Source organism: Prionailurus bengalensis, chromosome D1 (genome assembly GCF_016509475.1).
Source record: "Prionailurus bengalensis isolate Pbe53 chromosome D1, Fcat_Pben_1.1_paternal_pri, whole genome shotgun sequence".
In the NCBI taxonomy this organism is placed as follows: domain Eukaryota; kingdom Metazoa; phylum Chordata; class Mammalia; order Carnivora; family Felidae; genus Prionailurus; species Prionailurus bengalensis.
The window spans coordinates 96967408-97255021 of record NC_057346.1 but is presented as its reverse complement, the minus strand read 5'-3'; the positions used below and the strand labels follow the sequence as shown (position 1 = coordinate 97255021).

Here is a 287614-nt window from a genome sequence, read left to right as displayed (position 1 = left end):
TAGGGAGGGTAGAAGGCAGTACAGACTTCCTTCACATATTCCAGGGTTGCGATCTCAGCTCTGCCCTTCTTGACTGTATGTCCTTTGTCCAGGCTCCAGACCAATTCCCTGCCTCATTTGTCTTATCTGTAAAATGGAGACAATCATCATACCTTCCTCTGATTGCTCTGAGGATCATCCAGTCATTGAGACGAAAGATAAAATAATAAAATATTTACTGAGCACCTGCTCTGTGCCAAGCACTTCTCCAGGACCCGGGGTATGGACAAATATATAAGGTTCCTGCCGTCATAATGGGGGAGACAGACCGTAGACAGGTAAACAGAGAAATAGGCCAGATAATGACAGCCAGTGATGAGTGCTGTGAAGAATTAAAGAAGGTGAGGGACAGTGAGTCCCTGGGGAGAGTTAACCCGCACCAGGTGCCCCAGCAGACACAAATCTGGAACAAGCTGAGATTAGGGTCTGACTCATAATAGGTGCTCAAGAAATTGATTATTAGCACTATCGGTTAGATTCACCGGCCTGATCAGGAAGGGCTTCTGGGAGTTGACAGAAATTCACCCAAAAAAGCAGGTCTTGCTGCCCCATTTGGCAAGGGAGAGATGTCCGAGGAGCGGCCCAACTGGGCAAAGGCCTGACTTGTTCCAGCTGCTATGCTGTTTCTGGAAGCTTCTGTGCCATCTCCTCCCCCAGCCACCATCAGGCTTTCATTTCCTCAGGCGGAGGCTGAGCGCCAGGGCCTTGCTGCCAGCCTGGATGGCACATCAGAGGCCAGGACCATTTGCCGCTGGTTTCACAGGGTGTAAAGTGCTCAGCACCCATTAAAGCTAGAGGGCTTGCAGGCTGGGGGCCTGAAAGGCTCAGAAACACTTTGGAAAGAGCCAAAGGTTTCCAGCACTTTGGAAAAAGCCCTGATCCCTGGCTTTGCCCTGGAACTGTTTATCTCAGCTTTTAAATGCCGTGGGCCAGGCTGAGGTTCGTCAAAAGGAAAAACGAAGCCAGGATGAGCGAGGTGTCCCCCTGAGAGCTCCCCAGGATGGGCGATGCAGCTCTCACTAGTCCATCCATCCCCGGCAGCTAATAGGCACCATCTGTGTGCGGGCCCTGGGAGAGCAGGCGGTCCAGTCCAGAGCAGCGGGCACGCTGTCTGCTTGCCAACTACTTGGGGAAAGGGAGGAAAGAAAAAACGTTTATCAAGTGCCCATTATATATCACACCTTCTGTCATCACCTTCGGTCCTCACAGCAAGGCATCAAGGCCAGCATTACCATCCTCATGTTATCAGATAGGAAAACAGAGGCCCAGAGAGGTTAAGTAACTCACCTGAGGTTGACCAGTGAATAAGTGGCAGAGGCAGGATTCAAACCCTTGGTGAAAAACTGGTTCTTTTCCTCCACAGAGAAGGAGAAGTAAGGCAGCTTGCAAGAAGCCGACTCTCCCTTCTGGGGAGGGGTGTGAGGTAGAGGTAGGGGAGGAGGAACAGGACCCCTGCCCGACCAGCTGACCATGCTCAGAGATCCAGGAGCGGCAGGTATACAGCCGGGTCCCTTCCCATCCCAAACAATGAGGGTAGAGAGCTTACCTATGCCAATCGCTGCCCAGGAACTTTCTCGGATAATCTTCTCTCCCCCTCCCCAGGACCCACTTACTAAAATTATTGCCATTTTACAGATGAGAAAACTGAGGTCTCATGTCAGTGAGTGACACAGCCCCAACCACTCTGACTCCAGTGTCTGACCCACTCACTACCCACGTGCCTCTCCACCACTGGAACACTCACTGTGTTAAGTGCCACCCTCTGGGCCTGCGGTCCTCTGCAGCTCACAAGCATGTTTTCCGTTCATTACCTCCACTGGCCATTTGAACAAGCTTCAGGGATGCGGCACCCCTCCCCCCAAACCCAGACTCTGACCAGTGGCCCCAAGGAAGACAGGCAGGTGGGGCTGGGAGGTTCCGAGAAGGAGAGGCTGGTGGCAGGAGAGTCCCGGGGAGGCCCCACAGCCAAGGCGCGAGGAGGCTAAGCCTTAATCGGACCCTTTAGCCTTAACCTCCAGGAAGCGGCCGCCGCGTCCTTGAGAGTCTGGAGTAGCACCTCACCTTTCGTTTCTACCTGGAGGCGAAGGAAGGAACCAGGAGGCCTAACTGACCTCTCTTCTGACCTGTGTCCTGAGTGTAAGATGTTTGGAATACAGCAACTCGGAATGAAAAGGGGGCCATGAACTGGCTTCCATATGAGGTCAAACTATTCAGATCCCCTTTTAAAGCGGAAACGCATTAACCGCCCCCAAAACAGCTGCTTTCAGGGAGGTAGCTCAGATGTAGTGAAACGGAATTCTCCGACCAGTCTTACTTCACTTGCTCATCCGTTCATTCAGCATTTTTGCCTGAGTCCATTCCAGCCGGAGATTATGTTACAGGTGATAAGTGGATTGAATGAATACTCTTCAGGGGAGAGGCCCATAACTCCAGGAGAGAAAGGGTGTGGGAGAAAATTCCAGAAGAAGAGGCTTCTGTGCTAGGGAGAGGAGAGACGAGCATTTCAGACAGAACACATGGCATGGGCGAAGGAGACATTCCAGAAAACCCTCTGGGGACCCAAATGGGCAAGACCCAGCCAGGGCCTCCCCTGCCCCCCCCACCCCCCACCCCTGCTCTTCCTAGAGCTGAGGCCACTGGTACTTCCAGATAAGATGTCATGATTTCCCTCCTTCCTTTCCAAGTGTCAGCTCCCCAATTTGTGGGGGTTTCATTAAAATCACACAGTTAGTGGCTAGAAAAGAGGAGGCCTTCCTGCCTTCTCTCTCCCCACCCTGAGCCCCTACTCTGGCTGGAATGTTGCCATCAAAATAAACATTAAATACGAAATGCTAGAGCTGAGTTATAGCTTTTGAGGGTGCCGGGAGAAAAATTTATAGCAACATTACAGTGTTTTGTTAGAAATCTCTTAATGCACTAAAATGGGAAGGTGTGTGTGTTTTTTATTAAAATGTTACACTCTATAAATCCGATCTGCAGGAAGGACACAGGTGGCGACCCGGGGACTCAGCTGAGGGAGCTGTCACTTCTATCTTTGAGGCCGTCCTGTTCCCTAGCTCTGGGAACAGCCTCTCCCCAGCCTTGATTCCTCTCCACACTGCTCCCCTTCCCTGGGGGGGGGGGGTGGAGAAAAAGCTTGTTTCTTCCGTCACCACCCCAGGAGACGGAGTGTGAGGATCTTTGTGAGACTTCCCTCAGGGTCTGACTAAAAACTGCAATTTTCTTAAAGGGCCTCTCTGAGCAGGAGAGCTCCTACAGGGTCTTTATGAAGTTTGTCTGACAGGGCAAAATTTCCTGTTGGTCCATTTTCACAAATTTAGATTCTGGCTGATGCTGCATTTTTCAAGGGCTTCTTTGTAAAAAGGCAACCGATTTCTGTCTCTAGCCTTCTGTTCTGGAATGTCGTCCCTCAAAAGGGTAGATGATATCACGGGGACAGAATGGTGGGTCTGTTTCTTCCTTTTAACCATATGTGGGTGCTCCTTTCCTTAAGGAAAACTGTGGACACGGTGTGGTATCTTTGCTCTTTACCTTTCTAACAGTGACATCAAAGGATTCCTTTGTCACATTAAATCAGAGACTCCTAGCCTGAACCGTTTATGCTGAACATCCCTGAAGTTGGGTGTAAAATTGGATGTAGGCACCTGTGCTGGGCTAAATGACAGCCCCACAGAAGATCTCTCCAAGTCCTAATCCCTGGCACCTGGAAGTGTGACCATATTGGGGGGGGAGGACATTTGAGACAATCCTGGATTCTCCAGGTGGACCCTAATCCAACGACAAATGTCCTTAGAAGATACAGAAGAGGAGAAGACGCAGAGAAGAAGGTCATGTGAAGACAGAGGCAGAGGTGGGAGTAAGGAAGCCACAGGGAGCCTGGAGTCACCTGGAGCTGGAAAAGGCAAGGAAGGAGCCTCTCCCGGAACACGGCCCTCATGACTCGCTGACTTCAGACTTCTGGTGTCCAGAGCTGTGAGAGAATACATTTCTCTTCTTATAAGGCACCGAGTATGTGGTCACTTGTTACGGCAGCCCTGGAAAAACTAATGTAACATCTACCTGCATCTTTCTAGAAAGAGGGTCCTTTGCTTTCATCCGATTACCAAAGACACGGCTCCCCCAAGATGGTGAAAAGTCACTGATGTGAAATGTCTGTGTGAAACTATATATGCAGCATCCTCCTCCTGCAGGATGAGAATTGGACTTATACTTTGGATGAGCGGGACCATCAAACACCTTCTACTGAGTGCCCTGGCTCCAGAGCCCTGTCCCATAATCCCTCCCTTACACACACACACACACACACACACACACACACACACACACATTGGTTCCCCAGGTTCTGAAAAAGCACCTAGTCCCGCCACCGTGGCCCCCGAGTCCTCTGAGATCAACCATGCAAATCATTTGAGAAACTGAGCTCCTTTTAAAGGCATTGAAAAGGGCAGTTGTAAACGCACGGAGTCCTGGCATCTGGCTTGTCTGCCTACACACAACTCCATCCTGGGGACAGAGCTGAAAAAGGAAAATCGGTCCTCTTGAGGTGATGAAAATGTTTTGGAACAAGACAGAGGTGGTGGTTGTAAGACATTTCGAATGTACTAAATGCTGCTGAACGGTTCCCTTTATAAAGGCTAATTTTATGTTATGTGAATTTCACCTTAAAAAAAAAAAAAGGAAAATAGGCATCAATTCTACTGTGGGTGCAATAATTAGCAAATTTTTATTTTATTTTATTTTATTTATTTATTTATTTAAATTTATTTATTTATTTATTTAAATTTATTTATTTATTTATTTATTTATTTTTATTTTTATTTTTATTTTATTTTATTTTATCCCCCAGAAACTGAAACCATGTCAGTTAGCTCAGAAAGGGAAAGGGTGAGCCCGGCGAATTATTTTAAAGGAGACAAATGTTGAAAGGATTTGACTGGCCACACTTAGGGACCAGAAGAGCCATTGAAGGGCGAGTCCTGTGGCCCCAGGAGCAGGGCAGAATGAAGAACTCCAGGAACCCAGCGACCAGGTAACCTGAATGTGATGGCACACTAGGTCCTGACGAGTGCGAGAGCTGTGTGTTCCTCCAAGCCCCGCAAATCCTGCCACCGTCCGGATGCAAATGAGAACTGGGGTCAAGGAATCGCCTGCCCACGTGATCTCTTCCCTAGGAAACGGCAGTAACCACCGCCATTTCACAGATGAGGACACTGAGGCACAGAGAGAACTGACTTGCCCACGACTGCACATCCGCACCCAGATCAGGGATTAGCAACCAGTTCCAGAGAGCGCGCGCATTTTCAACTACCCCCTCGGACAAACTCAACTCCGACCTAGAAACGAATTCAATTTAGACAAAGTAGCTAGAAGCGGGAGCGCTCCTGAGGGCGGCAGAGCAGCTGGGGAAACAGGCTGAGAGGAAGCTTGCGTCCGAGGCCCCACAGCGCGTCACTCACTGCGCAGCCGCTTCGAGGACCGAGGGGCCAAAGCCTGTCCCAGGGCCCACTCTGCGGGGGTTTATTTCCCGTGTATTTCGGGCGGGTGGCTCCTCACCCTGGCCTTGCTCTGCCTTGTTCAGTCTCCAGCCCTCGGGGCTGTTCAGCCTCCAGCCCTCCGAGAGTGTGTTGCTCGGATGCACAGAGGAGTGCGGGACCTGAACAGGTACCCAAGAAACTGAGAGAAAGTGCCGCCACCTCGGGGCCTCGCCTGTGTCCCCTGGTGGCGGCCCAAACCCGGCGGGAGACTCTAGATGTGTTGTGTCTTTTATCTCAACTGCCTTGGAGTTTTCCAAGTCGACACACTCCAGGCCCGGGGCAACCGGGACCCCGCGCTGCCATAGGCTCCCCCTAGGGCTGGGTGTTCGGGAACCACCTAGCTGGAGCAATTCTGCCCTTACCTCGGCAGTCAAGGCCCCTTCTTCCCTTCCCCCCCCCCACCCCTTCAGCTCTGGGAGGAGAGGTTGACTGGAGGAGGTGTAATCCCAGTTTGCCCACAGATGTGCGCTCTGGGCCGGCTCCGGCCCCTGCCAGGGGAGTGCGGGGAGGCCAGCTGTGCTGTGCGCCCACAGGTCCCAGGGAAGGAAGAACAGCAGGCAGCATAGGAGAGAGAGAGAGGGTCCAGGTCAGACCACGGTCCTCAGATACAACCCTGCGGGATGGAGAGGGTAAGGAGGTTGGGAGGCAGCTGGTGAGAGCAGGAGGCAAGAGAAATAGAACCACCACCACCACTTACTAAGCACCTACTATGTACCAGGCACTGTGCCAAGCTCTGTAGCTATCTCTGCTTCTGCCTCCGGTTTCTAGGGTTGCTCAAATTTTTCTCTCCGGCATTCTCCCTCCCACCTTCCTTCCCCTCCTCCGCCTCCTCCCTGCCAATCACAAGCCTCCGGATTATGGGATCAGAATGTGCGCTCTGGCTGCCGCCTATGACAGGTGCTAGGGCCAGGATCCCTCCCTCTGGAGGCAGGCCTGAGACTGTCAGGGTGGGGGGTGGGGTGCAGGCCAGGGATGTAAATGCCAGACCCCCTCCCCCACCCCCACGGTGAGGCCCCAGCCTGCTATGGCTGCCGAGCCAAAAATACCAGGCCTGGGAGGGAGCCCACAGCTCCCAGTATGAGAGTCAACTTGACCTCTGTGGGCAATGTGACTCCGGGCAAGGGAGGGGTCACCTCTCTGGGCTTCCATTTCCCAGGCTATAGACGGGGATTCACACCCCACCTCACAGCACAGTGAGCTCACAGAGAGAATGGAGGGAGGTGAAGTGCCAGGTGGGGTGGAGCTGGGACAGTGGAGGGCAGCGCTCCCCTCCTCCCCTCAAGACTCCCCCCACACTCCTCCCCCCCACACACACACACAGCACACACCCTTCACCAACCACTGGCACCCGCTGCAGGAAGGGCAGGACCCTGGGAGCTACGAATTCCTTCGGCCTTTTCACTCCTGGTGCTTTGACAGGAACCTGACTGATCCACGGAAGAGCTATGGTCAGAGAGGAGGATGAATATGACCCATTTCCCCAAAGGTGGAAGGACAGAAACCCCACATGGTCATTTCCGGTTCTCTAAGGCTGGGCTATGATGTTTAAAATCACAGGGTCTCCAAAATGGAAAGGAGGTGATCACTGTTGTTACCGGAAAATGCTTAAGCCTGTGTGAGTATGATCTCACTTCATCCTTACAGCTATTCCATGAAGCAGGTACTATTGTTTATCCCCATTTTGCAGAAGAGCAAACTGAAGCTCATGAAAGCTGTCACTTAGCCCACACTACACGGCCCCAAAGTGGCAGAGCTGGGACTCAAACTTGCATCTAAAGCTGGTCTCCGGACCACTAACGGAATTGCTGTCAGGGCACCTTGCCGCCTCCTCCCTCCCCACCCACCCCGCCTTTTCCAGCCCCCTCCCCATTGCCAAGGACAGGCAGACCGCGATGTGAGGGAGGCCTCCAATCCCCCTAGCTGTCAACACTTCTCCATCCCTTGCCGATTCCTCTGTCTTCTGATCAGAGTAATGGGCACAAAGTTCCTAGAGCTTCCCTGGGTTGGCTGAGCAAGGGCAGATCCTCTCCTCCCAGCAAGCATCTCAAGAAACTGAGACCTCATTTCTGCCCTTGAGATGCCTGGGGACCCCTGTGTATATGAGGCGGTGTGCTTGGGCCTCCGTCTTCCCATGGCCGGTCTTTCCCAGCCACTTTTTGAAACCTTAAGGACTGCCTTTCAGGAGAGAAAGGACGGGGAGAAAAAATGCACAGGGAGCTTCAGTCCAAACACCTGGCTGGGGCTTCAGCGTTTGAGATTATCTGTAGATTTAAATTATCCGTGTCCTCCTGGGCTGTAACCAATATTCAGGGGGTGCCCTGGATCAGAATTCGGCTGAAGACTTCCGGTTCTAACAAGGTCCTCTCCGGCTCGGGGAGCGAAGGCAATCGCCCCCGGCAGAGTGCAGACCCCCTCTCGTGAGCTTTTTCCCACGTGTCTCCCCAGATGCCACCTGCGCTGGCCCTCAGAGCTCTCTCCCCGCCTGGCGCTCGCGAGGGGAGGGCAGGGAACCCGGCTGCGTGGCGGGGCCTGCGCCTTCGGACGGACCCGCAGCCCCGCGCGGGGAAGTGGAGACGCCCGGCGGCCCGAACGCGCGGGGGACAGACCCTGGAAGCGCGTCTGGATGGGCAAAGGTGTGCGGCCCGGCGGGCGCAGGCGGCGGGGTTGGTCCTTTGTAAAAACCTCCGTCCCTCCCGCTTTGTACTTCTTCGACGCCCCAGGCCGAATTGTGTGTGACAAGCACTCTAGAACGACTGGCTTCTCCGTCCGCGCCACTCGCGGATTAATGCAGAAAGCTATGCCCCTGGACGCAGGCTTCCTTTCGACCCCCTGGCTCCCGGGCCTTATTAAAAATAGTGCAGAAGGTGACAGGGAGGTGGTTGCCCTCGAAGGCACCTCCCCGCGCCGAATTCCGAATTCCCGAGCGTTCGCAGCCTGGGAGCGATGGGGGTCCGGGACATCGGGAAAGGCTAAGCACTGAAACGGGGTAACAAGTCCTGCCAAGCAGGAAGGGCAGGCGGGGACCTGGTCTCGCGCCCTCTGGCTGGATCCTCCCGCGGGTTCAACGCTCCTAAGAGACCCCGCGCCTTCCGCAGGGCAGCTGGGCGCACTTTGGCCCCCGCCTGCCGAGTCCTGCGCCCCCCTTCGCCGCGGCCTCGGAGGTTCTGGAGAACCTCGGAGGGACAGTGCCACCCTCCCTGCCTCCGCCCGATAGGGGGCGCGGCTGGCCCGAGGGCAGCGCCGCCTCGGGAGCGGAACGCGCAGGTGCCTCGGTGTCCGCATTCGGGGAGACTGGGGCGGGGTCTGGGAGGCTGGATGTCGGTGGGTCCGCGCGTGTGGCTGGGGCTGGCGATCGCGCCGAGACCCGGCCCGGCTCACTTCTGTCACGCCCGGCACCTTCGGCACCGGAGAAGTGAGAGCCGCTCGGTGCACCCTGCAGGCCAGGGGCTCGGGAACCAGTGGACCCGCCCGCCCCCAGAGATCTCTGAGAACCAGACTGGGTTACAGAGATCTCTGACAATGCAAAGCGATCTGAAGCACGGGTGCTGAGGTGAGATCCCTGAGTTAGAATCCCAAGTCCTCTGCCTTGCTGATGACGGGAACCAATTGCTTCACTTCTCTGTGCTTCGGTGGTGTAATGACTGTAAAATAAGAATAATAGTACCACCATGGGGCTATTGGGAGGACTGCAAAGATCTCAGTGTGCAAGAACTTACTTGTAACAGTTGTGCACCACATTGTTGCTAATATTGGTATTTCCAGAGCGTGAGGTTTGTGCACAGGGGTCTGCAGGGCAGGGAGGGCTCCTGTGCAAGATTTATAAGAGTCCTGTCCTCCCCAGTTTATAGCTTGACTCTTCCTGCCCATTCCGCAGGTGCCCAAAACGTCCTCTCGTCCGCCCCAAACTTCCAGTGTTTGTTGCCTCCTGCCACTTACGGAGGAGGGGCAACTTCCAGCCGAGCAGAGTACGCACTCGCTGAGGTGGGTATGGTCCCCATTTTGCTCACACTGGACGTTGAGGCTTGGGGCAGTCAGAAGTCACGTAGAAGATAAGCCAGTCTGCCAGCCAGGGCTAAAGTGCCCAGGCCCTGAGCTCCACGGTTTGTGTGTGGGGGAGAGCTCTGACCAAAGGAATGGCTCCAAATCCACCCTTCCCTCCGAAAGAAAGGCGTGTCTGCTGTGCCTTCTTCCCCCCCCCCCCCCCCCCCCCAGTCCGGGACCTTCCAACCAACTCATTCCTACATGCCTGATCTCAAGAGTTCCAACCTTGAACCAGCGGGACTGGGCAGCTACCCTCCAGTCCCGAAGCACACTCTCCTGCTATTCATTCCTTCATGCATCCATCCATTGGTTTATTCACTCCTTCAGCCATTCATTCAAAAGATATGACTGAGCGGTGCTATGTGCGAGGCACGGTACTCCCAACTGTGGGAGACAGTAGCCATGAACTCACGTTCCAGTAGGAAGACAAACAATAAACCAAGTAGATCAACGAATGTGGGGATAATATCAGCCCGGGATAGATACTATGGAAGAAGTAAACAGGCAAATGTGACCGAGCAGTAGCTGGGGTGGTGAAGGAAGGTCTCCCAGAGGAGGGGGCACTGGACACTCAGCCTTGACAAAGAAAGGCTTTTCTTCAGCATTTCCCTTCCCCCAGTTGTGTGCAGAGCCCTCAAAAGAGGGGAACTGCTTCCAGGAGGGCTGAGCGGGAGTTGCAAAAGGAAGGGAAAGGGGACGGGCGGCGGGGGATGTGCCTGCCAGGGGTGGGGGTGCAGGACTTAAAGCAGAGGGCCCTGCTGACCCCCATCATTCCCGGTATGCGGTGAGGTAACGGGAAGTACAGAGATATGGCCAAGCCAGGGTGTCAAGGGCAGCTGGGGCAACTTCAAGACAAACAGCAAGCCAGGGGGAGTGTGGGCTGCAGGAGAGAAAACTCACCGGGAGAGCAGAGGCTGGGCCAAAACCTGGCTTCAGATGGCTGGCAAGCCTAGTGGGGGAACTGAGTGGCTTGGCTTTTAGCAAAGGAAGGATGGATGGATGGATGGACGGACGATGGGCAGATGGGCGGGCTGGTGGGCGCACAAATGATTGAATGCACACAGACAGACAGAAACAACCAGCTACTCTTATTAGTGTTCTCTCCTGAAAGGTGTTTGTAGGGACTTGGGAGAGGGGGTCGGTGATGGTTTTCATGAGGGAAAACGTGCCCCGCCTATTGTCACCAGATCCCAGGCAAACCCACACACAGGCACTGGCTTCCTCGCTCCCAGCCAAGTGCTCACTCTTTCTGAGTCCATGCATACGATACAATGTAGAAAGGTAGAAGGCAGTCGTGCTGGTTCCAAGAAGGAGCTCCGTGCCTAGAAGGGGCTCCAGCTGAGGGCACCAAATGCTGTGTCCCGAGTGCTCAGGGTTTGCAATTTCCCAGGTAGCCGAGGAAAGGGCTGAGCGCCCACAGAAAGCTTCCCGGGACTCGGGTTTTCTGGCACTGAGAGCATGCCGTGGGGCAGAGGTTACCGGAGAATGTCGCGGTTACACCTGTGCCTGCCTTGCACCCATGCATTTCGATGCTCGTGCTCTCTTCTTCTTGCCTGGGCCTGGAATCTTGGGGGAGAAGTGGAAGAGGTTGCCGCCACCCTCTAGGTGTCCAGGCGGCTCCTGGGTACGTGGACGAGGGCAGCCTGCTCCTCGGGCACTCCTTGGCAAAGATTCGCCAGGACGCTGCTGGACCGCATGCCGTTTTCGATGGTCCATTCAACACGCATTTTATGAGGACCCACGATGTGTCAAGACCCGTAGCAAACAAAACAGGACGGGCCCCTGTTCTAAGTGAGCTCACTATTTTCGTGCAGCCTCAGAGAGGCAGGCTCTTAATTCTGTCGCTTCATTCCTGAGGAGGGGGAGGGAGAGCAACTGATTGCTTTTGGCTAAAGGAAACCAAAGACCCTTGAACTAGTAGGAGCTAGTATGGCAAAAACGGGCAGTGGATGGAACCCTGGGTCCACAGCTCGGGCTTCAGTATTTTATTTCACAAATATCTGTGCGGCACCAGGCGTGGCCGAGGCTGTCCTCTAGGAGCCTCTGACCGGTGAGGTCAAGATTCACACTGACCCAGGGGGCCTGTGTGGTTCAGTCTGTGGAGCATCCGACTTCGGCTCAGGTCATGATCTCACGGCTTTGGGTTCGTGGGTTCGAGCCCCACATCGGACTCGTGCTGACAGAGCCTGGAGCCTGCTTTGGATTCTGTGTCTCCCTCTTTCTCTGTCCCTCCCCCACTCACATTCCGTGCGTGTGTGTGTGTGTGTGTGTGTGTGTCAAAAATAAATAAACATGTTTAAAATTTTTTTAAAAAAGATTCACACTGACCTGATCAAACTAGACAACAAGGTCCAAGAAAGAGACTCAGCACGTGGGAGAACCAAATCCCATTGGGTGGCGTGGGAAGGCTTTCTGGAGGAAGGGACTCTAGCTGGACCCCAGATCATTAACGAGACAAAAGCACAGGCTCCAGATTGGGGAGTTCTAGGCAGAGGAAACCCCTAAACTGCTGTGCGCAGGCAGAACTTGGCAGTTTCTAAGAACTGAAAGAAATTGGACAGGAACATTTGGGACAATGGGAAGCTCATCCACTTTTACTATCTGAGGCTGGAAAATCAGATGGTTTCTCTGAATTTCAGTCTCCTCATCTGCAAAATGGGTAGGACAAGGTGAGCATTGCCACACACTGTTTGGGGGTGGGGGTGGGGGGTTGGGGCACGACCTGTGGATGGCTTCTGGCACAATAGGTGCTTAATAAATATAAGATGACTTATATCTGCATGGCTTACGTCTGCGGGCCAGAGCCGCTCAGGTCCCCATGGGCGGGGGGAGGGGTTCGGACCCGCGCACCCCTGGCCTAGGTTTTCGGAATATCTTTATTAACGAGCACTTCAAGGTAAGCCGCGATGGAAACCAGATGTGGGATTGAGCAGTCGGCGGGCCGGAGGCAGAGCAAGGAGCAGAGATACCAAGGGAGTGGGGTGGGGGTGAGGATTAGCCCGGATGAGGTTGGGAGTAGAGAAGGCAGTCCCCCCCCCCAGGTCTTTTTTCTTTGGGATGTGGTAGGTTCAGAAAATGGATTTCCGAACCACGTGCCTGGGTTCACGATGCTCAGGCCCTCTCTCGTTTTACTTTGCCCCTTTACTGCTCACCCCATCCCCAGCCTCCCTTGAGGGAAGTCCTCAATCCGCGGATTTTCCCTGCAGTTTGTCATAGGCTGCTCTGAGCGGTCTCCTTCAAACTGACTCATTCCCCAGTGGGAGACCCGTCTCCTCTGCGCTTGGCGTTTTCGCTGTCCCCGATGCCATCCCTGGACCGTGGAGGGACTAGCCACGGCATGGTGTCCAAGGCGGGCCTCAGCCAAGTGACCACACCTGTCTGAGCCTCGGTTTGTTCATCGAAAATTGGGGGCCCCAACTTCCCACCACTCACAGTTGTTGTGAGATACAATCGATGACTAACCCTGGGGAAAGGGCTGGACGCACCTTAAAAGTTCTTTTCCCTTGCTGTGACTGGTCCCAGTGTGCCCCGCGTCGTCGCCTAGGGAAACCACAACCCATCAAATCCAAGCCATCGGTCTCAGGTCGGAGACAGTGAGTGTAGAGAGAGAAGAAGCTGCCTCACCCTTACCCCAAGCCCCGAGCAGGTGACTGTGAAGACCAGGTGCAGCCAGCAGGTCTCCCAGCCCCTTGCTCTCAACCCCAGACCAAGACCGGAAAATCCCCTGGGTTGGGTGCAGTGCTGGGGAGAGAAGGGCTCTGTCCCAGGAGGGGAGGGAGGGGACCGAGCCGTAAGGCTTCCCCAACTTGGCCCATCGAGGGTCTCTCCGGTGCTTGAGTGAACACAGGCCCCTCTGCACCCAGACCCAACACCCTTCCAGGGGAGGGAAATAGTTAATAAGACGGGAAAGTGGCCCCACAGGGGACTAGTGCTTGGTGTGCATGTTAATTTCACGGAGGGACTGCAAATGGGGAAGAGGGGTTGGAAACAGAGGAAAGGGCACACCAGTGGGAAGGCCCAGAGCTGCACCCACAAATTTGGAGGCAAGTGTCCAAAGGACTCACCCATATCGGGAGGCTGGAGACCCTTCAGACTCCACGTGAAAACCTGTTGGGTGTTTTTGTTTCTTTTCTTTCTTTCTTTTAATCTGTCACTAAAGTTTTGCCTGCCCCCCTCCCCTAGGCCAAACCGTGGACCCACCAATTCTCTGCCTAGCCTCAGGAGTCCTGGGGGTCCCGTCACCTCTCCGGGCCTAGAATCCCTAGAATCCGAAAGGTCCTCGGGTGCCTCCAGGTTTAATCCCTAGCGAACCAGTTAGTAGCATCTCCTTAAGAAAGAGGAAGGGAGGAGCAGGGAGTGGAAGGAGAGTAGGGGTGGAGGGAGATGGAGAGAAGGAAGGAGAGAGTCTTGGGGGGTGGAATTCACTCTCCCCCCCCCCCTTCAAAACCTTAAGAGAGTTTGGGAGATCTGGTCAACTTTCCCAAACATCTGAATCTTTTTACAGCCCTCCGTTCTTTCCCTGGGCCAGCTGTGGGGAGGGAGAAGGAAGAGAGAGGAGGAGGGGGGGGGGAGAGAGAGAGGGAGAGAGAGGGAGACATAGAGAGAGGAAGAAAGAGAGAGAGAGAGAAAGAGAGAGAGAGAGAAGCGCAGGGGAGGAGGGAGAGCGAGCAGGCCGGCGCGGAGCGCAAGGCCACCGCCTCCTCGCCTCTCCAAACTCCCGGCCAAGGCGCGCGGTGGCGTCCTCGCGCTCTCGCTCGCGCCCCCGCCCGTCGCCCGCGCAGGCCAGGCATGAATGCTGAGACTTGTGTGTCTTACTGCGAGTCGCCGGCTGCTGCCATGGACGCCTACTACAGCCCGGTGTCGCAGAGCCGGGAGGGCTCCTCGCCTTTTAGGGCATACCCCGGCGGCGAGAAGTTCGGCACAACTTTCCTATCGGCCGCCGCCAAAGGACAGGGATTCGGAGACGCCAAGAGCCGGGCCCGCTACGGCGCGGGGCAGCAGGACCTGGCGGCACCCCTGGAGAGCGGCGCCGGGGCGCGGGGCTCCTTTAACAAGTTCCAGCCCCAGCCTCAGCCGCCGGCCCCGCAGCAGCCGCCGCCGCAGCCGCAGCCACAGCCACAGCCGCCCGCGCAGCAACCGCATCTCTACTTGCAGCGCGGCGCTTGCAAGACGCCCCCGGACGGCAGCCTCAAAATCCAGGAAGGCAGCGGCGGCCACAACGCGGCCTTGCAGGTCCCCTGCTACGGTGAGTGCACGTGCGGGGCGCTCAGGGCTGGGGACCCCGGGACCGAGGCTTCGGAGCCCTTGAAGCCCACTTGGCTTTCGCGAGGCCGGACTCGGCGGGCTGGGGAGGCGCGGGGCCGAGCAGTGGGGTGGCTCTGGGTCGGCAAATAGGAACCGACTGCTCCGAGGGGACCATGGGATCCGTCCTGCCACCTTCGTATCCTCCAGCCGAGGGCTCGGAGCGTTTGGGCTGTTAAAGACGACCTGGAGTTCGTTTCTCCCCGTCTTCGCCGAACCACTCGCTTTGCGCTGCTTTCGGGGCCGCCTCTGAAGCGGACGCTTCGCAGGGGCTCCGGGCGCGCCGAGGCCAACAGTCCCGGTGCAGCGCTCGCGCGCGGGGCTCCGGGGCTGCGGAGGCCTCGCTCCCCGCAGGCCTGGAGGGAGGCTCCTCGGGCGGCGCTGCAGGTGGGAGCGTCGCAGGTGCCGAGCCCTCTGGGAGCCCGGGGCGCAGTCGGCGAAGCCCGGGATGCCCTGGCACAGGGGGCCACACGGGTGCTGGGCTCCCGGCGCCCGGAGTCATCGAAGACCCCAGTTCGCCACCCCACAAACCCACACGCCCCGCAAGCGCGGCTCGCCGCGGAGAGACAGGCCGGCTCACGCTCCAAGCGTTTCTCCTGTGGCCAACCTGGGGGGCGACTGGCCTGGGAACAACGGTTTAGGACCGACCCGCAAGAAGTCAGGGAACTGCAGAGCCCGAGGCCGGGCGGTGCTGGGGGAAGAGGGAAGGTTCTGGGTCCTGATTTGGGCCCCCAGGGAACCCGAGGCCTAAATGACCTCCAAGCCCCCTTGAGCTCACAGGCAGGACGTCGTAGGCCTGGGCCCCCAGAGGGTGGAAGATCGGGCTGCCTGAGACCAGAGCAGCTCAGGAGCCTATAGGCCTTCCCTCCCACTGAATCCGGATTGATGAGCCCCAAGCCAGCAGAGAAGACAACCCAGAAGGGAGGGAAAAATTTTCCCTGGGCTAGGAACCCTGGGTACACACTCTCCCTGAGACCTTGGCCTTCAGGCAGGGCCCTGGAGATCAGCTGGTCCTGACAGAGCAATGACTTTGGTTGCACGGGCCCAGGCTGGATGGAGGGACCAAGGTTGGATGGAGAGACATAGGACATGGTGGAGGCCTCGGTGACTAGAACAGCCTCAGGAAAACAGCCCGTGGCACGCACTTTCCTACGTTCAAACTAGCTTTCCCAGAGGCTCTTCTGAACCAGTTCTTTAGGTGGTTATTGACACAAACATTTTTACACAATCATACACTTGAGTCTGCGCACACACACAACCTCTTCCTCGTGAGCCAACATGGTCACACACAAATACACTCACTCGTGTGGCCTCACACATAGTCACACACTCCCAAACCCCAAGGACAGGACTGAGAGCAGATTTAGAAAGTTCCGGTGGCCTTTCCCCACTTCCTCCACCTTTCCTCTCCACCTTCCTGTTGGAATGAGATCAGGCACTCAGATCACAGACACTCACAGCTCCACACAGGTACTCAGGCAGGCAGGGGCTGTCAGCCCTTGTCAGCAGGCACCCGCCTGCCAGCGCCTCGGCTCAGGCTCCCTCCTCCTGGCCTTGCCCAGGCCCCTCCTGGTCCCTGTCGCAGAGGACTATTAGGCGAGAGCAAATCACGGCCTGGGAGACCCGTGGAGGTTCACTGTGCAAAGCCAGGAGCCTGATGTGTTTTCTCTCCCACTGCACTGGATTTGCATGTTTTCAAAAATTCACCAGTGGGGCTTCTGAGGAGGAAGAAGCGTTACATAAGAAGAGGTCCCAAGCTGTCTCCAGCCTCTTCTTTGGAAGATGCCTTCAGGTCCAGGGGGGAGGCGGGGAGAGGGCTGGCCCCCTCTGGACACCGTCTTCGAGCCCTGCTGGGCCCCCACACACCAGCCTGGCCCTTCCTCTACTCGCCTTAGCCAGTAGAGCAAGTAATTCCTCTGAAGCCCTTTTCCTCATCTGCATCACAGGGAGAGAATGTTGATAACTTACATCCCTGGGTGGTAAGTGCCCCCCAACCCCGCAAGGGAGCAAGGGAGAGAGCAAGAGTGTAGTGTACCCTCCTCCAGGTTTCCATCCTCAGCCTCTGTGCTGTTGGGAACCTGTGAACACCCAAGTCTTTGCCCCTGCTGTGGGCAAAGCCATAGGCTGCAGGTTGGGACGAAAGGCAGGCCAGCATCAGCTACAGGACCCCCATGCCCCTGCTGCCTGAGATGGAGGGCAGAGCCACAAACAACACACAGCTCTGTGTATTCTTCCCTGGCCAGGAGGTTTCTGGCCCCTATAAAAAGGAGATTAGGCACATTAAGTCCGAGATGGGAAACCTAGACACCCAGAGGTGAGGCTCTGCCCTTTACAGAGGCTGCTAGGAGGAGGGCCTCTGGAGATGGCTCTGTGGGAGACCGAGGCACACCTTGGGGACAGTTCTCTCCCACGCTTGGAGGGTGTGGACTCAAAAGGGGGTAAATGAGGTTCAAAGAAAAAAGCCTGGGGATATTCCCAGGAGCTCCGGAAAGGCGGAAGTAGTCAAGGCCTCCTGCACTAGGCTCTACCGCGGTTGCTGTCGGGCTGACCGCGGGTAGCTTGGACTTGGAAACCTCCCTCCCCGCTCTGTTGGTCCCGCGGCTGGAAGCCGGGTTCTTGATCTGCATAACTGCAACTAGCCGGAGGCGAGGCTCGGGAGGCCTCCTCCGGGACGTCAGCCCCGGGAACCACTCCTCGCGTCTGAGCGCCCCTGGGCGAGTGAGGTGCGGGCCTTGGGGACTGCGCTAGGGCCATGCGGAGAGAGCGCGCGGCGGCGGGGAAGCCGCCTCCAGTCTCCGCCCGCCCGGTCTTCTTGGAGTTGCAGAAAGTGGAGGTGAGAATCCTCTCAAGCTGCAGGCCTGAGATGAACAAGATGACTCCGCAGTCCCCCCGGGTGCAGGGCACAATTTCGATTTTACGAACGCGCCTGCTGCAATTACGACCTCGCCGGGTGCGCACTTCGGCCTTCGAAGTCCTTGCTGGTCCCTGGCCCGTCCTTGGGCCCGTGGGCCCCAGCAGACACGCCAGGTTGGAGACCCTACGTTTCTCAGCGGCGCAAAGAACTTCCTCGTCGCGAGAGTGAGGTCCCCGGCGCCTCGCCCCCAAACCCCGGGCCGCCTCCCCGAGCCGCGAGCCCTAGCCGCGAGCCGCGGCCGGCGCGCCAGGCCTCGGCCACGCGCCCCGGGACGCTTCGGGGGAGCAGCCCTGCTCCCTCCTTCTCTTTCGCTTTCGATTCGGTGCACGAAGGTTTTCGTTGCTAGCCGCTACCTTGCCATCCACTCGGCCCTGGCCCCGGCCCCCGAGAGAAGCGCACGGAGCTCAGAGGTCGGGAGACGCGGGCCAGGCCCGAGACCCCTGGGGCGCGGCCGAACCGCTGCTCCGGATTGTCGAATTAGACGCAGCGTTTGAATACTAAGGGCATTTCTTTCCCCGCGCCGACACAGTCCACACACCACCGAATGTGTAAACTCCGCCCGGATCGTATTGGAAGTTAGTCAAAGGACCGGCGTGCGGTTTTGTATAAGAGAAGCCCAAAATCAGACAGCGAGAAATGGAAGAAGCAGTTAAGAGCCCTGGGTGATTGTAGAGTGATCGAGAAAAAACAGCAACCTGGGAGCTGTGTCGTTGCCGACCCCCGCGCCCTCGTCAATTTTGGAGGAGGAGGTTGAGAAGGAAAATGCTTTTAATGTTTTACATTGTTAATTTCTATAGCCACCAGCGTGCCTCAACAGTCGGCCTAAACACACATGAATTTAAAGAGAAAAACAGAAGACCTAGATTAAAGGGTTAGTAGTTTAAATCAATTGATGTGCACAGTTTTCTTTGTGGTAATTTATGTGCAGTGCAGAGGAAAGTTCGAAGAATTGTTCTGTCTGTCTACGCTGGTGTAACTACCATCTGAATCAAGATAGAGACATGCATATGGACACGAAAATTTGGGGGGTGGAAACTTTTGTGTGTGAGTTGTTTTAAGAAAATTTCAGAAGAGACTTCGGAGAGCTGGGCAGCTCCCCTCCCCATCCCCCCCGTTCACGACGGTTGTGTTTCTTGAGTAGGGTGACCTTGTACACCCGGGCATTTGCACCACCCGGACTGGAAAACTTACTGGCTGCACCAGAAACCTGAATGCAGCAGCGGGGCTATCCCGGGGTCGCCTAAGCCCCGGCCCCCGGCGGGCTGCGAAACAGAGCCGAGGTAGGGAAACAAGTTAAAATACCATTGATAAAATTTCGCCCAAGTCTCTAAGGACTTTCGTTTTGGAGAGCAGCTGGGCACACTTTTCCTGGGACCTACCTTTAGCTCGGCCTCGGCCGCTTTTTTCCTGCGGCTCTGTGCATGGCTTCGTTTTGATGGCAAATGGAAATATGAAATGGAAAATGGAAATAGGGAGACCTTTGCAGTTATGGGGGTGAGGGCGCCGCTCCTCTGGGTTCGGGCTTCTCCGCTGGCCCTTGGACCAGGGTGCCTGAAGCAGCATGCGGGGAAACCTGGCCAAGCGCCGAGGGAGGGTCCGGGGGCTTGGGTGGCAGAATGGGGAAGCCGTGCTTGGTGGTGAGTGTTTTGCTGCACAGAAACGGGAGAAGGGAAGACGGGCTGTGACCGAGTGCTTGGCTAGAGAGAGCTCCCTGTACCCGAAGCCCTCTGCCACGACCCTTCCCTCCCCCACCCCCTTCTAGACCCAGGCACTGTTTTGGGTGGGGCAGTGAGAGCTCGGTTCTGCGTCTGGGACGCGCCTGCCAGGCGCCATCTGGCCACGTGCTCCTGAAGCTACGGGGTTCCCCAGGCTTCGCTAAAGTGACAAAGCGGGTCACCAGATTAGGAAGACAGCTATGTGCTTACTGCTCCGTGAATTCATAGTTTAAGTCACCGGGTTCCCCTTGCTCGGGGGCTCCGGGCACCACGCGCCTTCCGCCGGGCTGGATTAGACAGAAGAGACCCTTCTTCCAAACAGTTCCCTTTTGCGGAAGAAAGAGGCACCCCTCTCCAGCCAGCAATCCCTCCCAGACCCCAGACCCCGGCTGGTGCTTCTCCGGGATCAGAGCTATTTGTGGCCACCAGGCACCTCCCCTTCTGAGGTGCAGCCCCCCCCCTCCTTCTTCTGTGGTCTACAAATGTGCAAATGGGCCACACCCCCACCTCCTTGCAAAAGATTCTCCTTAGGGTACAGGGGGTCAAGGTAACCTGGGTCAGCAAGTCCTCCCTTACCTGAGAGCCGGTTTCCCTATAAAGGCTGACTCAAGGGTTTCCTAGGAGCTTCCAGTGTGTCCAGAGAGGTGTTCTGGGGGCCCCAGACACTAGACCTGCCCACCCACCTCCCATGCCCAGCACATTATGTCACCTTAGCAGAGACTCTCTTCTCTACCCCCATCCCACCCGGAAGCCACCACCAGCACCAAGGAGGAGAGGGAGGGGTGGAAAGGGAGTTGAGGCTTGATTGAGGGGAGGTCTGGAGGAGCAAAAGGCTGGGGATCTGGGTGGCCATTCAGGGCAGCGGATAGTTTCAGGTTTTGGCTCCAGAGGCAGATAAGAGGGTCACCGCGGAGTTCCGTTGCACCCAGAGTGCCTTTTTGGAGAGGAGGGTTTCTGGGAAATACTAGTGTGTATGTGTGTGTGTGTGCGTGTGTGTGTGTGTGTGTGTGTCTGTCTGTCTGTCTGAGACAGAGAGTGTGCACGAGAGAGGCACCACCACCTGCCAAGTACCTGTCTTTCCCTGCCACTGCCGGGTGCCTCTGCTTGAGAACGCAGGCTCAGCTCAAAGATGCTGGGCGCGGGCGTGGCTGCATGTTCCAGAAAGAGGGAGAGCCGGTACGCAGTTCATTGGACTCTTAAAGCAGATTGCCTTAAAGCGGATTCTCCTTCCAAACTGGGGGCTGCAGAGCATGGGCATCAGCCCCAAGGCCCTTGCAGATGGACTGCTGGCAACCGGGGTCAGGGCAAAACAGCTGGTTCTCTGCGCCCCCCAAGGGCCCCGGTGAATATTGAGGGTTTGTGGAGGTTTGGGTGGGGACACTAAGGCCCAGAAGGGTACACATGCTGGGCAGGGTGATAGGGTATACCGGGGCAGGTCTCCACTGCTGTGTGCTCTACAACCTGCATGACTTTGGGAAAACCCTTACCCATCCCCTCCTGGGTCTGAATTTTTGAAATGCAGGAGTTTGGAAAGTTTCCAAAAGCCCTCTAGAGGTTTCTGTGATGGTCCCAGTCTGGACCCGCCTTCGCCCCATTTCCCTGCCCTCCCCTCCCTTACTTATGTTTTTGTGCAGGAGAAATTGGTTACAGTGGACACAAAAGACTTCACTGGAAGCACAAACGGGTCTTGAGGGTTCCCTGAAGTGAGCTAAGAGGTAGGGGACAAAGTGAGCAGCAGTTCCCAGGATAAGTGGGCTGGTGGTCCTGGAGGGCCCGGTCAGACGCAGGTTCTAGACTCCAGGTTGTGTTTAAATACGGAGAAGAACTAACTGCAGAGGGTCTTTGTATCCACAAGTGGCCAGGCTGAAACTGAGGCTCAGGGGTTCCTAGCTCCTCCAGTCTGCTCATGTCCTCTGTCTCCACTTACCTTCCTTCTCTCCACATTTACTGAGTACCAACTAGGTGCCAGCCTTTCTCCTAGGAGAGAACAGAGCGCTTGCCTGCTGTCTTATAGCTTAGATCCTTCCAGATGTAGATCTGTGGGCATAATAAATGTTTACCAGCTGGGAGGATGAACAGAGAACTGAGGTCTCATTACGAGTGTTTCTCAAGCAAGGATAAGCCACCTGTGAGCATATCCCAGTATCTTTGCCTGTGTGAGTGGAGGCCTGGGGGGGTTATGAGCACGTGCACAGTGTGAACTCGGGCTGGCGTGTTCCCCTGTATCGACTGGGTCTGAGTCCTGCTGTCCAAATGCGTTTCAGGAAGTGGCCTTGTGGACTAATTGTGTGCACTCCTGTGTGAGGGACGTGCATATACTTCCTCCCACACTCGCACCTGTTGTACCCGTGTAGGGGAGCTGCATGCGTGGTAGGGGGAGCCCGTGTGCCAGTCAGGGACACCCCTTAGGGCCTCTTGTGTCAGGCATAGCCTCTGCCGCCAGGGTCACTTGCTGGGAGACAGTTTCTAAGCGCCTGTGCATCAGCCACTGTTCTCAGCTTCCCAGGAAGGCTGACTCACTGGGTGGCAGGAGAGTCCCCATGTGGCCAGGAGACACAGAGCCCTAGAGTCTTCCTGGGGCCCTGGCAGGGTCCACCAGGAAGAGACCTCCTCCAACCCTTGAGTATGCTCTGTGTTCCGGGTGGCTCGCCGTGGAGGAGAAACCATCACGGGTGCCATTTTTATGCACGTTCCCATCCCATTTAGCAGATGAGCAAACAGAGACCCGGGGAGAAACGAAGCCCTGTAACCAGGTTGGTGGGAAGGCAGAATGCACCGCTGGGTTTTCTCCCTTCCCCTGCAGCTGTGCTGCTAGGGGCCGGGGAGGCAGGGGTTGAGGGAATGCCTGCTGGGCTCACCCACTCTCTTCCTCTGCTGTGACTCCTCCAGAAGTCACACACACTCTCTGTGTGCAGCAAATAGGGCAGATGCTACAGCCCCACTCTCCTGAGAAATGAGGTGGCCTCCACCCTGAGAGCCTGGGGAGTCAAGGCAACAGGAGAGCACTGGTGGAGGTCCCTTTGGGACTGCAGGGACTCATCTCATACCACCTGTGTCCTGGCTGAAACTCCTGATCTCTGCAAGTTTCGCAAAGCCAAGCTTTCTTCCCTAAGCGGGGGAAACCGTGTGGATTAGAGGGTTAGCTGAAGCCACATGGCCAACTTCCTCCTCTCTCGGATAGTCACCTGCCTGGCCCGGGGCATTGGTCATGTCCAGGAGCTTTGGTACTCCCCTGCCGGGCACAGTGGGTCGTGGTGCTGGGATGGGCATCCCACTCGGTGTTGGAAGAGACACCCACTGTCTGCTGGCCCAAATGTCCTCTTTCACAGACAAGGGGACGGAGATGCTGATTCCAGTTATTGGTTGCTCACCAAACTTTGCCTGTCACTGTGCCGGGCCTTGGCAGGATTCTGAGAAGTGCTGGACACAGCCCCACCTTCAGGTCTGGAGTGGGAGAAAGATCTATAACTTGGCAATTCTCATTCACTGGGGCTGGGGCTGGGGTGGGGGTGCCCCGACTCAGGCTATGGTGTGTGCATGGCAGGAAGGGCTGTCCACAGGGTTTGCAGCTCATTACAAGTCCCCAACCCCACTCCCAGGTGGGCCTAACCTTGCCTGGTAAGGGGAGGGCTCAGAGAAGCGTGGCGAAGTAGGAAGTTGCCACAGACTCCCTGGATCTTCTCTGGAAGCTGTAAAGCCCGAGGCTCCTTCTTCCCTCCCTTCTTCTCTCCCTCCAGCTCTTCTCCAGAGAACCTGGGTTCTAGTCTTGGCTTTGCCATGGAAATGTGCCTTTGGAACAGTACCCTTATCTCCAGGGTGCTACTCAACCTTCTCACTTGTAAATTGGGGCTCTTTGGGCCTATTCTGCCTGTGAGGGAGGAGAGTGTGGGGGCTGTGAGGGTGCAGAGCGATAGAGTGGCTGCAGGTACATCCCGTATGGCCAAGTTCTCTGCCTAGGACGAAGAGCCCCGCCCCCTCATGTTACCCAAGAGCTCCACCCCCTCATGTTATCCACCCTTGAGGGCACTAGGGTGTTGCAGATGGTGGTGAGAAGGTGGGGGGGCTCTGATCAGGTTTCAAAGCGGGGATGGAGACTTTGGGGTTCCTCCAGATGTACAACCCCCCTCCCCCACCCCAGTATCCAGGGATCTCCCTGGCCAGGTCTGTAGCCCAACCATCCGTCTGCGTGGCTTTGCATCTGCCCCAGCTCAGTGCTGGGACAACTCCACGCCCCCACTGCCAAGAAGGAGCAGAGAAGACAAGCATGCACACAGGTCCCCTGCACAGGTCCCCCATTCTGGGCCTTGGTCTCCTGTCTGTAACCCCCCTGCATGGCACCAGGTGATTTCTGCAGCCCTGGGGTTCTGTGCTATTCCAGACCCGGGATCGAGGTGCTGGGAGAGAGGCGGATGGCTCCTCCGGGATCCTCAGGAGGCCCCCGGGCCCCGCCACGCCGCCAGATCCATTGTACTGAGACAGGCCCCTCTGGGAGCAGAAAGCTAGTCCAACCCACCGAAGGGGAAGGTCCGGCATGCCTGGCCTCGCTCTCTGCCTTAGTTTTCCCATCTGCAGGACAGGGACAGTAATGAGGTGAGTCTGATGAGGGGTGAGGCAACAGGGGGTTTGAGTTGGCAGGGCAGAGCCTCTGTGCTGCTGATACCAGGGGACAGCCCGCTTTTCCTGAGCACTCCTGCCCATGCAGCGGGCAATGTGCCGAATCTTGTGTGCGATTTCATTGAATCCCGGTTGCAGCCCTACGAGCCAGATTCTACTGCCGTCCCTACTTCACCGATGAAGACAGACTCACAGAGGTTGACTAGCTGGCCAAAGGTGGGATTGCTAGGAAGACAGAGGGTAAGTTCTTGATGAGCAAAGGCCCTGAGAACCTGAAAGGTGTTCTTTTGTAGGATGATCCTAATTAGACTTGAGGCCACACTAATGCTGTGAGATTGGAAGACTGGGCTTTACAAACATGGCTTCCAAAGAGCTCTTCCCTTCTCCACATCTGGGGATCCAGTGGGGGGGGGGGTCCAGGGTGGCCTTGGTGTCTGGCAGGTCAGAGTTCTAGACCTTACTCTGTGACCTTGGGCATGGCTCCTTCACCTATTCAAGCATCCTGCTGAGCTGCGGGGAGAAGGGGGGGGGGGCGGCGTGCATGACACAGGTGCCTCAAAATGGTATGCGGGATTTCTCCTTGAGTTTCCAGAGGCCCAGGGAACATGCCCCAGAACGTCTGGTCAGGACAGGGTGGAGCTGAGGACCATGTGTGGGACCAGCGATGGGGAAATACTCTCGTCGTTTGTCCACATTGTTGCACGCTGTTTTCCTGAGAGCCTGAATCAGGGCTTGGTGTATGTCGTAGGTGCTCCATAAATGTTGACAGACAAGTGAATGAATGAATGAGTGAATGAATGAATGAATGAATGAATCATTGAATGAAATAGGATGTGAACATGCTAGGATCTCTAAAAATCTTTCTATTCTCTTTTCTTTCCTCCTTCCTTTGAATCCAGGCCTGGGATGAGAACCCCACGTCTAGTTCTCTTGCACCCTGGTGGAAAATAGTTTATTCCCCACAGAGATCCCTGTGGAGTATGGGGTGTGGGAGCAGAGAGGTCTTGGGTAGCCCTATTTTGTAGGAGCCTCGTGCCCTCTCGGACTCCATAGTTGGAAGAACACCCTTTTGCCCCCACTGTCCCCCCCCCGGCTCTCATCTCAGGGCCACAAGCCAGGGTCCAGCTGCTACACCCAGGCTGGCTCTAGCGAAATGGGTAACCTCCCTCCCTACCCTGCTCTTCTCCCCAGGTCTCCCCATTTCCTGCAGTGAGTGCTAGGTCCTTCCTATCTGCAGCCCCACCCCTGCCCGCTCCACTCTGGACCCCTTGTTCCTTCCTGCTGCCTGCCTGGCAGGGCCACCTGAGAGCTACTAATGTTCCTGCCTGGGTACCGCATCTACTCTGCCTTAGCTTCTTGGGGTTCTGACACCACACACACACACACACACACACACACACACACACGGGATGCAGCCCTCTGTTCTGGCAAGGATGCCATCCTGAGATCACAGCCCAGACAGGATGAAGCATTTAGACCTGAGCCTGGGATGTAGTTAGCACTGGGGCAGCAGCATGTGTCGGGCCCTGTGGGGGACGATGTGGACAGAGAGGCAGAGGGGACTCTGACGGAGTGCCCTGCCAGAGGCTTCTCGGCTCCACAAATCCTGCAGGTTTGTGCCCTGTGGCAGGAAGGTGTAGGGCATTTGGCAGTGAGCGAGTTGATCCGCAACCTCAGGGAGCTGGATGTGCAGAAGTGAGAGTCCCCAGGGAAAGTGCAAATGGACTGGGGCTTTGTGGGTATGGACTTTCGAGGTTGGACTTTGGAGGCTGAAGAGGAGCTCAGGCGGAAGGAGCCAGAAACGGCCCCCTTGACTCAGGAAACAGCGTTGCACAAAGGTTTGGGTCAGGAAGATACCGGCAGTGTTTGAAAAGAGCAAGCGTGCGGCGTGCAGGGGCACACTGGATACAGGCGAGATGGGGCCTGAGGAAGGGCAGAGGCAAAGCCAAAAACGATGTCCAAGCTCCGCTGAAGGGTCTGGACCCTGAGCAACGCGGTGAGAGGCCATGATCCCAAGCTGAGTGTTCTTTGTGCCTACTCAGGTGGCCTTTTTAAAAATTCAAACTCTCTGGGGCGCCTGGGTGGCTCAGTCGGTTGAGCGTCCGACTTCGGCTCAGGTCGTGATCTCACGGTCCGTGAGTTCGAGCCCCACGTCGGGCTCTGTGCTGACAGCTCAGAGCCTGGAGCCTGTTTCGGATTCTGTGTCTCCCTCTCTCTCTGAACCTCCCCCATTCATGCTCTCTCTCTGTGTCTCAAAAATCAATAAAGGTTAAAAAAAATTTTTTAAATAAAAATTCAAACTCTCTTTTTTAAATAGGGGTGATTTCTTACTGTGGTAATATAGAACATAAAATTTACCATTTTAACTAAGTGAACCATTCAGTGACAATTAGTACCTTCTTCATGGCGTGTCGCCATCACCACCGTTTATTTCCAGAACTCTTCATCCCAAACTGCTCCATTAAACACTCCCCTTCTCCCTCTCCACCGCATTGCCAGAAACCTCCGTTGTACTTTCTGTCTCTGTACATTTTCTTACTCTGGGTACCTCGTGGAAGTGAGGTCATACAGTATCTGTCCTTCTGTGTCTGGCCAGTTGAACACCTTCTTCGGAGAATCGTGTATTCACGTCTGTTGCCCATCTTTTGGATTGGGTTGCTTGTTTGTATGTTGTTGATTTGCAGGAGCTCTTTATATATTCTGGCTAATAATCCCTCATCCGATATATGATTTGTAGATATTTTTTCTCATTCTGTGGGTTGTCTCTCACTCTCTGGATAGTGTCCTTTTGGCGCACAGAAGATTTTAATTTGGATGAAATCCAATTTATCCATTTTTTTCTTTTGTTGCCTGTGCTTCCGATGTCACATCCAAAGAAGTCATCGCTAACTCACGTGTCATGAAGAATTTCCCCCTGTGTTTTCTTCTAAGAGCTTTATCGCTTTTGCTCTTAAGTTGAGGTGCATTTGGAGGAAGGATCCAGCTCTATTCTCTCGCACTTAGATATCCAGTTTTCCCAGCGCCATTTGTTGAAAAGACCGCCCTTTCTCTGTTGAATGGTCTTGTCGCCTTTGTTGAAAATCAATTGGCCGTATATTTAAGAGGTAATTTCTTGATTCTCTATTCTGTCCTATTGGTTTGTCTGTCTGTCCCCGGCGTGGCTTTCTGAGGTGAAGTTCAGAATCCCAGAATACAGGGAACTTCAAAAATCATCCTTCCATCCCCTTTCCTCCAAGCTGATGACTAACCAGCCAAAGAGATCCAGCTCAGGGACACATTTGTTTTCCAGGAACCAGAGCTGGTAAGAAGGGGCGGGGGGCAGAGCCATTGGCAAGGGTGCCAGAACTGTGCCCTTGGTCTCTGGCTAGGCCCCTGGCTATTTAGGAGCTCCAAGTATGTGATCTGACCCTCCTGTGGGGACACGGCCTTTGAGAAAATCCCCATGTGTGCTTAGGGTCCACACACCATTGGGGCCACTCCTGAGAGGCCCAAATCTGGGACCTCTTCATTCAGGAAGATGATCCCAGAGCCCCCTCCCCGTGGACCAGGTGGGAGCTCCAGGGGGGAAGCCCCCATCCACCCTAAACCAGCTTCACGCTGTTGGCCCTGTGTCTTGAATATTTTCTGCTTGATTCCCATGAGAGGGACTTGCCGCCCCCTGTCTGGTGAACACCACAGCCCGGGGTTGAGGCTCCAGGGCTAGAAGCGATTCTGCGCCCCCTACAGGTGACCAGAGAGGAGGGAGATGCAAAGCAATGGCGGTCACTGCTGGTGGAGGGGCTCCCTGGTGAGCCCAGTGCCTCCGACCTTACCTTGAAGTCCCCCAGCCCCAGTGATTAAACAGAGACCTGCTTGAGCCTGGTCTCCTCACCGGGTGCCTGAAGACGAGGGACAGGCACACTGTCTAGTATTCTGGGATCTTGTGCAAACTGTGTTCAGCCCACAACTGGGTTCACAGGCAGCCTGAAGCTTAAATGCCTTTGGTTTGGGGAGGCTTGGTATATCAAGACCTGGAAACAGATGTCACCCTGTACAGCCGAGGGACCTGGGACAAATTGATCGGCCTCTTTGTCCCAACATTCCTTCTCTGTAAAGTGAGGATAAGAATACTATCAACCTTTTGGGAATTCTGTGAGAATTAAATAAGATAATATGGGTAAAGAACAAGTTCTTGAAGCAGAATAAGTACTCAATCAATATGAGCTGTTATTATTGGCAGGATTTTTCTGGAACCCTGACTAGGTCAGGCTGGTCAGAAGCTTTGATGGGCGATTGTAGTTGACTTGGATACATCAAATTGGAAAGTGAATAAATTCCTACTGAATCTACACTGGGTGGTTGACACAGTCTTTTACAATATGGATGAGTGATAAAGGGGTGGAGGCTGCCCATCTGCCTTAGCAGTGGGACAGGGAGGGTCAAGGAGGGACAAGGAGGGCACCCCCAGGTCGCTCAGAACCTCCAGCCCGTGTCTCCCCAGGCTGCTGCATCGTGTACCCAGGCGTCATGAACTGGGACATAACTTTCTCTTTTCCCCTTCCAAAAGTCTGTTCTCTGAGTTCATGGGTCCTGAGGTCCCCAAGGGCGTTGTGCTCACTTCCGCATGAGCACAGGGCTGGGCAGGGAGAGTGTCGGGCTCGGGGCATGTCAGCGAGGCTCTGCACCCACTCTGGGCCCCAGCACACTTGTCTGCGATCAAGGGAGTAATTAATGGTGGGTGTCACTCACGGGCCAGACCCACGCTGGGATCTTTCACTGAAGCCTCTCAGGAAGTATTAATCCTCCTAAGTTACGGATGAAGCAGGTGAGACCCAGAGAGGGCAGGTGCCTAAGCGGCCCCGCTTGAATGAAGCCAAAGGGCCTTGTTCTTCTCCATTCCTCTGCCCTTAAAGCTAATATTTGTCGCTTGGTGACCTCTTGGCTGTGTATCTGTGAGACACCATCAAGCATGTGGGAGAGCTCAGTACATTGTGGAGTGGGGTGCACCTGGGGGGTTCAGGATACAGCACACCATCTTCCCCTCACCCCTGCGATGATGACCACACTCCCTGACTGCCCGGGCCTCATTTCCCTCCTGACAACCAGGCCAGCCCAGCCCGGGGTCCCCCGTGTGTTGGGTGCAGCTCCATGGGTGAGGAGGGAGGAGCCAACCAACCCCGCCCCCCCTGCAAACGCATGATAACTGACCACACGTGGGCCGGCCTCCTCGTTTGCTTAGCATCAGCATCTGGACCAGGGTTGAGGAGAAAAGTTTCCTGGGGCGCCTGGGTGGTTTAGTCGGTTAAACATCTGACTCTTGGTTTCGGCTCAGGTCATGATCTCAGGGTCCGTGGGTTCAAGCCCCGCATCGGGCTCCACACTGATAGCACAGAGATTCTCCGCTTGGGATTCTCTCTCTCTCTCCTCCTCCCCTCTGCTCCCTCCCTGCCATCCCTGCTTGCACTCGTGCATGTTGCCTCTCTCTCTCTCTCAAAAATAAATAAGTAAACTTTAGGGGGGAAAGTCTCCTGAGCCAAGGCAGGTGAATGGTCAGTGAGGGCCGGGCTTCCTTCCCGAAGGCGTTTTCCTGACCCTTGCTTTACCTAATGAGCCTTACAGGACTCAGCCTCTTGGAGAAGATCCGCAGAAGTCAGCTTTCTGCTACACAAAGTACATTCTCACTGTTTTATGGGATGCCTCCTCCTGAGAAGTAGTAGCAGGTGGAAAAGAGATGAGCTTCTCACACATCCTCTTCAGATGAAGGTTTTCTAGGTAGAAGGCACACACTATACATTTTAAAGCAGAGACTGATTTGAATTTTTTCTTTTTTTTTTTTTACTCCAGATGAGCAAACGTCAACAAAAGCACCATTTCCCCCCAACACGTAAATACTGGAATGTTGAGGATTATTTATACTTACATACCCATGGGGTGGGCAAAACACTTGGAACCCATCTGCTCTAAATCTCAGCCATTTAGATGGAAACTCTAACGAAGAGCTTAGATACCAGTATGGTCTAGAAATTTTGGAAATTTAGCCATTTGATAGTTATAAAGGTGGAATGTTTTTAAGGCTAAAATTGAATAGTCTTCTTCATCTTTATCAATCTCGAAAAATTGTAACTGGTAGCCTTCCAATTAATCCAGCCATTAGGGGCGCCTGGGTGGCTCAGTCGGTTAAGCATCTGACTTTGGCTCCGGTCATGATCTTGCTGTGAGTTCGAGCCCTGCGTCAGGCTCTGTGCTGACAGCCTGGAGCCTGCTTCAGATTCTGTGTTTCTCTCTCTCTCTCTCTCCCTCTTTCTCTTTTTAATACTGATGCCTGTGTCCCACCGGGTCACAGTGGATTGGGTCAGAGGGCAGCCTGGACGATGGAATTAAAAAGCCAGGTTGATTGCAATGTGGGGCCACACTTGAGGCTTGCTCCCACAGCCTCTTGTTGAACGACTAGAGAATGATCGGTACTAACAGGACTCCTCTCTCTCTCTCTCTTAAAAATAAATAAACCTTAAACAATTTTTTAAAAAAAATTCAGCTACTAGTTTTCTCTTCTCATCCCAGGGGAGAAAAATCTTGCTTTTTCAGCTTAGAAAAGATTCGTTAGGTTTGAATAAACACATTTGGAGAAAGAAAATGCTTGATTTGGGTGAAAGAAAGCAAATTTTCTCCAGGCCCACGTGGTCCTTCTGCAGGCTCAGACATTCAGTTATTTAACAAGATTAATTCAGTGCATCAGGTACTCAGTTGGGCTGCAGCTTGGGTAACAGAGCTCGGCAGGACCCCCCCCCCCCCTCCCGCCTGTGGTAAGGGGATTGTCCAATGGCCCGGGGCTACTGATCACAAGGCTTTGTGATGAGCGATTTAATCACTAGGGGCCCTTAAGGGAGCTCCGAGGAGGGTGTGGCAGGGAATCCACAGGCAGGAGCTGAGTGAGACCAGCCTGAGAAGGTGACCTGGGGTTCACGAGGTGGAAAGGGCCCCACCTGGCCCTGAATCAGCGGGGTTAGTTTATGACAGCAGCAGCGGCGCATTTCTGGAATGGCCTCTCTCGCCACTGCCCACCCCAGATGCCTTTCAGACGGTATGATGGGTGGAAGGCACTGGAGGTTCCCACTGCGAAATTCTTGAGCAGTTAAACTATTTAATGGAAGGGTCTTTTCTTTAAAACACACTAAAGTTTTAAGCAGCCATATAACAAAATAAGTGTAACGTCTCATTCTTACAGTGGTTTCAAGTGTTACGTATGTGGGAAACGGGGGGGACTGGATTGGAAGGGGGCGTTTGCAGGTTGAGTGACTTTGCTTTGCTCTTGCAGCTGCCTTGGCCTAGCCTGACCCCAAATAATAACCGTATTAGTTTATCCAGGGGGACTCCCACTGATGGAGGCACAAAGAACACTCAGCTTGGGATTGTGGGATATATGCATCCTTGCACGCTGTGTCCTTCAAAACTCACAGACATTCTGGGATGTGGACGTTCTCAGCCCCACTTTACAGATGAGGAAACCACAGCACATAGAAGCTAAGTCATACCCTTCAGTGACAGAGCCACTGGTGGCTTGGGAACCTCCTCAGTAATCTTCCTTAGACTCTCCATTTCTTTCATAGGGAAAACTGACATTTCCTCATCTTAGGTAAAGTGCTAGCTAAGCACAGCTTCAACACACCCCGCCAATCAGACTGTTGCCTCAGAGCCCCTCCTACAGAGAGATCTGGATTTGCTCCCTAAAAATACCACCCTCCACTTCGCTTGGCCTAGATGGCCCTGCTCTGTCCGGCAGTCTGCACCACAACCACTGCCTCCCTCATGAAGGTGGGCCTTTTGAAGAAAGGGGCCTTTGTTGGGCTTTGTATTTCCACCACCTGAAACTTTGCCTGCGCATAGCTGGTGCTCCAGAAATGTTGCTGAATGAATGAATGAATGAATGAACGAATCAAATAAGTGGCGGAATTGGAAACCAAGTCTGTCCCGCTCCAACGATTTCTCATTCATTCCATTTCACCTAGTGCAGGATTTAAGCTTCTCTGTCTTGTCTGCCTTGGGTCTGAAAGTGCTATTATAGTGCCTCCGTGGGGGAGACTGGGGATTTGGGCTTTCTCCCTGTTACAGAGGAGGAGTAGAGGCTCAGAGGACTCTGTGGGAGGTGTTTAGGGACAAGCCCAAGGCTGTATGCTTTGGTGGAGGCAGAATGGGGCAATGGACAGAAAAACCACTTGAAATCAGGAGACAGAGGTCTCCCACTGACAGGCTGTGTGATCGCTCGGGACCTCCGTATCCTTCCTGCAGGGGAGAGGGTGGCCTAGTGCGGTCTCTGAGTTCTGAGGCTTCTTGCCAGGGTGAGGGGTGGGTTTGGGAGGCTCCTTCTGCTTCTCCGGCAGCAGACCCGGCCCCAGCCGGCACCCCTTCCCCTGTCAGGTGTCAGAATCTCCTCCAGCCATGGGAGGCAGAGCTTGGAGATGAGACCTGGGCTGGGCCTGGAAGGTAGGAGCTGGGGAGCTTCCAGTCTGTCTCCTTGAGAAGCAGCTAACAGGGGGGTGTGAGTTCTGATAGAAGTCAAGACCCCCGCCCACCCTAGTAAATATCAGGAGGTGATGTCCAAGTGTTCCATTATAAGTGGGGCTTTTTAGGGTGATCCTAAAACTCGGTTTAGATTAGTCCTTTGAGGTGGGAATTACTCCTATGGCTTAGTTGTGTCTTTTGGTGACAAGATGAAGCCTGCCTTCAGTCCCTCCAAAAGCCTGTGTGTGTAAGAAAGATGACCCATCACTGCCTTCAGAGGCACCAGGCAGGACACTGGGCTTGGAGCTGGGCCATCTGGGTTCCAGTCCCAGCTCTACCCCCCCCCCCACCCCCAGCTGTGTGATCTTGAGCAAGTTGTTAAACATCTCAGGACCTCAGTTTCTTTATCTGTAAAATGGGAGTGACAACACCAAGCTCCTGGGAATTGGGAGAATCAAATGAGATAGTGGATGGGTCAGCACTGCTCAAAGGGATTCTGTGCCTGTTTTCCCTACTGTCACCAGCCCTGGTGGGAGGCCCTTGTCTAAGGCTCCTCCTTGGTAATTAGGACCTGCATGGTTGGGAGAGTTGGAGGCGTCCTGTTTTGCCATAAAGTCTTGCCAAGACTTCTTTGGTTTTCAGTAACTCTGTTCAAGCCCATGCCATCACCGAAGACTCCCCTGACTTTTTCAAGCAGAACTGACCACTCCTCATTGTGGACCCCGCTGTGCCCGGGACACAGTGCTCTTGCCCTTCAGGCCCTGGGACATTTGACCGCTGTTACTTGCCTGTCCCCTCCATGAGGCTGTGACCAAAGGGAAGTGCTTGATGAACGGACACCCGAGTGAACCAAGGAGCAAGGATGTGAGCAGATGCAAACCCAGACACAGCATCAGGAGAGGACACGGGAAAGAATTTGGGGGTGTAGGCTGGGAGGTGGAAGGGACCTAGCCCTGGAGAGAGCGGGCTGAAGCCAGGACAAGGGCCCCAAGGGACACTGGCTTGTGCACTTTCTTTCCTTTTCCCAATTCGTTTCATTGCGATAAAGCACGCATCACATGACATTTACCATCTTCACTTTTTTTAATTGAAGTACAGTGAACATCTATTTTTCAGTGCATAGTCCAGTGGTATTAAATACAGTAAAAGCTTGTACAACCATCACCACATCCATCTTTAGAGTTCTTCTCATCTTGGAAAACCGAAATTCTATACCCGTTAACTGCTAACTTCCCATCCCCCTGCCAGCCCCCGGCAACCACCAACGACTTTCTGTCTCTGTGAACTTGACCGCTCTAGGTACCTCATCTGAGTGGGGCCTTTTTGTGACTGGCTTTGTCAGCATGTCCTCAAGCCGTGCCCATATTGTAGCATAGGTCAGAATTTCCTTCCTTTTTAAGGCTGAGTAATACTCCGTTGTACGGATAGATCACGGTTTGCTCATCCATTCATCTGCCGTGGACAATGACTTGCTCCCATGTCTGGGCTATTGTCAGTGGTTTTCTTATAATTCCTTTTTTTTTTTTTTTTGATATAGGAAACTTCACTCACTCAAACTAATTGTAAGAAAGCTGACATTATAATGGCCTCAAAAAATAAGTACCTCTTAGAAATGCTGCTGGAAGCATCATGTGCTCCGATTGGGTCATCAGTCATTTCTGATGAGGGTTTTCAAAAGGCTGGGAAAGCAAGGTTCCGTTCCCAGGGCTGGCATCCGCCTTGTGATGTTTTAAATTATTATTTGAGAGAGAGAGCACACACAAGCAGAAGAGAGAATCTTAAGCAGGAGCCACACTCAGCCTGGAGCCCCATACAGGGCTAGATCCCCTGACCCTGGGGAACTAGGCTCGAACTCACGAACTGCGGGATCATGACCTGAGCCAAAATGAAGAGTTGGAGACTCAACTGACTGAGCCACCCAGGCGCCCCCGCCTTGTGATTTTGATATCGGCACGCAGGTGCATTTGTGAAGGCTGTGGAGGGCAGTGGCTGCTAACTACACTCCAGTACAGGCCCCTGTTCAAATTACTACTAACACCGGCTTCAGAGCAGGGATTCCTGCATAAAGCGGCTTCTTCCCATTCACACCCACATGCTTCTTTTTTTGAAATCCTAATCTTTTTTTTTTTATTTATTTAAAAAAATTGTAATTGAGGGGTGCCTGGGTGGCTCAGCCGGTTAAATGCCTGACTTCAGCTCAGGTCATGATCTTGCAGTTCGTGAGTTCGAGCCCCACGTCGGGCCCCGTGCTGATAGCTCAGAGCCTGGAGCCTGCTTCGGATCCTGTGTCTCCCTCTCTCTCTGCCCCTCCCCCGCGTGCACTCTGTCTCTGTCTCTCTCTCTCAAAAATAAATAAACATTACAAAAATTAAAAAGATTTTTTTAGTTGAGGTCTAATTAACATATAACGTATTAGTTTCAGGCGTACAATGTAATGATTTGATGTTCGGATATGTTGCAAAATGACCACTGCAATAAATCTAGTTAACATCCGTCACCTTCCATAGTTACAAAAAGTCTTTTTCTTGGGGTGAGAACTTTTGAGATCTACTCTCGGGTGACTTGCAAATATACAGTACAGCACTATTCACATACTTCTTTTTAAAACCTTTTTATTTGGACACAGTGTCAGACTTAGAGGCAAGTTACGAGCAGAGTACGAAGAATGCCCAGATTCCATTACCCGAGTCCCCGGTTCACCTTTTGCCGTATTTGCGCTCTTAATGTCTCTTGCAGGCTCTCGTGTGTACATGCACGTACTGGTTTATATGCAGGTGCACCTGTACGTGTTGTTTCCTTCTGCGCTGCGGATGTTCGATGGAGTTCTGTCAGGGCTGGCACCGAAGGCAGGACACCCAGGGGCCCGCTGCAGAGGCATCTGAGAGGGGCCACTTCCTGAGACTCCCAGCCTTGTTCCTTGCTCTTGACCCTGTCTCCCGGCTGCCCCATCCCAGCCCCTCACGGGACCTCTGCCTTAGGACGGTGCACGGAAAATGCCCTAGGCTGGGGTTCGAACCTTAGGCCTCCCACCTCTTGTACGTTCTCAGACAAGTCATTGGCTCCCGCCGCCTCGCTTTCTGGGGGTATTTCACACAGTTATTGCACAGCCGTGGAGGCGTGACGGACGTCCTGGTCCTGAGCAAAGCACAGAGCCCACAGTTGCTGGATTTCAGTGAGCGTGCTGCTAGTTTCTTTTCCTTCCTTGGCTCTGGGAAACTCCCTCCGTCCTCTGGCCCCGAAAAGGACCACCCCCACCCCATGTGGGAAGGACAGAGAGAGCTTCTGTCTAAGGGGGGGGGGGCGATAGTGGAGGGGCCGCAGCCCCTGCCTCTGCTGATGCCCCCTCCCCCCACGAAGAACCCACAGAGGGGTTGGCAACATAGCCAACTGGGAGAAAATACCGGAGGTCGTGGGGGGCGTTGGTCCGGCTCATTTGCAAGCAGCTGGAGAACCAGGGATTCCCCAGGGACTCCCCACAACTTTGGGGAATAAAAATATCTCAAGTCAGGCCTGCCACTCAGTTGCTGGTGACATTCAGTGCATTCTTTCTCTCTGAGCCTCAGTTTGCCCATCTGTAGAGTGAGGATGTTCAGGAGAGCCACCCTTGTGGGAGTTTTGAGGGGGTTGAAATCAATCAAGAATGTGGAAACCCCTAGAACTGGGGGAGGAACGAGCTCTGTGGGGAAGGGCAGAGACCCACCTCCCTCATCTCGGTGTCCCTTGCAGTTCTAGGACAGTGGCAGACACATAGTGGGACTGAATAACTGCTTGTTTGCAAACCCTCCCAGGTTGGACCTCGGCCTTCAAACAAACTTCTAGAAACCTCGTCAGGGCCTGGGGCCCTGGGGACCACCATCCGCCCTGAGGAACTTAATTGTGACTGCAGTGCCTCCTGGTGGCAAGATGGGCAACTGCAGCCTTGATCCTGGTCAGCTGGGAGTGGGGCTCTAGAACCTTTGGGCAGGCAGGGGCCAGGGGACCCGCCCTGTGGTTGAGCATCGTGTCCGGGGCTCTGTTGAGTCCTCAGTTGTGGTTTCCCATGGTAACCCCTTCCCCTGTCCCTGGCAGGGATCCGGGCTGTACTTGTCGAACCGAGGAAACAGAAGCCAGAATGTTTGTGCAGGGTCATAGCAGCAACAGGGCCACCTTTGGTCCTTCACGCCCTGCCTTGCGGCTACATGGACTTTTGGGCCCCCTCTCCCACTCCCGTGCCACAGCCACCCCATCCATACAGCAGTGTTTGCTGCAGGTGCCCTTGGCCACCCTTAGGAGGACAGACAGAGCCACCCAAGGCAGAAGGAGCCCATGCCCGGCTCAGACCCCAGCAGGGCATCAGGGAGGCCCTGCTCTGAACTACTCACACTCAACTGGGGGGGACACTCCCACACACAAGCATGTGAAAACAGAGAATTCAGTGTTCAAGGGGTAAGCCCAGCCCGGGGTTGGGGGGGAAGAAGGGGTCCCCCTTGCACCAAATCTTGGAAGTCCAGTAGACGCAATTCACAAAAGAAGGAATCTAACTAATAAAAGATTTAACTTCACTAGTAATAGAAAATGTCAGTTCAAAACAGATCTCACTTTCATTTATCACACTGGCAAAGATTTTTTTTTGAGTTTATTTTTTTGACAGAGAGAGAGAGAGAGCGAGCGTGCATGCCCGCACAAGCAGGGGAGGGGCAGAGAGAAGGAGAGACAGAATCCCAAGCAGGCTCCGTGCTCAGAGCCTGATGCCAGACTCGAACTCACTGAGCTACCCAGGAGCCCCCAAAACTGGCAAAGATTTTTAAAACACTATGACTGGCACTGGCCCTGAAGCAAGAGGCATTCTAGCTGCTGAGGAACCTGGCGTGTCTTTGGAAAGATGTTTGGCCATGTTTATCAGAGACCTTCAAATGTGAATGTGATCTAATTCAGTTTTTCTAGTTCTTAGAGCTTCTAACATAATCACCATAATGTAGGGAGGATTGAACAGCAAGGATGTTCATCACAGGCCTGTTGTAGTTTCAAACCATCAGAAGCCCGGGGGCCCAGCAGTAGGAGATTGACTAAGTAGAATTTGTCCCTGTGATGGGATAATATGTAGTCATTAAAAATGATGGTAGGGCGCCTGAGTGGCTCAGTTAACCATCCGACTTCAGCTCAGATCATGATCCCACAGTTTGTGAGTTCGAGCCCCACGGCAGGCTCTGTGCTGACAGCTTAGAACTTGGAGCCTGCTTTGGATTCTGTGTCTCCCTCTCTCTCTGCCCCTCTCCCACTCGCACTCTGTCTCTCTCAAAAAAAAAAAAAATTGTTTTTTTAAAATTTTTAAAATGATGTGGTAGGCGGGGCCTGGGTGGCTCAGTCAGTTAAGCATCTGACTCTTGATCTCGGCTCAGTTCATGATCTCACAGTTTCATGAGTTTGAGCCCCACATCGGGCTCTGTGCTGAGCGCGCAGAGCCTGCTTGGGATTCTCCCTCTCTCTCTCTCTCTGCCCCTCCCCTGCTCATGCTCCCTCTGTCTCTCTCAAAATAAATAAACTTCAAAAAAAATGATGTGGTAAAAGAATATGGGATAGCATGGAAAGATGTACAGAATATGGTGTTAGGTTAAAAACAGTTTGTGAAAAATTGTGTCCGTGTGTGTGTGTGTGTGTGTGGTTTTCTTCTCTTGGCTTATCTTCACTTAGCTTATTGATTCTTAACATTTTTCCATCTGGGACACAGATTATTCTGTGTGATGAGAAAAAAGCAGGTGCTAGCATGAGGGCTGATGTAGGGGGGGCAGGACGTACCAGGGAGCAGGAAGGGAGCAGACAGAAATGCGGAGACGCGAAGCCGCTCGTGTGTGTGTGTGTGTGTGTGTGTGTGTGTGCGCGCGCGCGCCCTGTGGGGGTGAAAGCGGGTCTGTGGGGCTGGAGGTGAGGTGGAGGGGGCGGGCGGGAAGATGTAAGTTTGTGAAGCAGGCAGGGATCAGTTCCGCCTGGGAATCCTGAAGGCCACGGTAAGCCTGATTTGTAGGGCTGGCAAATTTAGCAAAAAAAGAAAAAGAAAAAAAAGCTAACCATAAAACCAGGACGCTCAGTTACATTTGAATTTCGAATAAACAATGAATCAATTTTACTACAAGTATTTCCCATGCAATATTTCGGACATACTTATACTAAAAATTGTTTGTTGTTTCTGTGAAATTCAATTTAACTGAGCACCCTGTATTATTTTCCTTGGCAGTCCCAGCGTGAGCTCTGGGGACCGGTGAAAGCCTTTCGAGAGGGTCAACGTACAATCAGATGTGTGTGTGTTTTACACAGCCTGTCTGGTTGTATTTGAGGGTTGTGGGCCTGAAGGCAGAGAAAGCCATTAAGAGGTGAACTTAAGCCTGTGGCCTGAAAGCCTCCAGTATGTCAGAGTCATAGGGGCCCCCGTTTGTGAGGATAGGAGCCAATCCCCACCACAAAGGGGGCTGTTCTCTGAAGCATCCCTACCCTTCCTCCACCCCGCCCCACCCCTACACCCAATGCTCTTATCTCCCCAAATCTCACTGTAGAGTCCAGCACCCTAGCAAAGCAGGCATCATGCGAGATCTAATCGCCACTTTCAAGTAGCATTTTAAAATGATAAGAGCAATTCTTGTCTATGGTAGAACAAACAGAAAATCAATTCAGGGGCACCTGGGTGGCTGTCGGTTAAGCCTCCAACTCTTGATTTCGGCTCAGGTCATGTCCTCAGTTTGTGGGACTGAGCCCCGAGTTGGGCTCTGCGCTGACAGCGTGGAGGCTGCTTGGGACTCTGTCTCCCTCTCTCTCTGCCCCTCCCCCGCTCTCACGCACGTGCTTGCACGCGTGCTCTCTCAAAATAAATAAATAAGCTTAAAAAATTTTATTCAAACCAAAAATAAATAAATAAATAAATAATGAACAAAATCAACCCATATACCTGCATTCCCAGCTCTGGAAACTTCCAGAATTTTCTAAAGACAGATACTCCCCCCCCACCCTCCACTTTTTTTTAAAGATGAGATTTACTTACCACAACTCAAACATCTTTCTGGATACTAAAATGCTATTCTTTTATAATATCTGTTTCATTCATTTGCTCCTCAAATGTTTATTGAATACCTACTATATTCAAGCCACAGTAGTAGGCATTAGACAAGGGTAAACAAAGGAAACCTATTCAGATATACTCCCTGTTTTACCGGAAGGCAGAGAGAGACAATAAACAAAGAGAAAAATCCCAAATAGATACATAACAATGTGTGCTAAATGCCAAAAAAGAAACAGTTTGCCGAATAAAGACTATCAGGGAGGATCTTCTATTTATGGAAATATCATCCTTTATTTAACCAGTCTCCTATTACTGTCCAGTAATTGGTCATTTTGGTTTTTCTGTGTAATGATGCCATGATGAACTTTCTCCCTAGCTAATTCTTTGTGCCCATCCATAATCGTTTCTTTAGGATAAATTCCTGGGGAGTGAGATTTCTGGGGAAAGACATACAGACTTTTTATTAGTTTTTCTTTAGTATATGTAAATACAGTTTTGTATTTTCCCTATAGTTTACATATCTTTCATTTAAAAAATAATATGCTGGGGCACCTGGGTGGCACAGTCGGTTAAGCATCCGACTTCAGCCAGGTCATGATCTCGCGGTCTGTGAGTTCGAGCCCCGCGTCAGGCTCTGGGCTGATGGCTCAGAGCCTGGAGCCTGTTTCCGATTCTGTGTCTCCCTCTCTCTCTGACACTCCCCCGTTCATGCTCTGTCTCTCTCTGTCCCAAAAATAAATAAACGTTCAAAAAAAGAAAATTAAAAAAAAATGCTGCAAAATTTAAATTTGGGGCTGTATAGTTTTATGAATTTTAACACATTCCTGTGCGTGATCCACGTACTCACCACGACAACTGGGGTGCCGGATAAGTCCACACACCAGCCCTTTATGGTCAAGCCCTCCCCCTCCCCAGCCCCTAGCAACCGGTGATCTGTTCTCCATCCTGATCCCCGTTGTCTTTCCCAGAGTGTCATATGATAAATAAGTGGAGTCATACATATGTCAATTTTGAGTCTGGCTTCTTTTACCGACCCTTTACGCTGCTTTTGAGAGTCTTGCCTACAATTGCCTGTGTAATAGTTCATTCCCTTTATCTCTGAGTAGCATCCTATTGCGTGACTGTTCCAGTTTGCTTATCCAGTCACCTGTTGAAGGACATGTGGGTTGTTTCCAGTTTGGGGTGATTAGGACCCAAGCTGCTATAAACATTTGCCTGCAGGTTTGGTGTTTTTCCCCCAGAAAATAAGTCCTCATGTCTTGCGGGTCAGTGCCTCGCAGTGGAGTTGCTGGGTCACGTGGGGAGTGTGTGTTTGATTACGTAGCTGCTGCCCTGTTTTCCCGCCAGCGGGTCACGTGGGACACTTGCCGTTGCTCCACGTCCTCGTCATCACCCGGTGTCGCCAGGTTTTTCACTCGTATTGCAATAGGTGTGTAGCGATATCCCATTGTGGCTGCATTTTCATTTCCGTGGTGGGTAACACGTCAAGAGCGTTTTCTCCTGCTTTTTTGCTGCCTGTCTGTCTTCTTGGGTGAAGCGCGTACTTAGGTGTTTTGTCCACTTTTTTTTTTTTCTTTTTGCATCTCTGTCAACTAAACCCCGCGCTTTATTCAGATTTCACAAGTTTTTTTCCCAACGTCCTTTTACGGTTCCAGGACCCTATCCGGGACACCACATTTAGTCCTCAGGTCTCCTTAGCCTCCCGGGGTCTGTGTTAGTTTCTTGAACTTTCTTTGTTTCAAGAAGCATTTGGAGGGCTTGTGTTGGTGGACAGGGGTGCCCACGTCCCCTGCGGGTGGCTGGTTCAGGCGCCTGAACTTCCATCCCCACCCCCCGTCCTCTGCAGATGGGCAGCTCCTGGACACGTCTGCCTGTCCCGGGTGAGCACAGGTATCGGCTCTTTGCGCGTTCCCTGAAACGCCACCCCAGTTACTGCGGCCCCTTCGGCGTTATTTATCGAGCCTGGAACTAGACAAGGGACATCCAGGCTGAGCTCAAGACAGAGCCCAGTGGCAGATGAGGTGGACCGGGGATGTGATCAATGGCTAACCTTTAACCTTCGCCCCTACCCCCACACGACTGTTTGGACAGCGGTAGGTTTAGTCAGTGCCCTTTAAATAGCATGAAAGGGCCTCACGCTGGCCTGTTTTGTTTAAGGAGATTACATCGGCGCTGTGCACTCTGCCACAGGGTGTGCGAGGCCAGCTCACCCGAGAACAGAGAGAGCGGCGTGTCCCCCACGAAGCAGATGTTTGGAGGAAAAATAGATGTAATCAAAACCATGGAGGATAAAATTACTCAGGCCCCTTAGACATACGCTCCATATGCACGGGCCTGTGCACAGCTACACAAACCCCTCCCGTGTCCATACCCACCCACGTGTATCTGCCGAGTGACGGTCACTCACCCAAATCCCCGTGCACCACAGCACGCATCCTACTTGGGGGCCTGCACGCGACCCCACAAGCCTGCCCATCCATAGACCCGTCCGCAGGCAATGACACATATGTTCCCCACACCCATTCCCAGCGGCAGGCTTGTGCCACAGGCCCGAGGGGGCACGTCCCTGCACGCAGAAAGAATGCACGCAGAGAGGCCTCCGCACCCTCCCGCAAGTGGCTTCAGAAGTGCATTCTCTTGTGATCCTAGCCATGAAAGCAAAAAGCACAGTCACCTTTGGAAATCTCCCAAGGACTTTCATATCAAAAAAAGGTTAGACTAGGCTAGAGTGACGCCACTGGGTTGAACGGGGACAATGAGCAGAGGGTGAGGGAGTGAAGAGAGAATTTCTATTTCTTGCATTTCTTGGAGTTCAGGCAGAGGTTGGAGGGCCTTCTGTGGCTCCTGATTAAGACCCCCTTTGGGGGCGCCCGGGTGGCTCGGTTGGTTAAGCCATTGACTTCAGCTCAGGTCATGATCTCGTGGTTTGTGGGTTCAAGCCCTGCATCGGGCTCTGGTGGGGCGGAGCTTGCTTGGGGTTCTCTCTCGCTCTCTCCCTCTCTTTCTCTCTGCCCCTCTCCCACTTGTGCACACTTTCTCTCTCTCTCTCTCTCTCTCTCTCTCAAAATAAATAAATAAACTTAAAAAAAGAGTATATCCTTGAACCATATGCTTCTACTTCATGAGAAGTGGTTGCTGGAAATATTTACCTGGGATTGTTTGAAGGGATGCCTTGCCATCATGGCCGCCATCGCCATTGCATGCATACCCCCCGGTGGGGCAGGCACTGACTGCTGTTGATGTTTTATGTGTGCACATTACTTGATTCCGTTGGGTGGCCGGGGGCTTATATCCAGATCAAGACATTCCACTGGGAAGCTGCAGCTTGGGATTGTACTGTCTTGGGCCCCAGAGACTGGGACAAAACCGTCTTGAGGGCCCCTCCGCACTATGGGAGGGGCGTCTACATGGCGCCTGTCCCGAGTCCGTGTGGAAGGAAGGGCAGGGGCGAAGCCAGACCTGCAGGAGGGTGGCTTAGACCAAGGGGCGGGGGTTCTGTTGCTTCTCAGCCCCATGCAGTGCCAGTGCTGCGGCCTGAAGAAGGCTGGCCCAGAAGCAGGGCAAGCCGAGAGTCTCCCAGTGGCCTTTCCCCAGTGTGGCAACATGGTGGGTATGAAGCCGGCTCCCAGAAGATCTTGGACTGGGTTTCCTGGACGTTTAAATCCTAGAGCCCCTTCCATGAATCCCAACTCTTTGCTTCTCCTTCTGCTTCTCTGGCACCCCCTGTTTCCCTCTTGCCCCCACACAGAGACACCCTTCAACGTCTGCGTTGGTCTTCTCCCCTCTCCCCTTCCTCGACTCGTCTCCCCCCATTGTTGCAGCTGTCAGCTGTTCATGGAGACATTAGTGATTGCAAGCCTCTTCTTCACGTATCCTATCCACCTTTCTCCTCCTCGTCTAGCAGGAGGAATCGATCCATTTATTTGTTCAACAAATGCTTTCTGCATGTACCTATAGGGCACGTAGCTGCACACAGGAGGCACATGGAGGTAGCTGGACAGAGTGAGAGCTCCGTAGTATTTGGTTATTGGAATCCGTTCTTTATCCTTCAGCAACTTCTCACTGCATGTCTGCCATCTGCCCCACCCTGGGTTAAGCCCAAGGTCAATGACATGAGGTTCCAACCCTTGGGGAACTGATGTTCCACCAGAAGAAATGGATACTCGGGGCCTGATTGTATACTAGTCAGAAACACAAGCAGTAACTGGAGAGGCTGAGCAGAGGACAAAGGGGTCTGTATGGTTGTGGCAGTCTGGGAGGACTTCCTGGAGGAGCTGGTGCTTAACTGGATCTTGGAGGTCAGCTGGAAGGAAGGGCATTCCAGGCATTCCTACGATGGAGAGGAACAAGGAGCTAACCTTTAGTCAAGACTCATTCAGCATGAGCAGCGGGGTCCTCTGGTTTCAGGGACTGTCTTGTCGAGGGCACTGCAGGGCAAGCTTGTCTTGGGCCACCCAGCTGACTTGCCACCTAGCTCCTCAGGATCATCTAGTTGGAGAGCAATCTGCTGGCTTTGCCCCAGGGTCCAGCACCATCACCCAGCCCCTCCCTGGGGCCCACCTGTCTCAAACAGCCTTGTTAAACTTGGGCCACCTGAGGAATAGTGGTGGAAACCACAGTTGTTTAGCCAGGAGGGCAGAAGACTCTGGGAGGTGTGGCCGCTGTCTCTGGGAAGGGCCCTGGGTAGTTGGAGCCAGGACCAATAAGCCCTATGTCTAAGAGACCGACATTGGCCGGACCTCGGGATGAACAGCCCAGCTGTCCTGATGGCAGTGAGCTCCCTGCCACCATAGCCCGTCTGGGATCTGTGGACTGAGTGCCTGAAAGAGCCTTGGCTTGTCATTCTGACCAGCTGGATGGGCCACCAGACCTTGGCGAATTATTCTTTGTTATCTGAATTAGAGACCCAGCCTCCAATGTAAAGCAAAATGATCAACGGTGAAGACTGAGGTTAGACAGCTTGCTTCCCTCTTCTCTGAGAAGCCAGAACATCCGTTTGCCAGAATCCCGTCCATCTCTAGGCCTTTCCAGTTGGCCACAGTTTTCCTGGACACAGACAGGTTCCTCTTCCTTCTCCCCTCTTCTCAGATCCTGAGAGGGTCCCGATGGTGACTGAGGCAGGGGGGATACTCCACCGGGCTGAGGCAGTGACACACCCCTGCCTCCTCCCCCCACTCCAGACGGGGCACGGCTGCTCCCTTTTGCAGATGAGACTCTGAGACCTGAGAGATGTCATCTGTGGTCCGGGGCAGATGGTGGTAGAGCTGGAAATGAGACCCGATCTCCCAACTCTTGGCCCGGTGGTCTTTGTGCACACCGTGCTGTCTCATTTCACCCCGACTCGCTTGGGCTCAGTGGGTGGCTGGAGGTACCAGAAACTAGATCCTTACTTCTCGCCATAGAAGACTGGCTGTTCTCTGCTGCCTCCCCACTGGCTAAGCCTAGAACTAGGTCGACACGGAGGGCCTTCTCTCAGAGGCCACGTCTTTCCCTCCTCATCCTCAGAGGCCGGTCCTTCTGCCCCCCAGGATGAGCCAGCAGGACTCCTTGATGATGACAGCTCCCTGATCCCTCTGGCCCTCCCCCTCTCTCCCTGGGAAGAGGCCCTGAGCCCACAGGGTAGGAGGGTAGGAATAGAGGACTGACCCATGAGCTAGGGGCTCACTGATTAACACACATTCCCTGCCCTCTCTCTCCCTCCCTTTCTCTCTCCCTGCACTAGCCTCCTCCCCCAGTTAAAACTAGGAGTTTGGGCTGGTCCCTACAGCCCTCGGTTTCTGTGACATGTGCAGCCCGGCCCCTCTTGCTGTGCGGGGTGGTCCCAGTCCCAGGCTGGATGCCAGAGGGCACTCTTAGGGTCCGTGGGGTCATGGGATGGAGCCTGGAGATCAGTGCTGGGGCGGGAGGGGCAGGGTCTGCCCCCCCCCCCCGCCCCCAGTCTGGGCTCCAGGAAATTGCATAACGGAGATGTTTATTTTTGGTGAGGCTGGGTGGGATTTCTTCTCTAAAAAAAAAAAACCCAAAACATAAAACTTGTTTGTCTGCCAGGAAGATAAATATCTTTGCTGAAAGCTCTTGGCCCAGCTGCCCGTTGCAGTTTGCATAACATTGTCACCGAAGCCGTGGCAGTCTGCGTGTGCCCAGGCTCACATGGGTGTCATGCGTGATGCCCGTGGGCCGTCCCCCCACCGCGGCCTCGGCACTGTCAGTGGCCTCAGGAATGGCCTCCCGACACTGCTTCAGGTCCATTCTGGGCACTCACCTCCACCCCCTTCATCGGAGCTGTGGGGAGAGAGGTGGGGACGACAGGCAAATGTCCCTCTCGCCTTCCCAGCGGTGAGAGTCCTCAGGGCACACAGAAAGCCAGGGAGGAGAGCCGCCCTGACGCCTCAGCCCCCAGGATATGGATGGAGTCAGGAGACCTGAGCTAGAGGCAGTGTCCCGAGACGTCACGCCCACGGCTTGGACCTGTTCCCGAAAGAGGTGCCCACACCCACCAGGCGTGCTTGTGCCAGTCAGCTGGTACGTGGGAGGCCCTCTCGCGTGCTCCCTCTTATTAATCTGTACTTGCGTCCGGTGCCTCATCTCACCTGCCAGAGTCCCAGGCAGGGGAGTGTGGCTCAGAGGTGGGCTCACACGGGTCTCCAGACACCAGGCCAGCGCCTGCACACGCTCCTGCACTCAGACGCGCGGGGCGGGGGGCCTGCCTGCCGCGAGGGCTTCTCCGGGCTAAGAGTCCTCTGCCGCCCGGAAGACCATAGCGGAACCGGGAATAACAACCCGGGCAGAAACCTCCAGAAGCTGGGACTGTGCCGAGGGCTCTGCATGTCGGCCTCCTTAACCCCATACTACCCTGTGAGGAGGATCCCACAGATATGTTCATTCCCGTTTCACAGAGGGGGAAACTGAGGCACAAAGACGTTAAGTGAACTGTCGAAAGCACACAGCTGGAGAGAGGTACATGTGGGAGTCACTCCTTCCACTGGCTCCGGAGCCCCTGCTCTAAACTTGACTCTGAGTGTGTCCGCCCAGGGTGCTAACTGGGCCATCTGGACGTGGACAGGTTACTCCCCGCCCCACTGTCCCCTCTGGCCTCCGCCTCCTTATCCTTGACTTCCATAGGTCGACTGGTCCTTTTCAGCTCTGGGCGTCTAGGAATCCACCAGCAGAGCCCCATTCCGTCAGATGGCGATGGCTGTGGGCCCAGGCGGAGAGCTTCGTCTAAATCTACTGGGGCGCACACGGCAGCATCCTGGGGATGCAGGTGTCCTCCCAGTGTCCCCAGTACATGCAGCACTTGCCTGGAGCAGGCAGGACCCTGTGAGGACAATAGGTGAAACCTGCAGAGGGCAAGAGTATGATCCCCCCCACCCCAGGCTGGATTCTTGGTGGGAGGGGAGGGGTCTCCACAGCTCCTGTTGAGCCCAAACAGGACCAGGCCAGGAGAGGAGGGCCATTCCTGTCTGCCTCGACACTGCCCTCCTCTCTGCCCCTGCCCCGTTGGGCCAGACACGGCTGCTGCATGAGATTTCCCTGCCCTGGGAGTCTGAGGCACTGGGTCATCATCCTCGATGCCCAAAGCAGAGTTGTGGCAAAGGGGATCCTTCTAGAAGGGAGAGCCCAGGGCCAGTGGGGGACGGGGATTAAAGATCTGAGAGATCAGATTGGCTGACCAGAGTCATGTTACATCGGTGCCGAAAGGGGTCCATTCTGAGATGACGGCACAGAGGCTCGCTCAGAGAGGGAAAAGGACTTGCCCAAGGTCACACAGCACTTTGATGGCAAGCCAGGATTAGAACCCAGGCCTCCTGACCTCACCTCCAGTGTGATTCTGAGACGGGGCAGGTGGCAGGGGATGGCTCTTCCCGTCCCTCCCTCTCCTCTTGCTCGGCTCAGCCATTGGTTTCTGACTTTGTTCCCCTCCCCACCCCCCAGCCAAAGAGAGCTCGCTGGGTGAGCCAGAGTTACCGCCTGACTCTGACACCGTGGGGATGGACAGCAGCTACCTCAGTGTGAAGGAGGCTGGGGTGAAGGGGACCCAGGACCGGGCCAGTGCCGACCTCCCCAGCCCGCTGGATAAGGCCGACTCAGAGAGCAACAAGGGTAAGAAGAGGCGGAACCGAACCACCTTCACCAGCTACCAGCTGGAGGAGCTGGAAAAGGTCTTCCAGAAGACCCACTACCCCGACGTGTACGCACGGGAGCAGCTGGCCATGAGGACAGACCTCACCGAGGCCCGCGTGCAGGTCAGTGAGGGCCCCCCGGGGAGAGGGTGGGAGAGCAGGGCCCACCCTTGGGCTGGTGGCCCAAGCTGGGGCCGCCTGACTGTCCCTCAACCACACCAGGGTTTTCTTTATCTCAGTCCAAGGAGAACCTGCCCCTCACACCCCTGCTTCGACCGGAGCAAGGCTGCTTTTGTCCACCTGAATACCGGGCCTCTTGCCCTGGCGGGAGCAGGGGCAGAAGGAGAGACCCCAGTGGAGGCCAGGAAGCCTGTTAGCTGTGTTTCTGGGCCCCGTGTGGTGTGAGCATCCTGGCCTTTTCACAAAGGAGGTGACCCGTGTCTGCTCTCGAAGGCCTGTCTCTTAGGATGGGAACAGGGTAGACCTGAAGACAGCTACGGCATTCCAATGGGCAGACGCAGACAACAGCCTGGCTCTTCCTTCTGCCGGGGATGGCTGCCTCCTCATCCATCTTTCAGCTCCCAACTCAGTAACCTTCTCTGTGAAGTCTTCCTGATGGCCGTGGCTAAAGCCGTAGCCCTCTACCACCATCCAGCCGCCAAAACCCCCAACCCAAGCCAACCCAGCCCCACCCAGCAGAACCCAAACAGCCCAGCCAACCCAGCCCAGCCCAGCAGAACCCGACACGACTCAACACTACCCAACAGAACGCAACCTAACACCACATAACCCAAACCAACACTCGATGCAACACAACCCAACTCATCCCAAACCCACACAACACAAGCCGGGTCACCTTCTACCACATCATCCTGTTTTGTGAGAATTTACGAGCGGCTTAAATTATCTGTTTGTCTCCTCCCACTACACTGTGGGTTCCTGGGGGCAGGTACTCTCTGGTTGCTCATCCCTGCACCCCTACCAATTAGAGAAGGCTGAACTCACAGCAGCAAGGGCAAAAAAGAAATATTTGTGGATCGGTGGACCTCCTTTGTCCAGAGAGGTGTGTCTTCCCTCCTTGCATGAAGTTATAGCAAGAAAAGAACCGGAGAGGAAGCAAAAACCTCTGAGTACCCAAAACATGGCCGACAAAATCCCTGCACTGAAGCTCAGGCTTCAGCTTCACACAAATAAATGTCATGCTCGGTCAGCTTTTCCACCCCAGAGCCTGTTAGAAATGGCAAATAAGGTATTGTCAGACAGTTTTTCTCCCTCCAGTGGGCTGGGGAAGTCAACGGCCTGACAGCAAAGAGCAGTCTGGCTTTTTTTTTTTTTTTTTTTTTTTTAAGGCGGGACGGCTCAGCTGGGCTGGGCTCAGCTCAGAAGTGGGTTCAGTGCCAGGACAAAGAGCCTTCCCTCATCAGCAGGCCCCAAGGGCGCCCCCTGCTGCATCAGTTCCCCAAAGAACCTTCCCCAGAGTGTTTCCAAGGCATCAGTTAAAGGTTCATCGGTCTCAATCATGTTCTGTTTAATCAGGCAGAGGCATCCTTAACACAGTCCAGAAACGTTTTCATTGGAAATGGATATTATGAAAAAGGACCGGCAGTCACCATAAATAATGTAGCCATCCAGAAACTGCATGTACCCAAAGGGACTGAAAAGTCAGGTTTTGAGTCACAAGTTCCCCGGGTCTTTTAGTCCTGCCCAGTGCCTGGTGAATGGTTGGGGAAGGAAGACGGGGCAGTGGAGGCTTTACTGTGATTCTAGAAACCTTCACACCCCAACTATCTTATTTGAATCAAGAGAAGCCACCATGTGACCTCACATGCCTCAGAGTCTGGACGGGAACCCCAGAATCTGGCCTCAGCTCTGCCAGTGGATTGCAAGGAACTGAAGGAGCCAGTGGAGAAGGGAGAGGCCAGTGGTGGGGCATTCCTGTAGGCACCGTGTCAGTGAGGGATAGACCAGTTCGTCTTCCGTGTAGTATGTGTGTTCCTGACAAATGGCTGGGAGTGCCCAGGCGTAGAATCCACTCAGTATCGGAGGAAGGATGGTTCCTATAGTACGAAACATGGAAATGACACTGGGACACATAGGACATTTTTCAGGTACCATGATACAGCTAAAACAGAGCGTCCCCTCTGTACACGTGTGTGCGAGTACACACACACACACACACACACACACAATTTATGCCTACTTCTAAAAAGGAGTTGAGGCAGCTTACAATTCATGATTTATCATTTTCATCTTAGAACAAGAACAACGTCCATGAAATAGGAAGATAATTATGTCAAACACCTAGGCTAAGAATCCTAGTTGCCACCGAGCACAAATTTCAACCCTGAGCTTCCCGGCAGCCAAGGCAGAAAGGGAAACCCTGATGTGTTGCATATCTTACCATCTAAGAGGATGATCATAGGAATATAGAATATTAGTGCCGGGAAGGATCATCTGGTCCTCTCATTTGATAATAAGGAAGAGGAGGACCACCGGTGATCAGATGACTCAGGAACAGTGACTCAGTGGCAGAATCCAGGACTCCTGAGCTCCGGCCCACTGTTTCTTTTAGTTTAGCTTGCCGTGCCAGGACATGGGCCATATTGTTCTGAGACTTTTCTTTGTATAAAGGCAGCAGGGTGGGTGGGATCGTTATGTGCGTCAGACCTCTGGATCGAGCCTGGCAGTGCCCTGAGGTTTGGGGGGAGTGGTGAGGGAGCCCCCTGCCTGCCTCTGCTCAGTTTGTTCTGGGGCCCATCCTCAGCTGGTGGGAAGCCAGGTGCCTGGCGTGGAGTGGCGGTGGGGACAGGGAGGAGGTGGGGGGCTCCGAGATGGACCTTTCCCGGGAAGAAGCTCAGGGTTTGGCCTTGCTCCAGGGGGCTGCAGGGGCCTCTCTCTGCTGTCTGGGATTCCGATCTCCGCAGCTGGTGTCTGAAGACAATAAGACAGAGGCCTCCCCGCCCTGGGCCACCCCACCCTGGCCCCAGATGGGCTGCGGTTAGTGAGGCCCCCGCCAAGACGGTTGGTTCCTTGGGGAGAGGCCTGTGCTGAGCAGGCTCAGGCCGGGGTGGGCCGGGAGCGGGGTGGTCCTGGGGTGCGACACGCAGACTGGAAGGCTGGACCTCGTGGTCCCCTCTCCCCCTTAGGGTTGTCCTGTGGAGACAGGCTGGGGCCACCGAGCCCTGAGGCACAGAGCATCTGTGGGGAGTTCTCAGAGCGCCAGGCTCCAGGGCTCAGAAATGGAAGGACAGACGAACCTAATCTCCAGGCCCTCCAACGCGAGCTCCGAAGGGGCGCGAGGACGCCCTGCCACCACCCAGCTGATGCGCGGAGGAGCCGGCAGACCCGAGAGGCTGACTCAAGCCGGGCCTGGGCAGAAGAGCTCCAGCCTTGCTCAGGAGCAGGGCCCAGGGCTGCGGGCCGGGGAGGAGGGGTGGGGCAGTGCCGCTGCCCCACAGCCTGGCCTCCCCTCTCAGTCTTTAACCCTCCGGTAAATCCCTGGGCCTGGCCCTCTCTGCTGACTCCGTGGTGCTCCCCGCTCTCCCCCACCGCTCAGCTGTCCTTCCAGATAACCCCGGCACCCCCACCGTGCTCTCCACGCCCAGCTCCAGCCTCCACATTCCATCGCCCCCAACTCTGCTCCTCCTCCCGCTTCTTGGACCCAGCCACCCCTTTCCCAGTGCAGCACCCCCCCCCCCAGCCCATCCAGAGCCTGCATGACACCTTCACCTGCCGCTCCAACCCCGGGGCTCCAGGGAAACCCCCCTCACCCACCCCGCAGCATCAGCCACAGTTTCCCTCCCCTTCTCCCCTGCCCCCCCCCAAGAAAGAATGGAGCCATATATCTTGATGCCTGCAGTGGGCTTCTCCCCTCCCCCTGGCTTCCCCCACAGAAAACCCTGGGAGGCTAAGGAAGGAGCGGAAAGACTGAGCTAAGCCTGCAGGAAATTAAACATGAAATGAAAACAACTTCTCTGATTCATTCTCTCATCCTGCCCCCCAGTCCCCCATTCCAGGCCGCTGATAAAGGGGGATCCCGTTTCAGCGGCACAGAGTGGAGACCCGATCCGCCCTTGGCTCTCGGCGGGCGGCCTGGGCCCGGACCCCAGGAGCCCCTGGAGGAAAAGGGGCCCCGGGAGGCTGTGGGGCAGGGGCTGAGTGCTTCTCTTATACCAGAGTCGAGACAGGGAAGAAGGACTCTGAAAGCAATGCCAGCCAGTGTGTGTGTGAGAGAGAGAGACACTTGTGCACGCACACATATCCTTGGGACTAGGGAGGGACACTGAGGTGTAGCCCCGCACTCCCTCCCTGCCCCCACCCTCCTCACACTAACGTGAGACACACACACACACACACCAGCTTTTTTGTCCTCTTTCCTTTAGCAAAAGACAGCAAGAAAGGTCAGGAGCTATCAATAAACAAGTGTGAAGTATCTTAAAAACTAGGACATTTCTCATCTGTCTCACCTGTTGCTCTGTGAGGCCCAACCCCTGTGAGGACGTCAGTTCAGATATTGGCCCCATTTTCCAGATACAGAAACTGCGGCCGGTGGCAACGCCCAAATGGGCACCGTGTTGCCCAGCTACACCAGGAGCCAGAGCAGGCTGAGCAGACCCCGTGCCACCCTGGGAGCCCTCGGGCCCAGCTCCTCCCTCTTCGAGGGTGCCGGCTGCCAGTGACCTGCTGTTGATGTGTGCCCACCTGCACCTGTATCGACCGGCAGGTGAACTTCCAGCTGACAGGAACCTCTCCCTGGGGATCTCCGAGGTCTGCCTTTGACGCCTTGGCCCGAAGCCTCCTCACATCCTCTTCCCACCGGTCTCTGCCCCAGATCCCAAGTCACAGGCAGCAGCAGCAGGCCTCAAGTCCAGCTCTCGTCCGTGAACCTTGGGAAGGGTCTCAGCCTGCCAGGGACGTTCCCGCAAAGGAAAAGGACCCGACAGCCCCCACCCGCCCATCAAAGACCACAGCTCACACGCCTGGCTCAGAGACCACCCTCCCCACCAGGTCCCCGCTCAAGCCAACGTCCCACCCGCCCCTGCCCAGTGACGGGCGGGCCCTCGCTCCTCCCCAGAGTCGGGCCACCCTCTGCACGAGACCTTGCAGTGGCCACTTTTACTGACCACACCAAGAGCAAACCCCTCTACTAAGCAATGAGGTCCTCCACAATGTGACCTCTGCGTCCACGATTCTTTCTCTCCCACCGCCCCCCAGCTGGGCAGCATGGCCTCCTGGGGTTGAGGATGCCCTGCTGTTTCTACACTCAGGCCCTCCCCTCAGCCCTTCCCTCCATGAAGCCGCCCCTGACTGCCTCTGCTACCCAGCAGAACCCCTGTTCTCCATAGAAGCTTTAGCACAGAGGTCCTGAGTGGGGAGGTTTTCCAACAAGAAGGCTTCAGAGGGTATTCAGACAGGTAGGAATTCTGATGCTGGGCCAATAGGCCCCAGGGGACCATGGACGTTTTGGAAAATCATGGCAAGACTGTGTGCGTGAGTGGCCAGGGGACGAGTTTCTAGAGGAGCGGTCACAGCTTTTGTCGGGTTGCCCACAGGAGTCTGTGGCCTGCAGCAGGTTCGGCCACACGGCGCTGGGGTTGGTTAGATGACCTGGTAAGGTGGCCGGTATGTGACACTTGCCTGCTCTGGATTCTGAAGCTTGGAAAAATGAAGTCTGGCCCAAGATCACACTGTGGTTAGTTGGGGGTACGCTGCCTTCCTGACTCTCAGCACTGATCATTCTAGATTATAAGCCTTAAGGCCAAAGACTGAGGCAGACACTTCCCCGCAGCCCCGTGGCCCTGACCATGCACTGTGATGGGTGGGGGCTCGAGGGACCAGCTTGCACTGTGTGACCCCTTGTGGCAATTGCTTTGCCTTGTAGGTCTGGTTCCAGAACCGAAGGGCCAAGTGGAGGAAGAGAGAGCGTTTTGGACAGATGCAGCAGGTCCGAACCCACTTCTCCACCGCCTATGAGCTGCCCCTCCTCACCCGAGCTGAGAATTACGCCCAGGTAAGCCCCGGCCCCGAGCCGCCGGCTCCAGCCCCCCAGGCTCCTGGGGCTCTGGGAATGGGCACCTCAGAGGAGGGCTTGGGTCCCCTGAGATGGGACACATGAGGCCCGGTCCAGGTGTGTTCATACCTGAATGTGGGAGGCCCAAGGCCTTTTCTGCCCAATGTTAAGTGCTGGCCCAGGCTTGGCTGGACATGAGGGAGGGGCAGGGTGGGACAGAGAGGACGGCTTTCCCCTCTGCCACTTTTGCCGTTTTTGCTGTGGATGTCAGAGCCAGGGCAGGCTGCTGACCAGGGCCTCCGGGCCATCAGGAGCCACTCGGAGTGTTTTCTAGGGAAGCAAGCTCCTGAAACCTGGCGGGCGTGACACAAGGCTGTAGCGCGCATGGGAGTCTGAGTCCCGAGATGGGCTGTTTTCCGGCCCCAGACCTTTCTCAGTTCAGACAAGCCATGAGCTCTCTGAGCCTTGGTTCCTTCACCCAAAAACCGACATGATAAAAGGACCCTCCCCAACTCTTTCGTGAGGTTGTTGAAAGGCAGAGGTTAGACAACGCAGAAGTACTTGGGGGAATGAACAGCCCGATAAAGGTCACGCTACAGCCCTCAGCTCTCCCAGGCGACTGTGTCCCATCCTCCCCTCCGTCCCGTCCCGTCAGCCAGCCCCCATTCTAGTGACACTGGAGTCTTCAGTGGGAGGCAAAGGGACGAGAAGAGTGTGAGTAGTGGCCGGCACCCGGAGCTGAGATGTCCCTCTGGCTGAGTCCACTCCTCACACCCCTCAGTCTGTCTGGTGGAGGTGACCGTTCCCTCCCCTCGGGCCTCTTGATGCTGGTGGCAGCATGGCCTCTGCCTTCAGCTCCGGGCCTGGCCCCACCCGGCAGTAAGCCAGGCCTTCCTGTCTCCTTTAAGACTCTCCGTCAGGGCCCTGCTGTCCCACAGCCCCTGGGCACCCCTCCTGGACCAGCTCTGCCCTTCGGCCTCCCAGGATTAAGTGAGGGGGCAGGGGGCAGGGCTAGGTGAGGCTGAGGAATGTGGGGTCTCTCTCTCTCTCTCTCCTTCTCACACACACACCTCGTCCTCAGTTCCTGCTGCTTACTTTGATCTTTCCCCTCCCTCTGTCCCGGGAGGCTGGGCCTCCAGCCTGGCTCCTGGGCCAGCATCTCTGCTGCCTGAGCTCTCTCCTGGAAGGGGGGATGGGGGGCGGACAGCCCAGGGTGGCCTCATCCCTCCCACCTGCAGCACCGCATATCACACATCAGCCTTTTGACCGAGGGGAGGGGCGAGGCCCCTGATTCTTCGTCACCCCAACCAGGAGGAAGGCGGTCAGGCCCATCTGCCAACAGTTCTTGTTGCCATGGCAATGCCCCATGGAGATTCGGGGGCAGCCATCTTCCCTCACTTGGCTTTGGAATCCCTGCCCCGTGTGGACTGCAAACACTGGGTGGGGAGGGGAGCCGGCCAGCAGAAGCTGCCTGAGGGCCAGCAGGAATCCCCTGCACATGGCTGGGAGGTCACCATCTCCTCTGGTCCTGCTCACCCTGCCCCTCCACACCACAGGCCTGCCTCCAGTCTACCCCCACCTGCTGCCTGAGCACCCCCGCCTGTCTCACACACACACACACACACACCCTGGCACGTGGGCAACCAGCCTGGCTCCGTCCATCCCCTCATGTGCACTCCCAGCCTTCTGAGGTGGCCCCGTCCATCCTAAATTCTGAAGCCTCAAGGACACAGCCCTTGGACCCTTAACCACGGGTCATGGGGGAGATTTGCACCCCCTGCCTGGCCCTGCCCCCTGCACACCACAGCCCGCACGCCCAGAGCCCATGTTCCCAACGCCAGAGCTCTCTGGGTTTGGGTCAGCTCCCATTTCTCAGGTACCTGGGATGCCCCAGGCCTGACGAGGAACCACAGGCAAGTAAAACGCTGTTACTGACCTTACGGGGCTCATGGAGGGAGAGACAAAGTCTGCAACTACATCTAAAATTTGCACGTCAGCTGGCTGAGGCGGGGGCTGCCCTCAGCTGGTTAGCTGTGCCGGGAAGTTCCCTGTTACTGGACCTTTGATGAAGTTTGAAGTTCAGTCCCTAAAACAGAATTTCTCTCTGCTGGGAACAGAGGAGCCAAAGCATTAAACCCAAACCCTCCTAGGTCTGGATGGCCATAAAGGTTTTGAGAGACTCCCAGGTGAACACTCAAGAATGATCTCCTCGTAAGGATGGGCCCCTAGGCGGGGACAGGTCATCTGGGGGTAGGAGCAAGCCCCTTGCATACCCGCCACCCCCACCCCTGCTCCAGCCAAGCCTGTGACACCTCTCCCTTCCCTCTCCCCAGATTCAGAACCCATCCTGGATCGGCAACAATGGGGCCGCCTCACCGGTGCCAGCCTGCGTGGTCCCCTGCGACCCGGTGCCTGCCTGCATGTCCCCTCACACCCACCCGCCTGGCTCGGGGGCCAGTGGCGTCACCGACTTCCTGAGTGTCTCTGGGGCCGGCGGTCATGTGGGCCAGACACACATGGGTGGCCTGTTTGGAGCAGCAGGGCTCAGCCCGGGCCTCAATGGCTATGAGCTCAACGGGGAGCCGGACCGCAAGACCTCGAGCATCGCGGCCCTCCGCATGAAGGCCAAGGAGCACAGCGCGGCCATCTCCTGGGCCACATGACAGGGCCCCTCGCAGCCCATCCCCACGCCCTCCCCCACCTCGGGGCACTGGCCACGCCCATGCTTTCCAGGCCCCCAGCCTCCCATTCGACTTTCCTCTTAGGAACCTGGCCTGGGCCAGGGGCCTGGCCCTCAGCACTTTCAGCCGCCCCAAGTGTGAGGCCCCACGGACCGCTGGGAGGGAGGGGGCAGCAGGCCCCGCCCTCTCTGGCACTGAGGCCGAGACCCTTGCTCCTGGCCAGAGGCAGCGGAGGAAGCCAGGTGGCCGAGTTCTGCAGCTTTGCATCCATTATAAGCTGAAGACCCTTTCTCCCCACGCCTGCTCTTCTGCCCTGCCCGGTTTGAGGGTTGAGTCAAGGATAGATTCCCATCCAGACCGAGCAGTCATGTCCGTCCTTCCCTCTGCTGTGTGGTCCCCTGGTCACCAGGCCAGTGAAGAACAGGCCGCCCTACAGAGTTGGCTTCCTGCCCTCCCATCTCCTCTCCTCCCAAAGCCCACAGCATCCGACCTCCTGGGCCCAAGGCACCACCTCGCCTTCACCCACCCTGGCCGTCCCCTGTGCCGGACCCACCTGGGGGGATGGACAGAACAGGAAAGGAGCTGGAGCTGAAGAATCCTGCTGTCATCCAGCGATGCTGGCATCTAGGACAGTCCCTGAGGGGGCCTCATCGGGCTCCCTCACTCCCGGAGACCCCGGATCTGGGTGAACACCGCAGGGGAGCGGACACAGACCACCCACGACACCCACAGTGCTAGAAGAAGAAAAGCTTCTAGAGAGAGGAAGAGCTGCGGGCAGGGGTCCGGGAGGGGACAGGGGCTCGGGCACACACTTGCGCTCTCCTTGACGGTCCAACACCCTGCAGCCAGCAGGGTGCCTGTTACGGTGGGCAGGTCTGGGCAGCTCTGTTCTCCAGCTAGCCAGGCCCCTCCAGGAGGACCTGGGGACGCTTGTCCCCTCCCCCACCCATTCTGGTCTCTCGCCAGGGCTGCTGAGGAGTGCCCCGGCGTGGAAGGACTTATACCTCGGAACACACAAGCTAGGGCCTGGAGCCGTGTTGGCAGGGGGTCAAGAGCAGCGTGCGGAGTTTGCTAATGGATGTGTGCGCTCGACCTCTCGGCCCTTACGCTGCCTCAGGCTGCCTCAGGTGCCTGTCCCTGGAGCAGCACCAGACCTGCCCAGAGCCTTCTGCAGGGGCAGGGGGCGGGGGGTCCCAGTTCTTCCAGACAAAGGGAAGACCGAGCCTTCTCTTGTGCTTCTTCCCCAGGGTGTCAGAAATCTCAGCCCCTCTCTCCAGCCTCTAGAGGGGCTCATGGGCCAAGCCTCTCTGGGTCACTTGCTCTGCCCCAGATGTGGGAGACAGGATGTCCCCCGGAAGTGGGTTTCCCTGCCTGCGGAAGGGGCCTCCTTCTGTGGGGGATCTCTATCCACGTCTGCCTGACTGGAGACTTGCAGCTCGAGTTTCGGCACCAGGTCCCAGCCATCACCTAAGCCCGTGGTGCACAGCACCTGTCCTCTGAGGCCCCTCCAGAGGGGCGGCCCCTGGGGAGAAGGCCCCCACCTTCTCCGTCAGGGAGGAGGGCCAAGTCCAGCAGGCTCGGGGACCTGCCCACAGGACAGCCTCTTGGCTTCGGTGGAGGGTGACAGCCTCTGGAGGTTTAGAAGGAATCACAGTCCCCACCTCTGCCTTGTGTTCCCATCTGCCCCGGAAACAGGACTGGGGAAGGATCTGGCTTCGGCTCCCTTCGTTAAGAGTCAGACCTCTTTGCAAACCGTGGCTCTAACATTTGCTCTTCTACAAGTGAAGGTACAGGTGATGTTCTCAATGGCTCAGCTTTAAAGGTTTCTTATATCTGAGGATCTGGGAATGCCTCTTCCAGTTCTGAGGCTCACTGAAATAACTCAGGCTCCCCAAATCTAGGAAGGGAAAGAGGGAAGCACGCAAGGCTGGGAATAGTTCTCTGTCTTCCTTAACGGCTCTGGTGGCTGGGAAGGACATGGGAGGACCCCTTGCCGTAGGTATGTTCTCACCCAGGAGGGAATCAACAGAGAGAGGAGGAAAACCAGGAGAGTGCCAGAGGAGGAGGGGAGGGAGAGAGGGGGCTCTAGGTGGATCCTTCTGGAAGGGACCCCTGGTGCTCAGTTCCTCTATCTGACTGCTTTCCGGCTGGGTGACACCTCAGTCGGACAAATGTCAACCAAAAAGCTTGAGAAGAAAAAGCCTCTGGTAGAGGAAGAGGCTCTGTGGCTCTGGTTGTCCTTCCCACCAACAGGGCCAAGTATTTATGTGTCAAACGTCCGTGTGAAATGTGCCTGTGCATCTCCCCACAGGGAGGTCGCCCCACCTGCCCCAGGCCTATCTTCACCCTGCTCCCCAGGGCCGGCCCAACACCCTGAGCCCACATGTTGTGTGTGTGGGGGGGTGCCTCACACGGCATCTCCGCTCTCTGCTGGAGGTCCCCCCTCTCTCCTGAGCCTACCCTCTGGTTCCTTCCCAGTGGGTGGCTGGGCCCAGGCCTCCGAGGGCTGGAGGCGTCCCCGCAGCAGCTCCTGCGAGGGCTCAGCAAGCTTGGGTGACGCGCCGGGGCTGGCTGGCTTCCTCGGGAGCAAGGTCTCAGGAAGGCGGGCAGAGAGGAGAGCCAGCCTGCTCTGAGGGTCACCGCTAAGCGAATAAGCTGCAAGGGGTGAGGATTCCCTTTGGTTACTTGCCTAAGATCTCAGCAGACGTGGCAAATGCAGACCACTGGGCAGCCTCTTCAACACCCGAGAGCCTCCGATCCCTGCTGGGGACACGGCCAGGTGGCCAGGGCTTGACACGAAGGTGCCGCCACCACCCTCAGATGCCCTCACACTCCCGGGGCCCGGGAGGAGAGGGCACTGGCTTGTCCCCAGGTCTTCAACGGCTCTTGGAGGACACGGGCTTTGTAACTTTTCTTGAATCCTTTCGACTATACTTGATTCTCAGCTCTCACTACCGAGCCTCCAGCTCTGGGAAGCATGGTGGCCAGGTGAGTTCAAAGACACTGCTAGGGGACGGGGGCAGCAGTCGTGAGGTGGGTCCCAGCAACACACCGCAGTGGCCACACGGGGCCCAGCTCCAGAGCCCCGCCTGCCCTCTCTTTGGCTGGGTAGACAAGAGGAGTTTTTCCACGAAAGCGACCAGGTTATCTTGCTTACGCAGCCGTTGTCTCTCTGGGCCAGGTGGCGGGGAGATCATCTCGCGGGACACCCCGGGGCTTCTGGTCGGCTTCATGGCCCTGTCAGGTGCAAAGGCAAGTAAGACAAGCTGGGGGAGGACGGTTGGCAAAGCGGCCCCCCCAGGATAATAATCCATGGCCATAAAAGAGAAAGAGGAGAAGACAAGAACCCTACTGCCAGAGTTCCCAAACTCCACTTCACCTTCGCCAAGGATGCTGCAGGGAGAAGAGGCATTCTGGTGAACCAGACGTTACCTAAGCTTGCCCTCCCGCCTCCCCCTTCACGTACATACATAGAGCTAGGCCTTTATACTACTGATTTTGAAGGACAGTTTTCGATGCCTAATAGTCTGTGTGGATGTGCAGTGGTTGAAAAGCGCTGAGTGCTAGAAAGAGCGTGAACCTCAGCCAACACCGACTGTTCTCATTGTAAGATATTTTTAACCCTGTATAAACGCAACTTTTCCCTTTAGCTTAATGGCCTGGGGTGGGATATTAAAAATATATATTAAAAATACATTAAAAACTCAGAAAAAAAATGTATTAAAAAAAAAATGAGGTCAGTTCCGTAAAGTTTTACTGCCTAATACCACCATGTAACGACATTATAGCAAAATATTAAAAGAATCATTCTTGCCTTTTAAAGTAAGTTATTGCACTTACATCTTCTTTGGGAGGGGAGGAATATGTGATGAGAAGGGGACTTAGGGCCCAGGCACGGGGCCAAGTGGAGGGCGGAAGCAAATGGACGCTCCGGGGCACCCTACGCCGGGCACAGCCCAAACTGTCTGTTTGCTTGGTGTTTGCAATAAACTCCTTCTCCTTCCTCCTCTCAACTGGAACCTGTCTGTTTTGTTCCCGACTTGTGACAGATGAAATGTGATCAGAGGGGCCTCTGAAATCTCACATTAATTGAAGTCGGCAAAAAATACTAACAGTGCCCTTTTGAACTGCTGACACAGTACAGAATGGATTACCAGGGCTAGATTAACAACAGGTGGCCGGCCAGGGCTCCTGCAACAGAGAGGGGGTGCGTGGCCTGCGAGGGTCTGGGACGGCCCCCTTTCATCCCAGAGGACCTGCCCGCACAGCAGGCAAAAGAAGTCGGCGGGTCGGGGGACCAGAGTCTGCCTCTCAGGCAGCAGAAAGGGTCCCAGTGCATCTTGGGTACGCCCAGCATTGCCCAGGCGCGGAGGTCTTCAGAGAGGCACAGCCAGCCCATTGGTCACGGAGTGCCAGTCTGCGTTTGCAGGGGCTGTCCTGAAAGCAGAGAGAGCCGGGACACGGAGGGCCGGGGAAGGGCCGCGGGGCACAGAGCGTGAGACAGGCCTCCAGGAGAGGCAGGCCCCAGGCCTGGCTCTGCTCCTCGGTGGCTGAAGGAACTTGCAGGAGGCGTGACCAGATGGTCTTTAAAGCAAAGCTCTAAGAGCAACTTAGGAAGCAGGAAGGGCCCAGGTTCTGCTACGGAATAGGCACGTCCCTGCTTTCCGACGTGAAGGTGATTTGAGGACGGGCTGCCGTGTGGAGAGGGGACTCTGCTCTCACATCATCGTGGCTCATAAGCCTGTGCCTAGGGCGACTGGGTGACTCGGTCGAGCATCCGACTCTTGATTTCAGCTCAGGTCATGATCCCAGGGTGGTGGGATCGAGTCCCGCGTTGGGCTCTGCGTGGAGCCTACTTGAGATTCTCTCTCCCTCTGCCCCTCTCCCCGGCTCGCATGTGCTCTCCTCTCTAAAAAATAAAAATAAAAAATAAGTTTGTCCCGGACTAGTTTACCAACTTGGGGGAGGATGATACGGATAGTACCCATAGTATCCATGCACGGGCCTTTGTGAGCTGGTGTGACAATAGTGATCTAAAGGGCAATGCTTATCCCCCAAAGAAACACTTCTCCCTCTGGTTGCCAGCCGTGAGTCTCACAGGAATGTCCTTTTCAGCCTCTCTTTCCAACTATTTAAATGTTACTTTCTTGGAGCCACATCTCCGACTCGGTACCTGTGGTAAGTTCTTATTCAGTATAGACCCAGCCGGGTCTTAGGTTGGCCTGGGCTGGGAACTTGTTTTTTTTTAAAAAGACACCTGTCAGCTCTTGGGACTCAGGGTCATGGTAGCACTTGGAATGTCCATCCCAAATCACTGCCAAGTCCCAGGGCAGGAACCGAAGCAGAGAGAGGGAAAGGCCTCGTGCCCGCGATGCTGCCTGCCTCGTGCCCCTGCTCTGGTCTGTGGGAGCTGAGCAGCCCCAGCGTCCCGGAGTCCAGGTGAGTGGGACTGCCCGAGTGTGGGGCTGCTTCACGGCGTCGTTCAGGCCTCCCTGGTGACCCCGGTCACCCGTCCCTGGGACCTGTGCCTCTGAGTAGCACTCTGGGAGACAAGGCCAGCAAGGCTTCCTCCAATATCCGCTGTAGCTCAGCCCTTCCCTATCTGGCCGCCAGGACGGCTCACTGCTCTCCACACCATCTGGGGCCTTTCACTTGGCCACAGTAATGGACGTGCAATCCACTTAGGACGCCTGTCTGCCCCCTGCCAGCTGCCTGCACCAGGAGAACTGTCTGCTTCGTTTTCTAAGGCTTCCTCCGAATGGCAAGACCCTCTGTGAAGCTCTTCCTTAAGTCCAGGCCCCCACCCCTACCTCCACCCACAGTCAGCTGTTGGCCCCTGTGTGCACCCACAGAGCTGTTTGTAATACAATTTCAGCACATAATCCGCGTACGTTATTTATCTGCCTGACTGCCCCACAGGCCTAAAAGGCTCCAAGGAGAGACAGGCCAGTTCTGTTCACCGGATGTTTCAGGAAATACTCGGGTAGCTGAGGGAAGAGATGGGAAGATGGGAAGGAGGCAATGCTCTACTCAGTTCACGATGGGACCGGGAAGGTCAGAGAAGGGATTCAGGTAGAGAGAGCTGGAAGTGGGCTCAGGCCACTAGGGATCAGCCAGGAGTGAGCTCAGAGCCGCCACCTGGCCGCGGGCCTTGCCCACCCTGTTCCTCCAGGGCTCGTGTGCACTGAGCCAAAGCCAGGACGTGAAGCCTGGCTTCTCTGGTGCTCCTGGGGTTGAGCCAGCACGAGGCCGGCACCCCAAGACAGCCCGAGAGGTCTCATACCCCAGAGTGCTCATCTCAGGCCTTTTCTGCGGAGTCTTGGGCTCAAACCTGGAGTCATCCCCAAGAGTCCCAATGCCCCTAAGCCCTCTGCACCTCCACCTGCCTCGGGGCGGGCTCCACGGCCAACCCGGCAGAGGCTGCTCTCACCTCCGGTTCCTCACCAATCCCACTGCCCCAGGTCTTGCTACAGGAAACAGTGGTGCCCAGGCACCGAGCTGGCGTTTATCAGCAGAAACCCCGGTAGCTGCTGGGGGGCGGGGTGGCGCCTCGGTGGTGGTCTTCTCCCCGCACAGGCCCAGACTTGCACGCTCAGCTGCTGAGGAACAATAGGCCCTCCACAAACAGCCCGTTCCCCCAAAGAGGGCCATCGCACACTGTGCGCGCAGAAGGGAGGAGATGCGTGCCAGCTCCAGAGACAGTGGGGTGTGAGAGTTGACATTTTCCCAGGAATTCTGTGATTCCAAACAGACTTTTTTTTTTTTTTTTTTTTTAGCTGCACACAGACCAACAGGCTTGAGGAAGGCAAACTTCCGAAAGAAACTCCAGTGTATGGCCATGTGTGCACCATGTGTTAAGTAAGGTGTTGCCTTAAGTAGTTGGGAGCAAACCCACTGTGGGCCCTGGGTGACATCTCCCCGGAGCCCCGGTCGGAGCGCACTTCAGAGGCACAGAGGCGATGCTGTTCATGGCGCACCCCCTGGGGGCTCTCCTTTGGTGGCGTCACAGGCCCCCCACCCCCGCTGTCCCTTCTCTGTCCTCTACCCACAGTGGATCTCTGTGATGCCCAGGCTCCGTGAGAAAGACAGGACATTAAGGCCAAGCTGTACCGCGGAGACAGATGAAAAGAAATGAATGTGTATGTGTGTGTGTGTGTGTGTGGTCGGGTGGGGGGGGGGGGGGGGGAGGGAGGACAAGGGAAGAGAAGAGTCTGACGAAGGGTGAAGTCTCCTCTCAGAGGTAGCTTTGGATAGACAGTTCTGTTCAGACAAGAGCGTGGAAAAGGACGGGCCGGGAAGCCACGTGGTGAAGCGGAGGACAGGAGACCTGGGTTTAACAACTGATTTTACGACCTATCAGCTTCGTTATCTCAAGCAATCTCTGACTTTCAGTTTCTTCATCCGTAAAATGGACACAACCAGCTTATCTCACAAGGCAGTTATGAAGTCCGAGAGAATGAAAGCATTTGAAGCTAGTGAAGAGCTGTACAGGCAGGAGAGATCTCGCACGCTGGGGTCTGGGGAGGGCCATTGGGCTGGCCAAATGGCCAAGGGACAGACGCCAAAGCCTGGGGTACTGCTTCACAAAGTGGGCCACCAGCCTGGGAAGCACTGAGCACCCCTGATCTTATGCTTACGGGATTGAGGAGGGGGTGGTGAGCAGTGTAGAAGCCAGAGCAAGACGCCATCCACTGAGTGGCTTAAATAATGGTTATTGTCTCACAGCTCCGGAGGCTGTACGTCCATGATCAAGGTTCTGGCCGACTCAGTTTCTAGTGAGGCTTAGCGTCTGGCTTGTAGACGGTCACTTTCTCACTGTGTCCTCACACTGCCTTGGTCTCTGTGCTCGTGCCGAAAAGAGTTCTGGTGTCTCTTCCTTTTCTAAAAGGACACCAGTCCTATTGCATTAAGACCCCACCCTTAGGACCTCACTGAAACTTTATTACCTCTTTCTAGGCCAAAGCAGTCGCACTGAGGGGTCAGGGCTTCAGTGGGGTTTTGCAGGGGACACAATTCAGTGTGTAACAAGCAGCTGGTGTGTGATATACGAGTGAGGGGAAGGCACAGAAATAGACCAGCACTGCTCTTCCCCATCCTCCTTTCCCAGAGGGCCTCAGCAGGTGCCAGCAGTTCCCACACGTGCCCAGCAACCACGTGATTTGGTGCCTTGTCGCTTTCCACCTAGGCCACCGCTGAGTGGTCACGTGCCATTCCTAGTCCCCGCCCACTCTGCCCATCACCAACACCAACGCCAGATTGACTGCCAAAGACCAGCTCTGATCACATCCTTCACTAGAACAAACATCTGAAAAGTCTCTGAAGTATCTACTCACTGACATTTCAGCCCTTTTAATTAGGCCTAAACTCCTATCCAGTCTCATCTTTTCTTTTCTTTTCTTTTTGAGACAGGTCGGGGGAGGGGTCGAGAGAGACTCCCAAGCATGCTCCGTGCTGTCAGCACAGAGCCCAACGCGGGGCTCGATCTCATGAATCCTGATCTCATGACCTGAGCCGAAATCAAGTTGTATGCTTAACCGACTGAGTCATCCAGGCGCCCCTAGCCTCAAATTTTCTAACGCCCCAAACTGGATGCACTGTTCCTGCAAATCCAAGTCATCCATTACACTTTCCCATATTTTTAAAATCACTTTATTTTATTTCATCGTAAGTGTACTCTAATCCCCATCGCCTATCTCCCCCACCCTTCCACCCACCTCCCCTCCAGTAACCATCAGTGTGTTCTCTATAGTTAAGGGTCTGTTTCTTGGTTTGCCTCTTTATTTTCCCCTTTGCTCATTTGTTTGGTCTCTTAAATTCCACACATGACTGAAATCATAAGATATTTGTCTTTCTCTGACTTATTTTACTCAGCATTATACTCTCTAGCTCCATCCATGTCTTTGCAAATAGCAAGATTTCACTATTTTTATGGCTGAATAACATTGCATTATTTATGTAGACCACATCTTCTTTACCCATTCATCAGTCGATGGACACTTGGGCAGCTTCCATAGTTGGCTATTGTAGATAATGCTGCAATCAACATGGAGGTGCATGTATCCCTTTGAATTACTGCTTGTATTTTTTGGGTAAATACCCAGTGGTGCAATTCCTTGATCACAAGGCAGTTTTATTTTTAATTTTTTGAGGAAACCCTCAGATTGTTTTCCACAGTGGAAATCCACCAGTTTGCATTCCCACCAACAGTGCAGGAGCGTTTCTCTTTCTCTACATCCTCGCCAACACTTCTTTCTTGTGGTTTTTGATTTTAGCCATCCTGGCAGGTGTGAGGTGATGTCTCATTATGGGTTTGATTTGCATTTCCCTGACGATGACTGATGTTGAGCATCTTTTCACATGGTCTATTGGCCATCTGGATGTCTTCTTTGGAGAACTGTATGTTCATGTCTTCTGTCCATTTTTAAATTGGATTATTTTGCTTTTTTTGGTATTGGGTTCTGTAAGTTCTTCATATATTTTGGATACTAACCCTTGATCAGTTATTTGCAAATATCTCCCATTCCATAGCTTGCCTTTTAGTTTTGTTGTTTCCTTTGCTGTGCAGAAGCTTTTTATTTTGACGTAGTCCCAATTGTTTATTTTTGCTTTAATTTCCCTTGCCTCAGGTGACATATCTAGAAAACTGTTGCTCCGGGAGATGTGACAGAAATTACTGCCTGTGCTTTCTTCAAGGATTTTTATGGTTTCAGGTCTCGCATTTAGGTCCTCAATCCATTTTGAGTTTATTTTTTGTAGATGGTGAAAGTGGTCCAGTTTCATTCTTTAGCATGTGGCTATCCAGTTTTCTCAACATCATTTGTTAAAGAGACAGTCTTTTTCCCATTGGATATTCTTTCCTGCTTTGTCAAATATTAAGTGACCATATAATTGTGGATTTATTTCTGGGTGTTCCATTTTGTTTCGTTGATCTATGTGACTATTTTTGTGCCAGGACCATACTATTTCAAGTACTACATCTTTGTAATATAACTTGAAATCTGGAATTGTGATGCCTCTGTTTTTTTCACAATTGCTTTGGCTACAAAAGGTCTTTTGCAGTTCCATTCAAATTTTAGGATCATTTGTTTTAGTTCTGTGAATAGTGATGTTGGTATTTTGATAGGGGTTGCATTAAATCTGTTGATTTCTTTGGGTAGTATGGACATGTTAACAATACTAATTCTTCCAATCTATGAGAACAGAGTATCTTTCCATTTTTTGTACTTTCTTCAATTTCTTTCATTAATGTCTTGTAGTTTTCAGTATGGGGGTCTTTTACCTTCTTGGAAAAATGTATCCCTAGGCATTATTTTATGGTTTTTGGTGCAAGTGTAAATGACATTGTTTTAATTTTACTTTCTGTGGCTTCATTATTACTGTATAGGAGTGCAACCAATTTCTGTACATTGATTTTGTATCCCGCAGCTCTACTGAATTCATTGATCAGTTCTAGTAGTTTTGGGGAGGAATCTTTAGGGTTTTCTATATATACTATCATGTCATCTGCAAATAGTGAAATTTTTACTTCTTCCTTACCAGTTTGGAGGCCTTTTATTTCTTTGTTGTCTGATTGCTGTAGCTAGGACTTCTAGTACTATGTTGAAAAAAAGTGGTGAGAGTGGACATCCTTGTCTTGTTCCTGACCTTCAGGGAAAAGCTCTTAGTTTTTTATCGAGTATGATGTTTTGGCTGTGGGTTTTTCATACAAGGTCTTTCTTATGCTGAGATATGTTCCCTCTAGACCTATTTTGCAGAGGGGTTTTTGTCATGAGTGGTTGTTGTACTGTGTCAAATGCTTTTTCTGCACCTATTGAAATGATCATATGGTTTTTATCCATTCTTCTATTGATGTGGCATATCATATTGATTGTTTTGCGAATATTGAACCACCCTTGCATCCTGGGAATAAATCCTACTTGATGGTGGTGTATGATTTTTTAAAGATATTGTTGTACTTGGTTCACTAGTATTTTGTTGAGGATTTTTGCATCACATTTTCCCATCTTCTTGTTTCCTTTCACTGCCCTTAGGTCAAAGTGCCTGCCCCAACTTCTCAACACATCCCTATCCACCTAATGCCCATCTCTACCTATTAATTCTCTAAAGACCACCTCAAGTGCCACCTCTTTTCCCAAGTCAAACATGATCACACTCTCCTTCCATGACAGGGAATGTGTGCAATTCACCCTTAATCATGCACTGTCTTATATAGTAGATAGGATTATAAAGTGACTTATCTCCTCTATTCATTAATTCCATTAAAAGCTCCTTGAAGGTGGAAATGGTACCTTCCTCACCTATTTGTAGCATCTGGCAAAGTATCATAGCAAGCATTTACTGTTAGCTGGATGGCTGGCAAGTCTGCATTCCACATCAAGAACATACCAGAAAACACTAAATTGAAGCAATGGAACTGGAGGCAGCCTAGATCCTGAATCCTTAAGCAAACATCCAAGTTAAGAAGGGAAAGGAATACCAGTCCATAACAAAATTGAGGAGCTGTGAAAGATGACAGTGTTTAACCACCACTTAAAAAACAATCTTTATTGCGGTATAATTTACATCATCAATTTTAAGTATAATTAGAGGAGTTTGGGAAAATATGTATATATACACACAGCTAACCATCACCATATTCCCCAGACCCCAAAAAGTTCCCTGTGCCTCATCCCAGTCAATCCCCAACCTCAGGCATTGATCTACCCTATCACTCCAGATGAGTTTTACCTGTTGTAAAACTTCATAAAAGTGGAACGTATTTATATATATGAGAATATATATTGTGTGTATGTACAGTGTGCACTCATTTGTGTCTGGCTTCTGTTCACTTGTTTTGGAAAATCATCCATGTTGTGTGTCTCCATAGTTTGTTATTTTTACTGCTTAGTTGTATTCCATTGTATGGATATACCACAATTCATCTATCTAATCATCTGTTGAACATTTAAGTTGTTTCTAGTTTTTGGCTGCTGTGAATAAAGCTGCTATGAACATTTGCGTGGAAATATGTTTTCTATATGTATTTTTTAAAACATTATGTAAATTATACTTATTTATTCCTCTTCTATTTTTTGAGAAAAGTTTTTGTATAAGGTTGGTATTATTTCCTCCATAATTATTTGATAGAACTTGCCAGTAAAAACTATGGGTTTTTCTCTGTGGGAAGTTTTAAATTATGGATTTGATTGCTTTAACAGATACAGGACTATTCAGATTTTCTATTTCTTCGTGGGGCAATTTTATCTCTTTGTGCCTTTCAAGGATTGTTTCCATTTCACCTATGTTGCAGAATATATTGGTATGAAGTTGCTCATATGAATCCCCTTTTAATATTTTTAGAATCTGTCCTCATTTTGGCTCCTGATACTGGTAATTTATATCTTCATTTTTTTCCTTGAACAGTATAGGGCAGTTATTGATTTTCTTCAAAGAGCCAGTATTTGTTTCACTGATTTTTCTCCATTGTTTGTCCATTTTCCATTTATTTCCACCCCTTTCTTCTTCTACTTTGGACTTTATTCTTCTTTTTCAAGTTTCTTAAGGTAGTTTCTTAAGCTTAATTGATTTTAGTTCCTTTCTAACATAAGCACTTCAAGCTATAGATCTCCATCCCACACATTTAGATCTATTGTTTCATTTTCATTTAGCTCCAAATATTCTCTAATTTCCTTTGTGTCTTTGTGAACTCATATCAATTAGAAATATGTTAATTTTCACCTAATGGGGACTTCCACAGATATCTTTTATTAATTTAATTCCACTGTGAACAGAGAACATAGTTTTTATGTTTTCATTTCCTCAAAAATTACTGAGACTTATGCTGCAACCCATTTGTGGTGTATGCTGCATGTATGCTTGAGAAGAATGTGTATTCAGTTATTAGTGAATGAAGTGTTTTATAACTATGAATTAAGCCAAGACAGTTGATAGTATTATTCAAGTCATCTATATCTTTCTTACTTTTCTATCGACTTGTTCTATCAATTACTAACAGAGGAATGTTGAAATATCCAAATATAATTGTACATGTTCTTGTTCACATTCAGCTATTAGTATTTGCTTTATATATTTTGAAACATTGATATTCAGTGCCTAATTTAGTATTACCTGTTCTGTCTTCTTGATTGATTCCTTTATCATTATGAACTATTGCTCTTCCTTCCTAGCAATATTCTGTTTTTCTTTTTAAAGTTTATTTGAGAGAGAGAGTGTACATGTGAGTGGGGGAGGGGCAGAGACAGAGAATCCCAAGCAGGCTCCATGCTGTCAGTACAGAGCCCAATGCAGGACTTGAACTCACGAACTGTGAGATCATGACCCAAGCCAAAACCAAGAGTCGGACACTTAACTGACTGAACCACCTAGGCACCCTTCAATATTCTTGAAGTTAATTTTGTCCTTCGTTGATATAATCATTCCCACTTTTCTTATGATGCATGTTTATCTAGTATATCTCTTTCTACTCTAACTGTATTTTATAGTGTTTTCCTTGTAGATAGCATTTAATTGTTCTTGCTGTTTAACTCAGAATAATCTCTACCCTTTAATTAGAATGTTTAGGCCATTTACATTTAATGTAATTATTGATATATTTGGGTTTAAGTCGACTCTTTTTTTTTTTTTTTTTGGTCCCATCTCTTGTTTACTTTCTTCTTTTTCTGCCATCTTTTTGATTTTTCTGGTGTTCCATCTCCAATATTGGCCTATTAGCTATACCTCTTTTAAAAATGTTTTTGGTGGTTGCTCTAGGGTTTACAATGCACATCTTTAATTTATCACAGTCTATCTTTCAGATATCTTTCAAGCTTTCTTCCTAACTCACCAGCAACTCTTCTGTCTCCTTTTCTGGGTTTTCCTTTTTTTCCTCTATCTATAAAGGTTAGAGTGGGCCCAATAATCAGGTCCCAGTCCTTTTCTCTTCTCTACCTATGCTGACTCTCTGGGCAATCTTATCCAGTCTCATGGTTTTAAACCCCATCTATATATTCACTCTTAACTTTTCCCCTGAGCTCTAGATACCTAACTGCTTAAATGACACTACTACTTAGGTTTCCAAAAGGTAACTCAAAGAGCATGTCTGAAGTAAGGCCTTTGATTTTCACTCTCAACACTTCCCTCCCCTCACCCCTGCATAGTCAGCATATTTCAGCTAATGGTATCATTCTATTACTCAGGACAAAAACCTAGGAGTTGGCTGTGAATCCTCTATTGTTTTCCTTTCCTATATTCATCAGTAAGTCCAATAAGACTCTATTCCCAGCATAACTTCTTACTACCCCTGCTACTACCATCCAAGTCTAATGAAGCCACCATCTCTCACTTGGGCTCCCTAAAATAGCCTTCTAATTGATTTCCTTTCCTTCATTCTTGCTGCATGTAGCCTGAGCTCCACACATTAGTTGAAATTATCTTGAAAAAAAAATACCATTCAGGTATTACCACTTTGCTTAAAACCTTCCAGTGTTTTCCTGTCACACACAATAAAAATCTAGAATCCTTTTGGCCTACATGGTCCTAACACAATTTGGCTCTGACCTAGTTTTCTGGCATCATCTCTCCCATGCTCTCCACATTAAATACACAGGCATTCTTGCTGTTCTTAAAACAAGCTGAGCTTGGTCCTGCCTGAGGGCCTTTGTGCTAGCTCTTCCCATTGCCTGGTACCCTCATGGTTCACTCCTTCTCAACATGTATATCTGTGCTTAAACGTCACTTCTGACCAACCCATCTAAAATACTTCCTCACACCCAAGGCACTATCTCCCCTTACTCTGCTTTATTTTCTTCACAGCATTTACTGTCATTTGAAATTATATTCATTCACTTGTTTTGGTGGTCTTCCTTCTTAGAATGTAAACCTTTAGATAAAAGTGGGGGCATTTTGTTGTTCTGTTCAATGCAGCAGACTCACATGAAGAATAGTATCTGGTATAAAGCTCAACAAATATTTGTTGATTGAATGAATCCACCACATCTGGTTTATTTTCTCAAGGAAAATTATCTTTAGGAGTCAGTAGACTAAAAACACCAGAATGAAAATTTACTTTCTCCTGGTCCCTTCTCTGAAAGTGAATTAAATCTGGTTGTTAGGTGCAATTGTCTTCATTAACATATTTCAGGGTCAGGTTGTATCTGAAGATTTCAGGGTCAGGTTGTATCAAAAAGATTTCTCTACTGACTTATCAGGCCAATCCATCCAGAGTGAATGATGCTCTTCAGTCCAAGTTCTGACAGACAAAGTTTTGTCCTGCCCATAGTCTCACTGTGTACTTCTGATGTGTTGCTGAAGCCTGAAGAAGGTAGAAATCACTCCTTAGGAGGCCCTAACTCAGAACATTTCCTAGTTCAGATGTTTCCTTTCTATTCCAACACTGTCCTAGGTCATCCTTTCCAGTAAGATGGTGTAGCCATGGGACTAAAAGGAGCATCAATCTGATTTTAATGGATACTCATCCTTATTACTTCTGAAGAAAGGCTAAGATACAACTGGCAACTGGAAGATGCTATGAGAAGAGACAAAAAAAAAAAAAAATCCCTGCATCTCCCAAGAATTGAAGAAGATGGACTTAATGGAATCCTCATTTGGCCAAGTTGTCAATACATTGACCCAAACTGGTGACAAGAACAAGGCTGTCTGGAGAGAAATTATTGGGACTACATCCAGAAAACAAGGAACAGAGACTGGGCACAGGGTAGGCAGAAGGGAGGGGATGAAGGTAAGCCTCTCAGGATCTACTAAAGAAAGGCTATTGGAAATCCTATAGGAGCTGTGCCACCAATGCACAATTTTCGTTAATTACCTCAATTGTGGCTGTTATTCCCTTAATGAGAAACACAACTTCACTTCTAAGCAGACAGTGGGGCTGGCAGAAAGCTGAAACCTGAAAATCAGCAGATACAGGGCTACATACGGCCCTTACTATTGAAATTAAGCCACATCCAGAACACAGGGGATAGGACTCCAAATAGCTTCAGACAGCAGCCAGCCACACAGGGCCCTCACCAGGCACCGGATGGACGCTCTCTGGACCTGTCAAGAGGCCCAGATCCCAAGTGCTCATTTCAATAACATAAGAAAATAAACATGGGGCTTATTTATAGCTCAGGAAAGGGACTGGGGCAAAAGAACCACTCATTTGGTAATCCACCCTGACGGGGCCAGATAGGATCCAGACCCCCAAGCTCTCTGGTAACAGGGCGAACAGAAATAGGGGCCGGAAGAGGGCCGGCTGCCAGCATCACCAGGTACAATCTTGTAAAGGCCCTGAGAGAAGGGGAAAAGATCTAATACATCATCCCATCTCACCATCCTGGGTCGAAGTGATCTTGCTGCCTCCAGTTCCTAGTTGAGGAAACTGAGGCATGGGAGTGGACTCTCAAGACCAAGGAAGGCTAGGGTTCAACTCAAGGGGAAGGTGCGAAGAGAAGAGGGAAAAAACAAAACAAAACAAAACCCTTGCCTCCTCCAGACACCGGAGAAGATGGTGTTAACGGAGTCTTCATTTACAGTTGGGGCTAAAACGTAGGTATACAGAGTCCTTGGCCACTGATGGGCTCATGCCATCTTACACAGCTCAAGAGCTCCCAGTAGAGTTGGAGCGCCTTGAGCTCAGGACAGAGTCTTATTCAACTCTATTTCCTGGACCCAGCACAGAATCCAGCAAAAAGTGTATTTTGATGAATGATGAATGATTAGAAAAACTCAACGACCCAATAAATGTCCTCTTACCTCACCTGGATCAGTAACTAGTTGGTTGTGCTTCAGCTGTGATTACCAGAAAACCAGGCATTCCTTGAGTTTATTCTTGGGCACAGTTGCTAATGATGTAAGTTGGTGGCTATAAATAAAAGCCCAAATAGACATATTCTGAAGGGAAGGCTCTTATGGAGGCTTCCATAGGAAAGCACTCTAGATGGAGTGGCTGGTGGTTTGGGTCTAAGACATATGGACTCCAGTCCCTGCTCTGCTGGAACCTCTCAGCCCATGTGCCGCTCCTGAGAGGTTGCAGACAAGAGGGAGCTTTGCTGAGAAGCCCCCGGCAGACACAGCTGGCCTGGTACCTCTCGAGCGCCACACAGGCATCCTTCCCTTTCTTTGTCTTCTGCCTGACAGCTCTGTACCCTTCAGGGGACTGGGAAGAAATGCCACCAAGGGCCCAACCACTTGGGAACAGAAGAAAAGAAAAAGCTCTACCCTGAAAAGGTTGTACGATTGTGGAAATGAAATGCCAGACACAGATGCTGGTGACTCAACTGTTGTTTCTGGAAAATGAAAGAGGCCTGGAAGGCTGAGAGAAGGGGCCAAACTCTGCCCAGTCATGTTCCCTGTGATGCCAGCAACAGTGAGTCTGGAATTAAAAAGCCATGGCACCAAGTTCCCTCCTCCCTGAGAACCTGGAAGTCACAAAGCCTGAAGCTGAAACCTGACAGTCCATTTGACATTGACAAAGGTGGAAGAGAGGGTGTGGGTTGAGCTTAGAATGCTCCCACCCTAAAGAGAGGGGAAACCTTAAAATTGAGAGTACAGTGCTGTCTCACTTTCCTCCGCCAGGAGAAGGTCAATGAAGGCTGTTCGCAGATTGCCAGACCATGCTTGGTTGGCACAATGGGGCCACAAGCTATTCCTGATTTTAACTCAGAAACGGAAAACGGTGTCACTGAATATTCTGAAGGGAAGACTCTTAGGGAGGCGTGAAACAGAGCAGGGCTGAGGTGAGCAGACAGGCCCCCCAGTTTCACCTGCTGCAGGCCCTGCGGTGGGAAGCTCAAGCTGCTTCCAGAGTCTTCCTGGATGGCAGCTGCCTGCCAATATGGTGAGCACTCCTGCCAGAACGGCTCCTAGGAAGTGGCTGAAGAGGCCGGGGGCCACTGAGCACTCTGTCCCCGCCTCGCTGTGCCACGGCTCCCTGAGGAGCAGCTGCTGGGGCTTCTGCTGCTGCCACAGAAGGCAACCTGGGCCCCAAGAGATGGAGAAGGGAGCCTGCCCCAGGAGAAGCCACCGTCCCCAAAGCGAAGGAGACCCACCAGGCTCAGGATGCGTGGCCGGTGAGAGGCCTGCAAGTGCCCAAACCTCTCCCTCCCAGCCGGGCTCCCACGGGACCCTCTCTGACTGCCCCTCTCAGTGCCCAGCCACGAAGTCTCGCCAGAACTGAGCCACTTCCCAAGCGGCCGGCCTCTGCCTTCAGCTACTTAAGAATTCTACCGTCAAAGGGTCTTGAATTTTACCCCAGCAATCATATCTTTTGAGCCTGTGGCTAGAAACCTGCATCTTTTCAAACACTCCTGCCAGAGACGACCATTCCAGGCAGCCGCTGGGGTCACAGGGTTACTAGCAACTCCTTCAACAGAGGACAGCAAAAAAGCGGCTTGCCCCTTCTGGCTCCCAGTCCCGGTCGCACACCCCAGCGTCATGCTCACGGCCTCCCAAAGGCAGCAGAAAAACTGGCCCTAAAAGCCACAAGCTGGAAGCACAGTTGGAAGTACATCAGACTTTGGCAGAGCACCGGGATAGTCGGTTTTGAACTTCATGACACTGAGTAAGAAGAAGAGACAGTGGAGCATCATTTGCAGGAAAGAACCAGAGACTCTGAGAACAGAAGTTGTTGCTTTCCTCTTTAATTTTCCTAGAGAAGGAGGTTTTTGCCTAAACACGTGTGAGGGCTGGTAAAACACACGAGATAAGAATATTAAGAACTATCTAATGCTAACCAGCAAAAAAGTGTTTCCAATCTTGGCATTCCAAACTGGCTCATCCCAGTTGGGTCCCTGGGGGAAAAGGCGAGTGACTCAGTGCACACATTTGGGCCAGGGCCAGGGCCAGCTCAGGTTCATCTTCTGTACAGGCCAGCAGGATGCAATTTCTTAAAAAAGATTTCTTAATCTAAAACCAGCTGTTGTCTGCTGTAGGCCAGAACATGACATTTTAATTAGCATTATTGTTCCGCTTCTGAAACACGGCTCTATGGCATCCCAAGGGCAGATGATCCCAACCCAGGCTTATGGGTGAGGGTTGCTGGTGAGCAGCAAATAAATACACAGAGAAAGGGGTGGAGTCCCCAGACCCCTCGGAACCCATGAATCATGATCCCCTGCTACATTCTTGCCCCGAATTTCTCCCTGTGACCTGCACCACCTGTCTGTTCGTAGGATAGAACCTCCGAGGTTTGTTTCAAGTACCTAGGATATAATACTCATTCTGCGATAGATACTGTTTTATGCTATGTTGCCAGATCTAACCCACAATATTTCTGGGGGTAGTAAGGTGCCTTAAATGGAATTTTAATGCCCTGAGAAGTCCAGTGACTCCTAACAAGGTGATAAAGTTACACTAACAGAGCCCCCTGGGGCTCCCAATCATCTCAGATGGAAGTGGTCCTCTTCCAAAATCAAAGGGCTGACAAAGTTTTTAAAAAGAAAAGAAAGAAAATATTTACCCTCAGAGAGGGAGACCTGGATTGCAAGCCAGCCACTAAAACAGAGGATTCAGTGATGGGAAAAAGAGCAGAAAATCTGAGGTGACGATGCTGAGGGAAAAATACCGGGGGTGAAATACATGCACGTATACAACGTTCACCCGGTTCTTAGCTTCTGGCAGGGATTTAAATGTGAGGCCCAACCCTTCCACCCACCCTGAATCTTGGAAAAATGGCTAAGGAACCCCAGAAAGGTTAGCAGTACTCATCATCTGTGACAACAGAATTCCCCTTCTCTTGGTTTCTATCCTACCATCCCCAGGATTGTGAATATGAGACTAAGCGCCTTCCCATATCCCCTACTGACAGGAATAGAATTATTCAAATCAGAAGTATTTATTAGGCACCAGTGTTTGAATGCAACACGAGGAATAATCACAGGTTCCGTGTGTGCACCTGCAACGTGAACAGACAGCGGGGAGCGGGGAGGCATCTTGTCCCTTCTTGCCCATTCCACCAGCACCAGTCCCGGGCTCTTGCTCCTCAGTGTGAGAGAGTAAAACTCATGATTCCCGCTTTCAATTTTGTTACCTCCTGAAGTTTTCTCTGACCTCTCGAAGTCTATAGGAACACATTGGAAGTGACTCTTGTTAAAACTACATGTTTAAAACCGATAGCACAGTAACTATTCACCTTCATGTCACTCAAGAGAACAATGGGTGGCATATTAGTGACTTCAACTGGCACACAACTAGGTTTCAGTAATTATAACCATATTCCAAGCAAATTGTTCTGTATTTTGTGTTCTGGGGACATATGTTATGGCTAAAGCCCAAACTGTGGCTAATCTTAATATTAGAGCCAGATAAATCTGTTTCGAATCCATAACATCTAACATTTGCCAGAGTAGATTTGTTCATCAACAGGGCTTAAAGAGGTATAATTCACACATGTGCAGTATTACTAAATGCTGAAATTTAACGATTTAAATATACCGGCAACTATGGCAAAGCAGTTGTTATAGCAGTATTTAACATTAGCCAGAACCTCCCTGGCTAACGTTAAGTTTACACCGAAAGAAGGAGGGAAATTTTGGAATCCCCTTGGGGTGGGGATCACAACTGCCTCGACTTTTACAACACGGTACCAGCTACAGCAACTCAGGGTATGGTTATTACAGGCCCTCTGTTTTTCCCTAAGAATACCTATGAAAAACTGACTGGATCTGATCAAGAAGCAAACAGAGTCCTTAGGAGGTTTGGGGAGACATCTTGTCTTAGAATGTTTACAGCTTGGAGATCTTCTTCTGCTTGAGGCACATGGCACCAGATATTCCTCTTGGCTGTGTGTCCTCCTGGACGTGGTAGGAGGTTTGGAAATAGACTGGAGTTAAGGCCAGAAGATGGAGGCAAAATACACACAAAAAAGAAAGTTCCTTGGCTTACCAATAATCAGCATTTAAGACATATTGTAAAAAGGAATAAAAAATTATTTTAATCATATTAAAAAGCCAAACCAAAGAGGAATGGTTCATGGAATTTACAGGATCCCAATTCAGCACCTGGTGCTCCACCTACGCCTGGGTCCAGTGCCTCAGGTCCTAGGGCACGCGTCAAATCCCTCTAAGCTGCTGGGATTTTGTGCCAAATTCTTGGTTTGGCTTTTCGTCCTAAAAAGTCACTGATCTGAAATAGCTAAAGGTGAGATATGGGCACGATTTACATGATTCCCCAGATCGAACATGGTTGACAGTTCTGTCTGCTCTACAGTCTGAGGGTCAGTGAAGTTTCCTTTCAGACTGTTCCCTGCAAACAAAGGGAGCCTGGGCTGCATTTAAACCCAGAGCATGCCACAAAGGCTCCCATTTGGCATTTCCAGCAAGAACCCATCGGGGTCATAAGAAACACTAGAAGAGCGCACGCACCGCTCAAGGTGCTTAGACGCTCTCTTCAGGTTCCAGTTCTCGAGGAAGCAGGTTAGGTGTCACAGTCCAGTGTGTCAACTGAAGGTCCCCCACACCCTGATATCAGGGTGCCGGGAGGCTGTGCTCCCCTACTTTGTCCACGCGTCACATTCAGACCTCCGTCACTGATGGGTTTCACAAGCTGCCGATGTTGGGGAAGCTCTTCAGTTTCTCGGGAAAGTCATCTTTGTACAGGACAGGGTCAGCTCGGTGCTCCACCACCTTGAGCGGCATCGTCCCGAAGACTGAAGCAAACTTGTTGATGCACTCGGACCTGAAGGGTTTTGGGTGGGCGCGGGGGAGGCAGGTGAAGAGGGAAAGGGGTAAGGAGAAGAGAGAAAATGTTCAAGGGGCCGACACATGACAGCAACATACATACACTACTCAATATCAACAAAAGAAATCCAAGTATCGCAAGCCTGCTCCCAGGTTCTCAGAAAAGGTTGGGAGGGTGTGGACACAAGAAGTGATCTGGGGGTGCTGTGACTATTAGTTCAGGGGGAGAGAGTGAACAGAGGATGCTGGCGGGAGGTCACTGGCCTGTGCAGAGGTCAGTCTCTTTCCCCCTCCCCCTCAAATTCCAGTCATTCTTCCCCCGTCACTACAAGCAGGCCTCAAACCAAGGTGGATCGGCTGCGAACAATTCTTAACCCCGTCTCTGCCAGCTAAAGAGAGGCCAAAGGGTGGAGAGCGAAGGGGCGCCTGGATCCGAGCTTCAGCTCACTGGAGTTTAAAAAGCAGAAGAGAGGACCTTACACCAGCAGCAACGGAAGGCAGAAGGTAACAGGCAGTGAGGCTCACTTCCAAACAGTAAGCCCTTCACTCGCTCAACCAGTGTTTCTCGAGGGCGATGCCGGAACTGCTGGCCACCTTCCACGAGCTCCTCCCCGAGAGCGGGCCAGCCGCTCCCGTGTCAGAACCAGCAGCGACACAGGGCTTAGGGACAGGGCGGCCCAGCAGCGCTGCAGGAGGGGAGACGCCGGTGTCCTTGACTCCATACCGCCCCCTGAAGCCCATGAGCCATCTCCTCAGAGGTGAGCGGGTCAGGCACGCTGGCGGGGAAACGGCTCTGGTCAATCAGGCCAACTGAGTGTGACAGCCGGGTAATGAGGACGCTCCCGCATCCGGACCAGAGGGAAAACAAGCCCATAAACACCGCTTTTGAAGTCAGGGGGACCTCAAGGATGCATTTCAGAAAGGTCAGCGCTCTCTCCCCTCAAGTCGGGCCCACGGCACCCGACAGCTAGGGTAAGAACACACCAATCGGAGGCAGAACCATTTCCCCAAGAGGGGTGGAAGTCCAAGACCCCGACCAGAAGCCTCTCCTGTCCCGAGACACTGCGGGCTTTGTTTCAAATTATTTCAATCAGTAAGTTTTTGAGTTTTCTGAGCTTGGGGAAGAAGCCAATTAATAAAGAAGCCAGTTATCCTCAATTCCTTTCTCTTATTACGTTTCTAAGAGAACGTGTTACCACTTCATTCGGAGCTCTTGGAGCTAATAACATGCCTGTGTCCACCACCACGAACCAACAACTAACACTTATTATGGATTCCAGGCTGCCTTACAAGTGCCCTACATGTATTAGGAACCCACTCCAACCTCCCGACAACCCTAGGGGGTGGGTCCTATGATTATTCCAATTTTCTACTGGGAAGACTGAGAGAGAGAGAGGCTGAGTAATATGTCCAAAGGCCAAATAACAGTAAGAGGCAGCACCAAACCCAGGCAGTCTGGCTCCTGAGGCTAAAAAATCTTAATTATGAGATGATACAAATTTATTTATGAACACAATTCTAGAGTCCAAGTGGAGCGGTTGGAAATTAATGACTTTTGCGCTCCTATGATGTGCCAGATAATTTACAAACACGATTTCATCGATTCCTTAAAGTATCCCCCTTGACAAGCCCAACGGCTGGTTTACAGCAGCTTCCTGTTATGGGCCGACAAGTTAAAGCTGAGGCCTGAGCCCCAGAGCTGGAAAGTGCCGGAGCTGGGTGTGCAGCCCAGGCCTGCACTGGCAAGAGAGCCTCTGTACTTTCCCTCACCCTACCAAAACGCAGAGGCAATGACTTCGCCTCCTGCCACCACTCCTGTGAGACTCGGGAGGTGGAGGCTGAGGTTCCAAACTGAGAGGGGACCCGGGAAAAGACCGAGGCGTGCCCTCAAAGTGCTGCCGAGGAAGCACAACAGCCGCCCTCTCCTCGAGGTACAGGGTCAGGGCAGTGCAGACAAAGTTAGTCTCTCCGAGGTCTTACTTTGGGCAGCTGTTCTGCCTACAAACATGTACAGATTCTTCCAGTTTCCAGTCATTATGCCCGTAGACTCTGGCCAGCAAAGCCCAGCAGGGCCCAACACACAACACAGGTACCGGTGGGTACGTATTAAAGAAGAGCCATGGTTCTTGGCAGAGGATAGCGGCTCCCTGGCCCGCTGGAGAAGACTGAGCACAATGTCTCCTCTGTAAACAGATCTGCCAACAGGGCCGGGCCACAGGCAGGAGGCCACCGGGGCTCGGGCCAGCTGACTTGTTGACAGCTGCCCCTGGCTGACCCAGGCCTAGTGAGTGCTTCTTTCTCCCCATGCAGCCTGCACCGGAGAAGCCGCCGGCTACTCTGAGTGGTGAAGGTCCTTAACTCTCCGGCCAGGGACTGACAGTGTTGTCTACCTCCTTTTCACACAGGGCATCTGGGTTGGGGAACAGGTTGGGGTAGACGGTGAGTCTGGTGGTGGCTGGTAGGTGACTTGCGTTGTTCTGTCAGAGGTCCAGCCACCTTGTCAGTAAATGCTCCCCTGGGTTGGTTTTATAATCCAGTACAGACAGGCTGAGAACCACCAATGTCTACCTCTGAAGTGCTGGAAGTGTCTGTGGGAGAAAGGACTAATGGTTTTCTGTTTTCCTTGTAAACACATGCAATTACCTGAAGTAACCCGGAGCCTTTAGGACTAATGCTGGGGAAACTGGGAAGGAAATAATGTTGCCAGGCATCGTGCTACAGGCTTTCATATGTTATTACTTCATTCATCCCCAGCATATAACACGGTATTTGGTACAAAGAGGCTCAGTAGATATTTGTTGAACCCATGAATGGACACTGTAATGTGACAGTTACTAATACACCTATTTTAGGAGATAAGGAGATTGGAGTTTAGCCTAAAGTCAATCAGTTGTCTTAAGTCAGATAGCTACTAAGTGACAAATCCATAATTTGAACAAAGACTGGCCTGAATCAGAATAGTGTTCTTTTTCTTAAGATCAGCACCGTCTGCCACATTCCCTTACCTTGTTGAAGCTATTGGTCAAAATGAACAGTTACATAGTCTTCTGGTTTTCTGGCTCTTAAAGAATTAACAGACCATCCTGGAAATGGATGCTGGCAGTAAAAGCTACTTTCCTACACAACTGTGATTTCTGCTCCAAGACCCCAAATATAAGAATAAATAAGCTTATTAAACCACAAAACCCAACACAAGGTCATAACTTGCACAGTGGTTAACTTGCTTCACTGTTTTGTGCAAAATGTGAATTTTGCAAAGGGAACTATTAAGAAAAAACAACAAATGAACCATTCTACAACTGTAACTCCACTTCTGGATCTACCCACGATGCCTTAAATCATGCCTTCCTCCCTCCCGACCCAAGTGCCTTATATAATAATTTAGTGATTCAATCTTTAATCCAAATAGTTTTGCTCCCGGTTTCTGATTTCCAGATTGATTTCCTCTGTTCCCTATCAAATTTCTCAAAAGGGTATTCTACATACACTAACTCTACTTCCTCACCACAGACTCATACTCCACAACCCTTAAGCCCCACTGCTCCATGGCATTATTTTTTTTCAAAGTCACCAATGACCATTTAATTCAAAGCTCTCTTCCCAGTCTGCATGTTTCCTGCTCCTCCCTTGCTTCTGTGCACTATAGACCCTGGGTCTCTCCTGGCTTCTCCGGTGGCTGCTTCTCTGTTTTCTTGACTCTTTCTGTCTCCTAAATGTCAGAATTTCTCAAGATTCTGCCCTTGGCTTTTCTTCAGTCAGTGGCCATCTCTGGGAAGATGTCTTTCAGATATCTACCTTTGTTTTCATCTTCTTCCTGAAGGTTCCACATTTCCAACTGCTTGCTCCATATCTACATCTGCACATACAGAGGGAAAGACCCCCAAATCTTCACCAACCTGACTGTTCTCCAACTTTGCCCATGGTTAAAATCTCCTCCCGTCCTTGTTAATTACACTGTTGAAGGTGCAACCATCTGTGTTCCCTCCTCCCTTAGCTGGCCGTCTCCCCCTGACTGTATTATTCACACTGTTGATGGTACTACCACTCTTCCTGACTCGACATCTAAGCTCCCTCTGTCAATTCCTTCTCCATAACCTCAGGTTCTAGCATATCTTCCTTTGGGTGAAAAAGCATCTCTGAATATTTAATCCATCCCTTCCTTTCCACACTCAGCTTAGCTCAAGCTTCCCATTTCCACATGTACTTTCGTCAATTTCTTCGCCTTCATTCTACTCTGCACCACTTCCAAATTAATCTCAAAACAATACTTTGATCAAGCTCCGTTGTTCAAAAACTCTCGACGGCATGTCAGAGCCTGAAGAAGTTCGTTCAAGCTCCTTCACTGGGCAGTCCTTCAGGGTCTAGCACCAACAGGACAAAATTTTACACTCTAGCCACACCGGACCCCTAACTGCCTGCCAGATACACCTTCAACCTGATGACTGGAACCTTCAACCACCTGGTTTCCCCTGCCTGGGATCTCCTCTTCTTGTCCAGTGATCTTAGTGATCTTTGAAGGCTTATTTCAAGTGCGATTTTTTACAAAATTATTCTAGTAATCAACCTAGTGAGAAGCCACGTCTCTTTTCTCTGACCAATTGTAACATTCTGAGCCTCCCTTATGGTACTTACCACATATAGCTTTGGATTGTTACACACACAGGTGTGTGTGTGTGTGTGTGTGTGTGTGTGTGTGTGTGTTGCTGTTAATTATAAATTCTGACAGAATCTGATTTAAGCCTAACAACATCTGGGTAGTCACCTATTCTATTTTCAAAAGTCTGTTCCCGACAGGAAGCCCCCGCATCTCCCTTAGTTACTGTAGTCAGTGTTTAATAATGATTATATCTAACTTAAATCTCTCTCATCGTATTTTAAGTCTCTTTACATTGGTCATCTCAGTGGTGCTGGAGAAGAGTTGCTTAGCCTTAGCATGAACTTCAAGGCCATTATCAGGCCAACGTCGGTCCCTAAAATTCCTATCTTACACCATATAACCCCATCATTTTAACTCAGCCTACTCAACAACCAATTGCTTAATGCTATGAATTCTCCCAACACAAAGAATGGAGGTGGGTTTAATAATAATTTCGTGTACTCCAATAGAACTATAATTGGGGTCTCTTCCAAATGAGCTATGACAGTCATTGTGACTGCCCTTGACTGTGTAGTAACTATGATACCCGTGACAGATATTTCCCAAATCACAATAATATGTTATTTCACACTGACAATTAATAAAAGTCATGTCATTTGGGTAAAATATTTATATATGAAGGAGATAAAAGGATTATTTACAGGGTAGGAAAGAAGTAGGAATACGAAGGAGTAAAGCATTATAGAATCCAGGCCAAGTGCAACAACTTTCTGCACAAAAAGATCTTCCAGGCTTTAAGGATTTTAACACGGTGGATAGATTTCAGAAAGACTGCAAGCAGACCCACATGGGACCCGTGGACACCTGCGCTAGATATCTCATTCTCTAAGGGCCACTACAACCTTCCCTGGGTGCACTTTGGTCCCCTGACAGCACTGCTATGGGATGTCCGGGCTTGTTGTCTTATGTAAGGAGCTGCCTTTTGGAAGAATTCGGTTTGATTCAGGAGATGCCAAGCTTGGGGACCTTCAGGATACAAGTGAGAATGGTGAGGTCTAGGGAAAGATTATAACGATCCGAAGGGAAGATGTAGGTTTCCCACTCCTTTTACATCCGCCCCCCTACGAGGCTTAGTAGTATGTCTCACACAAAAGTATGCTTGTTGAGTGACTGACTGAACTGAAATAAAAGGAGGATTTCAGAGCTGACTTGCTCCTCTCACTCTGTCATGTAAAGAGCTGTGCTTTCCATTCTGTTCTTGGTAGGTGTTTGGTCAGAGAAGGTAACTTGTCTCTAGGTTTGGTTTCATTCCTTCTAATCAAACTTTTATTGTCACGTGGAGATACCCTGCAAAACAATGCCGCATTCTCTTGGAATTAACTAGCCTCCACCCAAATGACTGTGGATGGCTGACTGTTAGTCCACATGGAGAATGTGACTTCAGGAGCTTAAGGCCAGCTATATTTTTAAGACCCTTCCAGCCATTACAAATTGAGTGAGTAGCATTCCAAATTAATTCTGTGGGTGACCTGGGCTTGAACTAACCCAATTCCCACAGTGCAAAAGGAGGTGACTATGGCTACCAGCTGCTGTCCTTATATCTCCAACAAGTCCCATAAACAGGCCCAAGGCAGGAAATGGGGATCAGAGGCTAGGGCAGACTTTTGGTTAGAGGCTCGCTCACCTCTCCACCATGTGCGTCTGGTCTAGTGAAAGCCCGTCAATGGCTGTGCACTCAGGACACTTGAATTTCTTTCGCGGTGTTACCTGCCAGAGAAGTACAAAAATACACCTGGCCGTCAGTGCCAAGGACGATAAAATCACGCTCGTGACAACACTCTGCATGCTTCTGTTCTGTAAGCTGAGCTTCCTGCTCTCTCCACACGCACACACGCGCACGTGCGCGCACACACACACCCCTCGCCATTCCTCCATTCAGTTCTGTCTGGCTTGGCCAACGGCACAACTCACAAGGGCCCAATAAAAAAGGCTTGGAGGGCTTTTGCCTTCTGTAACTGGAAAGAAGTGGTGATGACAAGCTCCTTAATTCCTGTTTAATGACTGTTTTCTCACTGCCAAGGTCCTTGTATAAACACCATTTGTTCTTGCAGCCATAAGGGCGATGAAATACAGCTTCCCATAACTTTCACCGTAACCTCGGTTCCAACAGGCACTCTTTTTCCTTCTTCCAGCTAATGGCAAATGCTTTGAGCAGCACCATGCTCCTGAAGGTGCCAGCTTCTTTTGCAATTCCCCTCAATCAGGAAAAAAATCCCATGGTCTCTCGCCCTCTGAATTCTTTTCCCTGACTCTCCCTCCCGCTCTCCCGAACCTTAAACTCCTAACGATTTTCTTAGCAAACCCAGGGAGACTGTTATCCAAACCCAGTGAAGCTAAAGAAAGAGCAGAGAGAGGTTGGGCAGGGGGAGAATGCTAGATAACTAAGGCCAGGCTAAGAAGCACACAGATGCCAGAACGACTGTCCAGAGTGAGCCGGCACAGCTAAAATCTCTTGAAGCACATCAAAAAGCAACTCTGGAGATAAGAGGGGTTCCTTTAAAACTAATTTTGTGATTTACATATTGGACTTTTTCTTGCAGTGAGCTGTTGACTAAGTTAGAGGGCAGGGGGAGGACTGGGTCAAGTTTGCAGATTACAGATAGGGACTCTTCCTCTTTTTTAGTCACTTTGGTTTAATCTGACTTCTCCCCTCAATTAACAGCATGAACAATCAGTGGGGGCCACACCACGCTTCCAATGTACTTCCAGTACGGCAAGACTCCATTATAGGAATCTGTCCTTGAAGCACAGCCCATTTTTATATGGAATCCGAATGCGGAAGGAAAGAAGGTCAGGATGATTCCACTCATAAAAATAAGGAAACTCTCTCTTCGTATCTGGGGATCTGGGTTTGAGCAAAATCTACATTTCAGAAACAGACACCCATTACAGATACAGAGATCCCCATGTGATCCTTGTGTACTCTCAGCTTTTATTTATTTTTTTACTCTTAGCTTTTAATATGTTAAGGGAAAGATACTTTTAAAAACTGGTAACTGATATTTTAAAATGTTTAGAAAAACCACAGTTATCATTGTACAAAGTGTACTATCTTCTCTATGTCTATAAAAAATAAAAATCAGCTACTTTAAGAAAGATGTAAGTTGCATTCTTTAACTAACAGATCTAGATTCCCTATCAGCTTTGAGAATAAAGTTTTTTAAAAACATGATACGTAGATTGACCATTACAGCCTTTATCTCTCATACTGGAGATTAAAAACTGTAACTAAAGAAACCGTATTTAAAAAAAAGAAAATATGTTTAAATTATCAAAGCCTAGCTTCAGCGTTACAATGTGACTGCATCTTAAAGCTAAAAGAGAGCTTAAAGTCATCCAATCCAACACTTCATTTATAGTTATGAGAACTTCTCAGGCTCAGAGAAACAAAGACTTGCCCAAGATCACAAAGTTAGCAGCAGAGCTGGACCAGCATGCCTCCTACCTTGATGACAGCTTTTCCCGTGACGTTAGCTACCAGGAAGTTCATGGCAATGTCTTCACAGTTCATATGAGCATCCACCCAGTTCTTGATATCCCCAGGCATTTTGTAGGTATACAGGTAATTAAAATACTGTCAGGTAAGACAAAAAGAAGAAAGACGCAAATGGCAGCGGGCCACGGTTGATGGGGCCACTTAATGGTTGATGGTTAAGACAAAGAGTCACTTAATCATATTGCGGAGACAAGCTTTCTCTCATAGGATTAATCACAAGGCTGTAAAAAGTATTAGAATGCTTTTGGTCAGGTGATCAAGTATCTTTAATACTGTCATTCTTTTAAAATTCACCTATTGTTGGGGCACCTAGGTGACTCAGCCGGTGAAGCATCCGATTCTTGATTTCGGCTCAGGTCATGATCCCAGGATCCTGGGATGAAGCATCATGTCAGGGGAGCCTGCTTAAGATTCTCTCTCTTCTGGGTCGCCTGGGTGGCTCAGTCGGTTAAGTGTCCGACTTCAGCTCAGGTCATGATCTCACAGTTGTGAATTCAAGCCCGGCAATGGACTCTGTGCTGACAGTGTGGACCCTACTCGGGATTCCTTCTCTCCCTCTCTCTCTCTCTGCCCCTCCCTCGCTTGTGTTCTCCCTCTCAAAAATAAACTTAAAAAAAAAAAAGATTCTCTCCCTCTCTCCCCCACTTGTGTGCGCTCTCTCTGTCTCAAAACCCCAAATAAATAAATAACATAAAAAATAAAAATCACCTATTATAAGCAGCGTAGGTAGAGCGTGAAGCCCTTGAATGCAGATGCTTCAGACTCATGTTCCATGTATTTAGTAAGTAAAATATCATTCAGAGACACACTGTATATGGATCGCTACCAAATTCTTTCCCTTGAGTCACAATGCTCCATCCTCTTTGCTACATTGTCCCCGCAGATTGAAAATAGAGACAGACATAAATTAATGGTGGACTGACACTGCAAAGGTATGTGCTTTTTATTTTTTTTAAAGTTTATTTTTATTTATTTTTGAGAAAGATACAGAGAGTAAGTGGGGGGGGGGGAGAAGGAAAGGGGAGGGAGGGAAGGAGAGGAAGGGAGAGAGAGAGACAGAGAGAGAGAGAGAGAGAGACAGAATTCCAAGCAGACTCCACACTGTCAGCACAGAGCCTGATGCAGGGCTCAAACTCACAAACTATGAGATCATGACCTGAGCTGACATCAAGAGTCTGACGCTTAACCGACTGAGCCACCTGACACCCCAGTATGTGTTTTCTAAAGTAAAATACATATGAGGCAATTCTGCTACTTCCATCACTTACATGTATAAAATAGTGTGGACGTTCATGGAGAAAAAAGTGCACACACTGTACTACCATAAACTCCAAGAATTATAAACATTTATTTATTTATTGGTAAGAACAAAAACCCATTTCTAAATTCAGAGCCCTGAAAAATACACAGCAGTGCCGAGATACCAACAAGCAGTCACTACAATACAGCTCGTTAACTTAACTACACTGGGGTGGACAGACACACAGATGTCCTCCTGACATCAGTACCTTGTGCTACTGCTGACAACAGACAAGTTGTTAGAGTTCAATTAAACTATACACTCCCAGGGGCACTCAATCATCAAACCGAATATTCTAAAGTCCAATACGCACTCTTCAACCTCTCCCTAGTAAAAAAAGTCAAACACACGAGGTGACAATTCTCAGAAGAGAGGAAACACAAAAGACACAAAAGGAATTTCAACCACAATAATCAAATCAGAGTGAAAATAGTAAGATCCGTCTTCACTTATCAAAACAGCTCAGTTTGATTTTTCTCTTTTTACATATTTCATGCAAGGAGGGGTAATAGTAAGATAGTTCTATATTTTGCTGTGTGTGCAATTGGTGCAAACAATGCTGAAAACAACAGACAAATATGTACATCAAAACCTCCCCAAAATGTTCATTCCCTTTGATGTACTTCTAGAAATCTATCACAAGCACAATTATGAAAATGGATACTGATCACTATTTAAGCATTAGATATTAAGCTTATCTAAAATAGCAAAACAAACCAAAACAAAAAAACCAAAAGCAAAAAACACAAAGGGTGCCTGGATAGCTCAATCAGTTGAGCGCTCAACTCTTGATTTCGGCTCAGGTCGTGATGCTGGGGGTCATGGGACCGACACTGAGCTTGGATCCTGCTTAAGATTCTCTCTCTGCCTCTGCTCCTCTCTCCCACTCATATACTCTCTCTCTCTCAACAAAAAAAGTAACATAAATAAATACATAAAATAGCAAATAAAAAATTAGAGACAATCTAAACATCTAGTGATAGAAAAATAGTTACACACGATTTATGGAATATTAATACAATAGCATATTAGCAGTTATGTTACGAAGAAATGTTAATGTTAAAAAAACTCATAATACATGCAAAAAGCAGGCTAATGAGAATATTTACAACAGTCTGCGTACGTGAATAAGGAAATAAATAAAAGGCAAACCGCAAAAACATCTATACGGTAACAATGATTGTCTCTAGGTGATGGGCCTACAAGTGACTTTTCTTCTATGATAACATTTGTTCTGAATTTTCCATATTTGCTAATAGCAGTATATGCGTTATCTGTATAATAAGAAATATAACTAAAAAAAATCACACAACGTGGCCTTTCTTCCTTAACTAGTGTAGTTGACACACGACACGACATGGCCTTCGTAAGCCCTCTGACTAGAACATTTTTCCTAAACTCGGCAGAAATTCAACTGGGCCAAACAGAACAAACAGCATGCGCTCGGTTGGGTCACCTCAGACCCACCTGCCCCCGCCTGCTGCCCCCCTCTTACCTTGTGATAAAACGCTGCTCCCGTGAGCACCATGGATACCTCATTGGTCCACTCCGACTCATACTTCCACTTATTCATCTCATGGTCCCAGAGATGCAGACGACCTGGGTAACCCACCAGCCGGTCAGGAAATTCCCGCCACACCTAAGGCAAGAAATACATCAACGATCAATTCCCAGTTCAGACGGCGACGGAGCACAGTGCTAAGTTATACACATGGTCTGCAGACTCGCCAGGTTGAACTCGTCACCAGCTCAGATCAGAATGCGCCCCTGAAGATGTTCAATTAAACAGGTGCTAGCTATTCCGTCAATACTCAAAGACAGATGCGGATTCTAATTTCCTCCAAATCTTCCTGCGGTTGCTTGAAAATAGCTTACTGAGGGGCGCCTGGGTGGCTCAGTCGGTTGAGCGTCCGACTTCAGCTCAGGTCATGATCTCACGGTCTGTGAGTTCGAGCCCCGCCATCAGGCTCTGTGCTGACATCTCAGAGCCTGGAGTCTGCTTCAGATTCTGTGTCTCCCTCTCTCTCTGCCCCTCCCCTGCTCATGTTCTGTCTCTCTCTGTCTCAAAAATAAGTTAAAAAAGTTAAAAAAAAAAAAAAAAGAAAATAGCTTACTGAATTGGACTAAGGTAGGTAATCCCTTAACAAATGATTATGGAAATAGGTTCCATTTTTAATGAATGCACACATGAAGAATAAATGGAACCGTGCAACTCAACTGTCCTAGTTTATATTAAGTTTGGCAATTGTGAAACCTTAGAAAGTCTCTGTTTCTTAAAAAACAAAACAAAACAAAACAATTTCTCTGGAGCACACAGCCATTCCTATGGCCTTTTAGAAGCCTCATGTGTAGAGAATGTGCCTGATTCTATAATGTAACACACTGAAAACAAAAACTTGAATTCCACATTTGGAAAGGTTCTTAGATACGGTTTTGTGAAACAAAATTTGGTATACTGGGGGTGGGGTACCTCCAATGATCTTTCCCCGTGTATTTCTGTGTAAGTTAGTTTAACCTTTAAAAAAGAGGAAGTGCGTATCGTTAAGGAGTATTGACAATTTACCAGCTGTTCATGCTGCCACGTCTCAGCACCATGATTCCTCATCCTTTACCAGGCCTCTAAGGCTCCTGAGGGTCCAGTCCTGTGCCCTAGTCTTTAAACTCTCTAATTTCAACTAGTTTTCATCCCTTTAAATACCTTCTATAATCTACTGACCTCTAAATTTGTTTGGCCCAGAATGTTGCAGAGATAACCAACTACGTACTTAATATCTTCCACTGGATAAACAGGCATCTCAAACTTAACATGGCCAACACGTAACTCTTGATTCCATATCCCCAGATAAGCCGTTCTCTCAATCTTCTCATCTCAATAAATCGGCTACCTGACTGCCCCAGCCCAAAAGCTACGAGACAGCCTTTATTCCTCCCTTTCCTGCTTCCCCACACCCCATCCATCAGCAAGTCCTGCTGGCTCTACTTCTGACCACCTCTTGCCAATTCTCCCACCCCTCTCTCCAGCCCAAACCACCATCCTCTCTCACCTAGACTGTTGTTAACAGGGCTCTAACTCATCTCCTTGCTTCCACTCTCACCCTTTCAGACCATTATTTATAGAGTATCTCTAAGAGGACTATTCCTAAAAGAATATTAGAGTACAGATGGTATCCCTAACTTAGGATAGTTCCACTTACGGTTTTTTGACATTTGCAATGGTGCAAAAGCAATACGCATTCAGTAGAAACCGTATTTCGAATTTTTTGCATTTGGATCTTGTCCTGGGCTAGCAATCTGCAGTACGATCCTTTCTCATGAGGCTGGGCAGTGGCAGCAAGCTGCAGCTTCCAGTCACCATGCGACCACGGGGTCCACAATCTATACATCTAGAGCCATCCTGTACCCAGGCAACTATTCTGTTTTTCGCTTTCAGTACAGTATTCAATAAATTACACAAGGTGCTAGGCTCTGTGTTAGATGATTGTGCCCAACTGTAGGCTAATGTAAGTGTTCTGAGCACCTTTTAGGGTAGAATAGGCTAAGCTGGGATGTTTGGTAAATCAGGTTTATTAAATGCATTTTCAACTTACAATGGGCTTATCAGGTAACCCTATGGCAAGTTGAGAAAAATCTGTATTCTATACAGGGTAACTCAGCCAACAGGCTGTATCCCATTGTGTGTGTGTGTGTGTGTGTGTGTGTGTGTGTGTGTGTGTGTATACATACATATATATACATATGTATACATACACATATATACATATGTATATATATACATATATACATCTTAATATTATCTTCATCATATATGTCCCTGCATATATATGTCATATGGTCACACGCTGCAGCAAGCAGAGGCTTCCTCAATGCCTAGGTGTCACTGAGTCCAGGGAGGATGTGTCATTGCTTGCCCAGAGGCACAGCCAGTGGGCCAGCGCCCCCTGCCCCTTCGGTAGTTTGCTAGGGCTAGTGGAACAGACTCACCACACCAGGCAGCTTAAAGCAACAGAAATCTAGAAGTCTGAAGTCAAGGTGCTGGCAGGGCCATGCTCCCTTCTGACACCTATAGGGGAAGGATGCTTCCTTGCTGTTCAGCTTCATTTGGCTGTCCATCTTGGGTCTTTCTAGGCTTGTAGGTGCATCACTCCTAACCTCTGTCTTCATATGGCCTTCCTCCCTCTGTGTGTGTGTCTCTGGGCCCCAAATTTTCCTTTTTATAGGGATACCAGTCCAACTGGATTGGAGCCCACCCCAATGACCTCATTTTAACTTTATTACCCGAGAAGATCCTATTTCCAAATAAGGTTACTAAGGGTTAAGATTTCAACATATCTTTCTTAGAGGGACACACTTCAACCCAACACCCCCAAAATCTTTAAGAAATGCTATAGCTCTGAAACAAAACAAAGAATGGGTTCCCATGACCAGAATGACAGCCAAATTCCTTAGCATATTCTGAAGGGTGCACCCCACTCTCCAACCTCTTCTACCATGTTCTTCCACATTTCAGTGGCCTTTCTGGTCTTTAATCCTAACCTCTGTGTCTTTTTCTTCTGATGGGGATATTGTCCCAGCTCTTCAAAAAGCTGGTTCTTGCTCATCAGTGAGGTCTCTGCTTAAATGTCGCCTACTTTTAAGAGGCCCTTTCACGCTTTCCTAGACAAGGTGAACACCTCTCCCACCCGGCCATTCTCCATCACATCCCCTCACCCCATCTTTTTCTTCACCAAACTTTCATTTTCTGAAATTGCTTTGGTTATTTATTGTTTCCTTATTGTTTATCTCCATGAGGACAGAAGTTTAGTCTTCTTCCCCGTGGTTTCTCAAGCACAAAGAACGGCACCCGCGCATGGCTGTGTTCCACGTGCACTTTCTGAACGTACGGACACGGAGGCTCTCGCGAGCGAAAAAGCTGAGAATACAAGAAGGCACTGCAGATCACAGCCAGTGTCCTCCTTTATTCAGAAAGTCTGCAACGGTACCGCTCGACAGCTACCACGAGTAATACTGGGATATCCCTTGCGTGTGAGGATCACAGTAATAATTCACCATTACCAAAGCACATGTTTTAAACGGCTTCTCCAGAAGCAGATAAGGGATATTCGCTGAGTCATTACACTGTCTCACCCAGTCCTCCTGTGATCATCCACGTGCTTTTATGGGCTCTCTGACCTGGGTCTTGAGCGTGGCCTGGGGTTTCCTTTGTGTGAAACCTCTCAAACCCACAACCTTGGCCTCATTAACACCATGTTGTAACCAACAGAGTTAATCAGCCACAGCCATCGTCATAATAGCTGCAGACAAACGAAGTCGTGTCAAACATTTCCTCGGATGTGTAAGGCTGCTGCTGTGTTCCTACTCTGGGGCTTGTGTTTCAGCAGATTAAAATAATATGATACTCTTACAGTTTTATAGAGCGCAGAGCAACAACATAGTATGTGAGCCATAACTGCTGTTTGGTCTGTGGGCCCGAGCACCCTCCATGAAACGCACCGCCAGTTTCCTTCTGCCAACACCGGACACCTGCCTGTTCAAGTCACGCCGCTGCCGCAGTCACCTCAGCGGAATGAAAGAGCTTCTGAAAGGGCTCCAGGCACAAGTAAGTAAACTAAACACCAGGGGTGGGGAACAGCCCTGCCGGATGCAAGCTGCGTCTTCCCCGCATCTACTTGGAGTCAACAAAGCTTTGCAATCCCTGCGCTTTCCCACGGGTCCTTCTCTGCAAGCCCCCATTGGCAGCAACCATAACAACACTGGCTCAGTTTTAGGGTCAAACGCCGTCAGGATTTCGGTCTTCTTCCTGTTGGCTGAAGCCACTTATCAGACTTCCCTCCACAGGGACTTAATTCGGTGACACTGGGTCACAGAATGCTGAACTACGCTGTTCTAAAAGCATCAGAGGTGTCCTGAACTTCAGATTCCTTTGGAGCCGTTGGTGAGCGCTGTTCCTCAGGCGGGGCCTCTCTGCCCTTGACTTACTCCAGGCAGCTGGATACAATCAAGAGACCATCCTTGTCACTTCATCTATAACTCTGCAGCTGACTACGGGATCAAAACGGAGTGGGGCCGAGCAGGATGGGCCCTCTCTGATCGAGCCCCAGTGTAGTACGAAGTCGATTATGTAGACAGTAAAGCATCTTCCCAGCCAGAAGAGCGAGAACTCTAATTCCACCCCCTCTCCTCATGGCTACCCACCTCCCACTCTAATTCAGCTTTTTTCTTTTTACCTCAGGGAAATGCTCCGGGGTCAGCTTTCTGTCATTACTAACAGATGCCTTTATATATTGCAGTGCGGGCATCTGAAACTTCACACGATATCCCTGGAGTTCTAGTAACAGTGCTTCCACAGCTCTGCTCAGGTCACTAAGCCATTACTCGATGGTTTGCCTGCACTGCTGAAGTCCTCTGTATAGACTGTCTTCATCTATTTTTTTTAATGTTTATTTTTGAGAGAGAGTGAGAGAGTTAAGAGAGAGGTGGGGGGGAGAGAGAGGGAGGGAGGGGCAGAGAGAGAGGGAGACACAGAATCCTTACATTTAGGGGCCAATTCCACATCACTGTTTAAACAAGGTAATACCATGCTGTTTGCTTCCACTCAAAGGTTTACAAACTTGGTCCTGACCACCCCTTACCTGGATTATGGAAATGTGTTCTTCTCTGAACTCCCAGCTATGCTCACTGAGCTGTTTTCAGAGTTATCTATCTCCCCTCTCTGTCTTCCTCTCTCCCTTCCTCCCTCCCTCCCTCCAACTTCCTGAGGTCTTCTGTGGCTTCCCAATGCCAGCTGATCAAACTAAGACCGTCCATCTTTGTTTCAAAGGCACAGGAGGCAGCCTAGATCACCTGCTACAAAAAGTGCACCAAGAGGATCTGGCTAAAGCAGATCCAGGCCTCGCCCGGCCACTGAGGAGTTGTGCAAGCAAACTCTTCACGTTGTCCTGCTTTCGTTTTGCCATCTGCAAAAGAGGGGCTGGATTAAATGACCTCTAATGTCCTTTCAGGGCTAAAATCTTCTATCTTCTTCCTCACTGACATACTCCCAAAGAAACTAACCCAGCTGTGATCAGTTGCGAGTTGTAAGTCTCTAAAGTACACGGCCCGCATTATTTAACTTTGGTTTAAAGTACCGTTCACATATGGGTACCCAACAAATGTTCCTGAAAAGAGGCTAGCTAATGCACTATATTCCAAGCTAACTTGGAGAGTGCATTTTAAACCCAGGGTGTGTGCTAACCACAGATTCAGGAAACAGACCGGGGGGAGCAGGGGGAAGGTGTAACAACAGGTGGTACCCATCTGGGCTATGCAATTATGAAATCACGGGTCAGCTTTAGGAGAAAAGCAACTCTCTGAAGGGGCTGCTATAGTCATCACAGTTCAAAGACACAGTTCCACAGGGATATTGCTACTGGGTGAGAGGGATACCACATGTATCAGGAGTCAGGAGCCCAGACAGACGAAGAAGCAGTGAGGGAAATGCGGGAAATATGGATCCAAGGCACATCAAACCGGGCTGGGGTTTCACCTCTGTCCTTGTACACGGCCCCTGGGTTGTGTCCATCCCTAACCATCAGAGTGGAACAGAACCCCAGGAACCAGCCCAAACCCCGTGGTCACACGCCTGGGTCAGCGGAGGCAGAGGTGCCGGGATCCTGACTTTCGAACATCTTTGGATTAGTGGCCCTTCTTCCCTCGGGCTTGTCCTGCATGCTGCCCAGATGGGAGAGGGCTAGCTGGCTGCATGCCAATTCCTGGCTAGTTTCCACAGAAGGGCCAGTTATCAGATTCACTCTCAGCCCTCCAGGAACAAAGCTCACCTTTTATATTTGGAATTTCCTGAAAAGAAGTAGACTGGGGCTTGAGTTGATTGGCTTCATTTTCAGCTCATGCTTTTTTTTATTTTTTGTAATGTTTATTTATGTTTGAAAGAAAAAGAGCGTGGGCAGGGGAGGGGCAGAGAGAGAGGGAGACACAGAATCCGAAGCAGGCTCCAGGCTCCGAGCTGTGTGCACAGAGCCCGACGCGGGGCTCAAAGTCACAAACTGTGAGATCATGACCTGAGCCGAAGTCGGACGCTTAACTGACTGACCACCAGGCGCCCCTCAGCTCATGCGTTTTAGTCACACCGGTGGTTGGTAGTTTTCGTTGGTAGTTTTCTCTTTTTGCCAAAAAGCCAAAGAGCCTCCATCCACACTCGGGATGCAGTTAAATGCCAACGCTAGACATCTAGAGCGAGGGAGCCCTGAGCTGTCACCTGGAGTTCCCTGATGCCGGTTGGTTTTGACAAACACATGTACATGCTGTGTTAAGTATTAAGATTTACCTGTTGGATCGCTTCAGTCTGCCTGAGAGACCTTTCCAATCCGAGGCCAGGGTTTGCTTAAAATAAGCCAAGCAGCAAAGCCAGGATCATGGGGAGGCTTCTGGGATTTGGGCAGCCATTCTACTTGCCCCAGTCTGGCTGAAGGTCAGTGCCTTGGTGCTGGGAGACATGCTCTCCCGTTCCTTTCGAGTTCTCTCTTCGGACTCGGGGCCGTGACGAAGGCAAAGAGACAGGCTGGGGTTGGCCAGAGTTGAGAGAGCGTACCATTAAATCCCGCAATGGTAACCACAATTAAGAAGACCCTGCTGGAGGAGCTGGCTTTGAAACATTCTCCTCATCCTGATCTGTACCATCTCACCCGATGGCACAACCAGGGGTCTTCTGTGGATGGTAAGGAGAAGACTCACACTTTGGCAGTCTGAGCTGCTGGCCCCTGCCCAGGCCACTTCAGAGATCCGCAGCTGGAGACCATGTGGAAGGCAGAGCTCATTCTGTGCGGCTCCCTCGCCGTACAGATGAGAAAACAGCTGGAGAAGAAGAGGCCCTCCCAACGTTACATTGTCAGTTCGAGCCGAAGCTGGAGCCTAACTCCCAGCCTGGGCATCTGTTCATGAAGTCGCAGGATTTCCCACTCTTCCGAGGCTGAAAAGCGCCTCATGTCCCCACACTCAGCGCCCCACTTGGGAAACAAAGAAGTCAGGTGGTGCTGTCTGGAATGGCATTCGGGACCGGTGTTCTACACGAGTGCTAGTGCAGACACGGGAAGAGTCACGCACGCGTACTGACCAAGCTGAGGGTAGAACGGGTAGGGAGAGGAGGTGGGGAGACCCACAAAACCCTGTGCTCCCCCCTGGCATTCGTCTTCTAAAAGCTGAAGGCTCTTCATGAATGTGGTTCCCATTTAGCAAAGAAAGCCACATGCTCACACCATTAAAAGAAGGAAGTCCTGTCAGCTGTGCAGCAAACTAGTGAGACCCCACAGATGACATCCGTGGGTCTGCTGGATCCTGGTGATCAGTGAGGCTCGGGACAGAGAAGGAAATACAAGCAAAAAGCAGCTGAATGAAAGATTAAACTCCACTACTATCTTTCACGAGGCAACGAATCTCCTGAGAGAGGATAACAAAGAGAAGGAAAGACGTGAGTTTGAGGGGACGGGAGGGGTAAGGGATGGGTCAGGACTGGGTCGTGGGTTTTCCAATCTCACACTCCTCAGGACACACTAAACATGAAATCATTTTTATTTCCATGACCTCAGCTCGGGGTGGGGGGGACGGGGGATACTATTTCTACGTCTGGTCCCATGGGATTGTTTAATAAAGTTAAAAGAAGAAAAGTGATAAGTCAAATGGCTACTCTCTTTAAATCCTTTAAATCGAGTGGAAAACGGAAACTTTAGTTTTTATGAATAACTATTATTGAGGCTTCAGAATTTCCAGTTGATTTTGGTGAGGCTCAATTTAAAAGACGGGGGACCAAAGATACGAGCTCTGTCCAGGAAGGGGGAACTCTCCTTACTTCAGGTCACTGCCCTGGTGACTTCCATCGCCTAGCAATCGGGGACACTACTACAAAACTGGCCAATACTTTGTTTTCGTCTCACCGTGCAAAGGGAAGAAGTGGCACTGACCATAAACTCTGTAATCCTGGCTGAAGCATCGGTGTGGTTCCAAACTGATTATGCATGAATTAATTCAGCATAATGCCCTCCTGATACGTCTGCTTAAACCCCATAATGTCCTGGTGGGGAATCAAGCAGCTGAGGGACGCTTTCAAATTATTTATTTATTTATATCCCATGCATTTCCAAAAAATGCATTTCCTTACAATAAAAGGCAAAAACTAAAATAAAGTCCAAACTGTCAGGGCGCCTGGGTGGCTCCGGTTAAGCATCCGACTTTGGCTCAGGTCATGATCGCATGGTCTGTGGGTTCGAGCCCTACACCGGGCTCTTTGCTGACCGCTCAGAGCCTGGAGCCTACTTCAAATTCTGTGTCTCCCTCTCTCTCTGTCCCTCCCCTGCTTGCGCTCTTTGTCTCTCAATAATAAATAAAACATTTAAAAAAAAATTCTTTTTAAAGTCCAAACTGTCAAAACAAAGGATGTCCTCAACAGCATTTTTTTAAAAATTCAGACGCATTCCATCTTAACTCATCTAATGTTAAGAATATTAATCCTAATGTCAAGTTCTAGAAAGGCAATCAAGCAGCAAGCTAAAATCATAAAGTTTGGGGATAGAGAGATATGAGTATTCCTATTTGTCAATTAATTTATACATTCAATTCACAGATATTTACTGAGTCTCTACTATTTTTTTAATCAAATATTTTGATAATTGCAAATTCGAAAGCAGTTGTAAGAAATAATGAAGAGCCTGTGTACTGTTTACCCAGTTTCCCCCAATGGCAGCATCTCAAAACTATAGTGTGATATCACATGACACTGACACTGACACAGTTAAGATACAGAGCTTTCTCCGCCTGATCTTTTATAGACACCCTCCCCCTCAATCACTGGCAACCACTAATGGGTTCTCCATTTCTATGATTTTATAATTTCAAGAAGGTTATATAAATGGAATCACGTAGTATACAACCTTTTGGGATTGGCTTTTTTCACTCAGCATAATTTTTAGGGACTGTCTTACAATCCAAAGAATGTATACAGGGGTGAGAGGGTTGCTCAGTCGGTTAAGCGTCCGACTTCGGCTCGGGCCACGATCTCGCGGTCCGTGAGTTCGAGCCTCGGACAACAACAACAACAACAACAACAACAAAAAACAAAGAATGTATACAAAAATAAAGCATGTATCTTATTATTAAGGGCCTAATCGTTTAGAAAAGCTAGTGACATATGCACAAAAAGCTAGACATGAAAGAAAGCAAGGACACAGGAGAAAGCACAAAAGTGAGTTAAGAGGACAGTAAGATTACTTCTGGGTTGGGGGTGGGAGACCAGGGAATAAAGAAAAGGCTTCATGGATTTCATTTTAAGAGAACTCAAAGTGAGGGTTGAGATTCCCACTGCCCCCAACCAGGTAAGTAATTAGTACAAAATTACTCTTTGCTACGTGTTTATTAGCAGGCCAGCAAGTAGACAACCTCTACGTGGATTCTCTCACTGAATACAGAAGAGGGGATCATTTAACTTTGAACAACAACTAATTTTACTCTCAGAAACTGTATGTTACAGAAAATTCAATGTCCGAACACATTAAGTTCACTCATTCAGTCAATAAATATTTACTGAGCATCCACTATGTGTTAAGCACTAGGCACGGAGTCGTAAACAGGGCAGACACATTCCTGCCTGAATGGGCTACTCTGAATTAGGGGAGTTTTTCAATCTAGCCCCAGAGATCTAGGCCGTGGGTGTAATTAGGGGCCTAGCTGTAAGAAGGGAGCAGAGGGCCAACAGGACCTCTGCCCCAACCCTCACATCTTCAGTCCAACTCAAAGGCTGGTTGGGAAACTAGAAACTAAGGTTGCCCATGCCTGATCTAAACCCGTCAACAGAGAGTAGCAAACATACAGCAATCACGATTAATGCGAACCCTAGGCACCAACTTGCGAGCACCAAGAAATAAATCTGATCTAAGAGGGGAGACGTAAACATTACACTGACTAGTTCACCTTGCTTTCTAAAGACTCACTGTTCCTAGTCACGACCATTCTGAAGTCAGGGGACTACTCTGATCCTTTAAGCTTGCTTTCTTTTTATTCTTCCAAAATGTGGAATTGCTAGGTCTAATGCAGCAGCAGTCAACAACCACGGTCTCCAACTGATGATTTTGCAAGCGAGTTTATAACTGGCAGTGAAGGACGCAGGTTCACACTGGGGAACAACACAGAATTTTCTTTGGAAAGCTACAGACGCTGCCCCCCTCCCCCCCCCCGCCCAGCCCCCCAGATGCTGGGGACGCTCATGGCCTGGATGCTGCTATGGCTTTCGTTTCCCCTGGCCCTATGCCAAGGCCTGCCCACACACCTCCCTGAAGCAACTCTATCAAAATCAAGGCAGATAAGCAGCCCATGCAAGACGAATTCCCCATATCCCCAAATCATAAGCCAAATTCTGAAGCTCTGAATTCCTGGAGCAGCCAGAGCCTGTAATCAATCCCAACGAGACAACAGGCAGCTTTTGGAACAATAACCCTCAAACATATGGATCCTTTCAGGTTGGAATATCATTGCAGATATCTCCTTTTGAATGGGGGGGAGGGGAAGTATGCATTCTTTAAACCATCAAGTGTACCAACACCTCTTTAAAATAACTATCCCACATTATAAGCATTAGCTCTTTGAGGCACGGAGCCACAGAGCCAGGTGGGCCCGCTGGTGCCGCAGACAGGAGAGACGCGGAGGCTCGGTGGGGAGCACACAGGCCCGGGGGTGGAGAGGGCAGAAGAGCACCAGCACTGCCCCGCAAGAAATAAGCGCTTATGGAAAACATATTGAAACCGACTCACCTGCCTTATCTGGGGGGGAAGTCAGTGAGGAGGAGACACCTTGGTGGGAAGATGTGCCAGCAGGAAGCACACTCCCCCTCTTTGGGACAGGGAAGATAGGATGTTTCATTAATGGCTAGGTAAATAAATTCTGAGCTTGTCATTTTAATTTGCTCAGTGGGGAAGAAAAAAGTGTCACTCTATTGTAATTCCCAACTGGGCACTCTTTTAAAATGCTCAGATCTTACTCCAGTGTTCAGCATAGATATTCGATTTCCTTCCCTTAATATTTGTTTGACTTATTCTCCAGTGGGGACTGGGCGCTTTAGAAGAGCTCTGAGAGGTCAAACTTCACCGCAGCTCCTCTCAGCACCTCCGTGGGCTCCTGGCCGCGGCTTCGGGTCCTCTTTCAGCAGCCCCGGCGGCAGCAGCGGCCCACATGCACGGCTTCCCCGGCTCCCGGGAGCCCCGGGTGTAAATCAGTGCAAGCTGGAGATAGGACAGACCTAACAGATTCCTCGGGACTCTCCTCCAGGCTGAAAACGGAGCCCGCAGCGATGAGGGACACCCCAGGGACAGAACTCTCTATGAAAGAGCCACAGTCTTCCACATGTCTCCTCTGAGGGAGGCTCTGACTACACCTTCCAGGCAGGGACAGTCACCGAAATGAGCCATTTGGCCTAGTCCTCTTCTGAAGACAACGGTCTCTATAATGCCCACTCTTTGGGTACATAAGAAAGTGAACAACGCAAGGAAAGACGGACAGATATGTTTTTCAACATTCACCACTGTCCTGATATTACGGCCGGGCTCAGGAAATGTACTATCACTCACTCAGACATAATGCACAAGGTCCAAAGAGCTTACAGCCATCTACTTCTCCAGGTAATTGATGAGGAGGGCACACCACGAGTCCTAAGAAACGTATAATTCTAAAAAGCTCCACTTAGGCTCTAGCTACACTGTAAAGCTTTAGTGTCACACCCAGCACAAATGCTAATCCAGAACAGCTTTTGCAAGGTTTGACTTTGTGCGTGCCAGAAATGGGCCCAGCTCACAGTGAATCCTAGTGCCGGCGGCCATGAGGAGAGTCCATCCTTCAGAGAAGAGAAGGAAATACTGGAACCTCTCAGTCACCCACCAGGTCAGACGCTGTGAAAGCTCAAGGATCTGAGTCAGCCAAGAGGTCAAAGAATGGAAATGTACGGCACCGGTTCTTTCCGAAGGCTGAGACGCTTCCAGCAATTAGATTATCCGCCCACTGCAAGGATATCCCTTGCATTTTGGGCCCTCCTTTAGGGACGTTCCCTTTTTTATCTGTCTTGGCTGTGTAAGAACTGAGTTTCTTGGTGCCCTAGATGAACCCTAAGGGTAAGCTTGCCCTAGAGCCCACGGCAGGGTGAGTTCCATGTGCCATCAAGGAAAACTCTTCTGAAGTCAGCCTCCTGTATTCCCAACAAACCAGAGCACGTCGTAAGATTTAGGGCTCTGGCTTACATCTAGGGAGGAAAGCAGTTAACCTATCAGAAGGATCATAACCACAAGTCTGTGAGAAACAGTCTGTAGACCCAGCCCAACACTTGTTTTACATTTATTTGTTCCCCCGGCTCAGTATCTGTGGCACTTTCACTGGCAGAAAGCTTGGAGAGAAATGAAGAGGACAGAGATAGTCTCTCTCTCTCTCTCTCTCTCTCTCTCTTTAAATTATCTGCTACAGGTTACCGTGAAGGCTACTCTATGATAGGCTGTCTTCACCTCTCAGCTCCTCTAGCAAGGAGAGAAAAAGTGGGATAGTTTACTTAGGATCACAGATTACACCATCTGTCTGCTCTCCCTGGATGAATATAGAAGTATCTCCAAATTCTACAAATTCTGTTTCAAATGTAACTGTTACACAGGGCCTCAACTCTGGAATTCTTCAATTAGCCAAGCTCCCTCATCACAAATTAAATGCGAGCTATGGGGAAGCCTGTCTTCTTCTCTTTGGTTCCTTAATCCACTTGAACATTAAGTCTATAGACTTCCCACCTCTATCCACCTGGCCTTCGCCGTCTTTAGTGTCTGTTGTTTCGCATTCATCCTGTGATCTGACTGCTTTGGACCAGACACTCGTACAAACCTACAATCCTTCTTTTTACCACTTCTTAAGCTTTTCAGCTGGCCCTACGTTGTGTAACCAAGCTAGCTTCCGTTGTTAACCGAGGCACAACTTCCTCCCTCCTCGGGTCAATCTGCTTCTCGCCGACCACACACACCGAGCTCACTCTCCCCTTGGTGCCTTTCCTCTCGGTTCTTCCTATACCAGGAGAGCCACTCAGAGATGGTTGTATGTCGTCCGGAAAAAAAGTGGAGCATTCTAAGCTATCTTGCTGGCTTGCCACGATTCTTTCAAAGTATGTACTTGCCATTAACCCAGGGAGTTATGAACAAAATAATACAACTGAATTCTCAAAATTCATTAGCACCCAAGAGGTTCAACCAGCCTCTGCCACCTACGGATACCCAGCCAGTGAAAGGAAGGCATCAGCATTTTTGTGCGCCTAGCAACACACAGCCACGCTAAGCCAATTCCCATCCGCACATGAAGTACTGACTTTATAACCAGTATTATTAGCCAAGGGCGTTTCACATCTCTCAGGTGAAAAATGTTCAGCGCTTAAGTGCTACTAATAATTTTTATGGTTGGAAATGAGGATCAAAGTATGAAAGGAAAAATAAATTCACGGGTTCATACATTCGGCCAAGTCCGCCTGGCTCATTTTCTGCCACATGTTTGAAACTCTCTTAAAGGCGGGGGAGGGGAGGAGGAACAAGTTGCATTTTATTTCCCAGCTCTTTAGGTCTGGAATAAAAGCAGCCAGACTTAAGGGGGAAAAAAAATCACACTCAAGTAACACTATACGCTGCTACTGCTCCCCCAGGGCTTCCTTGCAAATGAGTATCAAGGACTCAATAGATACTTTCCTGGTAAAATACATAAACAGATAAATAAATTATCCCAGGCTGAAAAGAATTCCCACATCTGGTAGCTCACTAGAGCTTGTCAAACAAGTCAGAAACACGCAGGGCCAGAGAAGAGCATTCTTCAGCTCCTGATTTCAGGGCTGGAGAGGGAATGTAACATTTCCCAAACCCTCGGCTCTCCAACAGGGAGTATGACCCATATAAACAGGCAAGTGACCCCTGTGTTTTCTTCCAATTAAACAAATAATGATCCGCAGTATTAGGTCTCGAATCCAAACGTCTGTGGGCTCAAATCACTGCCACTGGAAGGAAAGAGGGCTCTCCAACACGGCCTGGCCTTCCGTGCCCAGGGCCTGCTGTGTTGCACCTGCAGGGGGATAGTCCACGCCCATGGCACATCTTAAAGAGGTCACCGCCCTCTCTGCACCTCTGTCTGCTCGGCAACAAAGCATCGGGTGACAGGATGATCCCTAAGGTCCCTTCACGTTCTGGCACCGTGTTTCTCTAAAACAGCCTTCCAGCCGGGGTGCTGTGAACGGTCACCGGGTGCACAGTGATCCCCACCCTCTCGGCCAGTCTACGTGCCTCGGGAGACAGGGCTAACATGACCTAGCTGTGCTCCGGTGAGCCGCCTTCTGGAAAAGGCTTCTAGATCCACTCTCTCTCACCTCTTACACTAGCCCCACCTTTCCCTCTCTCGCTTTGGGATGCATGCAGCCTGTGAGCTGCCCTTTGGTCTCTGCCCTAGTTCCTCAGGCACGCCCTGGAGCCCGCCACTCCAAAACGGTCTCTGCACATCGATGGTTCCAACCCTCTGACAGATGCGCTACCTTAAAATGCCCTCACGTCTGTGAAAACCGTGCTGGGACTGTGCCTGAGTAGGTGCTAGGCCTCAGAAGGGGCGTGGGCAGAACCGTGCCCACAGCAGGCCTGGGCTCCCCCTTCCGGTAACTGCCGTATTCTCCCCTCGGACTCCCGACACGTTGCTGTTGGCCACCGCCCCCCCGGATCCTCCCTCGTGCGAGCTTTCCACATTTCACAGGGAAGGGAAGGGGTTTGTCACTTTATATAAAGGCACAGAAGTTGGACGCTTTTCCACATGCAACCACACCGTACTGCTTTGCCTGTACTTTTTATCCCTCAGATTCGTTACACCCAAAGGGATTGCAGGAAGTCATCTGGTCTGTTCTTCAGTCTCCTGGCAGCACTAGTAAAACCACTCTAGAGGCTGGAAAGACTGCCGGCTTCCTCTTTCTGAAAAATTCCCAAATGGGGAGATGCCCCTGTCTCTCCAGATTTCGCAAAAAATTCTTCGGAGCCACAGTAAGAAAGGTCTGTTGCTGGTTTCTCTTTGGTTCTCACATATTAAATACTGTATTTAAACTTTTTTTTTTTTTCAATTTAAACGAGGGTAGTGAATTTACTACAGAAATGAGAAAGGCTTTGGGAGAAAAATAACAGAAGAATCGGAGATGCCTATTATAGAGAAGAACAAGCACAGGGATGATTGTATTAAAATTAAAAAGTCTCACCGTGGAGAATAAACTGATGGTTACTGGGGGGAGGTGGGTGGAAGGATGGGCTAAACAGGTGACGGCGATTAAGGAGTGCTGGGTGTTTTACAGAAGTGTGAAATGACTATACTGTATACCTGAAAATAATATTACACTGTGTGCTAACTGGAATTTAAATAAAAACAAAAAAATAAATTAAAAGCACCGAGATAACTGATCTTACCTAATTGGCCCCATAAGATCATTACATCTACAACTACAGAATATAAACTCATTTAAAATTTTAACGTTTTTTTTAGAATTTATTTTTGAGAGAGAAAGAGAGACAGAATGAGAGCAGAAGAGGGGCAGAGAGAGAGGGAGACACAGAATCTGAGGCAGGCTCCAGGCTCTCAGCTGTCAGCACAGAGCCTGATGCAGGGCTCGAACCCACAAACCGTGAGATCAGACCTGAGCCGAAGGCGGATGCTCAACCAACTGAGCCACCCAGGTGCCCCTACAGAATGTAAACTTATTTTAGGTGCACACAGAACATTTACCAAAATAGACCTTTCATTGGACCATCCAGTCGCAGTAAATTTCAAAAATAATGAAACCATATGTAGTATATGGCCATAGTAGAATCAAATGAGAAATCAATTAAGAAAAAGATAACTTTAAAAACTGGCAAAAGTAAGCACTATACTTTTATATAACTATGGGTCAAAGAAGATTCTACAATAGAAATATTTTAAACTTAAGGATAATAGAAATATGAAATCAAGACTTGGGAATAAACCTAAAGTAGTAATTACCAAGAAATTTACAGCTTTAAATGCATACATTATAAAAATAAATACTGAGATCTAAGCTATCAAAAGACTAGAAAAATAACAGCAACTTAAATTCATGAAAGTAAACAAAGAAACGAATCAAGAGAAGTTAAAGATAAAACAAATACACAATAAAGAAAAATCAACAAAATCAAAAGCTGACCCTTTGCAAAGATTATGACCCTGCTCTACCTGTAACAACACTGATCAAGAAAAAGAAAACAAAAACCACCAACACCAGGAGTGAAAAAGAAAACATCATTCCAGATCTCTAGACTTTAAACAACAAGATAAGACCCATGACGGCTTTATAGCAATACATTTTACAATACAAATGAAATGAAGAGATTTCCTGAAAAACATAATTTATCAAAAATGAACACAACAAGAAATAGGAAGTCTGAACAGTGCTGGAGTCATTAAAGAAACTGGGTGTGCAATTCATATGCTAGAGAGCTGGCTGAGAACAGAGGGAACATCAAATGGGTGGTGTAAGGAGAAAGTTATAAATATCAACTATGCTCTCACGACCAAGCTATTACAGGTACAGAGACCACTGTAGCTATGCAGATTTTCTCCTTTCCTTGTTTGTGTGTGTGTGTGTGTGTGTGTGTGTGTGTGTGTGTGTACCAATTTCTTTGTCTCCTTCTCCAATTACTATTTGACATAAGAATTTCTGCTACAACTTATTCAGTTTGTACAATGTACGTAAATTTATACACCTCTTTGGATGTCTGTGGCTTCTTCAGCTCTTGAACCTGTGAGTTTAATGTCCTCTGCCAAATTTTGGAAGTTTTCAGTCATTATTTCTTCGAATATTTCCTCTGCCCCACATTCTTTCTTTTCTCTTCTCCTTCTGGGACTCTGATGACCCAAATGTATCTTTTGTGATTGTCCCGTAAGTCCGTGAGGCTCTGTTCATTTCTTTTTTTCAGTCTACGTTCCCTCTGTTGTTCAGATTGGGTAATTCCTACTGATTTATCCTCAAGTTCACTAATTTTTTCCTGTTATCTTCATTCATCTACTGAGCCCATAGGTGAATTTTAAATTTTGGTTGCTGTAATTATCAGTTTTGAAATTCCCATATGGTTGTTCTTTATATCTGTTTCTTTGCTGCAACTTTCTATTTTTCCATTTGTTTCAAGAGTGCTCATAAGTGCTTATTAAATCATCTTTTATGATAGTGGTTTTAAAATCCTTGTCCAATAATTCCAATATTTGTATCATCTTGGTGTTGGCATCTGTTGACTGTCTTTTCTCATAAAAGTTGCAATTTTCCCAATTCTGGTATGATGAGTAATTTTGAATTGTACCCTGAACATTTTGAATATTACTATGAGACTCTGTTCCTTTTAAGTTTCCATATTTTATCAGGGAGTTTAGGTTCAGAATGTATGCCCTGACCCACCTTTGTGGGCTGTGGATCGAGTAACAATTCAGTCTTCAAAGACTTGATAGTGCTCTTCTGGTCTGCCCAACTTGGGTGTTACCCAGGCGCCAATTCTTGAAACCTGGTTGGTATTCTACACCACTGTTCATTTTTCAAAGCTTTTGCTGTGTTGATTCTAATTAGTTCCGTGCATGGGCTGCTTTGAAGGGAGAGGTGGGAGTGCCCCCAGGACTTTACACACAGATTTAGAGAATCCCTTTTCCAGCTTCCTCCTTTCCTTAATCTTCCCTCCACTCTCTGGCTGGGAAGGGATGAGGTGCTACTTCTTTGCTCTCTGAACTACCAGCAAAAGTCAGCCAGTGGCCCTTTGCGAAGGTCTAAGGCCCAGCACTGGGGGAGGGGGAAGGCTCTCTTCCCAGCATGTAGGTTCTAATGACCCCAACCACTTCCTTCCTTTCCTTTGTTCCTCATGTCCTACAGTTACCATCTCTTTATACGTCCAGGGTTCCCTTTTGCTCTCTCAAGCTCTCTAATACCTGTATCAGAAATTTTCATATATTAAATCCATTCTATTGAAACAACTAGTATGGATTTGTTTTCCTGACTGATATGGATTCTTGCTTGTGAATATTAGAATAACAAAGAAAACGTTCAGGTGTTTTTATCTTCCCCACAGGGAGATTTCAACAAATTGGTTTGAATGGTACACAGCCAAAAATAAGAACAGCTATATATATAATGATCATTATAATTCTATATACTGTAACTGGTTCTCTCTAAGCCCAGTTATATAATGAAATCTTTACAGGTGACATGGTATGGTGAAAATACCACTAAAATGAGTTTAAGCCCTATTACTGCCAATTACTAACTGGGTGACACCGGGTAAGTCACTTAAGGGCTTCATATATAGCTTACAGATGGGCCTTACCCATAACGTGAGGAAGCTAGATTATCTCTAATTTTCTTTATTCTTCACTTTCTAATTTTTTTTCCAACACCTTACATTCTTTTTTTTTTTTTTAATTTTTTTTTTCAACGTTTATTTATTTTTGGGACAGAGAGAGACAGAGCATGAGCGGGGGAGGGGCAGAGAGAGAGGGAGACACAGAATCGGAAACAGGCTCCAGGCTCTGAGCCATCAGCCCAGAGCCCGACGCGGGGCTCGAACTCACGGACCGCGAGATCGTGACCTGGCTGAAGTCGGACGCTTAACCGACTGCACCACCCAGGCGCCCCCCAACACCTTACATTCTTAAGAAATCACCAGTAAAACCATCTGGGCCTAGAGTTTTCTTTGCAGGAAGATTTTGATAACAACTTCAGTTTTTTTAATAGAGAATTATATATATACATATATTCTATTTAATTTTACATACACTGTAATTTCCAAAGAATTCTTACTTTCATAAAAATTTTAATAGTATTCTCTTAGTGTTCTTTTAATGTCTGTAGGATCTATAATGTCAATCCTTCTTTAATTCCTTTTCATTCCTGACAATGATAATTTGTGTTCTCTTTTTTTTTGAGTGTTCTGGCTAGGGGCTTACCAATTTTGTTCGTTCTTTCCAATGGTCAATTTCTGTATCTGTAAATTCTCTCTGTTGGTTTGTTTTCTACTTCATCATTAGCACTTCTTTTACTCTTTCCTTCCACTTGCTTTGGGTTTAACTTACTCTTCCTTTTCAAAGTCGTTAAAGGTGGAACAAACTTTAGGTGTTGCTTTTAGACGTTTCTTCCTTCCGAATACAAGCATTTAATGCTATAAATTTCCCCTAAGAGCCACTTTAGTTGCATCCCACAAATTTTTGTCAGCTTTGAAATGGAATTTACTTACAATAAAATCACCAAATTTAAGTGTGTTTTGACAAGCGTATATAGTCATAAAACCACCATCACAAAGTTTAGAACATTTCCATTGTCTGAAAAGTTCCTTTCTGTTCTTTTCTCGTCAGTCTCATCCACCACCCCTGGCAACATAGTTTTTTCCACTCTAGAACGTCATGTACATGGGCAACACGTATAGGAAGTACTCTTTGGTATCTGGCTTCGTTCACTTAGCATAATGATTCTGACACTTTTCCAGGTTGCTCCATATATCAGTAGTCCATTTCTTTTTCTTGCTGAGTGGCATTCCATTGCATAGATATTCCACAGTTTGCTCTTCCATTTGCCGGCTGACATCTACAGTTTGGGATCTTATGAATAAGGCTGTAAACATTGAGTACATGTCTTTGTGTAAAGACATATGTTTTTATTTCTTTTGGAAGCTGCATCATATGAAAAGTATACGTTTAACTTCATGAGAATCTGCAAAACTGTTTTCCAAATTAGTTGTACCAGTTCGCATATTTACCAGTAACATGTGAGAGTTCTAGTTGCTCCATGGCCTCATCAACACATGGCACTGTCATTCTTTTACATTTTTTTTAGTCATTCTAGTGAGTGTGTAGTGGTAACTCACTGTGCTTGTATTTTAGAATTGCCCTCATGACTATGATGTGGAGGACTTTTTCGTATGTTAGTTTATACCTACATATCTTATCTTCCTTTGTGAAGTAACTGCTCCAATCTTTTGCCCCGTTTCTTTTTTACTGACTTCTTTGTCTTCTTCTTCCTGAGTTGTGAGGGCTCTTTATATATTTTAGATACAAGTTCTTTACCACATGTATGTTCTGAAAATATTTTTCCCAATAGAGGACTTTCCTTTTTACTTTCTTAGAAGTGTCTTTTCAAGTGTTGTAATTTTGAGGAAGTCCAACCTATCCATTTTGGTTTCTTTTGTAAGTCATGCTACTTGTCTCGTATTTAACAATAATTGCTTAGCTTCAATGCGCTATGATTTTCTCCTCTGCTTTCTTTAAGAAGTTGTGTAATTTTAGTTCTTACATTGAGGACTAGTTAAATTTTTACATACACTGTGAGGTGAGGGTCATGATTTATTTTTCTTTGACATAAGGATATCACATTGTTCTAACACCACTTAGTGAAAAGACTCTCCCATCTCTATTGAATGGACTTGGGTCCTTTGTCAAAAATTAACGACATACATGTGTGCTCTACTTCTGGACTCTTTATTGTGTTTCGTTGATGTGTATGTCTAAGTTGACAACAATACCACAGTGTCTTGATTACTGTAGCTTTATAATAATTCTTAAAATGGGGTAGTCCTGAAACTTTGTTCTACTTCCCAAAATTGCTTTGGCTTTTTCAGGTCTACTCTGCTTCCATTTGAATTTTAGAACAAACAAGTCTGTCAATTTCAATTAAAAAAAAGAAAAAAGAAAAAGCCGTCTGGGATTCTGACTGGGATTGCTTTGAATCTACAGAACAATTTGGGGAGAAATTACACTTTTGAATGTATACATAGGATACAGCTTTCCATTTATGCAGTTGTACTTCAATTTCTCTCAGCAACATTTTGTAGTTTTTACTGAACATATCTGGCACACGTTACCTTCAATTTTTCAAGCATTTTTTACACATTTGCGTGAATATAATTTTTTACGGCTTTTTGGAAATAAGATTTGACATACGATAAACTAAATCTATTTGAAGTGTATAACTTGATATGCATAATTTAGTATGTGTACATCTATATACACAGTAAAATCATCATCCCAGTTAAGATAATGAACATATCCATAACCCCTAAAAGCTTTTTTGCCTCTTTGTTATTCTCCCTCTTGCCCTTCACAGCTTGACCCTCCCGACTCCTAAGTGTGGCAACCACTGATCTTTCAATCACTGAAAATGAGTTTGTATTTTCTAAAATTTTACGTAAAGGTAATCATAATATATGTTCTTTTTCATCTTGCTTCATTCACTCATCATAATTATTATTAAATACATCCATGGTATGTCTCCATAGCTCATTCATATTTATTACTGAGTAGTATTCTATTGTATGGATATACCACGATTATTCATTCAGATTGGACAGACATTCTGTGTTTTTCCTCTAGTTTCCAGCTTTTACAAGTAAAAACTGCTATGAATATTGGTGTACAAGTATTTGTGTATATGTGTGCTCCTATATCTCTAGGGTAAATCTCTATATGAAGAATGGTGGGTCACATGGTAGGTATATGGTTAGCATCTGAAATTCCAAATGGTTTTTCAAAATGGCTGGATCCAGACTGTGGATCACGGTGGATGGGCACGCACGCCGGAGTAACTTATTCCATAGCTTTCATGTGCATGCTGGTGATAAAGGTTTGTTTATTCATCAACTATTACTGAGTAACCACTGAATGGAATAAACCGGGTCAGGCATAGAGATAAAGCAATGAACAAGACAGCCATGATTCCTGCCCTTGTGGGGCTTACATTCTAGAAGAAAAGCAGACATTAAACAATATACTTCACAATTAATTATTTGCTTACAAAGAGGTAGAGTGCTCTGAACCTAACCTCCCTGAAAGCTTCTCTGAGATAGCAACAATTGAGCTGAGTCCTGATGGATGAGTAGCAATTAATAAGATAGATATAATCCAAATGCACTGTGCTCAGCACAAGAAAGTAGCTCTGGGTTCCAACGTAACTCCCCTTGGACATAAATTTTTGTTAACAGATTTATTAATTCACTTTATCAGTCAGGCTTGCTCCCAATTCCTGCATGAAATAATCCCAGGCTTTGGCCAAAAACAAACAAACAAACAAGCAAACAAACAAAAAACAGGATCAGGAGCCCCATCACCTTCTGTCTTTTGACTCAACACAAAAGTGGGTACCCTCTCTAGAACAGTAATGTCCCAAGAAGAATGGAAACCACAACCTTTCCCACGAACCACAGCGGAGTCATGAGTGGGATAATGGGAATAACCATAGTAGCCGCCATTATAGCAGCCAACACGGTGTCTTGTAAAGTGCAGAGGATACTGCCTACCACATAGAAGGAGCAGTCACTGAGCATTCTCTTTCCATGTGCTAGGTACTACGGAATTTTCTATGTACACAATAATCTAATGAAGTGGATATTGTTACTGCCATTTTATGCAAGAATAAAATAACATCCAGAGAGATTAAAAAACTTGTCCATGGTCATTAACTAGTCAGTGAAAGGGCAGGAATTCAGGTCCAGAGCTATCCTAACTTTGTCCATTATATTAACTACTATGCAAGAAATAACTTTTACAAAGTTACCCTAAAGCACCAATGGTAGGGATGCCTGAGAAACCTGTTTGTTTTCCTTAGCATCAGGATAACTCTGTGAGAGACAACTGATATGCTCGTGGCTCTTCGTACTACTTTTGCAAACCAGTAGTCTCTGACAGGGTAAAATCTTAGAGGACAGCATAGTGTAGACAAACTTGGACTGAAATTCCAACTCTTCCACTCATTAGCTGTGTGACTGTAGATAAGTTATCTAACCTTCTTAGTCTTAGTAAAGAATGAGAAAAGCAGTAACTGTCTTGCAGGTTTGAGAAAAGATCGTAAGTAATATAAGAACACCCAGAACATTCACTGGAATACAGAGAGTAGTTATGAAAGTTCGCCTTCCACGGCATCTAGAGAAGATTCAGATTAATGTAGAGGAGGCGTTTTCCTGCCTGCCACTCCTCCAATAGGCAGGTACTTCCTTCAAGGTGATGTGGAATCAAACACAGGTCATCAGAGGAAAAAGCGGAAGAGGCTTGAAACAAACTCAAGGTTGAAAGAAATCCCAGGGTTCAATATACATAACATCTTAAGATTTCAACTCAAGGTCAAAAGGAATACGTTTAGTCCACCTTTCTTTCTTTTTTTTAGAGAGAGAGCATGAGCGGAGACAGGGAAAGGGAGAGAGAGAGACTCTTAAGCAGGCTCCACTCCACAACAGTGAGATCATGACCTGAGCCAAAATCAAGAGCAGAACGCTCAACCGAATGAGTCAGCCAGGTGCCTCAAGTCTACCTTTCTTTCACTAGACTTCATTTAGCCCAACTGAAAATACTAAGGAGGGAGCACTCTATCCATCTTGGCTATATCATTCCAAATGTTCCCTTTTATCCACCTCCTTTCACCACACAAAAAAAAAAACCACCCATAAATATAGTCTGAAGCCACTATATGCAACGAAGAGAGAAAACACTGGCCAAAAAAAAAGGTCTTTTTGCCATGAGTTGGCTAGAGAAACAAGTAGGTAATTCGCTTTTTTTAAAAATGGGAATGATAGTGTGCTACAAATCATCTAATATCCTAGATGTGATAATGTAAAAGACATCTCTGTGAATGAGAATAAACCCAAAAAGATGACACACATGTTTGATTAGCCACTCTCACGCCTTTCACCGGCCAGTAACTATACTGACTGTATCACACACCAGCCTAATTCACAACAATTTCTGTTACACTCAAACTTAAAAAAACAAACAAACAAAGAACTTGAGCTTTTAATTTTTGGTGGTGGTGACAGGGGGATTCCTATTTCTTCCCCTGAAAATCCACTTCTAGCTTAAGGGTTAGAAAATGAACTTCTATAATAAATACACAATATAGAATATATATTCATTTAATAAAATCTGAGTGCCAAATATGGCCTCATATAATAACATTTCGTGATTTCTTAGAACCTCAACTTCAGCAAACCCCGAGTCAACTACAAAGACGGCTGCCTCTCTCACGGGCAGGACGCGTGTAGGGGACAGACCGCACCACTTTCCCTGTGTCGGCCGTGGCTAATTGACGTATACTCTCTGTTTTGCTCAGGTCCGATGCCGCCGTCACATCCCCGCACCGCAGGCCTCCTCCTGCCGCCGTCACGCCATGCATCTCACGCACATCCTCCCTGACAGAGCTCATCAATTCCTATTGCTTTTCACCAGGCCTCGGCTCTGGCACTTTCCCCTGGGGAGACCTTTACTGGTCTCCATACTTAACCCTTGAACCCAGCCTAATCCATCAGCCGCACTGAATGAACGGTGATAGAGCATGTTTCTCCCTAAAGACAGGCAGCCAACCTCTCCACTTAAACCTCAGAAAGAAAGCCATCAACAGGGTCTGCTTTCTGTTTGTCAGCGTCTCCAGCGTCTCTGCTCATTGGCGTTTTTATTGTTGCCGCGCCCAGCTGCTTGAGTCAGGGGAAGTGCCATTCGAGGAGACATCAATTAAGTGCTCGTTAAATGCTATAGACGCTCTTTTGAAAATATCCCCTGGGACTCTCCCTGGGAGTTCCCAAAAGTAGTGGAGGCCCCAGCTGTCACTCTAGGATAGGGTTTCCCCAAAGTCTGGGAGAACAGCTTCATAACCCACGCTCTTATGCACTATCGACTAGGGAGTAGAAACTGTGGCTTTAGAAGATGAAATCTAATCCTCTTCATTAGGAAAGACAAGCAACGCTAGGCAAGAAACAGTCAATATGTAAACAGACTGTCTGAAACCTCCTTACCTCATAACCAAACTGCAGCTCATCAGAGGTCAGCATGATGATATCATCGTCGATAGCCAGGACAGCCTCTGTCTCAATTTCGTCATAAGGGAAGAATCGGTTACTCAATTTGTTTTCAGCAGTCCTCACAACTTTCAATGGAACCCGGATTTTGGGCCAGAGAGAGTCTGGGGGGGGGAAGAAACGAGGCATGCATTACTCTTCTAACCTCTGTGAGGAGATAAAGCAGTGAATGCACCATGCCACAGATGTGATGGAACTTACTTCCACGGCTCCCACTCAACCCACACGTACAACTGTGCACGGAGGAGCTCTTACAGATGCCTGGTTATAAAATTCGGTAAGTACTTCTGTCCTCTCTAGGTCCTCACAACACTACTCAACCTCAAGGCTGTCTTAGCCAGAGTGCACAGATGGCTTCCGCTCACAACTGAGACACAGAGAAGCAGAGAGACCTAAGATCACAACAAGAGGAGGGGTCAAGTCCACACTGTCTCATTCTCAGGCCCAGGGTTTGCTACCAGAATTCCACCGGCTCCCCTGAATACCTCCGGCCAGGCACACCCCAGCTCAAAGCATGCCTCCGCTCTGCCAGCAAAGACAAAGCACGCGCTCGAGGTGTCTGCCCCGATGTGCCAGCCTCCACAATGCAATCGCAAACAGAGATCAATGCCGCTAAAATCCAGCCCTCAAAACGGGTCTCACTGAACAACGTGGGTTTCTTAACTTAGCACTTTATCCCCTCAACCACCCCTTCGCTCTGATTCACTAGGTTTGGTTTCTCATCATGACCAATTTACAGAATAAATATCAAATTTCTAGGTCCAATTATGCGGGATTTTCTAGTATACTGAAGAAACACCAACCCATGACCTGCCTTACATTTTTTGCCATTCTACTCTGAAATGATTGAAGCAATTCAACCACAGGTTCCTCATTTTAAAATGGCGCATTTAGCATAGCACCCCTGTCCATAGACCTCGGGGTTCTTTACAGAGGGTAGTGTGTTCTTCACACAGCATTTGTCAAATGACAAGAGGAAAGCTAGGTATCATACTGGTTCCCAAAACTCCATTGTGTAATTGTGGAAAGATGCAGTCTGCGTGGGTCTTGAAGTTCCAAATGCCTGTGGCCGCTCCCAGGTCCCCATACTAAAGAGAAGTGTGGTGAGGGGAGAGTCAGAAGGGAAAAGGCTGTCTTTACTGCCTTCAGATGAAATATCTCACTAAGGTACATTTTATAGTGTATCCATTGTAACACATTGTTCGGACAGAGTCCTGGAAGAAGCCGGCACAATGGAGGCCCTGTAATTAAGGAAGGCATTCAGCCTTAAATAAGCACAGAGCCTGAAAAAGCAGTCAACTCCAAGAAAAGACTGAACTGAACACCAAAGAAATGATCCTATGGGTCACTGCCTTTTAATCAATAACAGTAGTTAATTATCGTTTCCTTCTTGGCACAGAAGCACATAATAAATAACTTTGGAATAAATGGACGGACACAGGACTTGAGAGACTGAAGACCTGAGTCCTGTATTACCTATGGGGTCTCAGGCAACTCCTTCTCGTTCTCCTCTAAGAATAAGCAGGGGTGGGGGGAGGGCACCTTTACTAAGCAACTAGTATATACCACACGCTTTGTAGATGCAATGTCATCCAATCCTCCTGACAACCCCGTGGGGCAGAAATTACTTACAAAGTAGTAGCAGTAGTTACAAGGCTCACACAGATTAAGTAATTTGGCAGGAGTTACAGAGCTAATAAATGAGAAGGCCTGTGACTGAATCTAAGTCTGTTTAGCATCAAAAACCAAACAGAACATGTACGATCTATTGCAGCTTGAACACCTCATGCTTATCTAGATCTGGGACAAAACAATGAAGCTCAATGTTTTCTCCAGCAGTCATCCTTATTCTCATTTGCTCCCCACTCCCTCTTCCAGGTAAATAAAACCCCTGGCATAAATCTACTGTCTAAATCCTTATAAAACATGAATCATAACGCCTAAAATATAAGAGGTTATAGCCCCACCTACTAGACCACTGAGTCTCAAACTTTCTGGTGTCAGGATTCCTATAGGCTCTTAAAAATTGTTGAGAACCCTGGGGTGGGTGTGGGGGAGAGGGGGATATGGGTGATGGGCATTGAGGAGGGCACATTGTTGGGATGAACAGTGGGTGTTGTATGTAAGCGATGAATCATGGGAATCTGCTCCTGAAGCCCAGAGCACAGTGTATACAATGTATGTTAGCTAACTTGACAATACTTTATATTATAAATAAATATATATATCGTTGAGAACCCCAAAGAAGCTTTCCTTATATGGGATACACACACACACACACACACACACACACACACACACACACACAATTTGTATGAGAAATGAAAACTGAGGAAATTTTAAAACACAAGAATACACAAGCACACATTCCACTAGCCACTAGATTGATGTTATCCCATGTTACGTAGCCTCTGAAAAACTCCTCTCTCACCTTGTGAAAGAATAAAGAGTGGGAAATGGAGGTGACTTAGTATTATTATGAACATAATTTCAACCTCCCAGACCCCTGCAAGATTCTCATGGATGTCCAGGTCCCTGGACCACACTTTGAGAGCTTTTGTGTTCAGATTTGGGTGTCAAAATACGGAGAAAGTTCCAACAACCTGGAAAACAGTCTGGGAGGAGTGACAGGGGCAGTGCAGGCACATGAATCCAGGATTTCTATGGAATGTTTAAAGAAACCAACTGTGCCAGCTGTCAGCATACTGCCCCTCAGCTCCAATGCCACCCTTCATTGCCCTGTTTCTCATACTGGAACTAGATCCCGTATACATTTCCCTTTTGCCAACTAGCTCAATTCTAGGCTTTGTCTGTGGAGGGTGCTGGAGGGACCCTTGGGAGGGAAGGGGGCTTTTCTTCTAGTTTCAGTGTGCCTCTTTAACTTCTTGCTCCTTCGGTCCTTGGCCAGAAGACAGACAGGCAGCTGCACTTCTCCCCACCAAGTGTAAGTGGCACCTCTAAGGGGCCCCTTCACAACAGGTTCTGCAGAGACCCCCAAGAGCAATGCAGCTGAGGGTCCCTCGCCATGGGTGGTTCCACGGGAGCTCACTGAAGCCCTCAACAGTTTCCTAGTAAGTTCAAGAACACGCTCTGGGTAGCTTCCTATTGAATTCCGTGGGTACTGAAGGGGAGCAGTAGGCTTCCCGGTCACCAGACTGAGCCTGCAACCCCCGCACACTTCACTATGCAGTGGGCTACGTATTGTCACACGCTCTCCAACAAGGTCTGAATCTCACATCTAGCTGGGGAAGGGGCTCCTGTTATCTTTACAGTTTTTACTTCTTAGTCACCAATCACCTGTTACTGGTTAATGATTCTTTATATTAAACTTTTCCTGTTCAGGTTACTGGTGGTTTCGGTCTTCTATGTTGGCCTTGACTGATACATTAGGCTATCAGGAGGGTTATCAGATGAAAGGGGAATTGTTCTCCGTGGCCTCTAAAGTTAGAACCACGACCGGTAGCTGGGTGAAAGTTGCAGGGAAACTGATTTAGATTCAAAATAGGTAGGAATCTTCTGATGGCAGAAACTGTTTTAGATACAGTGAAATGCCTTCAGCAGTTCAATGCACGCTTTTACTGGAAATGTACTAATTTAGGTCAGATTTCTACTCGACATCATATGAGAAACCAAACAAGGTGTCTCTAAGGTCCGGGATCACATAAGACAATAATATATCATAGAAAGAACAGTCTCTGGGGGTGCCTGGGTGACTCAGTCAGTTAAGCATCTAACTCTTGATTTCGGCTCCGGTCATGATGCCAGCCAGGGTCATGGGAACAAACCCTGCATTCACTTGGAGGCTGCCTGGGATTCTCTCTCTCTCTCTGTGGCTCCCCCACTCACATTCACTTTCTCTCTAAATAAGAAAGAAAGAAAGAAAGAAAGAAAGAAAGAAAGAAAGAAAGAAAGAAAGAAAGAAAGAAAGAAAGAAAAAGAAAAAGAGAAAGAAAGAAAGAAAGAAAGAAAGAAAGAAAGAAAGAAAGAAAGAAAGAAAGAAAGAAAGAGAAAAAACGAACAGTCTTCGGGAAGAGCTTCAAATCCCAGGTGTACTCCTTACTAGTCATGTGATCCTAAACAAATCAATCGCGTTTAACCTGTGTCTTCAACTACGAAGACAGAATAATAACACTATCTTCCCATCACTGACTGTGAGAATGAACATGAAAGCACTTAGCAGCACAGCACCTGGCACATGGCAGATATCCAGTAAATGTTAGCTGTGCCTTCCTTTGAACATATGTGTCTATTTACAGAACCAAAGGACTTCTTTTGAACCTTAGGGGTGGCAAAGTGGTATATGTTAGATCTGATACATTACTCTGAAAATCCAGTGGCATCACCCAGCTTGTACCTTCCATATCCACTTTTATGTATGTATGTATGTATGTATGTATGTATGTGTGTGTGTATTTACTGAGAGAGAGAGAGAGAAAGACAGAGACAGAGACAGAGACAGCGTGAGCCAGGTAGGGGCAGAGAGAGAGGGAGAATTCCAAGCAGGCTCCACACGGTCAGCACAGAGCCCCATGTGAGGCTCGAACTCACAAATGGTGAGATCATGACCTGAGCTGAAATCAAGAGTTGGACACTTAACCAACTGAGCCACCCAGGTGCCCCCATATCCACTTTTAAATAAATAGGATCCCTGCCATTATTAATCCTCTAGAGCGGAGACAATGGAACACAGAAATGAAGCAAAAGAACACAAAGTAACAAACAGCTCCTCTTTCTGCAGTGTGTATAGACAACAGGCTAGCTGCTTGGGTTGAGTATGAACTTTCCTCTACCCTGCATGGGATTTGGACTTCCACTTGGTGAATGTGCACAGCATGTTCGAAGCACAGACGGCTTTCCACATGTATCACCTACATAGCCAAAGAATTACTTGAGACAATATCCATAGGGAACTAACTTGCCCCTGCCCTTGTAAAGTCTTTGATGGGGAAGTTTTAGGGAACATTGCAGGGCCAAGGAGGATGATATGGGCCAAGGAGGTGAAGATGGACACGGGACTACCCTTCCCTGTTCCGAGTCACACCTCGGTAGCCAAAAGTCAGCCAGGGCAAGAGCAGTCTCCACCTCAACAGTCAGCTGTCTACGCACCATCATTAGCACAGACAGGCCTCCCAACAGAACTCCCAGTTTCTCGCTTTCACATTTTCAAGTAAAATAGGCCTCCAAGAAAAGCAACTACTATTCGCCCAGGCTTCAGCATTCCTTCTGTGGAGAGCAGCACCAAAAATAAACATTATAAATTACCCCCTGCCCTTAAAGTAGATAATTCTGACATGGGATTTTGATTGTTTAAAAAATTAGGACAGAAGCTCAAGGTAGGAGAGAAAAATGTGGGTGAGAAAGAAGAACTTTTTCTCCCCTTTCCATTAGTATTTTCAAAAGAACAGACTTACTCTTCTGTCTCTCTTTTGAGTCCCTGACAAGAACCTAGTTCGTCTACATAATCCCAAATCAGAGAACAGACAAAGCGTGATGATTTGCCTACTACTAAATGGTAATCCAAATAGATACAGTGGGGCTTTGTGCAAAGGGCATGAGCTTCGCATCCACAGAGACACGTGTTTATTTCTGGCTCTGCCATTTGCAGTTTTGTGATTCGGGCAAATCACACGTCTCATCGGGAGTTTCATTTTTGTAAAATGGGAATAAGAACAGCTTCCTTGCAGGTTTGTCCTAAGGACTAGAGATAATATGTGTAAAGCGCCTGGCACAGTGCCTGTTCCTGGGATTTAAAAGGTACATAATACGTGGTTATAAAAACATAGTATCGTTTTCATCTTTATAACTGGGTTCTTGTAAAGTCTTACAAACTTCACTTCTCCCCTGACAATCTGAAGAGGTGTAGACACACGGCCGTGGGGAGGCCCCTTAGGATGCAGAAGGACACAGTGGCATAGCCAGGGACCTTCAAGCTCCAATTCCATTGCTGAGCCCAAATGGGGTCTCTTTTTCTGTACTCCTTCTAAATTCTAAATGAATTCAAAATAATGTGCCTTACGTCTCATCCTGTGAATCTGCAGCTGGCAAAATAAAAATGTCACCTTCCATTCACACAAAGTAGTCTGAAAAACAAGGGTTTTCCAAGCACATTGCTGAATTTATGAAAAACAAACAGCTGAGCCAGGTGACCTGATAACTTCACAGTTAGGAGCTTTAGTCTAGCTCTAAGGAGAAAAAGAACTCCTTGTGTTGAGGGTTTTTTTTAAATGTGTACTGATTAATGGTTTTCTCCATGTTGGATGCCAAGAAAGATGTGAGCAAAGAGAATTTTCCCTCCATCTTGGCAAAGGTACCATAAAATGCTCAGGTTGACTGAAGATGACCCCAAGCCCATCCTGGCCAACACTGTCACAAACACAACCACAGACCCATAAAATAAATGGTCAGATTATCTCCATACAAACCTTGAGCTCACTTCTGGAGTGCTCAAGCTGCTGGTGTCCAGCTGGTCCCCATGATGTTAATTCCCCACAGTCCCAGAATTCAGCACAAATGCAAGGTGGCTGGCTGTGACTTCTACTTCTCTGTTGCCTCCTCTGGGTTGACCATCCCAACACACTCAGCCCAGCCCGCCTGCTAACAACTATCAAAGTCACAATCTGAAGCCAGGGAGCTCCTGAGGTCAATTCAAATTTAACACTGAAATCAGCTAAAACAGAAGGTTGAGTTAAACCTGTCTGAGATGTACAATGTAAGAGCTTCCTTCACACGGAGGCCAGGGGCCAAGCCAAACAACCTCTATATCCATCAAGTTTGGAAACTGAAGAGCTGGGGAGGACGAAGGCAGTGGCTTGCCTTTTTTTTCTGACAGAGCTCGAAACCAATGTGACGAAAGCACACTGGAAATTTCTATTGCCTAGTCTAAGTATTTACTTAAACTTCAAACCCAACAATTTAGGCTTAAATGTAACCAAAAAGCAAAAAGTATTTGGTTGTGTTGGAGAGTGAAAAAAAAAAAAAGTTGTGGGGGGAGCCGGGGGGGGGGTGGATTTCTGCCTACATTAACCCTCCCAGCAGTAGACATGTTCACCGCAATATTTATTTTAGTAAATGTAGAGAAAGTGAAAAACATCATTTTCGCCTCTAATATTTCAAAGCCTTGGACTTGCTTTATAAAAGATATATATGTTACTAATGCCATACATGCAGACTCAGATGGCTTTGCTGGCATGAGGACCAGAGCTGACAGCCTCATTTACCAACTGAACAAACACCCCACAGAAGATTAAACATGGTTCACGCTCTCCCCAAACAACCACATCGCCAGAGCCTGAGTGGAGACCTAAAAACCACTGCGAGGGAAAAAAAAAGCTGGTTCAGTCTCTAAACGTGTCAAATTTGGGGCCTCATCGGTTGAGGGCTCGCTCTCTTCCCCGGAGCCAAAACATTACAAAAATAAACTAAGCTCCTGGTCATAAAATTAACCACATTTTAGCAAGGTCTCCCCCAAATTAAGACTGAACACCCGGCTCCAAAACCTCTAGGTTTGTGTTACTGCTTTCCGTCAAACCAGGGCGAGGCGAGGGCTTCGACTAGGAGGGCAGTGAACGGTTCCTCCCTTCTCACGGTCTGCGAGGGACTCGCACTCACAAGAAACCATTCCCCTGGAGCGCAAAGTGCCTGACCAAGGTGTCTAAGGAAGGAGAAGCCTCCTTTGCATTTAGCTCCAGATTCTGTACCTGTGCCTATCCGGGCGGGCGGGGGCTCCCTCTGAAAGCCGGCGGCCCGCGTGCGCGGGAGCGGGCGCAGGAGGGCGAACGTGGCAGGATGCAGTGAGCTACCGCAGATCCGAGCAGGGACCCACAGCCTTCCTTCTCAAAACAGGACTCGTCCCTTTCAAGTGCCAGACCAAGGAGCAGCACAACAGTGCCGGCCGGCTCACCCCCCCCCCCCCACCTCCAGGTGAGGCACCGGGCTGGGCCCTCTCCATGCCCCTCCCTGCACAGCTCCCGTTTCCCTCTGCCTTTCCCTTCCTCCTGCCCAGTTCTTCCTCCTCCCCTCTCCTCCCTTTTCCTTCTACCCCTTTCTTGAGAGTCAAATAAATGAAACAAACAAAAATCCAGGAAACTGGTTGTCGGGAGGAAAACGGACTTGGCATAAAAAGATGTACTTAATAAGAAAAGGCACTGTTCTTTGGAGCGTAAAATGGGAGCGTCATTTAAAGTAGACATTTTGTTTACTTAAACCGCGGCTCCCTAAATCTAGAGAGAAAGCGTAGGATTCTCTCAGAGAACGAAAATCCCACTAAGGAACATTTCTTAAATGTCTCAGGAGGTACTAAAGAATTTTCTTGGGGTAATTTCTGATTTGCCTCACAGACAGAAAATGTTCTTCTTCCAGCCTAAACTATAGACCTACCGGGGACAGTTTCCAGGGTTGACTATCCTGACTTCAGTATTCCCAATTAAAAGAGAATAGCCATAAAAAGTGCAGATACTACTGTCAGGCAATAAACTAGACCTTATCAGTGATAGTGGTGCACATTACAAACTTCAAACTCATTCCTTGCTCTAATCCATCAGAAACTTCCTGGCTTTAATAGGCTATAAAGGGCAGGAGCTTTGAAGTGCCTGGGATTAGGATCAGTAATAGACAGACTGAATGAGAAACTAAATGCAGGTGGAACATACTCTATGCCTCCTGAATGAAAAAGAAATCCAATTAATCAAACAGTCCTCAACCCTAGCTGCCAGCGCCAGCCAGCAGCTCACACGGTGGCCAAGGCAAGGGACAAAGCGATTAGCAATGAACCGCCTGGGGACCGTAGTGCGCACTCACTTTAAGGAACTGATTCGAAGCCTGGAGACGGCATGCTCTGCTGACTTGCCCAGTTGGAAGTGAGGCCATCTTTTTTTTTTTTTTTTTTTTTAAGGAAAGCACAGTATCAGAGCCGAGATAAGGAAGGAGAAAACTAATGCCTTTTAAACTGAGCTTTCATGTAAACAAATCAGCTGAGATGGCCAAGGGAAGCTGAGGTCTGTTTTCCCAAGGCTGCTGGCCTTTGATCCCACTGATTCCTAAGCTCTCAGACCCTCGTGGCTGCAGCTCACACCCTGGGTGCACAGTGAGCTGGGCCACCCCAGAACAAGAATGAGATGGCTGACTAAACTGGGGTCACGCTGCCTCAGAAATGGCATTACTGTTGACAAAGCAGGAAACTTCATGCAAGCCTAAGGATGCAAATAATGTGGCCAGTCCCAAACTGACCCGGCTGGGAGGCGTGCCGACACCCAAAGCAGGCCGTTCCTGAACACAGCACCTTCCCACCCTTTTTACCTTCCGGGGGATTTTTATTCTGATTATTCCAGACAACGAGCAGCTTGGACAGACTGGGCACCTTGGACACTTCAGTGATGACCCGGAAGAGGCTCTCCACTCGGTCGTAGGTGAGGACGATGGCGGTAAAACCTTGGGACTGTGGTGGAATCAGTGGGAGGAAGAGTGGGTTGCTCACACTGCCCCGCTTCTGCAAGAGAACAGATGAATAGGAGTCAGCGAAGGGTCTAGTAACCATGGGGCTGATCTCTTTGCCACTGCTGTCAGCAGGCTAGAACGTGGGAGATTGGGTGGCTGTCACCGTGACCAGCCCAAGAGCTTTTGTACGGACTCTCTTTAATTAACTTTAGCTCTGATGCCACTAAAACAGGAGCAGAGAATGTCTGTAGCCCAGAAGAGATTGCTAGTTAAACCCAGCAGATGAAATACATGCATTATCTCCATCCTCTCCTCAAGTCCACTAAAGTGACCGTAGATCGGAAATAGAAATGGACGACGACAGTGAAATGAGAGAGGCCACAACAGCTGATGAGCAGCAGGGACGGGTTTCTGAAAGACTGGAAGGGTGAAGTGGTAACGGGGCAGGAGAATGAGAGCGGAAGCGAAGTGCCTACACAGAGGGGGGCCCACGAAGGCAAACCAGTCCAAACTGCTCAGCCCCCAAAGGCTCAGAACGGAGGGGCAGGGCTGAAAACAGGAAGACTGGTTAAAAATATGTGTAAGGAGCAAAAAAAGACCCAGACCCACAAAACTTCCCTTCACCCAGCCACTCAGCCAGAAGACTCCTCTTCTTGCCCACCCCTGCAGGGGGAGGGAGGTATATTCTCTGGGGAGCTGAAGCTCTGGGTATGGAAATGTGGACACCTTTGGGAAGAAAATGCAGGTGCCAGTCTACGTTCTGAGTGATGAGCCCCAGAGCCTTCTTGCTCTCCAGCTCCCCAAACGCTGGCGGCCATGGAGCCCACTTGCCCCTCAACCATCTCACAGCCCTCCGGGAAGTAGGCTTGCCCTCACACACACAGCTTCCTTCCGGTCAGGTTTTCAGTGATTCCCTAGTAATTATGAACAGATCCTAGAATCACAGCCGTTTCAACAATATCTTCCGCATAATGACAGAAACCAAATGAACGAATAGAAAAGCAGGAACTCAGGGGAAACAGAGACAATAGAAAAGCAGAAGGATATTAAAACAACATCAATAAATTATAACCTCAGGAAGAGAATTTTTCATCCATGAAATAAGAATAAATTACTATTTTTATTTAAAAAGATCCATCAAAGAACAGGAAAGAATACTTGAACGTTAAAAATATAGCTTAATTTTTTTTAAAAGCAGGATTGAAAGAAAAAGGCAACATATTCCAATCTAGTGAACAAAAAGGGCAGAGATAAAAAACAGGACAAAAAAGATGAGAAAATCCAGGAGGTCCAACATCCATCTAACAGGTTCCTGAAAAAGAAAACACAGAATACAGAAGAAACAAAATTACCAAAGAAATAAGTTCTCAGAACAGTAGAAGAGACATGAGTTTTCAAACTGAAAGGGCCCAAGAAGTAATTAGCACACTGAATTTGAAAAAAAAAAACAAAAAAACAAAAAAACAAAAAGCAAAACAAAATAAAATATATCAAAGCACATCACTTCTGACACTGGGAATAAAGAGTGTGAATACATAAAATGCATAAATCCTGGCAAGGAGTTCTAGGTGTGAGTTCACTGTATAATTCTTTCAATTTCTCTGTAGGTTTGAAATTTTCTCAAAATAAGGTTTAAAAAGTACTGACGGAAATTCAAATTCTTTGCTACCATTAAAACATTAAGTAACTTTTGATACAGTAATATAAGCAAAAATATTTTTGTACTGATAATAAGATTGTTAAAACAACTTTATATTTTTAAACAGCTTTTGTGAGATATAATTCATATAATATACAATCCACTCATTTAAAGCATAAAATGGTTTTTGGTACATTAATTTTTTTAAACCATGGTCAAACATAACATGAAATCAGCATTTTAACCATTTTTAAGGGTACAGATCAGTGGCATTAATTACATTCACATTCATATTATGTGAAAAGTCCAGGACCAGACTTCATCTCTGCCAGAAGGTGGCTGAACATGAAATGTCCTATCTGTTATTCTGGCCGCTTACACTTCTCTAGCGTCTCTCCTACTCTGGCATTCCCAAGGTTCCCCTTCAACCTCATCCTTATCACTGATGGACACCCATCACCACGTAGAGGACAACAGCTGTTTGCCAGATGTAACAGTGTGGGACAGGAAATGTACACAAACACATGGAATACACATGGGATGGGAACTCACAGAGACTGAATGGGATTCCAGGAGTCCTAATGTAATCAGGATATTAAAGCCAGAATGTCCACAACAGGCCATAATTAGATTTCACAGCCACGAGACACAATAGGAAAGGCTATCTGCTCAATGTGGACTTTCTGTGTCTATGACCTCATGCTCTGACATTAAGCTGCAGTCTTAGGAAGGTGCCTGGACTTTAGCACTGGTACCCTAGCATCTCATCACATTTGTAGGAACTTTTACTTTTACTTTTCGACCCCAAATCTTATTCTTTTATCCTCCTGACTTTTATGGAAACTGGTCAGTAAGTAGCCTTATGCTTAAGTCACAACTAATCCTGAAGGTGCATGGCCTCTCTGCCATCACCATCCCAACCCACTCATTTACTCCTACCAACACAATACTCTCTTACGCCTGAAAAGCACCCCTTTAAATGGAAAAGGCAGAAAAACAGATTTTTTGAAGAAGGGTGTAAAATAACGTAATGTATGATGAAAGATTTACCGAGTATTTACTAAGCGTTAGGCACTGGGCTTTACACGTATTATCTCACTTGAGTTTCACTCACAACAACCCCCTGGTAGACACAGTTATTCTTATTTTGCAGATGATGAAACTATAAGATTAAAAATAGTGAATGATGTCTAGTCATTTGCTTTACCAGAAAGAAAGAAAGAAAGAAAGAAAGAAAGAAAGAAAGAAAGAAAGAAAGAAAGAAAGAAAGAAAGAGGAAGGAAGGAAGGAAGGAAGGAAGGAAGGAAGGAAGGAAGGAAGAGGGAGGGAGGGAGGGAGGGAAGGGAGGGGAGGGGAGGGAATGATGTTAGGTGCTCAAGGTTACACAATGTGTAAGCTTTCTAGCTCCAGAACACTGGATGGTGGAGGTTCACGGCCCTTCCCCATGCCCTCCTCCTCCAAGTCCAAGGCAGGCATCACCATTTTATAGACTCTAGAAAATGGAACTGTGGGGAGCACCAGAGTTTATTACTTCTAACTCTTCTCTGAGACAAAAATGCTGGAAGTTCTTTATCCTTGATAATCACATGTGGGCAAGAGCCCACCCCAAACTCTACGATTTCCAAAGGTACGTGGAATAAATACGTAACACTGACACAGAGGAAACACATAAATTAAAAAAGGTAAATACATCTCTAACACAGAAGGAAAAACTATTAAAACCCCAACAAAATGAGGTCTGTTCTTGGGAGAAGTGGGGAATGTTAGCACACTCGAACGCCTGTATGACATTAAAAGGAGAGGAAAGTTCCCTGAGAGATGCGAAGCTTGGTTTCGGAAAACGAATCCCTTGGAATTTAAACTGAGGCACCCCCTGAAGGGCATCACAGCTCTGATTTCAAGGCACTGCCAGGAGAAGGAACCAGAGTCTCTGGCAAGACGACAGATCGGGTCTCATCCCCTTGGCCAGCTCCATTTGGGAAGTGGAGGGCGGTGGAAGGGGAGGAGGAGAGGCGGGGAAGGGGGTGGGTAGGACCCGATGGTAACTTGTCTTTGTGTTCTACTTTTCCACACTACTCACTTGCACACCAGGTAAGGCTTGAGAAGGCGGAAGCAGAAGAGGCAGCCTAGGGGTGCCTGGGTGGCTCAGTTGGTTAAGCTCAGGTCATGATCTTCACAGTCCGTGAGTTCGAGCCCCGCGTCGGGCTCTGTGCTGACCGCTCAGAGCCTGGAGCCTGCTTCAGATTCTGTGACTCCTTCTCTCTCTGCCCCTCCGCCTCTCACGCTCTCTCTCTCAAGAATAAATAAACATTAAAAAAAAAAAAGAAAGAAAAGAAGAGGCAGCCTAAAGGGGAGACCGCACGCCAAGGAGCAGAATAGGGACTAAAATCTTACCAACACTTCCCCATGAAATACAGATCTCGAGATGAGCACAGACCTAACCCAGAAGCAGCCGAGCGTGTATTTACTGGGATACGGGCTCGGTGCTTTACTGTAGGATATACCGCCAGGGTTATATGAGGCAGGTGACTTCAAAACCTGAGTCGACATGTTTGGGGTCAGTTTGGGAACTGTGTGTCCTTAATAGGAATCTAGATTCTTTCACTTAGCAGCAGTGTGACCGGGGCAAAGTACTTAACCTCTCTTGCACCTCAGTTTCCATAATTGTGATAATACTACTACTTCTCCAGCTATGAGAAATAATAAGAGTAATAATTTCTAACAATGTTAATTATTTACATTTCTTAATTAGCATTTCTTAGCAACCAAGAGGCTGTTAATAAAAGTAAATATTTAATATATGTAAAGTACCTCACACATGCAAGCATTCGATGAATGGTAACCAATGGTTGACCCTGTGGGAGTAGTAATTTCTCTGGGCTTTACTTTACACATGTCTTGAAAGTGGGATGGCAATTGTCAAGTCTCTTCCAGCAAGAAGTCTAGATGAAATCCTTCTTCCTCTCTACCTTGACCGTATCATGCTCTAGGGTCCTAGTTTATCCAGATTCTCTACCTCTACTCCTCCAAATATACTGTTTTTATTTTCACAGTTTCCTCTTTTCCTTCCTACTCTTTATATTTTACCTTGAAAGCTCCATGAAAGCAAGAACCATAGCTGTTTTAACACCTAGCGCCTAGCATAGTGCCTAGCGCTACCCGATGAAAACCTGTTTAAAAATGAGTAAGTTGGGGTACCGGGGCCGCTCAGTCAGTTAAGCAGCCAACTCTTGATTTCAGCTCAGGTCATGATCTTATGGTTCGTTAGATCAAGCCCTGCCTCAGGCTCTACACAGAAGGTGCAGAGCCTGCTTGGGATTCTTTCTCTCCCTCTCTCTCTCTGCCCCTCGCCTGCTCGTGTACATTCTCTCTTTCTGTCTCTCTCTCTCTCAAAAATAAACATTAAACATTTTTTTGTTACTGATTCTTTTTTTTTTTAATGTTTATTTTTGAGAGAGAGAGAGAGAGATAGCATGGATCGGGGAGGGGCAGACAGAGAGAGGGACAGAGGATCCGAAGTGGGCACTGTGCTGATAGCACAGAGCTGGATATGGGGCTCAAACTCACAAACTGACCTGAGCCAAAGTCAAATGCTTAACCATCTGAGCCACCCAGGTGCCCTTCCAAAAAAGTCCATTAATACAAAAAAATAAATAAATAAAAATGAGTAAGATTAAATTAAATCCACAGGGCCCAGGTGACGTTCTTTCTGTCCTCTTCATGTCTGGATGTGAAGAGTTGATACACACTCAAATGCGTGACGTCATGAGTTCTAAAGTAATTTCCAACCTAGTTCATTCATTTGAAAGCACTTACCAAGAATCTTATTGTACCAAATATTCCAAAGAAGTGTAGGATAAGGATATTTAGCAGAGAGTCTGAATCTAGGTCCTGCCATTTACTAGTTTTGTGATGCGTGAAGCTCCTCCTGTATGAATTTCCTCCTCTGTAAAATGGCGACCATGATGGTACCATCTCCTAGGGCGATGATGACTAAGAGAGATGATGCACAGAAGCTCTGAGCAGAGGGCTCAGCATAGAGCTCCATGAACTGTAGTTTAAAACAAACACAAAAACGTGCGGCTCTCCCTACCCGTGTTCTTCCAACCTGCCCAAATACTGGTGTTAGCAATTCAGCGATTGTTCCTACTGATAGTATTTCTGATGCTCATTCATTCAGTCAACATTTCCTGAGCACATCCCATATTCCTAGAAGAAGGTTACAGATGCCAAGACAAACCAAGGCCTTCCCGTTGACATGCTCACAGTCTGGTGGGGAAGACGGCTACGTAAAATAACAAGTACCAACACAAGGTGTTCAAGTCCGGGGCAGCAGGGAACGTGAAGGCCGACACAGTGGCCTCTGCCTCCCCGGAAGAGACGAGGAGGGGACTGCTGCGTCGTCGTCGTCAAGGGTACGCAGGCGCGTGCTGGCAAACTGAGTAGCAAACAAGACGGGGAGACAAGGGAGGAGAGCGGAAACGAGAGGGACCGGCCGGGCAGGCCAACGCCATGGCACCAGAAGCCTGGAATGATGGAAGGGTCTTTTAAGTCACATGATTAGCTTTCTGTTGATGCCTTTCAAAACTTTCTTTTCCTGAGCATTGTTTTCCTGAGAAGGCAACATGGCTCCCTTTATGTTCTTTTTCAAAAGGTCAGAAATAGGAAATGCTGCTCTACAACTAGGCTTCTGTGCCAATCGCTTTTTTCCTCCTCAAACATAATCCCATTTGCCTTTGGAGCACAAGGACAGCGTGGAGAAAGGCGGCTTTAATTGGGGTGTGTGCCTTCACATGGACCCTCTGCTCCACCAGGGTAAGGTCAACAAACTAACCCCCAGAGAAAAAAACTGGTGGAGAAGGACATTTCAAGAATGGCATTCAGTCTCCTCTGAAATACCCTTAAGAACTGACCCCCTGCTGGCTGACCAGAGAGAGTGTCTACAGTCTGGGACCTCTTGACCCCACTTTCTGCAGGAAATCAAGCAAATTTAAACCTCCATAATTTACTCAAGACTCTGACTTCTGCCAGGGAAAAGGCAAACAACGCTGGCAATTAACTCTGTTGCCTGATTAAATCTCCATCATGGCAGGACAGGGCATGGAACCAGGCACCCAGCAACAGTGACCTGAAGAAAAGGCAAAGCCCACCTACCGCAGCGGCACCGCCAGAATCTGGGCTATCGACACCGCCTTCAAATCTCCCCCATGAAACCGTCTACTCAGAGATGGGAGGAGAAGCCAAGAGGAGACGTATGGATCACTGTGGCAGAGTACTGGCATGTGGCCAGAATACCTTGGCCATCTCCTGCCCCTCCTCCCAAACTCCACTTTCACTCCCACAACAGCCATTCATTCTAGAAGCTTCAATAAGAAATCCAGATTGTTAAACTGCAATCACATAAAAGTAATCCATAATAGCTACAAAAACTGCCAGGTCACAAGACCAGCTGAGGAAAAGTTCTTTCATACTGCTTATTCTGGAAAGCCCTGGTGAGTGAGCAGACCAACCTGCAAGAGAGAGTCGTGGGCTCGGGTTTCAGGATGCCTGAAAGAGACGCATAGGGTCACCCTTCAGTGCAAAGGGGTTTTCCCCTTCAAGAAAGAAATTCAAACTCAAATTAGGTGTGCCTTTGGCAATCTCATACAAGGAAAGTTGTCTGGACCTCTCCTGCAATCTCATTTTGCCTTTTTTTTTTTTTTTTTTTTAGTTGAAAGGTCACGGTAGCCCGACATGAGCCTAGCCAAAACCATTCTAGCCAAGGTTACCTACCATACAGAAAGCAGAGGAAGGCAGGGAGCAAGTACATGGCCTCTGCTAACCATTCTGAAATGTTCTTGCTGCCACTACCGGAGGATTATAAAATCAAGAGCGAGGAAAACCACATGCCGTTACTAACTAAAGGACTCTTTCAACCTAAACCAACCAAATTCCAGACAGAAGAAATCAACCTTGAAGCAGGATGATTCAAAATTTAATTCCTATTACTCACCATATCAGAGACTTTTTTTAAATGTCACCACGTATAAATTCATGTGACAAGAAGAGAACTAAGCACATTGGAGTGAACCCAGATTTGATTTAACTGAAGGTATCTGGCTGAGAGCAGAAGAGTGAGAATTCAAAGAAAGGAAGGGAGGAGAGGACAGGCTTGTTATACAGAAGCTTTTGAGCCCTTGGTAATGAGGAGCCTTACCTATCCCTACCTTGACAGAAAGGGCAGTTTCCCTGCTTGTTTTGAAGTTATCAGCCCCTACCTCAATGTGGTTTCAATTATGAATTACCAGACTAAAAGGGGGGAAAAGCTTTGATTTATTCTTTTTTGCTCCAATTATGCATGATGTGTTTCCACTGAAGATTTTGAAAAGTATTTCATCATGCCTCTCATCCTGAAGTGGTCAAAGGGCAAAACCAAAAGGAGTTAACCCTTCCATTTCATCTCGAGGTTCACAGAGACCTCCTACTAAAGGATACAGAGCAAGGCCTCGGAAGCGAACAGAGCCAGGAAAGGGTTAAGCATTAGCATCACATTACTAACGTGCATAAGGGTGGTGTCCCCTGTCCCAAATGGTGAGATGATATTTATGTTAATGGTTACTGGGAGATTTGAAAGGGGCAATCAGTAATGTGGCCCATGTTACCTTAACCATTAAACCTCTGCAGCCCCAACAACTGGCGGCACACACTCCACTGGGCATGCGCTGCCTCAGGAAACCAGACAAGTACAGAGACCTAGCGCGGTCTTCGGGCCGGCTCCCTTAGATCAAGGGAGAAAGGATTCGGCGACAGGTCTGAAGTCTACTTGCTGCGTCCTACCTTTAATTCATTCCACCCACAAAAAACAACTGATTGTTCACAAACACAAGGTAACACGGATGGCTACAATCTCACTGACTCCACGGTAAACAGACACACGAAAGATGAAGAAAATCAAAGGTCAGAAATCCCCTTAGTGTGGCAGACTTAAGTAAGGGAGATAGTAAATTATCAACTTAGCATCCCTAGAACTTCCTTAGGGCAATTTGCTCCCGAGTACGTTTTCTATGGTGGAGCTGGAATGGGTCCAACCGCATTTGAGTGTACCGGAAGAACAGGCTTGGGCGACTCTCTGAGAGACTAACGCAGGGTCACAGGAGCCTGGGGCAAGCAATTTCTACTGTCAGTCTCTTTTTCTTCTGGACGAGTTTAAGGTCTTCTCTTTTTCTTTGGTGTACTGTGGTTTCACCTGCTTCGTGATTTATATATAGGTCTTCCTGAATCTGAAGTCTGGAATTCAACAATAACGGAAAGTCCTCAGCCATTATCCTTTCAGAGGGCCTCTTTCCACCCTGCCTCTCTTCTCCTTCTAGAACTCTTGATTAGACATCCTCCACTCTCCACATCACTTCACTTTTCAGTCTCTTTGGGTTGTATCTCGACAATTTTTTTTTTAATTTTTTTAATGTTTATTTATTTTTGAGAGAAAGAGCATGAGTGGGGGAGGGGCAGAGAGAGACAGAGACAGAGAGACAGAGAGACAGAATCCAAAGCAGGCTCCAGGCTCCGAGCTGTCAGCATAGAGCCTGATGAGGGGCTCAAATTCATAAACCACGAGATCACCACCTGAAGTCGGACGCTTAACCAACTCAGCCACTCAGGCGCCCCTCAACAATTTCTTTGAATCTAATAATCTAATCCCATAATCAGAGTCCTTGAAGGTGAATTTCTGCTGGTTCTCAGTCATGATATTGCCTTATTTCTTTATGGTCTTGTGGGTTGTAACTGTGATTTTCCTGAGATACTTTATTTGTAAGAATTGAGACCCAGATTGAAGACGAAGTACTCAAGAGTGGGTTTGTCTACTTCTGCTGGTCCCTACCAATTCAGGGCCACTTCCAACGAAATTCTCTGAAAGTGTATTTGGATGACACCTATTGTATGAATTCGGACCACGAACCATGTGAAGGTGGCTTAAAACTGTAGTTCTCAACAGCAGGATCATTACAGACCTACTTCTTTTCCCCTTTAACTGAAAATATAGTCTTTTGATTTCCTGGATTCTCCAGGAAGTTCTTTCTAGATTCCCCAACTTACATAGGCCACAGGCCGTCCATCCTGCTTCCCTGCCCCATTCTTCATAGCAGAAGCCCCAGGTCATCAAATTACAAAAATGTCCACGCAAAGCTGGCTCTGGTTCCCAATCACCTGCCAGGGTACCCAGCCTCATTTTGTTGAGTGAGTCAACAAATATCTTACTTTCACGCCAGCTTAGCAATACGCTAAAACTGCTTTATGATATTTCATCAGTATTTTACTTGTTCAGTTGGGAGGGTCATAGAGCATATCTAATCCATCATAACACCAGTGACGGAAGTCTGTCCCTATTTACACTGTCAATCTAATTATTTGCTATTGTGTTTCCTATTTAATTTGGGGGCCAAGTTTGTGTGCAAGATAAAAACAGTTATGAAAATACAGTAGTATATTATAATAGATGGAATGATGGACTGAGAATCTTCTTTAGTCTCCATTTCCTCTTTTATAAGACAGAATGATGGAGAGGTAGATCTTAAGTAAGTCTCACTTTCTTCGTCTGTAAGAACAGAGCTAACAGAACGTTAACTCTTGGAGTTGTAAGGATTAAACAACAGAAAAAACATAATAGAGCCTATATGGGTACAAAAAACAAAAAGAAAAAACAAAAAAACCACTGTCCTGTGAATTTCAGTTTTTCCCCACCAGTGTCCTTCACAATTTTAAAATTTGTTCCCTGTGATAAAGCATTATACTAGCAGCCTTATGTTAACAACACTTTACTTTTTATAGTCCCACACCACTTACAAAATGCTTCCACATATACTATTTAAGATTTCATTAATAATCCTGTGAAATAAGTAATATCCCCATTTTACAGACAAGGATAACAAATTTCAAAGCATAAGTTCGAGTTAATAAATGGTCTTGAACTCCAAGGTTTGATTCCTTGGAGTCCTTTTCAGTGGTCTTGATTTGTCGTCGGTAATCAGTCACCGTGCTACACTATTCTGAAGCTGTTGGTACCCCTAAACCCAGTCCTACAGAGGAGCGCACACAGCCGGGAAGACAGATTTGGTAGGTAACCTCTGGTCACTCAGCTCATCGCTAGGAAAGAAGGGATTAAAATGCGCACTTCAGGAATTTCTGAGCTATGGTTAGCTTACTGAAGACTCACAGGTTAGACCCATCTGAATGCCTCTCTGCAAATTCCAGCTATTATCTGAGTTTTAGCTACTTTTTTCTTGATATAGCACTGAAATTCACATTTGGCTAAATGCCCACCCTCTTCCATAGAGCCAAACTACTGTCAAGAAGGCCAGGAAAGGTTGCCACTGATTGCTTTTCAGGTAGTGGAGGAAAAAGCTGACATTTCATCCTCCTTTTGCTTGGAAAGGAAGCCAATCATTTATAAGAATCCTCATCTGGCTGCAGCTTCCATCGGTGGGATGGATAGAAGCCAGTTAAATGGCTCAACATAAGCCATATTAAAAGAATTTGGAATGAGGAAAGAGTGGGTTCCATATGCTGATGCTTTTAATAATTCATGAGTTATATCAGTCTGCAAGTAATAAATTTCGCTAAATATATCTATGGTAAGATAGTTTAAGACACTGTCTAATCAATTAAATGGGGCAAAAATAACACATCATTGATTTTGTTGGTTCATACTTTGATATATTAAAAATAACAGTTCACCTACTTGACATAGTTCACAAGATCTGGATTATTTTTGGAACATAATTACCATCCGCAGATCTGTTACTTAAGAAGTGTACTGAAAACACTTAGAAGATATGTTTTAATGAAAACACTAGTGATTTATTTGATGCAAATAAACAAAGCTGATCTACAATCCAAAGTGTTTCAAGAATGTTAATGGCAGCCGAAACAGCTACTTCTCACGAGAGGTAAAACAAATTCGTGATTTCGTCTGACTATCCTGCACTTGAAATATTCTGACAGTTGGAAAGAGAAGTTCATTCTCTGGCCCAGGCATAAAAACGTTTGCTGAGCCCACTGGCTGTAAGAGGCCAGCTATGGTACGGAGGAAGACTTCACTGGCGGAGTAAACAGAAACTCCTGAAAAAGAGTTACACCTTGTGGCATCTAAGCACAAAACACCAGCACAGTTACGAGCAAGAAAACCAAAGCCTTGTGTGGTTCCGAGCTGACAGGAGTATAATGCCACCAGTAAAGTTGATACAATGTAGAAAGAGCAACCTCTAAAATGCAGTCATTTCTTAATTCTTCATTTCTCTGGAATTCCAATAAGGCATATGTTTTGTCTACTCTGTTTTATCTCCGCTTCCTCCTGGAAAAAGAAAAGGCATGAACCTACAAAGGCAGAAAGAACAGGCAAGGCGACAACAGTGGACAAGAAGTCAACACGTTTTGGGAGGCGACACAGATGAAGTCTCTTGCTAAACGATACACGGAAATGTAGGATAAAATATAACAAAACTCCTTTTAAATGCCTAGCTGAGGTCACAGGAAGCGGGAGTCCCAGGCACCAAAAATGAAGAAAAAGCCGCACTTGGGGGCTGAGAGCACAGGGGGTGGTTGGCACTCCGGCACCCTGTGGAGGGCAGAGGTAGTTGCTGGGCTTAGTGACTTCGGGTGTAATGTCCATGCTGGCAGAGGGACGATGTCTTTGGGCACAGGAAGTGAGGGAACTAGAAGCGGGACAGACACACAAAGGCAGAATCCCTCAAGGCCTGCACAATCAACAAAAAGGTGGCCCAGAAGGTCATTCCCTAGTAGATAGAGGCAATAAAAAACACTTCTTTTTGGGGACATCTGGGTGGCTCAGTCTGACTTCAGCTCAGGTCATGATCTCAGGGTTTGTGGGCTCAAGCCCCACATAGGGGTCTGTACTGACAACTTGGAGCCTGGAGCCTTCCGATTCTGTGTCTCCCTCTCTCTCTCTGACCTATCCCCACTTGTTCTCTCTCTCTCTCTCTCTCTCTCTCTCTCTCTCTCTCTCTCTAAAAAATAAATAAACATTAAAAAAATTGCTGGGGGGGGGGCAGTGTGCCTGGGTGGCTCAGTCAGTTAAGTGTCTGACTTGGGCTCAGGTCATGATCTTGCGGTCTGTGGGTTCGAGCCCTGCATCAGACTCTGTGCGGACAGCTCAGAGCCTGGAGCCTGTTTGGGATTCTGTGTCTCCCTCTCTCTCTGCCCCTCCCCTGCTCATGCTCTGTCTCTCAAAAATAAACATTAAAACAAAAATTTTTTTAATTAAAAAAAAAAACCTGAGTTTAGGTTGGGGTGCTTTAACAGAGGCCAGCCCTCGTACAGGTTTGGGGTTTAAACGAAATCTGTATCTGTTGTATGGAAACCTCCTACTGAGAAATTAATGTAAAAAACTGATTTATCTCCAGGATACCTCTGGAATAGCCAGCAGAAGCCAAAATAGACAAACAAAAAAGAACAAACCAACCCTCTAGAGTGACACCCCCTTAGCCTAGGTGGCAAAGACTACCACAGAAAACCTTACTGAAGATGAACTCAGAGGGTGCCTGGGTGGTTCAGTTGGTTAAGCATCTGGCTCTTGATTTTAGCTCAGGTCATATCCTCACAGTTGTGAGATTGAGCCTCGCATCGGGTTCTGCTGTGCCGACAGCATGGAGTCTACTTGGGATTCTCTCTCTCTCTCTCTCTCTCTCTCTCTCTCTCTCTCCCTCCCTCCCTCCCTCCCTGGCTTGCATTCTGTCTCTCTGTCTCTCTGTCTGTCTGTCTGTCTCTCTCTCTCTCTCTCTCTCTCCCTCCCTCCCTCCCTCCCTGGCTTGCATTCTGTCTGTCTGTCTGTCTCTCTCTCTCTCTCTCTCTCTCTGTCCCTCCCTGGCTTGCATTCTGTCTCTCTCTGTCTCTCTTTCTCTCTGTCCCTCCCTGGCTTGCATTCTGTCTCTCTCTCTCTCTCAAAATAAACATTAAAAAATAAGTGAACACACATTCCAAAATCATAAAACATATAAGGAAACAATGCAACAAGAGCAAAAGGCAGCAGACCAACGATAGGAGCAGACCCTGTAAGAAATTTAAAAATTGGATAATTGGAAAATATAAAGTATCTCAAATAATTAAAGATATAAAAGAAGGAATTATAAACATATCTTGTAAAAAAGACACTGAAAAAAAGACCAGGCAGACTTGAAAAATAATTAGAGTTTCTAAAAATAACCACTGAAATTTAAATCTCATATGGATGGGTGAAAAATTAGTCACAGCTGAAGGGAATAGCAAAATCAATGTGAAAAAATTATCCAGAGTGCAGTACAAAGAGATAAGAATGTGGAAACGTGAGGGGAAAAAAAAAACCCTGAGAGACATAACAACAGGATGAAGGAGGTCTGACATGCATTTAACAGGAAAAGGAAAGATTAATGAAAATGACAGATATGTAATATTCAGCGAGAAAACAATGGAGAATTTTCCAAAACTGATTAAAGACATGAACTCTCAGGTCAAAGGAAAACAAAAAACAAAAACAAAAACACTCTCAAAAGCTGATAGAGAATGGGAATTAGAGTCACCATTTAGCAACCATTGTAACAAGTGATGCAGGCAAGAAGTCACCAGTGGGAGCTACAACCAGCCTGCAACGCTTGAGAAGCAGCAGGATATTTACATGGTCTCAAAGCATTTCCCCACAAGACACAGTAAGAACAAAACAGTAATGTGACATTAGAGAAATCCAGCCAAAACCTGTGATTGAAGTTAGCGTCACTTGTCACGGGACAAACTGACATAATGTGTCCACCATCATGATGTACTGAGAACACATTACTTTGGTAGTATTCCTATAAAAAAAAATGCATAATTTGAATTTCAACAATTTTAAATTGAATGCATAAGTTGATACAAAAATTATCAGACAAAGCCAAATCAAGAGACATCTTACAAAATAACTGACATGTTCTCTTAAATCACATCAATGTCATGCAAGGCAAAGACTGAGAAATTGTTCTAGAGTAAGGAGATGAAAGAGACATGACAACTAATATATGCATGTAATGCATGGTCTGGAATTTTCTTTTGCTATAAAATGGACATTTAGGAAAAATGGCAAAATCTAAATAAGGTCTATAGATTAAGTAAAAATATTATATCAATGTCTATTTCAGATTACTTTGATAACTGCACTGTGATTCTATACGAGAAGTATTCAGGAGTAAAGGTGGGTTGCATCTGCAACTTTCAAATGGCTCAGGAAAAAAAAATATATATATATATATAAATGTATATACACAGGAAAAAAAGAATATAGTAAAATATTAACACTTGACAAATATGGTGTAGCATGTACAGAGACTCTGTACTATTTCTGGAACTTTAAGTTTGAAATTATGTCAAAATAAAAAATTAAGTAAAAAATATAGAGAATTTTAGGGCTGTTTAAGCAAGCAAACAAAAAGCAGATAGAGCAACACAAACTACCAAGCAAAGCAAAAAAAAAGGGTAAACTTTCCACTGTCCAGGAAGAAGGGACTCTGAAAACAGACATAAGGAACATTGGTTCCAAGATCACTTAAACTAAGAGGCAAAGGCAGGCCAACGCTCTCCCAGTCCTCCCTTCCCGAACCCTACGCCCACCCCCCACTCCCCACCCCACCACCCCACCACCTTTGCAGGAGAAGGGAAGTTTATTCTCTGGAGAAAATGAATTTGAGAGAGTCCACAGAGACCCCAGGCATGGAAGGCAGGGCAAGGCACCACACTGAAAACTATGAATTAAGTGATTATCTATAAAATGAAGAATGAGAAACTCTGCTTCCCCCCCATCCCGCATTCAGTTCCCCAAACACTTACAGCCCAAACATTATATATCCTTTCCCACCCCCAAAGGCAGAAGGATTATTCTCTGGATCAATGAATGAATTCAGCAGAAATAACACATGAATACTGACATTTGGGCAACCAATTGCGTCCTCTTAACCTAAGTAAAGCCAACCAGTTGATAAGCCTTATACATGTACACAAAGCTTCTGATCAGCTTTTGGAATCTCACCCTTAAAAGAAGACTGCTGAAAACATCAGGTATTTGAAGAAAGTTTCCAATATGAAAGATAAAAAACATTTGCAAATATCTCTTCCCATTCCGTTGTTTGCCTTTTAGTTTTGTTGGTTGTTTCCTTTCCTGTGCAGAAGCTTTTTATCTTCATGAGGTACCAACAGTTCATTTTTGCTTTTAATTCCCTTGCCTTTGGAGATGTGTCAAGTAAGAAACTGCTGCGGCTGAAGTCAGAGAGGTTTTTTCCTGCTTTCTCCTCTAGGGTTTTGATGGTTTCCTGTCTCACATTCAGGTCCTTTATCCCTTGTGAGTTTATTTTTGTGAATGGTGTAAAAAAGTGGTCTAGTTTCATTCTTCTGCATGTTGCTGTCCAGTTCTCCCAGCACCATTTGTTAAAAAGACTGTCTTTTTTCCATTGGATATTCTTTCCTGCTTTGTCAAAGATTAGTTGGCCATACGTTTGTGGGTCTAATTCTGGAGTCTCTATCTATTCCATTGGTCTATGTGTCTGTTTTTGTGCCAATACCATGCTGTCTTGATGATTACAGCTTCGTAGTAGAGGCTAAAGTCTGGGATTGTGACGCCTCCCACTTTGGTTTTCTTCTTCAATATTACTTTGGCTATTTGGGGTCTTTTGTGGTTCCATACAAACTTTAGGATTGCTTGTTCTAGCTTCGAGAAGAATGCTGGTGCAATTTTGATTGGGATTGCATTGAATGTGTAGACTGCTTTGGGTAGTATTGACATTTTAACAATATTTATTCTTCCAATCCATGAGCACGGAATGCTTTTCCATTTTTTTATATCTTCTTCAATTTCCTTCATAAGCTTTCTATAGTTTTCAGCATACAGATCTTGTACATCTTTGGTTAAGTTTATTCCTAGGTATTTTATGATTCCTGGTGCAATTGTGAATGGGATCAGTTTCTTTATTTGTCTTTATGTTGCTTCATTGTTAGTGTATAAGAATGCAACTGATTTCTGTACATTGATTTTGTATCCTGCAACTTTGCTGAATTCATGCATCAGTTCTAGCAGACTTTTGGTGGAGTCTATCAGATTTTCCATGTATAATATCATGTCATCTGCAAAAAGTGAAAGCTTGACTTCATCTTTGCTAATTTTGATGCCTTTGATTTCCTTTTGTTGTCTGATTGCTGATGCTAGAACTTCCAACACTATGTTAAACAACAGTGGTGAGAGTGGACATCCCTGTCGTGTTCCTGATCTTAGGGGGAATGTTCTCAGTTTTTCCCCATTGAGGATGATGTTAGCTGTGGGCTTTTCATAAATGTCTTTTATGATGTTTAAGTATGTCCCTTCTATCCCGACTTTCTTGAGGGTTTTTATTGAGAAAGGATGCTGAATTTTGTCAAATGCTTTTTCTGCATCGATTGACAGGATCATATGGTTCTTTTCTTTTCTTTTATTAATGTGATGTATCACATTGATTAATTTGTGAATGTTGAACCAGCCTTGCAGCCCAGGAATGAATCCCACTTGATCATGGTGAATAATTCTTTTTATATGCTGTTGAATTTGATTTGCTAGTATTTTATTGAGAATTTTTGCATCCATATTCATCAGGGATATTGGCTTGTAGTTCTTTTTTGCTGGGTCTCTGTCTGGTTTAGGATCCAACGGAATGGGAAAAGATATTTGCAAGTGACCTATCGGACAAAGGGCTAGTATCCAAAATCTATAAAGAACTCACCAAACTCCACACCCAAAAAACAAATAATCCAGTAAAGAAATGGGCAGAAAAGATGAATAGACACTTCTCTAAAGAAGACATCCAGATGGCCAATAGGCACATGAAAAGATGCTCAACGTCACTCCTCATCAGGGAAATACAAATCAAAACCACACTGAGATACCACCTCACGCCAGTCAGAGCAGCTAAAATGAACAAATCAGGAGACTATAGATGCTGGAGAGGATGTGGAGAAATGGGAACCCTCTTGCACTGTTGGTGGGAATGCAAACTGGTGCAGCTGCTCTGGAAAACAGTGTGGAGGTTCCTCAAAAAGTTAAAAATAGATCTAGCCTATGACCCAGCAATAGCACTGCTAGGAATTTACCCAAGGGATATAGGAGTGCTGATGCATAGGGGCACTTGTACCCCAATGTTTACAGCAGCACTTTTAACAATAGCCAAATTATAAAGAGCCTAAATGTCCATCAACTGATGAATGGATAAAGAAATTGTGGCTTATATACACAATGGAATACTATATATGTTTTCACTCTTATGTGGATCCTGAGAAACTTAACAGAAGACCATGGTGGGGGGGGGGGGAGGGAAAAAAAAAAAAGTTAGAGAGGGAGGGAGCCAAACCATAAGAGACTCTTAAAACCTGAGAACAATCTGAGGGTTGATGGGGGGTGGGAGGGAGGGGAGGGTGGGTGATGGGTATCGAGTAGGGCACCTGTTGGGATGAGCACTGGGTGTTGTATGGAAACCAATTTGACAATAAATTTCATATTTAAAAAAAAAACAAAGAACTGAAAGAGGAATTCAAAGGACACAAACAACACAAGGAGCTAAGAAACAAACAAAATCACAGTATCTTCAGAGAAGAAAGTACTGTATCCTTGTAACAATAGGAAGCTACAGAAAAAGATTAATTAGAAATCAAGAAAAACTTAGAAATTAAAAGCGAACAAAATTTTAAAAATCAAAAGAAAGGTTAGAAGATAAAATTGAGAAAATATCTAAGAAACTAAAACAAAAAGATCATTGAAATAAAAAGAGATGATAAACAGAACAGAAATGATAAGGAAAACAAGGCTCAATCTAACACATTCATCATTTAGGTAACAGAAGTTCCATAAAGAGAAAAAAGAGGAAAACATGGGAAGAAAAGAATTGGACATATAAAACACAAAACAAAAATTTCTCAGAATTGGACATGAATTTCCAATTAAAAGAGCCCAAATCAGTGTCCACTGAACAAAAAAACCACTCATACCAAGGCATATCATAAAATTGGAGAACACAGAATTTCCCAGGATAAAAATGTCACATAAAAGGATCAGGAATTAGAATGACATCTCACTTTCTGAAATTAAAATGGGAAACTTCGAGGACAATGGAACCATCCTTTCAAAATTCAGAAGAAAACCCACCTCAACCACAAGTCCACACCAGTCCAATTATTAATCAAATGTGAAATAGAATAAATACACTTTCAGACATGCAAATTTATCTCCCAATGGTCTCTCCTCTTCCAGAAACTGTCGGGAAAAATAAACCAAAAAAAAAAAAAAAAAAAAAAAGAGGAAGATGTTAGACCTTGGAAATAAAGAATCCAACAAAGGAGAGAAAAAACAAATTCCCAGAATCATAGTGAACTTAAAATTTAGAATGACTGCTGCACAGGAAACTCCAGGAGCAATCAATCCAGACTGAAGCTTAATATGAATCACTATAGGAGAAAAGGGAGGGGGTGGGAGGAAGGCAGAGAGAGAAAAAAAAAAGAAAATAAGAAAGAAGGAGACAAATGGAAAGAAAAAAAAAGTAAGAAAAATTTTTTTATGCTTGACCATTTTCCTCTTTTGTTGGAGAACTGAGTAAAAAATCAATTAGTGATAGGAACATTTAAAACTAAGAGGAGGGGCACCTGGGTGGCTCAGTTGGTTAAGTGTCCGGCTTCAGCTAAGGTCATGATCTCGCGGTTTTTGAGTTCAAGCCCCACATCGGGCTCTGTGCTGACAGCCCTGAGCCTGGAGCCTGCTTGGGATTCTGTGTCTCCCTCTCTCTCTGCCCCTCCCCCACTTGTGCTCTGTCTCTCTTTGTCTCTCAAAAATGAATAAATGTAATAAAAAAATAAATAAAAAATAAATAAAAATAATAAAACTAGGAGGAGAAAAAAAAGAGGCAGTTATTAACTCCCTGGAAAATAAAAAGTTGTACACGAAAAAAAGCATAATCATGGTTTACTCTTGGTTCAGTTAAAAACAGTATTTATGGGGCGCCTGGGTGGCTCAGTCGGTTAAGCGCCCGACTTCGGCTCAGGTCATGATCTCGCGGTCCGTGAGTTCGAGCCCCGCGTCGGGCTCTGTGCTGACTGCTCAGAGCCTGGAGCCTGTTTTAGATTCTGTGTCTCCCTCTCTCTCTGACCCTCCCCCATTCATGCTCTGTCTCTCTCTGTCTCAAAAATAAATAAACGTTAAAAAAAAAATTAAAAACAGTATTTATATAGTCCTAATAATGCATACAATAAATACTGCTTTAATGAAAAATGGTGATAAAGCCCTAGTGGTAAGATGGGAAAAGTGAAATGTGTAAAGAAAGAGGAGAGAACAAGAGACGAAGTCCTGACCCAAAGGTAGTAAAAATATAATGTCTATGATTGAGAAATTAAAAAAAAACAGCACTGTAAGCATTTTGGGGGAGATAGGAAGATTAAATCCCAGAGGAAAGCTGAGAGTTGACAGCAGTTGCCCCTTGGGACAAACTGAGTTGCCTCAATTTTAGTTATATGCTTTATTTTACTATTTTGATTTTTAAACCATACATCTTGGTGGCAGTGCAAACTGGTGCAGCCACTCTGGAAAACAGTATGGAGGCTCCTCAAAAAGTTAAAAATAGAACTACCCTATGTCCCAGCAATTGCACTACTAGGCATCTATCCAAAGGATACAAAAACGCTGATTCGGAGGGGCACATGCACCCCAATATTTACAGCAGTGCCATCAAAAATAGCCACATCATGGAAAGAGCCCAAATGCCCATCAACTGATGAATGGATAACGATATGGTATGTGTGTATAATGGAATATGTATAATGGAATATCCCTCAGTAATCAAAAAGAATGAAATCTTGCCATTTACAACAACGTGGATGGCACTAGAGTGTATTATGCTAAGCGAAATAAGTAAAAAAAGAAGACAAATATATGATTCCACTCATATGTCGAATTTAAGAAACAGATGAACACAGGGCAAGGGAAGGAAAAACAAGATAAAAACAGGGAGGCAAACCATAAGAGGCTCTTAAATACAGAGAACAAACTGAGGGTTGCTGGAGGGCAGGTGGGTGGGGGGATGGGCTAAATGCCTAATGGGCAATGGTGTTATATGTAAGTGATGAATCAGTAAATTCTACTCCTGAAACCAATAATACACTATATGTTAACTAACTTGAATTTAAAGTAAGGAAAAAAAAAAGTAAAATAAAGAAATATAGTTGAGATAAAAAAAAAAGAAAGCCAAACATCAACAATCAACCTCATTCAAGCAATGGGGAAATTTTTCTACTCTGCAGCTGTAACAACCCACTTATTAAGAAATTACACTCAAATATTCATTAATTGGGAGGCGTGTAACTACCAAAGGATAGTAGAAATGAAAACAAAACAAAAAAAAATCATTATCCTGATGTTACAATACCCAGCAACTCTAGTTTCCTGGTAACTTCTGCTGCTGAATCATTTAAGCAGACATCAAGAGAGAACTAAAGTGGCCCCCCAAAAAGGGGAAAGGGAATCTGTGCTAATAACTGATCGCTAGGACATGTGCCAAGGATGACCGTGCCAAAACATTCAGTATGTTCTTAATCTGCTGTCAGATCAAGCTTCCACGGACTCTGAAAAACCATTCTAGTCACCGCCCTCCTACCAGCTGTGTGATGTAAAGAAGCAGTCAGGTTTGGATTCATGAAAGCAAGAGCCAGAAAAATGGACTCTACGAAGGCAATGGAGGTAGGACTGCATCCAGGGAAACGGTGTGAGTCGATTCACCCACCACCACCACTGCGGCTGCCATACAGATGCGTGCTCCACAGGTATACAAGCCTCTATTAGGAAGGATCTAGGGTGTTCATGTAAAAGACCTAACTGACACAATCATCTTAGCCACATCCCCAGGCTCATCTCTTCAGATTGCTTACACGTCCTCTCCGTCTGGATCCGGCTTGTGACCTCATCTTTCCCATCTTTACCTGACCAATGGCCAAGTTCTTTGCTTGGCGCCCCAGATTAAGCTCTTGGGACCTTATGCATCTGTCCATCACAGACCTAACTCGGCTTTCTTTATTCCCTGGCTACTGATGATCTGAGACTTTCTAGGTCGTTTCCATGGAAGTCACTACAGATACGAAACAGCTCAGTGGCAAAGTCTACACACGGGAAGGTTTGAATTCCTAGTAGTGTACTGGACCCCTTGTGCAACTGTGATCCTACAAATGTGATACCTCTAAAAACAAGACTTCAAAAAACCTACGTGTACTTAAAAATTCGAGCTTAAATTTCTAAATTCCATACATACTTTAGTCCCTATCTAGGCAGTGGGAGGAAGGAGGGGGAGAATAAGCCAAGGAGGCCTCCTGGGGGCAGGGTAGGCTTTCAAATTCCAGAGAAACATTCCACAACCTGGAAGTTCAAGGGCACTGAGCAGAGTTAAACAGACTGTTAACATCATATCTCTTCAACTCAGAGCTCTGTTTCATGCATGTGAGCTGGCGCTTCTTCAGCCTGCAGAGGGATTTACTGCTTGGTAGCGTTTATAGCGGAGTGATATTTTCAACTGCTCGTACAACCACAACATTGGTGAGTGGGGGCTGCAGCCTGGACATCTCAGTGCGGCCAGCCCGGACGACTTCATGGGGCTGAGATAGATGCAGTCTGAACTGTCTCCGGATGCTTCGGATCCAGGCCCAAGGAGTCCAGAGGAGGCACTGGATAGGACAGGGAGAGCCTTCCTCTCCAGTGGATGAGTCAGGACACACACAGTGCGTCAACTCCACATTAAAGTGGGGTCCCTGGACTAGCAATATCAACACCATCTGGAAACTTGCTAGAGATGCCAAGTTCCAGGACCCCGCCCAGACCTACTCAATCTGTCACTTGGGCTAGAGTGGCAGCAGTCTGTGTTTTAGAAGAAGCTTTCTAGGAGAAAGACTGCACTTACCTCCCTAAGGCCTTACGGGGCGACGGCAGGCTCTGCCATCTTTTAGCCACAACTCTGATTCCTGCTCCTCAAGGGCGACAAGTACCAATCAAGGACTCTGATGCACAACCCCCCTCTGCCGGTCCCTTGCTGAGGCTCGGACACGAGGCTCGTAGAAGTCCAGCCAAGCACATGATCCTCATCTGAAGTCTTGCTCGCAGCTAAGTCGCCCCTCTGGCTAGATTTCACAGGAAAAAGCTCTTGTTTTTCAACCTCACTCTTATGCTGGATACAATAATCCATTTGAAGTCATTTTCGTATTTTTCTCATCAATTTTTGTCAAAGGCCATGGGACTGTAGCTAGCTCTCCTTTCTGCTCTAGGGCCAGTAGAGCCAGTGCGGAAGAGGGGATAACCTGCGGTCTCTCTATTAGCGTTTCCTAGGATGGCAAATTTGAAAAACACGAAGTGTCTGTCTAAAGGGACTGGGTAAGTAAGGTTATGACTTACTGATAAAGGTGAGGTACAGTCTTTCAAGTCACGTCGTAGAAACACGACCTAGGAAAATATTGCACTCTCGAACATGACTTGAGGGCCATAATATTTTGAATTTTTAAAAAACTGTCACCGAGAGGATATGGTTTTGGTCACACATGTCAGAAACCCAAAATTCACAGTTGTTGGCCGACTGCGTCCCCAGAGCACATGGAATGCTCACTTGCTGGTCTCTGTCTGCCAGACATGCTCACATTTGGCAAAGAACCAGAGTTAAGGCAGGAGAGGGTGTCTGAGGAGCACCACCCCCCCACCCCGCCCCTCCACTCCACAGGCGAGGCCCAGATGTACGGATGAGGCCTGCCACAGGCAAGACCAGAAATGACACTAATGTTACAAGTGATGCAGGTGTGGAGCATTTGGGGAGATGATAAAGTTTTGCTGATATCTGCAAAAAAGGGGAGAAAGATTGAAAAAGCATATGGAAAGACCAAAAAGGCAGGGAAATACAGTCAGCCTTGCCATGAGGAGCTAGGAAAATTATTGGTAAAATAAAACTTGTTGTGCTCTCGTAAGGAAGCTTAACTTGGTGAGAAATTCCTTCCAAAGAGGAGAATGAAAACAAAGTGCCAATCTCTCCAAACCAGATACATCTGCTGCTTTAAAGTTATGCTCAAGAATTATTTTGTCAAACTTGTTCAAGTTTCGAGAGTGTGGCACAACGTGGATAATATAACGTCCCTCCTACCTAGCTAAAGATAAAAGTGGCAAATGTGTCATCTGGTGACAGAAACACTTGGTTTCTACAAGGCCACCCCTCGCTCTCTTTATCTCACACACACACACACACACACACACACACACACACACACACACAGGTGGTGGTGGTTGTTGTTGTTGTTGTTTACATTAAACTAAGGCAGCAACATCTGGCAAAACAGGACTCTGCTCTCACTCTTTCCTCTCTGGCCTGAGCAAGTTCAGTGCATGGCTGGCTGGAGGCCCTGACAGCGTATCTTTGAAAACACCAGACCATCCCTTGATTTACTGACCAAGATGCACACCTCCTCCCACCTCGTGGTGTCTGATATTGTAAATTTGATGGAATCTAGACAGGAGACTCCCCTGCAGGTTGGGCTCATAGAAATCACATCTAGAGTAGGTTAAATATTTCCAAAGGGGAGGGGAAAAGTTAGCTATAAATAAATCAGTACTACTCAGACCTCCTGTCAGTTGCCTTTGCTGAAAATGCAGAAATGTACAACCCACTGCTTTAAATCAGGGCTCTCATCACCTGAGCTCCTAGAAATGTGGTGAGCACTAAATTCCCCTAAAAAGAACTGTTTAAGAAGTAAAAAAAAAAAAAAAAAAAAAAATTTGATATTTTCCAGTTGCATATCCAGATTTAAGCTTTTTATACTTACATTCTTTCCCAAATTGACAGTCCAGCACTATGACCATTTTGTCCTCCATTAAAACACAAGTATTTCAAAACTACAAATTTTCATGTACTACTTTCCCCTGGCCCAATAGTCTTATGAAAAACAGAGAATCAAAATTCCAACCATTTATTCTCATTGGACTTTTTCTTAGAGTTTTAGATTAAAAGTACAGAAATAAAGTCCCACTCTTTCCACACCTTCTGGTTGGGTCATGACACCCCACCTGTATGATTCTCCTGTAGAGGAACAGGGTGATATTCTTCGTCTCAAGCTGATGCCATTGAGTTGGAATAGTAGAAATGTTTCAGCCCATGGGGCGCCTGGGTGGCGCAGTCGGTTAAGCGTCCGACTTCAGCCAGGTCACGATCTCGCGGTCCGGGAGTTCGAGCCCCGCGTCGGGCTCTGGGCCGATGGCTCGGAGCCTGGAGCCTGTTTCCGATTCTGTGTCTCCCTCTCTCTCTGCCCCTCCCCCATTCATGCTCTGTCTCTCTCTGTCCCAAAAATAAATAAACGTTGAAAAAAAAAATTTTTTTTTTAAATAATAAAAAAAGAAAGAAAGAAAGAAAGAAAGAAAGAAAGAAAGAAAGAAAGAAAGAAAGAAAGAAATGTTTCAGCCCAGAGGAGGCCCAATGGCACCTACAAAACTCCTTAAGAATTCAAGATCATCAGAAGACCTGGGTTCTCACTTGTTTATGCAACTTGCCAATTATATGACCCCAGCCAAGTCATTATGCATTGTGACATTCATTATGTCCACTTAATAGAAGGGAAAGAATATATCACTTTTCCCATCTTCTCAACAGGGTTTAGGCCAAATGAAACAATGGATGTCACATCAGCATGTGAGTAAGCCCTAGACGGCTCATGTCCTGGGATCCCAATCTCCCTCCTTTCCTCCCTCCCTCCTTTATACATCAAGGGCCTCCTGTCTGAATTAACTTGTCCTAGGTATTACAAGAAATACCAAGATAACTCACAAATTCCGTTAAGAAGCTTAAAACTCTACGGGAAATTATGCTTCTATGCGTGTTAAGAGGCAGGAAAGAAATACAGAAATATGCTCTAAGAGTTACAAGGAGGAAAGATTACTTTCTATTTAAGGGGTCTAGGAAAACCTAATGGAGGGAGAGGTATATGAGCAGGTCACTGAAATTTGGATAAAATACGGACACTTGGAGGTAATGGTGGAGAAAGGCATCTCAAAGGCACAAAGAAGGAAAAGCACGGATCATACACAAGAAGGATAAGGTTGTGTTGGCAGAAACCCAGAACTCCCTAAAGGGGAACAGAAGGGAATAAAACCGGAAAGGCAGGCTGGAGCCAGCCTGGAAGGCCCTGCAGTCAGACTGAGCTTGGACTCCAGTAGCACGCTTGCCCGCAACCTCCATGTGCCCACACTCCCTATCTGGATAAAATACCCCGTATGCCTCACTCTCCCTAACTGCTCTCACTCACCAGCCAGTTAGCATAGCCAGTTCTTCCTGTGGTCCCTCAAACTGCCCCCTACTAATTCTCACCTGGATTCCTTAAATAGGCCCCTGCCTCTGCTCTCAACCCGTCCCACTGCGAGGGATCCGTTCTCCACACTGATGTCTGATTGACCCAAAATACAATCTCCCCACTTAACTTCCCAGCTTAAATAACCCACAGATAACAGGCCAACACCTCCAAGACATTTGAGGTGTTCTGTGACTGGGGCCCTCTCCAGGCTTCGTCTTTGGCCTCTCCCTTGTGAGCCTCTGCCAGTCCTGCCACACTGACCTCCTTGCAGACCCAACCAGAAGTTCCTTAAACCCACACGTTCTCCAGCGCCTCTGAACCTCTGGATCTGCTGTTCCTTCTGCATGGGACCAATATCCCCCCTTTCTCGGACTAGATAACACCTCGTTTCTCTTTTAACACTCAGATCATCAATTAGCATTGTGCTGAATGTACTAGCCAACGTGTTTAGATTAAAAAAAAAAATAGTAATAACCATAAAAGGTTTAAGTATTGGGAAAAAGAGGGAAAGTCAGCATTTGCACATATGATTGCAGATTTAGAAAACAAGAGAATCAACTAAATAAAAGTGAAAAAATTGTAGAACTCAGTAAAAGAATACTTAACAAAATTTATATAAAAAAACAATAATGTGTCTTTATACAATGGTAACTAGTTAGAAACTATAATATCAGAAAGTATTCCTTTATAGAGAATAAGAAAGGTAAAATTAGAAAAATTTAATCAGGAATTGTGAAGAACTGATATAAAGAAAACTTTAAAATTCTGGGGCGCCTGGGTGGCTCAGTTGGTTAAGCATCCGACTTCGGCTCAGGTCACAATCTCATGGTTCACGAGTTCGAGCCCTGCATCAGGCTCTGCGCTGACAGCTCAGAGCCTGGAGCCTGCTTTGGATTCTGTGTCTCCCTCTCTCTCTGTCCCTCCCCACTCATACTCTGTCTCTGTCTCTGTCTCTCTCTCTCAAAAATAAATAAAACACTTAAAAAAATTTTTTTAAAGAAAACTTTAAAATTCAACTAGAAAGATAAATCTTGCTTCCAGATAGCAAGACCCATTGCGGTGTAAACTCCCCAAAGGCATGGATCTTCTCTGCTTTGTTCACTGATACACTTCAAGTACCAAGAACACTGTTTAGAAGGTAGAAGGTAGTGGGCACTCAGTAAATACCTACTGAATGAATAAATGCCTAAAACAATCTAAAAATTCCATGTGACCAACAAAATACAAACAGGATTTGTATTTATATTCTGGGAGAAACTAACAGAGATATCAACCTTCCACTTGAAAAATACACACATGTAAGATCATTTTTTACCTAGCAGATGAGCACAGATTCAAGCATTCAGGGTTACGGAAGGCAGGGAGAGCCCAAATAACCAAAATGTTGTCGGTAGAAGTATTAATTGGTACAGTCTTTTGAAAGGACAATCGTGAGCAAGTTTTGACTGTGGCAATCCATAATGTCTCTAGATCGCTTTTGCTGATTATTTTCTTCACACAGTGATGGCAGTGCTGATTGAAATCATCCATGCAAAGCACTTAGCACTGTCCCTGGCAGAGACTAAGCATTCAAAATATAAGCTATTATTATTACGCTGCCTATAGAATCTTTTCAAGAGTTCTACGCACTACAACTGCAAAAGTCATCAGGAAGCGTTTGATTTCCAACAACAGCCAGGCCTCCCCATTTACCTCTGCAATAAATAAGCACACCGTCTCCCTAACCACATTGAAAACAAACTGGAAGCTGCTGCTTCTGTATTTTTGACTTTTGTTATCATTTCAGAATTAAGCTGACTTCGTCAGACCCCAAGCACAGCCTCATCTTAGATAGCTAGAATTTAAATAATCTTTACAAACTCAGGACGTCTTTCTTTGTCCCATCTTGACATCTGGACCATGGCTGACATGGTTAGCAGCGGAATTCACTCACCACAGTGGGGGGGTCATTCCATTCTTCATAGGAGAGGGCAGCATACGGATATATGCGGTCATTGATGATCTGCAGAGTGGCCAGGGCAATGGCTTTAATTGACTGGAAGTACGCTTCCCAGAACCACCGTGCCTGTAAAGAAAACAACACTGAATTAAGTAAGCAAGCGAGACAGAGTGAAGAACTAGATGCTCCATCACAGCCACCTCTGGGTCTGGGTAATTCCCTTATTCCCAAAGGGAAAGAGCCTACAGCAAACGTTCCCTGCTGTTCAAGCCAGCTGCAGCAGAATAGTGCTGGAATAGTTTATCAAATACAGTCAAAACAGTGTAAGCAAGTGAAGTGCACACTGGGTTCAATCTGAATATAAGAGAAACTATGTCCGATGATAGCAACACATTATAGCAGAACAGGTTATAGTCCTTTTTTAGATAAAGTGTACAAACCTTAAAGTTTACAATTGAATGATTTTTTTAGGTATGTACATACTCTTATAACTACTACCCATATAAAGGTATAGAACATTCCAGCAACCCCAGAAGATTCCCTCATGCTTCCCAGGCACTTTCTCAATCATCCGAGAGTAATCATTATTCTGATTTCTATTGTGCCTGCTACTGAACTTCATACAAATGGAATCAAAACAGTACTTATTCTCTTGTGCCTGATTTCTTTTGTCAACAGTTAGAACATTTAAGTCAGATTTTGCTGCCAAGGTTATGCTGGCCTCATAAAATGTTGAAAGTGTTCCTTCTTTTTCTATTCCCTGAGAAATTTAATGCAAGGTTGGCATTATTTCTTTCTTGAAAGGTTTAGAAGAATTCACCTAAAAGCCATCTGGGCTAGGTGTTTTTTGGTGTGTGAAGGTTTTAAATCATGATTAGTCCCCTTTCATCCACACAGGATTATGCGTATTTTAATGAGTGTCGGCTTCAAAAGTAGTATTTTTCAAGAAATGTGTTCATCTAAGTTGTTAAATTTATTGCACTAAATCTATTCAATGCGTTGTAGAATTTGCAGTAATATACCACTTTTCATTCCTCATGTTGATAATCTGTGTCTTCTCTTTGCATTTCCTCTTACCAGAGGTTTATCAACTTTATTAATCTCTTCAAAAAACGAATGTTTGGTTTTGCTGATTTTCTTTATCATACTTTTTTTTTTCTTATCTTTCTATCTTGTCTGCTATTATTTTTATTCCCTTTCTTCTATTTGGGGGGACTTTAATTCATCTTGCATTTAGCTTCTTTTTTAAATTTTTTAAAATATTTATTTTTTTTTAATTTTTTTTAAATGTTTATTTTTTTTAATTTTTTTTTCAGTGTTTATTTATTTTTGGGACAGAGAGAGACAGAGCATGAATGGGGAGGGGCAGAGAGAGAGGGAGACACAGAATCGGAAACAGGCTCCAGGCTCTGAGCCATCTGCCCAGAGCCTGACGCGGGGCTTGAACTCACGGACCGCGAGATCGTGACCCGGCTGAAGTCGGACGCTTAACCGACTGCGCCACCCAGGCGCCCCGTTAAATGTTTATTTTTAAGAGACAGACAGAATGCAAGTGGGTTGGGGCAGAGAGAGAGGGAGGCACAGAATCTGAAGCAGGCTCCAGGCTCCAAGCTGTCAGCACAGAGCCTGACGCGGGGCTTGAACTCACAAGCTGTGAGATCATGACCTGAGCTGAAGTCGGATGCTCAACCAACTGAGCCACCCAGGCGCCCCTAAAATATTTATTTTTGAGAGAGAGAGAAAGAGAGCACAAGCATGAGCAGGGGAGGGGCACAGAGAGAGAGGGAGACACAGAATCTGAAGCAGGCTCCAGGCTCTGAGCTGTCAGAGAAGAGCCTGACGCGGGGCTTGAACTCACGAGCTGTGAGATCATGACCTGAGCTGAAGTCGGATGCTCAACCAACTGAGCCACCCAGGCGCCCCTAAAATATTTATTTTTAAGAGAGAGAGAAAGAGAGCACAAGCATGAGCAGGGGAGGGGCACAGAGAGAGAGGGAGACACAGAATCAGAAGCTGGCTCCAGGCTCCGAGCTGTCAGAGAAGAGCCCGATGCGGGGCTTGAACTCACGGACTGCGAGATCATGACCAGAGACGAAGTCAGATGCTTAACCGGCTGAGCCACCCAGGTGCCCTGCATTTAGCTTGAGATTGAAGTTTAGATTGCTGATTTTAATCTTTCTTTCTATGCATTTCTAATATATGCATTTAAAGCTATAAATGTACCTCTACGCATTATTTTAAATGCATCCTACAAAATTGTATGTCATTTTCATTATAGTTTAGGTAAAAAAAAAATGAACTTTTTAGAAGTATACCGTTTAATCTCCAAACATTTTGGGATTTTCTATTTATCTTTCTGTTACTGACTTCTACTTTGATTGCACTATAGTCTGAGAGCATGTGTTATTTCAAAACTTTGTCCTCTGTCTTCAGCATACAATAGTTCGCCTATGATGTACCTAGGTGTGGCTCATGGTATTAACCCCACTGAGGTTAGAGCTTCTTCACCCTGTGGTGTGATGTCTTTCAGTAGTTTTAGAAAAACCTTAGCCAATATTTCTTTAAATATTGGTTCTATCACTCTCTTCTAGGACTCCAGATACATGGACAGAAATGTCTTCACCATGCCCCATAAGTTTCTTATTCTCTTTTCTGTGCTGCAATCTGGGTATTTTCTGCTAATTTTTCTCCTGGTCTAATAATCCTCTGTCCTGTGTGTGTGTGTGTGTCTATACTGCTATCATACCCATATATTCACTTCTCCATTTAGTTCATATGTTTTTCAGTTACAGAATTTCCATTCGACTTTTTAAAAAGTAGATTTCATATCTTTGTTGCAATTCTCTTATTTTATTGAGCATAGTTCCTGATTGGTAACCCCAACATCTGAATCACCTGTGGGTCTCTTTCTACTATCTATATTTACTCTTCGTTTTGGTCATCTGGTTTCCATTTCCAATGTACCTCTTAATTTTTTATTGGACACCAAACATTCTGTATTAAAAACTGTAGCGGTTCTGGATGTACCAAATTATCTTCCTCCTAAGAGTGTAACATTTCTTCTGGAGGGCACAGCGAAGGCAGTCAGCCCACTTTAATCCTATCAGTGGGTGACTTCACCTTTTGTTAGGGCTAACTTTTCTTGGCTTTCCCTTTCTCTTGTAGCGGGGCCCTTTGGGGCCTTCAAGTAAAGCCTGGAGTGTCCACCAGGTCCCCTGTATCTTGGCAGCCTGGGATACCAAGCTCCATCTCACCAGTACTATATATGGCGGCTGGGATGTTTGCACAGCTTGTCAGGCTCCCAGATGCTTCTTTCTGCAGGGATTCTTACAGTCTTGCTCTGCTCACCTCAGGAGTTGGCAAACACTTCAAGGGAAGGCCACATGCCCAATTTTTGCTTACTTCCTGCGGTTCCCGTCTTCCAGGGATTTTGTCCTTCATGTCCCCGACACTTTGGGGTACCCCTAATTCCAACCTCTCGGCCCTAGGGGGCTGCTGCTTTCTGCTCAGACTCCAGATGTACAGACTGTGAATTAGAAAGTGCCCTCAGGGACAAAGCTCAAGGGAACATGCCGCCCAGCGTGAGTCCCTTCCTCCAGGAGCCACAGTCCCTCAAGAACTGACTGTGCTGATGGCTCTCCAATGCCTCTCAACTGTTGCTCTATCTATTTTAATAAGCTTTGATACTTCTTTTTCTTTTCCTAGGAGGAGGGTTACTCTAATACTAGCTACTCTGTCACAGCCCAATGTGGCTCTTTGAAAGAAGACAGTTTTCTCGTCCAAGCAGAGTTCGGATTCAGTCCCCAAGAAAGCAAGACGCTGGTCTACGTGACCCGTCCAGCTTCATTCAGACTTGTGATTCCACTCGGAATCAGAGGCCATGAGGAGTTCTGCAAGAGAGGGGACATTTGAAAATGGGACAAGAGAAATTCGAAATACAACTAAAACAGGTAGAAGAAAAAGATACTTTCTAGTCTACACCTGCTGACTTTTGTTCTGTTTCCCAGTAAGTGCTCCAATAATTAAGGAAAGTATATGATGACTACTCTCTCCACTAAGTATAAGAATGAAGCAAAGCCTCACAAAGAGAATTTCTGTTACTCAAAGAAAAGCTGACACAGGTTTAGCTACCAAGGGCACCTGGCTTATGCTGTCCTGTAGTCTGCCATCTGGGTAAGCCTCGTGGCTGGCTGGCTGCCTGCCACTGCTTCTTAGATATACCCTACTCACTCCAATTTCATTCCTGCTTAGTCATGTTACTGCTGTCCTGCCCATCATCCAGTCAAAATATTTACATTTTATGAGACCTGAAAGAATCCATCAGGGTTCCATCAGGGAAACCTTCACTGATCACCCCAAACACCAACAATCTCTCCTTACCATGAAATCCCACAGCACTTATAGCCGTTACCTTACAGGTTGTTTCTGCTATATTCTATTCTAGAATGGTCTTCCTGTTATTTCAGATGATAGCTTTTCTCTCCCCAGCTAGACTATGAGTTCCTTGTAGGTGTGAGGATGTCTGACCTGCTGCAAAGCACTTTGGTAGGCATGATCTCATTTGCTGTTTATAACCAGCATGTCACTTATCTGTGGCAGTTTCCTCTTCTATGTGAGGAAACCAAGATCCAAAGATGTTAAGTGGTAGAGTCACAACTCAAGCCCAGGACTTTTCCCACCCTGTTCTAGAGTATAAGGAGTACCAGCCACACTAAGTTTTAGGAGACGATCCTTTCTCAAGAAACTGAAAGGTGTGAAAATTCACTAAGAAGCATGAGCCCACACAAAAACACACACATCTTAAATATTCACCTCCTTTTCTACCCCAACAAGTCCATTATGTATTCTTTCATTTTAAATCACACTCAAATTAAACCACACTCAAACGTAAGCATTCCAAAGCTTTATGTTCCCATTCAATCACAGTGGAGGCGGTAGCCTTTGGGATTTATAGGAAACAATGATCGGTAACAAATCCATCTAGCACACCAGCCAAAGGCACAACCATAGGACAAAGCTTCTAATTTAAGATGTCTCAAATCATCTCGTCCTGTCCACCAAATTGTAGTTCACTCGGAAAGGAAGCAAGCTTTGCACATAATCATAGCTCAAGTGTCTCAGCCTGAGGATAAGTGAACTTCTCAGGCTTAATTATTTCTGCAGGACCTCGGTAACACCTTGTAGTATTTAGAAGGCATTGTAATTTATGGCCCCTCCAGGACTCAGTATCAGCCACTTGTCAGCAGAGGGGAAGGAGTTTTCGGCTATGCTGGCAATGCTCCCATTCAGTAAGCAAATGCTTATTATGTTTTGGTTTCCTTTTTTCCCCCAAAACAGGGGCCACATTTATCACTACCCGAAAAGTTAAATGAGGGTCTCTTCAGCATCTATGCAAATTTCTCAGTCACTTAAGCCGTGGGAGCTGCACAGTTGGAAGAGTTAAGTCACAGAGGCACTGGTCATACCAACATAATCTCGGACAAAGCATCTAACCTTTCTTCATTATACATATGCCTCCGTAATTTTATAAAACATGCAGATTTCAAAGCATAAGAACTATAAAGTTCTTACGACGCTTCCAATCCTGAGAATTACAAAGTTCCTACAGATCTGGAATTGGGCCCACTTAAAACTATCATAAGTATCAAATTAAAATTGCTACCTCGGTTTATACATCAGCTAAATGTGATTAATTGCTTTGATTTTCAGTAACATAAAGCCACCAGGATGAGCAATAACCAGTGTTTAAAGGAAGCCAGTGCAGCACTGTTGAAAAGCTATGGCTATGAGCACAATTCAAGTTACTTAACCTCTGGTTTTTCTGCATCCGTAAGACAGAAAGCATACCACCTAGGTCAGGAAGCCGTAAGGATTCGATGATGTTTACAAAGCTCCTCACTGGGTACTAGTGCAGAACAGACAATTGGAAACCGTTGGCTCTGTCCTCAACACTCCCACCCGTCCTGTTCCCTCAGGGTCTTTGTCACTTACATTAGAATACATTCCACACCGTTTTGGAGTGAGAACGCGGGGAGGGGAAGAGGAGTGACAGAACGGGACCCCAGTGTCACACTCCACTCATCTCAATTCTTAAAGGCAGTGAAGAAATCCAACATATCAGAGAGTCAGAAATAATAAAAACACATCACATGGGAGTGACAGAACTTTGTACTGAAAAGTACAGCCATTAACACATCCCTTCTAGCTTAACCTCCAAGCTTCCAAGGAAGAAGACGGTCCTTCTCCAGAAACTGGGAGAGAGGGAACACATCCGGCTTTGCTCACCACGAAGTCCCCACCTTCGGCACGGTGCCTCCTCCTGTCAAAGAGGAGGCAGGCACACACTTGCCGGAAGACTGAACCCACCTGGCACCAACCCTCAGAGGCCCAAGGCAGCATGGGGACTACAGGTACCTCATGGAAATCTCCAAACCTTGTAAGTGCCAAGCCATCGTTTAATAAGAATGATCACATCTTGTATACAGAATTTTAAAAGGTGAGACATGGGGGATGTGGATTTGAGGGAAAAGAAGGCAAATCCATTCCTAGCTGGGACATCAAGGCAGAAACAGGACTAACAGTGTCCCACACATTATGCTTAGTATAGACTGTATAGGCTAGGTATAGACCACGAGGGAGATAAACAGTGTTTAAAACTATGCCATGTAGGGGCGCCTGGGTAGCTCAGTTAAATGACCGACTTCAGCTCAGGTCATGATCTCACAGTTTGTGAGTTCGTGCCTCGCATCAGGCTCTGCGCTGACAGCTCAGTGCCTGGAGCCTGCTTCGGATTCTGTGTCTCCCTCTCTCTACCTGTCCCCCTCGCCGGCTCATGCTCTCTCTCAAAAATAAATAAACATTAAAAAAAAATTTTTTTTTAAAAACTATGCCATGTAAGTTTGCTACCTAGGAGTGGTCGGGATAGCTAACTGTGCGAGGTTTATGTAGAACCCCTCAATTACCCCAAAGTGGTCCAAGAGCATCTTCACCCCAAAAGTACAACAATGGCTCTCAGTGCCTTCTCAGTAACCAGCCAACTCTGAACGGTCCTTTTCATCAGAACCTCCAGAATGTGACCCATGTTGATGGCTTCGTTCTAGTATACTGGAGTTTTCTGATGAAAACCACACGCACACAAAACAAACAACAAATCAGCCGGTTATGCTTCTGTCCCAAATTCCAAGTGATAATGCTGTCCAAACACCCAACAACAGCAGGTACCTATGGATCAGAACTTGTCCAGATACCGCTCTATTCCCCTGCCCCCAATCCAGTGGGTGCTCACAACATAAAGTATTTGCTTCCGTTTAAGAGGTAGAAAGCCACAAGAACACAGACTCCACCATAACAATGAGAAAACACAACCAATAACCCACCAACATCCTAACTTGTTTTAGGCCCGTCAGAGGGCTGTGGTCATAAGGCAATCGGGGAATTCGGATTTCAAAGGGTGACAAGCTCCTCTAGGAAAGATGGGACAAATTATTCCAGCTTCGGAAGATCACAGAAGGTAGAGATGCTGCAGTAAAAGCCACCAAAGAAAACAGCTAAAGTATTAACGAATTCTTAAAAAGTGTCGGCTAGCAGGACTGCTGGGAAGCTCTAGGCACAAGGGGAGTCAGCAATCCCTTGCAAGCTCTTTCCTGCTGGATGTTCCTGAGAAGGACTGCGGCCGGGAAGGAAATCAAAGAGAGGCCGCCCCAGTGGCACACAGGCACACACTCTGCCCATTTCCTGGACTTCTTTTCATCCAAAGCAAAGCCTTAAAGGGCTGGGGGAGGAGCAGGAAGCCCTCCCATACTCAAGATACAATCACAGACGTACTGGCTGTGGGGCAGGTGTGGAAAGGCAGCCAGCCACCGGGGCTGGGTAGGAACCCTTTCAGCTCCCTCCAGACCACCACTGAGGGAGAGGGCAAAGCAGAAGCCTCGGCCCCCACGGGAGGGGTAGGAAACTCTCTCTAACCCGAGACCTCTCCCAGGTACGGAAGAAAATAGGGCTTCCAAAGGGAGGAGGAGCAGAACCTGAGAAGCCCCACCTCTAACACCCTGGCAAACGTGTCTGCTCAAGACTACCACTGGACCGGGAGAAGGGAGAATCCCACCGTCCCCACCGTTAGCCCAGCACCACATACAAGCAACGGGAGTCCGTCGCTGAGGGCACAGGCAGGCAGGGCCTGCTCAAAGCAGAGGGTGAGGCTAACTCTGAGGAAAACCTCAGTACACTGGCCCACACTGAGAACAAGGCAGCGGCTGGCCACCGGCAACATCTGAAGTCCAGGTGTGTGAAGGCGAGCCAGGCAGCAGAAAACCCAAACGCGGCCTGTTACACACTAGGCCCGTCAGCCTCGTGCCCATTTCTGAATATGACATCTACTTTAGGGTGTTTTTACTACACAGTATCCATCCTCCAATCAAAATTTACCAGAAAACAATCCACGGTCATGATATAAAGCTGCCAATAGAACCAGACCAAAGATGACCAAGCTGTTGTGGAATTATTACACAAGAACTTTAAGATAATTACAATTAGTATGTTACAGAATCTGGGGAAGAAGGGAGACAACTTGCGTCAACAGACGGGAATATTCAATAGAGAGACGGAAACTATACAAAAATGACCAAATGAAAGGCCAGAAGTAAAAATGTAGTATAAATGAAGAATTCCTTCAACCAGCTTATCAGCCCATGGGAAACAGGAGGGGAAAAGAACAGCGAACTTGAAAATGGAGAATTATCCAAACTGAAATGCACAGAAGAAAAGGTGTGGAAGAAAACAGAGATCCAAGAACTGCAGGACGGTATCGAATGTTCTGTCATGCCAGTTATTGGAGCCCTAGGAGATGGGGTGGAAAACAAGGAAACAGATGTATTCATTTAAATGATTTTCCAAAATGGATGAAAAACAACAACACATAGACTCAAGAAGCTCAGAGAACCCAAACATTAAAGAAAGCATTCACCTTCTCCCTCAAAAAGCTGAAGGAACAGCCGTACCGTTAAAGGTGCGAAAGCACGTCTGCCTCTGAGCACGCAGGACATTTCAAGAGATCTGAGCCACGGGAGATTCTCTCAGCGCGCTAAGGTCGATGGAACCGTTCCTTTCCGGTGAAGGGCTGCAAGGTATTTTCACGCCCCACACATTAATTTCTCAAAGCTGTGTCTGAAGATGAATCTCAGAACTGCCAAAGGGATTCCAAGTCTTTCCAAACACACAGACCAAAGGCTCACTATCTCCTTTTCGTTTGTTTGGTGCGACAAAATGGACCCCACGCGCGTTCCTGCCTTTCCCAAGCCTCCTGGGCAGCACGCTCAGGGTTACACGGGTTCTTTCCCTCACTGCCTTACAGGAGAGGTGACAGCGCTGGAGCAGGGGGCCCTTCCTGGACAACCGTGTCACATCCTGGAGGCAGCAGAGACAGGCTCAGGTCGTCTCTACCTGACAGCTAAAAACTCAGCGGTGATGTCAAATGATAACCCAAGCATCCTGATTTCTAGTTGACAATTACTGTCGGCAGGACTACTTTTGTTTTTTCTTTTGCTTACTCTCTATGTTTATAAACATAAGAGTTACGTGAAAAGAATATCAACTGGGGCGCCTGGGTGGCTCAGTCGGTTAAGCATCTGACTTCGGCTCAGGTCATGATCTTGCGGTTTGTGAGTTCGAGCCCCGCGTTGGGCTCTGTGCTGACAGCCTGAAGCCTGCTTCAGATTCTGTGTCTCCCTCTCTCTCTGCCCCTCCCCTGCTCATGGTCTGTCTCTGTCTCTCAATAATAAATAAATGTTAAAATATATATATATATATGTATGTGTGTGTGTATGTATGTATATGTATGTATGTATATGTATGTATGTGTGTGTGTGTGTGTGTGTATATATATATATATATATATATATATATATATATATATCAGCCAAACCCCTCAGAGGCACTTCTCCTGGACTGAAGGTTTTTCTAGAGCAGAGAAAGTTCACAAACAGGTAATACACCTTCACTCAATGATTAAACAAACAATAATAAATAGAATTTACTTTCTTTAAAACAAAAAGAAATTTCTGGGGTGCCTAGTGGCTCAGTTAGTTAAGTGTCCAACTTTGGCTCAGGTCATGATCTCATGGTTCATGGGTTTGAGCCCCGCATCGTGCCGACAGCTCAGAGCCTGGAGCCTGCTTTGGATTCTGTCTCCCTCTCTCTCTGCCCCTCCCCCACTCACACTCTGTCTCTCTCTCTCTCTCTCTCAAAAATAAACATTAAAAAAAATTTTAATAAAAAAATAAAATTTCTGAAGAAAAGGATTAATATACCTAGGATTTATCAACACTCCATTTTTTCCTTCACTTAAAATACTTACTCTGTTAATTTCATTGCATTTAGGATACTTTACAACATAAAATACGAGAGTGTTTTTTTCACTCCCTTGTTCATGAGCTGCTGTATTTGCCCTCTCCAGATGCATCCTCCCCCTGAAAGTCCAATACCTCTGGGACACTCTTCCACCACCCAGTGAAGTTTCCTAGTCCCCTCATCTCAATTACCTGAACACAGCACCAGAGGAACCCACGTCTATCATGCTCACAAAAGCACAGACATCTGTTTACGTAACAGCATCAGAAGTCATTCTGCGGTTTTTTGGTAGGTGTAAATCCTTTTTTGTTTCTTTACCATGCAAAGTGGTAACTGCTTTCTTTTTAACTTTATTCTGAAATAATTTGAGACCTCAAGAAACAATGGTAGTACAGAGGGTTCCCAAACATCCCTGACTCAGGTTCCCCTTTCGTTAACACGTTACTTCACCATGGCACAATGATCAAAACTAAGAAGTTAACATGTAGTTAATTCCATTCACTAGACTTTTTCTTTATGGATTTCCCCAGTTTTCCCTTAAGGTCCTTTTCTGTTCCAGGATCTAGTCCAGGAGGCCTCACTGCATTTAGTTGTCATGTCTCCTTAGTTTCCTCCAATCTGAGAAAGTTTCTCAGTCTTTCCTGGTCTTTCACGACCTTGACAGTTTTGAATAGTACTCGTCAAGCATTTTGTAGAATGTCCCTCAGTTTGGGTCAGTCCGATGTTTTCTAATCATGAGACTGAGGTTATGGATTTTGGAGGATGCTCCAGAGGTGATATGCCCTTCTTCTCACATCATATCAAGGGACATACGCTATCAACATGACTTATCATGGGGAAATGAACCCTGATCACCTGGTTAAGGTGGGGTCTGCTGGCTTCTCCACCTAAAGTTACTGTCCCCATTCCATATTCTATTTGTCAGAAGCAAGTCACTATGTTTGTCTGCATTCCCAGGGAGGATAATTAAGCTCCACCTCTCTTTCCTTCTCCCTCTGCCCCTCCTCCACTCCCATACACATACGCATGTTCTCTCTCTCTCTCTCTCAAAAAAAGAAAAGAAAAGAAAAGAAAACATCCTTAAACCCATGGGGATTTGTGGCTTGTGGAAATATTAAAACATTTTCTTTCCCCACTAATAATTTTACTAAATAAAAAACATGACATTTGCCTTAAATGTTAAGTAGAAGCCCAATCATATATCTCATCTATTTAAAAGAGAAAACACATAGCTACTTTTTATTAAAAAGCTCAGACATGAAATCTACTGAGCCCTCAAACATTTCTAAGTTTCAATGGGTTCTAGTCTCATATTTAATTTTACCCTGCTTGTAAACACAGAATTACTGTTCAAAAATAAAGCAACCACCCAATTTGATCATCTGGAAAAGAATGAAACAAAGTTCAGAAAACAAGTAGTAATTAATAAGAAAAGAGAAAAAAGAAAGGAATTTGAAAAGAAATCCAAGAGCTTTCCATAGATTGGCTATTCATAAAACTTAGAGAATCAGCTAAAAACCTATCAGAACTGGTAAGGAAGATCACTAGAGTAACCAGCTACAAAATAATTTTTTTCATAAACAAATAAAACAAAACTCCCAACTGTTAAATCTCAGCAATACTCAGTGAGACTGTACACACACAAGTTAGTGGCAGGGCCCTTCCCATTACCCCAATTTTCACAGTCCAGATTACTTAGTCCTTGTGATCGACAATAGCTGCCTTCCCAACATCCTTTACCTCCTCATCTTTACTAACAAAATAGTCCAGCCTTTTCTGCGGCAATGCAAACAAGGTGTGCTTTCCTAAATAAAGAAGATAAAGTCTTGCTACAAGCCTTTTGGTCTTTTCCCTTGGCCCTCTCTCTCCTGCTTGCCTAGAATGCAAACATGGCTGGCTGGGATTGAAGCAGATGTACTGTAACTGAAAAGAAAAGGCCAGCCTGCTGACGTGGTGACACAGCAGAAATACAGAAAGAAACCTGCTTCCCTCGCAGCATCACTGAATCACTACAATTGTCCTGGATGAGCTACTTCCGCATTTCTTCTAGCGTGAGACCTGTATCGCTTCTCGGCCTTTTGGCTAAGATCAAGTGTAGTGTGAGACCTGTAAACCCTAATTTCCTTAGGCAATTGTTAGTAGAGTTTTCTTTTATATTCTCCTAGATATCCTCCTGATACTGTCCTCTTCTGTGAAGACCATAATATGAACTTCATGACCTTAAATAAAGCAATCATTGTTTATAGATGATAGGACTTTATATCTAGAAGAATCAAGAGCATGAGCTAGAAATCTGCACAGTAAGGATAAAATCCAGGAAGGTGAACAACTACGAAATATATATAATAAAATCAATAGTTTGATTCTACTTCTAGCTAGGTTACAGAAGATCACAAAAGACTACCATCTATACCACAAGAAAACATTGGACAAAGTAAAAATCTGTCTATTTTTTAGAGCTAAATCATTTGTGTTCTATAATCTTGTTAAATTCACCTATTAGTTCAATAGTTTGTAGATTACTTGGGCTTTTCTGATTATACCACCATGTCATTTCCAAATGAAGACATGTTAACATTTTCTTTTCCAATTTTTATGTCTTTATTTTCCTTCTCCACTGCCTAGGACCTTCAGTACAATACTGAATACAAGTGGTAAGAGTGAGCATCCTTCACATGATCCCAATCTTAGGGGAAAGCATTCAATATTTAATCACTAAGTAGTATGTTAGATATAGGTTCTTCATAAATATCCTTCATCAAATTGCAGAAGTTCCTTTCTATTTTTCATTTAGCTGAGAGTTTTTCTCAAGAATCGTTGAATTTTATCGAATGTTTTTTTTCTACATTTAGAAGATGATGAGATGGGTTTTCTCCCTCAGTTTGTTAATGTGGTAATTTACACTGATTAATTTTTTTCAATGTCAAACCAACTTTACATTCCTCATCTCACTTAGTCATGACACAGTATCCTTTTTTTATATGCCGCCAGATTCAATGCTATGATTTTGTTTAGGATTTGTGCATCTGTGTTAATGTGGGATAGCTGCCTGCCACCAAGAATTATAAGATGCACCATTATGTCATATAACCCTAAGAAAAAGTTCTCAAGGTATGACACAACACTAAAACATTATCAATTGTAACACAAAGCTGACACCAGAGACTTTATTTGATTTTAACATTTATTTATTTAGAGAGAGAGAGAGAGAGAGTGGGTGTGTGTGCATGCACATGAGGGGGAGAGAGGGGGAGAGGGAGGAAGGGAGGGAGGGGGGGGAGGGAGGGAGGGAGGGAGAGGGAGAGGGAGAGGGAGAGGGAGAGAGAGAGAGAGAGAGAGAGAGAGAGAGAATCCCAAGTAGACTCCACACTGACAGCACAGAGCCTTATGCGGGGCTCAATCCCACAAACTGTGAGATCATGATCTGAGCCGAAATCAAGAGTGGGATGCTTAGCCAACTGAGTCACCCAGGCGCCCTGTGACATCAGAGATTTTAAAATGTGAAAAAATATAGGTCTGAGAAGAATCAGTGAAATATGGTTTATACTTTTTCACTTCATCCTCCCAATAATCCTATAATTAACATATCTCTACAGACAAGAAAACAAGGCTCAGAAAGATTAATAGTAACTTGTCTGTCATCACAAAGCTTTTAACCTGACAGATCCAGAATTCAAAACCACTTTGTCTAACTCTGAAGTCGGTGTTCTTTTCATCATAGTTCTGATGAAACCACAGACTGCCTTAAAGGATAAATCCAGAACTGTACCCAGGCTTTGAATCAGGTTGGGTTTCACCTGTTAAGGCTTTTCTCCAATACAGGTTTCTCTGAATGTCATTAACTAAACACAACATGATTCTCAATCACCAAGGCAGTATCCACTAATAATACCACATGTTCAAATTAAGTGAAAGAGGCCTTGTATTAAATGATTCCAAAGTGCATGAAAGCAATAAGTCTCCCAGGGAAACTAGGGATTGTGCTGCATAAGTAGTGACGTGAGTATCAGCTGGAGGACGGCCCACAACTTACAACGCTTGTCTGCAGCACCAGCTTTAATACGGATAGTAGAAAGAGTACAAGAGTCGAACAGATAGGATTCTCATTTGGGCTTCTGCCACTAAGTACTAAATAAGTGTTGACAAGCCATTTAACTTTCCAGATCTCAATTTTCATACCTTACAATTGAGAGAGGACTCTTCTACACTCAAAATTCAGAGGGATGGAAATTCTAAAAAAGAATCACAAACGCTAGAGATCAAAAGCACTGTTAGAAATGAAGAAGGCCTATGGCAGGCTCATCAGTATGGGATGGACAGGGCTGAGGGAAGGATCTCTGGGCTTGAAGGCAGGACAAAAAACCAGAACAGAATATCCAAAGCCTGTGGGACAACCGTGAAAGGTGGAACATATACGCGATACAAACACCAGGAGAAAAACAAAAGGAAAAGAAGCAATATCTAAAGCAATAATGACCAGTTTCCCCCAAACAAATGTCAGACACCAAACCACGGATCCAGGAAGCTCAGAGGGCACCAAGCAGGAGAGTGACCAAACGCACTGCACCTGTTTCCCGTCCGTATCACACTAAAACTTCAGAAAATCAAATATTTTTTAAAAATCCTGGAGGAAGAGGGGAAAAAAACACTTCACCTATAGAGAAGCACAGGTGACAATTATGTGCAACGTCTCCTCAGAAATATTGAAAGTGAAAAAAAAGCCCACCGAGCTAGAATTCTGTACTCTGGAAAACTGTCCTTCAAAAGTGAAGTTTTGAACAATAGAGAAATTCTCAGACAAACAAAAACTGAGAGGATTTGTTGCCAGTAGTCCTGCCTGGCAAGAAATGTTCAAAGAAGTTCTTCAGAGAGAAAGAAAACGACATGGGTCAGAAACTCAGATCTACATGAAGAAAGGAAGAGAATCAGAGAAGAAATAAGTAAAGGTAAAATAAAAAAACCTCTATGTCTCTCTTTTTTTATTTTTTTCAGAGACCGAGAGAGAGAGAGAGAGAGAGAGAGAGAGAGAGAGCAGGTGTGTGCATGCAGGCACATGAGTGGGGGAAGGGGAGGGAGAGAGAGAATCTTGCAACAGTGAGATCATGACCTGAGCCAAAATCAGGAGTCAGATGCTTAACTGACTGAGCCACCCAGGCGCCCCAAAACTTTTATGTTTCTTATGCTTAATTCATCTAACAAGTTGTTCAAAGTAATAATGGCAACAAATGTATTCCATTACCTATGCTTATGTATCAATTAAATGACAGCAGTGATACAAGGGATAAGAGGAAATAAAATTCTGTTGCTAATGTTAGGTATAGACAGTTTCCTAGACTTAAGGTGGTTTGACTTACATGTTTTTGACTCTACAATGATATGAAAGCAATACACATTCAGTAGAAGCCATACTTTGCATTGTGAATTTGGATCATCTCCCAGGTTAGCGATCTGTGATACGGTGACGTTGGGCAGAGGCAAGGAGCTCCCGGTCAGCCACGTGACCGTGAGGGTCAACGACCGCTACACTTAACAACCATTCTGTTTTTTATTTTCACTACAGGATTCAACAAATTACAAGATACCCAACACTTGAATATAAAATATGCTTTGCATTACATGATTTTGCCCCACTGTAGGCCAATGTAACTTCTCTGAGCACATTTAAGATAGGCTAAGCTGAGCTATGATGTTCAATAGTTTATTTGTATTAAGTGCATTTTCAACTTGTAATACTTTCAACTCACTATGGGTTTACAGGACATATCCCCATCATAAGTCAGGAAGATCTGTACTTCCACAACCTATGAAGCAGTAAAGTGTCAATATGAAAGTGAACTTGGGGGGCGCCTGGGTGGTTCAGTCAGTTGAACGTCCAACTTTGGCTCAGGTCATGATCTCACTTCTCATGAGTTCGAGTCCCACGTCAGGCTCTGTGCTGACAGTTCGGAGCCTAGAGCTTGCTTCAGATTCTGTCTCCATCTCTCTGCCCCTCCCCTGCTCACACTTTCTCTCTCTCCCTCCCTCCCTCCCTCCATCTCTCTCTCTCTCTCTCTCTCTCTCTCTCTCTCCCCCAAATATAAAACATAAAAAAAAAAAAATTTAAAGAAAAAAAAAGAAAGTGAACTTGGATTTGATGGATATGTATAGCGCAAACCTGAGGGCAACCACTAAAAATGTTTTAAAAAACAAATGCAATTGACATGCTAAGAAAGTAGAGAAAATGCAATCATGTAAATACTCAATTATAACCACAAAAGACATAAAAAGTGTGGGAGTCAGAAAAAGGAATGAGGAACAAAGGAAAAACTAGAAAACATTAATAAATATGGCCAATATGAATCCAACTATATTAATAATCACTTTAAATGTTAATGGTCTAAATATACCAATTAAAAGATCATGAGAGCGGATGGAGACCAAAACCCAACTACACGTGCCTATAAGAAACCCACTTTATCTCTCTCAAAATAAATAAGTAAACTTTAAAAATAAATACAAGAAACCCACTTTAAATATAAAGACACATAAATTAAAGGTAGAAGGATGGAGAAAAATACACCATGCTACCACTGATCCAAAGCAGTGGGAATAGCTGTATCAATTTCAGAGAGAGTAGAATCTGGAGCCAGGAAGTAATCAGGTATCACATAATGATCAAGGGGTCAATACCCCAAGAGGACAACAGTCATGAATGTGTATGCACCCTACACAAGACCATCAAAATATGTGGAGCAGAAACTGACACAAGCCTAAAGAGAAAAAGATGCTCCACTATGAAAGCTGGAGACTTTAACACCCTCGGTCAGAAATGGACAGATCCGAAAGCCAGAAAATCAGTCAGGACACAGTGGAACTTAACAGCACCATGTAAGTGACATCTGTAGACAACTTTCTCCAACAGCAGACTGCATAGTCTTCTCAAGCTCACATGGAACATTCACCAGGACAGACCACATTCTGGGCCATAAAACATACCTTAACAAATTAAAAAAAAAAAAAAGATCTTATAATGTCAGCTCTTATACCACAATGGAATTAAATTAAAAATAGTTACATGGTGGATACATGTCATTGTACATTTGTCAAAACCCAGAGAATATACAGCACCAAGAGTGAACCATAAATTATTGACTCTGGATGATAATGAAGTATCAGTGTAGGTTCAACCATAACAAATGGATCACTGTGGTGCAGAATGCCGATACGGGGGAGTCCGAGCATCTGTGGAGACAGGCGGTAACGGGAACTCTGTCTACGTTCCACTCGATTTTCCTATAAACCTAAAACTGCTCTGAAAAATAAAATTAGGGTCAGCTGGGTGGCTCAGTCACTTGAGTGTCTGACTCTTGATCTTGGCTCAGGTGATGATCCCAGGGTCATGGGATTGAGCCCCACATCGGGCTCCGTGCAGAGCATGGAGCCTACTTAAGAGTCTCTCTCTCCCTTTCCCTTCATCCCTTCCTTGCTCACACTCTCCCTCACTCTAAAATAATAAATACATACATACATACATACGTACATACGTACATACGTACATACATACATAAAATTTACTAATTTAAAAATCCTTCCAGGTTCACCTCCTCCTTGAAACTATACAAGGCCCTTCTTTTCTAATTCATCTGACAATTTTTACACAAAAGTCAGCATTATCCTCTGTCCCACTGTTATTTTATAGAGGGAAAAAAACTTATCTTCCCAGTTAGACTAAAAACTCTTTGATGGTGGGCCCACAATACAAACCAGAATTTCCTAGCCCCCACTACGGGAAAGCATTCAAGAAATCAGCCCATAAATCCTACAGACTTGGGGCAGTGGGTTTCTGTGAATTCTCAGAGCTTCTGTAGGCTGGTATCCTGCAGATGGGTCCAAGTGGCTTGGAAAATTGGAATGGATTAAGGAGACAGAATGCCATCCACCACGTCACAACTCCTTTTTCCCAAGAGCAGCAACAAAGCAGGATTAGGCTTGGCGTAACCAGTAGGGTTAACCAGGGGAACAGCTAAGAACCACTAAGAACCATTTTAAATACAGCCACTGCCCAGTGCAAGATTTCAGGTATCACACCCTAGTGAACAAATCTTTGCTCTTCTAGGATCCCACACAGAGCCCACTAATTCTTGCTAGGAATTAATCTCAATTTTATTTTCACCTTATCCCTCATTCTCAGCCTTCTAAAGAGAACATTAGGATTTAGAATCCACAGTAGATTTGTTGTTATTTTGTCTTGTTTAAAACAGTCTCCATCCAGGGGCGCCTGGGTGGCTTAGTTGGTTGAGCATCTGACTTCGGCTCAGGTCATGATCTTGTGCGGTTCATGAGTTCAAGCCCTGTGTCAGGCTCTGCTGACATCTCAAGCCTGGAGCCTGCATCGGATTCTGTATCTCCCTCTCTCTCTGCCCCTCCCTTGCTCGCACATGCTCGCTCTCTCTCTCTCTCTCTCTCTCTCTGTCTTTCTCTGTCTCTCAAAAATGAATAAACATTAAAAAAAATTTTAAATGTCTCTATCCAGCACATAAATAGTGAAAAGGAAGAAAAAAATCACCTTAATATTAAGAAACACAGTTACGAAATTCTGCCATACTCAATGAACGCTTTTTCTCTTTCTCGCCCCTCTTAGGGCTTTGAAAACTTGCTCACGAGCTTTCCCCTTGGTGGCCTGCACAGGACTTACTCCTCCAAATCCAATTTTCTCCATGCCTAGCATTTTTGTTAACCATCTCTTAATTTAATCCCATTTTCCTGGCACTGAGATTTGTTGAAGAAGCTTTACACAGTCCCCCAAGCCATGTCTCCCCAGCACGCTCCCAAGAATTTCTGAAGGACGGCAGCAGCAGCCACATCCCTGCGTGAATACTCAAATACGCAGCTTCCCCTTCATATAGCGTATTTATAAAAGTTCTAGATCTGGGGCGCCTGGGTGGCCCAGCCAGTTAAGCATCCCACATGAGTTTGAGACCTGTGCTGGGCTCCACACTGACAGTATGGAGGCTGCTTAGGATTCTCTGTCTCCCTCTCTCTCCGCCCCTCCCCTTCCCCACTCAGGCTGTCTGTCTCTCTCAAAATAAATAAGCTTAAAAAAAAAAAAAGTTCTAGATCTTATTCTCACATCCAAAACTCTGAGTCACTCACTCAAAGGGTAGGAAAACAAGCAAGCACACGGGCCAGTACTCAGATCCTACTCTGCCACACGGCTGGCTGGAAAACTCCCAAAGGCCCGTACATATGTGCATCTCGTCTATTTCGAAGCAAAGATTTCCTTCTGTTCATCTCCAGTCTCAGTCGTTATATTTACGGGCAGTGATTACAGAATTAATACAGTTAGTTCTCCATATAGTTACCAAAGAAAATGGCCACGGCATAGATTCCCCAGTAATCAGAAAAATGTAAGGAACAGGTCTGAAAGCTGAAGTCCAGGGCAATACTTTCTGAAGGGAAGACAGGGTGCTTGCCTAAGTTCACAGAGTCTTTCATTAGTGTTTTCAGAGTGTTTTTTCCAAGGGCTAATACACATTTACAAGCTCTTTACAAGCTCACATGGCATCATGTTGCATGGTTGGTTCCTATAAAGAGCTTAAACCTGCGTTATCATCAAAGAAAGGATAGAGAGAAAAAACTAGAAAACATGGGATGAAGAGAAGAAAATGAAAACCGGAGATGCCAAATTCCTTTCTTTCTCTAAGTCACGCCATAGGGTTTAGAACGGGAGAAGAAAATCTGCAATTAGGTGGAAACAGAAAACGGAGACAAGAGGAAGCAAACTATAAACCGTTAGCAATATAAGAATGTCTCAAAAGACGTACATGCTCTCAGTGTGAACGGCAAATGCCCCAGGAGAAAGGGTAAGTGAACTGAACGCTGTGTCCAATATTCCCAACCCGAGAGGAGGATCATCAGCTCACCATCTAACGCGTGCTGCCCACAGAGCAACGTAGGCACCGCGCAGGCGAGGTTCGCACCTATTTTGTTAACTGCTGCGTCCCAGCCCTCCGGTCTACACCTCAGATAAAGCAGGAACTTGATAAATATTGTCGCTTAAGCCAGGCACTATTTTAAGTGCTTCCCCTGTATTAACTTAATCCTCACAACCCAAGGTCAGCATCCTTATTGTACAGATGAGAAAAAGGAGCCACTGAAAGGTTCGCGGGGGTTTACTGGTCCCGCTTTTCTCTACACCCCCTGATTTAACTCCAGTAGCACTGGAGCATGAGCTGCACTGTGGTTTCCTGTAGCTCATGAAAGGAATCAGTGCATGACCTCGAGATTCCCACCCCTCCATGACGCTCAGCTTTTCCAGAAGCCTCCCTTTCCCAGCCACATGCCTACATGCTTTTAGCCAATTTAAGAGAGGCATTTAAATATATGTGTGTGTATATATATATTCCTGGATAACCAGGAAGTTTCCTCAGCAACGTTTAGAGAGTTGTTGTCTAGACAACCTAACACCCACCTTCCCCCTGGATCTCTTTCACTGGTTTTTGTAACACAGTTAAAGAGTTAGTCCTTACTAGAAATTATAAAAACAAACGTGATAAAACGGAGACATCTGAAGGCAAGTGACTTACCCTAAGTCACACACTAGGCATCGGTGGAAAGGACGGGATGAAAATAGCGCATACGACGACCGTCCCAGCACCTCTCCTGCCTAGTACTGGTACTCAGCTGTGCCTTTCTCCAGGCCTGATGCTCAGCTCACAATTCCCCTGAGAGTTTCTTTCTTAGGAGGAAAAGGGGTCCCACATCACCTGCAAAGTAGCCTCACTGCTCTGATGAAAAAAACTAGCCTGTTAAAGAGAAATGTCATCTCTCAGATCACAAGATAGAAGAGGTTAACTGCACCATAATGTCAACAAGTTTGCTACAGAAAACCAATGAAGAGAGAACAAGAAAAAAAAGCAAGAGTCGATAAAATACAGACATCTCCTCCCTCCCAGGACTGGCCCACTAGAAATAAATGCACATGGTGGGGCTGGCTTTAAGAGTGTGTTAGTAGCAAACTGGTTTACTTAGAGAAAACTTCTGGAGAGATTATTTACATGCTTCACGGAAGATAAACTTAGAAGCCCTGTGTGTCCTTAGTTTTCTGAAAAACGTGTGCTCTGGCTATTAGCCAAGGAGAATCCAATGCTCTGAAAAACACACAAATGATGTAGTTAAAGACTATGAACTTATCTTGGCCAAGCGCATAAGGTTTCTGTCATTGAAAACCATAGTGAAACCAAAGTCAGTCCGTTGGGTGTCTGACTTTGACTCAGGTCATGATCTTGCAGTTGGTGAGTTCCAGCCCTGCGTCGGGCTCTGTGCTGGCAGCCCGGAGCCTAGAGCCTGCTTCGGATTCTGTGTCTCCCTCTCTCTCTGCCCCTCCCTTGCTCGCACGTGCTCTCTCTCGCTCTCTCTCTCTCTCTCTCAAAAAAAAAAAAAAAAAGAATAAACATTAAAAAAAAAAAGTAAAAAAAAAAACAATTGCTCAACAAATGCCTTCTTTGTTACAATTCACCACTAAACTAACAATCTACCTGATTCTGACGCCCAGGATGTAACATGGATGAGATGGGGTAGGGGTGGGGTTGATCCAGATGACGTATGTAAGTGAGGCAATCAGCAGTAGGCATGTATGGTTAGGAGGATAAATGAATAAGCTCTTTAGGGGATGGGAATCCATTATTTTCATACACCTGTTTCCTCTTCCACACTCCATTCCTCCTGCCCCCACATCAACCATCTTGAATGACACAGGTTTTATGAAAAATGAAATCACTTTTAGCACAAACAAGAGGTTTTCTGCATTATTAAATCGTTTTTAAATTCTCAAGTACTTTTAAAGTCGTAAAGTTCTCAACCTAGCACACAATCCCATACTTGTAACCTTTCCATTCTATAGTTAAAACATGAATTGTGATATTCAAAATTTCAATGAGAAAAACCATCTCACCTCTATGAGTCTTTCCACTGATCCAGCAAAACAAGATGAAAACTGAGCTTTTATAGGGCTTAACAAACTCTTGAGACTATCCTTGTCACCCTGCTGTGCTTAAAGAGCACAACGGAAGTCCCCCCTCACTGACTGGTGTCCAGGGCAGAGGCAGTTTGCGAATTCTGAGTGGAGCCACACGGTCCACTCGTCAGTGTCCTGATGTGCAGTGTCACGATGTGGATGTGCAGGTGGCACTGAAAGCAGGTTACTCTTCGCCCTCTCGCACCCCCTTTCCACCCTCTTACGTAGTCAGGAGCTGAGAGTGGGATTAGGAAAAAAATGCCTCAGACGTGAATTCCACAAAACCCAATTCAATGGAGCCAATTAAATGATAACTACTGGCTTTGGCTCTTGTACCTTGTATAGACACTGAGGGACACAACTGTATCCCATCAAAATTCATAGAGGGACAACATATAAAGAAGCAGCAAGAGGACAGCCATCTGCAAGCCAGGAAGAGGGCTCAGGAGAGAACAACCTTGATGATACCTTGACCTTGGCTTCCAGCCTCTAGGACTGTGAGAAAATAAATTACTGTTGTTTAAGCCGCACAGCCTGTCGTGGTTTGTTACGGCAGCCGTGCCAAACTAACACAGACATCACATACCACCCCTTAAGACTGCTGGCTGGGTGGGGCGCCTGGGTGGCTCAGTCAGGCTCAGGTCATAATCTCACGGTTCGTGAGATCAAGGCCTGATTCGGGCTCTGCACTGATCCTGCGGAGCCTACTTGGGATTCTCTCTCTCCCTCTCTCTGCCCCTCCCCCAAGCACACACACGCACGCGCGCGCACACACGCGCTCTCTCTCTCTCTCTCTCTCTCTCTCTCTTTCTCTAGCTCTTAAAAAATAAGTAAACAGGGGCACCTGGGTGGCTCAGTCAGTTGAGCATCCAGCTTTGGCTCAGGTCATGATCTCTCAGTCCTTGAGTTCGGGCCCCACATTGGGGCTATGCTAACAGCTATGCTAACAGCTTAGAGCCTGGAGCCTGCTTCAGATTCTCTCTCTCTCTCTCTCTCTCTCTCTCTGTCTCTCCTCTACTCATGTTCTGTCTCTCTCTCAAAAATAAATAAACATTAAAAAAAAATAAGTAAATACACAATAAGAAAAAACAAAAGGCTGCTGGCTGCCCAAGAACAAGAGCAGCTCTGGATCATGGACAGTACCTCACCCAGCACGGGCTTTTTATAAATATTTTAGGTTATTGTAACAGTTCAAAAGGTGCTCTAAACGAAGAAAATTAGAGCTTTATAAATAAACTTCATACCTTTCGATCACACTGCCACAAATTCCTTCTAATCCCAAATCTGCCACTTAGCCCGTGTAAGCTCACGCCGTCCACTAGCCTCTAAGAGTTGCTTTCCTCGTTTATAAAAATAAGAACAGCAGCTACCTCATCAGGTTTTCCTAAGGAAGTTCCTAACACAGTGCCAAACACAGGAGTTAACGTAAACGTTCATTCTCCCCTTCCCGCTGCCAGCTGGGAAATGTAAGCTCGTGACCACAGAACTAGACAGCGGGGAAATGAGGCCCGGCTCTTCCAACGCCTAAGTCTCTGCTAAAAACTCAACCTTTGCTCTGACGTGGAAAAAGACTTTGCCAGCCCGTCTTTTCTGCTAAAGATGATCAGTAATATTCTATTTGAATTCTCGAAAAGCAGAGGACCTCAAGAGAGATCATTTGCTCCTTCTCCTAGGCTAAAGGCATCTTGAGTAGAACAGACGCTTTCTACTCAGTATTCTCAGAGTGAGAAGTTTGATTTCTTGCCAAAGAAGCTATGCTGAAATCATCTCATAGCCATGGGTCCCTGGGTCTGCCTCTCAGTAACAGAGCTTTTACTCCTGCTCCTCCGACTGGAGGCCAAGCAGATGTGGGAGGGTGATCTGCACTCTCTCTACGTCTCCCTGAAAGACCTAGTTTCCCCAAAAGGTGGGATGGACTCAAGACGGGAGTGAAGAGTGAGGCTGAGCCACATCTCACGAGGAGGGCTCGTCAGATCGTGAGAGCCCTGTGACATTTGTACCATGCCAGCTTCAGCATAATTATGATCCCAGACACCAAAGATGGCTATGATTTGCACGTTTTAGAGCTATTTAAAACTTCTCTCAAAATGGATGCTACTTGGGGCAAGTCGGAAGAAAAAGGAGTAAAAGAGCTTGAAGGAAGGGGAAGACTGTGAATACGGCTAGGGAATGCTCCAATGTTATGATCTCCCGTCCTATGGGAAACAAGATGGGATCCAGGAAGAAAAAAGGGGTAGTCTGACTTGTGTTTCTTGACATATGACAGACAGCTCCTGAAACAGAAAGCCATAGGTTTCAACTCTCAGGGGTATCACCTTCAAATATATCAATGTTCTAAGGGTGGATCAGTTTTCCCAACTGCTGACACCCTGCTGTGAGGAGAGATCCCAAGCAAAACACAAGACTCTAACTGGGAGCCTTTGAGGTGGCGGGAGCCATGAGGAGTTCAAAGGCAAGGCCGGCCAGTGGCTTGTACCTCCAAGAGTCACAGAGGTGAAAGGTTACTAAAGCAGGAGCCACTGACCAATAAAACTGTGCGTGGTCAAACCTTCTCAGCAAAGAGACTAGAGATCAGAGATTCATTTTGGCTGTGCCCAGTTTTCTGAGCTATCCACGCCTCTGAATCCCACTACTCCCTAGGTCAGATCAAGGAGCTTCGATTAGCAGCTCGCCAACTCTCCCCCCGCCCCTCACCCCCGCAGCTGCTTCCATGAAATACCTGAAAAGTGGACTGGAAAACCTGAATCAAGATCTGTCATCAAAAAAATAAATAACAGCACAACATGGGCCAACTACTTGTACAGCAATCTGCCTGGGGTGAGACTGCCCGTGTTTGCTACGCTAAAACCAGGAGAACAGGAGTGTAAGTTAGTATGACTAGAGAAGACCAGTGTAAAAGAAGCCCCACGCCACCCAGGCACACTGGAAGGGACTGCTCCGCTCCCCCCTCTAATTAAAACACAACAAACACAATAGGCGAAGGGACCACGAGGGCAGATGTGAAGGCTTACTTCATCCCTGAGGCTGTTACCACGTGACACCATGGCAGCGTGATATTCTCCGCTCTGCTCTGTTTCCCACACGGTGACAGTCCAACTAGAGAAAACTAAGGAGACATTCTTTGGCGGTTGCTTCTTTTTTCGCTGGGGACACTAACTCAGCAGACAGGTCACAGGTGAGCCCTCTCCACTGTCCCTGCATATTCCCAGAAAGACAGAAACTGAGAATAGTGTGGGTCCAATGCTGTGTTTCACTTTCCCACCTGACCAGAGGCACGAGTCCTCTGTAAGCTGCCTGCTGCTTCTGACTAGAGATGACTAAGACAAGTTTCCCTGTTGACCCTGAGCGGAAACCCCAAAGGCCAGTCTCCGAGCTGCGACTCTGAACAGAGGCGAAGCTTGAAGTAGCTACACCTGCTATGTCAGGGGCTCTCAATTTTCCCCCCACCCTTCTCACCTGAAGGATGATGTACACCCGTGAGTAACAGCGGCGAGGTTCATCGTAGCAGGGACTCTCAACAGAAATTCATGTCCTCGGTCCCCCTTCCCCAACCCGACACCAGAACGCAGTTAAGAACTGAGTGGGAGTGGGAGTGGGGCGCCTGGGTGGCTCAGTCGGTTGAGCGTCCGACTTTGGCTCGGGTCACGATCTCGCGGTCCGGGAGTTCAAGCCCCGTGTCGGGCTCTGTGCTGACAGCTCAGAGCCTGGATCTGTTTCAGATTCTGTGTCTCCCTCTCTCTCTGCCCCTCCCCTACTCGTGCTCTGTCTCTCCCAGTCTCAAAAATAAACAGACTTTTTTTTTTTAATTAAAAAAAAAAAAAAGAACTGAGTGGGAGTAAGAGAAGTATGCGAAGTTTGAAAATCCTCGCGGGGAATCCTGAGCCCTCCCTCGCCTCACAGTTAAAAATCACTGCGGCAGCTGATGAGACCATTAAAACCTTGCTACTCTGTAGTTTCCCATCTGCGGGTTACTCCAGAAAGATTCTCAAAGGTCGTGCTTGCTGTCACGCCACGTCCAGAGTTACCTACAACTCGCTAGGCAGAGACTTGGGGGAATACAGATTTGCGGTTATTCTGGGCTCCAGGGAATCCACTCGGGTCCTCCGTTCCTGCCCACACTGCACCACAATCCTTGGCTGTGTCACTCAGACCCTTCACTGCGTCGCCAACTTCTGGGTCTTTTCATTCTGGCCAAATGCCAAAGTTCAGCCTCACTGCTGAACTCAACCCTCGGTCTAGAGTTAAAACAAAAACTCAAAGCTCTTTGACACATACAGAAGATCATCGAGACCTGCTCGAGTTAACCTGAAAGTTAAAAATACCTCAATACACATATGCACTGCACGTGGCTGAAGAGAAACCTTCTAAGGAAAAGTACTGGAATCTGAAAGATAACAAGCGAACTGCTGTCCTACTAAGGCCCTTATCAAAACGGGAAGTACACGTTTCAACATAACAAATTAGCCTTAAGTTTACAGGGCAGAGATAACCGTATTGCCAGAAGTGGTTTACGTGGAGCTGCTTCTGTACCAATCCTGGTCTGATTTGGTATTAAATGTCTTTAAGTAAAGAGAGATGAAATAAATATAGACGATTGTTGTCTCACATTCCCAAGAAGAGTAGCGTGGAATTATAACATCGTGCTATTATAGAGCCAAAAATTATGTCATGCCAAAAATAAGTATGCAACACCAAATCCTCTCAACTTCTGCAATGCTGAGAGAGACAGAATATATACATATATATGCATGTATGTATAACCTATATTGACATTTATAAATATTGACAGAGATCTTACGGATCGCTTGAACCCTTACTGAAGACCTGAATACAGTGAATTCTTCACCAAACATAGCAACCCTTGATAACTCACAAGTCATTGTTTTGTAAACAAACCTAGATATTTTTGTAAGTAAGTATAAAACAAATCTACAAAAGCTGCACTGGGTTTCCTATAATGAGCAACCATTTCTCAGAAATGCCTCACAAAGAGTCCCACTCTGTGGGCCACCAGCCCCAAAGAGTCAGACAATTCTTACATAGGCTACAAATTAATATTTAACACTTTTATTAGAGAGGCCATTTCCTGAAGCAATGTCCCATACTGGGGACTCATTACAAGGGATTAACCCACGTTAACTCTAGATACAGCTCTTCAACCAATGCCCAAAGAGGAAACGGACCATTCCATCTACCCTGACCCCTGGTAAAAGCCGTGCAATGATTTCACGTATTTATGGAAAATGTCCAATATACTTAAGTTATTTTTATATGGCTTATCTTTGGTAACTTCAATATTTTCAGTAAGTCTGTTATAATTATACTATAAGCAATAATATCCAGTTCATTAAACTTCTTAACTAACTACCGGGTATCAATTTAGTCCCCAGCAAATGTATAAAAAAGTAGTTCTATCGTTTTAGAGTTTGGGATATTTTGTTTTACTGCTCGTTTGGCCTTTATAACTAATTATTCTCCCCACAGGAGTTACATGAGCAATAAAAGAAACCAGTCTTTTTTTATTGTTCGCTCAATGAAAATCATTAATCCTAGATCAACAGCCATATAATCTGACTAACTTGCTACAAGAATTTCTTGCTTTTGCCTCAACCTCAAGTTGAATGGCTATTTTAAATTGAATACACTTGCAAAACTTCTCATGTCGAAAACTATTTGAAAAGGAAAAATAATGTGTACGTGCCAAAAGGGTGCAGAGCAATTAAATATATATATATATATCTATATATATATATCTCTCCATTGGATTTTACTTCTTTCTACTAACCTCTTCCTAAATGCCTCAGTTAGAAGAGCAGGCAGATATAAAGTCCATCCTGAGGGCACATTGCACCCACCCCAGCTGCTCCGAAAATCAAGGCTGGAAAACTGAAAGGAGGAGGAGGGCAGGGCCGCACTTTTTGAAATGCCTGGAAAAACATTCTGGTCGGGAGATGCCAGAGATTTTGAAGCTCCCCTCAAGCTGCTGGCCTTGCTCCAGGTAATGGTTTTTCCTTCCCCTCAGCTGTCTGCTGCGGGAGTTTTCCAGAAAAGAAAGAAAGGAAAAGTGGCAGGGAAGAGGGAGGAGCCACATCCAGTCCGTTTCTCTGTAACGGAGAGGGTAAAAAGGGCCAAGCATTGCAGGCTGACGTTTATAGAGGGCCTGGCGTTTCCATGAAGCACTCTGGGAGGATTACTGAGGGTTAGCAATGTGGTCTAAAAGGGGCAGCAAAGCAGACTGATGAAAGTCCCTTTAAATTTGATAACCGATGCCGTGGGCACAGAGACAGCAAGCCGGCGCTGGCGAAGACATGCACATGCGAGCAGAGGCCTAGCCAGTGAGACGGCCTTTAGAAAACAAGTACATCGTAAACCTGGCTCCCCCTAGCCCTTCAGGGCTGCCCAACTGACTTGCTGAAGCCTGAAAGCACGAACTGCCAGCGGAACGGCATTTTCTCATCAAGGGATAAAAATAAAAGCCCTTGGAAAATCCTCTCTTGCCTAGCCCTCACCGCCCCGGCCTCCCTCAACTGAGAAAGTGATTCATCCGGCCAACGGCAGGGTTCTGGACCTGCAAAGGTTAATGATCTCACCAGTCTTTTACCTCCGAATAATGGCTGCACCACCCAATCCCTCCTGCCTGGCATTTTTCTTCAGTTTTAATATCAGAAGTTTCACACGCCTGCCTGAGCTCCTGGACTCGGCAGAAAGACCCATATAGCTGTCAGCAAACTGATAAGAACTTTAAAATGACTCCGCGGGGCCTCTTTATAAAGAAGAGCCAAAGAAGCCCATAAAGAAAGAGGGCAGGGGCCACGGAAACCAGCCGCTCACACTGTTTTAACGTGGCATTAAAATGAGCTGCAGATTTATGGCAGTGTTTTAGCCCCTGGCCCAAATCATCTGGGGGATGAAGCTCTCGTCCCCACTCTCCAGCGGGATTTTAAATCTGGGATGGAGCTGGCCAGAAAGGAATGGGGGAAGGGAGGCATGGGTAGCAAGAGGAGGAGAGGAAAAAGGAAGAAGCAGAGAGTACCAGGAAACTCATACAACAGAACTCAGCCTCTTTTCAGTGAGATGTGGACAACAGCTATTTCAAAAAGAGATCTGACCGGTCCTCTTACGTTCTCATAAAAATGCCCTTTATTTTTAGTCCTTACTCAGCGACTCAAGTCCTTCAACTGTTCGTCCCCCACATGTCCATACTGACTTTTCTCTTTAAGTTCATTTCTTTTTTGATTTTTCAGTCCAAAAAATGAATAAAATCATCATTTGGCAGAAAACACATCTTAAGAGGGGAAAAAAGACTCACTGTAAAATTTTCTCTCACTAGAAAGGGGAAAAAGTAATAGTTCTTTATCCAAATGTGCCAATGATTTTTTTTTTTAAGGCCAGCTAGAGAACCACTGATTTTAATCAGTCATTCTGATCCCAACAGAAAAACAGAGAGGTGAACCACCTTCCATGCCAAGATGTAGAAAGTACACCAGACCCACAGGAATAAATTCCGTTTCAAGTTTCCAAGCCCAGAAGCAAATGCATAATACATCCATGGTGGTAACTCACTGTGGTTCCTTAAGACCAAACTCCATACCAGAAGGCTCCTTCCGATATTCAAACACAAACCCAGGCAGGGCAACCCCAGATGACTTGTCAGAGTGGAGCAGGCAGACCAGAACCCAGATGCTTTAATGACTTCATGCGATCAACACAACTGCTCTACAGTGTTATTAGCCCTAGGTCTGAGATAAGAAAAGGGAAGCTTTGAAAGTTAAGTAACTGGACCACAGTCACAAATTAGGATTTGTGGCACAGTCTAGGATTTGAATTCGGGTCTCTCCAACTCAAAAACCCCTGTGCTTTCCACTACCAACATTTTTCAAACTTTTTGGACTCGGACCCACACTAAGAAACAAACACATCTTATACTGCAACTTACTACTCATCTACATTTATAATTGAAATAGAGGTTTCTGGAACTACTTATCTTTACTGCGGAATATGCTGATATTTTCCTTTCTATTCTATTTCATTTAAAAAAAATAAAATAAAATAAAATGCCAGTCATCACCCAATGAATTGACTGCATGATCTCCTAACAAATCAAGAGCCTCAGTCCGGAAAATACTGCAGTACCCAATGCCCAGCACCGCCCCCCGCCCCAAACCATCAGACCAGGAGTCAGGAGACCTGGGCTCCAGTCAGGCTCAACCCCGGCCCTGACAATTCATTCTCAAGATCACCTGAACTCAAGAGCCTATCATTTATAAAATACAAGGAACAGGAACAGGGCACACCTGAGTGGCTCAGTCGGTTGAGCATCCGATTTCGGCTCAGGTCATGATCTTGCAGTTGACGAGTTTGAGCCCCACGTGGGGCTCTGTGCTGACAGCTCGGAGCCTGGAGCCTGTTTCGGATTCTGTGTCTCCCTCTCTCTCTGCCCCTCCCCCACTCATGCTCTGTCTCTCTCTGTCTCAAAAATAAATAAGCATTAAGAAAAAAAAAATTTTAATACAAGGAACAGGTTGAGCCGTTTTGAAGGTCCCTTCCAGCTCTTTGATTCTATTTCTCAGTCTCCTTAGTGAACACTGCTTTCCCCCTCCATCACTGATCTTTTCATTACTCTCCGCTTGTCACTGACCTTCCCTGCCTTCTAATCCTCTGCAAAGTTCTTTGCCACTAGTATTCAAGGTCCCTGCTCGTTCTGCTCCATCTGCTGAGTCTTTCTCATAGAAGCCATCTCCAGACGGAGGTCAGTACCCTTCCAGAGCATCCGGTCTTCCTATCTGAGACTACCTGGTTGTGAGGATTCCCTTCACCTCTGATCCATTCCTGACTCTCCGTAGCACAACCGAGTGACAGCACTTCTGGCCTTTCAATGGGTATACTACCGAAAGTACTCTCCCCAGCAACCTCAGGGCCTTTCTTAAAGGCAGGATCTGTGCCGTGCCCTCTACTTAAAAAAAAAAAAAGATCCCCCTCAATTTGCCTACGCAGTATGTTGAGAGCAGGTTCTTAACACATATTTATTTGATTGGCTTGCATTATGAGATTAAAGACTAACTCTCCTACATTTTGAGAACTTGTAGGTGGGCTGCTCTAGGAAAAGCCACCGAACGAATTAAAAGTGGCGCCATAATAAGATAAGCAGGCATTTACAGACTAGGTTCTGCACGTTACTCGCTACCGTTTGCCCACGGACAAGGTTTGCCAGGGCTGCCAAGGAAAGCAGCTTCATGGTCTCTCCATCTGGACTGTGAGGATTTAAATCTCAGAAGCCATACAAAATAACTGCAAATCAGTGCAAACCTTAAAGACAGGAAAATTTATTTACAGGCCCTAGTGCACTATAAATTTGAGACAGTTCTATTAAAATGCTTTTCTTGGCTTCCCATCAGATACTTGGCAGAAGTCTTTTTCCAATAAGGTTCTTAATACTAAAGTGGGGGGGAAAGAAGTGAAACACATAAAAATGCTCTTCCTTAAGAGTTCCAATTAAACGAGTCTTTATTTTATCCTGCTTTAAACAACATACATTAACCCATCTCCTTCACAATGTGGATTTATACATTCAGGAAAACTCAGACACAGAGAGTCCAGAGCTATTGAAAAGAAATTGTGAAATTCAAAATATTCCACAAAGCAATCATGCTCAGTCCTCAAGGCTCTCCCATGGGCCAAAGAGCCCAGCTTTGGGTCAGAACCATGGTTGTCTGTTTCACAGGAAGAACTCCAGGGTCAGGTCAATGTGTTTTGTTTAAGGGCAAGCAATCCAGCAGCTTTTTTTAGGGCAAGTACGAAAGCAGAGATTGGGAAACACAGCTTGGAGTGACTTGTTGGGGCCTGGGAGTGGGGGAGGAAAGGAGGCAGGGAATATCTGGCATTTTTTAAAAAGCTGTGAGAGTTCAGTTCATGTACATAAAAAATTTTCAATTTCACAGGTGGAGGGATAAAAATGACAGACATTACAATATTGATTCTGGAAATCAGAAGTGAAATATTTTCCATATTCTTCATAATATATTTCCAGGGAGGCATCCAGTCCTAAATGTCTCAAGCGACGGCTTTTTTGAGAAGATGATCCAGTAAGCAGTCATCTTGAATTATTGGCAAGTTCGTCTGATTTTTTGCCTCAATCCAGGCCACACAGCTCTGTGATTTAAATAAAGTTGTGGGCAGCAAAAGAGTATGCTCCCTGTCTGTCCCTCACATGGTGTGCGGTCTTGGGAGGATTACTTTACATCTCTTTATTCTCAGTTTCCTCACGTTAAAACATTCAGATTACTTGTCTGACTGCCTATCTCACTACTCTGTTTAAACAGTTTGCTTTGTAAACGGTGGGGGAGTGAGGGGAAGTGGACTTGGACAGCTGTATAACTGTCAATGGACAGGACAGTCAAGCCACCCGCGCAGGGAACCTTCAGAGAACTGCACTGCCGAGGTTTCTAGACATTGGAGAGTTTACACCTTTAAGTAAATCACAAAACATTGTTTAAAAATAAAAACATTTTCATTTTCTTCATTTTTATTAAGTTTTTAATTTTTTTTAATGTCCATTTATTTTTTAGAGACAGAGGGTGAATGACGGAGAGGCAGAGAGAGAGGGAGACACAGAATCCAAAGCAGGCTCCAGGCTCTGAGCTGTCAGCCAGAGCCCAACGCGGGGCTCAAACCCACAAGCTGCGAGATCATGATCTGAGCTGAAGTCAGACACTTAACTAACTACGCCACCCAAGCACCCCTGAATTTTTAATTTCAGTTCCAGTATAGTAAACATACAGTGTTATATTAGTTTCAGGTGTGCAAAACAGTGATTCAACAATTCTACATTACTCAGTGCTCATCATGGTAAGTGCGCTCTTTGATCCCCATCACCTATTTCACCCCATCCCCCACCCACCTCCCCTCTGGTAACCATCAGTTTGTTCTCTGTATTTAAGAGTATTTAAGAGTCTGTAAAAACAAACATTCTAGACAGAAAGCTTTATAAAGTATATTACATTAAGAGCCACTATTCGAAAAAATATATATATATATATATATATGCTAAACAAGATTTAAACCTTCACTTAAAGATTCGAGGGCATCACCAAGAATAGCAATTTCTGTATCTCCTCAATTTTAAGATACCGCATCAAGAACAGCTTTAGAGGAAAAAGCAAAAGTGATACTCAAACTGATGGTAGGTCTCATGTGGACGTCAGAAATCCAAAATATGAAAAGCAAACAAACACGTACTTCTATGAGTCAAGGAAGTCCGCCATCTTGCCCCGACGCACCCAGGACACGGCAAAGCCTGCGGAGCTGTCTGCCGTCTATCCGTCGATCCAACGTACTGAGAGTCCTATTGTTAAAACAGCTTTCCTGTCTTTGCTCTTCACACTAGACGGCAGATGCCCCACCTCACAGACCCTCCCTTGTAGCCTTCCGCCCTTCAAATTTGTGACTGCTAAGCTACTATGGCTATGGAAACCGGGTTAAGTCACTGTGCTGAAATTACATGCAAGTAGGATAAAATACAAGCTTCGGTCTAGAGGCTGTCGTGTGGACCAAGTATGTGACCTCTGGTGTGCACACACACTTGGGCTCTGTGTTCTTTTCTGCTTTTTCCTTAGTCATAGCCACACTGGCCACCTAACTATAGTCCTGGTCAGTGAGGGTGCCACAGGCCTGGGGTTTTATTTTCTTAAATGGAAGTGTTTTGTCTTTTTCCCAACCATCCAATTATATCTTCAAGTACTCTTTAGCGGCACGAATATTCGCTATGCTTGGTAGGAAAATATGAAGGCAAAGTGAGACGGGTCGGTGTAACAGACTGAAAAGAAACTGGTATTTTACTCACCCAAGCTTAAAGGCCAGGGAGAAAAGAAGATGCTGACTGTTTCTGCCACCTCAAAGGCTCCCAGTCAATTGAGTACAAAGAAGAGTTCAAAGGCAAAGCAGGCTCCTGACTTCCACCTCCTAGTGTGGCTGAGGTTAGAGGTCAGTGCTGGTGGAGCCACTGACCAATAAAAGAATGTTTGGAAACTCCACTCAACAGATAAACCAGGGATCCATTTACGCCTTCCTCCCTATCCACACAAACATTTCCAACTATACGGTCCCGTGTCCACCCAGCCTTCCAAGATCCTAGATTGCTTTCTTTTCCACTGTCATTCAAGGGACACTGCGGATATGAACGTTCCTTCTGACTACAGAAAAATACTCAGTTGCATCTGCTTCCTGCCTTCCAGTGTAGGGAAGGTGCTTGATGGGCCTCTCCATCTTTAGGGCCTACCTCAAATGCCACCTCCCCAATAAATCTGTCCCTGACTCCAGCCCATAACTTCTCCCTTCCATTTCAGACCCCTAATGTACTTTGGAAAATGTGCACTGTCTTCTCAACTTTCTTTGTGCTTATGTCCCTATAGCCCCAAGAGAACAAACCTTTGTGAGTGGGGATCACAGATTTATTATTATCTCCCACCATCTCCCGTTGAAAAAATAGTAATTAGTGTTTCACTAAATTAACTAGTTAATTTAGCTCACAGGATGACAAAAGGCCAACTGATATGTTGGCTTGATCCTGTTATAACTCTTACCCTCTACTAACTGAAGGAGCTGGTTTTTAACTACTCTCTCTCTTTCACACACATACACACAGACACACACACACACACAAACCTGTAAGCCCCTAGCTTGTACAATGCCACATATCCCAGCCCTCTTGTCATTTTTCAGGAGTACATAATGGAGGCAGAGGTGGTCCTTGTCTTCACAAACCTTAGCTTAACCCTTACTTCCTTTTGCTCTAGCATTGTACTTAACTTTATGGTTGCTTTGATATCATATCTACGGTCAGAAGGCAGATTCACTTTTCCTTGTCAGGCAAAATGTCTGTCCCTTGGTGCGTCCCAATGCCCAGGTCACGATGAGGACTTTCGCCGCTGTGCCCACCAGTTACGCTGTAGCCTCCCTCATCCCGAGCTCTAAGCTACAAAACGTCACTGCGATATTTTCATCGCCAAGATCCCATCCCCACAATGTTGGGGTCAGTTCAGAAACTTTAGCTCTGCTCCATCTACAGACAGCAAAAACCCTACACTCGGCACTATTTTTCCTCATCTGAAAGAACTAATCTCTAGAGACTGACTATGAGGACAAGGCCAGTGAGAAGCACCTTAGGATTTCTTGGAAACATTTCAATGGTCCCAAGGAAAAGGAGTCACTTAGAAGTGGATGGAGACCTCTGCTGGCTGCAACTGTCCATGCAGCTCCTCGAGCTTGTTTTCAACTGCCGAGCAAGAAATCAGACTTGCTCAGCCTCAGCTCATTCTGACCTATCAACCAGAGGCTCTAAGGAATCAACGGCTGAGGCAACAGGTTTTCCCCTAAAAGTTTATGCAACTTATCTTACAGAAATATCTGAATCTGAACCCCCTAAAGAGAACTCACTAGGTATAAAAACTTTCCAGACCCAAGTATGTGCTATTTTTTCACTACTTCTGCCAAAGTCCGGTTAAATCGATGGACAGTAAACAGAGGGCAAAATGACATATTCTGCAAAGCGTCCTACAGAGCAAAGGAACTCTCTCTAATCTGGGATGAGATCATCACCACCAAAAGAACAGTGGTTCCCAGTCAAAGCAATGTTGCCCCACATGGGACATTTAGCAATGTCTAGAGACATTTTTGGTTGCCACGACTTGGGAAAAGGGTGTGCTATTGGCCTCTAGTGGTTGAACCTGGTCCTCCTTTCTATCTATCCGGGAATTACTTAACCAGATAATCTCACTTCTAGTTGACATCAGTCCATCTAGAAGCTGGGACTGGGAGAAGAAAAGAGGTCACTTTTAGGACACAGGATACTTAGGGAAAGGGGAGCAGGACTACACAGGGGAACGGCAGCACGGTGCTTTAGAAAGTCTGAAACCAGCAGAGAAGAAGGGCATCAGAAAGCAGAAGGAAGACTTGGAAAGGGAGGCAGGAAAGTGCCAAGACTGCCTTTCTATACAATTACACAAGGTGGGGCACTCACCACCCCAGGAGGTGACTGGTCCTCAGGCCTAGAGGTGAACAGCAGAGAAGAGATAGCCACGTGGTCATGAATGCTGTCAAGGACAGTGACATTCTTGCTAAGGACGAGAGGTTCACAGAGTTTTTAAACAGATGAATGGGACATGAGAGAGAATCCAGCCATCCCATCATCTCGTAAAGGAGAAAATGAAAGCCCAGGGAGCTCTGGTGACTTACTACTGTCATACAATTCATAGGGACAGAGCCAGGGCTCATACCCAAGTCTTCTGACTCCAAGTATATCTCTCTGAACCCAAATAACCTCAAAGTACCCTATTTTAAATGACCTCTATTCATTCCATCTCCATGGTTCTAGGAGTCTGAGCCTGGACTCAGAAATAACCCGCCGCGCTGGTCTCAGACGTGCGGTTCCCCAGCCAGGCTCTGCGGGACAACAGTGTTCTAGAAGCTGGCCGTAGGAGCTCTGCTCCTAAAACCAATGATTCTCTTTCCCAACATGACGGTCCAGGGTGCTTACTCGGCCTTCTCTGACTGGAATCTTAAGATGGTATCTGATTTGGCAGATACTCAGTTGTGTTAGTAAATCAAGATGCCACAAAAGAAACACGAGGAGCTCAGACAAGAGGACTCTTCTGTGAAAAGGAATATTTTCTTCTACACAAGTTATAGCAACCAGAGATTTAGATGAAGAATCTAGAGATCCCTAGATGGATTTTCTAACTGACTAAACTCAGATGAGGTCAGTAGTTAAATAACAACTGAGAGGCCCAGAAACTTAAAATGGACATGAGCGGGCTGTGTCCGCTACGGGGAAGCTAAAATCAAGTCGTGATTTGTTTTCAAAGCAGAATGCCAGCGTGTTTTACAGATGAGGTTACTGAGGTCCACAGACGGCAAATCCCTGGCCAAGGGCAGAGCCGTGAGCATGCAGTGCAGGCAGTCCAAGGTCAGCGCCTACAGACTAATTACTGCATGAGGCCGCCATCCCTTGGTTTAATGAAGAGGGGAGACTCAACACATCCACTAATTTTCACTGCCTCCTAAAACCCAAAAACGACAATTAAGACAAATTTTTAAAAGCAAAGGCATAATCACTCCCAGATAAAGAAAATGAGAGACGAGATGACAGCAATAAAATGCGGAAGCTGAGGGGCAGAACGAGACAGGGTAGCTGACTCTGCAAACCCAAGGGAGCTGCTGAGAAAAATCAGCTGAGAAAAACCTGAGGTCAGCCACTGCGGAACCCCAAGTGGGGGCAAAGATGAGCCGAAAGCAGGAGGACAGACTGAACCTGTACTTACGAAGTGGTCAGAAGCCCAGATCCCGCCCCCCCCACTGGCAGGTGACCACCCTGCCGTCACCCAGACAGAGGCCTGACACCCATTCCCTGGACAAGGTCACGTGCAGGCTCTCTGCCCAGGGTGGGGGTGTCAAACCAAAAGCAGAGGGTACATGGAACAGGTGCATACTTAATGCTGAGTACCTCCAAACCTCTCTCCCACGCATCTCCTAAAAATCCATTAAAAAGAAAAGAAACAGAAACAACAAGCACAGTAACAACTTGGGATAGTCTTTTTTCTTTTTTTTTTTTTTTTTTTTTTTTTAACTCGCTTGACATTTCAGCCCAACTAAATTCCTTTCTGGAAAGAGAAAAGAAAGGGAAGCAGGGCCACCTGAGGCCCCCCAGTGGCGTGCTTCAGACTGTCGAGAGCAGCCCAGGGGAAGGACTATCAGAAGGTGGAAGAGAAACTGGAAAGTGAGGCAGGGGCACGGCACCCGCTCCAGGAGGCAGGGAGGGCCTTTCGGTGAGGAAGCCTCTGGGACCAGGAAGCTGGACCTGTAGGCCAGCTGACACGACAACATTCTCCTGGTCAACAGCTGCTCAGAAGCGTCAGATGCTCAGATGCTCAGAAGCATCCCTGCTTCCAGGGCCGCCTTAGTCACTGTAAGTGGCACCTGCTGTGAACACAACCACCCAAAGGTTCGGCTTTGCGGGCTGAACACACTGCTATGCAAGACCCTGAAAACATGGCAGGCTTACCTCGGGAGAGTTTTCACATCTCTGACAGTTACTATTTCAACCCTCATTTGGTGGAACTCACCGGAGTCTGCTCTCCTCGCTTCAGTGCGGTCAGCCGACACGGTGGAGGCCACAAGCCCCGCTCACGCGTCAGCTGGGACGTGTACCCCAACCGTGCAAGGCGCCCTTTCGTGCCACCCACGTCACGTCCCCAGCAGGGCTGCCTGGTCTCTTACCTGCCGCTGCATTTCTTCAATCTGTCTTTGGGGGATGCTCTGCAAAATACTGTACGCTTCTGACATCTTTTCTTCTGGCACAACCACAGATGCTCTGGAGACAACGGCAAAACAGTTTACATACACACAGGCCTTCACACAAAGCACTTCCACGTGCATGTCCTGCTGAGCCCCTCCGAGCAGAGACACGAACACCCGCACCCTCCTTCACCCGCATTCCCTCCGGTGCGTGCCTCCTCCTCCTCCCCCTCCTCCTCCCCCTCCTCCCCCTCCTCCTCCTCCTCCCCCCTTCCTCAGCACAGTTCCCACTTGCTGCCTGCTGCGTGTCCTCACCTCCCTCCGTCCCGCCCCTACCCGTGTGCTCCAGCCACACTGGCACCCTTTTGGTCATCTCAACAAACCATGCTCTACCCGCCACGGGGTCTGTGGCTGTGAACTCCCTCCTGCCTGGTATGCTCTCCCTTCTCATACTTGCCCACTCTGAACCAACGAGGACTTTTGGCCTTCAGCTACCTACTCAAATCCATTCGCTTAGTCCGCATGTATTTACGGAGTCCCCGTTACATGCCAGGTCCTGGGATCACGACGGGGACCACGTAAGACAGAGAAGGCCAGGGCTGAGCACCACAAGAACACCTGAGGGAGAGCATTCCAGGCAGAAGGGCTAACGAGCCAGAGGCCCTGAGGAAGCAGCACGCTGGGAATGTTCTGGCACCAGAAAGGAGGCGAGGGTGGCTAGAGTACAGTAAAGAACATGGAGGAGACCAGGAGACAAATTTGGGGGGTGGGGAGGAGCTCAGCAAAGCCACGGGGCCTTGCAGGCCATTGTAAGGACTCGGCTTCTACTGAGAGAGAAAGCCATTAGAAGGAAGGGTTTAGGAGAGCTGGCATGATCTGACTAAGCTCCAACGGGGTCATTCTGCCTAAGGTGTCAGAAGAAACGGCAGAGAGCAGGAGAACAGCTGGAGACCATCGCAAAACGCAGTAGAAGAGCCAGCAAAAGTGGCTCGGACAGAGCCGGCAGGACTCGCTGGCAGGCTAGACGCCTGGGTGAGAGAGGGACGGCTCCGCGATGACCCACCCGTCGTGGCATTTAGCAGGATTTGCTGTTATATCTGTACAGATGAACTTATCAAAACCCGAAACCCCTTCCCCAACAAAACTAGTCCGTTAGGATGGAAACCACACCTGCTTTCGAACACACACCCTGAGCACGTGGTACCACGTCTGGCACACGGAGCTGGCACTTAGTTAAGTATCTGCTAAGTCAGTCCATGATTTCCACTATACAGATGGGAAAACTGAGGCTCAAAAAAAAAATGATTTGACAAGATCACAAAGTTAGCCAGCGATGGTTATCTGAACCCAGGCCTTCTGGCTCCAAATTCAGAGCCCTGCCTCCACTTAACCATAATTACAACTACCCAAGCCAGTCCGGATTCTCACGAGAGGATCTTTCCAGACTCAGCTCAGGGTCACCGCCTCCACGGAGCCCTCACCGACTCCACTGCCAGTGATGGCGTGTGCGGCCACCTCACCCTTCTCCCAGCATCCCACCCAGCCTGGGCTGCGTCCCCTCACGGTAGCTGGCCGTTGCCGGTCTACTTGTCTATCTCCCACCACTAGGCTAGGAGCGTCCAGGAGGCAAGGTCTGACCTTGCTCTTCTTTGCATCCCCATACCTAACACGGCCCCCGGCAGACAAAGGGCCCTGAACGAATGTTTCCACGGATGCGTGGTCGACTGGTTGTGGCTCTCAGCACTTCTCTAAGATAAACAGAATTACACAGAGCCCTCTTTCAGGCTGAATGAGGCTCCCCCTCTGTTCTGGGCCTCCACTCCCCCCTGTGCAGACCTCTGCCACAGCACATATCACATGCTATGAGAATTCTCAGTTTGTCCTCCCCACTAGATGCCAGCCTCCTTAGAAGCAGAGACCGCATTGCTGGCAGTAGACGTTCCAATAAGTACAAGACGAATGCATGTACACGTGAATGAATGCTACTTAACATTGTTCAAATACCTATCTATGGTAGTCAGACGCGAATAGAAATATCCAAACAGCCGGGAGAGGAGAAAGCAATATCTGAGGCAGTCCAGCCAGAGAGGTAAACACAAAGGCAGCTGATTTTCAATAATCTTCAACTTCCAAAGTCCTAGGGAACAACCTACAACCTAGCAGAACCTACGTTTGTCCATCTGTTCACTGGGACTGTTTCTAAGCTTTTACCCACGTGCAGACACTCCATCTCCAGCTGGTAGCATTATGCAAATTCGTTGGTCTCTAAGAGCGGTGGTTCACAACTATGGCTACAAATCACACCCGCGGAGCTTCAAGTACAGCGTTCCTGAGGATGAGGCCCAGGCATCTTTTAAAGTCCTTCAGGTGAGTATGCACTGCAGTTATAATGGAGAGCCACTGCTCCTGACCAAGGGTTGCTAAACATCCTAGATAAGAAGCTAGGTAAGTAGTATTTTATGTTTTGTGGGCCAGAGAATCTCTGCTGCAACTACTCAGCTCTGCCACCATAGCACAAAAACAACCAGCAGATAATATGCAAATGAATGGGTGTGGATGTGTTTCAATAAAACTTTATTTACAAGACCTGGCAGCTTCCCATATCTGACCCAAAGGCCTCAGTTTGCGAACCCCTGCTCTAGGCCAACAGACGGACTCTTCTGATGGAAAATACAGCACGATAATCTAAAGGAGTAGTTTTCAAACCTAGGTATGCATTACAGTTACCTAAGGGGCTCTCCGAATCCCATACACACAGAGCCACTGGTATAAAGTTTTCCAGAAGGAAACACTCACCTCTTCCAGTCAAGAACTTCCGAGAAAGGCAAAACGTAAGAGTCTGCAATGACAACGGGGACACAGCCGGCGCGTAAAACGTCACTCAGTACCGCCTGGCCCAGCCGAGCACCTCGAAGGACCACACAGAAAGTGGCCTCCTGCAGGAACACAAGCAGAGGTAGGGGATTACACGCCAGTTTCACCGATCCGCAAGGGCTGAGGCCAAGCAACACTGAGACATCCTGGCGGAAAATGCCGAAAGGTAACAGTTCACCCCAGTGGAACCTGAAAAGCTGCACCGGCTGCACTGCTTCCGTGCTATGTCACTGCCTCCACTGGCAGCATCTGAAATGTCCGAAACCAAAGCCCAAGTCTTCCTCTGGGCACTCAAGAGTGTGACCTCCCACAGCCCGGTCCCCTGCAGCCCTAGTGTGTGATGCAAACACACCGCGGCACGGTGGCTGAGCGTGGCTTACGGTGCCTACCTCAGCCTACCTCGTCACGGGATTACGTTGTCTGGGCATTCCGGGCTCCCTCGAGGACCCCCTAGAGGGAAGCCGCAAACTCTCCTTTCATCTTTCTACCCCTCGTGGCATCTAGCGGTGTGCTTTGCACACAGAAGATGTTCATTTCGTGAATGCAATGCCTTTGAAAACATACTACGACAAATAGGTTCCCGTAGAACAATAAATCAAACAGAAAGCAAAATCAAAAAATGTCTTCTCCCTTCACTCCCTCAAGCCTAGTCAAAGTGGAGAACATTTTGGAAAATGAAAGACATGCAGGAGAACAAGCAGTTGCAGAGGGTAAACCAAAGTAAGAAACGATCCTATCTCCAACACTCAGCTTCTCCCAGTGCTTGCCCCTTCGGGAGGGGGAAAAAAAAAAGATAAAAAGCAAAAAAAAAAAAACAAACAAAACCCACTGTTTAACCTTTACAGCTAGAGTAAAGGAAAGTCCAGAAAAAAAATACGAAGAAACTCCTCCGGGAATAAATGAGAAAGTAGCGAGGGCTGAAGAAGAGAATGCATCATGGCGCCCGGAGTGCAGGTGGACAGCTCAGCCTGCCCGGAAGAGTCGGCATCCAGATGTGGACACGCATGCCGATAACCATTTTTCCTGTCTAGACAAAGGTTACCAGAAATACTCCCACTCGCATCACCACTGCTATCAGTCAGACATTCCACAGGACATGCAGCACTTTTTGAGAGAAAGTATTTTAACAATCTCAGCATGGCCCAGTTCTCTGTGGAGATTTAAAAAAAAAAAAAAAAAAAAAAAAGTCACACCAGCTCCTTGCTATTTCTCCTTGAGCTATTTTAAATATTTCAGTGAAAAAAACTCACTTTCTCCTTTCCTAGCCCCCCTCCCCCACTCCCGGCCCTTGGAATGTCAAGCATCCTGCTTATGCTTAAAACATCCCCAAAGGACCACTCTGCCCATGGCTAAGGAAGTACTGCCAGGCCCGGGACCAAGCAAAGGACACACTAATAGCAGGACATGGCAAGGGTGGCAAAACACCAACGGACAAGACAGTAACAAAACATGAAAAGCTCCCACTCCCAGCAAAAGCCGACTGCGGCCTTGTGGGCCAGCATGGCAGGGGATACAAGCAGCCTCCTGAAAGAAGGAAATTTCCCTGGACGGGCTTGTGAAGACAAGGGTACGAGTAAAATACACGTGCCCGCTTTGTCCGTGTGGCTTCTTTGCAAACCCATCAGATTTGCGATTCCGAAGTATGATGAACACCGGGAAGGAGGAGGGACACGCACAGGCCAAGCGGCTGCGCACGAACAACGTGGCAGGCACGGACGCGCCGCAGGCCTGCGTGTCCGGTAAGGAGCAGCACCACGTCTTCCTCTTCTCCCCTTGGGTAGTTCTCCCAGCCGCGTGTGGAAACCAGCCTCTTGCACTGGGGTGCATGTGACTCTGTGGAAGTGACGTCTATCTACCAAGCCTCAAGAGACGATGACGGACACTCACCTGCAGCACCTGGGGGTAATCGAAGACCTGGTGCTTGCGGCAGCGCCTACGGACGGAGAGGACGCCCTCGGAGAGGTTGGTGCACTTATCCAGGACTAACACCGCCTCCCCGTGTCTGGCTTGGAGGGCCTCCAGGTCTTCTCTGTACTCGGGGTGGACAGCCGTCTGAGAGGACAGGAGGAAGTACCGCCGGGGACTACGAGAGAGGAAAGAGGGTGACTGCGACGCTGCCGCTGGCATGCCGCTCAAAGTGAGACAAACTCTGGCGTTAAACCTACGGCAGGAGGGGTGTCCTCACCAGGCTTCACACCCCTCGATTTTCTGGGAAATTATACTCTGTAGCATTGCTGAATATTTACAGTATCATACCCTGTCAGAATGTAAGGTACGGCTCCTTCATGTGCTGAAATCTTATGCAATCATTAAAGGTTTTATTTGGGATAAGTTCTTCACGTTTTGAGGAAAGGCTTATAATATGCCAAGCTTGGAGAGCATACCATAAATATGTGTATGCGTGTGGGTGGGAAAAGAGAGAAACTGACTGGATGGCTATTTGGAAGAAGCATCAACATATTATCATTAGCTATATCTGAGGTCTCTGATCTGAGAAAGAACCAACAGCTGCCTGCATCCTTCAAACAGGAAGGAAGACAAACAATGGGCAGTAGTGGCTATAAAACCGGAAGAGCTGGGGCACCTGGGTGGCTCAGTCAGTTGAGCGTCCGACCTCGGCTCAGGTCATGATCTCACTGGTTTGTGGGTTCTAGCCCCGCATCGGGCTCTGTGCTGACAGCTCAGAGCCTGGAGCCTGCTTCGGATTCTGTGTCTCCTTCTCTCTCTGCCCCTCCCCCACTTGTGCTCTGTCTCTCTCTGTCTCTCAAAAATAAATAAATGTAAAAAAAAAAAAAACCCAAAAAAACGGAAGAGGTGAAGGACTGCTTCCGGGTGCTGAATGGCTTCTTCATGCTACAGAGATGCTGCAGGGAAGAGAGGCCCACGTCCAGAGCCACCTGGACACAGGAAGACGGAATTGGTAGTTGAGAGCAAGTGGAAAAAACTATCTTCACCAAAGTATGGAACCAGTCTTAACATCTGGATAGCAAGGACATCTAAAAGAAAATGGAGTGAAGAAAGGATTTCCATGGGTCTAGTACCATTTAGATCTCCACAAGAGTCAAAAACATGAATACAAAGTTCATAAGCCAGAAGTTACGGGGGAGATTTGAGGAAGACCAGATGGTAATTCTCTCCTGGAAGGCAAGACTCCTACAGAGCGGAGAGGTTCCAGAGCATAAACACTACATAGGTTGAGGGACCACTAGTGATCACCATCAAAGACATAAATAATATAAAGCAGGTTCCAGGAAGAAGTAAAGCACCCATTAAAACTAGAAGTCACATGAATCTACCCCCAATGGTCTACACCAGGGGAAGTCCCAGGGGTTGGTAGATCTCACAGGCAATGCCACCAGGCAAGCTGATATGAGTATGCACATAAGAAAGGACCAAAACCGGGGCACCTGGGTGGCGCAGTCGGTTAAGCGTCCGACTTCAGCCAGGTCACGATCTCGCGGTCCGTGAGTTCGAGCCCCGCGTCAGGCTCTGGGCTGATGGCTCAGAGCCTGGAGCCTGTTTCCGATTCTGTGTCTCCCTCTCTCTCTGCCCCTCCCCCGTTCATGCTCTGTCTCTCTCTGTCCCAAAAATAAATAAACGTTGAAAAAAAATTTAAAAAAAAAAAAAAAAGAAAGGACCAAAACCTATACTCTATGACCCCATTCTCTCTCTCTCTCTGTCTCTCTCTCTTCTTGCTTTGAGAGAATGGAAGGGTTATTGTTTTTTTTGTTTTTTTAGTTTCTCAGACTTACTTGGAGGTTCTAGCTAGAGGACACCTAACCCACTAAGAACAACCCATCCTGAAACTGAAAATCATGTTTTACCCAGCGCTGAACTTCAGGTCCCAAACACATAGAGCAATGAGTGCAGAAGGGGAACCCTCACCTCACCAGCCAGATCAGCTAAAGAAACTCCAGAGAACAGAGCAACGCATACCACAGCCAGATTGCTTTCAAATCCTCAGAACCATTTCTTTAAGTAGCTAAACTGAAAGCAAAAGGTACTTCCCATGCCACAGTTAGGAAAGAAAGGGATGCACGCATTCCTAAAACCTCACTGTCTAATAGCAATTAGCCACATGAGGCCATTTAAAAAAATTTTTTTTAATGTTTATTTATGAGAGAGAGAGAGAGAGACAGAGAGAGAGAGGCAGATCATGGGCAGGGGAGGGGCAGAGAGAGAGAGAGACAGAATCTGAAGCAGGCTCCAGGCTCTGAGCTGTCAACACAGAGCCCGATATGGTGTTGGAACTCACGAACCGTGAGATCATGTCCCGGGCCGAAGTCAGACGCTTAACCGACTGAGCCACCCAGACGTCCTGAGGCCATTTAAGTAAAACATAAAATTCAGTTCCTCAGTCACACTAGCCACATTTCAAATTGTCAATGGCCATACGTGGCTAGTGGGTACCTAACAGCTCAAATACAGATCGTCTCCCCACCGCAGAAAGGTCTATTTGATAGAGTGGCCCTCAATGGTTGTTCAGACCCAGAAACCAGGGGAAAAGTAAGTGGAGATAAGAAAGATGTGGAAGAGCAATTCATGGGGAAGTGAGTTTGGATCAGCTGCACAGATCGGTTCCTGTCATCCCGGGCAACTTCCCCCTAAGTTACAATTTATTGAACAATATGCTGAATATCTATAGTTAAAAGTATTCCTTCTAGACACTGAAATGGACTCTTGGATTCTATGTTCATCCCTGAGCCTCAATAATTTTTCTTTTGTAAAAGCATTAATTTTCAGGGGCGCCTGACTGGCTCAGTCGGTTAAGCATCCGACACTTGATTTCGGTCAGGTCATCTCATAGTTGTGAGTTTCAGTCCCGCATCAGGCTCTGCACTGACAGTGCAGAGCTTGTTTGGGATTCTCTCTCTCTCTCTCTCTCTCTCTCTCTCTCTCTCTGCCCCTCCCCTGCTCGCGCCTCCCTCTCTTTCTCAAAATAAATAAACTTTTAAAAAAAAGCATTAACTTTCAGAGGGATGACGTTATGATGAAAAGATCACATATAAGAGCACCTGCAGATCATTGTGAAGTGAATACCATCTACTTTGAAATTATTTCTGTAATCAAACTTGTCTATTTAAACAAGAGAAAGATTTATAGGCAAAAATCACAAGACAAGCAGGGTTTAAAAACATCTTAACACTTAAAGCTATTTGAAAATGAAATGGACTGGGTTTTTTTTTTTATTTCAAATCAGAAAAATTTTCATTAACAAGTTATGGTGAAATCAGCCATGCATCAAGTTAGAGCTAAATGGCCTTTAAAGGTCTTTCCAGTTCCTAAGACACCGGTTCTATGATGGATCTCATCGGGCACTGATACTTGCCGGATGTTTCTAGGGACTTTCTATTTAAGTCGAGCTGCTGGCATAAAACTGGCAGGCTCTATGCCATCTAGAGTAAGAAGAGACACACTGGCATCCAGGAGGGTGTCCATGCAGAAGGGCGCAGAGTGTTGGGAGTTCTAGAGAGAAAAGGGTGTTTCTATTTCCGCGTGGCATGTGTGGGGACAGAAATGGCCCACACAGAGTGTTGGAGCCTTTCCTTACAAAGGTTTTCACCCCAGTGAAGGCTTCTACTTAGGGAAGAGCTGGGAGGTGGCTCAATGCAGGGTATGAGAGTCCTGCAAGGGTACCCGATTCTGCACTGGGGGCAGGGGTGAAGGTAGCCATGACAACCCAGTGGGATGCTGGAGAACAAGCGAGGTTAGCAGGCCGTGTGGGAATCCCAGGACAGAGCGTTAGAGCCTGGTCAGGCTGAAAAGGGTGCCATGTTTGTGGGGAGGATGATAGCAACAGTCCCATCATCCCAGTGTGGGGTGCTGGAACCCGAGAAGGCTGGGGAGGGTATCTGCTGGGGAAGGTGGGAAGGAGACAGCAGCAAGAGCCAACATGGGGGAGTCCGTGTCTGAGTAGGGCCGAAGAGGGCACCGTGCAGTGATGGAGGCAGTGGCAGCACAGAACTTTGGTTACATGGAGGAGGGTTGATCGAATAAGTGAAGATATTGAGGATAATGGGAGCCAGATTTCTCACTGTCTGAGAACGGAGTTACAAACACGCAGAAAGAGAAGACCGGAAGGCTCGTGCGGTGCTGGGTGGAACTGGAGATACTGATAGGAACGCACGTAGATCACATAGAGACCGCCCACCCAGGTGGATACAGGAAAAAATACAGACGTTAGTGTGCGGTGCTCCAAGAAGCTCGTGAGGAGAGGACTCTGGTTGAGGTTTCACTGTTGAGAAACAAAGTTCTATTTTAGACGTTCGGTTGCCAGGATCACTGGATCCCTACTCTACCATTACTGCATTTTCAACATAAATGTGCAGATGTGCACAGAGTCTAAAAATGTTCCCTCTGCTTGCCGGCTCTCCCTGACCTGACAGATGGTTGATGGGGTGTGTGCCCATTTTAGTTCTAAGCAAACAAAATGTTAAGGTGGACTTGTTTTTCTTTTAAGGACTAGAATTACTAGCTATGACTTTCATGTTTCCTCCCAGCAGCGCCGAAATCTAAGTTTAAGTAAAATCATGCTGAGAACTTGAAGTCTCCCTCAACAGTAACAGTTGTAAACTCCCAATTTAGTTCCTTTTAGAAGGAAAATGACAAGAATTCCAGCTGAGACCGGCACAGCTGTGAGAAGAAGCTATCAATAGCAACAATCCTCAGCTTCCCATTGAAAAAATATTGAGAGAGATTTAAAATAAAAATAAAAACAAAGCTCTCACTACTCTATGTAGCCCTCAAGAGATGTGGGAATCCCCTTGAAAAGCAACTCTCACCAAGAGCAACAAATCCGAAGCACGGCCATGAGGTCACCTCCCTGCCTCCTCCCTCCCAGGTCCCTGGACAGGCTGATGAGTCTGGAGCCTGCTTTTGCCCTTTGTTGTTTTTTCCTTCTTCTCCTCCCTCTCCTCCTCCTCCTTTTCTTCCTTTCAGAGACAAGGGAACTGCAAGCTGGAGGGAACACAAGTGTGGGTCGGGCTGAGCTCTAGAAATCCACCAACTGGCCAGCAGAGGGAGGGTCGTGCCCCAGGCAGCCTTTAGCTTTTTCCCTGCTCCTTGAAGATCCACTTTCTTCCAGCTAGCTACTGAGTGCAGAATTTCACACTCTGACATCTAGGGATCTAGTTAAAGATCTTAATTTCAATCTTGATATACGTAAAAACTAGGGAGGTGTCGTTACTGAGAAAATAGCCACCAGCAGCAGTTTAAATCTCTGAAAAGTAATCGCCTGAAAATAATTTTTACTCTTTACAGGTGGTCTGTTCTCCTTTGTTTTCACTAAATCTTTTCTTTTCGGTAGGTTTTTGCCCCTAGGTCAAATCTGAAGGGAAGAAAGAGTCCTAAGAGAGCTGGGTTACACACTAGAGAGATTAGAGAATAAAGAGAGTAGCGTCCAAGCAGTCTTAAGAAAACGCGGCCCAGAGTCAGGCGTGCCGACAGGACAGACCCGGGCCCCAGCCGCTCGTCTTGGCCTCAGCCAGACTTTCTCTGCAGCAGACTGCTGCCATGTGGGCCCCGGAGTCTTTGTTGCAGTGTGTGCGCTACAGGGGTTTACTGGCACCCCCGGCCTCCACCCACTGGCCGCCAGGAGCACCCCGCGCAGAACGGAGTCAACCCAGCAGGCCTGACTGCTCTTCGAGGCCGGCTCTTGGCTGGTGTATGGGAACGCTGATTTTGGGAGAGTTCCCACCCTCCCCCGAACCGAGAGGAGTGGCTTACCGGGCCCGAACTGTACAAACAATATGGCTTATGCCGAACACCTGCTTTCCTTCTGGAAATCTGAAACGGGGGCACGTGTCAAGCAGAGACTGCATGTGATTCACTCCCAATGAAAACTGCGGGCACGGAGAGTCTCTAACGAGTCCCCGGTAAGTGACGTTTCATGCCGGCTGTCACCACTTGCCCATCCTGTGTGACGGTGCGACACCAATGGGAGAGGACCTTTGATACCTGCACCTGGTTTCCTTGGGCTTCACCCCATGTACCTTTTCCCTTTGCTGACTATGCTCTGTCTCCTTCTGCTACAGTCATAGCCACGAGTAGGACTACATACCGAGTCCTGAGCTCTCTTGGCAAACCATCGAAATCGGAGGTGGTCTAGGGGACCCCTGACACACACGCTCCTCAGTCACAACAGTCAAAAAGGCTCCACAGACTGCCAAATGTCCCCGGGGAGATAAAATCAACCCCTCCGATGTTGAGAATCACTCATCCGGCCATGCTTGGTCCAGATAGGCCTTCAATAAGGGTTTGATTAGAGCTGAAGTGAACGGAATTAAACAGTTTCCAAAACAACTTCAGGGGGGAAGAAAAGGCAAAGAGTTAAAAATCAACTTTCAAAAATCACACAGCTGATTTAAATTTAAATGTTCGCAGAAGCAACAGAGAAGATAAATCTTTTTTCTAAGTTCAGTGGACTTTTCTCCACTATCATAGTTTCATATTATAGTATCTATCATAATATATTTATATTATGCTAATATCTATTATATCTACTGCTACATAAAGATGCCAAATTAAGATCCGAGATACATGACAGAAATTTGTACACCCCAACAGGTACCAGCTAGGCCGGTACCTTCTCATCAGAGGAAAATCCAGTCTCAAAACACAGCACCAACTGCATACTTCTCTCCAGTCTACAAATCCTCTGTAAGATTTTGTATTTTCATCTTGATGATGATCCAAAAAAATTAGTAGAGGCATATTTTTGCTCACGTTTAGTGATAAAGACTGCTAAGAGTTTTTCAATGTCCGGGGCACCTGGGTGGCGCAGCTGGTTAAGCATCCAACTTTGGCTCAGATCACGATCTCACAGTTCATGAGTCCGAACCTCACGTCGGGCTCTGTGCTGACAGAGCAGAGCCTGGAGAATGCTTCAGATTCTGTGTCTCCCTCTCTGCCCCTCCGCTGCTCACACTCGGTCTCTCTCTCAAAAATAAATATTAAAAAACATTAAAAAAAACCCAAAACTTGTATACACATATTGATAGCAGCATTATTAAGAATAGCTAAAAAGTGGAAATAACCTAAATGTCCATCAACTTATAAAAGGATAAACAAAATGTGGTATATCCATATGACAAAACAGTATTCAGCCAAAAAAGGAATAAAGCGCTGATTCCATGCTACAAAATGGATAAACCCTGAAAGTGTTATGCTGGGTGAAAAGAGACACAAAAGGCCACACGATATATGACTATATTTTTGGGAAATGTCCGGAATGGGCAAATCCACAGAGAAGGAAGGTAGCTGAGCAGTTGCTATTGGAGGTAGAGGGTGTGAAGTTTGAGGGCAGGGACAGAAAAGTGGCTGCTAACAGGTATGGGGCTTATTTTGGGGGTGATGAAATGTTCTGTAATGAGACAGCAGTGATGATAGTTGTATAAGTTTGCAAATACACTAAAAACCACTGAACTGTATCAAATCAGCAGTTGTATACCTTAAATTTACCTACTGTTATATGTCCACTATATCTCATTTAAAAATAAACCCACTGAAGTATATTCTTTAAAAGAGTGAACTTTATGGTAACTGAGTTACATCTCAATAAAAAAATAACAAAATAACAAAACAAAAAGTCAACTCTGGAAGTCACTAACAGAAAAATCTGGAAAGTTGATCTAGGCAAGAAGTTCATGAACTATTTAGTCTTTCTTGGCACTTGCCTAAAGATAGAAAAACATTTCAATCTTGTCTAAATAACAAAATTTGCTATGTCTAAAGAAAGTTCCAGAATTTGATCACCAGGCCACACAGTAGGACACACATACACAGGAGAATCCATAAAGGCTTCTAAGGGGAAGTCTGAGATGCTTTGCAAACTACTTCCTTGACACTCATTTCTGTGACCAAATGCTACGTGTGGGTTTTTAAATCTCCCCCTGTATGAGATTTCTAGTGTGGCAATACACAATTCCATCACTTTCATACCTGAGCACTTGGCACACAGAATACTATTCTGACCATATTTGTTTAAAGCTTACTGAGATTCTCGTTGTGAATTAGCACAATTTTAAATATACTACCTCAAAAAAGGCTACACAAGATGCCCTGCACGTCCATGCTGTCAGCTCTTTCCATTTACCCACTCACATGTCAATGATATGAGCCAATCATGAGCCAGGCACAGCGAACATGGCTGTTAAAAAACAGATCTGGCACCAGAATCCAAAATCCCCAGCGGAGAGGCTACGAGCAAGCCGTTACGACGTGGCCTCGACCACGACCGGTGGTCGGTGGCACACGACCGCTCTCAGGGCATAAGGCATAAGAGCCATTCCAGGGCTAGCAAAGTGGTGAGAAGTACTCGAGTGAAAACCCAAAGGACAGGCAGGTGATCAGTCTGATGAAAATAAGGAAAAAGACCTCCAGACAGTGGAGAGTATCTGCAACCCAGAAACACTGAGACAGCAAAGCTCATCCTGAGAAAAGAACTAAAAGGGGGGAAAAAAATCTAGAGACGGAGAGAGAGGTCACATGCCAGAGGGTCTTGAAAGACATTTTAAGGGATCTGGGCTTTATCCAAAGGGAAATGGGAAGTCAACAATCAGGTTGTAGGGGCAGCAAGACTAGAGGCAGGGAAACCCAACAGGGGTCCGTTTTCACAATCCACAGGAGAGATGACAGTAACCTGGTGTGCGGGGGAGCAGAGCAGATGGAGAAATAGGGCAGAGCTAAGACATATTTAGGAGGGAGAATCAATAGGACTTACTCTTCCGGTACAGGAAGTAAGGGAAGGAAGGAGTCAAGGACATCACAGCGATTCCAGATTGGAAAGCTGGGTACACAGCACGGTACATTCACCGAGCCAGAGAAAAGCGGAGGACAAACAGGACTGGGGGCGGGGGGCGGGGGGCAGGGGGCAGATGACAGACTCCAAGACACTGGCTTGTAACCGAGGCTTCAGCTGCTGTGATACCCAGCACGCTGAACCTGGTCAGCATCTCACAGCACACCCGGCTGAGCTGAATGCACCTTACCCCGGTCCTTTCTCTGGAAGCTCCACCTCAGCTGACAGCGGACTGTAGACGGGAATGCTGACATCGTAGCCTTGCCGGTAAGTCCATGTAGAAAAGCCACCACCAGCCAATAGAGCCCTGAAAGGAAAGGATTTCGTCAAACAATGAGAAAGGAAGGCCTTCATTCTGATAAGCTCTGTGAGAAGGGATAGAAGAATTGAGTCTTAATATTATCGTATCAACAAAAACTTGTCTACTGGCCCACTTTTCTATAAAGACACAGCGCTACGTGTTTTACACTCACGTCTCCTGGACATCAGCTGCATTCTATCCCTGAGTCATCGGCCTTCTTCTGGGGTCCTGGGTAGTCTTTCCTTATTTTCCATTTTATGAAACACATCACAGCCCAGAGGACACCCTCTGAACAGCCCCTCCGCCTCCCTATTCAGATCCCATTCGCCTCTCCCCAAAGTCATTCACAACATTCACGACAGCAGGAATGAACCATAGGTCTGCATGGGAAGACCGTCCGGGGCAGTCACTTACCCACCCTCTGGCCCAAATCTCAGGAGACAGTGGGCACAGAAAGCAGCAGTGACAGCCAAGTATCTGGTCCCATGCAACTGCTGCCCCAGGCAGGTCCTTCAGTGTCGTCCAAGAGCTGCGTGTGGCTCATGTAGCCTCCACCAGCTCTCGCCATCCATTCCAGCCACTCAGTCCCCATTCAGGAAGCAAGAATCCAGGACGACCTTTACTGCTTCTCTTGCAGTTTGCATGTACTAGCTTTTATTCTCCTTAATTAGAAAGCTGTGAACACACTGCTTTAATTGGATCCAGCAAGTAGTACGGTGACACTTCATCAGAGAGAGGAAGCAGGTGTATATCACACCAACTTTGACTGTTACTCTGTCCCTGGGGCCCCAAACCCATCAAAATCACCTACTGGGGCAGAGTTCTGCCAGTTCCACGCACTGCACCATCTGAGCCAAAATGTCTGAGCTGAGAAACCACACTTTTTGCAATATTGATTGCTACCAATCCTTTCCCTGCCCTGATGACAGCCTGCATTCCCTTCTAACATGACCAGTTTAAGTTCAAAGATTTTCCAACCACCCCTGGAAATCCCAATCTGTTTGTTTAAGCTTTATGAAACCAAGAATTGGTTAGTGAGGTAATGTGCAGGCTAAAAACCTCTCCAGCTGCCAGTCTACTCTGTAAAACTTAATGACTATCCTTAGTACCAACATACGGTCTTATTTTTCCTGATTAGCATTCAGTAATGAATCCATCCAACATGAATTTGGGCCGGTTCCACAACAGCACACGGACTGTATGGGGCCCCATGACCTATGCACAGAGAAACAAACATAGATCCAATATGGAGGCACCAGGCAGTCCAGGTAAGCCAGGGTGGTAGGTGGTTAGGTAATTACAGCCCCAGCCCCAGAGGAGAGGGGAATGTGTATGTGGCAAGAGAGGAAGCAGGTGTGCATCACACCAACTTTTCCTATAATTCTGTCCCTGGGGCCCCAACTGTTACTCTGTTCCAGGAGAGAAGGGTGGGGGTTATGCACTGGTAGGAGGAAAGCATGCCATCTGAAGCATGGCTTACGTCACACATCATACACTCAAGGTCTCCACTTGTGACCTCGGCAAGAGCCAGGATTGCAATTAGTCAAGCAGACCTCACGCCAGCCCTGCTGCTGTTAAGACTGCAAGTCCCCATATCGTCTTCTGCCAAGCACTCCATAATATTATAATGGAGACAATACAGTAAGCTTCCCTTGCTTTACAGAACATGTGTTTCACATTGAGGGAAAAGCACAGTTCTGAAAAGCACATTCTGTTTTCCCATTATGTATCCCTAAAATCAGAGATCAGTTCCAACGCTGCGAGAGAGTGAAGAGAAAACTCGCAGCTACACAAGTATTAATCTGATGATCAGACTCATGCCAGGCCAAGTGTTATGTCACTGAAAGTGTCCTCTAGCATTTTTAGCATGTGGCAGGCTTTTCTGAAGCTATAGGACAGCTCCTCTGTCACCAAGCCACCTGCTCGACTCATGCACTCCACCGTCCCCACTCTCATCTGTCCTCAGATGTTCCCCCAGCTTTCCTCCTATCTGAGTGTCGGCAGGGCCTAAACACAGTTCGTCTGCAAGGTCAACCTTTGCATGTCATCAGGCCTGCAAATTCCTCAAATATAAAGCTTCAAATTTCATAAAGAAAAAAAACAAACAAAAACTGACCAATTCTATTAGTCATCCTTACTTGTTTACTGAATCAAACAAACTGTAAAAACATAAGTGAGACAAGTAGATCTGAACAATGGCTAGATATCTGGTGATATTAGATTCCTATTAACTTTTTAGGTGCAGAAATAGTACTATAGCTATATATATTTTTAAATCCCTTATGCAGAGATTCAAATGGAAATATTTATAGATAAAATGATACAACGTCTGGGATTTGCTTCTTGATAATCAGGTGGGGCAGGGGTAGGAGTACAGATGAATGGAGACCAGCCTCGAGATGACGATTACTAAAGCTGGACAGGGGCACACGGGTTCACTGTGCTAGTCTCTTTTATTTATTTTTTATTTTTATTTTTTTTTTGAGAGAGAGAGAGAGAGAAAGCACAAGCTGGAGGGAGGGACAGAGGGACAGAGAGAGAGAGAGAGAGAGAGAGGGAGAGAATCTTAAGCAGGCTCCACACTCAGTGTGGAGCCATACACAGGGCCCAATCCAATGACCTGGGATCCTGAGCGGAAATCAAGAGTCGGATGCTCAAGTGATTGAGCCACTCAGGTGCCTCATCATCTCTTCTTTTATATAGGTTTGAAACTTTCCATAACAAGTTAAATAAAGCCCAAAGTGGAAATCTGTGAGAGATACGTGCAAAGAAACGATAATAAAAATCCAGGGTAGTAATAATATTACAGAACATATATGAGAAAACAAAGATTAGTAAAGTAAGGCATTGAAGAGGTATAATTTGCTCCCACTTAAAATGGGTGTATACAGAGGTGACTGGGTGGCTCAGTCGGTTAAACCACTGACTCTTGATTTTGGTTCAGGTCATGATCTCATGGCTCGTGAGTTTGAGCCCTCTGTCAGGCTCTGTGCTGACAGCATGGAGCCTGCTTGGGATTCTCTCTCCCTCTCTCTCTCTGTCCCTCCTCCATTCATGCACGTGCACGTACTCGCTCTCTCTAAATAAACATAAATACATACATGAAGTGGGCATATATACCGGGGCACCTGGGTGGCTCAGCCAGTTGCACGTCCAACTCTTGATTGCCGCTCAGGTCATGATCTCACAGTTCAGTTGGTGGGTCTGAGCCCCACATCAGGCTCCATGCTGATAGTGTGCAGCCTGCTTGTAATTTTCTCTCTCTCTCTCCCTCTAGCTCTCTCTCTCTCTCAAAAAATAAAGAAAACTTTAAAAAATGGGTGTCTCACACACACACACGTTTATGTATAAACCCATAGGAAAAAGGCTAGAAAAAATACATAGTACTTAATTATCTTTCGGTAAGGGAGTGAAAATAGAGGAGGGTTTGAAAGCATATTTTTATATTTCACTCTTTATACACTTGCATATTGTTACAGTCTTGTACAAAGAAAGTATACGTTATCAGGTATATCATGTGTAGGATCTTTAAAAATTGAAAGAGAAATAAAGACAGATTTAAGCAGCACGAAAGATTATATGCTGAGAAGACATTTTCTTCTGTCCTGTTCCTTGCATTTCCCTGGGTCAAATCATTCTCAAATAATCACACCTATGACCTTAGACTTTAGGAGACCCTAAGAAACAGTCTAATCTAGGCTGCCTGCTTTCTAATTTCCAAATAACCTGATACGCAGCTCCTGCTAAAACCAGTGTATATTCATGGCTCTTGCTTCCTCTGAATCCAGGAGCAAGGACAAATGATAAGAAAAACTAACAAAAAATCTGCTCTTCCTTCCTTCCAGAAGACCACCCAGGTCTCAAAACGCAATTTCCCATGTGCAGAGATAAAGGAAGACTAAACAGTGATTCATTACTTGCTATAGGATTGCCATAATCGCTTACAAAAATACATGCACAGGGAAAAAGATTTAACCTTCCTGATCCTTAACACCTAAGCACTAGCAGGAACTCAAACTTCTTCCTGACCACTTGACACTTTCCTGCAGAGACATGAAACCCCATTTCACATGTGCACTTGATAAAAATAAAATCCTTCTCCCATGCAAATACATATACCAAAATGTCAGCAAAAAGTGCAACGTCCTATATAGAAATAAGGCCTTCTCTATCAAAAATAAACAATTAAAAAAAAGGGGGGGAGGGGGCGCCTGGATGGCTCAGTCGGTTAAGCATCCAACTTTGGCTCAGGTCATGATCTCGCAGTTAGTGGGTTCAAGTCCTGCATCAGGTTCTGTGCTGACGGCTCAGAGCCTTGGAGCCTGCTTCAGATTCTGTGTCTCCCTTTCTCTCTGCCTCTGCTCGTTCTCTCTCTCTCTCTCTCTCTCAAATAAATAAACATTAAAAATTAAAAAGAAAGAAAGAAGGCCTTCTCAAAATAAACCCAAAACAGCAGGTAGAGACACTGCATTCCTAACAGCTTCTTCTCCCCTTCTCTGTTCCCTAAAGTATTTCTCTTTCCCCGAGCAACCAAATCCATAAAACAGTAGCCCACTCAGGTGTGGCTGGGGCTGAGGGCCAAACCAGGGCTCACCTTGTGTTCGGCTGGTTTCTACCGAATGTGTGTGGCCTGACTGCCCTCTATCGACCAAAATGGTTCCTACACCAAAGGTGAAGAGTGGTCCTGCAGTGTAGGTCTCTTGTAGCATTAACAGTATTTCCAGATAAAAACACAACACTGACCCTATATAATCACATAAAGCGAAAAGAGCTTGGGTTTAATTTTCCAGGGAAAAGTAGTGTTAAGTGCAGATTTTCACAAATGACAACAGTGTCAGCCTCCGGGAAGCTGAGAGCATGGCTGGCCTCGGGTTACTCTCTAACCTTTGCCAGTAACAATCACTTTAAGAATTAAATATCAGCCATAATAAAATTACTTTTAAGTGAGTTTTACATAAGTTTACAACAATCCTGTACCTTGAACACTGCCCGGGAGCCCTACCCTGGGCCTAACATTTCTGCTCTCCTCAAAGCCATGAATCAAGTACCAGGAGAGGAAGGCCAAGCGGACCTCATTCCCAAGACTTCCAGGAAGCCTCCAGCCCAAGGGGTTCAGCCGCTGTATGAAAGGGCTGACGAGTACAGTACGTGAACTGAGAATCATAATCATGCGATCTCGGCCACCCCATAACATAAGTGCTGTCGGGAAGGCTTCATCAGGAAGAAAGGAAGGCAAGAAATGGGTGGGGGTGAGGAGGGGAGGGAGGAAGGAAGAGTCCCACTGACTTAGGCAATGGAAAGTAAATGACAACCAGACTGCCCCCACCCTGTCCTCCGACGTGACGGGCTGTGGGTGTCACTTTCACACCTCCGCACCCCCTTCCCACAGTGAGCTGTGGCTCCACTTTTGGCAAACGCTCCCAAATTCAGACAGAGCACACACAAGCCAATCATGAACCCGGTCTTGGGGGTGGGGGTGCAGCATTAAGGACAGCATAAGTCAGACCGAGAAAAAAAGACAGTTTTTTAAAATGCGATGCTACAGGGGCGCCTGGGTGGTGCAGTCAGTTAAGCCTCCGACTCTTGATCTCAACTCAGGTCATGAGCTCACAGTTCATGGGTTCGGGCCCCACATCAGGCTCTGTGCTGATGGCGTGGAGCCTGCGTGGGACTCTGTTTCTCCTTCTCTCTGCCCCTCCCCCATTTGTGTGCACATTCTCTCTCAAAACAAATAAATACACAAAAACTTCTTATAAATAAATAAATACACTAACTAAAATGCAATGCTACAATGGAAGTTCTGGTCGGTTCAACACAACAGATTTAAGTAGGTCAGGTCTCACTACTTCTAGGTCCTGAGGAGGTAAATGCCAAGGGCATTTTTTTTAATTTAACAAACAATTCTGATGACACAGTCCGTCCCACTAGGCTTAGAAAACGACTTCACAGGAAGGAAAGGGTCTTGTATTTCCTTGATCCTCAGAAACCCCTCACAGGGACAACTCCAAATACAGTTACCTGTCTCTGGGGACATCCAGCGCTGTGTTATAATCGGGGGGACCTCCAGGCAACATGTTGAACAGCAGGTGGTTTGTACCTCGATCCCACCTATTAAAAAATTATACATGTAGGGGAATTCACATGTCAACTCCCAAGAAACAAATACAAGGGTCAGTTACTGAATGACAAGCAGCAAATATCCCCAACCCAAAATAGGCCCACTTCTCGGGTGTGCAAAGTGAATTCCTAGAAATCCCAAGAGGACATCCCAGGCCACCCTGGTTCCTCAAAAGAAAAACATGGGTGGATGTTTACTTGAAGTTTGTCCACTACAGAAGTGCCCATGATTAGGACAACCTGAAAACTATCTGAATGTGCACCATCTGGTTAGAGAAACAAAAAAATATATAAAATATATAAGGATGGCTTAAATACAGAATGGGACGTGTAAAATGGAATGCTATACAACTCTTAAAATTATATAGTAAAAGAATATGAAATTATTTGGAAATAGATTCATAACATATCAGGGGAGAAAGACAGCGTAAGAATATATAATGTGTAATCCCTTGACAAAATGTATATGTACACTGAGGTATGCATATATTTCATACAAAAATGAATATTACACACATATGTATTTATTTTTTATACAAAAGTGACCGGAAGGGGCGCCTGGGTGGCTCAGTCAGTTGAGCATCTGACTTCAGCTCAAGTCATGATCTCGTGGTTCGTGAGTCCGAGCCCCCCTTCAGGCTCGCTGCTGTCAGCCTGTCAGCATAGAGCCCGCTTCAGATCCCCTGTCCCCCAATCTCTCTGCCCCTGCCCTACTCGCACTCTCTCTCTCAAAAAACAAATAAAACATTTTTTAAAAAGTGACCGGAAACTAACATCACAGCAGCATCATGGAACAAACCTGACGTTCTTCTTTTTGCTTCCTTGTATTTTCAGACTTTTTACAGTGAACATGTATTGTGTAAGTAACAAAGAGGGAACATTTAAGCATAAAAGGAAAGGTGTGGGAAGATAAGCCATCCTTAGATTCTAAACTCTGAGATGCTGAGAGCCCACAGCAATAGCACTGATGGCCAACTGCTTCTCACTGGAACACAGGCCAGGTGCTTATGGCGTTGGCCTCGTCCCCCAAGTCAGTCACTCACACGCATGCCCTCCCTCGAGCAAAGAGACAGCAGCTGGAACCAGATCAAGAGAAGAACCACTCCCTCTCCCTGGCCTTCCCTTTAGTTCCCCAAGGACTGCGCTCCCGTCTGAGAAAGTACTAGCTACCTAGAGAGCTGGGCCAAGGCTTGTGCTGTCTCCTTAATGCGGAGCGTGTTCTGGTTAAGTACGTCGATGGACGGGACGAACAGGCAGGCGCGGCTGATGTCATCGGTGTAGTAGTCACTGTCAGAGATGGCCGTGAGCAGTTCGTTATACTCCCGGGAGATGGTGTTGCTGACTGGGACACCAAAGTCATCCACGTACTTCTTCAGAGAGTAGATGTACACCTTGATTTTGTTCTTTGGGTTGAAGCCACAGCGGTAGACGTCAAAGCACGTGTGCATCCTGCAGCTGAGATCGCCCCGCTCGGGGATGGGGCTGTCGGCGGGCAGCCTGACCACCGGCACGTCCCGGACGCTGCGCTTCTCCACGCTCCAGTCGCTGGAGGACTCGATGGAATGCGGCCAGAACTGGAACATGCCAGTGGCAATGAGGCCCAGGAGGACAATGGAGAAGAGGGTGATGTAGTAGATTCGGTGCTTGCTCTTCATTCTTGGGATGAGGGCAGGACCCCGGATATTGTACTTGACCGACGCACACATAATGACACGGGCAGCCTCTTCCTCCCGCTCCTAGTTCCAGGGGGAGAAACGAGAAAAATGAAGTCTTTAGGGTGGCAAATGACTTAGTATACCTATTTCTTTCCCTTAAGTGATTTGATGAAATAACAAAAAGGGATTTTTGACCCTTCTCATAAACATAGACAAATATATATTTGTGCACTAAATGCTACATGACATATTTAATACTAAACATAAATATTGATAAATATAAAAAGAGAACTATAGCCTATAATTATACATACAAGGAAAGCATTAAGTGGTAAATGTGTGGGGCCTAGGAAGAAGGGCTCTGACCAAGGAAGAAAAATCAAAAGCAGAATAGCTAGATAGTTGTTTTGCTTTGTTTTCTCTAACACTTGCCCAATAGAAACTGATGCTTCATCTAGACAAGCTGACTCTTGGTTATTCTAAAATCTGCTTTAATTTACTTACCCAAGCAGCCCCGGGTGAGCAGGCACCCACCATGCACTGTGCAGGAAACGAGGAGGAAAGCCAAGGCCCCACCTCATGGGAACGGATATTCCACTGGGGGAGGTAAGGCAAAACTCTAACAAAATGCCAAATGTAAAAATATCACTAGGAAAGTATCAATGAAGTGCCAAGGGTTGTTAGAGAAGAAAAGATTAATCTTTAAGTAAAATACACATTGGTGCTGCTGCTTCATAACGAAGGTGACAGATGACACGCTCGGATAGAAGGAAGGAATGAAGAAGAGCACAGGGAGACCGGGAGGAGGGAAGAAGGCTCAATGTGGTGGATCGATTTCCAAAGATTGGTGCCAGCAATCTACATCTTTGAGGGTGCATGCTACTTTTCCCATCAAAAGGCAGAATGTGAATCTGGGCTAGCCTCGTGACTTGCTCTGACCAAGAGAATGTGGCAGAAGTGACATTCGAGGGCTTCTGAGCTCAGGCCTTAAGAGACTCGGCAGTGGCTGCTTTTGTCCTCTGGGACTCCGGCTGCCACACCACAAGGAAGCTGGGCTCCCAGCTGAGGGCAACTGCAGGGAGACCCCAGTGGAAAAACTGTGGAAGAGGTAAGAACCAACCCCAGAATCTGGAGCAAATCCATGGTTGTTACTGGCATTTAAGCCACAACACTTGGGGTTGGTTTGTCATACAGCAATATGTAAATGAAACAGCCAATAACCGTCGCTGACTGATAGAAAATTCTTAGTCCTCAACTGAAAAGACAGACTTTCCTTGTAGATCACAACTTAGGATCCTTACCAGACAAACCTGCCCCATCCGATGCCTAGATACTGTAGGGAGGGCAGAGCCACGTGGGTGGCGCCACGCCTCACAGACCCACGAGGTTACTGCAGTAAGCTACTGTGGCATGCCAAGTGTCAAAGTCCCAGCCTATGAAATGGCCTCATTCCACTCACTGGTCTTGCAGAAAAGCTATTAATAAAAAGGGAAAATAACTGAGGAGTCCACAGACCATCGCAAAGGTTAACAGCCATTTTTACTTTGGCTAAATGGAGCTCTCCCCAACTGCTGCCCAGACCACAAAACTGCCCCCTGCCCAGCTAGCTGAATACCGCCAAGCTTTGAATGCTGTAACCCTTATCAGCTTTTTGGGCAAAATGTAAATAGTCATGAACGATTTCAACTCCCATCTCTTGAGACCATGAGTTAGAACCTAGAAAATTTCCTGGTCACAGACTGATGCACGAAAGTGCACACATTTTAAGCTCAAAAATTATCATCGTTGGGGAATATACATCAGTCATCCAATATATACTCATTGGGTCCAGGAAGATGGGAGTGATTTCACTTTTTCTGCCATTCTAACAACCAGTTTGCCCCTACTCCCTACCACTGCCAGCCCCGCCCCCCACCCCCACCCCCCCCTCCCCCTGTAGCTTTCTTGCCACACTCTTGGGTCTCTGTGCAACTTAGAAGACAGGAAGTTTCAGGACAAATGTGTGCCAGGAGCCAGCTGCACGCTCCACGGCCTTCACTGCCGCAAGTTAGAACGTCCCACAGGCTCTCCAGGTGTATTTACAGCCTGAATCAGTGGTTCTCGAACACCCAACGGGTGAGAATCACAGAGACCGCCTGTTACAAAACAGTCCTTGGCCCCAGTGCGGGAGCTTTGTATTAGCAGGTCTAAAATAGGGTCATAGAATCTGTCAGTTTAGCAGGCTCCTCAGTGTTTATTTTGTGCAAACAGGTTTGAAGTCTTTACTGAAATTAAACCAATTTAACACAGTGGCTTTCAAGGTTGTTTTTTTTTTTTTTAACTAAAACCTGCCATAAGAAATGCATTTTACATTTTATATTGACCCAGTACAGACACAGGTATGTGCATGTGTGTGTGTGTGTGTGTGTGTGTTTGTATTTCAAATAAAAGCTTGACAAAACATTTAATCTTAGTATACAGCACTAGCCATAGAATATGTAATGAATACTAAATTTTTTCCATTGTTATTCTACTGCTTTTGTTAAAATTCTGGCCTTACCTACTAGATCAGTTCAATCAGCCAATAATTTAGACACCCATAGTTTAGAAAAAAACTGATTTCATATGTAACAAAAGTGGGATTAATGGAACAAAAATAGAATCCACACACGAGCTTACAAATGTTCACAAGTTATAGACTATGAGAAAGGCACTATCACAACAAAATAAACCTAAGTAGAAGGAAATAATAAAAACACAGTAATTAACTAATTAAAAAAAACAGGATCAACAAAGCTAAAGTTTGCTTTTTTTAAAAAATGAATAAAATTGACATTTGATATAATTCTGGTAGGATTAATCAAGATAAAGAGAAAAAACGCACAAATAAATATCTAGAATGAAAAGGGGAACATAACTCGAAATGCTGCCTGTATTTAAAAGATAAGATGATATCAATAAACTTACGCCAAGGTATTTGAAAACTTAGATGAACTAGAAAAATTCTTTAAAAATATAATTTCTTGGGGCACCTGAATGGCTCAGTCGGTTGGGCGTCCGACTTTGGCTCAGGTCATGATCTCATGGTTTGTGAGTTCAAGCCCCACATTGGGCTCTGTGCTGACAGCTCAGAGCCTGGAGCCTGTTTCGGATTCTGTGTCTCCCTCTCTCTCTGCCCCTTAGCCGCTTACACTCTGTCTCTTGCATTGTCTCAAAAATAAACAAACATTTAAAAAAAAAATTTAATATAATTTCCCCAGGGGCATCTGGGTGGCTCAAGTCAGTTGAGTGTCTGACTTCGGCTCTAGCCATGATCTCGCAGTTCATGAGTTTCAGCACGGAGACTGCTTCTGATCCTCTGTCCCCTTCTCTCTCTGCATCTCCCCCGTTTGTGCTCTCTTTCAAAAATAAATAAAACCTTAAAAAAATCACACACACACACATACACACACACACATATATATATATAAATTTAATTTATATATAAAATTTAATTTTCCAGGGCACCTGGGTGGCTCAGTTGGTTGGGGCATCTGACTCTTGATTTTGGCTCAGGTCATGATCTCATGGTTTGTGGGTTTGAGCACCACACTGGGCTCTGCACTGACAGTGTGGAACCTGCTTGGGATTCTCTCTCCCCCCCCCCTCTGTCCCTCCCCTGCTCATTCTCTCTCTCTCAAAATAAACATTTAAAAAAAAAAAAAAAATATATATATATATATATAAAAAATTTTTCAAGGAGAAACAGCAAACCTGAATATTTGTATAACATTAAAGAAATCAAATCAAAGGTTTAAAAATCTTCCTAGAAAGCAAATCCTAGGCCCAGAAGATTTCCCAAGTTTTACTACACATTCAAGAAATAATTCCAATTTTACACAAATAAGTTCCAAGTTCAGAAAAAAGGTGAAAACATTCCCCAGCTTATATTAGGAGACTAGTATAACCTTAATACCAAAATCTCACACAGGTGGATTTCAAGGTATGTCTGAGGGCTCCCCACAATCCTTTCAAAGCCTCTGAAGTGTTTTTATAATAATATTGGTAAGATTTTTTCACTTTCATTTTTGAGGCCATGTGATCCATGGTATTGCAAAGACTGCAGAAATAGATATGAGAATCCAGCTGTCTTCTGATAAGTTTTTCCTAATATAATGAAAGATACCAACTCACAGATTCAAGATCTCAAGTCCAAGCAGAATATATACAAAGAAAACCCCACCTACGTATGTCAAAGTAAAACTACTGAAAAGAAAGCCAAAGAAAAATGTTAAAAGCGGCCAGAGGGGAGAAAAATCTATCCAAGGTAGATTAAAAAGCTACACATTACAGGCAAAACTATAAAATATTTAGAACAGAGATCTCTACGGCTTCTGAGCAGAGAACGATTTCTAAAACAAAATACAAAAAAGTGCAAACCATAAAAAGATAAAATGATAAATTCTGTGTCACAATTAAGAATTTTTGTTCATCGGGTTGCCTGGGTGGCTCAGTTGGTTAAGCGACCAAGTCTGGGTTGCGGTTCGTGGGTACGAGCCCCATGTCGGGATCTGCACTAAAAGTGTGGAGCCTGCTTGGGATTCTCTCTCTCTCTTTCCCTCTCTCTCTCTCTGCCCTTCCCCTGCTCACTGTCTCTGTCTCCTCTCTCTCAATAAATAAACAGTTTTTTGTAAAAAAAAAAAAAAAAAAAAAAGACACCATAAGTTAAAAGACAATCAATAAACTAGTAGATACCTGCAATACATATAACCAATAAAGACTAGCAATGAGAATAAAGAATGCCTACAAAGCAATAAAAACAAAACAAACAAAAAATAGAAAACCAGACAAAAGACAAACAGGAATTTCACAGAAGAGGAAACAAAACCAGCACATCGACTTTTGAGAAACACGTTTAGTCTCATTGATCAGGGAAAGTACAACCACAATGAGACACCATCTACCCACGAGCACAAGAAGTATAAGAATCAAACACACCACCCAGTGCTGGCAGGGACCTGGCACATCCTGGCAGGAATGTGAACAGGCTCCAGAGTCCCAGGTGGTCAGCATAAGGGCTGGAGAGAAGAGGAGCTAATGCTCCTGCGTTAGAGTCCTAGGCATCACATTTTGCTTCTACTCGTCAGTTTGGTCCCTCTGCCCCCCGCCCCCCAAAAAAAGAACCAGAGACAAGGATGGGGGTGCAGGTCGTTTACTTACTTGGAAGGTGACCCCAGAAAGCCAGAGCAGCTATCAAGAAGAGAGAGACAGGGAACCAGGGAAAGCCAATAAGAGGTGCGTGATTTAAGCCGGTCACTGCGGTGGGCAACAGGGACTCTAGGAGGGCTGGGAAGCCTTTAAGAATCATGTAGACTACACCTTCTGTCCCTCAGAAGGATGAGAGCCCAAGGCATTTATCTCCCAACTCCTGCACACTACTGCTTGAGGGTTGCCTGGTATTATTATCAGCTCATACTCTGTACTCAACAACCCCCAAAATATCTGGATACTATCCTTTCTTTGATGTACGTCAGTCTGATACAGAGCTGCAGTTTCTTGAGGAAGGACTGGGTGAACCTCTGTCTATATTTGCAGGGATGCTGCAAAGTCCTCTACAAAGAGATCCAGCCTCCCCCTCAATACATAGGATATGGGTCTGAGCTCATGTCGGAAAACAGGATTTTTCCATTGCAACAGCTGACATCAGGCTTCTATTTGTCCACTCTTGGGTTGTTGTTTTTTTCGGGGGTTTTTTTCTGGTAAAACAAGTCAAGCGATACCCTAGTTGGCCGCCCATCTATACTGCCCTCAAGAATACCATACTCTAGGGGCGCCTGGGTGGCTCAGTCAGTTGAGCATCTGACTTCGGCTCAGGTCACAATCTCGTGGTTCACGAGTGGGCTCTGTGCTGACAGCTCAGAGCCTGGAGCTTACTTCACCTTCTGTGTCTCCCTGTCTCTCTGTCCCTCCCCACCTCATACCCTGTCTCTCTCTCTCTCTCAAAAATAAATGAAACGTTAAAAAAAAATTAAAAAAAAAAAAAAAAAAAGAAGACCATACTCTTTTAGCATCACAGAAGACACATAGGTTACGATTTGGGCCTTATATCCCACTATGAGTATTGGTCTAGCATGTCACTGATGGTTAGTGCCACCACCTCTGCTACTTCAGAATGCTATCATGCTCACAGATCCTCAGGAACCCAATTCCATGTCACACCTTCTGGAGTCAATTCTGGCCCGCAGGGGACAACCAGCACCAAGCTTCTCAAAGATGCTGGCCTCCTCTGGGTGTTCACGTTACCAGAGAGAAGGGAGTGAGCCCTCCTGGGAACACCAGCCTCAAGCAATAAATCAATTTCAAGTCTCCACTTCCCTATGCCCCTGATAACTTCCTCAACACCTGCCAAGACAGCTCTGGCGTCTCCACCTCCTTTACCATAGGCCAGGCCCTACCGGCACCACCGACATTTTGAGCCAGGTCATCCTTTCCTGCGGGGAGGCAGAAACAACCCCCAGTTGTGACGACCCACCACATATCCGGATTGCCAAACATCCCCCAGGGAGGCCGAGTCACCCCTAGCTGAGAACCAGTGGTGCCGATCACTGTCACGTTCAAGTTTCAAGGAATCTGTCCAGCAGATTGGCTCCAGTTGCTCTTGCAAGATCATTAAATCCTGAATCCTGAGGGAACACTCCTAAAGCAACACAGCCTGTCCCAAGCGGCTTTACAGGCCACCACTAGCCCGCTCTTCACCTAGCGACCTCCAGACTCACTCCCACACGTGCGCCCCCAGCTCCTGCTCCTGCCTGTGAGCCAGGTCCTATAGCTCATTCGGTACAAAAGCTATTTCTCCAGTAGCAGGGGCTGTCCTTGCCCACTCGGGCAATGCTGAGATCTGGTGAAGGGGGAGGCAGATCTTGAGGAGGATATATACCATCCTGCAAGGCAATGGCCTTAAGCGAGGTCTTTGCAGAGTGTCCGAAGAGCAGTGGATCCTTCTGCTGGCCCAGGGGATCCAAGGAAACCTGGGGCTTCAAAGTTCTTGGCGCTTCTACCAAACATCTCCACCCTGGTCTCACCCGGTCTCGCTTTAGCAGCGGCTGCCTGCCAAGGCTGTGCATTCGGCCTCCCCTGCAGTTCTGCCATGATGATGATGAAGCTCTGGGGCTGATTTTCAACAGCCTGCCCTCCAGCTGCAAGAGATGCCGCCACAGAGCCTTCTGTGGCTCACGGTGTATCCTGAGTTGGTATCTGGCTGACGTGAGCCAGACCTTACCTCAAGGCTCCCGGGAAGAAAGCAAGAGACAGCCAACTCCGCCGGCCTTATCATTACCGTTGTCCACATACTGCTCAAGTGTTAGAGCCACTGTAGTAGCCACTGCTTCCCCTTCTACCTGAATCGCATCCCTCCCACCGCCGGCAAGTCACGTAACTGTGATGCCAGAGAGCACCAATGGTTCCCAACACCAGCAGAGGGGTCCTCGTTGCCATCTGAGGGTGAAGGGTTCCAGTTTCACAATACTATTCTCATCAGGGCTGGCTTTCTAGAGCCACTTCTCGTACCATCTGTCTTCAGTTTATGTGCTTCCAAACTAAGAAAAAAAAAAAAAAACTTGAAAGCAGGTAGCTGGCAGAAGGGGAGTCCACAGAGCCAGAGTGAGGGACAAAGGAGAGGAGTCAGGGAAGGACAGAAAGCCATCAGGGTTACCGCACTGCGCTGGGAAATGGGCTTCTGTCCTCTGCAGAAGGATCCATCTGCGGGACTATATAGAACACACCTCCGAACTGTCTCTTTAAAGGATCAGAAGCTATGGTCTCTTTAAAGGATCAGAAGCTATGGCGTTTATCCACTGAAGCCCATCCCCCAGTGGCTGAGGGCTATTCCAAGATATAAACTCACATTTCCAAGGTATGCCCTGCACAGGCTAAGCAAGCTCCCACAAGTTTTTGCCAAATAGCTAACAGATACGGTGAGTGCTTGAGGTAGAATAAAAACTATTTTAAAATGAGGGGGAAAGTCTTAAATGAAAAAGGAAAGGAAAGGATGAGAGATAGAGCGAAAAAGTCCCTTACTCAGTGGTGTTTCAGAAATAGAGAACCTTCTTGGTGAGCATCCACGCACCTTTTACTGACCTCATCACAGTATCTGCCACGTTATATAAAATATTTGCAAGTCTGGGGCACCTGGGTGGCTCAGTCGGTTAAGCATCCAACGTCAGCTCAGGTCACGATCTCACAGTCCGTGAGTTCGAGCCCCGCATCACGCTCTGTGCTGACAGCTCAGAGCCTGGAGCCTGCTTCGGATTCTGTGTCCCCCTCTCTCTCTGCCCCTCCCCTTGCTCATGCTCTCTCTCTCTCAAAAATAAATAAACATTTAAAAAAATAAAAATAAATATTTGCCAGTCTCTTCTACTGGTTGTCATGTTCTTGTAGTCAGTTTCCACACACTGAAGCTCAGAAAGATGTATTCCCCAAAACCATCATCCAAGAGAACAAGTAATCATCTTTCCATCCAAAGAGGACACTCACTACCACCACCACGTCCAAAGCTCCTGATGCTGGGCTTCTCTGAAGACAACAGACTGAAAGGAGGCTTCTGCTAAGTAATGTTCCATGTAATACCAGAACCCAGATGAAACAAGAATTTCATAACAAAGCCCTACAAACTTTATCTTCCTTAAAACATATCAAACCTGTCCCTGCAAAATACTGGAATCATCTGGCTAGCTGTCAAGCACTGACTCACTGGAAAAATCTGTTAACTCCACTCTAATGTCACGATGAGCTGCATTTTCTGTTACTGGAATTATTGATTCCTAAAATTTGCCTGAAAAACCCTTTCCTTGGTGCTTCGGGCTATATCCAATCCACTTAGTCCAATGCTTTGAGTCACAATCTCCGGTCTTAACCTTTTTGGAAAAGCCCTCACAACTGAACTCCCAGGGCCACTGTTACACTGGAATTCAACCCAACAGTGCCTGAAAACAAAGGAACCAAATATTAGCAAAGGTAGGAAAATCTGCAATTCACTGCCTTACCTGATAGGGTCCTTTATAATTAAAGCTATATTATGGCTAGGCATCCCTAAAAATGGTGAAATTTTCGGGGCGCCCGGGTGGCGCAGTCAGTTAAGCATCCGACTTCAGCCAGGTCACGATCTCGCGGTCTGTGAGTTCGAGCCCCGCGTCGGGCTCTGGGCTGATGGCTCAGAGCCTGGAGCCTGTTTCCGATTCTGTGTCTCCCTCTCTCTCTGCCCCTCCCCCATTCATGCTCTGTCTCTCTCTGTCCCAAAAATAAAAAAAAAAAAAAAAACGTTGAAAAAAAAATAAAAATGGTGAAATTTTCAAGGGGGAATAAAAAGTGCTTCTTTGTGGGAATTATAATACAGTGCATACACTAGCTAATGACCAAACTTTATTGAGGACTTACTACACGCTACAATCTGTTTTAAGCATTTTGTATTAATTTAATCTTTCTAACAGTGCCACCTGACAAGCTATTATTATCCTCATTTTACAGACAGGGAAAGTGCAATGGGAAGCATAAGTAACTTGCACAATGTCACAAAACTAGAAAATGCCGAGGCTAGGATTTGGAGGATGGTAGTCCGGCTCTGGAGCCTGAGCTCTCAAACCCCATGCCTCCCCTAATTACCTTTAACGCCCTAGATTAGATCTACCTTTTTCACTCAATTAGCAAAGCCAGCATAACTTGACGGACCCAAACCTATCCATACCCAGCATATGCAGCCAAAAGGCTTAAGTCAGCGGAAGTGAGAAATGCTGGAAACTGACTCATATACTACCGCGAATAGCCTGTGAGCCCTGAAATTTACAAACCAAGTCCAATGTAAGTCCTTAGAGCACTCAACTGACTTCCAAGAATTAAAATTGGCATGTTTCTATTTCAAGGAATCTTCAGACAAGGAGCAAGTCAAGGACGCTTCCAGATTAGCAACTCCCAGTAAGTTACACCAAGCAATCATGTGAATCTTGAAACTGTACACACAGATCTGGTTCCCACCGCCAGTAGTAAACCTCCAAACGCCTCTGAGCTTCGAGCCGATGCCCAAACTCAGGGCATCTTTGGCCACCTTCCCCACCAGTCTTTCCGCGCACCAGAACCTGCCGGGATGCCACAGGCCACGGGAGAGCCCAGCGCTCCAGAAGGCGCCGCGTACGGAAGCGGATCTCCGCAGCTCGCGGGACGGAGGTGGCAGCGGGATGGCAGAGGTCACCGCGCAAGATGGGCCCTCTCTTTTCGGGGTCCGGAAAGAGAGGAAAGGGGCCGGCGGGGTAGGCGTGGGCAAGGGAGACAGGTGGGCACCCAAGCGCGGGGCGGGCCAGGGGAGCGACGAGAAGGCGGTGCGGAAATCAAAGCGCTCCCACAGCTGGAGAAGTAACGAGCGGCCCCGGCGGGGGTGGGGTCGCCTCTCACCGCCTTCAGGCCTCCGCGCGGCCCGCGGTTCCCGGCGGCCCGGCCCGACTCTGCCGCTGCCACCGAGGCCCTTCCGAGCCGCGCTTACCTCGGCCACGGTTGCCTCCCGCTCGGCCCCGCGCTCGGTCACCGGCGCATGCCGCGGGGCGCGGGCCACGGCCGCCCAGGAGGAATCGCGCCGAGTCGCCGGCCGCCACCGCCGGCGCCGGGTCTGCGCAAGCGAGCGGGGAGCGAGGCGCCAGCGACCGGGCTTGGTGACGCCTGACACCGAGCTCACTGCGCATGCGGGAGCGGCCGGGCCCGCGCCCCCTGCTGGACAGGAGGAGTCAGGGCACCGCTTAGGATGTCTCCCTGGCAGGCACGCGCAGCTCAGGCTCCATCCTGAAACTCTCACGCAAAGACCCGCAGGCTCAAAATCAAAGTAACTGCAGACCCAAGTAGCTACGCACCGTGCTTCACTTACAAAACTGACACAGACGTAAACGTATTATTACAATCAGCACTGGCGAGCGTGCAGATTCCCGGAGGACAATTTGGCAGTATCCATCAAACGTGAAATGCCCGCAACCTTGCCCCTCCAATCCCTCTGTGTGGATTTTACCCCACAGGTATTCTCAACAACGTTTACCAGAATTACTCATTACAGCATTGTTCCTAAGAATACCTGAAAACCGGAAGCCGGCAAAATAAACTATGAAAGAAGTTATGATTAGAATAGAATCATGTGAGAATGCGTATAGATATCGGTATAGAAATCATCTCCAAGGTGTGTTAATATGAAAGCGTGCTCTAGAACGGTGAGCAAGTATGATCCCTTTTCTGTAAAATATATTTACATGCAAAAACAGGAGAGAGAAACTATACATGTAGATGTTTATATTCAAGCGTATGTATAATATATATATATATATTTTTGGAAGGAATCCAAGAAGCGATGAAGACTTTTGGGGGGGGAGTAATTATGAAGGTAGAAATGGGGGAAAGAGATTGTTTTGTTTTCTGTATTATTTATATGATCTGGCCTTATACAGGCACAGTAAAACCCGTCATAAGGCATAAGTGGAGTCTAAAAAATTAAATCAAAATGCAGAGTGATATTATTGAGAGGTTAATGAGATGACCCCATTGAGCTTGTGTAGTTTACAGGTAACTGGCGACAGAAGCCAAATCCATTTTAGGCCCAGCTATCCCTTAGCGCCACCTGGTGGACGTTGTCCCTTACAGCTTCAATATTCATGGGAATGTTTCCGAGTCCAGAGACTGGGGCTTCCCGCAGCAACAGTGATTCCGTGGATATTGTGAGTTAATGTCTGCTTGTCACAGATCCAGGGAGACTGGGTTGAGAATGTTCTGGAGATGGGAAACCCACATTTTCTTCTCCACATCCGAGAGAGTATTGCTCTGCTATCCAAGTCCACATCTTCCCCAAACCATAGGAAATTTAGCACAGGTACATACACCCCATTTGATAAATGGAAAGATGGAAAATATTTTTTCTTCTTTGTCTTCCTCTGAATTAAATATATCTATAGTATATATGCTTTTCATTAATTATTATTCGTCCATTAAATGAGGACTTTCTGTGTTAAAGGCCTGTGTTAGGCTCAGCCTCTGAGGAACCTATCTTATTTACTTTTTATAACCCTACACATGTATAGTGCCTGGAACACAGTAAGTGCTCAGTGAATACAAATAAAGGGTGCCCAAGAACTAGGTGGGCCTCAATAGAATAAGACAAGTATACAAGCAAGATTAGCCAAAACTGAGGGTGAAAAGTGGTGTGGGAGAATATACACCAAGTGCTACAGGGCTCAAAAGAGAGAGCAACCCATCCAGTTGCAAAGATTTGGGAAGTCTTCACCCAAGATGTAATATCTTTGCTGTGAATAGGGCGTTCCAGACAGAGAAAAAGTCATGAGCAAAAACCCAGATGAGAAGGAGGAGGTGTAAAAACGGGAGAAGCCATCAGAAAGACCAAGTGTTTTTTTAATCCAGTGTAACTGGAATGATGTGGCTGCATTTCTAGGGGTAGAAACCATGCCAGTGATTGGAGGTAGGAAAGCACAGAAGTTATGATATTAGAAGCCATGCTAAAGCAGCTGGGGATGATAGCAAAGAGTGGGGAATAAAACTATAAGCCAGACCTGACGCCTCTGAGAAGGTGGAAAAGTCTTAGTGGTCAGCAGTGAAAAGAGGAGAGGCTATAGAAAGATGTTGCGTTACTCACTTTGAAGGTACAGAAAGAAAGAAAAACAGAGACCGCACCGACCCCCACCTACCCAGAGAGTCGGGAAAAGCAAAGGTGGGAGTTAGAAAAGGTGTGGCTTTCAAGGAAAGTGGCATCATCAGGGGAAAGCAAGGTTACCAGCAGGAAGAATTGCCTGTGTGCAGTTGAGTCCCAGATTTACCACTTCCTTTAAATGACAGCAGTTTGCAAGAATGAAGAAAGGTGTCATCTCCAAGGAAAAAAACTCTGTGAAAGAATCGTTCTGTGGTATTTTATGTTGGCTCAGCTTAAACAACACCGGCAGGCAGGCTGGAGAACTAGAAAACACCTATTAAAACCACATCAGATATAATGAACACTCTATCAGGTGGGTGGCTGGGCTCACAAAAATAGTAAAGAAAATATACAGGAGCCAGAAATGAAGCACAGTGAGAAAAATGAATGTTAAAGCTACAAAGTTGGGTGTATGAGGTGGGGAGCTGATACCAAGAAGGCCATGTAAAGCTAGGACACTGAGATGGCAGCCTGGAAAACTGACTCAGCATCAGTAACAACAAACCAAAAAACTGTCTTGTCCGGAGAGCGGAAAAAGAAGAGTCTCTGCTGAGAACGTTTAACACCAGGCTTCACAACGATGTGGGGTTTGAGTTTATATTACCACCATGGTCCAGAAAGCTCCAAGCCTAGAGAATAACATGTAGTATCATCAACCCAGATTGGTAGCACCTGAAGAAGGAAATACAAATCCATGCCCACCCCCCCCCCCCCGACCTCCCGCCCAGAGGGTCATGCCTCCACACAGGCTGCCCAGGATGCTGACAGATAAAACCCAAACAAATGTTAAGTTCACAATCCAGACTGAGCACGTGAACAATAAGCCCATCAGAGGAAAGGTGCCTGGGGCACCTGGGTGGCTCAGTTGCTTAAGTGTCCGACTCTTGATTTTGGTATCCAGGGAGAGAGCAGCTGAGAATTTTCCATTATTGGGTGGGGATGACTCTCTGTAACGGATGGACAGTAAGACTAACAGCAGACTTCTCAACAAAAACAAACAGAAGTCATAAGATAATGGAAAAAAGGGCCAAGAGAAGCTAGCAGTCCATGTAAATTGTATACCTAGTAAAACCATCTTTGAAGAATACGAGACACAAATAGAAAGAGACAGACACAAATAGAAAGAATTTACCATCAGTGGACCCTTCCTAACAGAATTTCTGAAAGATGTATTTCAGGAAAAGGAATGTTAGAACCAGAAGAAAGTACTGAGATGAAGGACAGATGGCAAACAATGAAACTGATAAACTCATGGGTAAATCAAAACGAATGCTGACTAAAGCAACAATAACAAATAGTAACTGTATAAAACTATAAAAATAAAAATGACTGACTTGGAGATTAAAAACTAGATGTTTACCCCCGTGTTCACTGCAGCATTATTTACAGTAGCCAAGATATGGAAACAACCTATTTGTCCATCAATAGATGAGTGCATAAAGAAAAGGGGATATATACACGTACAATGGAATATTATTCAGCCATAATAATGAATGAAATCTTGCCACGTGTGATACCATGGATGGACCTCAAGGGTATCGTGCTAAATAAGTCAGACAGAGAAAGACAAATACTGGGTGATCTCTCTTATTTGTAGAATCTAAAAACAAAAACAAGGGGCACCTAGGTAGCTCAGGCCGTTAAGCATCTGACTCTTGATTTTGGCTCAGGTCGTGATCTCACAGTTACCAAGTTCAAGCACTGCATTGGGCTCTGTGCTGATAGTGTGGAGCCTGCTTGGGATTCTCTCTCTCTTCCTCTCTCTCTGACCCTCCCTCGCTCATGCTTATTCTCTCTCTCTCAAAATAAATAAATAACCATTTTAAAAAATTTAAAGTAGAAGTTCTATTTTGCCTGGTCTTTACCTAAACTGGGGTTGTCATGAGTCTCCAAAGCACAGTTTCTGGAGGAAGAAGGAACAAACAGACCACCTAGGCATTAACTAAAATACTAGTCAACAGTGTCACAGGAGATGAAAATAAAGGAGTAAGAGTTAAATGTAAAAGGGCGTTTCCATGCTTAAGAGAAGGGTAAAGAAAATACTAAAAGTATGAACGTTGGGGCGCTTGGCTGGCTCAGTGGGTTAAGCATCTGACTCTTGATTTTGGCTCCCGTCATGATCTCAAGGTTCTTATGTTCCAGCCCCGCATCAGGCTCTGCACTGACAATGTGGACCCTGCTTGGGATTCTCTCTCTCTCCCCCTCTCTCTGCCCCTCCCCTGTGTGCATGCACTCTCTAAAATAAACTTTTAAAATAAATAAATAATGGAAGTATGAATGTGAATAATTTCAGAGAATCTGGCAAAGTGCTCACTTGGATAACAAACCCTTACACATTTGAAGCCTGACAAATATCTTTCTTATTTACTTATTTTAATTTTTTTAACATTTATTTATTTTTGAGAGACAGAGACAAAGCATGAGAGGTGGAAGGAAAAAGATAGAAGGAGAGAGAATCTGAAGCAGGCTCCAGGCTCTGAGCTATCAACACAGAGCCTGATGTGGGGCTCGAACCCATAAACTGTGAGATCATAACCTCAGCCGAAGTCGGATACTCAACCGACTAAGCCACCCAGGCACCCCTTATTTATTTTTAATGTTTGTTTGTTTTTGAGAGAGAGCAAGCAGGGAAGGGGCAGAGAGAGAAGGGGCCAGAGGATCTGAAGCAGGCTCCACACTGTCAGTGCAGAGCCCGACATGGGGCACGAATCCACAAACCAGGAGATCACGACCTAAGCTGAAGTTGAACACTCAACCGACTGAGCCACCCAGGCGCCCCACAAATATCTTTTTAAATAAATGAGCAAATAAATGACTGAAACGAAGCAAAAAGGAGGCACCAGAAAACATACTCTCCTCTCTGTCTCTGGAAGCACTTGGTGAGGGGGTGACGTGTGGAGCTTCTGGGGCCATATTGAGACCGTGAGGAAGGAAGCCCGAATGGGATACATCAATGTGTTAGGAGAGCAGGGTGGGCAGATGAACAGAACCTGGGCTCTGAGCACCACATTCCCCTGGAATACGGGTGACTGAGGTAAAGCCAGTTGGCCTGCTGGAACAGGAGAGACATGAATGGTGAGGAAGAAAGGGTATCTATCCTTCAAACACCCTGTAGGTATCTGCTACAAGGACCACGGCGCTTGGAGCTGTCTGGAAGCCATCTTGCCACCACCTAAATGGAGCAGGTCTGAAATGAGGCTACATAGAGGATACAAGAGCGAGCACGAAATCTGATGGCATCATTTGAACTCCTGGCTAGAGTCATGCCTGAAACATCTGCCCTTCCCCTTCCTAGTAAATTCAATAAACCCTCTACCCTTCTGTTTAAATATGAGCTGTGTTCACCATTTTTGTAAACAAGTCTTAAGTAAGAGAATAACTTAGAAATTCTCATCGATTGAGAAAGGGAAATATATTATTTCCCTATGAAAAACCTTTCGCCCTGTAACTGCCAACAGTAGAGGGTTCTCCCAAAGACTCACGGAAATCCAATCACTTGGTGCCCAAACCTGGGCCTGCATCTCCGGGTTGGGGGGGAAAATGGCTTGAGCTCAGAAAATACATGGTGGATGTTGTTCACCTATCATGTGCCCTCTGTCTTGCCCTTCCCTGAGAGAGAGGCTTGATGCAGGTAACTATTTGGGGAAGGAATCTTAAGGGAATAGTGAAATCGGAATGAGTCCAGGAGAAAAGAGAAAGCCCATCCAGGGGTGTGTTACAGAGCAGGCTACTGTCGTGGGCACCCGGGGCTCACTCCCAGCAGGACTCTTGAAGAAGCCACGCAGAACGTCAGAACTGTCTACTGCAGGGAGGGATATTTATCCACTGGTTCCTGCCCCAGCCCCCATCGCTCAAGGATCACCCCAGAAGTGTGAACTCCCTCAGACCTCCCAGTGTACATGTGCCCCAAGTGGCTGTGCCAGAAGGCTGTGCCAGAAAGTGACATTTGGAGCAGCTGAGGTGCCCTTGGGCTAAGCGCACACACGGCTGGCTGGCTGGCTGCAGTAAAGAGCAAAGCAGAAAGGTGACTAGGGAGGACATGAGATGGGTGTAGAATATGCCGGACCCACACTTCACAAAGAGATACACGTGGAACACAGCCCATCAGCACAGCACAGGCCAGCTGGGATTGTAGGCCCCTCTTCTGCCTACTGAAACATTCAGGCCAATTCCCGGTTCAGTCTGCCTCTGCTGGGAAGCCAGCTTAGATTCCCTCTGAAGAAGGAGTCATTCTTCTGAGAATTCTTTTTTTTTCAACGTTTATTTATTTTTGGGGGGGACAGAGAGAGACAGAGCATGAACGGGGGAGGGGCAGAGAGGGAGACACAGAATCGGAAACAGGCTCCAGGCTCTGAGCCATCAGCCCAGAGCCTGATGCGGGACTCGAACTCACGGACCGCGAGATCGTGACCTGGCTGACGCTTAACCGACTGCGCCACCCAGGCGCCCCTCTTCTGAGAATTCTAAACTGGAATGTATCACCTGGATCCTTCCCTGGGGGACCCTAAGCATTGGCAAGCATCACAACGGAGGCTTTTGAAGGGGATGCAAAGGGCTCTCAATGTGGCCATTCTCATTCTGATCCTCTGTAAACCTGAAGGCTTTCCAGTGACTCAGCAAATCCTAGTACCAATGTTTCCCGGAAGTGGGAATAGACAGGAGCCAATACTTAGCCAAAGACACTGAAGAATAATTAAAGGGGGCGACAATGACAACACAAAGCCTGATTCTCAGGCTTGGAGAGAGTCAGAGCATCTTGCTGGAACCTGGTGTGACAGAGTAAAAACAGCACAGGACTTTCAACCAAACCAATCTGACTTTTTGAATCCCGGCTCTGATACTTTTTAGTTACGTGACGTTGGGAACATCATTCCGTATCTTTGAGACTCCATTTCCTCATCTCTAAAATGGAGGACAATAACATCAGCTTCCCAGGGTTGTTAAAGTAAGAAATAACGCATAGAGGGGCACCTGGGTGGCTCAGTCGGTTAAGCGTCCAACTTCAGCCAGGTCACGATCTCGCGGTCCGCGAGTTCGAGCCCCGCGTCGGGCTCTGGGGTGATGGCTCAGAGCCTGGAGCCTGCTTCCGATTCTTTGTCTCCCTCTCTCTCTGCCCCTCCCCCGTTCGTGCTGTGTCTCTCTCTGTCTCAAAAATAAATAAACGTTAAAAAAAAAATTTTTTTTTTAAAAAAAAGAACGCATAGAAACTGCCAGCACAGTATCTGGCACATGGAACATATTCAAGAAAAGACATGGAGAAGAAATGAATAAATGAAAGGCAGAAAGATAGAGGAAAGCAAATCCTAAACTGAGCACCACGGTTTACAGAAATGAAACACTGATCGCACTGACATTCTCTTAGAAACAAGGAAAGAGACAGCTTTTCTTATCAGGAGTGTAGACCAGAGAAGGGTCCTCAGCGCAAAGCTTTAAGATCAGTTCAGAAAGCTCATCTGGGCCCTGGACTAAAGCACCCCTGGAGATGGGGTGAGTGGCCCTCTGCATGCGTAGGGTGGAAAGCCTTGGTTCAAGGTCTAGCCCGTACCCCCCCCCCCCCAGTCATGGCTAGATCACTCAGTTTGAGATCATCAGTGAGGGCAGCTCCCTGCCAGGAAGGAGGAGGGAGAGAAGTTCTTCCTGATCACCAGCACAGGGTCCTCTTCACCGCGGCCCAAGCAGAGGCCCGTCCCAGGTCCCAGGTGTACTGTGGGCCCACACATCCTAACGTGGGGAGAACAATCTGAACATACAGAATTAATTCCTTTCACCTAGCAGTTCGGGGATTATCATTCTTGTTTATTTCGGGGGCATATTCTCTCTCATATGTGTTGCTCCTCTAACTTGTTTCCCTGGCAACAAAGAAGAAGGAAGAAAGAAGGTACGCGTTGTTTTGTTCTCACATCCTGGGAGGGGTGGGTCCTAAGGGTTGTGGTTAGCAGCAGTCGAGACTCCTCCATTCAGCAAATTACAACCGAGGCTTCCAGTTTCTCCCAGTCTTGTTTAATAGAGGGGGTGGGGCCGAGTCAAAGCACCGCTGGAGGAGTCTCACCGCCACTGAGAGAGGCAAGCGATGGTTCTTCTTCAGGGCCAAGGCCAAGTCAGGTACCCTCCTGGCAAACGGCTCGCCCCCGCCAGTCTTCACAGCCCCAAATGGGTCAGACTGGTGGCGGCTGCCAGGTCCTGCGGTCACCAGGCAACGACCAGCTCACCTGCGCTGGTTCCCTGACTCCTGGCTCTGACAGGAAGCGGGGTCATCTGGCACCTGGGATTTGCCCTCCAGCACCTGCCAGACCCTCTGCATCCCTGGGAAGAAGGGATAGCTGCATTGGCACCGATAGCTGGGCGGCAGGATGCACGAGCTAAGGCTGCTGGAGCCACAGCGGGGACCGGAGGAGGGAAGGCAGACCGAAGGGTGTGTGAGGAGGTGGGATCGCTTACCCAGGCAAAGCCGGTGGGCCTTGTCCGAGAAGACCAAGCGGAACCAGCCAGGCTCTTTACACTGGAAGGCTTTGCCGCAGGACAGCAGTACCTTGTTGTCCAAAAAGCGGCGCCAAAGCAGCATTTCCTCCTTAAAGGTGGCCTCCGGCAGGTACTGGGGGGGGGGGGGGGGGGGGGGGGAGGGGCTCAGGATGCAAATGGGACAGCCCTGCCCCTCACCTGCTGGAGGAAGGCCTAAACTCCCTCCCAGCCTGCAGCACCAGCCCCGCCACCTGCATTACCTTCCTCAGGTCAACCCAGATGAAGAAGCCTGCCCCACGGCCGAGGAAGGGGATCCCCAGGGCCCGGAGCTCTCCTGCGACATAGGTGTGGGCAGCCTTGAGCCGGGCATGGTTCTCAGGTAGGTACACCTGGTTGATCCAGTCTGGGTACAAAGAGAGGCCAAAACACAAAACTCTCATCAATCCTTCACTCTGTGAGGAGTGAAGAGACTGGCCTCTTTCCCTCAGCACAATGCCTTCGAGCTCAGCCCGCGTTGCCTTGGATTTTATGCCAGAGTTGTATTCCATTGTGTGGACGGGCCACAGTCTGTTCCCCTGTTCACGCCCACAAGGACGTTGCGGGGGGGCGGGTTCCAGTGTGGGGTGATTGTGAACAAAGCAGCTATAAATATTCACGTAGTGGGTTTTGGGTGACCGTAAGGGTAAAGAGCTAGGGGAGGGATCGCTGGGCCGTTTGGTAAGCGTGTGTTTAACTTCGTAAGCAACAGCCAATTGCTTTGCAAAGTGGCCGCGCCTTCCTGCATTCCCAGGGTGGCCCGTGAAGAGTTCCAGCTGCTGCACACCCTCGCCGACACTTGATGGTGTCGCTATTTTTTTGAATTATAGCTGCTACAGCAGGTGTATGGTATCTGGTCCTCCTGTCCTCATCTACAAAATACCAGGGAAAACACAGGAATATCTGCTCCTGGATTCAGGGGAGGGACAAATGAGCTGGTGCACTGAGAACATCTGGCAGGGCTCAATAAACGGGGGCGATTACGACCACCTTTGCTGTCTACACTGAGATGCTCAGAGAGAGAGACTTGCCTTATAACCATTTTCCCTCTATAGCTTCTACTTTTTCTAAGTGCTCACAGCTAATAGTAATGGGTTCACGCTGACCAAGTGCCTCTTTATGCCAGGTGCTATCGCTAATTCACAAGTCACACTAACTGAGGTTTGGGGAGGCGAAGGAAGGTGCCACACAGCCAGGGAGTGCCCGAGTCAGGTCACTGGGACTTCCAAACGCCACCCTGAATTCTTTTCATGAGAGAAGCACCCATGATGCCTGGCCAGTCCCCGACTGACTACAACCTTCCCCCTAGTTCTCAAGTGACCGGGCCCAGGCAGTCACCACGGTCCCGGAGCAGCTGTGCCATCTGGTACTGGACCAAGCCACTGAGGCCGTGATAGCGGCAGAGGGAAGCCACCGCAGTGGCCACGTCCCGGTTCTCTGTGTACAGCGTGCCGAAGCGGAGCCCAGACATCCCGAAGTCCTGCAGGAGAAAGGCACCCGGTGGCCATCCCGCCACACAGGAAGCTGGTTCCACCCACCTCTCTGCCCTCTCACCTCCCCGACACCCCCGAGGCCATACAGGAACCTACCTTGCTGGTCGCCCACATTACATGGGTCCTCTGGGGGTCAGGCAACCTGCAGAGAGCACAGTGTGGGAACATGGGAACACAGATCCACCACAAAGGCTCACACACGTTCGGCTGAACAAATGAGATGGGTGGACGAATTTGGTTCTGGTTCTGTGTGAAGCTCCCTCTCGTCTCTTGAGTCAGCAATTCCTACACATCCTTTAGAGCAAGAGTCGGCAGACATAGCCTGCAGGCTAAACCCAGCCCACTGCCTGTTTCCGTAAATAAAGCTTTACTGGAACACAGCCATGCTTCTTCGTGTGCATACCGTCGATGATTGCATTCATGCTGTATGGCAGCTGAGGGAGAGACCGTATGGCCTATAAAGCCTTAAATATTTGCCATCTGATCCAAAAAACACTTGCCAATCCCTGATCCGGAGCATAGCTCGAGTTCTACTTCCTCAAACACACTTCTCTGACCACCTCCCCGTAGGCGGGGCCAATGGAGGACCCTAAGTAGATCCCCTCACAGCTCCCCAGACTTCTCCTTTTTAGCACTTCTCACGGCCACAATCAAAGCACTGTGTATTTAGCTGCTAACATTTTCCTGGCTAGAAATAGAAGTTCCACCCAAGAGGGGCCTTTGCCTTTCCTTCTCACTGTTGTATCCCAGCGCCTGGCACAATGTCCGGCACAGAGTAGATGGCAAGTCACTGTTTCTCTGTGTCTCACTTTCCTAACCCATAAACAAACAGAAGTGACAACCGTCTACTTGGCCTCATGAGGACTAGCTGAGAGAACCAATGGAAAGGACTTCACAGGGTCAGCAGGTCTGAACAAGTATCAGGAACTGTTAGAATCTCTGAATGTCGGATTTGCAGACTTTACAGATGATCTGGTCTAAGAGTCTCCAGAGCTGTTTTAGCCACAAGTGTTTGGCTTATACCAAATCCAGTGAAAGAGCCCAAACAGCTGGAAGTGCTTGGCACGTGCCTGGGGCTGCAGAAGGATTTGCTGAGTGACCAACTGAGGGAGTGAATGCGTGAGTGAGGGAGTAAGTGAATGAGTGAGTGAACGAGTGAGTCAGTGAACGAGTGAGGGAGTGAGGGAACAAACAACTGAGGGAGGGAGTGAGGGAGGGAGGGAGGGAGGGAGGGAGTGGAGGGAGGGAGGGAGGGAGGGAGTAAGTGAATGAGGGAGGGAGTGAACAACTGAGTAAATGAATGAATGAATGAAAGGGTATATGAATGGGTGAGTGAGTGAGTGAGTAAATGGATAAAGCTAGAGCTACTCTGGAAAACAGCAAAGAAGGCCAGTTCCCACCCTCGCAGCACCCCCCTCCCCCCTTCCCCCCCCCCCCCCACGGAATCCTATGGCCAGGCCCCTCCTTGGGGCTCTACAGAAACCCCACAGAACAATGTGAAAACCCATGATGCAGCCTGGCTTCCCATGTTCTCCTTAGGGGATCTGAGGACGGTGGGATGAGCTGGATGTGAGAGGAAATGAACTTAGGCCACATCCTGAGGGCCGAGCCACAAGGGGCCAGGGCACCGTGGGGGCCTGGGGGGCTGGCAGAGTCAGATTTGGTGGGGCAGCCTCACCCTTCCAGGCTTAGGACGCTGTGGTACCCCGCCGACTTCTCAAACACGGACAGCATGTAGACCTCATCCACCATCACGTGCAGCTTGTGCCTGGAGGAGAGAGCTTGGTTTGCAGGCCAAATAGGTCCCCCGGGGTGGGGGAAGCAATGAATCAGAAATCCAAGGGGACCACAGTCTGGCCCAGGGTTACCAAACTTTCTTCCAGAGACACCCTTCTTGTGCCTGTTTCTTCAAACAGGAAGCCGCACACACAAAGCAGACGGCAGTGGGGCTTTCGAAGCACTGTCTGGGAGAGGCGGAGAGGCCGTGGGCACCTCCACAAAGGACACGAATAAGTGCAAAACAGTTACGTACGGACAGACCCAGATTCAAGTCTGGCTCCACTCCTTGCTCAGCAAACGGGGGATAATGACAGTGCGATGATAGGGTGACTGGGAGGATTACAGGAGACACAGCACATGAAGCGCTTAGCAGGGTACCTGGCCCCTAGAGCCTATGCGCTGAATGACAGCTGTTGTTATAACAAGAAAGAGAGAAAGAAAGAGAAGCGGCATCCCACGAATCCCTGCTTCCCCACCCCACTGCTGGGGAAGGACCAAAGCGGGTGGGAGCCCACAGAGGAGGGAACAGGGTAGAAGGGCCTGTACCAAAGCCTGCGTCAGTTTCCTGATCTGCCGGCACGTTTTGCGGGGGGACTGCAAGGTGCCTCACCTCTTGGCAAATTCCAAGTAGTCCCGCAGCTCTCCTGGGGAGTAGATGTCACCCAGAGGGTTCTGGGGGTTGATGAGGATGAGGCCTTTGACCTTCACACCCTGAAACCATCAGTGGGGCAGGAAACCCTCAGCTCTTCCTGAAGGCCAGAGCCACACGGTCCCACTAGATGGGGCTGGTTGCTGGGCAGGCTCCCAGGGAAATGTGATGGGAATGTGTTCACCACCCAATGTGGAGTGAACAAGGGCAGAGAATTACATGTCTGTAGCATGGGGTCAACCAGGAAAGGAAACAAAGGCAGAGAACAAAGCCCAGAGGCAAGTTTGCCCAAAGGGTAAAGGTTGCCTTTGTTGGTAGAATAACGGGTGGGGGTTTTCACTTTTAGAATTGCTGCATGTACAGCGTTAATGACCTCGGACTAGAAAGGAACCACAGGAGTAGTACTTGTCTCTGCCTTTCTTCAGGAGGTCCCCTCAAGGCAAGAGGAGAATCATGTCCTCAAATCATCAGGGAGACTGCTCAACTACAGACGGCTAAGTTCCACACCTGACCACAGAATCAAAACAGGGTGGTAGAGGCGGGGGTGTTAATCAAGTTCCCTGGTTGACTCTTTGTACACAGAGGTCTCAGAGTCTTTCTCCAGTGAGAAGACCCTCCTTGGGCAGGCTCCGACTTGACCCCCCGACACCCCATCCCCATCAGGGAGTGCCAACCCACTCCCAGGATGAGATCAGCCACAGGAAGTCTGTTGTCCTGCTTAGACCCACCCACTCCCAGCCTTGGGTTTGATATGACCTCCAGACCTCAAAATTAGCTCTTTGCAGGGCCATCTCCAGCTTCTCCACTGTGAGCTGGAAGGGGCGTGTGTCCAGCCCAGTGACCTAGACAAAGATGGAGAAAAGCCACCAGCCAAACTCAGGGATCCCCTAAACCTGAACTTCTGGGGCCTCTCCAGGGACCTTGTCATCTCTAGCCTCCCCAGTGCACTTTCTGAAAAAAAACACAGATAGGCTCACTCTCCTCATTGCCACCAACCCCCACCCCATCACATCAGGGACACTTCATCACTCTTAGTTGGGAAGAGGCCCGAGAGATACTCTGATTGGGGTCCAAGAACTTTCATGTTGAGGTCTTCTCTGCCCCATCCTCACACCACCATTTTGATGTAGTCTCCCTGGGACTGCCCTTGGCTTCTACACTGACCCCAGAGCTCTCAAAACCAGGACTTGGAGAACCCCTGGGGAACCCAGGTATGGACAGTCATGGGCAACAGAAGGCTCCACTTCCTTGCAGCCATAACCCCAAAGCCCTCAGCATGGACTTCTTCCCATGTCCACCCTCAAATTCATAGAGAGAAAAGTCTTCATGTATAGGAAGGCGTGGGTCCTGCCTGGGGTCCCAGGAGCTCTTACCTCACTGTCCAGATAGACACAGACCAGTCGGATGCCGCCATAGAGATAGACGTGCTGTGTGATGGCTCCATAGTAAGGGGCAGGGATCAGGAACGCCTCTGAGGGCAGGAGTGGGCCAGGGTCTGTCATTCTCTGGCCCGAATGCCCCAATCCCCCCATCCGCGGGCTCCACACCTCTCCCAGACTTCCACGTCCTCAGGGGAACAGTGGAGGCACACTCTGTCTCTCAACTCTCAAGCTCTAATACTGGATCCACTGAGATCAGTCCCTTTGCTGATAATCAATAGCCAACATTTACTCAATACTTACTACATGCTGGGAACTGTGTTAAACATGCACTTGCGTGTTAGCTCATTTGGTCCTCGCTATCACTCTGTAATGTCAGTAACTTTACTGATGAGCAAACTGAACCTCAGAGGATCCCTCTAAAGCACTCAACGTGCTGGGTCACTCCAAGAAGACAGGGATCCATTGAGTTGAAGTGCAGGGTGATCTGGGCTGGACAAATGGACACACTTGAGAGCAGACAGAACTGCCCAGAGATAGAGTGGGCTCGGGAGGAGTGGATTTTCCCCCTCTGGACACATTGGAATCAAAGGCTGAGACGGCATGCTGGGGACGGGATATCATCCAGAAGACCCCAGCTGTGGATGGGGGCAGGGGGTGGTTGGTGATGACCGCCAAGGTCTATCGTAATGCAGAGGCAAAGGCATGCCTCCAGTTCTGGGGAGGACACATGGTCAGGCTGCCTTCCCCTCCCCCCACCTGCCCCACTCACAGCTCTGGGAGGGACAGCCTTCGTCCTACATGTTCCCTACCCCAGCCACAGGGAGTGGACGGGAGGTAAACAAGGCACCCAAGCGAGCCCATCCACTGGCTGGCCAGAAGCCCATCACGTGCTCTCTCTCATGACTTTGCTCTAGGAAGCACAGACGCTCATCAGATGAGAATGAGCACCTGGACAGAAAGGTCACGTGCAGTGGGAGCTGGGGCAGCTACACTGGGTCATGTGGGAGCTGAGAAAGGTCCGGAGAGAGGCTCACATATAAAAAGGGGAGGAAGAGGAACTATATACCCCAATGAGAGATGGAGAGTGTGACACCAATCCTGTTCTTGACTGTTCTAGAATGGGTAGGAAATTGCCTATTATATCCTTGCAATGAATCTTCTTTTTGTGGTTCGAATCCTGGTTACGAGCTCTGTGTGTGTGTGAATTTGACAGGTTACTTAACCCCCTGTGCCTTCATGTCCTCATCTGTGAAATGGGGCTGACACAGAACCTGCCTCCGAGGGAGGTACTGAGGATTAAATGACGGACTAGGTGTAAAGCCTTAGGCCAGTGCCTGCAACACGGTATTCGGTCAGTAATTATTACCAGTATAATCACTACCAGTTAAGCTACGGTGAGTAGGTCTGGTCTCTGTTCTGGCAACGATAACCCCTGACCATGACCCGTTCTCAATCTGACTTTGGCTCCTGTTTCAGACACTGCTGGTGGCCTACTCAACAGCCACTCCAACTTTCTTGCGAAGAGAGCATCAGATTTCCCAGATATGGCCAGCAATAAGTCCAAGGAAGGTGGGAGGGAAGGAAAGATGGCCTTTCCCCAGCCCCTGAGGATAAACCATGTTTGGCTTAAGCCAACTGTGGTTCTTAATCCCGTTTTTCAGGGACAGCTTCAGGAACGGGTTTGAGAGTCAGTTCTGGCCAGTAAGACATAAGGGGAGCCCTGCTGGGACTCTTTTGGGAAAGTCCTGCACCCTCCCAATAAAAAAGACACAGGCAAGGCACCACCTCATCCCTTCCTTCCTGTCTTAGGACACACTGTCACGTAAGGAGGCTATAGCATCACACAACAGGAAAAACCAAGGTCATGGCAGAGAGAAGCCCAGAACCCTGGCATCAGTTGACCTCCCCTGAAACTGCCAACATCCGGTATCTTGTCAAAGTGCTAATTCGCCCCCTGCCGTCTAGCAGTCTACTATGGCCCAAAGCATTCCGGTGCAGCCTGCAAAGACAGGCGGCTGTGGACACGGCAGGCGGAGGGCAGCCCCCAGTGTTGAGCAGCCCACAGTTTACTTACCCCCCACCTCACACAGCACTGTGGCCAGAGCAGAGAAGAGAGAGGCACAGCCGTTCAGAACCACCACCTGAGGGTGACACATCCACATAAGAAAGATGAATAACCTGTGCAAGTGGAAGCAAGGACCTATGGCTGTATCCAGGCTGGCACAGAGGGACGGCCAGGCCCCACCTCGGGGCCCTCTGGGGCTCTGTCACAGCACAGTCACCAGAGGCAGCCACAGGCCCCTCCTGACTAACAGCCAGGCGCATTTGTGTGGCTTATTCTTTGGTCGATGCTCTGGATCAACAGAGCAAGGAAGAGGGAGCTGGTCGCTTAGAGGGTCTCGCCCAAAGGTGTCGAGGCAACAAGGAACCACAGAACCAAGTGGAGCAGAAATTACATCCCAGTTATATCCTAAATATCTAGGGTGAGGAGGAAAGGGGGAGGGGGTATTCCTAATTCCACCTGGAAACAAGTCAAAACTGAGTGAAAGGCAGATCCCAGCCCTACCTTACCCCTGGCCAGTCAAAAATTGGGGGAGGTGGGCAGAAGAGCAGAAGGCAGAGGAGGGGGCTACTCACATTCTCTGGTTTCAGGGGTGCAGGGCTCTTGCAGTAGAAAGAGAGGAATCTGGCCACTTCCTCCCGGAGGCTAAAGTTTGGACAGAGAGGTGGACACTTGTCAGAGGGTCCCCAACCCACAGTCCATCCCAAAGGTCCCCTGGTGAATCTTCAGATAGCTGCCATTATCCTTCTCCACTTTCTCACGAGGGCAGCGAGGCCAGTGCTGTCTCCACATCTCGGGGCCCCCCGCCCCACCACCACCCACAGGCATAAAAACCTGCCTTCTCTGTAGTTCTAGGACCCCCGACCCACCTGATCAGCTGGACTGGGTAGGATCCAGGGGGAGGGGTGGGGAGGAATATCAAAAGTAACACTCTATCTGCATGTAAATCTAGCAGATAATAATGTTATAACAATAACTGTCATCATAGTTACTGTTGCTAACAGTTATTGAGCATTTACATGATGCAGGAGTTACTTGGGGGAATGTTACTCATTTAATCTTCATGACAACTCTATGATGCTATTATTATTATTCCCATTTTACAGACAAAGAAACGGAGGCTTGAAGGAAATCAGTCACTTGCTGGTAAGCGGCAGACTCCACACTCATGCCAGTGGCCTGTCTCTAGGACCCACCATCCTAATTACTAGAAGAACATGCACTTTGGAATCCAGTCCCGCTTGGCCGCTAAGTCCTTGGAACAGCAGGTGGCCCCTAGCAAGTGCTCAACGAGGACAAACTCCGATTAGTATTAGGTACCACCTCCCATCTTTCCAGGAGGAAAATGCCTTAGCCAGCCCCCCTGCGCCCCCAGCGCTAGTTCTGGTTCCTCTAAGACTACCGAGAAAGCAGGGACAAAGACCCCATGCCTGAAGGCCCTCCCCACGCCTCAGACCCAGGGAAGCCAAGCTGGGAGCTCCTGAGCTGGGCTGGGACTGGCAGGGGTACGAGTTCCCTGCAGACGCTCCAGGAGACCCCGCGATCGCCAGGTCCCCGGGACCGGCCCTCAGCCTGAGGCAGGCCCCCTCCACCTGCCCCACTCACCTTTGGGCGGGCTAGTTGTTGTGGGGGCTACCCTGGGCATTGTACGAGGCTTGGCAGCATCTCTTGTCTCTACCCGATAAATGCCAGTGACATTCCCCCCCACCCACCCAGTTATGACCACTAAAAATGTCTCCAGATGTCCTTTGTCCCCTGGGGAGCAAAACCAGCCCAGACGGAGAACCACTGGCTCGTGGCAACTACTTACAACAGATGTCCCCTCCAGTCAGGGTACTGCAGCAGAGATGGCTCCACCCGCAGCATGTCGCTCTGACTCAGCTGGGGACAGAGGGAAGAGCGGGACTGAGGGCCACGCATCCTCAGGGTGACCGCCAGCACTCGACCCGCATCCACCCGGCACCAGGGCCGTTAAAGCCTGGGCTCGGTCTGCTCATCAGAGAAACTGTGCCACAGCACAGGCACAGCATTCTCCGGCCCGTTCTGCAGATGAGGAAACTGAGGCTCAAAAAAGTGAGGTGACTCAGCCAAGGTCACAGAGCTAGCAAGTGGCAGAGCTGAGACAAAACCCAGAATGTCTGCCTTCTAATCTAGTGCTCTTTATACAACACTACCATCTAAAAAACCCAGAGGGGTGGATCTGTGGAGGCCGTGACAGGAGATCGCGCTACTCAGCTTCTCCCTGGGGTGACAGAAGGGGTCCCGGAATCGGGTGCCATCACTTCGGTGTTGGCTCCAACTTCTGGAGGGACTCGGCCTGCAGGCTCTGCTCAACATTACACTCCGGAAAGTGTGGCTGTGTCTAGACCATCCCCACCACGACCAGGTGCTGTGTTAGGAACTCCCAGGGCACCACATACACAATGTCAAGGAAAGGTAGGGGTCTTGGGGGGAGGACCCGAAGAAAAAGGGCAATCAGCCCCTTGTATATAACTCCAGCCTCTTCCCTCTCCCTGATCCCATAGAGCTGGCTGTCCAGTATGGAGTCCGTCAGCCACAGCTGCCTACAGAGCACACGGAATGTGGCTGGCCTCAATGGAGACACGCTGGATTTTGAAGGCTTGATATGAAAACAGTACGCAATGGGGCGCCTGGGTGGCTCAGTCGGTTAAGCGTCCGACTTCGGCTCAGGTCATGATCTCACGGCCCGTGAGTTCCAGCCCCGCGGCGGGCTCTGTGCTGACAGCTCAGAGCCTGGAGCCTGTTTCGGATTCTGTGTCTCCCTCTCTCTCTGACCCTCCCCCATTCATGCTCTGTCTCTGTCTCAAAAATAAATAAACGTTAAAAAAAAAAAGTAAAAAAAAAAACAGTATGCAAAATATTCTCATTTTTTTCTATTGATTACATGTTGAAATGGTCCTGTTTTTGCATATAATGGGCTAAATACGTTATTAAGATGAATCTACCAGTTTCTTTTTACTTATCTAATAGAAAAGTTTCAATTATATACGTGGCTCACGTTTTATTTGTTTCGGACAGTGCAGCGGGGACCTGGCGTCAGGGAGAACGCGCCTTTTGAAACCATTCCCTACATTCCTCTTCCCTTAGGTGTTGGATTTGTCACCTCTGGAAAGAAGTTCTTTTGGGTTAGACGTCACTCTCTCTACAATCCCCAACTCTGACTCCGTGGCCTTGGGAGACACATTTCCCAGGTATTTCCAGCGGTTTGCTGGAGAGGGCTCATACCAGCTCAAGAAATCTGCTTAATTAAGTTTCCAGGAATTTTACAAGCTGTGTTAAAAAAAAAAAAAAGTCATTTAAAAAAATTAAATTATACAAATGTTTAAATAAGTAAAGTGCATTAAAAACCAAGGTAATAACTCAAACATCACTGTTTCTGGTTATGTTACTACATCTTTACGTGTGCCCTCGAGGTTACTTCCATCTATGTGTCTAGACAGTGGGGACACTACCTCATGGGTGCCTCTAACACCGCTTTTCCCAAGTTGTCTGCAGGGATGTCACATCCGTACCTTGAAACCAGCCACGGTGGGAGTATTTACACTATGGGAATTGGCAAAAGCCACAAATCAGAGTCCTCCTTACCCCAGAGCCAGGTGTTAAATACTGACCTCACCTTGCTGAGTGCTCCCCACTCATAGTAGGGACCCAGCCAGCAGGATGCACCAAGTATGGGGAGGAGGCCTTCAAGAAGCAGGGTCAGAACAGGGAAGTGACTTGCCCAAGATCACAGAGAAAGTTGCCCCCGAGGCAGATGTGGAAGCCGGGTCTCCTGACCTCAGGTGAGCAGCAGGCTCTTGTCAGGGAAGCATTCGGGGGAAGTCCAAGAGAGGACAGTTCCCTGGGAACTGGTGATACCACCCAGAGGAGCACCGGGACTTACCCGCCTGGACAGCAGGTCAAAGCAGAGTTTGTTCTCGCTGGTGCCCATGTTAATGATGCCCTGGAGACAGAGATACGGAGGCAGGGTCAACAGAGCCGAGGGGGTCCCAAAAGAAGGCCCGAGGAGCCCACGGAGGCAGCAAAGCAAAGCCGGAGTGAACCTGCCCTTCCAAACACCCTTCCTTGCCCTTGTTCGAGCCCTACCTTCACTCAGCTCCCTGGTCCCGTCTTCCCATTTCTAAAGCTCCATTCAAATGCCATCTCCTCCAGGAAGCCCCCCGCCCAGAACCCCATCTAGAAAGGATCTTCTGTTGGGGGAAGGATCCACTTCCAGACTCGTTCACACGGTTGTTGGCAGGCCTCAGTCCCTCGCCACACGGGATTCCCCACAGCACTGCCTCGTGAAAGGGCAGCTGGCTTCCCCCAGGGCAGGAGGTCCGAGAAAGAGGACGAGACACCGTGAGTACCCAAGAGGGAAGCCACAGACTTTATGACCGATTCTTGCAGGATGTGACACCCCCATATTCTGTTCATTAGAAGCCTTGAGTGTGCGCTGGACCTAGTGCCCTGCCCCTGATTAGATGCTTAACAAAGATTATTACAGGATTATTTGTGACAGCTCTCTGCCCTCTGAAGGTATTATCAGAAACAGGTTAATTGGGACAGAGAATAGTAATAATGGCAGCTACCACGTACTGGATGCTCTATTCAGTAGTGCTGTGCTAGTAACATACCTCATATTTAATTGTGACTCTGCTATAGAACAGACATCGTCATCTCAACTTAGAGGGGAACTGAGGTTCGAAGAAATTAAATAAATTAGTTCAAGAATACACAACCCCTAAGCGAGACGGCTGCAGCTTGACCTCTAGTCGTGTCCCAGCTCTCAAGCTGCATGGTCGATGGGCTGTGGTCAGAATCCACGGGGGAGCTCTCCATGATTCTTGAACTCCTTCCTCACAAATCAGGGTCCCCTCAATCATTAACGGGCCGTTTTCTGATCCAGACAACGAACTGGGGACTCTCTGAGCTACAGCAGAAGCCTTCTTGGAGGTCAGAGGACTGTAACTCCAACCTGACAAGAGCAAGCTGGGCGCCTGCCTAGTGGTCAAGGTAGAGTATCCCACCTTGGGTTCCAGCGGGAACAGGGATTTCACTCACACTGGGGTTCTTATCCTCATCGTACTCGTCCATGTGGTAGGTCCGGTAGCCCTCCTCAGCTGAGTCCCAGAACCATTTAATGATGCTTCCTCTAGAGGACAGGTGGGAGCTGTCAGAGGACGCTGTGGCGGTAGGATCGCCTACTCCACAGAACTCTGGCAGCTTCCAGTCTGGTTTTCTAGAGCATTCTCTTTCCAGACCATCCCCACAGTTACTGTCCAGGTCCTGTGTGGAGGCTGGGCCTGGACAGGTGGTAGGCGCCTTGGATTCCTTCTGAGGCAGAGTGAACATCTGCAAAAAAGACAAAAGCATTTGAAAGCATTGAGCACCTGTTCGAGGGCTTTTCGTAGCAGGGGAAATGAACTGGGAGTCGAGATCCTTCCCATTCTCCATCTGCCCCTTCCTTTACATGTATACATTCCCCGCTTCCCGTGTCCCTTACTGGTTGTAACCATGTGGGCAAAGCCTTCAACAAGTAAATTCTGTTAAGGATCTATTCAGTGTCAGGGGTTGTACTTGACAACAGCTTATGGGAGTTCATTCTGCAGCCTAAGGGTCACCAACGTTCTTTTTCTATCCTTGCTGACCTCGATTTCCAAAAATCAGGTTAAAATTTTCTGACTTAAAGCAGAAGGAGCCTGGGGGCACCCTGAGTGGCTCAGTCTGTTAAGTGTCCGACTCTTGATTTGGCTCAGGTCATGATCTCAGGGTTGGTGGGTTCCGTGCTGACAGTGTGGAGCCTGCTTGGGAGTCTCTGTCTCCCTCGCTCTCTGCGCCCCCCCCCCAAGTAAATAATAAACTTAAACAACAACAAAAAAAAGGCAGAAAGAGTGGGGAGTCCCAGGGGTCTTGTGGTGGTTGACGACAGCTGGGGTAAAGGACAGATTCTTTGGTGGTCTGGAGCGGATGATGGGTGGGGACTAAAGGAAGGACGCCTGGGGGTCTCCCACGTGTAGGCAGGCACCCGGGCAGAGCTCCAGGGGCCGGTTTTCACACCAGAGGGAGGGAAGCGCAGGTGCCAGGGAGGGCAGTCACCTCCTGCCAGCGGGTGTGAGCTCCTCCACTTTGTAAGGCAGTTTCCTCACCTGCCGAGCAGGGCAGCAGCGAGGCTAGAAGTAGATAAAGCGCTTAGAACAAAGCCTGGCTCATGGCTGCAGTTCAGTAAAGTGTTATTACAGCTCCTCGCACGCAGTCTCCCAGTCCTGAAGCCAGCCCGCACGCCCAGTGACGGGTGACGGCCAGCGGCCCTGAACCCCAGGGGGCTCCCGCGGTTAAACACTGCTCCACGCAGCGCCTCCCCTCCCCAAGTGGCCGGGCTCTGCCGGGCGCTCACCTCGCTCCCCCCGGACAGCGCAGGCCGGCGGACGGGCGGCGCGGGCGGAGGCCGAGCGGGAGCGCAGGGCCGCGGCTCCGGCCGTCGCGCCACCCGACCTCCGCGTTGCGCCAGGGGCGGACGCCGCGGTGGGACGGCCGAGGCCTGGGCGGGCGGCGGAGCCTCGCGAGACGAGACGGCGGAGCTTCCGGGACGAGGACGCTTGAGCCGGCCCGGGGCTGCGAGACGGAGGCGTGGACGCCTGCGGACGATCCCCGAGCCCGCGTGGAGGGCTGCCCTGCAAGGCGGGACCGCAGCCCCGGAGCCGCGCTGGGGAGGCGGGCGCTGGCGCGGCGGAGCCGTGCGCCCCGGGGCCTCTTCCTCCGCCCGGACCCGCCCTCCGGCGCCCGGCTTCCGTGTAGCTGGCGCACCGGGACCCCCTCCCCGCCCCCGCCCCTCCCGGTGCCGACCCCCGCCGGGGCGCGGCCGAAGCAGAGACGCCCCTCCCTCCGCCTCCCGGCCTCAGTTTCCCGATTTTGAAGCAGTTAGAGTCACGGAGGTTACTTGGCAAATGTCTGCCTGTTTGCACCCAGAACAGCCTTTCCAGGTTAAGGTGAGGCCATCCTCAAAACATCCTTCCCCTGTGAGAGTTTGTTTTACGGGCGTTCCATGGAATATTTGTTGAACTCCGCCGTGGACCCTAGACGTTCCGGTGCTTGGGCAGTGAGTGAAGCTACCTAGGCCTCAGCCTGCGCAGAGCCTTGAGTAGGAAAAATCTTTCTCAGGAAATCGGCAGGCTAACTCAACACAAGTATGGCTGGAAAGACTGAGCTGTCTTCTGCCCACTCCACTTCTGGTCTTCTCTTTGGCCTTGCCACTACCCTTGTGACCTTAAGCGGTTCTCCTGACTTTGTTGGTCCTCTGTGTTCTGTTCTGTAAAACAAGCCAGTTCTCCCCATTTAAGTCATATTCTATTTAATTCTGATAAGTACTCTTACTGAATGCCTGTTTTGTGCCAGATCTCTGCAAAGTACTGGAGTACAATGATGAGCAAAACTAACAGTGGGCCTGCGTGGTTGATTGGGAAGGCAGACATACAAATATGACGACTATTAAGAAAGAGGTTACCCAGTGCCATGGAAGCATGCAGCAGGGAGATTCACCGCCAACCCCCGGCACATGCGTTGGCCCCACATAGGAAGCCCTACACACGCATAAAATTGCTATGAACACTTAGGAAGTGATGGCTGAGTTCTGAAGGATAAGTCCTAGCTAGATAGTGAGAGGGTGGAATGGTGGAAGCAGATGGAAGTGTTTGATAGGGCCTTGAAGGTCAGGGTCAACGTGGAACATTAATTACACGGGAAGAAATCTAACATGGCTGGAGCTTGCGGGGTTTGGGTGAAAGGTTGGAGATAGAGGCAGGGCTCAGGTCATGAGTCCTTGTAAACCAACCATGATAAGAAGTGTGAACTTTTCACTGAGAGCATTGCTCTATACCAAACAATTTCTTTTAAATCAAAAGCTATAACCAAGAAGCCAAAAAAAGGTAATAAAAAATAATCCTAAATAATGCTTAATTAATCTGAAAAAAGACAGGCAGGAAGGAAAAAATGAACAAAGAGCATATGGCACAATAGAAAACAGCAAGATAGCTGACTGAAATCCAACCATATCAATAATCACATTAAAATGTAATCACGAAGGACCAATTAAAAGATCATCAGACTGGACACAGCAGCAAGGTTCAAGCATACGGTAATTGCAAGAGACATGTTAAATAAAAAGACAAAAGGTTAAAAGTAGACTCGGAAAAAGTATATACCATGCCAATAATAAGAGGATGGCAATTATCCAAAAACCAGAAAACAAATGTTGGCAAGGAGAAATTGGGACGCTTGCGCACTTTGGGTGGGAGTGTAAAATGGTACAGCCACTGTGGACAATACGGAGAGATTCCTCAAAAAATTAAAAATAGAAGTAAATTTGGCCCAGTAATTCCACTTCTGGGTATGTTTTGAAAAGCATTGAAAGCAGATTCTTGAAGAGATATTTGTACGCCCGTGTTTGCAGCAGCATTATTCACAATAGCCAAAGTGTGGAAATTTTCCTTTCAGAAAAATAAGGAACACTTCCAAAAACATTTAAGAGGTGAGGATTACTCTGATACCAAAACCAACAATGCAATACTAAAAAGAAAATTATAGCACAATATTCCTCACGAAAATAGATGCAAAATTCTTAATACTGAACCAAATCCAACAATATATACATTGAGGATGCATTATGACTGTGCGGGCCTTATTGCAGGAATAGGACCTTGGCTTAATATTTAAAAAAAAATTTTTTTTCATTTTTTCTTTAATGTTTTTATTTATTTTTGAGACAGAGAGAGACAGAGTATGAGCAGGGGAGGGTCAGAGAGAGAGGGAGACACAGAATCTGAAACAGGCTCCAGGCTCTGAGCGGTCAGCACAGAGCCCAACGCGGGGCTGGAACTCACGGACCGTGAGATCATGACCTGAGCCGAAGTCGGATGCTTAACCGACGGAGCCACCCAGGCGCCCCCCCAAAATTTTTTTAATGTTTATTTATTTTTGAGAAAGAGAGAGAGACAGAGCATGGGCAGGGGAGGGGCAGAGAGAGAGAGGGAGACACAGAATCCGGAGCAGGCTCCAGGCTCTGAGCCGTCAGCACAGAGCCTGACATGGGGCTCGAACTCACATACCACAAGATCATGACCTGAGCCAAAGTCGGACACTTAACTGACTGAGCCACCCAGGCACCCCATCATTTAAAAAATTTAATGTAGTTGGCCACATTAATAATTAAAAGAATTGTATCTTCTCTAGCGGTATAAAACATGACAAAAATTGAACCCTCATTCATGGAAAAACTCTCAGCAAACTAGGAATCAAAGGACCTCTTATCTGGGAAAGGGCAGTATAAAAAATACTTACAGTGACATTGTACTTAAGACTAAGAGTGGGGCGCCTGGGTGGCTCAGTCAGTTGGGCGTCCGACTTCGGCTCAGGTCATGATCTCCTGGTTTGTGAGTTTGAGCCCTGTGTTGGGCTCTGTGCTGACAGCTCAGAGCCTGGAGCCAGCTTCATATTGTCTGTCTGTCTGTCTGTCTTTCACTCTCAAAAATGGATGAACGTTAAAAAAAGAAAGTAAAAAGAGAGAGAGTGACGTAGGTCCTCCTAAGATTGAGAACAAGGATGTCCTCTTTCACTGCTTTTAGTTAACATTGCACTGGAGGTTCCAGGCAATGCAATTAGAACAGAAAAATTAGAAACATTGAAAAAGAAGAAGGAAAATCATCTTTATTCACAGTCAACATGATTGTATACACTGAAAATTCAAAGAAATCCCTCACCCGACACTGCTAGGGCTAATAAATGAATTTAGCAATGTCACAAGAGGATTCTTTCTGGGTCTCTCATGTTTCTGCCTGTCTTATAAAAAGGAGCACTGACTGTCTTTGTTCTAGGCTATCTTCAAGGAGATACACACACACACACACACACACACACACACACACACGTGTAGAGTGAACAGCCCTGAATGATAGCAATAGTATTTCCCTCTGGAGCAAAGGGTGGGTTTATTACTCAATATAATAGGGATAATGTCTCCCTTGGGGCCAAAGTTCAGGCAGGCTTACTGCTAACCATAAAAGAATCATGTTCCTTAAGCTTGGGTTTCCTCTTCTGCAATATACCGCACTGCACGTGCAAGCATCAGTTGATACTCTTCAATTTGCCCTATAGGAATCAGGACTTGGGAGCCAAAACCAGCTACTCTGATTCCTGCTGCTTCTTTGAGTAATAAGCTGTCCTTTATCTCTGACCCTGGATTCTCATGCCTTCTGCCAGCATCCATAACACCTGTTCATTTATAACTAGGGTAAAACTTCAGAGCCTTCAAAGCTCCCGATACAAGATACAAACATCTGTTTCGTACTAGCAACGATTAGAAAATAAAGTTAACAATACATTCAACAGAACATGAAAAGCATAGGATAGTGATAAACTTAAAACGTGTGTAAAACAAAATGCATACACTGAAAGCCACAAAGACCTTGCTGAGAGAAATTAGAGACCTAAATAAATGGAAGGAGACTCCATGCTCATAGATAGGGAGATATTAAATTCTCTCCCTTCAACCATTCAAATCTTGAGTGGAAATGAAGACAGAAATAGTCTACCCCTTCCATGGAAGTCACCACCCCTTTTGCCCCAGCACAGTGTGCTGATGAGACTCGCTATTAGGTCCCTTACAGAGATCCTGAGAGCACTTGTAGTTCTGATCTTCATCTTCTCTCTGGTCCTGTGAGCTCCCTCATTCATACAGTGAACTCCCCCTTGTCCATTACCTTATTAGTCAATTTCTCTTAAAAAAAAATGTTTCCGGGGTTAAAAAAAAAAAAAACTGAAGAATCAGGATTTGTTGGCATGCTACTTTTTGATGATTAGAAAAAAAAGAAGAAGAAGAAGAAGAAAGATTGTCATTGAAGAACAAGAACCACCAACTCTGGACCCAGGAGAGGGAGGATGATCACAAACCCAAGTGACCGACCAAAGCTATCAATTGGTGCTAAAAGCTCTTCTGTCCTCTACAAAATGTGGTAGTCCCTGCTGTGCCAGTTTCACAGCATCAATCCCCCAACTAGAGTGCAGATATCCAAGAGCTTTACAGAGCAACTCCCAGGTGATGTGATCCCAACAGCTGAAAACACTCGATATGAAACTGGGAGATCCCAGGCTCATCACCAGAGATTCATTTTAAAAGCCTCTTGAACGGGGCGCAAATGGAAAGAACTCCTATTTGGAAGAAGGGACGTCTGGTATTATGCCCCCACCCTGCACTTACCCACTCAGGTGTAAGGTGGGCCTGATCTCATGGGATGCAGTGTCTCATAGGATCCTGACAGCTAGAACGCGCTCTGTCAATTAGAGATCACTTTTTTTCCTCCTTTCTGACCTTCCCCATGCAGTATTCTTCACATATAACCTGCCTTAGAATTTAAAAAGGACCAAAAAAAAAAAAAAATCCCCCAAAGATGATACAAAAGAATGTAAAGAAATAAAATAGGCCTAGAGTTTAAGAGAAGATTAAATTTATTAGATACTAAATACAAAAGTAAAACCATCAAAATAGGGACCCCGAGAGCTCCCACCCCAAACTCTATAAAAGCATTCCACATAGGCACACAATGGCTAGCAAAGACTAAAAAGGTGCAACGCTTCCAAAACGACAGATGCTCAGCTTGAGAAAATTGATGATTGGGTCAGATGAGCCCATTCCTGGAAGAGCCCCTTGTTGGCTCTGTCACAGCATCAGGCCAAAACCCTCAGCCTTCTGGACCAGACGCTGATGTCAGGGATGCCCTGAGCATGTGACTGGCGGCAGCCCACTTACTCTCTCTGTGCATTCTCCAGTTGCTTCATGATCAGATCCTGCTTCTGCTCCGAGAGCACCTGATAGAACCGGTGCATGGCTAGAGGGTCCAAATGGGGACAGAGAAATGAAGACTTAATGGGCTTGCGGGTGGGTTCACAGACATCCCTAGATCATGGCAGACCACCACAGAGCCCCTCGTTCAGGGATGCTGAAGTTCAATTCTCCCTTCTTTGGGACAGATTTCCCAGTCTACCTGCCGCCTCCCCAGGGTCTCTTCCTAAGCTTCGTTATCACAGCATCCACCTGCCAGACACCTTCATATCTCCGATCCTGTAACCTGGCTTATAGCTTTGTCCTCATCAGGGTTTCTATCTGCCTCTAGTGTCCTTTGGCTCAGTCCATGCTCTAAAAGATGTTTCTGTAACATAAACGTTCTCTCGTTAACACTCCTATTCCCAGCAGGTAGAAGAGTGTCTGGTATGTGGAGAGATGCAATAAAAAAGTTGGTGAAATAAAGGTCGTGTTCTCTATAACCTTCAGAGGAGAATCTGAAACACCACAGTATAATGTACAGGGACCTCCATGGTCCTCCGTCTGTCTCACCTACGAAACCACGGCTGCACAAGGGCAGTGCACCGCTTCTGATTAGCTGATAGTCCCAATGCCCTGCTCAATGCATGCACAGAACAGATACCCAAAGGGCGCAGTGTCCTTCAAGTGCCTATCTGTTCCTGTTTGCAAAGGAGCTTGAGAAATAGGAGATAGGAAAGTGGGGTGCACCTGGGTGTCTCAGATGGTCAAGCACTCAACTCTTGGTTTCGGCTCAGGTCATGATCTCAAGGTTTCATGAGTTCGAGCCCCAAGTCAGGCTCTGCTGTGCTGACAGTGCAGAGCCTGCTTGGGATTCTCGCTCTTGCCCTCTCTGCCTCTCCCCCACTCGCGCTGTCTCTCTCAAAATAGACTTAAAAAAAAAAACAAAAAACGGAAAATGGAACAGATGGTATAGGAGGGCTAGCGCTATCGGCTGCTAAAGGCCAAAAACAGGAAGATTCAGGAATCGGGCGACAGAGGAGTTGGTGAGGCATCTTTGAAGGATGCCAGGATTTGGAGGTCAGGACCATTCACCTTGTTTTAGCAGGAGGGGCTTATCCGCAAAGGTGATACGGAACCAGCCGGGCTCCTTGCACATGTAGGTCCTGCCACGGGACAATATCAGCTTGTTGTCCAGGAAGCGGCGATGCAGGAGCAGCTCTTCCTCAAAGGTGCACGGATCCAGGTACTAGGGCAGGCAGAAGGACGGAGCTGAGCCCAGGACCCAACCGGTAGGTCTGCCTACCGGCCTCATCCCAGAGCTCACCATTTTCAAGTTCATCCAGATGTAGAGGCCAGAGCCACGGTTGAGAAAAGGGATCCCTAATGCCTCCAACTTCTTGGTCATGTATCCGTGAGCTATCTGCAGCCGGGAGCGGTAGGTGGGCAGGTATACTTTGTCAATCCACTCTGGATGGGTGGGGAAAGACCGCTGTCACAGGGCTTGTGGCAGAGATCTGCCAGAGGGATCCTTACCCAAGGCTCCCTACCTGGGGCTTTGTGCCAGCTGTTCCTATTCAAGACTGACTCTGTATTATATTTGATGACCTTTATCCCCAACACACCCATCACTTAACCTAGAGCCGGGGTAGAGATATCAGGCTTCTCAATAGTCTGGTAGGGATGTTCTATTTGGATTTACACCCCTGATACAAAGGGTCAGGGTACCCCCTAAGTGAGGTTGATGCCCCTATTGTCAACTGGGCAAGTAGCAGATAATCAGAGCCCTCCTTACCTCCTGCCTCAGAGCCTCACGCAGCAGACTTTGAGAAACCTAGATATGCTTGGGGAGCTTTCAAAAGTCCTGATGCCCAGGTTATAGCCCTAGATCATCTAAATCAGAATCTTGGGAGAGAACACCCATATATCAGCATTTAAGCTCCCCAGACAGTTCCCATGTATCGAAGGCTGAGAACTAGTGTTCGAGGGGCTAGGAACCTGGTTTCTGCCAAATATCAAAAGGGCCTGGCATCATCCACCAGAGATATCTGCTTGGATTTCTCCTATCTGCCCCTTTCCCCCTGCCAAAGCTGAAAGACAGTGTCTCTAATTATTGAATTACATTCATTTGTAACATTATATACCAGTTTTTAATTTAAATCCTCCAGCCTGGCATCTGCTCTGTTATAGGGAATTAAAGAGAGAGGGCCTCATCTAAGTTTGGGCCATGGCATTAGACAGAGGGGGTGGGGGGTGTGTTTCCTCTGAAGCCAGTATTCACTTGTGATCCACGGAGGAAGTTGAATCCAGGTGCCATAGATCTAGCCACACCAACTTGCCTGAATGGCAGCCCTCCTTTGGCCACCATAGATGATGAAGTCAAGTCATATTCAAGGAGTCATGGCATTTCTTTGTAAGCTTTGCCTAAAGCAAGCAGGGCACTGGGGAGGGAAAACTGACCTCCACATAAAGGCGAATTTTGGGCTTTCAAGCCTTAGAGTACAATTTGACTATCCCTATCCAGGCAGAGCATGAGCTCCCAGACAGTTAGACACAAGGCCCATCTACGTTTCAGACCAGCAGCTCTGTCTTCCATCTCTGCCCTACTACACTATCAGAGTCATATCCTGCCCTTCTTCAAAGCTTCCTGTCCTGCCACCACTGAGCCCAAGACAGCAGAGTCTCAGTGTTTTAGACATATATCAGAGGCTCAAGCAGACCCAGGAATCCCCATGGCCATGGAGTCTAGCCAAGATCCCAGCCCGGGATGGGACTCAGTACCTCTGTCCTGGAGCAGCCGGCACAACTTATGCTGGGCAATGCCAGAAATGCCATGGAGGTAGCCAAAAGAGCTCACAGCAGAGGCCACCTCCCGGTTGTGGGTGTAGAGAACACCAAAGCGGAAGCCAGAGATGCCAAAATCCTAGAGGAAAAGAAGTAGGGGAAGGAATACCTGGTCTGCCCACCTCCTGGCTCCGTTTCCTTTCCTACCCAAAGACAGGAAGCTGGGGCTCACCTTACTGGTGCCCCAGATCACATGGGTCCTGTTGCGGTCAGGCAAACTGGAGAGGAGACAGTACAATCATGGTTATGAAGAAGTATGTGAAGAATGAAAACTTGGGGTCAATGCGGGTAAGAAGGGGAAAATGGACTGGAGGTCCTTCCTACACAAAAAGACCTACAGGGCCCAAAGTTCAAGAAACAGTTGCCCCAGTTAAGCCAGGAAATCAACAACAGGTATCGCTGGCGAACTAGATGGGACAACTCCCAAGCGCCCACTGAACGAAGTCCAGGACCCTCAGCCTGTCTGGTGGCCTTCCTGTAGCTGATCCAAAGCCACCTTTTTAGCAGTTAGCTCTTCACACATATGGGCCACCCATTGTTTCTAAAATGTGCTCACCTATTTCTTATTGTCCCATTTTTGGTGAAGCTGCTCCTTCTGCTGGGCATGCCCTCGCCTTGCTTTGGCTGCTGGGATCCTATCTTAGGGCCGTATACTATCCTTAAGAAAGTTTTGCCTTAGGGGCACCTGGGTGGCTCAGTCAGTTAAGCATCCAACTCTTGATTTCAGCTCAAGTCATGGTCTCATGGTTCATGAGATCAAGCCCTGCATTTGGCTCTGTGCTATCAGCACCAAGCCTGCTTGGGATTCTCTCTCTCTCCCTCTCTCTCTGCCCCTCCCCTGCTCGTGCTCACTCAATCTCTCTCAAAATAAAAATTTTTTTTAAAGTTTCCCCCTATTTCTATTCTCTCCCTGTGTACTGCTTATCAAGAAGTTCCTCCCTGACCTTCTGTAGGGCTTTATGTTGACAGTAACCTTTATACCATGCTGTCAAGTTATCTCATGTACAAAATGGCATTTAAAAAAGACACCTGGGGGGCACCTGAGGGGCTCAGTCGATTAAGCATCCAATTCTGGATTTCAGGTCTGGTTATGATCTCACCGTTCATGAGTTCAAGCTCCATATCAGGCTCTGTGCTGACAGCGTGGAGCCTGCTTGGGATTCTTGCTCTCCCTCTCTCTTCCCCTCCCCCACTCACATCCTCTCTCTCAAAATAAATAAACTTAAAGACACTTGAGAGGAAAGATGATGCTTTGCTCATTTTCACACTCCCAGTGGCACTTAGCCCTTTTCCTAGCACATAGCTGGTAAAGTTTATGGCACATGAACTCACCCTGCAAAAGCAGGAACCTCCTGGCTCTCATTCCCAACAGCTGAGGCCAACTCACCTTTCCATGCTCAAAACACTGTGGAATGTGATGAATTCATCAAACACAGACAGCATGTAAATCTCATCTATAATTACATGAAGGTGGTACCTGCAGGTTGGGTAAAAGAAGGAGAATGTCTAGGCGCTCTCCAATCTCAACTCATTTTCTTTTATGGTCTTCTCTGGACACAGATCAGCTACTCCTACTGCTCCAGCAGCCCATCCAACCCTTCCAAGCGGCATGGCAAGGTAGAAGGGGGGTGGCCACCAGAAGGGGTCTTTAGACCTGGCTCGGGGGTAGGAAGGAAGAGGACCCAAAGACACTCAGGAGAACATCTAACCCTTCAACTGTAAAGCAGAGACCAACGAGGAGGGCTGGGTGTCCCAAAGAGTTTTATATCTGGTGTAGTCAGGGAGCTCCCACCCAGGGTCCGAACTGAGTAGTGGCATTCAGTGGGCTCAGTGCTAATGCACATCATCTCGTTTATTTTCCCAACAACCCTCTGAAGCAGTGGTGGTATCTCCATCTCACAGATGAAGAAACAGTTTCTGAGACATAGTTCATTTCCTCAATCAGCAGATGCTAGAGCTGGGATTTGAACCTAGTTCTGTCAAATTCCAGCCCACGGACTTCCGGTGTTCATCCTCTTGTCCTCCTGTTCTGCCATGAATTGGTCTGGATTAGAGTTATGAAATTTGAATAAGTGTTTCTTCTGGAAAATGGGAGATTAGGCACCCTAAACAATAGGGCTATTTCAGAACTCCAGAGATGGTGGATGTCAACATGTTTGTAGGAATGGGACATGAGGGTTCTCTGGGGACACATCGTCACCCCACAAGGTCTGAAAGTCTGTCTTTCTCAGCACCTCAGGCCAAGTAGTTTGGGAAATGGATGCTGGGAGAGAGTGGTTACACAACAAGATTTGGAAAAGCAACAAAACCAGATCATAATTGTTATGTAGGTGTCTGTACCTGGGCAAGAAAAAAAAAGAAAAAAGGCAAAATGGCCCAAAAATGTAGGGTTGAAGCATGTGGGCGCCTTTTCCTTCAATTTCAGTGTGAGTTCTACATAGCTTTGCAAAGTATACTGTGCAGTAAAAATATTGGAGTAAGTTTTGTCTGGTTCTGACTTCTTGACCGTGAGTGATCAGAACATTGTTAAGGGACTTTGTGTAGTCTTGAGGGGTGGAACTCTTACTTCTTGGCAAACTCCAGGTATTCTTGTAGTGAGTCTCGAGAGTAGACGTCTCCCAAAGGATTCTGAGGGTTGATTAGAATGAGGCCTCTGACCTTTTTCCCCTAAAAAAATATATAAAAAACCATAACTGAGTGAACACAAGTCCTACACATCTACCTGAAGTTCAGCTAAAGGTCACATCAGGACACCCCATTACGGACACCCAACCAAGGCCTCATTGGGATCTCAGCTCCTTTAGGTGGGATCTTGAACATGCAGCCCCAGAAGGAGCTCTGGGGGCTGCCATAGACAAGGCTCAGGGCTCCCAGGGGGACATGGCCCCTGGGACACTGCTTCTTCCGAAGGAGCCCACACCACCGTGGTGAGAAGGTTGTACCGGGTCTCAGTCCTCAACCCTTCTCAGGGACAGCAGTGCCCACCCTGAAGACAGAGGTCCCTCCTTACTGTAAGCCTAGCCTCAAGTAGAGCTTGCTCCAGCTTGTCCACAGTGAGCTGGAAAGGATGGGGATTTGCATCTGTGACCTGGAAGACAAACGCTGTCTGAGAACTGCCTACCGGAAAGCTTCTAAGCCTTAGTTCCTCATCCCACAGACACTGAACAATGCTTCATGCCCAGGGCTGCAGCCCCACATGCCTTCTTTGCTCTAATTTCTCCATCTCCCCCCACTGTCACTTATATAGGAGGAAAGGGAGTTCCCCTACACCTTCCAAATGCCCTAGAGACCTTCCATTGCCTAGGTGGGCTAAGCAGGGGGAAGGGTCCCCATTCTGACCTCACTGTCCAGGTGGACAAGAATCAGCTCAACTTTCGAATACAGGCAGGCACTAAAGGCGAAGCCACCATAAAAGGGGGCAGGAATCAGAAAGGCCTCTGGAAGCACAGGGAGACAAAGTCGTCAGTCCACGGTCTCCCCGTCAGAACATGCCAGGCCCCCCAGACCAGCAGCAGCACTATAGACAGAGAAGGTTAGTTTGGCAATCCATCCTGCTTGGGGCTTAATGCTTTTGGGCTCAGGCTCTATAAAAGTTGCATTCTTATAAATGTTATTTGGGGAACACTAGAGAAGTTTCTTCTTTGGGGGTATGCTAGAGAAGGAGAAGGGGAAGAATATTGCTATGAATGGCTCAGAATCCAGGTTACAAACCAAAATAGGCTTGCTAACAGGTGAAATGCTAGTCATCCACTGAGTCTTACCAGCTCCAGTAGGAACACAAGAGGCTGAGGTCTGTGCCCAGAGAGGTCGCTCATCTCTCTGCATGGCTCAGGTTACCTAGACTTGGTGAACCCATGGGTTCTTTTCTTCCCGTTCCTTTGGCCTCATTGATGAGCAAACCAAGGACTCGCTCCTTTGAATGTAACCGTCATCTTGGTAACTTCCTTCTATGCAGCCAGAGCTCATCAAGATCTGAGACTCTTGTTTGGGTGTTGTTAGGAGGGAGACCAAGAACAGATCCCTCAGCCTTGTTTGATCTAGAACTAGTTTTTTGTTTGTTTGTTCAGGTGGGGGGGAGAGGTTGTGTGTGTGTGTGTGTGTGTGTGTGTGTGTGTGTGTGTATGTGTGTGTATTTTGTTTGTTTGTTTGTTTGTTTGGTGGACGAGGATAGGAAATCTATCTTGTGAGCCAGTTTACCAGGGCTCTCTGTATTGGAGTTGAGTCCAGAAGCCCAGCTAAGAATATACTGAATTGGCTCCCATTGTCACTATTTCTAAAGCATAACTCACTGAGGACCATCACACGTTTTCCTCCCATATTAAATGGGGACCCAAATCTCTCGCTACTACAGAAATAGTAGGAAGATGTTCTGATCAATGTAGAAGTCCCAGTACTTTAGGGGAAAGGCCTTGGGTCAAGATATTCTTCTTCCCTAAGGTCCAGTGCCCATTGTGCTGCTATTTCCCAGAGGGAAAGCAAAGCCCATTAACTTACCCCCTGGATCACAAAGAACCATGGCCAGTGTGGAGAATACAGAGGAGCAGCCATTTAGAACAACTACCTGAAGATGGACAGAAGACAGAAATCAAAACCCATCCCCCATATAAGAAGGTCTAGCCATTTTCTCTCCCTCCCCCTAGGACGGGTATCAGGAACCTCTTTATCTGGTTATCCACTGGCCTTATCCATTGGCCTTTCCTCTGTCCTGGCCCTGAGGGTCTCTACTTGTTCTAGAAAATACAAAGGAGTTCCCCAAGAATAAAGCCCTCTACCAAGGGGGCAGTGAGGGTGGGAAACTAACTCACATTTTCTGGATCAAGCTGGTCAGGTACCTTGCAGTAGTAGGTCAGGAACCGGGCCACCTCTTCTCGCAGGCTGTGGACAAACCCAGAGAGACTTTGTGGTGCCCAGGCCCAGGGGCCCTTCCTCATTCGGGATCTAGACTACAGTCTTTTCCAAAGAGCAAGGTATCCAACCTCATGTTACAGGTTACTGACTGAGGCGATCAACTCCCCAGGCGACACAGACAAGAAGCATGAGAGTTGAGACAAGAAATCAAGCCTTTTGAATTATAGGGCAGTGTTATTTCTATGACACCAGGCTCCTGATGAGGTTTCACCTCTAGATATTTTGTAGAAGTTGTTACCCAAAGAAATAGGGAGGTAGCCAACCAAGAATCTGGTGCTTTGGGTCCTTCCCTGGATGAGAACAGGTGTCTAGGGGCCAAGAGACTTTAGATCTGGAAGTTACTTACAATGGTTGCCCTCTCCAATCAGGATATTGCAGCAAGGCATCCTCAATGTAGTTCATATCACTCTGACTCAACTGTGGACAAACAGAGCATGAGGACAGCCAGCCCAAGGAAGCCCAACAGGCCTCATCCCACGGCTCAGACACATCTGGGTGTTTGCCCTACAACACAGGGCCTGACAGAAGACGAACAGGGAAACATGCCCCTTAATGAATGGAGGCCCAATCTTGTCATAGACTATACAAATAGAGAATCACTGGGGAGTGTCTGATGACCCTACAGGCCCAGAGGCTCCCTTGGCAGCCTACCCACCATATACCCGTCCACAGCACACCTCCAAACACAGTCAGTAAGCCAGAAGGTTAGATGTGCTATTCTAGAAGCTCTTTTCTCCCTTCTTTCCCCAAACTCCTAAGTCCAACTCCTGTATCTGCCACTTGCTAAGAAACATTCTAGTGGGACTAGGCCCGATGGCGGGTCCCAGCATAGCACAGGGCTTGGCTTACCCGTTCAGTCATCAGATCGAGGCAGAGCTTATTCTCACTGAGTCCAAGGTTAATGAAGCCCTGGAGATGGAAGGAATCTGAGATCAGTCCATTTGCCCTGCCCTATATGGGCCTCCTTAAACATTCTAGTAAATACTCATCCTAGGTTATTTCAAATGGAAATCTCACTGCCCCATGAGGCAGTTCAATCCATGTTTAACAACTTCAAGTGCTAGAAAACTTTCACAGACCCAAAAATCTTACAGCTTGCAAGTTTTCCCCTTCAGAGCCACATGGTACTTCTATACCAGATACCAGTCGTTGAGTTCTTATCATGTGCCAGACCCTAGCACATGATTTAAAGAGAGTGAATCTCAGAAAGACTGAATAACCTACTAGCCACGTGACCACAGTGATGGGCAGAACCCACCTGCCTGACCCAATACCTGCCTCATACCCATCTCTGCTTTCATGAGAGGGCCCTTCAACTTATTGGAGGAGATATGGTCCCTCAGAGTCCAGTGGAGATACTGGGCTCAATTGGTCCCCAGAGAAGCAGATGGCCACTGACCACACATCACTTAGCTAGAAACAGAAAAGAAGGTTTGACTAGCACTGTCCTCCATTCTTTGGCTGGAGAGCTGTAGTGAACCTCCCTTGCTGGAAGTCTCTTGTTGGCTCCCTAACACTTAGGATACCATCCCAACCACCTCACAATGGCCGGCCCCCATCCACACCTCGTCACAGCACTCATTTCCCCCAACCTAGCCTTTCCCTTATCACTCCCAGCCTTTCCCACCACGAAGCTTTCACACATGTAGTTCCTCCTACCTAGAGGTGCCCCCTCTCACCACCTCCACCATATGGCTGGCTGATTCAGTCTTTAAGACACCTTAGACCACCCGAAGCAGGCAACTCCTTGTACACTTGGAATTCTTATTCATGTTCCTTTCCCCAATGGCTGACTACATTCATCACTAGACTGAGTTCCATGAGGGCATGTCTGCTTACCACTTTGACCACAGTGACTCCTAGTGGGGAAGAGCATGGACTCAGGGAAAGCAGGCTGCGGGGGGGGGGGGGGGGGTGGCGGGAGTCTGGGGGAACTGGAAGGCAGGGGACTCAGACACAGCTCTTAATTTTATTAGACATGTCACCTTGTTTCTGTGCCCATTCCCTTATCTATAAGACGACAATAGCGTCTACTTTATGGAGCTAAGAAGAGTAAGAGAGCCCAGTACTTGGCACAGGACTCAGTCAACCCTAGTGATTGGGGCCCTTGAATAGGTGTCTCCCCCTGCCCTCATCCTCACCATGGTGTTCTTGTCCTCATGGTATTTGTCTCTTTGGTAGATCTTGTAGTCCTGGAAGCTAGAGTGGTATAAGGCAGAGATGTCAATCCCACGGCTGGACAGGTGCTGACTGACAAATGTAGCTTCAGGATCACTCAGTTGGTGAACTGGCCAGTCAGGCTGCCTGGAGGACTGGGCCCACTGCCCACCTCTGACATCACGCCTAACGTCCAGGGAAGGGCAAGACGGTTGGAGCCCTAGGCCACCCATGGCCCCAGACTGTAGGAGGTTGACCAACTGGTACATTAAGTGGCCCAGGAGGGCTTCCTGTTCGCTGGCGGCCTGACTGTGCCTCTGCTCCTCCAGCACCAGGTCCTGCTGCAGGTGCCTGGTCGTTAGGTGCATGAGGTTCTTCTCTATGGTCTGCTTCAAGTGCAGCATCATCTCCATCAGGTGGGTGTGGATTCTCTGGTTTCTGAGGCCCTGACCCCTCATCTGGGCAGAGGGCATACGGAACATGCCTAACCGATGACTCATGCTCTGGGTCTTTGTCTTGGCCTCAGCAGGCTGGCTGGAACCTACAGAGAAAGCGAGAGACCATGCAATGCATTAAAGGAAACCCTCCTTGACCCTGAGGAGATCCAGGCCCGATCTCAGGCTCCTCACTGCCTCCTCCTACTTCCATGCCTTGGGTATAGGCACATGTTGGCTCAGGGAGAATTACCGACTCATTTGAGGGCAATGCCTAAGAGGCCCCAAGCCCAGACCCTAGAACACTGTAGTTAAATGGCATTAAAATGTGTTCTGAAGAAGAGCATTAGGGCCCACTTTGAGAAAAAGGGGAAAGTGAACAGGTATGCTTCTGGGGTCTCCTCCCTCTCCCTCCATCAGAGCAATTCCTGCTTTACAGTGTTCTAAGAAAAGGGGATTCTGTAGAAATAAAGAGACAGAGAGAGAAAAAGAAAGAAAGAGAGGGAAAGACGGGGGGGGGGGGGGGGGGGAGAGGGAGAGGGAGAGGGAGAGGGAGAGAGAGAGATAAAGAATAAAAAGCCTGAGTAAATTATTCTGTTAGCATAGATGTGAGTACTGCCCAAGGGCCAAATCCAACTACCTCTTTTTGTAAATAAAGTTTTACTGGAATACAGTCACATTTGTTTGTTGATACATCATCTATGGCTGTTTTCACACTATAATGGCAGAGCTGAATAGCTGTGACACAGACCATAGGATATGACTCACAAGGCATAAAATGCTCATTATCTGGCCCTGTTTGGAAAAAGTTTGCCATCCGTTGTTCTAGAGCATCAGCCCCTCTTTTTGTCTATTTTTCTTCAGTCCTTCTATCCTTCTTTGTGTCATTTCCTTATAAATACCTTCAACCTGCTCACTGTGACAGCTGCCTCAGACTTCCATCACTAGTAACCAGGGGCTAGATACATGGTTCTTGAACTTCAAACTTCACCAGAATCACTTGGAGGACTTGTTAGCACAGAGATGGCGAGTCCTCACTGCCAGACTTTGATTCAGTAAATCTGGGGTGGGGCCTGAGAATTTTCAGTTCGAACAAGTTCCTGAGACTCTACTTTGAGAGCCTCTAACTATTCAGACCAACCTTTCATCTGAAGAGAAGTCAACATGATGGGAAAGACCTAAGAAACACCTTTTTAAAAGCCTTGAAGAATCAACCAAACAAATCGGAGAGCAAGAAGCCACACAGTAAGAAAACCTGAGGCCAACAGCTGCCTCTAATTCTTTATATGACAATCTTCATATTCCCAGACACAGAGACCTCTTTTCCTAAAAAATTCTAGATTTACAGCCCTTCCACTAGATGCCATATTCTGAGTTCTTATTCTAAGTTCCATCCCCGCCATATGCAAAGCCTCATTACCTCCGTCACAGGTTTGTTGCACCAGCGCTTCAAAGTACTGGACACTCTGCCCAACTTCTCCAAAACATGTTCAGTCTGCCTGGGATATGCCCATAGCAATCTATACTTCCCCCTCATGACACTTAATACTGTTACATGTTCAGTATCTCCCCAGGTCAGCCTTCATCATTCTATCGTTAGCACAGTGCCTGGCACATAGGTAGCTAGGAGGAGAGGCACAACCGCAGGATGTTGCCAAGTCAGTGAAGAGAAGAGCAAAGCCATGAGGACTTTGCTATAGAAGATGGGGCGGTGACCAGATATAGCCACAGGACGAAACAGTACTGACTCTTGATTTAGGGTGCCAACTTCTCATCAGCAGTGATACAAAGAACTTCACGCGCCAGAATTAGGAACACACATACTGTTTAGAAAGAGATTGAACAGATATAAATTCTCATGTCTAGACTAACCCTTTGTTCCACAAGCAAAATACTTTGTTCTGCCTCAGACTCCCTCCCCTACAAGTTAAAGGGTCATTTCAATGGGGCTTTCAACCCTGCAGATAAGGAGCTCATACGGTCCTTCCAGATACAGACATCCCCCAACTTAGAATGGTTCAGTTCTTGACTTTATGACTTGACGATGGTGCAAAAGTGACGCGCATTCAGTAGAAACTGTACTTGGAATTTCGAATTTGAACCTTTTCCTGGGCCAGTGATGTGCCGTAGGATCCCGTCTCATGATGCTGGGCACTGGCAGCAAGATGCAGCTCCCAGTCAGCCCCACAATCTCGAGGGTAAAAACCATTTACAACTATCCTGTACCCATACAACCCTTCTGCTTTTCACTTTCAGTATTCAATAAACTAAATGAGATACTCAACACTTTATTATAAAATGGACAGTGTTCGAGGATTTTGCCCAGCTGTAGGCCAGTGTGAGTGTTCTAAACATAATTAAGGTAGGCAAGACTAAACTATGATGCTCAGTAGTTCAGGTGTATTAAATGCATTTTCAACTTACAACGGGTTTATCAGGACAGAAGTCCATCATAAGTCAAGGAAAATCTATACTCGGATAGCATAGAGGGGTAGTTACGTGTCAACAGAGATTCCTGTGGTTTTGCCTTCCAAAAGGTGGTGCCTATCATCCCTGCTGGTTCTGAGGAGTCTGGCGGGAAGGGCCACACTGCTGGACAAGACTTCTCTTCAATGGGCAAGAAGTAGGGGGTTTCTGCTTTCTTCCAGGGCTAGTCTCTCACATATTGAGGGTCTTTGTCCTGTATCACCTTAATAACAAAACCAAAGATATCACAGCTCTGTAATATCCACTAGACCAGCACATGGTCCCAGACTTTAAGCAGTAATCCCAGTTCAGGCTGGATTAGGGGCTCTTTTGAACTTCCTGCCCTGGAAGTCCTTGATGTTACCAAAACTCCACGACTCTGTCCCATCCACCCAGCCCTCAGCCAGGGACTCCAGGTACAAAGAAAACAGTGATCAGGATCAGGTAGGGAAACTGGAGGCCAGTGTGGCCCAACAAGCTATTCGAAGAGAAAGGCTGCTCGAAGCAGTTAGGATTAGAACCTCTCCAGGCAGGCTCATGGAACAGCAAATAGTGCTAAGGTAAGTACCTAAAAAAAGTGTGTTTTCTTGGCAAAATGTATTTTTTTTCTTTTTTAAATGTTTATTTTTGAGACAGAGACAGAGTGTGAACAGGGAAGGGGCAGAGAGAGAGAGAGAGAGAGAGAGAGAGAGAGAGAGAATTCTCAGCAGGCTCTAGGCTCTGAGCTGTCAGCACAGAGCCCGACACCTGGCTCGAACCCACAAATCATGAGATCATGACCTGAACCAAAGTTGGGTGGTTAACCAACTGAGCCACCCAGGTGCCCCCAAATTCTTTTTAAGTTTATTTATTTATTTTGAGAGAGAGAGACAGCAAGTGGGGAAAGGGCAGCGAGAGAGAGAGAGGCAGAATCCCAAGCAGGCTCCACACTGTCACCATAGGGCCTGATGCAGAGCTCAAACTCACGAACTGCAAGATCATGACCAGAGCCAAAGTCTGACGCTTAACCTGAGTCATCCAGGCACCCCAAAATGTATTTGAAATGAGTATGTGGTAAGGCCAGGAGGAAACCTGGCAGTTAGATTTCTGCCAAGACTTATATCTTCTATAAGAAAAGTCTATTGTGAAAAATGTTGGCCCACAAAGGCAATAATGCCCCTAAATTGTCTGGTATTGAGGTATACCAACCCTTTCCTCAAGTTGTCTTGTACATACCCTTGGTTTCAACATTCCCCAACTTCCAACCATCTGCCTATTAGGTCACACTCAGGGGTCTTCTATAACAGCTAGAAGCCATGGCTCAGAACTAGCCCAACTGATACCAACAACCTTCTGAAAAGAGCCAAAGGGCTGACAAACAGTAGAAGCTGGGAATAGGGAATGAACATGGGAAATGAGCTAGAACCAGCTCATCTGTTTGCAATGCCAGCACCTGACTCCAGCAGGACAATTTTTATGTCACTTTCCCTAGGACCCTACAAGCTCTCTAGCTCGGTCTTGCCCTCCGACCTTCCTTTCCTTTGCCATGTACCAGCTTCTCCTGGTGTCCCAGTCCTTGGGCCTCAGTCAGATACTTCCTCCTTGTTATGGGAAGTATGATAAGGATTGCGGAGCCTCCTTTATGTGCGTGAGAAGCAAGGTGTGGGGGAAATAGACCCTTAAACACAAGTTGCAAAACTGAAGTCTCAGGTAAAAGCAGCCTTGTAGAGCCTAGATTCTATTTTATAGTTCCTACTCACCAATTGTAGCATGTTGTGAGAATGATCTCCCCTGTCTGGGCATCAGTTTCTCAGATGTAAGATAAGAAGATACCTCAATTCAAGGGGATAAAACTGAAGCTTCATGAAGATGAGTCACTTCTAGGCCACAGTAGAGCCAGGATTTAAACCTCAGACCTCCCACGTTAGCCCAGAACTCCTGGGAACAAGAGAAAGCTAGAAGAAAACCAGCCCTTACATGGACAGCAGCTTGGCCTCATGTCACAATGTCCAGGAAGTCTCAATTGCTGAAGGCGGATTAACTTCACCCAACAATCTTGTCCTCCTGTATTGACTCCAAGCCCCCGGGCAGAAGCTGACAAATACTCTGGAAGTGGTTACCTTAGACTTGCATTTTTCAGAGGATGACTTTTCAAATACAGTGTCCAGAACACAAAATACAGACACATGAATAAGCAGTATGAGGTAAGACCAGTACAGACAACAGAAAGACTAAAATGGACTCCAGCTACTAAGAGTAGACTATAAAATGATTGCTTTTCTTCTCAAGGAGATAGAAACTCAAGTCTGAAAACTGACAGAATAAATGGAAATTATTAAGAGGACAAATTTGAAAGAAATCAATCAATTCTAGAGGTTAAAATCCACTGACCCAAAGTGAAAAGCCTCAATGGCAGAGTTTAACATCAAATTAGATACAGCTAAAGAAAAAATTAATGACCCAGAAGAAGAGGCTGAAGAAACTTTCTAAAACGTGACATGAAGACACAAAAGTAAAAGAAGATAGCAGAGGATCTAAAATGTACATATACATATTCATTTCGAGTCCCAAAGGAAGAGAAAAATAGAGCAGAAGCAATCTGAATAAGATGTTTTATCAGTGCCAAATAACCAGACACCGCAGCATGGATTCAGCAAGCCCAACAAATGCAAATTAAAATAAAGCAATCTACATATACATACATATATGTATATACGTATATATTTAGGAGATTATATATCTACAAAAAGACAAACATCTCAAAAATCAGCCAAGAAAAAAAGTTACCCTCAGAGGAATAACAGACCAAAAGCTGACTTCAGCCAACAGCGGAAACCTGAAAACAATGAAATGTTCTTTTGTTTTTTAGATTTTTTTTAACGTTTATTTATTTTTGAGAGAAATAGAGACAGAGTGTGAGCAGGGTAGAGGCAGAGAGAGAGAAAGACACACACAGGATCTGAAGCAGGCTCCAGGCTCGGAGCTGTCAGCACAGAGCCTGACGCAAGGTTCGAACTCACGAGCCATGAGATCATGACCTGAGCTGAAGTCGGATGCTTAACCGACTGAGCCACCCAGGTACCCCTGAAATGTTATTTTCAACATATAGAGAGAAAATAACTCCCAACCTAGAATCCTGTAGCCATCAAAGGATCAATATTTCAATAGGTGTTACCAATTCCTCCCTGCTAGAGGGACTAGATTTGTGCAGAGGATACTACTAATCTGAGCAAGTAAGTTTGCCTTTAAAAGCTAAGGCCAAGTGAGCGAAAGAAACCAGACACAGTACACATTGTGCAGTTCTACTTATGGAACAAGCAAAAGTAACCCATAGTGATAAAAATCAGAACAGAGGTTGCCTGGGGAGGAGGTTGGGAAAATGACAGCAATGTGGTACAGGCAACATTCTGGGGAGATGACGTGATCTATAACTTGAGGTTGTGGTCACATGGCTATACCATTTGTCATCGTTCAAATTGTACACTTAGGAATTTTAATATATTTAGGAGGCAGGTTTTTCAAAGGCAGCTGTAGCTAATTTAAAATTCTGTTAGGATATAAATAGCCAAGTGAGTTTGCTTCCAGTGCTAGCCCATTAAGTGGAAAGACCCATATGGGAGCAGGTGCCAAGGACACAGGAGCAGATTTACATAATTATTTATAGTAGGAAAGAAATGAAGAGCCAATTCTCAAAAAAAAAAAAAAAAGCACATATAGAGAATGTTTACGTCTGGATGAAATTACTAATTTAGCTTAAAAATATAGTTTATTAATCCTAATCTCAGGTGAGAAATAAAGTCAAAAGAAATCAGTTTACATAGAAGTTATCAAAGGACTAATTCCCTAAAAAAGTAACTGGTCCAGACAGTCTCACCAGGAATTCTACCATATATTTAAAGAAGTATATTATTCCAGTTCTATTTCAACTGTCCAGAGAAGAGGAAACCACCCACATTTTACAACTAAACAGTAACAGATCTGATGAAGTTTATAGGAAGAACTATGGACAAATCTTACCTATCATCAGATTATCAATACTTAAAAGCTGAATAGCACTTTGCAAACAGACTCCAAACGCATCGTAACATAACCTTATGACCAAATGGGATCATACAGAATGGAAGGATGGTTCAACCCTATGATTTGAATGAACGTCTCCTTAACAGATCCTAGGGGAATAAAAATCATTTGATCTATAGACACTAAAAAGACATCTGACAAAATTAGACACCCATTCTTGACTTAGACAATAGGATGAATGGATACCTCTTTAACATTAGACATCTCTCAGCCAAAAAGCCAGACTCTTACTCATTTGGGAAATTCTGAAAGGTTTGAACTCCTGAACAAAAGGAAAGGCCACCCATTGTCACTGTCAAATAGCTGACATTGTACCAGAGGTCTTGGCCGAGATTAGGCAAGGAAAGCATTTAGAGTTAGAACAAGGCAATCTGGAGTTCTGCTATCTACAGATTACTAGTGTCTGCCTGGAAGACACTAGAGAATTCGCAGATGATCTACAAGAGACTTTAGTGTAGTGATAGAATAGAGGCCCGACTCATGTTTCTGTAGATACAGTTTTATCGGAACACAGCCTCACCTGTGTGGCACACATATGCCAACCAGACTTTGGTAATAAACACTAGACCAGCATTTTCAACCCGGGTCACTTACCTAATGAGTGAGCCTAGCGGCTGCCCAGCAGCCCCAGCCACACGCAGCATTTAATCCTAACCTCTAGGTGATAAGAATTATTCCCAGCTTTCGGATGGAGCAACTAATGACATAATTTATTACAGTCCATTGAATTCAACAAGGCCCCCCAATATATCCAGGATGAGCAAGAGTGATGTAAACTTTTGGAGGGGGGGAGGACACAAAACTCTCCCAAATCACAATATTATCAGTGACAGCTAACACTGATTGAGCACTGTCGGAGCCAAGCTCTGGCCTGGGTGACTTAATCCTCAAAAGGACTCTGTTAGGAGAGCACTGCCATTAGTGTCACTTTACAGATGAAAAACCAGAGGCCCAAAAGAAGGAGGTGACTCACACAAGTAGGATGGGAAAGGGGAGCTTTAACCCCAAGTCTGCTAACCCCAGGCCCCATCCTCCCTCAAGGCCTCTTCCTGGAAGGCTGCACATACCTTCAAAACTTGGTACTCACTTTTGGGAATCCAAAACCTAAGTCAGATGGTGGGTCCTACCCCACTGGGGGTCCAGGAGCCCCAGCTGAAGCCACAGCAATGTCTCATCCAAAGCCCCTCTCAGACTCCATATCCCACGGCTCCCCTCCTTACCATTCCACATTTACCTTTATCTCTGTTTCCACTCATCTCTTCTCCGGCCTAAAATCCTTACTATGCCTGGTGAAACTGTCCTTGAATGTCAGGGCCCAGAGACCTCTCCACCACCCTCCTCCTGTCACTAAGCTTGCTTTGTGCCCGCATGCTCTGCTTTTAGGTACAAGGTAGTTTCAAGGGCAATAATAAGATCCACCCTTTCCCTTCCACAGGGATCTCCCCAGGAGCTCCCCATTACCTAAAATGGCCTTTCTTCGCATCTTTACAGGAAAGGCTCGGCAATATCCACACATGGAAGAACCACACATTGAGCCACAGTTCTCAAACTTCGGAGGCATTGGCACCACCTGGAGAGGTAACAAAGAGCCAGGGGCTCTTAGAAGTAGGCTAGGGCCGGGGCCGTGTGGTAGCTCAAGACGGCCAGGTGATTCAAATACTACCAGCATTTGAGAACCACTGGAGCGAGCAAATCTCAATTAAAGCACAGATGAGCTACTAATTTTCCCCATTTCTGGAGAGGCCATGATTGAGAACAGGTTGAAGTGGGTTAACCTAGGGCAGGAAGGACAACTCGACAAGGAAGCACTGGAGTGGCTGGCTGCCAGAAAGCCCGGTCCCAATCTCGCCAGCCTTACCTGTCAGCATAGCCTTGCGGGTCTTTCCGGTCTTCAGTTACTCCTTGTCAAAGGGGCAGATCAAGAAACCTTCCTCACAGAGGGTGATGTGGAGGCTGAGTCAGAGGATATATGCCAAAATGAGAGAACTGCTGCATAACTCTATGTGTGGGTTTATCAGTTTCACGCTTGACCGTTCCTGTTCTGCTTTCCCTGAGGGCCAACGAACAGAAGCAAGGCCAAAGGCAGGCTGTAGTCTGAAAATACCCTGCCTTGAGACTCTCCTCCAACTTTAGCGGGTGTTGGTTTAATGTGCAGATGCCTGGGCTCCACGAAGGGATTCCAGTCAGTAGGTCTACACTTGGGCCTGGTAGTCTGCATTCTAAAACAAACATGGCAGGTGATTATGGACTACTCTTGGAGACACATTGCCCAGGCAGACTCTGCAGTGAGAGGAAGCACGAGCTGTGGGCTGGCACTTTACTGCAGAGGGTTAAGACCTCACATGTCCCCCAGCCTGGCCCGCCCTGACGGCCCACTCCTTGTGTCATTTATTTGTTCATTAAAGCTAAAAAACAATTCACTGGGTACCTATTATGTACCCATGATACATGTGTTAGATCCTGTGTTAGGCTGTGTTAGACCTTGAGACTATCAGAATGCAGGAAAAGGTCCCTGGCTTCAAGAAGCCCCAGAATACCTTCCAATGGAAAAATCTGATCACATCTTTCCTGTGCCTAAGATCCTCCAACGGCTCCCCTTTTTTGAGGGGTTATAAACTCCAATACCTCGGGGACACAATGGTAACAAATGTGCAAAGAGAGCAAAATGGTTTGACCAGTTTATGTCAGGCCCTCAGCCATCAGTTTGCAACCTCTGAATCCAAACTCATTCATGTGGCATATCAGGTTCTAGAATAATCGATGATAGCCTACCTCCCTAATCCCATTCTTTGCACATCTCTTCCATTCCGCCTCCAGGCGACAACACCAAACACTGACCCTCCCGTAACTCTCCCAGTATGCCAGTATCTCTCATTCATCCTTTGTACGTGCAGTTCCCTCCACTCAGAAAGCCCACTCACAGATTCACCTCCTCGGCAGACTAAGTCTATGCTCCTCCAAGGAATCTTCCTCCCTGACTCCCCAGGTAGGTGTAGGGGCCCATGCCAAGGGTATAAAGCACACAAGCCAGGGAGTGTGCCCAGGGCCTTTGCTCCAGCTGAGCTCTGATGCCTGCACTGCCCTGCCCCCAGTACCTGGTTGGCTCACTCCCTCACTTCCTTGTCTTTGCACAAATGTCATCTTCCCCAGAGGTCTACCATGATCACCTACTTTGTTCCACAACCTGCTCCCACCCTCACCACACCGTGGTACCTCCTCCCCTATTCTATCTGTCATTTTTTACAGCACTTTTCTCCTCCAAGTGTACCATATATTTTCTTATTTGTTATCTGCATTGTTTGTTATCAGTCCCCCTTCTCAGACATAAACTCCACGAGGGCCAAGGCTCTTCAGTTGTTTTATTTACTGATGTTCCTCAAAGGCAAAGAACTGTGCTTGGCCTTTAGGGAAGCTCACTATTTGTGGAAGGATGGGTGGACAGATGGGTGGGTGGGTGGGTGGATGGATGGACGGATGGGTGGACGGTCGGGTGGGTGGACGGATGGACGGGTGTCATATGCAATTCGAGGTCTGCGTCCCCCTCTGGTTCTGCCATAGTTTCAAGGCACAGAGGGGCTTCTTGGTTATAAAGTGTTTGTTCAGTGTTGTTGGCAACTTATCAGCGGTTGAGACGGAATTGAGGGAATTAGTTGTCAGCAGCAGGTGAACGCTGACGGCGGAGTGAAGACTTGTCCAGAGGAAAACCCTCATTTCCCACGACCTCCTACGTTGCCCACAACCTGCGGCAGCCAGAGCCTCTCCCGTGGCCCCACTTCCGACCACAACAGCCGTAACATGGATTCGCCAAGAGGGGGCGCGAAACCCCTATTTTCCTTTCTGGCTCGGAGAACAGGGCCGCCACCTCCCCAGACGCGGCGAAGCCCGGGCGGGAGGAAGAGGAAAGGTGGGCGAAGGGCCGCGCCCTCCCGGAGCAGCCGGCCCGGTGCGCGCAGTGCGCACCCGCGGAAGCCTGGGCACCGAGCGGCTCGCGCGCCGCGCGAGGGACCGGCGACACAACCCGTTCTAACGCACCGCCGCCCTGTGCTCTGAGGCTCTCCTGGGGGTCTCGGGCTTACAGAGAGGACCCCAGGCTCCGAGAGGCGGGGTGCCCTGGCCATTGTCACACGACTAGAAAACATCAGTGGTAGGATTCGAATCCAGATTGGACGAGCACTGTTGCTCCTCCCTCCGTCCTCCTCCCCAGCTGCTTTTGGCATCTCTCTGTTCCAAAAGCAAAGCAAGAAAGATTCCAAGTCCTGTGCCTGGCGTGGCCTAACTTGGAAGGCCCTTGGGTTCTCTTTCCAGGTCTGGAAAGCGAGCAGGGAGGCAGTGGGGGGGGGGGGGGGGAGGCAGAGCTCCTCCCTCAAGAACGGGACCCAGGCGCCCTCCACCCCCACCATCTCCCTGTCTCTATCACTCTTACCCCCTTTTTTTTTTTTTTAAATTTTTTTTTTTCAGCGTTTATTTATTTTTGGGACAGAGAGAGACAGAGCATGAACGGGCGAGGGGCAGAGAGAGAGGGAGACACAGAATCGGAAACAGGGTCCAGGCTCTGAGCCATCAGCCCAGAGCCTGACGCGGGGCTCGAACTCACGGACCGCGAGATCGTGACCTGGCTGAAGTCGGACGCTTAACCGACTGCGCCACCCAGGCGCCCCATTACCCCCTTGATTTCAGTCCCCTGATCTTTTAAGTAGCCACTCGGCCACAGGAAGATCCACTTCAGAGAGGAGCCTGAGGCACAGAGAAAGGCAGAAGGGGGAGGAGGCTGCAAACAAACGGTCTTTTGTGCCTTCTCAAACAAAGACAGACATGAAACTAAGTTGGGGGGGGGGTGCTACCCCAGAAGACTGTGGCCCGTACACACCTGTGACCAGAACCTGGGAGTCTGTAATGAGGGGCTCTCTCTGCTGACATGGGTCCAGAGGTCCACATCCACATTTCTGGGTCCACATCTCTGGCCTTCCCCACAATCCGGTGAGGAGAGTGCCCTTGGCCTCACCTTACAAGTGGGGCAACTGAGACCCAGCGAGTTTTCCTCAACGTTATCCGAGTTTACGCCGCCTGCACTGATGCCTGACTCCCGGCATGTCTGAATCCTGCCTTCTTCCCAGTGTTCTCTGGGTACTTGGCCAAAGCACCAGTCCCCAAACGGTCCTGTTGGGTTTGGCCGGGTCTCCGGGTTGTATGAGGCAACCCCAAGCAGGGAGGTGGAGGAGAGACGCCATGATGTCAGGGGCCCGTGGCTCTGGCTCCCGCAACTCATCTTGCTCTGGCAGGGCCTCAGAGCCAGGTACCTCGCTGGTTCCCGCGCGGTTGCCCTCTGGGTCCTGCTCCTCAAAGGGCACACCTCCGCTAAGCCCCTCTGACCCCGCCAGCCCCTCAGAGCAGCGACCACTGTCTTTCAAGGTCCTGAGCAGCTGCCCACCTGGGTGTTCTGACCTTAGCACTCATACCTGACAGGACCCTAAGGACCTTGAAGAGAAAGACTCTTTGCTTGTACCTCCCTTTAGCCTGCGGGGGCTGAGCATATAGCAGGTGTCAGGTAACTAACTGCTCTTCGTTTACCTGTTTACAGTTTACATGGGAATCCGTATGGGAAACAGATCCAAAAAGCAGCTCGCTGTTTACATGGCGGTTTTAACCAAATTCGAAAATGACATTCGTATCCCGTTGGACATCCGGGAGAAGCACACTAGCATTATTCAGCCATTCAAGAGATATTTATTGAGCAACTGCCATGTGGTAGACCCTGTTCTAGGCGCTGGTGACAAGGATAGCCACAAAACAGATACAGCCCTCCTGCAATTTACCTTCTCAAGCAGGTGATAGAAAATGAACGACATATATGAATAGATACGGTTGGATAAATGCTGTGAGGAATACTCCAGTTGGGTAAGGGATCAACAGCGGGAAGGAATGCTATTTAGATAAGGTCACTAGGCAAAGACCCACAGAAAGTGAGGGAGTAACCCATGGGGCTCTCTGAGGAAACAGTGTCCAGACGGGGGGAGCAGCAAGCACAAAGGCCCTGAGGTAGGAGCATGTATTTGCTGTATTTGAGGACAGGATCTCGTGAGATTTTGTGAACCTCGATAAAGACTTTGGCTTTGAATCTAAGCATGACGGGAAGACAGCACAGATCTTCCAGAGCTGGCATATGAATCACTAACTGCCCTGTAGAGCTGGCTGGGGGTCCCAAACCAGTAAGGACACCTCCAGCTATATGAGGTACATTCCTGGCTTGGATTCACTTGTTCTCACTGCTAGCTTAAAAAAAACCTTTGCTCCCGAAAAGAACTTCACCTGGAGTTCCCGGAGCCCCTGGACAGCATTCTCAACCAGGACGCTATGTCAGAATCACCTGGGAAGCTTTTCCCCAAAACCAGTGTCTCTGGGGCGGGCAGGAAGGTGAATGCCACTCGTTAAGAACCACTGTCTCAGAGGGGCTGTGTGGCAAGGACGCAGGGGGTCTCTCCTCCCACCCCACATTGTATCTGCGCGTATGTTTGGCAAAGGGATGATAAAGGCCACAGCTTTCATCAGACTCCCCAAGATAGAGAACCACATTCCAAGGCAAACAAAGTGGGTCTGCTAGGGAAAACCGCCACCCTAACCCACTGCCTGGAATGCTGGCCGGCCCCTTCGCCTCCCCGATCCTTCCCTCCCCACCACCCCACCTCTCCTGCCAATGCTCTCCCCTCCGGCTTCTCCATCTCATTACTGTGCCTAGATTTATTTGGATGGCAGTGTCTCCCTGCCTTCAGCACTTAATATGCTGCCAGCATTCGATAGCTCTTCAAACGTGAATAAGCTGTTCTCCCTGCCAGAGCTGTGGCTCAGTTAGGTCAGACTTTTCTTTCTGTTTGCTTTTCCCCCAAGGTCTTCCTACTTCGGCCATCAAAGAGGAGTTTGTTCCAAACGCTTTTTTGTCCCCCTGCCCAGGACTTGGTATACTGCCCAGGGCACAAAGAAAAGAGTTTTGTTTCATTTTCCAGTGACACTATCTACGCATGTCACCCACCCTTCAAAGTGGAGCCCCCCCCCCCACCTTCAAGAGCCCAGGTCCTGGGAGGGAGACCGAGTGACCTCAGCCCTGGGTATACTAGGGGACAGCAGGCAGGAGATGGCAGCAGTGGGGTGACTGGGTGGCCCGGCTCCCTAGGGGGTGGGGGCGGGGCTGACTGGCCTTGGCAGGTGCCAGACTCATCTACTTGTTCTCTGGCCCTGTTTGCTGTGGTCCCCTGAGATGTCCCTTTCTCTGTACGGGATATGGTGTGATGGGATCTATACTGAGCTGTTATCAGGGTTCTGGGGTTCAAGTCCCAGCTCAGCCACCTACACACTGTGTGGCTCTAAGTTGTTAAGCATCTCTGGGCATCAGCTGCTCATCTGTGAAGACATAAGGGAAGGCGGTTGCGAAGATTATGTGAGATAACAGATAAATTTGGAGCCTCCCCTCTTCCAGATTCTGTCCGGCCATCCATCCACCAAAGCATTCCTCCACCCTGTCATTTAAACCTTCATTCTTTCCATCCGTCACCACTGGGCTGTATTACACACTCACCAGTTTCCCAAGACTGAAGCAGTTACAAGGAATGTTCTGGAGTGAGCTGACTCCTGTGACTCTCACCCGGCAGACCCAGGAAATGATGAGCGGAGCTTCCACAGGACTTTTCCTTCCAGTCACACCACACGTGCCCATATCCTTCCCACCAGGAAACTTCTCGGCGGGAAGTCTTCTTGCCCCTGAGAGAGAGGCCTGCCCCGACTTATTGGGCTTCTGTTGACCTGAGTTAACCACCCCCCCCCACACACACACACACACCATCCCCAGACTCCATGAAGCTGGTCCCTACCACCTCCCTTCTTCCTAGGAATTCTTGGGCATCCTTCTGGCCACACAGCTTCCGGCATCTTTCCTCCCCCCAGCCCAGTCTTCTAATTTCCCTCAGGGCCAGAGAGGGCTCCCCCTCACCCTCCCCTCCCCACCCCACCCCAGCCTCACCCCCCAGCCCTTCTGAGAGCAATTTCATGACGCTCCAGCCACTCTTCATTGGGTGCGTGTTTAAAGCACTTAACAACATTATCACTTCCCTCCCCTCCCACAGCCCTGTGAATGTCCTGGGTGGTCCCCTGGACTGGCCATGCCATGTGCTTAGGCTAATGGGACATTAGCAAGCCTGGTACCAGCCAGAGGTGTGACAAGTGCTCAGGCCCTGGGGCTTGTCCTCTTGGAATGCTTGTCCTTCGAAGCCAGCCACCATGCTGTAAGGAAGCCCAGGCTAGACCACGTAGTGGGGAGAGGGCATGTGGAGAGACAGCCTGGAGGCTGGGAGGCACCTTGCACAATCCGGTCCCAGACAGGAGGGCCTATCTGATTTTAGCCCCTGCGAGTAACCTTAGCAATAATGTGCAAAGCTGCAGAACTACCTAACTATCCCCGTTAACCCACAGAATCATGAGTAATAATACATCACTCTTTTAAGCCAAAACTGTCAGGGATGATTTGTTACACAGCAGTGGAACACGGAGACAAGTCCTTGGACCTGGATATACTATCATCATCCCCTTTTCACAGATGCCGACTCTGAGGGTCAGGGAGCTTCAGCACATTTCCCACGGTTGCCCAGTGAGTAAGCAAGCCGGTGGCTGTGAGAATGACCACTGGGATCTCTTGTCGGGTGGGGCTTAATGGACTGACGGCCCCAGCTACTGTCCGCCTGGATCCACCATTGCAGTCTCCCTGCGGTCCGCTTCTGCTTCCCCCAGGCTGCTCCCAGCCCATGGAGGACCAGGGTGCCAGCGGCACAGGCTCTTCCCGGGAGACGTGGGGTTCCTCCATCGGCCTACTTTGGCTCAAGGACCCCTCATCGGCCTGGCTGAGGCTTTTTTGCAATTGTCTTGCAATGCAAGAGTCTTCTATCCCTCATTCCCCTTCCTCCTCTCTTCTCTCCCAGGAAAGCACGGTCTGAAGGCTCTTCCCCGCCTCCTCCTGCCCCCTCCAGTCATGCTTTGCAGGTGTTGCCTCCAAGAAACATGCTATATTTTGAATTGCACTGTGGTGCCCGCTTCTCAGAGTACATGAACGAACGCAGCGACAGCACTGAGACTCAACCCTTGGAATCTCCGCTGACACTTCCTTTTCTTTCTCTCCCTACTCTTTTCCTCTCCGCAAAAACAGCCATCTTCAAAGGGTGCTACTGTCCAGACCTTAGATTCTCTGAGGCCGCGGAAAAGGAAAACTCCCAGGACAAGAAAAACAAGGTGCAGGAACCTCCACAGACATGCCTGGGGAGCCCGACAGGCAGCTGGCTCTTTGGAACGATTGTGACCCAGAAGGAAAGGCGTGGGGGGGGGGGGGGTAGATGCCAACATATATTTTCTTCTCTGCCCCCAGCCCTTTACACAGCATCTCGCTGGATCCTCCCAAATGCCCATAAGGCCAGTATTACGATCCCTACTTTACAGGTGAGGACACAAGGCTCAGAGAGGTGAAGCTGCTTGCCTCAGGTCACACAGCTACCATGTGGCAGGGCCGAGACTTAAACCCAGGAAGCTGAGCCATCAGTTGCTTCCCAAATCCTGGGGGTAAATCTCTGCTCTTTCATGTGTTCCTGGAAGACCTTGGGCAAGTTATTTGATCTCTTTGAGTCTCTGTTTCCCCACATATAAAACCTGGACACTAACTGTCCCTTCTTCCTAGGGGCCTTGTAAGCACAGAAAACAGAATCTGATGCTAGTGGGTGTTCGGGACATATTTGCTCTGCTCTGCACTGCCACTCCTGCCTCATCATACCTCTTTGTTCCACTCCATTATTGACAGAAATAAGGTAAGAAGTTTTTTTTAAAAACCCCAAACGCAGGCTGATCACAACAACGCAAGAGACGACATCCAAGCCTGACTCATAATCTGGTGTTGCCTTCGTCCCTATAAAAACACAACATTTCAACAACTGAAACCTTGATAAATTAGCAAGGAACACACAAAAATTGAAGGCTTGAAGCCAGGACCCAAAAAAAAAAAACAACCCCAAAACCCCAGATTCTTTCCCCATGAGGGGAGGTTTTCCACAGGGACACAGCCCCATGCTTTGGCTCGGGGACCATGCTGCTCTCTCCTTGAGAAAGCTCCTGGGATAAAAATAGCCCAAGCAGCAGACAGCCCCTTGTGCGGCTGGAGAAGAAAAGGGAGGAACAGAGGGGACGGGCCTGGCTCCTGGACACACGCCCATGTCCATGAGAAACGGGGCGGGGGAGTGGGGCTCTGCAGTTTGGGGTTGAGGGGATGGTGGGGAGATGAGACCTCCCAGAAGAGGAGAAAGAAATGCCAGAAAATCCTAAGGAAATACTGCTCAGGAAGTGGGGAGAGGAAGTGCCGGGGGCTAGACTTGATAAACCAGAAGGGGAGCGGCAGGCCACCGTGCCTCTAAGCAAGAAAAATGAGAGGAGCCCCTGAGGACCTTAAAGACAAAACAAAACAAAACAAAACAAAACAAAACAAAACAGGCCCAGGGGACCCGGACTGAAGTATCTAAAAGGATCTGAAGCCAACGGAGCAGCTTCCAAGAGGCCCATGTTCTGCAGAAGTTGTCTTTTGGCCCCATGGACCACCCCAGGGACCCAACTTAGATCTCATCCTTCTCCTTCCTAAGTGATGCCTCAGCCAGCCCGAGGTCCAACACCCCTCTGGAGGGCCACCTCACCAACATCAGGCAAACGCGAGAGCAGAATCGGGGGCCCTAAGGACTCTTTCAAACTGTGAGCAATCTTCAAGACTGTGCCGTCCCTTATTTAGGCCTCATTGTGCAGATGGGGCATTTGAAGTCCAAAGAGGGCAGTTTGTCCAAACCACATAGCAAGTTTCCTGAGCTGCCAGTGATCCCATCTGCCCAGAACATCATTCATCCAGCAAGAATGACACTGCCAAGTACGTCCCGGGCACTGTCCTCAGGAAGCTGGCATGCAAGGGCCAGAGACAGAGATGATCATTTTGTCAGGTGTACACAGACATCCCGTCTGATAAGGTGACATTTGAGCAGAGACCTGGAGGCACTAGCGGTGAGCCAACAGGGTATCTGGCAGGAGGGCATTCCAAGCAGGGGGACAGTAAGTGCAAAGGCCCTGAGGCTTAATGTGTTCAAGGACCAGCAAGAAGCTGGATGGCTGGAGTGGAGTATTTGGAGAGGAGGTCAGAGGGAACAGGTAGGTAGGCTCTGTGGGCCACCAGAAGGATGCAGGCTTCCCCCCATGGAGCAGGAAGCCTTTACAGGGTTTTAAGGCAGACTTGATCTGATTTAGCATTGGAAAAGATCTCCCTGATTATAGTGGAAAAGATGCTGTTGTAGCGGGTCAAGGGTGGGACCAGAGAGGAGGATATTATGATAGCTCCGGGGTGAGCTGGTGATAATGTGAGAATGGTAAGAAGTGGCTGATTCTGGATAGAAGTCAAGTCCTCAGGGGTGGGATGGGAGGGAAAGAAAGGCCTCAAGGACAACTGCTGGAAAGCTCGAGTCGCCATTTACGGAGGTAGGGGAAACCACGGGAAAATGGTGTGGATCCAGCCTGAGGTCAGTAGGGGTTCCCTGAGGGCCTCTCATCATATCATCTGATGCATTTACTCTGGAACAGCCCACAGGCGAGTTCAGACCCAGGCTGTGTGGTCTAGAGGACAAGCCGAGGTCCAGGCTGTAGTGTAGGTCAGATTCCATGACCCCAAATTCACTCACACTGCCTCCCCACGCCCAGCCCAGCCTGACCACACTTGTTCCAAGAAACGCATCTATTCTAAAAATATTTTTAGACGGTTTTTTTTTTTCATTTCTCCACTACTTAATGGTTCATAAAACTTTCTTTCCTAAATTAGTCACATGACCCTCATCATAAGCCTATGTGATATATGGGGCAGTAATTATTAGTCCTGTTTTACATATAAGGAAACCGAGGCATGAAAAGACTCAGTCCTTTGGGTAAGACCGAATAGCCACACAATCCAGAGTTAGAGACAGAAGCCTTGTCTGCTGCTCTCCGGGGTACGAGCTTCTGGGACGACAACTCCCAGCTCAGTGAAGCCAGCAGACCTGTGGAGCAGGTGAGCTGAAATTGGCCGTGGCTGACCTCTCCAATATAGCAGCCACTAATCACACGTGGCTGTATGAATTCGAATTTAAAAGAATTACAATTAAATACAATTTCAAGTACTTGATGTGGTCAGTGGCTACCATATTGGGCAGTACAGATAGGAGAATGTTTCCGTTATCACAGAAAATCCTACCGGATGGTGCCGTATAGACACGCCTTCTGCCCTCCCCCACCCTAACTCCCAATGTCAGAGTGGAGGGCGTGTGGGCAGAATGTGGTGTCGTGCCAACTTCCATCATGCTCAACTTTTGTCCTGACAGATATCACCCGTAACCATATATTATTTAATAATTGTTTTTAATTTTTTGATATTTATGTATTTATTTTGAGAGAGAGAGAGGAGAGAGAGCAAGGGAGGGGCAGAGAGAGAGGGAGAGAGAGAATCTCAAGTAGGCTCCATGCAGTCAGCTCAGAGCCCGACATGAAGCTTGATCCCATGAACCTTGAGGTCATGACCTGAGCTGAAATCAAGAGTCAGATGCTTCAATGACTGAGCCACCCAGGTGCCCTTAAAATTGTTTTTAGATTGACTAACTCCTCAAAGTTAATCACGGATTTATGCCTTGTCCTAAACATAAAGGCATGGATTGGGTATACAAATTACACACACACACACACACACACACACACACACACGCGCGCGCGCGCGCGCGCGCGCAATTAAAACTGTTAAGTGATTATATATTACCTCAAATCATCTTGTGATGTCAAAACACTGGTATAGTAGAGGCATGGGAAATAGAGAAGAACTTCACCATTCAACCAGCTATGCACCCCTGGGCACATTTCTTCACCTTTCTGGGCCCCAGCCTTTTAATCCATAAAGTAAATGCTCCAAAAAAAAATCAACTGAATTCTTATAAGAGTCAGGGAAAGAGGTTCATGAGACCTAGCCCTGGGCCTAGCACACAGTAAATGCTCACCAAACTTAAACTTGAAAGTAGACACAAGAATGGAATGTCCATAGAGGGCTGTGAAAAGTGCCCTTATATTCTGGGAATCTAGAATTCCACATACATGCACAGGGCTGTGAGCATACCCACAGAATGTCCTGGGACATTCTCCAGGACAGACCAAACTTTAGGCCATAAATCTAAAAGGATTGAAGTAATACAAAGTATGTTCTCTGGACACAATGGAATAAAATTAGAAATCAATTAACAGAAGAAAATATGTGGAAATTAAACAACACACTCTCAAATAGCCAATAGATTAAAGCAGAAAACACAAGAAAATAAGAATGCTTTGAAATGAGTACACATGAAAACACAACATACCAAGTTTATGAGATGCAGATAAAGCAGTGCTTAGAGGGAAATTGACAGCTGTAAACATCTATATTTAAAAAGAAGAAAGGTGGGATGCCTGGCTGGTTCGGTTGGAGGAAAAAGCAACTCTTGATCTTGGGGTCATGAGTATAAGCCCCAGGTTGGGTGTAGAGATTACTTAAAAATAAAATATTTAAGGGATGGCTTGGTGGCTCAGTCGGTTAAGCGTCTGACTTCGGCTCACGTCGTGATCTCATAGCGCGTAAGTTCAAGTCCCGCCTCGGGCTCTGTGCTGACACCTCAGAGCCTGGAGCCTGCTTCAGATTCTGTGTCTCCCTGTCTCTCTGCCCTTCCCCCGCTCATGCTCTGTCTGTCTATCTGTCTGTCTCTCTCTCTCTCCTTTAAACATTTAAAAATTTTAAAATAAAATATTTAAAAAATAAATAATAAAAAGTAAAAAGAAGAAAGATCTCAAATAAGTAAACTAATATTCCACCTTAAGTAGTTAAGAAATGTGTGAGATGGGTGTGAAGGGGGTCAAAGGTAAAAAGTTCTAGTTATAAAATAAATAAGTCCTAGGATGTCAGGTACAACATGATGACTATATTATTATATATTTGAAAGTTGCTAGGAGAGTAGATTATAAAAGTTCCCATCACAAGAAAAAAATTTGTGACTAAGTGTGATGCCAGGTATTAACTAGACTTATTGGGATAATCATTTCACAATATGTACAAATACCAAATCATTTTGTTGTGCATCTGAAACCAATATAATGTTACATATCAATTATATCTTAATAAAAATATAAATAAGAAAAAAAACAAACAAAACCTAAAGGAAGCAGGAGGAAAGAAATAAAACTGAAACAAAATAAGTGAAATAAAGAATAGAAAAATACTAAAGAAAGTCAACAAAATCAAAAGTTGATGCTTTGAAAAGATAAAGATAACACAATTGACAAACCTTTTCATATAATGCTGTATGTTAACTATATTGGAATTAAATTTTTTAAGGAAAAAAATGTAAAAAAAACAAAAAAAAAAAAAAAAACAGAACAATGCCTGGCACAGAGTAGGTCTCAATAAATATTTCCTGAATTAAAAAAAAAAATCTGATACAGCTTTAGCTAGATTGACCGAGGGAAAAAAAAAAGAAAATATTAAAGTTACTAAAATAAAAAATGAGAGAGAGGACATAGTACCAAGAATACCAACCTTACAGAAATAAAAACGTTTATATAAGGGAATGCTATGAACCACTATATGCCAACAAATAAGATAGTTTAAATTAAAGGGACAAATTCCTAGAAAGACACAAACTATTAAAATGGACTCAAGAAGAAATAGAAAATCTGAACAAAACTATGATAAGTACAGAAACAGAAGTAATAATCAAAATCCTCCCACAAAGAAAAGTCCAGACCCAGATGGCTTCACTGGTGAATTATATTAAATATATAAGGACGAACCAATCTAAACTCTTTTAAAAAACAGAAAAGGAGGGAATACTTCTTAACTCATTCTGCGAGGACAGTATTACCCTCCATATAAAATTAGCACAAGGAAAAAAAAAACCTACAAAGATATCCCTTATAAATGTAGACATAAAAATTTTAAACAAAAACTAGCAAACAGAATCCAGCAACACATAAAAAGGATTATACACCATGACCAGGTAGGATTTATCCCAGAAATACAAGGTTGCGTTACCATCCAAAAATCAATCAGTATAATTATATACCATATTAATAGAATTAGGACAGGGGCACCTGGGTGGCTCAGTTGGTTAAGCCTCCAACTCTTGATTTCAGCTCAGACCATGATCTCATTGTTCATGGGTTCAAGCCCTGCATCGGGCTCCGCGCTGACAGTGCAGAGCCTGCTTGGGATTCTCTCTCTCTCCCTCTCTCTACCCCTCCCTTGCTCTCTCTCTCTCTCAAAATAAATAAATATATTTGAAAAAACAGAATTAGGACAAAAACCATATAATCATCTTAATAGAATCAGAAAAAGAATTTAAAGGACTCCAACACTCTTTCATGATAAAAATACTCAATAGTAATAGAAGGGAACTTTCTCAGCCTGATAAAGGACATCTATGAAAACTCCACAGTTAACATCATTCTTTTTTTTTTTTTTAGTAATCTCACAACCCAAAGATCAAGAGTCACATGCTTTTCTGACTGAGCCAGCCAGGCACCTCAACAGTTAACATCATTTTTTTTTTTTTTTGCTGTTCTTCTTTTTTTTTTTCAATATATGAAGTTTATTGTCAAATTGGTTTCCATACAACACCCAGTGCTCATCCCAAAAGGTCCCCTTCTCAATACCCATCACCCACCCTCCCCTCCCTCCCACCCCCCATCAACCCTCAGTTTGTTCTCAGTTTTAACATCATTTTTAATGGTGACAGACTAAAAGCTTTTCCCCTAAGATCAGGAACAAGAAAAGAATGTCTGTTTTCACTATTCCTGTTCAATATCGTACTGGAGGTTCTAACCAGGACAATTAAGCAAGAAAAAAATAAAATAAAAAGCATCCAGATTGCAAAGGAGGAGAAGAAGAAGGATGAGGAGAAGGAGGAAGAGGAGGAGGACGAGGAGGAGAAGGAAACTATTTGCAGATGACATGATCTTATCTATAAAAAATCCTAAGGAAACACATGTGCACAGGTACGTGCAAACACACACACAATTAGACGTAAGGAATGAATTTAGCAAGGTTGCAGGATTCAAGATCAAAATACAAAAATCAGTTGCATTTCTACCCTCGAGCAATGAACAATTCAAAAATGAAATTGGGAAAACATTTTCATACTTGTTTTAAAGACATAAGAATAAAATACTTAGGAATAAATTTAACAAAAGAAGTGTAAGATCTGTACATTTAAAGCTGCAAACCATCACTGAAAGAAACTAAAGAAGATCTAAATACATGAAATGACATGTCTATGGATGAAAGACAAATTGTTAAGATGGTAATAAACCCCAAATTGAACTACAGATTCAATAAAAATCCTTATCAAAACGCCAGCTGCGTTTTTTTTGCAGACATTGACAAGCTGATACTATAAAATTCATTTGGGACCTACATAGCCAAAAAATTTTTCTTTTAATTTTTTTAAATATTTATTTAATTTTGAGAGGGAGAGGGACAGCGTGTGAGGAGGGGAGGGGCAGAGAGAGAGAGGGAGACACAGAATCCAAAGCAGGCTCCAGGCTCTGCCCTGTCAGCACAGAGCCCCACGCGGGGCTCAAACTCACGAACTGTGAGATCGTGACCTGAGCCGAAGCCAGATGCTTAACCAACTGAGCCACCCAGGCACCCCACAGCCCCCACAAAATTTTGAAAAAGAAAATTTCTTGAAAAAGAAAGCAAAGATGAAGGACTGACACTTCCCAATTTCAAAATTTACTACAAAGTTGCAGTAATCAAGACAGTGTAGTACTGAAAGAAAGGCAAACGTATATTATAGATCGACGGAATAGAATTGAAAGCCTAGCGATAAACGCCTGCATTTATGGTCAATTTGTTTTCAGTGAGACTGCCACGACATTTGAATGGGGGCGAGAAGAGCCTCAACAAATGACATGAACAACTGGACATCCACACGCGAAGGCTGATATTGGCCCCCTGCCATATTGAAAACTTAGCTATTCATAACGGTATTATTCATAATATTCCAAAAGCTGGAAACAGCTTGGTTCATCAACTGGTAAGTGGATAGACAAAACGTGGCCTATCCCTGCAGTGGAATATCATTCACCCATAAAAAAAGGAACAAAGTGCTGATATATGCCACACTGAAAACAGTATGCTTAGTGAAACACACCGGTCATAAAAGACTCTATGTGATTCCATTTATGTGAAATGCTCAGAATCATTAAATTCATAAAGACAGGAAGGAGACCAGAGGTTGCCAGGGGCTGACGGGGAAGAGGGAATGGAGACTGACCGCTAATTGGGTCCGGGTTTCTTTGTTGAAAACGTTCTGGGATTAGATAATAGGGATTGATACTTGCACAACTTTGTGAATAAAATAAAACCACTGAATTGTATGCTTTTGAAGGGTGAATTTTAAGATCTGAGAATTATAATAAAGCTGTTTTATTTAAAAATGAACACTTATTATTATTTTTTTATTATTATGCTGGCCCTGAGCCTGGCCACGCTTCTAGAATGGGATCTGAAGGACTGAGGGGCTGGTGCTCCCACCAAGTGAAGACCCCTTCACTTTCTGTCTGCACCTGCCATTGGAAGAGGAAGTTGAGCCCGGGCTGAGTCCAAGCCTTTGGAAGAAGCTTCCGTCCTATCAGTAGATTCCTGGGTCCAGAAGGCAAACCTGGGGGTAAATGGGGGTGAGCTGGAGCCTCCTGCTGCTCAGCCTTGTGTCTGCAGAGCTGTGTAAGCAGAGTGAAACTAAGACTGACTGCATAGACTCCACTGCTGTGAGTTCAGGTTCCAGTCTGGCTGCCTGGAGTCATGATGTTCCCTGGAAAGCTCAACTTCCCCCGGGTATACCTGCATTTTCCGGCTCCTTAACCGGGCCTGGGGTGGGCAGTGCCCAGGGTGGCCAAGGAGTCTAACCACTGTGAGGTCCTTCCCCTAATGGTGTGAGGGACACACAGAAACTCAGATTCAGGGAGTGGCCCAGCATCCCTGCTGGGCGAAGCAAAGAACTCCAATCCCCTGAGGCCCCGGCTCCAATGTTCTTCACAAAATATTTTTTCCTAAAAACAGTTCTCCCACAGGACCCTGCTAGTGCCCTGGGAGCCATTTAAAAGTTCGTGGCAAAATCACTGCTGTTTGGCAACAGCTCTTGCCCAGCCCAATTGCAAGCCGCTTGCCCCCACTCAACCGTCCCCAGAACCCAGTAGTTTCCGGGAACCAACCTCTCTGTCTCCGTCCTCTCTCTCTGTCCCCAAGTCAGTCATCATCGCTCGGATCATTTCTCAAGCCCAGGGCTAGCACTTTAAATACGTGATCTGCATGCCCACTTTCAGGAGGGAACCGAGGACTGGAGAGGTTGTGCCACTTGCTGAGGATCCCACAAAGCAATGGAAGAAACACCCGAATCTGATCTCTTTGAGCTCGTTTCATGAACGTTGGAGCCTCGTTCAAGAAGGAGCACAGCTTACGGCCCAAGGCCGAGAGAATCGTATCACCTCAGGCCAGGGGTGGGCAAATGGGCCCCACCCCACCAGCCCTGGAAGACACCTATCCCAGCATTTTTCCAGGGTTTTCACACAAGGCCATGGAGGTTATACACAGGGAGGGAGTGCTAGTCACATGAGCTACAATGCAGAGTGCCTCTGAACTTGTGCAGTGCACATCCCACACAGCTGTATGTGTGAGCCCTGACTTTTCACCAGGCCTTGCACAGATACCCTAGTCCCTTCCCCTAAACTAGTGAATTCTTCCCATCTTGCAAAGCCTGCCTCAAATTCTGCCTCCTCCAGAAAGTCTTTGTGGACCACGCTGGGTGGTCCTGTAACAGGCACCATCCACTGGGTATCAGGTAGCCGCTTCTGTGTGTGTGCCTGCCTACATCTGAGTGTCCTTGATGAGCTCCAGGAGGACAGAGGCTGACTCTGAAATTACTTGTTTCTCCTACCTCACCTGACAAGGTGCCAAATGTTCCATAAATATTTGCGTACTGGCAGGTCTCCAGATTACCAGGGAAGAGGCCAAAACTCCAGAAATGAAGCAGGGATTTTCAGAGCTGCAAGTGTCTGTAAAGGAGCATGTCCTCCCTATTTTATAAGCGGGGACACCGAGGCTCAGCAAGGAAAGCGGTTTGCCTGGGGTCACAAGGTCAGCCAGAGGTCTGACTTGTCTGGTACTTTTTCCGCCCTGGGTCTTGGCTCTTGGCCCTGCTTCTCCCCTAGGGATGCTGTGGCAGGTTTGTCTATGAGCCCTCATTCTTATCTACTTGATCTAGAGCAATGTCCCAAATCATGGAGCCCTGCATTTTGGGGACTGGAAATGACCTTCAAGGCCTGGTCTGACCACCTTTCAGTTCCCTGAGAGCCACCCAACCTTTGCCAGAGCCAGCCTCCCTACCTGAAAGGATACTATCTTTTTTTTTTCTTTTCTTTCTTTCTTTCTTTCTTTCTTTCTTTCTTTCTTTCTTTCTTTCTATGTTTATTTATTTTTGTGATAAAGAGACACAGAACGTGAGTGGGGGAGGGCCAGAGAGAGAAGGAGACACAGAGTCCGAAGCAGGCTCCAGGCTCTGAGCTGTCGGCACAGAGTCCGGTGAGGGCTCGAACTCACGAACCACGAGATCATGACCTGAGCGGAAGCTGGACGCTTAACAGACTGAGCCACCCAGGCGCCCCTATACTATCTTTTTCTGTTTCTATTAAATAAACCATTTGTGAGTAAGCAAGCCACAGGGGCCAGGTTTTCACCCTAAAACTTCAGGCCAGAGTAGCTAGGAGAGAATTTAGCCTCATTTCTAATCCCATGTGGACTAGATGAGAGTCTCTAGAATGTCTGCTCTCCCATGCCCCCTCCCCCAGCTCCCGAGGACAGAAGCAGCTGCTCCCCATGGGACCTCAGCTGCTGGAATCCAACCACTTCCTAGGCCTGCTGCCAGTGACTAAGCTGGCCAAATGTAGTGCAGCAGCCACCACCTGGAGACCTGGGGTTTTTCCACTCCAGAAGTACTGCAGGAACTTCCCCCAACCTGGCCCACTAGAGGAGCAGTTGGTGAAATTAGGTCGGCTATATCAAGGTTCCCTTTTCTTGGGGGTTTCAGGTCCGGCTCTAACAAGGTGCAGAAGAG

At 47.6% G+C, this 287614-nt stretch overlaps 4 protein-coding genes across 8 annotated transcripts; 1 reads left to right on the top strand and 3 right to left on the bottom strand.

Moving 5' to 3' along the window:
• Positions 1-14294: 14294 nt before the first annotated feature.
• ALX4 (ALX homeobox 4) lies at positions 14295-60490 on the top strand. The gene is made up of 4 exons (XM_043581012.1): positions 14295-14859; positions 47599-47909; positions 53668-53796; positions 56130-60490. Exons 1-4 carry the CDS (start codon positions 14403-14405, stop codon positions 56457-56459), a joined length of 1227 nt encoding a protein of 408 aa, XP_043436947.1. The 5' UTR covers positions 14295-14402; the 3' UTR covers positions 56460-60490.
• Positions 60491-77359: 16869 nt separating this feature from the next.
• On the bottom strand, positions 77360-222801 carry EXT2 (exostosin glycosyltransferase 2). 4 transcript variants are annotated; one of them, XM_043581008.1, is made up of 14 exons: positions 222681-222801; positions 211710-212275; positions 210441-210530; positions 204312-204428; positions 195211-195406; positions 193246-193385; positions 190432-190525; positions 151818-151949; positions 123754-123943; positions 114397-114563; positions 89076-89219; positions 86230-86358; positions 84409-84491; positions 77360-78125 (listed from the first exon to the last, which is right to left on the bottom strand). In XM_043581008.1, exons 2-14 carry the CDS (start codon positions 212243-212245, stop codon positions 77987-77989), a joined length of 2157 nt encoding a protein of 718 aa, XP_043436943.1. In that variant the 5' UTR covers positions 212246-212275; positions 222681-222801; the 3' UTR covers positions 77360-77986. The 4 variants fall into 4 exon arrangements, with proteins under 4 accessions (XP_043436943.1, XP_043436942.1, XP_043436945.1 ...); XM_043581007.1 differs by lacking the exon at positions 222681-222801 and adding an exon at positions 213496-213608; XM_043581010.1 differs by lacking the exon at positions 77360-78125 and adding an exon at positions 79606-80715 and having other exon boundaries at positions 222681-222788.
• A 7847-nt stretch (positions 222802-230648) lies between these two features.
• Positions 230649-245483, bottom strand: ACCS (1-aminocyclopropane-1-carboxylate synthase homolog (inactive)). 2 transcript variants are annotated; one of them, XM_043581005.1, is made up of 16 exons: positions 245131-245483; positions 243798-244088; positions 242638-242697; positions 240544-240614; positions 239309-239378; positions 238746-238812; positions 236663-236760; positions 236054-236131; positions 235251-235351; positions 234540-234629; positions 232958-233003; positions 232707-232848; positions 231593-231735; positions 231312-231465; positions 231083-231176; positions 230649-230927 (listed from the first exon to the last, which is right to left on the bottom strand). In XM_043581005.1, the coding sequence occupies exons 2-16, from the start codon at positions 244086-244088 to the stop codon at positions 230897-230899; spliced, it is 1536 nt and encodes a 511-aa protein (XP_043436940.1). In that variant the 5' UTR covers positions 245131-245483; the 3' UTR covers positions 230649-230896. The 2 variants fall into 2 exon arrangements, with proteins under 2 accessions (XP_043436940.1, XP_043436941.1); XM_043581006.1 differs by lacking the exon at positions 245131-245483 and adding an exon at positions 244883-245086.
• A 4731-nt stretch (positions 245484-250214) lies between these two features.
• ACCSL (1-aminocyclopropane-1-carboxylate synthase homolog (inactive) like) lies at positions 250215-260995 on the bottom strand. The gene is made up of 14 exons (XM_043581004.1): positions 260439-260995; positions 259147-259206; positions 258644-258714; positions 258195-258264; positions 257884-257950; positions 256729-256826; positions 256400-256477; positions 255956-256056; positions 254777-254866; positions 253562-253607; positions 253327-253468; positions 251873-252015; positions 251641-251794; positions 250215-250612 (listed from the first exon to the last, which is right to left on the bottom strand). The coding sequence occupies exons 1-14, from the start codon at positions 260952-260954 to the stop codon at positions 250530-250532; spliced, it is 1719 nt and encodes a 572-aa protein (XP_043436939.1). The 5' UTR covers positions 260955-260995; the 3' UTR covers positions 250215-250529.
• Between the last annotated feature and the right edge of the window lie 26619 nt (positions 260996-287614).

Excerpts from the sequence above, each read along its gene's own strand:
- ALX4 (XM_043581012.1), top strand. The coding sequence starts at position 14,403 with ATGAATGCTGAGACTTGTGTGTCTTACTGCGAGTCGCCGGCTGCTGCC. Across the intron at positions 14,860-47,598 it reads CTTGCAGGTCCCCTGCTACG|CCAAAGAGAGCTCGCTGGGT; the intron begins GTGAGTGCACGT and ends CCCACCCCCCAG. Across the intron at positions 53,797-56,129 it reads GAGCTGAGAATTACGCCCAG|ATTCAGAACCCATCCTGGAT; the intron begins GTAAGCCCCGGC and ends CCCTCTCCCCAG.
- ACCS (XM_043581005.1), bottom strand. The coding sequence starts at position 244,088 with ATGTTCACTCTGCCTCAGAAGGAATCCAAGGCGCCTACCACCTGTCCA. Across the intron at positions 236,132-236,662 it reads GTGTCTATCTGGACAGTGAG|GTCACTGGGCTGGACACACG; the intron begins GTAAGAGCTCCT and ends ATCTTTGTCTAG. Across the intron at positions 231,466-231,592 it reads TCTGGGTTGACCTGAGGAAG|TACCTGCCGGAGGCCACCTT; the intron begins GTAATGCAGGTG and ends CCCCCCCCCCAG.
- EXT2 (XM_043581007.1), bottom strand. Across the intron at positions 114,564-123,753 it reads GAATAAAAATCCCCCGGAAG|ACTCTCTCTGGCCCAAAATC; the intron begins GTAAAAAGGGTG and ends TCCCCCCCCCAG. Across the intron at positions 89,220-114,396 it reads AGCTGCAGTTTGGTTATGAG|GTGTGGCGGGAATTTCCTGA; the intron begins GTAAGGAGGTTT and ends TTCTTGCCTTAG.
- ACCSL (XM_043581004.1), bottom strand. The coding sequence starts at position 260,954 with ATGAGTCATCGGTTAGGCATGTTCCGTATGCCCTCTGCCCAGATGAGG. Across the intron at positions 258,715-259,146 it reads TCGATCTGATGACTGAACGG|TTGAGTCAGAGTGATATGAA; the intron begins GTAAGCCAAGCC and ends GTTTGTCCACAG. Across the intron at positions 256,057-256,399 it reads TACTTGAGGCTAGGCTTACA|GGGAAAAAGGTCAGAGGCCT; the intron begins GTAAGGAGGGAC and ends ATATTTTTTTAG.